This window comes from Phaenicophaeus curvirostris, chromosome Z, assembly GCF_032191515.1.
Source record: "Phaenicophaeus curvirostris isolate KB17595 chromosome Z, BPBGC_Pcur_1.0, whole genome shotgun sequence".
Classification (NCBI taxonomy): domain Eukaryota; kingdom Metazoa; phylum Chordata; class Aves; order Cuculiformes; family Cuculidae; genus Phaenicophaeus; species Phaenicophaeus curvirostris.
Window position 1 is genome coordinate 71,148,841 of NC_091431.1, and position 288,358 is coordinate 71,437,198.

General features: G+C 37.3%; 2 protein-coding genes across 4 annotated transcripts; both read right to left on the bottom strand.

Annotated features, from left to right (window-relative positions):
* Positions 1-24,035: 24,035 nt before the first annotated feature.
* On the bottom strand, positions 24,036-224,889 carry RIT2 (Ras like without CAAX 2). Of its 2 annotated transcripts, XM_069880208.1 has the most exons (5): positions 224,569-224,885; positions 163,441-163,497; positions 140,192-140,265; positions 113,706-113,897; positions 24,036-24,966 (listed from the first exon to the last, which is right to left on the bottom strand). In XM_069880208.1, the coding sequence occupies exons 1-5, from the start codon at positions 224,669-224,671 to the stop codon at positions 24,739-24,741; spliced, it is 654 nt and encodes a 217-aa protein (XP_069736309.1). In that variant the 5' UTR covers positions 224,672-224,885; the 3' UTR covers positions 24,036-24,738. The 2 variants fall into 2 exon arrangements, with proteins under 2 accessions (XP_069736309.1, XP_069736311.1); XM_069880210.1 differs by lacking the exon at positions 163,441-163,497 and having other exon boundaries at positions 224,569-224,889.
* Positions 224,890-279,375: 54,486 nt separating this feature from the next.
* Positions 279,376-288,229, bottom strand: SYT4 (synaptotagmin 4). 2 transcript variants are annotated; one of them, XM_069880021.1, is made up of 4 exons: positions 288,017-288,229; positions 284,388-285,196; positions 282,805-282,925; positions 279,376-279,795 (listed from the first exon to the last, which is right to left on the bottom strand). In XM_069880021.1, the coding sequence occupies exons 1-4, from the start codon at positions 288,048-288,050 to the stop codon at positions 279,488-279,490; spliced, it is 1,272 nt and encodes a 423-aa protein (XP_069736122.1). In that variant the 5' UTR covers positions 288,051-288,229; the 3' UTR covers positions 279,376-279,487. The 2 variants fall into 2 exon arrangements, with proteins under 2 accessions (XP_069736122.1, XP_069736121.1); XM_069880020.1 differs by having other exon boundaries at positions 284,382-285,196.
* Positions 288,230-288,358: the final 129 nt, after the last annotated feature.

Sequence of the window (288,358 nt, forward strand, 5' to 3'; positions counted from 1 at the left end):
TATGAAGGTCTGGGTACAATTTCTCTCTCTAATTAGTGTTTAACTGTACAAACTGGGAACATTTCACCTGGGAGAGTTAGAAATTCCTTTCTTCTGCAGCATATTTTTAGGAGTCGATACCACATATCAGAAGGCTCCAGGCTTTGATCTGTAAAAGGCAGAAAAGACATGTAAAGTAGCTCTTCTGATATGGCAGGTGATGGTTGGGCTATTAGCTGCTGTGGGTAGATGCAGGTCTCTCACCCTCATTTTTCATAGCAAATTTGACAGCTCTTGAAACAGTCCTGAGACAGACTGGAGGGGAAAAAATAATACCATAGGATATGATATGTGTTTCCACACAGCTCTTCCAAATGGTGTTTGGTGCTTCCTATCGCAGAACAGAATCCCCTTTATATTAATTAACACTTATTTTTTCTCCAATACATTTTTAATACTTGTTTTATTTATATCCAGCTCATTAGCTTCCACATATTGAGCACAGAACACAACATATAACTTCTTACAAGAACTGTCTCTATCTTGGTTTAAACAAGAGTGGAGAGAGAAAACAAATAATAGTGCAGTAAATGCAATAATGGCTATAATAAAGTGAAACAAAATCCCAGTTTAAGCGAGATCAAAGCTAATCAAAGGCAAGATTGTGATGTGGCTACAGAATCAGTCTTCTTGTGACCCAGCTGCTTGCTGGAAAGATTGCTTCTGTGGGTCTATTTTAATGTTTTCTAAACATAGGCTTATGTCTATACCAGCAGCAGAAGTGCAAGTGCATGTTAATAAAGAGTCCGTTTTACATAGCTGTGTTTTTAATGCAGTGTTGTTTCCTTCAGCTTTCTTTTTTATTAATATTTAAGAAGCAAGTCACTTCACTATGATATTCAGATTCCAGGGAGACCATTCCTAAAACATTTAAAGTGGATAATGCAAATTTCTAGAAAAAGTGATAAATATAACCTTAGTCTCCTGACTTCTAATACCTGCAGGTGGGAAGAAATACAGGAGGTGTTTTAAAGATCCACGTTCCAGACTGACATCATTTTTTATTTCAAGAAAGAAAGACACACAAGGACAAAGCCATCAGAAGTTTGTCTGATGTATTCTCCTGGTCACAGTGAAGGTCTTTACAATCTTCTTCTGAAAGAGCATCTGGTAAAAAAGAAATCCTGGCTGTGACATTGGACTGGAAATATAATTTCTCTGTGCTTCAGTTTTGCATCAGAACTTGGTGATAAAAACTAGATTGTGTCTGGAAATATGGGTTTATTTTTCTTAGAAAGAAAAGAGAATAATAAACATTTTTAAAATTACATGTTCTAGAATATCTTCAAAGAAATTTTGAAATACAGAGTTTCTTTGTCAGAAAACCTCCCTTCCCATCTTCTTCCCCTGAACAGAGAGAATAAAAGGCAAAGAAAGTACGTTATGTGCCAATGATGCTGTTTGGTGCTCTCTTACTTTTCTATCCCTGATGGGGGTTTTACAGTAATTCTCCCACATACCTTTTAACTGATCATAGTGAAATCCCTGGGATTTAAGAAGTAAAAGTTTCACAAATGAGTCACCAACCATCTAAGGAAGTTTAAAGTCATAGAACAGAGCTCATTCCCTCCTGGAGCGCAAAATCTCAAATGGCATCCTGAAATCTGAGCCTCACGAACCCTCCTAATAGGAAATACAGAATACTTCCTCCTGTCTGTAGAAACCATATAGCAGACTAACAAAAAACCTGCTTTAAAACTACCTTTACAAGCCCCCCCCAAAAAAAATTTGGCGTTATTTTTATTTCCCTGAGGCTAATAAAAAAAGATTGGCTTTTTTTAGTGTTAGAGTGTGTTCAGAGAATCAAGTAGTTAAATAAAATAAACTAATTTCCCCTACTCTGCTCCTTATCTATGCTATCCCCCTTTTTGATCCTCGATCTTTCTGGTCGCTGGGGTTCTAGCTCAGCATTTTCAGCTGCAGGTGTGAGACTGTATGGAAACTTTAATGTACATATTTTTGGCTTGTGACTCTGTAGAGTATTTTGCTCTCAGCAGCATGCCATTTGGCTGAATAAATAAGAATTCAAAACAAACATACTTTCCAAAGGTAAAGTGCTACTTGTGTTTTGGCCTCAGCACTTACTGCACTTCTAAATATGCATTAGAGGCTACATGGGGAGTTTTATTGTTTTATAGTTACTGTGGCAGCAGCAATGGAGCACAGAGTATGTATAATCTAGATAACTAAGGACGGGAACTAAGAAATTTTAGTTACAACTGTTCCCTTATCTATAAGTGAATCTACATTATCTTCTTATTTTTTTGCACAAGAACTTCAAGAAAAGCATAGCAGGGACTCTCACTACTTCTCCCTTCTCCTCCTTCATATATATCCCACTGATACAAAAATATAGGTCATTCCTCTCACGTAATATGAAGCAGATAAATGGACGAATACACTCATAAATCCTTTAAATGACTAAGGAAAGCTCATTCAAAACTCTCAACTGACATCCTCATTACTGCTGTTCGACAACACAAGGCTATTCATGCAATCTGGCTCACACACCATTGTTTGAAAACCATCAAAACCACAGACAGCCACATGCTGAGATACAATAAATGTCAAGTCTATAGCGCATATTTTCTAGAATTGTTTAATACTGGCACACTGTGTGTGCCAAAGAAGGCATAATCAAACAGGCAGCACTCTTCATTGTGGCCATCCCATAGGAGTTTCAAAATTGCTCAAATTCAAATGTGTAGAAGAAAATGATGGAGAGGAGACACGTTAGACTTTTGTATAGAAGCTACCTAGCAGAAAGCAAGTAAGCACACTGTTATGTCAGAAAGTTTTTAATCCAGCAGTACAAAAAAAAGTCACCACCGTATGTCAATGACATCAACTTCTAGTAAACAAGGCTGAAAGAAAGTCTTTCAGATTCGAAGTTTAAAAGAACAGATGGAGGGCAGCCAATAATATCAATTATTGTCACAGGTCTCCTGACGTGCCTTGGTCAGGATTTAGTGGACCATTTCAACAGTTATTACCCACTGGCAGCTGATATTACTGGATCTGCAGACATGCTTGGGTTTTGAGCACAGTTTGGTATCTCTTCTTTATATGTCCAGGATATATTAATGGTTAGTGTCAAAATATTTAAGCTCATCCACATCTGGAATATAAGACAGAGAGATATTCATTACACTCCTCTTTCTAAGATTATACTTTTTGTAATATAGTTAAGTAAAAATTAAAAATAAATCATTTGCTTATACAGTTTGCTTAGACAGAAGAGAAAAGAGCAAAAGAAATTACTTTCCTAAAAAGCACTGTTGAGCAATGGGATCCAAATTTATTTAGGACCCCTGGAAAAGTGAAGAACAGCTAGGGAGCAAGGGTGGGAATTTTTCAGTAGAACGACCCTGTGCCTGGGATATTGTTTTCTTTACTCAAAAATCCTGACTGGATGTGCATGTCTGCTATTTGGCTAGATTTTCCCTGGGAGAAAAGAAATTCTTTGATAAGGCTGCCTGATACACAAGAATCTGGGATATATTCATGACATGTAAGAGAAACAGCTCTCCACATTTACAGTTAGCCTGACACATCTCGGGAATGTCAGATTTGCGGAACAAATGATGTGTGCATCACAGATGTCTTGGGATGACTGAACACAAAGAGATGATGTAGGTAGTACACGTCCCACAGCTGCAAACCACTGGATTCACTGTCTTTCCCATGGATGAGCTCATGTTTCTTCTTGGGATTGACAGTGACACTTGTAAGTCAAGAGATATTTGGAAACATCATGCATGGTTCCGAATTGGGTCATAGCTGACCAAGACACAAATAAAACTTCATCCAGCCTTTCATCCCAGCTTTCCCTTTCATTCAGAATGAGCCTGATGTCAGAAACATAAACAGGAAATTTTCATTGGTGCTCTGTGTCTCTAAAAAGTTGCTGGTTTGAAGACCATTTTTCTACTACAGTAAGAATGTGACCTTGAAGGACTTGGCCCAGGCTCCCTCTGACAGACGTATTACATAGGCTTGGGAATGCAAGGGAAAAATTACTATTAGTATAAACGAAAAAAAAAATAAAGACCAAATAGTAAATTCCTTTCAGTGGATGGATTTATTTTTTTTTTTACTGAAGAAAATTATTAGCTTTCCCCTGAATAATAATAGAAAAATAGAATCAATAAGAAATGAATCTTCTTTTCTTGGGTTACTCACATAGACAGAAGTAGGTCAGAAGCTAGAATCACAGAGTCTTGAGGAATGTCTCTCAGTCTTTTAAAGCTAAAAGCTTTCTAGTTCCCCTCAAAATTAAAAGCCTAACAATCCCAGTGATATGGCAAAACTTTATTTTCCATTTGCAATTGAGTAGTGTTATCCTTTCTTTTGTAATTTTATTATTTGCTTTCATATTCCTCTCTATGTTTTACTTCCTCTCTACCTTAAAAAATGGCTATTACAATTATGCCACAAATCAATTTCTGTGTTATGCAGTCAACTTGGAGACAAAGACAGATAAACATCAGTCTAGTTAAACTCAACCAGAGATATATAACTGTGACTGAATGAAGAAATAGGATGCAAATGTGCAAAAACCAGTAAACTAATTGCTAAACTGCAGAAATTATGAAAAGGGATTTTTCTCTCTTATCTGGAGCAGCAGATCTCCAGGAAATATCAACACAGACATCTTTTTGCAAACATGGGTACTCATTCTTTGCGCAAAAACAAACTGGGATTTTCTCATTGTTAAAGAAAAAAAAAATATGTATAGAAAACACATTTGTAATATTTTGAAGCTTTTCAGATAATTCAGAATATACTGGAGGAAAAAAAAGCTCTTCTGTGGAAGAGAAAAATCAAAGTGAAGTACCTGTGTTAATAACAGTTAAGGTTAATAATTCATACTTGGTCCACACAGCTGCTGCACTGAGATGTGATTAATTAATGTTTGTAAAGCACTTTACAATCCTTAGGTTTCCAGAGCTATAATATATATAAATGCAAATGATGATGGAGATTACTCTTAATATTTTAGAATTGTTGCTTTTTATGTATGATCTCAGAAAGCTTGTGAAATCTTAATTTCAAACTGAGGTGTTGTTAGTGTGTCATCCTATTTTGACATCTATACACACGATTTCATCACTCTTCAGAGGTCCCCAGAATAACAGATGTAATTACAGAATGATGAACTGAATCACGTTCACAGTGCAGTCCAAAAGCTCTATTATGTCTCTATACAGAACTGTGATAGGAAGTTAACAGTGCGACAACATAATGAAGTTATTTGTTCACTATACTATATTCTACGTCATTAAACTTCATAACGGCTGCTATTTCTTGGATTAAAAGTCAAAGGTATTTGCGAGTTTTAGTTGTGGACCTCCAAAGGAAAATATGTGACAAGGTCATATTGAATTTTTCCTTTTTTATTTTTTTATTTTTTTTTTACTTAAGGTCCATAGGCTAAAAGAGGAGCTCATAATTTACCAGCAACACATTATTTTTTTTTAGTTAGTGAGGTTGCTAGTGATGTCATTTTGGAAGAAAAGACTCTGAAAATACAGATCATAAAAACAGTAAGAGAACTTATCATTTACTTATTTCCTAAGAAAAACAAGGCTTGTGTGGTACAATTCTGCATGAGTGCACGACCGATTATGTGTTTGTTGGTTTACTTCCTTCTCTAAGAACATATTTAACAAAAGAGTGATCATTTCTGATAGATGAACTTTTAACAGTGTTCATGGGAATATATGGGCAGGGAGAAGAGAAAAACATGCCAGTATTCTAGTTGAGCTTCAAGCTACAGTGTGTGCTTTGCTTTTTATCACTACCAGAAACTGCACATAAGGAACAATGCTAAAATATTATCTGTATGTGAAAAAAACCTTTTAACTCATGCATTCATTTATGGAACGTAAGAATTAAGAAACTAGTTGCCAACATCAAATAACATCAGAAAGTAAAACTACAAGGGAGCAATTCTCCTTTAGTTCTGATACTTCCTCTTAGGTAACTGTTTTGGTTTGCTTCATAAACGGGTATGATTTTGTTTCCACAATCAGGAATGGTCCAGAATAAAGGCATTTGAGGTAAATTATAAACTGATAAATTGAGTGCACCTGGGAGTATTCTGAGACATGGTAGTCAACAATAACTTACATCTATGCCAGGAAATGAATGATTCAAACCTCAGAAAAAGTGAGGTTGCATGTTAATCACAGGGAAATGTCCTTTAATTATTCTAATTATAAAGTGATATCCAATAATTACTTAGGGAAAGTGCTGGCTAAACAAACTTGTAAATGTTCTGTCTGATGATCAGCGTAAAAGAACGTATTCCAGTGTCTATGAATATTACCCAGTATATCTCTGTTTCTGCAATGGACAAATACATAGCATACTTTAGACTTAACCTATCATTTTTTTTTTTATGGCTGTCTGCTTTTGATTTTTTTTTAACTTTAATGAAAAAGAGCAAAATGGGAGGGTGGAAAAAAAAATACAACCCCTAGTGTTAGGATATCATGAAAGATTTTGACATTCCTGCCACCACTATGACAATTCTTCATTGGAAGTGTGATTGCATTTCCTTCTCTTCCTTTGAAGCCTGGTTTTGCTGATGAGAAAAAAATAACTATCATAGATTGTGACCAGACATACTCAGAATATAAACTTGGTGGAGAGGGAGCTGGACTGCACTCTTGAAAAATAAATGTAAATCAGAGACTTTCTGCACTTTCTCCAAAATCTAAGGAATCTAGCTTTTAAAATATGTTAGAAGAGTGGTCTTAGCAGTGTTGTTGAAATCATTGGATAGTAATACTTTAAAGCATTCCCAGTGGTGGTGTAAAATGTGCCAGGATTGTGCAGAACTAATATTTGACACAGCTTCATTATGTGATGTCTCAGACACAGATCCCTTGCTGGCATTTAATCAACGTTATTGAACATTTTTGACCCAACAAAATGAAGCTGAAATTTGGAAGTCCTAAGATATCTGACTCCATAAAATTATTTGTATCCACATTGAAGAGAATAAAATATGTATTAGGGTGTTTCTAGATTATAATATTGTAGTCTGCTTGGATAAGATGATGAGAAAGCTGAATTTTCCCTGCATTTTTCAATTTATTTTTAATTATATGATATTTTGCTCTAATAAATCACAGTCACACTCAGAATTTTCAAATGGATGCCAATTTTCTAAAATAATTTATCAGAAAATGTGCAGAACTGCCACATGGAGCAAAATGATAAAACTATTTGGAAAAGATTTATTGCATTGCTCATGGTGTTGATCTATAACTTAACATCATTAGTATTTTGCCTTCCTTCTGCCATATCTGACAACGTGAGGGCTGATTTAGCAGTGAATGTTAAACAACTAAGGATGACAAACTATATAGATAATTTATGAAAGGCTATTTTCCATGAAAAAACAGTGCTGAAACCTAGCTCTTTTCCTCTTGAGAATCTCTTGTATATTCTCACATTTAAGCCGTTACCATAACAGAGATGCACAGACAGACACCTACAGATATACAATTGAATCCCATTATGTAAAAAATTATATTGAAATAATTCTCCACCCACCTCATGGGGTTGGTGGCAGGAATTATAAATTTAATTTTGCTATCATCATCACACCTGCCTCCCCCCAAAAAAAAGATAGATAAAGAAATAATTGCAACAACATGAAGAAGTTGAGGAAACAATGACTAATAATGTCATTGATAAAAGTGAAATCCTGATGTTCTTTATCAGGATCGATTCATAGAACCATAGAATCACAGAATTGTTTGGTTGCAAAGGACCTTTGAGATCATCAAATCCAATTGTACCTGTCCACTACTAAACTACATCTCTGAGCACCTCATCTACCCACCTTTTAGACACAGCCTGAGATGGTAACTCAACCACTTTCCTGGGCAGACTGTTCCAATGCCCTTAACCCTTTCAGTGAAGAAATTTGTCCTGAAATTTAATCTCAACCTGCCCTAAGGCAGCTTGAGGCCATTTCATTTCACCCTATCACTAGTTACCTGGGAGGAAAGACCAACACCTGCTTTGTTAAAACCTCCTATCATATGGTTATAGGCAGTGATAAGCCTCCATTTCTCCAGACTAAACAACCTCAGTTCCCTCAGCTTCTTCTGCTAAAACTTGTTCTCCAGCCCCCTCATCAGCTTTGTTGCCCTTCTCTGGACTTTCTCCAGAGCCTCAACATCCTTCTTGTAGTGAGGGGCACAAAACTGGACACAGTATTCCAGGTGTGGCCTCACCAATGAGAAGTACAGGAACAGAATCATCTCCCTGCTCCAGCTGGCCACACTGTTTCTGATACAGGCCAAGATGCCATTGACCTTCTTGGCCACTTGGGCACACTGCTGGTTCATATTTAGCAGGCTGTCAAGCAACACCCGCAGGTCCTTCTCCACCAGGCAGTTTTCCAGACACTCTTCACCAAGCCTGTAGTGCCACATGGGGTTGTTGTGTCCCAGATGCAGGACAAAGCACTTCACCTTGATGAACTTCATAATGTTGGTCACAGCCTTTCAATCCAGCCTGGTCAGATCCCTCTGTAGAGTCTTCCTACCCTTAAACAGATCAACACTTCTACCCAGCTTAGTGTCATCCACAGATTTACTGAGGGTATACTCAATCCCTTCATCCAGATCATCGAATTTTCATAAAGATGTTGCACAGAACTGGACCCAACACTGAGCCCTGGAGAGCACAACTTGTGACCATCCTCCAACTGGATTTAATTGCATTTACCACCAAACTTTGGTCCCAGCCATCCACTCATTGAGTGGTGCCTCACATTGAAGCAGGATGTGAAAACATGTCAAGATCCCAGTCAATCTTCCTCTGGTTATTCTTGTGCCTAACTTCCTTAATATATTCCCCATTTTCCATGCTCCCAGAAATTAAACCAGTGATTTTTACAAGCAAACTTTTTTCTCATTTAAAACTGTGTCACCTCTGTCCAGTGTGGGCACTTCTGCCACTTGAAAGAAAGGTAATATATAGATAAAAAGCACAAAATATGTCCAGTCAAAGGTGCAGTTGAATAAAGCATTTGCTTTGATACTTTCGTACTGAGGTCAATAGCAAATCACCTATCTATTTATAACAGAGTTAGAACACTTATAAATCCTTTATTATAGTAGCACAAAATATTTACCGAACAGCATCTACTACCATGCTTTAACACATTGGGTGAGACACAGGAAGTATGTTAATGAAATTATTGTCATTTGGGAAACAGCCCACTCTCTGGAAGCTTGCCTGAATGATTTGATCTGAATCCAACATAACTTGGATTTTATATTTTTTTAAACTCAAACATAGAGTAACGTGAATATATTAACTAACACTATCTTCATAAAAACCTGCCGCTGTGCTAAGATATTCCAGGGTCTGCAAGAATTTTGATTTTAAAATCTGCAGAAAAATGTAACAATTTTTTGGCACTTTTATGTGAAATTATCATAGTAATGAAAGTCCCAGTCTCTCAGTTGAGAGTTGAAATGGAGCCTTTGTGCCCAGCAAGATTTACACCTTTGTATTATAGTGGTTTTGTCTCACCATGTGTTTAGAATATCACAAAAAACAGAATCACCTTGGCAACATTACTTCTACTGCTCCAGTGAGATAATGGTTTTATGTAACTGCTGGTACTGGTCACTCGCTTAATTGCAACAGAGACCTGAAAAAAATGAAGCATGATTTTATTGCAGGCACCATAATGCTTACAGAAACTCCTGATCTTCATCTGCAAATCTAAGAGTGTACAATGTTCTCCTTAGGAGGATGCTCATGACGATAATGGTTTTTTTTAAACTTTGACAGAAACTGTGTAGTTTAAAACTCACCAAATCAGGACATATGAAATGGAGGGCAGCAATATTTTGCTTCTAACATGAAAACTAAAAATCAAAATTTGTGCATCAAAATCCCTGCCTGACTCCTTCAATACATGTCATGTTTTAATAACTTTCATAGTTTTCTCAATGTTGTGTATGCCCAGATTTCTAAGACAATGAACATCTGGAGTGGTCTCAGATGCATAAATTTGAGTCTGTGGATTGACAAGCTCTCTGAATCACAGCCTCTGAATCCTGAATTCAGAGTGATCTTCACTAGTATCCTACTCTGCTTTTCTTAATAAATTTCAAGTTAAACCAAACATTTTTAGGTACTTAAATACAGAGGAAGATATAAGCCTAAGACATAGGTTTAACTCAGAGTATTAATTAGGCCACCAAATCACAAAATAAGCCAGTTCTCATACAGTCCCCTTAAACTCTGCTTTCTGATGAGTAGCTCAATTATTTATCAGTGTTGGCCTTTAAATCCCATGTTCATGTCCCAGCACCACTCACAGTTTGATTAAAGAATTTATAAACCCATTTTGTAAACCTGATTTAGCAGACTGGGAGTAAAATCTTCTCACATGACATTTGGTTTGTTCTTCAGCCCAAAGTTAAATGCGCTGAGGACAGACATGATGTGAGGCATTCATGGATATGTGTGTGTGCATGCGTGGCTTTTTCTAGGTTATTCACCTCCATCATCTAGGAGGACTTGTAGAAAATTTGTGCCTATACATGCATAGGTCTTCTTGGTTTGTTTTGTTTTTGCTTGTTTTTGGGTTTGTTTGTTTGTTTTTACTCTTTTTAAATAGGATATATGAGATATCGTGGAAAATAAGCAGATAAAAAAAAGGAACTGAAGCAGATTTTTCTATAAAACATTTTCTTCTTTTTTCCTCATGAGGACCCTGAGAACTACTGACCTGTCATTCTCACCTCAGTAGCTGGGAAGATCGTGGAACAGATCCTCCTAAAAGCTATGCTAAAGCACATGAAGGACAGGGAAGTGATTTGAGACAGCCAGCACAGCTTCACCAAACGCAAGTCCTGCCTCACCATCCTAGTGGCTTTCTATGAGGAAGTGACTACATCAGAGGACAGGGAAGTCCCACAGATGTCATCTATCTGGATTTTTTTCTAAGGCCTCTGACATGGTGCCCCACAATATGTTGGTCTTTTCCAACCTGATGATTCTATGATTCTATGTCCCTGCTTATTGCAGGAGGGTTGGACTAGATGACTTGTAAATGTTTCTTCCAATCTAAAAAATTCTATGACACTAAAAGGTATTCACCATTCTCTTGCAATCCAAATTGACATTTAACAGTATTTTAAACCAAATTTCTTACACACTTAATTACAAGATAATTATTTGTTAAAAAAGAACCTTTATAAAGAACCTTTGCAAAGGGATCTGAACAGGCTGGACTGCTGGGCAGAGTCCAATGGCAGGAGGTTTAACAAGGCCAAATGCCGGGTCCTGCACTTGGGGCACAACGACCCTATGCAGTGCTACAGACTGGGAGAAGTCTGTCTAGAAAGCTGCCTGGAGGAGAGGGACCTGGGGGTGTTGGTTGACAGCCGACTGAATATGAGCCAGCAGTGTGCCCAGGTGGCCAAGAAGGCCAATGGCATCTTGGCTTGGATCAGAAACGGCGTGCCCAGCAGGTCCAGGGAGGTTATTCTCCCTCTGTACTCGGCACTGGTGAGACCGCTCCTCGAATCCTGTGTTCAGTTCTGGGCCCCTCACCATAAGAAGGATGTTGAGGCTCTGGAGCGAGTCCAGAGAAGAGCAACAAAGCTGGTGAAAGGGCTGGAGAACAGGCCTTATGAGGAGCGGCTGAGAGAGCTGGGGTTGTTTAGTCTGGAGAAGAGGAGGCTGAGGGGTGACTCTACAACTACCTGAAAGGAGGTTGTAGAGAGGAGGGTGCTGGCCTCTTCTCCCAAGTGACAGGGGACAGGACAAGAGGGAATGGCCTCAAGCTCCAACAGGGGAGGTTCAGGCTAGACGTTAGGAAAAAATTCTTTACAGAAAGGGTCATTGGGCACTGGCACAGGCTGCCCAGGGAGATGGTTGAGTCACCTTCCCTGGAGGTGTTTAAGGCACGGGTGGACAAGGTGCTGAGGGATATGGTTTAGTGTTTGATAGGAATGGTTGGACTCGATGATCCGGTGGGTCAAGGCTCAAGGGCTCAAGGATATATTTTAAGTCTGCTGGAATCCATCAAGTTAAAATCCTCCTCCTTGTGATGCCAGATTTTGAGTGCCAAACCAGCAGAAAATTCATCATTTTGCTGCTCTTGTTTTCCTGAGTGACTGATGTGGACTGGTTCACAAAGAGGGTCACTGAATATTAGCTGTGGACAAAGTGAGAGACAATACCATTGCTCTAAGCTTTACCTGGTCTTGTAGGAACATGAGGAATGTCACTGCCATAAAGAAAGACTGTGCAGACAAAGCTCTTAAAAATACAAAAACAAATTTTGCTGATTCCCTAGCAACCATCATCTCTCTCATATTAAAAAAAAAACCAAAACCAAAACCAAAACCAAAACCAAAACCAAAACCAAAACCAAAACCAAAACCAAAAAAAAAGCAAAGCAGGAAAAAAAGAAAGAAGAAAGGAAAGGCGTTTCCTTCAAAACTCTTGACTTCTGATGTATTGGGAAATACCTTTGTCATCAAAAATACTTTCAAAGGAACAAGAAAACAATTCTTCAGTGTTTATTACATAGAACTTGAAATGGAAAGAACAAAAACATACAAAACATGTTCTTAATAATCAAAATTAATATTCTGTGTCAAGAAGTCACAGATGTCTAAGTACTGTATCAATTTTATATATAGATAGTCTGACATTTATGTAATTTTTATATACATATTCTGAAAAACATTTATGCTCTTAAATTCATGTACATCAGATAGTAAAAAAATAATGCATTCTAGTTTTATGTTTAAAGAAAGGAAAAACCTCACTGGACATGGTGTAGCCATGGGAAGCCTTCAAGAAACCGATTTACTCCTCTTAAAAATAATGTAAAGATCTGCTCTGTTTTCACAGTGTTTCCTAATTGAAATGGTTCCTAAGTCCTTAAGAGCTGATTGAACCTGAATGCTTCAACTTAATTCTTATTTTGTTGAAGAATATTAGGATTTAAAAAAAAAACAACAACACAACAAAAAGCAAATAACCAAAACCCATGTTCGTTGAGGCAGAAGTATATGAACCTATATACACAACATATGTATCTGACATATCTCAGAGTACTGAGGGTGTTACCTGCATCTGTATTCTCTAAGGCCAAACCCAGCTCCTCAGATGCAATGCTCTGGCACTGCTTGGACATTGGCATAGGTCAGGAATCATCTTGTGCAAGTAATCCACAATGAAACACCTTCTTACGGTGTAGTTGTGTTTCTCTTCCATATTCTCATGAATGGCTATCTGTCCAAGGAGTCCTCATGCAACTGGGGTGTCCCAGGGTGTTCTACAGGGTTTCTAGCTGCTGCTGCAGATATACTGGGTTGTCTTCCCCATGCCATGTCTGTCAGCTCTGTGTGGGTTATGCAAATTCCTCTGGGTTGTTTAAGAGGCAAGAAAAGCCCATGTTTAGCTACTGACATCAAGTCCTAGTGGTCTAAACACTGTTTTCTACAAATAAAATCCAGAGAAATCTGTGAACTTTTATGACTCCTATAAAATACCCTTTCTACCACCAGAGAAGAAAAAGAAAATCATTCATGTTTCTCCAGGTTTGTCAGAAAGGTCTCATGCAAATCAGCCTCGATGTTATAGATGCAGAAATTTACAGGCCCAAAAAAGGTTTCCAGAACAAGTTCATTAAACAGGGTTGATGGTGGATCACTGAATTCACAGAAGTGTCTTCTGACTTGGTAAGTTTCTGGTTAATGGTGTCTAAGAAAAAATACACAACGTATCTGAATATGTTTTAATTCTCTTCCCTGGCATTCTGCTTTGACCTCAGCAGGAAACAGGTATTTAGCTGGCTGTAGCATAAAACATACATTATTCTGTATTGTAAATCTTTAAATAAGATAAAGAAACAAGATGTATACCAAGACAAGATTCTACTGAGAACATTTCATCCTATAAGAAGAGGGAAACCCATGAGAGATGTTAGTCATGTTACCTAAGTCATTGCAAGTGCTCAAACTCAGAAACCTAAACAAGAAATATGCCACAAAAATACTATTAATTGATTAGGATGAAGTACATCCCTTTCCCTTTCAACTTAATACTTTCTAAAGACAAGCGCATTTTATTTCTAGGTAAATAATTCTCATATTTCTTTCAAATTCAAGCATTGTTTTATTGTTGGCAGCACTGTGCTTTCTGTAGAATTATGAAAACTTGAGAGAGAAGCAATCTATTAAGCTGGGACAGCTCTTAGTAGTACAAGGCACAGTGCTTTGTCTTGTCTAAATATAGGTGACCTAAATGTAAAGGCTTTTAACAGTTCCCTTGGAAGCCTTGCCTACCGTCAAATGTGTTTTGCCTGCTGGAGTTAGCCAAATATTGAACAACTATTTGGTTCACTCTGTTACTACTAATCTAATGTACACACCCAAAGTCATCCCAGAAGACACCTCTCTCTCTTCAGCCCAATTCCATTACATTAGAAATCTCTATGATAAGTTATAAGCAAGTAGGTCCACCAAATGCAAATAGCCAGCTCATCCTCACCTTGAATTATTACAAGCCCAGTCTGATGCACTTGCATACATTCGGTATTTCTTTTAGGTAAACATGGCCACATGCTGCTTATACGTTTAATGGAAGCTAATTTTTCTGGCTTTCTCTACAGTGAAAGTAAAAGTATTCTGGTTTGTATGTTTTGGAAAAGAGTAACTGAAGGATACAAAAAGGACCCACAGAATATGTGTGCTGTAGGTATTATCAGTAATATCTGAGCATGGTTTCTCCTATTTTATTTTGGCAGCACAAAGATGTGGAGAATAAAATACTTATCAGGTTTTCTTTTTCACCCCATCCTTGCTTCAGATACAGGCTGCAAGACAGATGGGGGCAGAAGGAATTCTATGTTTTGAACACACAGTGTGTGTGTATGATTATACATGTGTGTCTCTGAGATTTTTTAGGATGTGTGGTGCACATATTTTCCCGGGAGAAAGAAGTTAGATAGTGCCTACCCTGCTTTACAAGATGAAAAGAATACCTGCAGCTCCAAAATAACAAAAACCCATTATATTTAGCTTCATCATTTTGACATTTTTTTACAGGAAAAATGTGTCAAGAAGAACTGTCATTCTCCTGCTGTTTGATCAGCACAACTGAGGGATGGTTGAGGAAGCACATCTGCCTTCAGATGCCTTCCCAGCAGTCATGGTGCCTCTGCTGTATCTCACAGTCACCTGAGAGTAAAGGACCAGACACAAACCAAAGGGCTGCAACAAGATGAAACAAGGGGAATTCCTCCTGTAACCTCCACCTCTGCTAGCCTCTGTCCCCTAAGGGGTCTAGCAGGTGACCGTGCGCCCAACAGCAGGTTTGTAAGGCAAAGTATGAGGTTTAGCACTCAGCATCAACATGACTTGCCTAGTGATCCATAAGGCAACAACCAAATATCTGGGTCTGCAATTTCTGTATGGCACCTGGGAGATGTTGTCCAACGAGTACAGTGTGCTTAAATATCAGGCTGAAGACCATCACATGCATTTGTGTATCAGTGAAATTATTGACACTAATATACTGCCATAGTATGCTGAGAGATTTAAACAGTGCTCTTCAGACCTGTTCTTGATTTACAAAATCTAGCTCGAGGTGGGCAGTCTGCAGACCGATCAGACCTCCTTATCCATTAAAAGTTAAGGTCCTTTTGTGTCTCAGTATGTCTTCTCCTCTCCTGCCTATTTGAATCACTGAGATCCCCTGTAAGGATTTTTATCACTCAGTGGCAAGTTGTTTGAAAGGACTCTGTCAAGTGAAAGAATTGATATGGTACTAACTATTCTCAAACTTCTCAGCAGTCCCTGGAGGTCTATCTTAGCTTGGAAGTTTTATCACAGCAATATTTTACAGCTTCTGTAACTTAAGTCTTTCTGAAGTTTATTGTTGGCAGGTATAGAATATTCTCCTAGGCTTTATGGTTTCATCTATTTTTCTTCTCTTCTTTCATCCACATCCACACAGGTCAAAGAACTCTTCAAAGTACTCCTTTGAACATCTGGCTCCTCAAAGACATCCCTGCTGTATTCTCTGATAACTTGGATCTCATCCAGTTTTGCTAGATAAAGGCTTATGAGTATTTGGTGAACACCTTATTAGCTAAACAGGAGAGCAGAAACAGGTTCCTACATTTTTCACTAACATCTGGTCTGAGAACAGTGGGAGGGAAAAAGCCAGCAGCGAATGATCTGCATGCACTGGTTGCAAACTGGTAGCTGCTCTCCCAGATGAAACCACATATTTGAAGTACCATTTAAAATCTTCAGCAGGGAGCTATCATACCATCTTTTATGTTAGTTATGAGGCATATAAATGAGGGGTTTGCTACTATCCTTCCAAAATACAAAACTGAACATTCTGCCTTTCCCCTACTTTTTCAGCTGTTCAGTTGAAACTAGCTGCTTTCAGTTTCTGAAGCACCCGTGGGATGGGGAATCAATAGACACCACACAGACCTTTGTTCTCGTAAGTATCCAAGGAAGATTTAGTGAAGGGGCAATTTATTCCATAGTCACCTATAGTCAGATTCTCATGAGAAACCTGATATGTACTACAAAGAAGGAAATTAAAACATGCCATTGATTTCACTGAGTTTTGATATCATTTCTTCTTGTTCAATTTTCTATTTTGTGCTGTGATTTCCATAACTTTTTGCACTGAAATGTGTTCCCAAGCCATCCTGCATATTGTAAGAGACCAGGACAGAACAAAGACCCCAATGGCCCTATGCTTCTTTAATCCCCTGAGAGAAAGTATTTATTAAAGGGAGAGGATGTGCCTGGCACTTAGAAGTCGAAGATGAGGAAAATGAGCAGAGGCTGTCTTGGTCTTGTCTGCCTCAAACACCCTCAGGGCATTAAAGAGACACTACATTACAAATTTTTGAGACATGGCAGTCTTGCAGCTATAAAAGTGGAAGGATAGAGACCAGCAGAACATCTCTACAAACTGAACCCCCTGTCAGCATGACAGATGTTGGAATCAGAACTTCTTCATTATTTTCCTTTTTTCCTCTCTTTATTCCCTCTTCTTTTTCATTTTTTTTAATTAAGTGTAGAGCCTCCTCTTTTCCTCCTTTTGATTAATTCATGGCCTATCATAGCACTGTGTTCAGTGCTGCACATTTTACATGTATGTTGTATTGTGTTTGGTATTCTGTTTGGACCCTCACCTTTTTAGTGCAGTGTTTTTGTACAAGGCCACATATTTAGCCTGTGTAATTAAGTACTGTGGGCACATACTAACAATAAGTGGTTTTGTGTTTATGGACCTTCAGTGTTCTTTTCACTGCATTTCTAACCAGAGGGAATTAACAAACTTTAGTCCCCTCTCCCCTTACATGATGAGCCAAATGTTCACAACAGTAATAATTTCTTTGACCTCTTCCCTTCATTTTGTTGGCCAACCAAACTGCATCATCTTCAAGATGAAGAAAATAATCATTGATTTCTCTTGCTGTTTGTATCAGCCATCTCATCCTTATAACCTCCACCAAACTTCTATGGAGTGTGCACTTGAATACTTTTCTAGTGTATTTTTGTCATTATATCTGCTCTTATTCTCTTTCTAGAAGGCATTATGACACATTCAGAATGTCAAATAGTGTAAGGCATTCTAAATTCACTTGGTTTTCATACACTTACTCATACTGTATTCTCCTCTACCACCTCTGACCATCCTTCCCATTACTAACAGTCAGTTTATTCTTTCTTCTTTATATTGTCTTTTGCTTTGGGTTATGACTTTTGTAATTTTTCAGAGACAGAAACTTCATTTTCCTTTCTGTGATTGAAATAAATTCATTATCGTACTATAATGTGCAATTCTTTTCTGGAGATAGATATGAATCAGCTGTAAGATTTCCACTATCTTCAGAAGAGCTACCCACTTACACTGACTGACTATCTAAAATGTGCAAGATTATTCATTCAATGTCCTAGATAAAGAGGTATCTATGATTAGTCAGCAGTGACTAGTCAGTTTGCAGGAAGCACCAGCTTCTAATTCAAAAAGCTGAGTGACTTTGGAACTCCTTATCATTAAAAATATTACTTGTTTTCCACATCATGAATATGAAATTAATGGGAAACTTATGAAGAGGATAGAAGACGCAGTGTCTTTAGTTTCATAAAAACACCTGGACCGTTTTTCCAATTTCTGAGAGTGATGTAATAAAATAAGTGAAATAAAGTTGAAAAACAATGAGTTAATCTGAACAGAGCTCAAGATGGAAAGGTTAACCTTGATGTTTTGAGGTAGTAGTGAAACTAATGGAAGGAACTGCCTAGGAAACTTTGGAAGGGGCCTAATGAAGTCACAAGCTTAATTTATGAAACAAATCTTGAATCTATGACCTCTGTTCTGATTTATTCTTTCCAAGACCAGGAATTCCAAACTGCCTTGTTTGCAGCAAGAGTAGACAAATGTAAAACTTCTGTTCACTCTGTTTCAAAGATATGAAACAGACTGCCTTCCTCTTCTATTAATTATACTTAAACTATGCGGGCAAAATTATTTTGTCTTCTTTTATATAAAGAAGATAATGTAATATTAATGCAAAATACTTTCTTGACCCTCCTAAAACTGTCTTTTAACTGGAATTGAGTTTCGACTGCAGCCTTGACAAATAATGGCTTTGGAACTTGGTCACGTAGTTGTTGAAACAGTTGTAAGTCTAAAAGAACTGCAAAAAAAATGATGCACGACAAAGTGTAGGAATGGGAAAATATCATTGTCACATTAATTATCTATTGACAGAAGATATACGGTAGGTGATGCAACGGCTTTGGATGTTCTTGTCTTTATTACCTCTTGGGGGAAAAGTTCAGATCATGAAATTAGTTTGGTGCTCTTGAGTGGACATTTGTCCTCATCACAAAACAACCTCATAATTCAGCATCGTGTAACAAAATTGGAGAGCTCAAATTGAGGAGGCTTAGAACCAGGAGCATCAGGGAGTGATAAATCAGGCTGGAGGTGCAGGGCAATGCTGCTTGGGGTGACTTTCACAACATCTGTGAGACAATGCCATCCCCATCACAAATCATTTTTGCCAGGCAGACATCCTAAAGGAGCTCCACATATTTGAAGGGACAGATTAAGCTAGAAATAGTGCTAAAAAGAGGCTGATCAGAATGGCTCTAAAATATTATTCTGTTTAACTGCCAATCAATTTTATGATAACATAGATTTTAATACTGCATTAAGCTAACATTCTATGATTTTGCCTTTCCTCTGCTAATTTTGAGGGATTTTTTCAGAGTCATGAACAGTGAGCAGTAAGCATGATGCACGTTTCTATAAATAACCGTCCCTGATGGGGGATGTCTAACTATGGCTAACTGTTGTAATTATTAGTATTTGAAGTATTTTAGCATAACTATCTATCCCAGGCATCCATATTTCAATTGCTATTACAAGTTCAGGCAAAAACTGGTTCAATCCTATGGCTAACTCTAAACTTTTTGTGATTTACATGAAACTAATCTATGGTCTTCAGTTTAGGTTTTAACAGTTGATAGAACTATCTCAGTACCACCTTCTCAGGTGGCACATTTCTTTACTGACACTGTAAGAAAATTCACTGGCAGCTATTTCGCTTATCACAAATATTACACTCCGGCCCCCAGAGACTGTAATGTTCAACCTGGGAGAAGACATTGACATAGTTGTAGAGCATAAATCATCAATGAGACAATAAACTCTGCTGATGACAAACTTCTGCTTGTTGCATACGTTTTCTTCTGTCAGTCATGATAAAGGGAGGGCTCAAATATCTAAGAAGGGCTAGGACTGAAAGACATAAAGAAAAAAAATATATTTTTTAATATTTTTTTTATATATATTGTATGTCTATATTAAGTAACGCATATAGCGGACAAAATGAAAATTCCTTCATTTTATTCAAGCTATGAATTATTACAACTTAGTCTCAAAATATATGGGGGTTTTGTGTGTAAAGAAATTATTTTCAATCAACTGTAAATACTTAAAACCATTAACGTATTTCATTAAGAGGCAATCTGAGACAATACAGAAAGGTTCTGTTCTTAAATCCCAAGGCCTGTATGCAAAGCCCATGAAAAAGGAAAATGTAAGTACTTTGATATTCTACCTTGACTTACAGCCTTCCCAGATTACTTGTCAACCAAATACAACATGTGATCTGCCATAACTGGGAAGAAGGGTAATTAACAGTCGTATATTAAGTATTTGTGAGAGACTCCGTGGATACATTTGCAAAGTGTGATTATTTTATTTTATTTATTAGCTGGCTTTAATTATAGTCCTGAAGGAAATTGAATTATGGTCCAAATGCAACACAGTCTGAGAGGGAGTAAATTATATCTGCCACCTTCATGGAACTGTAAGCAGCACAGCAAAATAAAGTGATCCGTTCCCTCATTCAAATCTTCCAGACATGATTAGACGAGAGACTAGTCAGAGATAGAAAAGTCTTTAGACACAGACCTATTGCTTTTTAATTCTGTCAGCTGTGTCTGACAGCTAAATACTATCTTCTGTGATGAAATTGTAATGATTAATTAGGTAAAACAGCTGCACCCAGCCTTTTGTGCAGTTATGACTTATGTTATACTCACAGACTATAACCTCCTCTATCTCTGCTCAATTAACTGAGGTCAAGCATTACAGATTATTGGGGAACTGGGCAATGGTAAATCAGAATGGCCTTCCCCACATAAAGGAAGGTTTGGTCTTTCAGAGACAAGACTTAATGCCAAGCAGTTACAGCCCCATTCTCTGCCATAGACATTGAGCCAACAAATCATTAAAGATGGGGTTTAACATACCTGAATTAAAGTTAGGCTTGGAGAACAAGCTGTTCATTATGGATCTGTCATGTTAAATAGGTAAATCTTTAGTACACAGTTGAAGGTTACGTGTTAGCCACCAACAAGAGTTAGTGCTACCTGTGAAAGTCTCATCAGAGGCTGTCACTGACAAGCTTAATACTTGCTGCCAGCCAGCCGAATAGCCTGTCACCTGTAGCAGTTTAGACAGTTTTGAAATGCTTGTCAAACAGACAACTTCGCAATATTGAAACAGCAGGTAACTTATTTAAAGTGACAGATAAAAACAACTTTGGGATTGCTGTTGATAAATTCACTTGTTTTATTAAAACTGGTGAATAATAGAAGTAACAATATCCAAATATCAGAACATCAGAAGTAACAACTGAAACCCAAGTCAGCAGTTATTTTCCCAGGGGGAACACCTAGCAAAGTCAGAGGCATGTTACTCTTACCAAAAAAAGTCAACCATTCTTGGAGAGGAAGAGAGGTGTAGGTCCATCAACACACCCATCAGGTAAGGTGGTCATTGACTCCTTCCCCACAAAATTATTTCAGGTGCCAGCTTTATACTTTGTGGAAATTCTTTGGTGCTTCTTGGTAAGATGAGGCTAAGTCAATTATTACATGTTGATTGGTTCTTGATGAGGCTACTTGTGTCTCCAGAAGTGGGAGTTCAGAAGTTGGGGCAGGGAGCTCAGTCTGAAACTTCAGGGTTGTTTTTGTTCTTAAATGAAGCAACATCAGGCTGTGAGGCCTCTGCCTCACCCCAGGTGTCACTCAGATGACTTGGGAGACCACCACTCAATCTACCTGTATTGTGAGGTGAGGTTGTTTGTTATTTGAATAGAACCACTCTCTTCTGCAAACTCTTCCCTCTTCCAGACTTATAGTGAGCTTGGCATTTGCCTTCCACAAGGCATGGCAAATCTGTTATACAACAGGAGCAACATAGAGTCACTGGAAAGTACCAGCCATTTCAGGTGTCAATTCTTCCTGTACTAACCATCCAAGCCAGACAGGACAAATCACCAGCCAGAGGAACCTTTCTTTCTCCTTATTAACCAAATAGGGACTCTAAATGAATAGATACCGTGTTCAAATTTTGTATGATCACAGTGGAAAGAAATAAGTGCATATTATTCTCCCCAATACATTTTCAGATGCCTGAAATTGATGTCATGAAAGATGTCATGGAAGATCCTTGGAAGGTGTGATGCTTTAGTCTTCTTGAAAAGACTAACCAACTATCAAGTATCTTTCAAAATGTAGCATGTAGGTGCTGGTTGTGGAGACATTCAGAACTTGGAGGTTTCACGGACCTGGTGCACCGAAAAACATGACTGTGTAAGCTGTGTCTATACTAGCAATTTGAACAGACCAAGGAAGACATCTGAGCACATTAAACTGTCAAAATTATACTAGCTTGGTTTCAGAAAATGGCAGGCTACCACTGCTGTAACGAGTTGCTGATCATGGTGCAGAACCTAGCATAGCCCAGGGACCACTTTGAACAGCAGTTTGTGTGTGATAACCATGCTGTGAAGGCTAAGAGAGTTTAATAGTATGGAAAGATGTTGCTTCATGCCAGATGACCTTAGTGTCAGAGAATGTGCATGTTTAATGTATGAATCCATTTAAGGTTTAATCTTAGATTGTATCTATGCCCTCTTCTGCAACCTTTTCTGTATTGCAAATTGTCTTGAAGCAAAGTACCCCTAAAACTACAAAGACAGGCCTGTGTTGAAATAATATGACCTGCAGTAGGGTGGGTGAAATGACATAATAATCAATACTAAATGGTTTTCAATTGACTCAAAGCTTAGGCATCTGCCTGAAAAAGACCAATGAGCATCCCTCAAGGTTTCTCAGGACAGTAATTTCCATGGTCTCTTATGTATGGCAAGACTGCTTCATTCCCCTCCATGCAGTGTGCAGTATTGGAACAGTCACAGATGTTACCCTTTGTTATTTATTGTCTCATAGCTGCCATCTGTTCAGTACAGCCTCTTGTTGTCTCTCCACCGATACTTAGCTCACAAAGTCTTCGGATAAACACATCTCTTTGTCTCTAGGAAGCTTAGCCTAAAAATCTCTGTGGCCATACATGTAAAAGAATAATAATTATTACAATAGTATAAATGCAAACTTCTGCTTTTGAGATCAGAAAACAGAAAATTCATCTTAAGTGTATGTATATGTTTGTATGCTCCTGAAATAGTCTTTTCAAAATGGATATATAACTACATGTAGTCTAATAAGACACAGTAAAGTTATGTATTTTGTGGAGAAATTTTAACAAGTCAAAAAAATATTGCTGGATTTTCTTGTAAAGAAAGGAAAGTCAAGAACAAAACATCAGACTGTAATGAATTGAAATCCTTCATGAAATCATAAACCTTTCAAATTCAGTAGAGCAAAACAGCTTGCCCCCATACCATCCAAAATGCAAACCCTGCAAATTAGTCAAAGAAGAAAAGTGAAAAAAAGGAACATTTACTAACGAACATACATAGTTTTCTAATTACATCAATTTTCACTCCAGGACATACATAAATGATGCTGACCACAAGTATGGTTTCATGGAAATCACAATCTTTATTTTTTGACAAAATGCATCAATCTTTCAGTCGTAAAATTTATAAATTAATTCAATAGTCCAGGGGGCAGGGAGGAAAGGAAGGTTGATGAAACTCTACTCTACTTCATGCCAGCTTTGAAAAGGAGTATTTAAAAGACCTGTCCAACTGATCAATGAAATTATTCACTTGGATGGTCAAGTACTGTGAAAGATGGTGACTTACCTGATGCAATTCTCTAGTATGCTGGTGGATGACTGCTACATCACAGGTGTTACCACATGCTGAGACAGAGCTGCGCAGCTCTAGGGAGGGCTCTGGAAAGAATCAGAGAGACTATGCCTTTGTGTGCTCCTTAGTGGGATGAAGGAATGTGGCCAATGGTGGAACACTGGAACAGGTTGCCCAGAGAATTGGTCAGTATCCCATCCCTGAAAATATTCAAGGTCAGCTTGGACAGGGCTCTGAGCAACCTGACCTAGTTAAAGTTCTTTTGAGAGACTAGTTGACCTTTAAGGGTCTTTTCTAACCCAAATGCTAATGAGCAATGAGCAGAAGAGACAGAGCAGTGGACATGAAACCTCCAGACAACTAGTACACGACTTGTACTGTGCTTGCCAACTCTTCCTGCTATATGGAATGGAATGTAATGAGAATGGAACTCTCTAGGGTCAAAACTGGGTGTCCCCATGATTCCATTTGGGCCTGGTTCACACACACACATTTGCAAACAGACACATGCACTTGTAGGCTGAGCACCGTCAAACCCTAAACCTACATGTGAATATCAAAGCTGAAGGTGAAATTGTAGAAGTCCTTAAATGGTCAAAAGGTCCATTGAGATTAATGTTATTCTTTCCTGGGATAGTGCATGATCTATGCATGTAGAGAGGAGTCAATAAGTGCATCCCTTGTCCTAAGTCTGGTGGAAGTTGGTTCAGCTTTAGATGCTGGCTTAAATCCCAGCATTTGATGACCAGCTAGAGACCACAGGGAAAATCCCCACAGTATTATCTCCACTAAGATTTGCAGAGGAGTGATAAGAGCAGATGCTGAGTGACTTTATGTACAATATAAAAGGAGCCACGGGGCAACCATGAATTGAGCCTTCAAGGAGCTATTTCTGCATGATGGCTGAAGAGAAGGAACTCCAGGACCTGGTCTGGAGATTGCTGTATCAATGCTTCCTTTTTGAACTATTACAGGTTACTGTGGTCAGCTCCTGATGGATGGCTCATGGGGAATTGCCATCAGGTTGTACTTTCTTTTTTTTTCTTCAAGGATCCTTTCAGTTTCCGCCACAGGCTATCCTTCCTCTTCATCTTCTTCTCTGCCATGGACAGTGAGGACTCCTTCCTTCGGATTTCCCTCACTAGTCCATGAAAGACATCATCAATGTAGAAGCGGAGGGCAGCTGAAGTCTCAAAAAAAGAGCAGGAGTATTCTCTGGCTAAGCTCATTCCTTCCTCAGTTGAGACCTACAGGGATGAGAAAAGTCCATAAGTATTACTTAATGTACAGAGCATGAACAAACACAAGAAGTTTACGGTATATGTAGTCTGACATTGGATAGTGCAAATCACCAGTCTCTGCTTTTACAGGAATATATTCTAACAGTATCCAACAGAGAAGAATCAGGAGTAAAGAATCAGACTGAATCCACGAGAAGCTTGAACAGAGTATACTGGTGATATTCCTGTGCTCAAATATATTATTTCTCTGATTCTGATGCACAAATTTTGCCTGATATTTACTCTCTTTAGTGCAGTAATCCTGTAGGTTGATAGCAATGGTACCTTTACAAATGTCATTAAAGTAGAACAGAATTCTGGAAAGACTTACATAGAATAAGGTCCTAGAAAATCCCTTTTTAGCATTAACCTAACCCTGGAGGCAACTTGACTCTTTAAGCACACCACCTTTGATACCTTAACATTTTTCAGCCACATTAATTTCTGAATGCACCTTTAAATAGTCTGGTCTTGGCAGGCCTATAGTCCTATCATTTAGCTCGTGCCTGAGCTATACAGTCATCCAAAAACCTATTTGTTTTTCAGTTCATTTTCCCTAAGTGGACTTGTGTGCTTACTGTTCTCAGAGAACACAGAGGAAATGTGTGTTTGCATTTTGAAGTAACGGAAAGAGAATGAATCACCATGAACCCTATTTCTTAAACCTTACTCCAAAAATTTCTGTACTGGCTACCTTTTGGCATTTCATCTGCAAACCGGGTGAGTGAAAGGGTGCTTGGCAAACTGATTTATGTGTGGTCTAAATAGTGTTCAAATGCTTATCATTAGGAGTACTACTGCTGACCACTTAAAGTAGTTTTTTTCTCTTTGGGAGCTAATGCAGTAACAGGGAGCAAGTCTGCAGAAAAAACTAGGAGCTACTCCTATGACCTTCTAAATGTTAATGTGGCTTTACAGCCAGTAGACTCTCCTTCCTTCTCAGGTTTTGAACAAAAAACTGAATGAACTAACTACATGCATGACAGGTATGACATGTATTCAAATCCTAGTTCAGAAATTCCAGACTTTGTTTTTTATTTGGATATCATGATTTATTTATATAACTTTCCAACCATCTGGATAAAAAGGCAAAAAAGTAGTTTGAGACTATCTTGTGAAAGGCTATTTAACAGGCTATGGAAGGTCTCAATTGCTACCGTCTATCACAAGACTGATCTTGGATTAGTTTTACTTTTTCTCTTATTTCTAGCTTTATGCATAAAAAGTGCCATTTATATTTATGGGGAAAATAAAACTTGGAGACACAAACAAACTCTCCTATACTTACCACAAGGAAAATGCCCTTTATGACCAAGTTATGACAACACCTCATTGCATATTTTGCATCTGCCTGTAAAGCTGCACAGAGTGAGAAACAGGATTTGGGGTGAAACAGAAAATTAGTTCATACCAGGCTGGAGGTAAAGGTGCACCAAGCAAGCACCTACGTAACACAGACTATAGAATTCCTCCCCATCACATTTGCATTGAGTTATAAACTTTGTAAGAGTATTAGGATCATTCCTTTGTGCCACGGGTGTAATCTTAATTTAGTTAAGAATATTGTAAGGGTAAGCAGGGATGTCGTAAGCCAACCTGAATAACACTCACTGACACAATGAAAGATTGTTACCGCTTTCCAACTGCTATAATTGCCAACCTTTAGCAAAAGGAGATGGGTAGCAATATGGTCCTTGTTTTTCTCTGGGCAGCTGTGTAAGCAAAATACGTGATTCAAAATGTCTATTGGGCACCATTGAAAAATTGATTGTCTGGATAGAAGACTATTTCAGTCCATTTTGGAGTTTTTAATCATTTTTTTTCTTTGCTATGCCTTGTTTGAGCTGAAAGAGGATTTTATTTTATATTTTTAAATACACTGCAGTTCTGAGCAAATGATTGCACAGAGCTGCAATTTCAGTGAAGATTTTATACATTCATTAACTATAAGGGAAAAAAATGTACATAAATTGAAACATCCTTATGTTAAAGAATGGTTAGGTCATAAATACTATTAACGTGCAAGCACAGCAATACTCAAATAGAAAAAAATGCCCTTCCCTTTGCTATGTGATTTGTTACACATTTTTTTCTCTTTCTTTCTTTCTTTCTTTCTTTCTTTCTTTCTTTCTTTCTTTCTTTCTTTCTTTCTTTCTTTCTTTCTTTCTTTCTTTCTTTCTTTCTTTCTTTCTTTCTTTCTTTCTTTCTTTCTTTCTTTCTTTCTTTCTTTCTTTCTTTCTTTCTTTTATTTTTTTTTCTTTCTTTTATTTTTTTTTCTTTCTTAGGAGTGAAACAGTGTTTTATCCCAATTGCAAAGAAAAAACTGCAGGGAAAACATAATATGCTTTCCAATGAAACTACAATGGCTTAGAGAACTGAAGAATACTCAGGAGAAATAAGTTGTATACAAAAATTTCCTCACAGTCTCTACATCTTAAGGCTCGTAACTTGTCCAAATTTGACTGGATTTCTATAAAAGCAGTAAAAGTTTGGTTTTGCACATTAGTTTCCTGGCAAATTACAGAGACAACATTAAAGTTATTAATGGCAATAATTAATTTCAAAGCATGGTATTTTTTTTAAACCTTAGCCTCAGGAACTGATTAGCTGCTTCAGTGAAATTTTATGAACTAAATCAGCATGAGGAAGACACCTGGCATGAGAATTTTTCAGGATATTTAGCTGAATTTTTACAGCTTCAGGGCTGAAAATAAGCTTCTCTGAAATCTAATGCTGTCACAATTATCATTACTGCTTCCAGCACCAATGAAAATATAGCTATAGTAATTTAATTAATTTGTTTGCTGAAGAAACTGTAAATATAGAGAGGAGTTTAGAGGAAAAATACATATAGTTCACAGTTTGGTCAAGAGACTAGACACTGATGGAATGAGAAACAAGGGATAAAGCCCTTGATGAGGTCACTGACACTCACATAATTCCAGGGATTTACCTTGTTTCCATCTTATTGCCAGAAGAGAAACTATATAATAGAAATCCCTCCCAAATCTTCACAGCTTAGGGACTTGTTGACAAATTGCAGCTTCCATGGGTTTGTATCAGTGGAAGATATGATCTGTCAGCATGACATAGACAGACAGGTCAGGGAGAGAGGTCATTGTGTTGAATATATATCTGGGAAGCAGAGCTTTATATCTCATCTTTAGAGTAACTCTCCGTGATTGAATCTGGCATTCTTTCCCAAAGTATAATTCTGGTTGTATTGATTCCAATTTAGCTTGTTCCTTTGCTGGTAAACCTTAGGAAGAGAATGAAAGGGGAAGACTGGTGAAGTTAATGAAAAATTCTAAAGGATGGGAGATGTTTCCTGAGTTTGATCCAAACTTTAAAAACTGATTATCTAGGCAGGTTTTGGATCAGGACTTACAGAAGCAGGTCATGAAGCTTGTAGTATAACCAAAGGACAAAATGCCTTTTAAGAACAAGTCCATAAATGGGGCACTGAAGCCTCATGAACATGATGTGTGAGCCCTGGGAAAACAACCTTTTCATGTTGTCATTGCAAAGTGCATTATTATGAATTTGGGCTCATGTAAGTTGTGAGGGAAGATATACAAGTTACAACAGCACATGGACTGTGGATAGACTTGACTGAATTTAGAAGTTTTTAACCTCTGGATACTTCAAAGCAGCTGGAACTCAGCACAGCTTCACCAAAACAGGAAGTATTCACTGTCTACAAACCACATTTTTTAGCATTAAGATTCTGTTTGTGGTTTCTGCAAACCCTCCTTGGAAAATTACAAATGAGATTAAATGCAATCTTGACAGCCTGTGAAAGCTGTGATGGATGAGCTGCCATCTTTAAGACAGCCAGTTCCCACTAAGATCAGCTCCTGCACAACTAAAAAGGAGAGTACAAAGCCACCTGGGCTGGATGGTGGGTGGGGAGGCACTGGCAATCATTGTCCTCTATAGGCAGAACATAAAAATACCAGTATCTGAGAAGGAAAGTGCAAAGAAACTAAACAGATCAATAGTCTACTTTTGCCCTTGGACTGTCATTTGCTGGAAAATCTCCATCAGGAACAGACTATTTTGTGTTCAGCTTTGTCTCTCCTTTGGTCAAAGCAGAAACAGAAGCATCCCAAAGTAGATTTCAATGACAGAGATCATATTAGCAGAGTCAATACCATCACCTTGGGAGAGGTAGTGGTGGTCTTAATGCAGGAAAACAATACATTTCCACTAGTATATCTCATCCCTGCAACAGCATGGACTATTTGAGGTGGCTTTTACAGCTTTCCCCTGTGATTGGGACCTCCAGGTTGCCATGGTGGGGGTTTGGAGGATGCAAGTTGCGTGCTATGCATTGCAAGGATTTCCCTACATTTCCGTTACAGATTTCAACCATTAATCCTCATTAACTTTGCGATGGGCGATAATAATAATAATAATAATAATAATAATAATAATAATAATAATAATAATAAAAAAAAAAAACAGGAGGGCTAAAGCACAACTAGAAATCAGATTGGCAAAGTCTGTGAAAGATAATAAAAATATATCTATAAATACATTAAAAATATAAAAGAAGGACTAGGCAGACTATTCAGTCCCTATCGAATGCAGAAGGAACAACAGTGACAGGGGATGAGGAAAAGGCTGAGGTGCTTAACGCCTTCTTTGCCTCAGCCTTTAATAGTAAGGAAAATTGTTCCCTTGGTGTGCAAACCCAGGAGCTGGATGAGCAGAATGAGGCTCCCATGATCCAAGAGGAGGTGGTCAGAGACTTACATGCCTAGCCAGACCCCCACAAGTCTATGGGGCCAGATAGGATCCACCCAAGATTATTGAAGGAGCTGGCAGATGTGCTGGCCAAACCCCTTTCTATCATCTTCCAACAGTCCTGGAAGACTGGGGAAGTCCCACTGGACTGGAGGCTGGCTGATGTTGTGCCCATCTACAAGAGGGGTCGCAGGGAACTACAGGCCTGTCAGTCTGACCTCAGTGCCAGGGAAAGTCATGGAGCAGGTGATCTTGAGTGCTATCATGAAGCCCATGCAAGAGAACCAGGTGATCAGGCCCAGTCAACATGGATTCACGAAAGGCAGGTCTTGCCACACTAACCTGATCGCCTTCTATGACAAAGTGACTCAGCTGCTGGATGAGGAAAAGTCTGTGGATGGATCATCCTGGACTTCAGTAAAGCCTTTGACACAGTGTCTCACAGCATTCTGCTTCGGAAACTGTCACCTCTGGCCTGGACAGGCGCACACTCTCCTGGGTGGAAAACTGGTTGGCTGGAGGGCCCAGAGAGTGGTGGGAAATGGTGTGAAATCCAGCTGGAGGCCAGTGACAAGTGGGGTTCCCCAGGGCTCAGTGCTGGGTCCAGCCCTGTTCAATGTCTTTATCAGTGACCTGGATGAAGGCATCAGGTGCACCCTTACCAAGTTTGCGGACAACACTAAGCTGGGTAGAAGTGTGGATCTGCTGGAGGGTCGTGAGGCTCTGCAAAGGGATCTGAACAGGCTGGACCGCTGGGCAGAGTCCAATGGCAGGAGGTTTAACAAGGCCAAATGCCGGGTCCTGCACTTGGGGCACAACAACCCTGTGCAGCTACAGACTAAAAATCTGTCTAGAAAGCTGCCTGGAGGAGAGGGACCTGGGGGTGTTGTTTGACAGCCTATGAATATTAATAATAGTGATAATAATAGATCCAAAAAATTTGTTCAGTGATGTTTTTTCTGAAGACACGATCCTGATCACAGACCAGAGACAGATCAGGATGCATGTTACCTAAAAGAGTGCTTATCTAAATCCTACTGAAGCTAACAGGAATTCCAGTGGTTTTTGTTCTGTCTCTGTGTTTTTGACAGACAATAATTAACACAAACTGTAGGCAAAAGATAATTATTGAAAAACATAAGGAAGGAAGCAGCTTCTTGGGCAGCCTAGTCTAGCTCACAGAGAATAATAAAAAGAGTAAGAAAAGCCATGAGTACTCTGAATAATGCCTAGGAAAGTTCCATGTCCTTCTCCTTCAGCCTTGATGGACTTTTTCCCAAGAGGTCCCATTCCAGAAACATGAACCAGGTACCAGGTTGTGTAGTAGCACCTGGATACCAGTTTAGAGGCAGGCAGGCAATCCAGATGAATCTGTTCAAATGTTTGGGGATCTTTTCTATTACAGTCCATTTCTTCAGCATATCTGTATAAATATAATAACTTTTTCTTACAAGTGCATACCTATAATGTGCAATAGGAGAAAGCAGGAGATTTCAAAGTATTCACAATTTCATCAGGTTTTAATAAACAAATTTGCCAGGAGAAAAAGAGAAAAATAATCTCATGGATCTAGAAAGTGAATTCCATCCCAGAAAACGGAATGCAAAAATTGGGATTTGGCTATATGAAGTGAATGATAATTTTATAATTCCAGCACTTACCACTCAGTTTATGCCAAAGGCACACTTATACAGAACCTTCAAGTTTTCTCATTAATGATGAACAACAAACAAGACTGACCAATTTTCAGTAGCACTGGCAAGCATCAAAGCACTACTCAGCAGTCTGGACAGGGACTGTATTTTGATAGATGGGCTGGATACACTGAAGGCTGAGCTTGGCATTCTTACATTGCCACCTGCCTTTCCTTGCACTAAAGTCTTTCACTAGAAACATTTGATTCTTGTGTTTAGAAACATGCAACCCCATTCACTAACCCCAAAGCAGATCTATTATACCTATGTCATTTTTGACAGGTATTAATTTTTAACTTGGACAAGAGTTGTATCAACAGACGTGGTGGCAGAGACTTTCTGCAGGCTGGTATAAGGATCTTCCCAAGTGTGAAATGCTATTGTTCCAGTCAGAGCTCAAATATTTGGATATTACAGCAGTGGATGGTGTTGAAATCTTGAGCAGAACCACATAAATCAGAAAAATCAATCTTTCTGTCTTTTTAAGACAAGCAGCACTGCTGTTATTTATTCACATAATATTTGTCATGGAATTTTTTTTTTTTTAAAGAAGGAAACAAATGTTTCAAGCCTTTCTGCACTTCTTCTCTTTCTTAAAATATTTACATTTATAAACTACCTATCATATTCTGGCCACTGAGCAATGACATTCCTGAAAGTAGGGGAATGAACAAAATCAAGTGGAAATCCATTCAGGCTGAAAGAAATGTTGAAGACTAGGCTTTGTGAGTAATCATTGTTTCTTCTCTGTGGCCAGACATTCAATGTGACTATGTTGACTATGTTTCATGTCTAAACAAATGCATATTAGATGCAAAAGTAAAAAAATCCTTAGTGTTGAAATCTCCTGTTTCCATCTCCCTCTACACAAATATTTGGTTTTATTTCAGAATTTGAAATGATTTTTAAAGTGACCTTTTGTTTAAAAATATATTTCCTTCTGCACACGTAAACATTCTGAAGGAGGTAGCTAGAAAACTTCCTTCACTGGTCCACGAGACAGACTACTATCCTCTGATAGTAGTCCAAACTGGTAACGATGGTCTAGTAAACAAAAAGACCAAAACCATCAAGAATTACTTCAGGCCCATTGGGAAAATGATGGAGGGCTCTGGGGCACAAATAGTATTCTGCTCCACCCCAAGGCTAAATCGAGAGGAGCAGGAAGTCAGGAAGAAGAATTCAGTTAATGCCTGTGTGAGGAGAGGGGCTTTGGCTTCTTTGATCATGGGGTAGCTCATGCACCCCTAGGCTTTCTTGCTAAGGTTGGGACACAAGTGCCTCCTAGGGGGAATAAAGCCCTTGTTAAAAACCTAGCTAAGCTCATGAACTGAGCTTTAAACTAGATGTGAAGGGGGAGGGGGTTGAGCCCAGGTTAGACAGGAACAAGCCTGGATGTGGGGCAATGGTGATTCGGAGAGTGTGCTGGTGAGGACCACCAGAACCTCACCACACAAAAAATGGGGGAGAGCACACCTGGGGTTGCTAAGGGAGATACAGGCACTCTGGCGCTAGCTACTCCAGTTCCCAGGCAATTGGGAACAAACTCTGTTCCCTCTAAGAGGGCTGAAGGCTCAGCAGCTCAGCTGAAGTGCATTTACACCAATGCACACAGCATGGGGAATAAGAAGGAATGCTGGAAGCTGTCACAAGGCAAGGAGCCTATGATGTCGTTGCCACCACAGAAACATGGTGGGATGACTCATATAACTGGAGTGCAGCTATGGTGGGGTACAAGCTCTTCAGGCGGCATAGGAAGGGTAGGAGAGGAGGCAGGGTAGCCCTCTTTGTAAGGGAGGACTTGGACACCGTTGGGATGGATTGTGGCAATGAGGAGATTGAGTGCCTGTGGGTTAAAATCAGAGGAGCCCATCAGAAGGTAGATTTTGTGATGGGAGTCTGTTACAGACCACCCAGCCAAGGAGAAGCAGCTGATGATCTCTTCTATAAACAGCTGGGATTAATCTCTAGATCAATGCCTCTTGTCCTTGTGGGAGACTTCAATCTGCCTGATATCTGCTGGGAGTACAATAGAGCAGAAAGGAAGCAGTCTAGGGGCTCCTGGAGTGCATGGAAGACAACTTCCTTGCACAGCTGGTGAATGAACCCACAAGGGAGGGTGCCCTCCTGGACCTGCTGTTTGTGAACAGAGAAGGCCTTGTGGGGGATGTGGCAGTAGGTGGACGCCTAGGACAAAGTGATCATGAGGTGTTAGGGTTTCTGTTCTAGGTGAAGTGAAGAGGGTGGTTAGCAAGACGGTAGCATTAAATTTCCAGAGGGCAGACTTTGAACTCTTCAGAAGGCTGGTTGGCAAAGTCTCATGGGAGACAGTCCTTAAGGGCAAGGGAGCCCATGAGGGCTGAGAGCTCTTCAAAAAGGAAATCCTAGCAGCTCAGGAGAAAGCCATCCCCATGTTCCAGAAAAAAAGCCAGCAGCGGAGAAAACCAGCTTGGTTGAACAGAGAGATCTTGAGTGGTATCAAGAAGAAGAGAAATGTTTATGGGCTCTGGAAGAGGGGACAGGCCTCTTGGGTGGACTACAGAAGGGAAGTGAGATTGTGTAGAGAAAAATTCAGAAGGGCTAAGGCTCAACTAGAAATCAGATTGGCAAAGTCTGTGAAAGATAACAAAAAATCCTTCTATAAATATATAAATAATAAAAGGAAGACTAGGGAGACCATACAGTCCCTATTGGAGGCAGAAGGAACAACAGTGACAGGGGATGAGGAAAAGGCTGAGGTACTTAATGCCTTCTTTGCCTCAGTCTTTAATTGTAAAGAAAGTCATTCCATCTGTGTACAAACCCAGGAGCTAGAGGAGCAAAATGAGGCTCCCATGATCCAAGAGGAGGTGGTCAGAGCCTTGCTAGCCCAACTAGAGACCCACAAGTCTATGGGGCTGGATGGGATTCATCCAAGAGTATTGAAGGAGCTGGTGGATGTGCTGGCCAAACCCCTTTCCATCATCTTCCAACAGTCCTGGAAGACTGGGCAAGTCCCACTGGACTGGAGGCTGGCTGATGTTGTGCCCATCTACAAGAAGGATCACAGGGAGGACCCAGGGAACTACAGGCCTGTCAGTCTGACCTCAGTGCCAAGGAAAGTCATGGAACAGGTGATCTTGAGTGCTATCATGAAGCACATGCAAGAGAACTGGGTGATCAGGCCCAGTCAACACGGGCTCATGAAATACAGGTCTTGCCAGACTAACCTGATCGCCTTCTATGACAAAGTGACTCGGCTGCTGGATGAGGGAAAGGCTGTGGATGGATCTTCCTGGACTTCAGCAAAGCCTTTGACACAGTTTCTCACAGCGTTCTGCTTGAGAAACTGTCAGCCTCTGGGCTGGACAGGCTCACACTCTCCTGGGTGGAAAACTGGTTGGCTGGCCGGGCCCAGAGAGTGGTGGGAAATGGTGTGAAATCCAGCTGGAGGCCAGTGACAAGTGGGGTTCCCCAGGGCTCAGTGCTGGGTCCAGCCCTGTTCAATGTCTTTATCAATGACCTGGATGAAGGCATCAGGTGCACCCTTACCAAGTTTGTAGATGACACTAAGCTGGGGGGAAGTGTTGATCTGCTGGAGGGTCGGGAGGCTCCAAAGGGATCTGAACAGGCTGGACCGCTGGGCTGAGTCCAATGGCAGGAGGTTTAACAAGGCCAAATGCCGGGTCCTGCACTTGGGACACAGCAACCCTGAGCAGCTACAGACTGGGAGAAGTCTGTCTAGAAAGCTGCCTGGAGGAGAGGGACCTGGGGGTGTTGGTTGACAGCGACTGAACATGAGCCAGCAGTGTGCCCAGGTGGCCAAGAAGGCCAATGACATCTTGGCTTTTATCAGAAATGGTGTGACCAGCAGGTCCAGGGAGGTTATTCTCCCTCTGTACTCGGCACTGGTGAGACCACTCCTCGAATCCTGTGTTCAGTTCTGGGCCCCTCACCACAAGAAGGATGTTGAGGCTCTGGAGCGAGTCCAGAGAAGCGCAACAAAGCTGGTGAAGGGGCTGGAGAACAAGTCTTACGAGGAGCGGCTGAGAGAGCTGGGGTTGTTTAGCCTGGAGAAGAGGAGGCTGAGGGGAGACCTCATTGCTCTCTACAACTACCTGAAAGGAGGTTGTTCCGAGGTGGGTGCTGGCCTCTTCTCCCAAGTGACAGGGGACAGAACAAGAGGGAATGGCCTCAAGCTCCACCAGGGGAGGTTTAGGCTGGACATTAGGAAAGACTTTTTCACAGAAAGGGTCATTGGGCACTGGAACAGGCTGCCCAGGGAGGTGGTTGAGTCACCTTCCCTGGAGGTGTTTAAGGCACGGGTGGACGAGAAGCTGAGGGGCATGGTTTAGTGTTTGATAGGAATGGTTGGACTCGATGATCCGGTGGGTCTCTTCCAACCTGCCTATTCTATGATTCTATGATTCTATGATTTTAAAACTTGTGTATGAAACACAAATGTTTTCTCTGCAGGTACTGATTTCTATTGGCCAAGATTCCACTAGAATTCACAAGTAGTTTCTGCTGGGACAAATCAGCATTTTTCATACAAAGTGCACCTTATTTTTTAACTCAGTCCATGGGGAAATAGCTATCTCTTTTCAGCAGCCTGAACAGTAAATGAGTAGCATGCAGCAGAAATTTGAAAGGAGAATTTTGTGGTAACAGTATTACTTTTAAATCCATTTTGAAGTCTTCAGAAGTAACTAGTTGAACAAACCTCACTCTGACTTCATGGCAGGCAATTCTTAAAGTTTGGCTTTGCCATCTTTCTAGATTACAAGGGTAGATGAGATAAAAGCGGCCATAAAATTAATCATTATTGTGGGGGGACTGCAATTAGTTCTGTTCTTCTTTCTCTCTCCCTGGAGTTACCTGAAGGCTGGTGTTTTACAAGAGTCTTTCATGCTTTTCTTCCTGCATTTCCACTCTTTGATACTTTCTACTGCTTTTACACTCAAGATTTATCAGTGATTGAAATGGAGTCTAGAATGAATAGCAATGGAAGTAGACAGGATTAACAGACTGGGCCAAGAAGAAAACATGGTCTTGCTGTGTGAAGCTATGCCCTGACAGACTGGATAATATGGAAACAGTGCATGTCACAGTACTACACATCTCACAATACCACCTCTTTCAACTTCTGAAGGCACTTGCATTACAGAGGCTTAGATATTCTTTCCCTTCCCCACATAACTTAGCTTTTTCTTTTGGGCAGGAAGGAAAATACACTTTTAGCAATGCAGAACATAGTAGGACTGTCTGGGTCTTCTGTGATGAGCTTTGTATGTAATCTTCAGGGATGGAGAATGAAGAATGTGGGATTGTAAAACTAATTTGCTCCTTTTTAAAAGGAACACTATATAATGGTGTTTAGAAGGATCAAATTTATAAACAAAACCAGGGAGATCAATCTTTCCCAAATTATGCACTACTCACCTGGTTAGTCACTGAGGCAGGATCTGAAAAACAGATTAAACTCCAAGCCAGGAAGTATCATACTCTCATTCAGTGCAAGGGAACAGCAAATTATTGAGGGCTGAGAAAAGAGTCTGAAGAAGCATCACTGAATACTTGTCCCTGTGCTCTTCACTATTGACCCCGTTAAATTAGATTGACATTTTCTCTCACCTGCTATGGTCAGCGCTACAGTCAAATAAAAACTTCATGCTATTCCTACCTATTCATCAAATGCACCTGTCTCACTCTTTTTCATATAAAAATATTCTATATCCAATTTTAATTCACACTTTAATTTCTGGAGATTTTTAGAATATTTTGTAGTGTCAATTACTGCCCAGAACAGATTTCTGTCTAGTCTTTCTCTCCCCGTTGGATTGAGGGGTGTTCTACACTTTGAATCCACCATACCCTTGTAGTACAGGAGCTATGCCTCCAGGTAATTTAATTTCTGTTTTGGGCGAAGGTTTTGAATAAAGAGAAGCATTCTTCAAGCAGTTGCCTAGTTTCAAAACATGCAAAACAAATAAGGCTCTTAGGTCTATTGTTTCCAAAATATTATAATGTTATTTCATTATTTCACACTTGTAATGCTAAATAATTAAATCAATGTCTCATTCCATGTAAAAATCACTATGGAATAAGGATTATGTATGCAAGTTAGACTCTATAGTTGTTCTTCTCTACTACAGACTATACTTTTATGGCTTTATCCTGTCAAAAGCAAGACTGATGAGTGGCTTAAAGCATCTTTATACCAGAAAATGTTTCTAGAGAGATGGCCTCAGGATCTGACTGAATTGGATACTTGAAGCCACATGATCTTGCATCAGTCAGCAATAGCTCTGAGTCTAATTTGAAGACAGTGTGGAAGTGTTAAATCCTTAGCATCAGTCTCCAAGATGAACAAGTACAGGTCAATTGCTCAAAGCATTTTTCAGAGATCTGACAATTTTCTAAATTGTCCATCATCTTTAAAGGTACTCTGATTGCAACACTTAGCTGAAGGTGGCCATAAGATAGTTGCAAAGATCACACATTTCTACATCATCTTGGAACCCTTACAGAAAGAGACCAGTTTTTTACAGAAAAAAACTAGGAACTGCAATTTTTAGTTCGCAAGAAATTAATATATTTTATTTTTTTTATCAAAACCAGAAATAATAAATTATTATCTACTAACAACAGATGGTTATTAAAAAATTACATGCAAAAGAAATTGAAAATGGAAATTTTACACTTTTTAAAAGCAAATTGAATGTTAGTAATGTTGAACTCTTATTTAAACACTGTAAGTCGTTGCTATTTCTTTGTGAGTTATCTATCAGTCCATTACAGCCAGCTCTCATATCTTTTCCCTATCTATAGCCTGGTGTAGGCTATTCTCATTTATGTGTTAGACATTAAAAATCCACTATTCACTTGAACTGAGTTCTTAATTAGGACATAGACTGGATACTAAGTAAATCCACCTAATACCTGATAACCTATGCAAATCTCTTTGTCATTATATTACTTTGCAGAAGGGAGTAACACAGCCTCTAAAAGCAATATTTTGTCCTGTAAAGCACTCCACTGACATGAGAATGTAAGAAAACAGAGCAGGAGTCAGTGAAGAGGGCAGAGCAGGCTGCTGCTTTCACTGTGTTATTTTCCACAGTTGTCTGTGGAAGAGTGGAAAATATAATTCAAAAAAAAAGTGAAGGAAATTAGAAAGAAATATGGAAGCTAAATAGAAAACAGAGAAGAAGCAGCAGAAACAGCAGTATATTTATTTGTGAATATTTGTACATAAAGTCACAATGAAGAACTATAAATAAAATTTAAAAAACCATACACAATCAAGCAAAGGTATTGGTGGTTCACAGAAATGTAATAATCTTTTGAGCTAAAGCATCCAAAGCCTGTGTCATTTTTAGATATGTGAAGATGCTACTGGAATTAAGCTCTGAATGATCCTTTATGCATAAACTGAAATGAGTTTCCGATATTGGAATAAAAAGGTGACCAAAAGATGTCTGTTCCAGTGGAGTGAACAGTGCTGTGTGTCCTGACACCACATATTGCTTCACACCATGTGGAGTACAACACACATGCATTCTGGTGCACAGTTTTCACATCTAAACATACTCCCAGACAGAGCTCACAGGCAGATGGAGAACAATGTGCTAAATTGTTGAAAAGAAACTTGCACCGAATCTCTCCCTTCTCCCTTTATATCCTTACAATTGTCATCTTCTGGGATTCAAGGATTCAGTCCATGCTGCTGAAATGGGTATTCAACAGAAGGGAGGCAGAGGAAGAATTTATAATGGATTTATAGTGATTTGGACAGCAATGGAATAGTTTAATATTTTTTTTCTCAGAAGTCATTTGCAGAAGTAAGGAAGTATTGACATGTACATGGTATCGAAGTGCCTTATGTACCATCTACAGAATGATGTTTCAACTTTCCACCAGTTACTTGGGATTCTTTTTGAAGAAAAAGTTACTTAATACAATGACAGGAGATGTTACATGAGGGAAAGGAAATAGTGAGAATTTTCCTAGATTATGTAATTTATTTTGAGGGTTGAGTAATTTTGAAGTTTATTGGGAAAGTTTGTCAAACAATCTCATTATGGGAAATACTTGCAGAGTGTCTTTATTAAACTAATGACATTGACCTTTGCCGTGTCAATATTAGTACAGGGAAAATATTACACTTTTCAGAATATTAATTGATTGATTAAAAAAACAGTCATGGGGGCTTCATTGGAATCCTCCTTTTCAGCTTCTTTCCAACATGGTGAAAGGAGAGCTCATGGATGAACAAAGGGTCTTTTCTTGGCCAGAGGAACATTGAAACAGAGAGGCTCATGACATAGGATCCTTAAAAGACAGCTGCATAAGAAGCATCATGTGATGTGTTCTGCCAGCATGGACAATACATAATAAAATATCGAGTCTGAGGAACTGAATATGAAGGCGATAACAATGAGAAATTAATATGCTGAAGGAAAAAAATTAAAAATCTTAAATGGCCAGAGGATAGGAAGAGCTGTAAGAATGCATTTAGCTAATTAGACATAACAAGCTCTCTTTTTGCCTGCTAACCTCCCTCAAATTACCTCTTTTTTGCCACAGGCTAAGAACACGCAGTCAGATAATTTCCGTGGTAACTTGTTTGTGCATCTGTGGTTAGCTTTTCCTATTTACAAGCTCCTCATTTGACAGACAGCCTCTTTGGATAACTCTTCTGTATTTGTTGCCTGTGGGCTTTGTTTTTCACTCAGAAGGCTAAGCACCTTAAAGTAAGCAAAGTAACAGCTAACAGCTGGCAGAATCTTAACTTTGTTGAATACAGCCCCAAATTTTCATTCATACATCCTCAAGACAGCTTAGATACCTTGCTAACAGAAAGTTAAGTGATGATGATGTTTAAGGATTAATCAGTAGGGTTTTTGTTATAATCTTACTTTTTGACTGAAGCCAAACAGGTTGGCTGGGGTGCTGGTTCTTGTTTATTGCAACAAAAGAAAAGATATAGTGAAGAATGAAGAAAGAAGTTTGAAAGGGTATGGATAATGGAAGGGAGGAAACCAGATTATTATGCTAACTTGAGGGCAGAATGAGAAAAAAGAACTTTAAAAAACAGAAGGGCAGAAACTCCTTGCTAAAAGCATCTGTTTAACCTCCTCTATCCATGATGTATCCCTGTATAAATGATGAATAATGCAGATATTCTTTTGATGTGTAAAAGATGCTGTATTAATACACCCTGGGAGCCCAAATCATGATTACAGCTGAAAAACTCATGTTCTCATCCAGTGTAATAGACTTTTCAGTCTTCTACTGATGAAGCTATAGCTCAGTTTACTTAGCAGCACACATAGACATGCACACACAACAGACACTGCTGGGATCACATCGAGTATCTCCAATATACCTGGCCTTACAGCAAAACTTGGGTACGGATGCTAACAACACACTGCTCTAAAGTCCCTTTGATAATGAGATGCATTCAGCAACAGCTCCGCTGTAGATTGGGGCTACTTTCTGACTTTTACTTATTTCCTGTGTTTCAGCTAGCTAGTTCAAACCTGCAGTCTGGCCAGACTCCGGAAAAGGCACTGAAAATGTTAAAAGACAGTATATGTAGTGAGGATGGGACAAGCCAGGCTGTTCTCCTGCCTCTTCTGAAGAATTATTTTAGAAATTCTTACAGGAAAAATGGTGAGTCATAAGCTGGAGTACAGGAAACCAAGTGAATCACAACTTTTGCATGCTCCCAGACAGAAAAGATCAAAAATGAAGGACAGGAAAGAGATAACACATAAGTTATGATAAATACTTAAATAATACTATGTGGGAAACAAGTACCTTAAAACACAGAGAGTATTAAGGCCTAGGGGGATGAATGATATGTTTTGTCAATAGTAACCTAATATGGCTGATGAAATATTAATAGTATTTTATCACTGATAATCATGGTGGCTGGTAGGCAAATCTGGAACCAGCTCAGATCCTATGCATGCCTAGATGAACAACACCACTGTGCAGACCACAGTGTGGAAATGTAACATTTTTACCCAGCCACACAGGTATAACATTGGCAAAGACAGACAGTAACTCATTTGATTTCTCTCAGGAAGCTTGCTCTAAATTTCCTAATGGCTGGGATTTTTTTCTTAAATACATAAATAAGCCTAGATTTTGGAGAATATAATTGTTGGTACTAAAAGCAGCAGCTGGTGAAAAATAGCAAATGCTTGAAGCCTTAACAGTTACTGTCACTAGAAATTCAGGACATGTTATCACCCCATTATTTTTTTACCCTAGAAATAAAATGAGTGTTATGAGATGGTTTAGAAAACAACAACTGCCTGTGGTAACATTTTGTTGTTCTTAATGGAAGGAATATTAATTAATGGATAGGCATTGACATCTTTAAGAAAAAGATGTGGAAAAAGTAATGTAGATCCCGTTTCAGACAGAAGAGGTAGTTGCTATGCCTGAAATTTTTCAAGATGGAATTAAATATATTCTACTAAAACATGTATAGAAAACAGAGAATCATAGCATGGTTTAGGATGGAAGAGATCTCTGTACCAGTCATTTAGTCCAAACTCCTGCTCATACTGTGTCTGCACATAGCAGATCAGTTATGTCTTGTTCAGTATGGTTTTGAACACTGCCAACAAAGGAAATCTCACAGCCTCTCTGGGTGATTTTTCCACTGTTTAATATTCCTGCAACAGGAAATAATTCCTCATAATTAATTGGATTTTATTTTGCTGCAAATCTTTTTTTCATTTCTTCTCATCTTTTCACTGTGTACATCCAAGAAAAGTCTGGTTTCATCTTCACTATATCAATTATTAGATGGTTAAAAACAGCAAGATGATTCCCTTTGATTGATCTCGCTGAACAAATCTACAAGCTCACATGTCTCATCCTCTCCTCTTACTTTTTGTGCTTCATCTGTAAGACTATCTTGGCGATTTCTGCTGAACTCACTCAGGTACATTAAGTTATTTCTTGCACTGTAAAGCCCCAGAAACAATATTCCAGATAAATTCCAAGAAGTGCTGAATAAAGTCAGCACATTTCCTTTGACCTGCTAGTTAGACTTCTGCTAATAAAAACCAGGATGCACCTGTTGACCTTCAGAGTAAGAACACATTTTTGGCTCATGTCAACTCATCTACCAGGACTTCCATGTCCTCTTCTGCAGAGCTACTTTCTCTCCAGTAGTGTCCAAAATGTGTGGGTTTCAAACTTCCTTTTGCTGAACTTTATGTAGTTTGTGTCAGAACATTTCTCCAGTCTGGCAATATCCCCTCTGTAAGTGTATCTGCCATATCACTCAACTAGTGCCATTAAGGTACCTTCTGTCCTAGCATTCAGTTGTTAGTCAGGATATTCAAAATACTGCCTCATAGCTGACCTTTAAGAAATGCTACTAATAATTTACTCTTAGCTGGACTTTGTACTGAACATCGTAACTCTTTGAGCTTAGCAGTCTGGTTAATTCCCATCTACCTTGTAGTATCTATCTAAACCATATCTCACTTGTTTGGCTACAAGATCACTAAGAGTGACTGAGCTGAAAGTCTTGTTAGAGTCAAGGTAAATATAATCTGTTTCTCTCATCCACAAAGTCACTCATCTGAAGGCCATCACAGAACTTGTCAGGCATGATTAGTTCTTGGTAAATTCATGCTAGCTGTTTGTAGGCATCTCTTATCCATCACGTGCCTGGACATGGCTCTTTGGAGGATTTGCTTTGTAAACAAAATATCCATTTCTTTTAAGGCAACTGAGACTGAAAAAATTTACAAACATAATTGCTTTGACTTTAAATTACTTAGCTCAGGCATTCATATTATAAAATACAGACATCAGCACAAGCTGTACAGTCCCATCCAGGAACTTATGTGTACACTCACCAGCTGACCCCACTGTCACTTCAGCCTCACTGAAGCTTCTTCTAAGGCTTCTCATAGAATGAACATGCAAATCATAGAATCACCAGGTTGGAAAAGATCCACCGGATCATCGAGTCCAACTGCTAATGTAACTGCTGAATTAAAATAAACATAACAAGAGATAATCCTGTCTCCCATAAGTAAACAAAGGTGGAAATTTTTGATAATTATAGGTTTTGAGCCATAACTTTTGTTTTTCTGCCTGCTGGATTTTTGATTTGCCTCTTGTTGGTTTGTTTTTCTAATCAGTTTTCATAGCTTGATTAGATACTTCCAAACTTCTTTTTCTTACTAGTATTTTTTTGAAAAAAATATAAACCCAAAATAAGCCACATAGAGTCAGAGAGTAGAATACAGCCTCTCAACCTGAGACAATGAAAAAGAGAACAGCAGTACTGAACTCATGCATAGGGGCAAGAGGGTTAAGCAAATAAAACAAAGTTATTGAAGTAAATGGAAGTATTCCTAGTATACTTCAGGCCCTAAAGAAACAGTTTAGTAATAAGCAGCCAACCACTTCTGAACAGGTGGTATGCTTGAGTACACAAAAAAATTGAGGGAGGACAGGGGGCAGTGAAAGAAATAAATAGTTTAAATTTAAGCTTAAAATTATTTGAGTTAATATTTGGTTTTAACCCAGAATGTTTGCCCCTTTTCATACACAGCTCTAGATGTTGAGACCTACCCAAAATAGGTACTAAGGGGGAAGGAAGAGGGGAAGGGGAAGAGAGTGGCAGAAAGCCATTAATTCTCACTGTATGATTGTCCTGGAGCCTCTGTATTGTTTTGAGATGATTAGTAACTGTCACATAACTTCCAGATAGAATGTGTTCCTTGCCACTTAATACCCATTAGATGTTTTCACTTCATTGTTCTCATTTTAAATGGTTCTTCCTCACAATTCTTGTGTTCCTTTTCTTCTTATCAACATTTGCACGGTACTTTTATCACCTTTCTACTTTCATTTGCCTAGGCTAAAGATATTAAACTGTCTTTAGTTTCCTCTGATAGGACCAACATGATAGGCATTGCTTGCACCTGTTCCAGTTTGAATTTTCCATCATTCATAAGCAACAATGGCTAATCTTAACTGAGATTTCACCTGTATATTCTGTAATAACTTCAGTGCTTCCATGTCCCTGATAAATATATCACTCTAAATACTTCTTGAAGCGATTTCTTTTTTTTTATGCACAATTGCATGAGGTTTGTGGTACATAATCGCTCTGTAAGTGGCTGATATATCCAAGCCTTTCTCTCCTGCCTGCCAGCTAAAGTGTTATAGCAAACAGTCTTGCTATTAGTCCTTAAGGGCATGGCCTTGCACTTTTTACAATTACATTTAATTCCACTTCTATCACTCCTCTGGGTCACACAGCTTTTCCTCTACAATAATCCTGTCTCTCCTAGATAGAAAATGCTCCCACTTTGTGTTATCAGCAAATTGTGTCATACTCCTGCATTTTTATGCCTCGGTCATTAATGAAAATGTTAAAGGTCAGCAAATTGAAGGGTAATTTTTAATATTTTTAGGGTGTAGATCCAGTTCCAAATGGTGGGGTCAGCACCAAATCCTCCCTTTCTAAAATGTTACTTAAATTTAAGAGCATGTGTCATTGTTTATGTGTGCAATCCAGCTGTCATAATTTTTTTTGCCAGTAAATCACCTATCTCTGTTGGCCCATCTCGACTAACCCATCTGTTACAGTTTTACAGAACATAGTGAAGAAATGACTGATTTATGAAATGCTTGATGATAGTCTCTATTTTTGTCAATGTGTGATCTAGACTTTCCAGCTACATTGGGGGAAAACAGTATAATGCCATCACTTTCTATGCAACAATACTGAGTTGACAGAGGCTAAATGCTCCATGGCAAGGAGCCATGAAGTTGTGCTGCTTCAGACACCCCACTCTGTGAATAACCTTTCATGTGGCTCCTAGCACAATGGGAGGCTCATCCTCATGACCCACGCTGGTCGGCAGTGCAGCTTTAATTCCAATAATCCAATGCCTTGAGGCTTCTGTATGAATTAACTTTGCAGGCTTGCTTCTAAGTGCCATTTTTTGGAGATGGGGATAGAGCAGATGGGGATTTGTACAGGCCAAAGTGTGGGAAACCAGAGATAAGGAGGAGGAAAAAGAAAAGGAGGGGGCTGGGTGGGAAGATATGAAAGAGAAACCTTTCATTTGTGTGCTTTGCATTGCCACCTGCCAACCTCAGGCCTTCTGATCTCCTCTCAATGAACCGTAGAGAAGCAGTTGGAAAGATCAGATATATGCTCAGGGCAATCTGTCAGAAACTACTTTGTCACGTTCCCTTACAGTGAAAACTGTGGATATAGAATCTATGTGTTTAAAACAGTAACTGCCCCATATACGGGAGAACTACTCTTTCAACGCAGAAAAAAAGCACTCAACCATGTTCCTGCCCTGACACCTTTTTCTTTTCTAATATCACTAAAAATATAAGCATTTACTTTTTTTATCTCCCTTAAGCATCTGTACCTTGTTTGTTTGCCTCTGGCAACACAGTTGTAATGTCATTCTCGAGAGACTACACTGAATTCGTTATAGAACAGATAAAATATGATTCTATGATTCTATGAAATAAAAAGATGGCAGAACAAATCAAAGGATAAATCCAACAGTTATTATTCAGGTCATTTACAGATATTATTCATCCCTATTTTACCACAGTACCAGCCTTATTTGGGCACCTAGTTGAGTCAATTCCATTTCCTCTAAGAGATGAAACAGATAAATGATATGTGTTCAGGTTTTTTTAAGTGCTGAAGTTTTGAGATATTTTTATTAAAGGATAAGTTTAAGTAAGTACATATTTTCCTTGAAAAGACAAGAATATGTGAGTAAAATTCTATACTTTTTTATTCCATATTTCTATGTCCCACACAGAATATGTTATATATCTCCTTTCAAGTTCAAAGCACTCTGCAGTTATCTAATTAAGTTTTATATCAACATCTATATAGTATCATCTTATAATACCTTTAAAATCCCTTGATAGGTGTCAAAGCTATATTTGGATAGTGAAGAGTATATAGAATGAAATAAAATATTTATCCATCTCTATCGTCTTCCTTAAAATAATTAATAAGATGTATTAAATTGAATGTTCCATCTTCAGTTTTAAAAACTATAGAAAAACATAATAAAATGTCACACTTATTCTCTTATAGTTAAGAATAAATTCCTCATTTCTTTGCTTAGCTCCTGGGGTGGTTGTCCTATCTACCCTACCATGTACCGAAGTGGCTGTTGGAGCATTTCTTTTTTCATTCAAACCTCATTTCACATGGGTTACAAACAAGAAGAAGCTGGGCATCTCATCTGAGTCTGCACAATGAAACCACCACATACTGGAAGAATTTGGCAGATGGGCAGTTTTTGCTGGAAAGAATTTAGGCATTATAATGAGGTCAGGTTTGCATTGTACTGGCAAGGCTCTATGTTGGGATGTTTTCACAACATTTCTCCAGGCTGCTCTTAAATGCAGATAGTTTGGTGAGCTTCTGTACTTCTATGTGGCCTAAATATACCCACATCTTTTGAAAGATGAGTTTAAAAACAGTTAAGTAATTATGCAGGCAATACAGTCTCTTTGGCAGTCCTCACTGCACGATGCTTTTCCATGGTGATCAGAGATTCATAAACGCACTGACAGACCAGTCTGCCTAATGTAGTCTCAGTCATATAATATCTTTCATTTTGTGCTAGCAAGTAGCTGGTTGTTAAAATAATTATCAAGTCTAAGCATCCTTCGGAACACTATGGCCTTTGAATAATGTAGTCTCACTTAAATTAATGCAAGGAAAATTCAGCTCTGATAATATCTTGGTAATTCCCACCTTACTGAAGTAAAATTCAACATATATTTTGAGATTGTTATCCTTCTTTTTCTTTCATTTCCACAACTTGCCAATATTTTTAAAACTGACTTGCGATTTAGTTTGTCTCTATTCTTTGTCTTATGACTGGAGAAACTCTGATTGGTCCTAATTTTCAAAGGTCAGGTTCTACAGTCTTTTCTAAATAAGAAGCATATATTCGCTGAAATAAATAAATATTCCCTGAAAGAATATCCCAAAATCTACTGTACATGGATTTTTTCTTTCATTTACTCATCAGTGACTTAACTTTACTCTCACTGCAATTGTATTGCTGACCTGTAATAGTTAGAGTGAGGCAAGTAAGAAGTGCTTTTGAAAATCAAGCCACATATCACACATACATCACCATCAGAGTCACTTTAAAATCAATGACAGTCATCAGTCACCCAAAGAAAACCTAATCAACCAAACAAAGGTCAAAAAGATACTCATTTGTATCTGGCCAGATCCATGGGGTGCCATGTATATTGTTAAAAAATAAAATTAAAATGATAGAGACAATTAGGCAGCAATATTAAGTCTTTTATCAGAAAAGTTTCAATCTTTACCATGTTTTATTTTTATTTTGTGAAGTTTTTGTAATGCATTCTGCAGAAGGATATTTTTGCTTGCCTGTTCCCCATCCCTCCTCCACATCTTTTCAGATATTTAGAGGCATGGAGCATAAGAAAAGAAAGTAGAGTCTTTTAGAGGTAATGTAGATCATCTCTGGGTCTGGTGAGTTCTCTTGCTGTGGAAACACGTCACCCTCTATTTCCATTGCAAGTAATTGTAAGCAGTCATCAAAAGGTATTTTATGAACCATTGTGCTTATATAAAGGAGCTGCTGCTTTGTCTCTGAAAGAAATTCACAATCATCCATTTTGTATAACTAGTCAGAATAAGTTTCTCCACAGTCTTTAGATCTGCTTTCTAAGACTTGCAGATCTCTCCCAGAAAGCAGATACCTCTCCTCTGTCCCACAAAGGCAAATGTGGTGAATTTTGAACTCTAGGACTGTACTTGAAGCAACAATAATAATGATACCAATCACTAGCTCTTTTCCACTGCCATCTTGCACAGTTTTGGACTCACTAAGCCTCAAATAGTACCTATGCATGTGTTATGTGTGCCTTTATTCAAAGATGAAGGAATAAAGGTGGCAACAGACACATAATCTTCTTCAATATTTTTCTTACTACCACAGTCTCAAATGTGCATAATATGCATATTTCTTCTTCACTGGAAGGCTAACATTGTACTGGAAGAAGTGTAACATTGTGCCCCTTTTTAAAAAGGGTAGAAAAGATGACCTTGGGGCCTACCGATCTGTCACTCTCATCTCTGTGCCCCCACAACATCCTTCTCTCTAAACTGGAGAGATATGGATTTGGTGGGTGGACAGCACAGTGGACAAGAAACTGGATGGTCGTATTCAAAGAGTAGTGGTCAGTGGCTCAAAGTCCAGATGGAAATCCGTGACCAGTGGTGTCCTTCAGAGGTCCATACTGTGACCAGTATGTTTAATATCTTCGTTGATGTTATTGACAGCGAGATTGAGTGCACCCTCAGAAAATTTGCAGATGACACCAAGCTGAGTGGTGCAGTTGCTACAGCGGAAGGACAGGATGTCATCCAGAGGGACCTGGACAAGCTGAAGTGTGACTGTGAGAACCTCATGAGGTTCAACAGGGCCAAGTGTAAGGTCCTACACCTGTGTTGGGGCAATCCCTGTTTTCAGTACACAATGGTGGATGATGTGGTTGAGAGCTGTCCTGCAGAGAAGGACTTGGGAGTGCAGGTCAATGAGAAGCTCAACATGTGCCAGCAATGTGCACTCACAGCCCAAAAGGCCAACTGTATCCTGGGCTGAATCGAAAGAAGCATGGCCAGCAAATCCAGGGAAGTGTTTCTGCCCCTCTATTCCTCTCTTTTCAGACCTCATTTGGAGTACTGTGTCCAGTTCTGGAATCCTCAACGTAAGAAGGGTATGGAGCTGTTAGAATGGGTCCAGAGGAGGTCTATAAAGCTGATCTGAGGGCTGGAGCACCTTCTGTATGAGGACAGGCTGAGAGAGTTAGGCTTGTTCAGCCTGGAGAAGAGAAGGCTCTGAGGAGATATTATAGCAACAGCCTTCCAGTACGTGAAAAGGGCCTACAAGAAAGCTGGAGAGGGACTGTTCATAAAGGCTTGTGGTGATAGGATGAGGGGGAATGGGTATAAACTGGAGAGGAGCAGATTTAGGCTTGATGTAAGAAGGAATTTCTCCACCATGAGAGTGGCGAGACAATGGCATAAGTTGCCAAAGGAAGGTGTGGATGCCTCATCACTGGAGGTGTTCAGGGCCAGTTGAGATGGGGCCTTGGGCAGCATGATGTAGTGGGATGTGCCTGCCCAGGGCATGGGGGTTGGAACTAGATGATCTTTAAGGTCCCTTCAACTCTAAGTATTCTATGGTTCTATGTAGACACAATAACATGTAATATTTATAGATTTTAAGGTGCAATTAAGTAATCAGACCTCCTCCAGAGTAACACAGGCTGTAGAGTTTCATTTGCTTATGTATCTTGTGTTAAAAATCTGCAAAGAAAAGTATCCACCCTAGGTAGGAAGGACACAAGAGAAGAAGCTTCTATGGCAGTATGTTCTATGGCAGTGGTCAAGCACTGTCGAAAACAGGCCTGCTTTCCACTATGAATGGGTTTTAACTGTAATTGAATTTAGCTCCCAGCCATTGCTATTTGTTTCAATGCTGGCTACAGTAAACATCAGCATGGATTCTGCCCCCATTTTTATTCCCCCAAGAGTATTTAAACCCTGTAATCAAGTGACCTCTCAACCTCCTTTTTAATAAGGCAAAAAGACCTAGCTCTTTAAGTCTCCCATAGTAATTTGTGTCTTGCAGACCTCATCCCTTGGATGATATATATTTTATGAAATGAAAAAAATATTTTTTTTCTTTTTTTTGATCCATTCCAGTTTAACAGCAATGTGATGCAGAGGCTGTTCTAGCAGTCAAAAAAATGGACATACTAACATTGGACAACAGGACTGAAGATTATTCTAAAGCAAAGCATAGCATGAAAATTGGTAGAGCTTTTATTAAAGTGATATCCAGAGTCTGTAGCAAGTGTTGGGCTAGATTTCACACTCCATAATCAAACACAGCCTAGAGATCAGTGGACTTAGTCTACAGAGGCCAATGAAAAGACGTAAGCTAGGAAAAGACATGAAGGGATAAAACATCCTGCTTAATTTACAGAGAAAATCTAATAGAGGGCTGAGAATAAAAAGTAGCTTTCCTGACTCTTTGTGATTTTCCTCTGCTCTCTCCCTTTTGCTTTAAATTAGTTTATGAATGTGCTCTGCAAACACTGATGCCAGAGATCAAGATCTCTTCTGCTCAGTCACTGAGCTGATGTGTAGCCCCTTGTGTTTTTCTAGTGGATATGTTTGATTTTGCTCTGAGAGCTCCGAGAGCTGCAGCATTTGACTGGTCTTGGAGAAGCTCCCTGTAAGACTGTAATGCAGAAGTGAGGATGACACAGAAAGTGAAAAGGAGGAAGATTCTTCTTCCTCCCCAAATCCTGCATCCTTTCTGCAGTAGTAGCCAGCTGCTATAAAAGAGGACCCAGAAACCCCACATGAAACATGCTGAGTGCATTAATTCAAGTATTGTGGGATGGGGATTTTGTTCTTTTTTGTCTGTATAGTATGTAACATACAGATCACTCTTGGTGCCTATACTGGGGCTTTACTGCCTTCAGACTACTCCTCAAATTGCATCCTACTTTATGGGTACAGAAAAAAAAATGGCTAGAAGGTAGGAGTAATTAATTTTTTTCCCAGAAAACATAGTTAGGATAACACTTGTTTTGTAAACTTCCAATCAACACACTCTTTAATGTCAATTAGTGAGAGGGTATGGAGGACTTTATGAAATGGTTTGTACTGAAGAGCATCCTGATTATCAAAAACTTACAGATTATAAGAAAGGCAAACTTTTTGTTACTTGTATGTGACCACAAATGCTACATCCAGAGACTAACAATGTCAGGTAGTCCCAAGGCAGGGAACAAACTATCAATGGTTTATTGAATTATATTTACTGTCTTTAGGTAAGGCTCATTTTTTTAAAATACAAAGAAACAAACAAAAGTGTAATACTATCCCAATAGAAAAAAAAAATAATAAAATGGATGAATGGTCATTCACTAATCATAGATATAAATAGCTGAACTTCGTACCCTGAAGAAATGTCCCCTTGCCTGTATTATATAGCAAAAATAGCCTGTGGCCTTGCCTCCCTTCAAATCACCTGTGGACATTGTACTGGGAGCTGTTACTTGCCATGCATATATAATCCTGAGAGAGCATGCTAACTATTAAGCAGCACAAATAACTCTGGATCAGTGCTTAAGGCCACTCCTTGGCCCTAAACATGAATGTCATAAGAGCTCTTGGGCCAAACTTTTTGTCATTATACTGTATCTAACAAAGTGGGGTCACACAAACTTGGCTCCAGAGACACCTACTGTGTAGACCTGCTTCGTCTAGGATCTTGGTATAAACAGTAAACACAGTGTTAAACCACACTCTGGAGATGCTTTCCTCAACTGTGAAGAGGCTGAGAAATAGCCTGCCTCCTAGCCTTGATTGCCTCATTACAAACAGGATGAACTGTTGCCCAAGTGTGACATATGTCATAGCACGCCTTCAATTGTTGTGGCAGTTATTTAAGAGGATTTCTTTAGTTTGTTACTATACTTGTTGCTATGGACTTCTATCAGGCAAAATAGAACAAAAGAGAGCTGAAGACACTAGGATGCTATATGATGATGTCTGAACTCATTCATTAGTCCAGGCAGAGGTGCTTGAGAAGTTCCCAAGTATGTATTCTACTCCAAAGAACTAGTACTCGCATGATTGCTGCTATTATTATTATTATTACTATCACTGTTGTCATTATAATTACTAATTTACTCTAGTTCAAAGTAGAGAGGCATTCACTTTTGTGGGCTTAGCTGTAGACACTACTATGGACTTCTTTTCTGTCAAGGAAGATTTTCTTCCTAATATTTGCAATAATAAAATAAATCCTGGCTTTCAGTCTACAGCACTTTTCCTCACTGATCCAGTGCACTGTATCAGCAGTTTCGCCTGATTGATATAGTCTTCTTACAACGCAATTCTGTCATATCTTTACTTTCTCATATAAAAACAGGTGCTGCATGCTTAGGGATGTGTATTTTACACCATAGTGGATTTGATGACTGCTCTGAAAGATACATTTAATGTATGAGTCTGAGCAACTCCAGTAACAACCAATATCCAATAAAGCTGATAGAGTTATTATTTGTTGCACTTTTACTGTGGGAAAATGTTTCACAATGTGAGATACACCCTGATTCATATCCTGTCATTTATCTGGAGGTATCTTCCTCTTAGACCTCGTTAACCAGAGAAAGAAACCTTTATTTTTCCACTTTATGAGGAATAAAACATGATAAATAATAACGGGAGAAATAACTGTGAAGCAATTTAAAAATGATAAGTTGTGAAAACATGGTATCTTTATGGTTTCTGCTAGGAAGATATGCTGCAGCAATACTATGATTCAGAAGCTGCTTTGCTTATTACAGATAAATTGAATATGAATAGACAATTCAAGTTGAATAACTCTAGCGTCAATCAAGACATTAAGATCTTGTGCCAGGTAGCCAAGAAAATTTATGCAGAATGAGTCAGGAGATGATTGTTGACAGTGTTGGGCTGTATAAAGCAGGCACCTTTGTAGCCTGAAAGTTTTCTGAATGTTTCTATAGGCAGAAGACATCACAGACTGCTCGGTGTACTACAGAACTGCCTCAAATCTTTCTGCATTATCACTGGTTAAGTGACACTTATCCAGTCCCTCAGGGTTTGCACAATGCTTAGGAAGAAATATCAGAACTTTTCCTCAGTACCAGATTTGCTTTTCCCTGTATTACAGAGGTTTTAACATGTCCATCCCTACTTTTATCTCTAAGCGATATGTTGAGCCAGAGTGAAAATCTTATTCCAGCCACCTAATCAAATTATCCAAGATATTTTATTAACTAATAAATAAGAAATAATGAAAAAAAGAATCACTTAAAGAAAGGAAATACATGGAGAATGTCAAGAAAGACTTAAAGATAGACTCTGTTTTGAATTACCTGGGCTACTATTCAAGTATTGAAAATCTTAAACAGATCATTTGAATATTACTTGTGACATTCTCTAAGAACTGGCTGATATAATCAACAAGCCACTCTCCATGACATTTGTAAAGCCATGGCATTCAAGGGAAGTCCTCAGCCGCTGAAAGGGGGACCCTGGGAGCAGCTGACCTGTCAGCCTCACCTCAGTGCCTGGGAAGATCATAGAACAGATCCTCCTGCAAGTAAAGCACATGGAGGACAAGGAGGTGATTTGAGACAGCCAGCACGGCTTCACAAAGGGCAAATCCTGCCTCACCAACCTAGCGGCTTTCTATGTGGAAGTGACATCAGAGGACAAGGGAAGACTCACAGATGTCAGCTGTATGGACTTCTCTAAGGCCTTTGACATGGTCCCCCACAATATCCTTCTCTCTAAAGTAGATATTTCAATTTGATAGATAGACTATTTCATGGATAAGAAATTGGTTGGATGGTCACACTGAGAAGGTAGTGGTCAATGGGTCTAGCTCTATCAGTGACAAGTGATGTCCCTTGGGGGTCTGTTCTGAGACTTGTGATGTTCAACGTTTTCATCAATTACATAGAGAATGGTATCTAGTGCACCTTCAGCTAGTTTGTGGATGACACCCAAGTTGAGTGGTGAGGCTGACACCCCTGAGGGGCAGGATGCTGTCCAGAGGGACCTTGACAAGCTGGAGAAGTGGACTTGTTTAAACCTCACGAAGTTCAACAAGAAGAAATGCAAAGTCCTGCACTTGGGTTGGGGCAAACCTCAGTACTGATACAGGCTGAGGGATGGAAAGATTGAGAGCAGCCCAGTGGAAAAGGACTTAAGGGTTCTGGTGGATGAGAAGGTGTACATGAGATAATAACGTGTGCTTGCAATGCAGAAGGCCAAGCATACCCTTGGCTGCATCAAAAGAAGTGTTGCCAGCAGGTCAGGGAAGGTGATTCTGTCCCTCTACTCCACGGCTGTGAGACCACATCCGGAATACTGTGTCCAGGTCTAGAGCCCTCACACAGGAGGCCCATGGACTTGTTAGAGCAGGTCCAGAGTAGGGCCACAAAAATGGTTAAACTTCTTTCCTATGAAAAGGAACTGAAATACTTGTGATTGTTCAGCTTGGAGAAGAAAAGACTCTGAGCAGACATTATTGCATCTTTTCAATACTTTATGAGGGTTTATAAGAAAGATGAGAAAAAACTTTTTAGCAATAAAACAGAGAGTAATGGAGACTAAACAAAAAGATGTTTAGTCTAGATATTAGGAAGACATTTTTCATGCTGAGGATGGTGAAGCACTGAAACACATTGCCCAGAGAGGTGATGAGGGACTCATTCCTGGAAACATTCCAGGTAAAGTTAGATGAGGCTCTGAACAATCTGATTCAATTGAAGATGTCCCTGCTCACTGCTGGGGGATTGGACTTGTTGACTTTCATGGTCCCTTCAAATCCAAAGTATTCCATGATTCCATGAATTCTGCAAATATGTCTTCAATACAAAAATAAAATGCGCTTACATTTTTCAGACATTCAGACACACATACACACATATACTTTCATAAGAATTTCCCTTTTGTTTTGGAGAGGTGAAGATAAGGAGAGAGAAAAAAAATGGATAGCAAGGCAATAACAAGTGGATTTGGCAAAATGCAAATTTTTAAAAAAACTAACCAAAGAGAAAGCAATTTGAGACTTGTTAAAATGTTGGAGATTGTGGTTTGCAGCTATTGTTTGGTTCCATACTGTTAAAGTAGAATATAGGAAACAGCTTTTCTTCTGTCTTCTTTAGTGGTAATTTTCAAAACACACTGAATATAACTTGAGTTTCCTAAAGCAAAATATAATCTTGAAAATTTACTCTCACAAGAAAGCTTTATGACCTGAAAGTGCAACATCAAAATTAGAATCTTATTATAGACATGGGACCAGTTTGGGGTGTAATGCTATTGTACCAATCTCTTCTCAGTGGGGTAACAGTGAAGTAAGAAAATATTATAAATTTTTTCAAAAACGCAGTACAGCAAAAAGAAGAAAAAAGTAGCAAAAATGCAGCCGAAGCTTTGTAAGAAAGTGAGATTTTCTGTAGCTTTCATTACCTGTAACTAAGTGTATCAAGTAAAACATGCTTAAATGCTAAAGAAAAAAAACATCCAATTTCTGAAACCTCGATCTGACATTTAGTTATTTTTATTTTAAGTGTTGTCATTGGTTTTTTCCCCTCTGCCTTCTTCAAGATCTCATTTTTATTTTACATTTGAACTTCCATGTTTCTCTTACATATGACAGGGTTTATTGTCGACTTTATTGTTGGCCATGGATGGAATATTAGAGGCCTTTTGAGACACAGAACATTTAGATTAAATCTCATCTAGGACCTAAAAATGAGAGTACCCTTGAATCGGCATATAAACTGAACATAAAGGTCTGTTTTCAATCCATGAGCTTTAGGCACTTCACTAACTTAATGCTATACACACCTCTTGTTCCCTGTAAAGTTAACAACAGGGAACAATCAATTCGTCTAAGATCTGAGTTGCTCTTTGTAAGACCCAGGGTTCCCCTATAGTGGTGAGGAAGCCACAACGACTAAATCTGCAACCACATATGATTTTTCAGTTATCTAAAAAGTGATCTATTCTAGACTGAAGTTCATCTTTATTTGTACCTTTATGGACACTTACAATAATAGCTACTGTTTTGAGATTATATTATGAAATCTGGAACTACATAGAATAGTTTGGGTTGGAAGGACCTTAAAGATCATCTAGTTCCATCTTATCCATCCTTCAAATTGCTATCCTAAATCCCAAATATTTAGTAGTATACACTGGTGTTTTTCCATGGATGTTGGAGAATGAGAGATGGTGAATTTTAAGAAGTTTCAGTTGCATTTCTTTGCTTTTGTTTTCCTGAAAATATTACTCTCTAAAATCTGTCTCTAATTGCTTTGTACTATTCCGGGAGACTTTGTGAACAGATATTTGGGGTTTTGTTACTAGAATTGTAATGAACAGTGAGAGGTAGAAAGCGTCCATCATGGTCAAAAATCAAATGTCTTCTCCTAGATCATAAATAAGTGGCTATAATTGTCTTAGATCATTATCTGGGAAGGGAAATTCCACTCTGATTTCTGGAACATATCTAGTTAGATTTATGTGAAGGAGAACCATAGAATCATAGAATCATAGAATCATAGAACCACCAGGTTGGAAGAGACCAATCGGATCATCGAGTCCAAACATTCCTATCAAACACTAAACCATGCCCCTTAGCACCTCGTCCACCTGTGTCTTAAACACCTCCAGGGAAGGTGACTCAACCACCTCCCTGGGCAGTCTGTTCCAGTGTCCAATGACCCTTTCTGTGAAAAAGTTTTTCCTAATGTCAAGCCTAAACCTGCCCTGGTGGAGCTTGAGGCCATTCGCTCTTGTCCTGTCCCCTGACACTTGGGAGAAGAGGCCAGCTCCTTCCTCTCTACAACCTCCTTTCAGGTAGTTGTAGAGAGCATTGAGGTCTCCCCTCAGCCTCCTCTTCTCCAGGCTAAACAACCCCAGCTCTCTCAGCCGCTCCTCGTAAGACCTGCTCTCCAGCCCCCTCACCAGCTTTTTTTGCTCTTCTCTGGACTCGCTCCAGAGCCTCAACATCCTTCTTGTGGTGAGGGGCCCAGAACTGAACACAGGATTCGAGGAGCGGTCTCACCAGTGCGGAGTCCAGAGGGAGAATAACCTCCCTGGACCTGCTGGCCACGCCGTTTCTGATCCAAGCCAAGATGCCATTGGCCTTCTTGGCCACCTGGGCCACTGCTGGTTCATGTTCAGTCGCTGTCAACCAACACGTCCAGGTTCCTCTCCTCCAGGCAGCTTTTTAGACAGACTTCTCCTAGTCTGTAGCACTGCACAGGGTTGTTGTGCCCCAAGTGCAGGACCCGGCATTTGGCCTTGTTAAACCTCATCGCATTGGACTCAGCCCAGCAGTGCAGCCTGCTCAGATCCCTTTGCAGAGAAGGAACAGAAGGAAATAAGAAAGTTTCTTTAAAGTTTTATTTTGGGGATTCTGTACTCTTTAAGTATTATTTATGTCTTTACAACTCTCAGTCAAGGAATTGATACTGTAAACTAAGTAAGTATATGATTTTGCTTTTACAGTTCCAATCTTTCCTTTTCAGTTATTATTGTCACTTAGTACGCTTCATCTAAAGAAGTAGATCTTATTTTATTTTATTTTATTTTTTTTCATTAAAAAAATCTGTTACATTTCTGTGCCTATATAAATAGGAGAAGTTAAAATAATATATGCAACAATCTCAATCTAGAACAGAATATAAAACTAGAATTTTTTTTTCAAAAGTATTTCTTAGTTTTACCGGAAGCTCTTTCCAAGTGAAAAGGGATTTACAATTTATTCCAGCTTCCAGAACTGTTCTACTGATTTGTGGGATGAACTTTTATGGCAACAATGTTCTACATCCATAAAATAGGAGAAATACATCTTTCTTGCCCATTTGGAGTTAGAATCCTATTGATCTGCTCATATTTATGCTTGTACAACACACTTCCATAGTTTCCACATGTATCAAAACAGTTATTAACTCAGGCTTTTTATGACATGGGTTTTCTCACAGAAAAAACAAGTATAAAACCTAAAATTGATAGAGTTTCCACTAAGTTGTTACAATAAAAATTTGGCATGTGTTTTATATTTAAAATTATTACTTTTTTATTCCATCGCCTTTGCAATATCATTCTAAAATAGATTGGAATTGCAGCACTACTTGAGTGATAGATGAAAGTGATCAATGTTGTTCCCTCAAAAAGTGCACTGACCATTTTAAACCTTTCTCTTGCTTTTATACGCATCTGGACTTGTTATTTATTTACCTGAATTCGAATTAACTCCACTTAAAGACAGGGTGAAACCTCCTTATTGTGAGGGTGGTCAGACACTGGAAAAAATTGTCCAGAGAAATCATGGAGTGTCCATCCTTGGACACATTCAGAACTCGATACAACCCTGAAGAAATTGTTTTAGTTGACTCTGCTCTGAACATGGATTTTGGACTTGAATATCTCCAGAGGTCGCTCCAAGGCTAAAGTAGTCTGTGATTCTATGATTAAATTAACAATCTATTCAGAAAGGAGCACATTTCTTAGTAACTCATTGTATGGCGCTATTTAGAACAAGAACTTCCACATACCTAAACTAGTAAGTTGTTGCAAAGTTAATTTGTCAAAGGACAAACTTCTGCATAATATTATCTTTACTCCAGCTGAGAACAACTTGCTTCAGTTGTATTTGGACAAAGAGAAGTCAAATGTATCTTCTACAGTGGCAATAAGATTCAAACCACCTGGACTACGGTGGTTCCCATGTTTTGAGTATAATTTTTGTGGGTACTTTTTGCACCACGTAAATCTGCTCTGAATCTGTAGACAGTAACTATATGCAGAACCAGACTCAATTCAATTCTCAATGTAGACTTGAAAGCAAAATCCCAGCGGGCATCCCACTAAAGTGCTACATCATAAATTTATAGTCTCATATTGTTCATAACCTTTAAAGAATGTAAAATTAAGAATGGGCCACTTGCAAAGAGTAAAATTAATCTAGTATGAAAAAAGAGAGGGATTTTTTGGGTTCAGAAAGTAAGAAGAAATCTCCCATTAATCTTGTTAATTTACTGCTGTAGTGTCATGAATGTCACTTCGTTTCTAGAGAGATTATGGTGGTTTATGCCTTTGACATATCTAGTTTAACTTGCCTGTATAAAACAAAACATTGATATAAACAGATATAAACAGTGAGTTAAACATAGCAGTCCCACAAATACATAAATTATAAAAGGAAACAATATCTAAGGAGATATATCCTGGCTTCCAGCAAAATATGTGCAACACCTTGGAGAAAAATCCTAGTGACCTCAAATCAAATAATAATACATGAATATATCAAAAAACCATTGTCCATAAAATTGAAAGGTACCTGTTTCAAAGCTTTCACATGTCTGTGATTATTGATGACGTATAATATAACAGTTAACAGTGATGGCCAGCTACAGTCTGCTTGATGTTTCTACCTGGTGCAGGTCAGGGTGCACACAAAGTAAACAAATAGCCTTTTCTCTTAGGATTTTTCACAGAGTGAAAAGAAACAAAACAGAAAGGGAAGTGAAGATATTAAGAAAACTCTGTTCTAAGTTTACACAAGACACTAATGTTTTCAAAAGTCTGCTGCACAAGCTTTCCTGTTCTTTTCATTGTAATCACTGAGTGGGAAATTACTGAGATGAGTATAGAAATTTTATTCAATAAGAATTTCTTTTTAATGCTTTTTTGTTAGATAATCAATTTCCCTGTGTACAATGTTTGAGCAATGCCACAATTCATCGTTCTCAGGTCAATTCTGAAACCTATTTTCTCTTATGTATGACTTCAGCTCACTCACCAAGCCTCCCTTCACCCTTTCTTTTACATAAATGAGGGATTTGCATTAGCTCAGCACTCTGCAGCACTGTTCGCTAGCACTTATCTTGTCATTTGTTTTCCATGAAGCAGAGTAAAATTGTCAGGATATTACAAGGACTATTTCAAGTCTCATTTTGTAAAATTACCATTGTTTAATGTTTTTAAGTACTTATAAAGTACCTGTTACTATGCGAGCCAGATTTAGAGGAAAAAAGATAACTAAAAGACTGTCAACTATTTTTAGAAGTATCTGAAAAATATATTTATATGTCAAAGACAATAAATCAAAAGAAAACATAGTCCTCTTTCATGAAAAAAAGGTCAAAGTATATTTTGGTCAATAAAATATGCTTTCAAAGATGTAATTATTTAGCTGCTAAGACTACTTTTTTTTTTGTGATTTCCTTCCCTCTATATTTTCTGTTCACCTAAGAGCTTTAAATTGGTGGTGTCAGTGTTCAGTCTGATACTATGGTGATGTTTGAAACAGTGTGGTTATAAGTAGAGAAGTTTGATGGTGGAAGGTACTGAAATAAATGATCTGGATCCAACAGTGGATTTCAAACCCAAACATACACTTGCTCTTCATTTAGTTCCAAGATTTAATTTACTGGCACCATATCTCTGTTAATAATCTATATCCACTGAACTAAGATGCTTGGTTCTACAATATTTCAGTGACCACTGCTTTCATGCCATGAAGATTCAGACCAAGTAACTTCTCATTACCTTTACTAGTCTTATTCCATCTCCTATATTACATCTTCGTGCTGTGTTTTTTTCTTCCTGCAAACTCTTCCAACTTTACTCTCTGCATGTACATACAAAGCCTTACAGTCCTCATTTCTGTTGCACCATTCTTTTCACTCTGTGAAACCACTGCCTCCTTTTTCCAATGTTTTCTACTTACTATGGAGTACAAACGGTCACATTATTCAATATAATTTAAGCGTTTGATGCACGTAGCCCATCATCTATTCCCCTGCCTGCAAACACATCCCAAGCAGAGTCACCGTTAGTTACTGTGCACCAGCAATCTGCAGCCATCAACATGCAAGGTAAGATTTGTTCCTGCATTGTTTATCTCAGAAATTATGTACTTTGAATTCAAGGAATATAATTTCTCACTCACAGGAAAGAAACTAGTTTCTACAAGGAAAAGTTTTGGGGCTCTTGGTCTAGGAATCTACTTCCCAGGCCTCTTTCTGGGGTAAAAGGAGCTTTTGCTGTTGCTAGTAGTATTTCTTGTAAGTTAAAGTATCTTGAGTGATTTAATATTTTTTACATTAAATCTTTTTTGAGATAAGCTATAGGTGGGTTTTATTCAAGCAGTGTTAGTATAATTAACAATACCTGTTTTTGCAAAATTCTATTGACTACCTGTAAGAAAATAAAACAAAACAAAGACAAATCTGGCTTTAAAACACTTTTTTCTTTCTGGCATTAAAAACACAGAAACCGTTTAGAATAAACACCTCAAGAGCTTTTGAAGCCTAGAACTGGAGTTTAAATCCCTAAATCAGGAATGTATCTACCTGAAGTTTAGAGCATCATTTAATATGAGCAGCTCATATAACTGAAATCATATTAAATTCTGGCCAAATTATTATCATGTAATTAGCTGTAAAGAAAATGTTTTGGAAGAAATGTAGATATCATAAAGAAAACAACTATTTCAAATTCATAGTGTCAATTTTCTCTATTTTTTTTCTCCTTCTAGTTAAAGGGCATATTTTGAAAGGAAAAGATATATCAAAACAAACAAACAAATCATCAAATTCATAAACCACATGGAAAAAAAATAAAACCTTACCAAAATGATTTAAATTGCTTTTTGATGTTATTCCAGTGAAACAATTCACAGTACTATTTTGTTGCATGACTAACCTTGAGCAGCTGAAGTCATAAGTCATTGCCTTATAAAAGAAAATTTTGTCCCACAGTTTAAACTAAGACTTGTTACCATTAGAATGTTTCAAGTCATATCACTTGTGAAGTACCTTTGGTAGTGTGATTCTTCCAATCAAATGTTATTCTCCTTAGTGGCAACTTCAATGTCAGAATTAGTCTTACAAGTGATTCTTTGTGTATTAAGAGGGAGAAATAAGCCCTTCTAGGGCTTATCCACCTTAGGGTGGATTTCATCCCAGTGTAGGACAAATGTTTAAGAGAGTTGAAGAAAAAGTTGCATAGTTCTTTACCAGTAAACTACTTCAAAAATTCACCCTAGTCTTTCATCTCTCTAAGTTTTATGGTACATGATTTGCAACACTTGATTACACAGAAATTTTGATATATAGCCTGGTGAGCTAAAATTATTGTTCATACTTGTTGCAAGAAGAGGTGGTTTAACACTCTGCTTTTTCTTTCTTCATTGTACAGTGCCAGTCTTTTATGGAAGTGCACTGAATTGAAGTTCATAGCACTATTTAAGTCGTCTAGCTTTTTTGGCTTGTTTTTGATTTGTTGGTTTTTTTTCAGAAATGATAAATAAGTAAAATATCAGAAATATTAAAAAATTTTCTCCTTTATGCAAGCTAGATACATGATACTTGTGGTGGAAACAAATACATTGTTACAAGCCTGGATGAGACTCTATGCTGAAAAAATACTATTTTTGTGATGTCATATTGTAATAAAATATTGGTAAATAAGAATAGCATGTGTTTCCTGTTAACACATATACATATATATATATATATTTTTAATTGCTCAATTACTCATGTAGAAAGTACTTAGAAAACAATCAGATGTGTCTTGACAGAAAAAAATAGATTTTAATTTTACAAGGCTATTGGGTTTCTCTGATGAACTTCTAAAGTAATCTAGGAAAGACATGTTCATTAGAGTCTCATTACTTGGCTGGGTAATTGCTGTTCGTATCAGAAACACAAATCACAAGAAAGGCTTATTAAAACAACCTATTAAAAATCTCAGACAGACAGACTGCTCTGCAGTATCTTCCACTAAGTCACGTAAACTACATCAAGGAAATTACAAAATTGGAAAACGTTGTTACGGCTATTTTGTTGTCTTTCTGCTTGTAAGAACAGGAAATTTTCTTCCTAGTATTGTCTCTTTATGAATACCTCATCCATCTAGTGTGCAGTGAGTAAAATATAGAATATCTGTCATTTCTTGTAGCAGACAATTTCATCTACTAATAGATGCTAGGAACTTTGTTCTTGCTGTTGAGTCTTTTTTTTTTTTTTCGGTGTTATACCCTTATATATTAATGTTGTTAACTCTTACCTGTCTACCTGCTGTAAAATGATCATCACTGAAGCTGATCACTGCCCATCACCTGTTCTTCTGTTGACCTGATCAGTTCTTCCTTATTCTCCTAACAGGTGCATAGATAATACTATAATTCAGATGCAACAGAGCTGATAAACACTGCTTAATATGAGAGGTACTCCTGATATTCCTTAAGGAGATGGTTAATTATTGTGAAATTTCACTCAACGCTAGTGAGGCAGTTTTGTCTACCTCTCACCATTAAAGTACCAAAACAATCATCAGTAATACAATACAGCCAGCACTCCCATTCAGTATTCCCTAGCATCACTTCCATGTTTTAATGAGTGAACATGAGGCCTGGCACATGTGAAATAAAACTTTCAATTCAACAGTCCAGAATTCCTGTCCAGAAAATGCCAGAGGGACTTTCTCTTTTTTTTTTTTTTTTTCTTCCCGCATAGGAATTGTTTACTCCATGATAGCAACATTCATAGGCAACATAATGATTTTACAGTCAGACTTATAAATATACCACTGTTGACAGCTTTTTAATGTTTCATCAGTTACATACTATGATGATGTGGAAAGACACATTTAGTAAATATTTGATGAATGTCATCAAGACAAGGGCAGAGTTACATTTCTAAGAACTTTAAAATTAATAATGGAGAGCTGCAGGATTTTTTTTTTTTTTTCTGAGCAACAATGTTGATAGTCCTTAGACCTAGGGTTCTTCACTAAGCTGCAGTCCAGTCCTCAATTGTTTTTATCTTTAGTTATTACTGAATGTGATTATAATCTGTTATGTTACTTTAATGAATTTTTTCTCCAAAGCAATGACTGTATCTTATCAAGTAAAAGGAAGGTATATTATTTTTATATCTGAATCATACTTTGATTTTTTTGTTGAGAAGGAAACTAGAGGAAGAATTATTTTTTTTTCTAATATACTGTTACTGTCCTGGTGAAAAATTGTAAAAGTTAACAACTTTGAATTATTCTTGTCATTTGAAATTAACTTATTTCCTTTCACAAAAAACAAAGTATGATTCAGATATAAAAATAATATACATTTTTACTTGATAAGAACAGTCATTGTTTGGAGAAAAAAATAATTCAAAAAGTAACCATAACAGATTATAATCCCATCAGTAATAATAAAGATAAAAAAATGAGACTGGATGCAGTTAGTGAAGAATAGGTTAAGGATCTCAACATGAGATAAAAAAAAAACAAATTAAAAGGTACAAATTTTTATCCTAAAGTTATAGCTCATATTCCTGTATGCCAGCAGGTTTGTGATCCCCTTTCCCAGAGACTTTGACCATCAATCTTTTTTTTATTTTAGGTATAGAATGCAAGGAATTTTATAAAGAATATCTGTATATAAAAAAATACTACTATTAAAATGCTTATTCTCATATGTTCAATTTTATAATTATATATCATATCATATTTTCTATGCAATATTAATTCTGCCCATCTTTCTGTGCAATCTCATTATCACAATCAGTATTTCTTTCTTAGCTAGACTTTCTGAATTTTTCCTGAGCATACTTGACTTCATTTTAACAATGCCTGTGCTGGTGGACAATCAGTGTAGCAGTTTTTTATGATGGTGCAGCCACATCAGTGAGCACAGGGAAAGAAATGGTTGTAATCTATCTGGAATTCTGTAAAGCCTTTGACACAACCCCCACAACATCCTTCTCTCTAAATTGGAAAGAGGTGAGTTTGATGGGTGGACTGTTTGATGGGTAAGGAATTGGTTGCATAGTCACATTCAGAGAGTAGTGGTCAACAGCTCAATGTCCAGATGGAGATCTATGACAAGTGGTGTCACTCAGGGTCCCTACTGAGATCAGTGATATTTAACATTTTCATCAATGATATAGACAGTGAGATTGAGTGCACCCTCAGCAAGTTTACATATGACACTGAACTGAGTGGTGCCATTGTCCCACCAGAAAGATGGGATGTCATCCAGAGGGACATAGACAAGTTGGAGAAGTGAGCTTGTGTGAACCTCATGAAGTTCAACAAGGCCAAGTGCAAGGTCCTACACCTGGGTCGGGTCAGTCCACAGCTTCAATATACAATGGGGAATGATGTGATTGAAGCAGCCTTGCAGAGAAAGACTTGGCGTCTTCATTGATGAGAAGCTCAACATGAGATGGCAACGTGGGCTTGCATCCTAGAAGGCCAACTGTGTCCTGGGCTACAACAAAAGCATTGTGGGCAGCAGGGTGAGGCAGGTGATTCTCCCCCTCTACTCCATTTACGAGATCCCACCTGGTTTCCTGTGTCCTGTTCTGGAATCCTCAACATAAAAAGGATATGCAGCTGTTGGAACAGATCCAGAGGAGGGCCACGAAGATGAGCGAGTTGGGGTTGTTCAGCCTGGAGATGAGAAGGGTCTGAGGAGAACTTATAGTAACCTTCTAGTATCAGAAGGGGGCCTAGAAGAAAGCTGAGGAGGGACTTTTTATGAGAGGATGTAGTGACAGGACAAGCTAGAGCAGCTTTAAATTGCAAGGGGGAAGATTTAGATTAAATATTAGGAAGAAGACACTGGAATGGGTTGCCCAGGGAAGTTGTGGATGTCCCATCCTAGGAAGTGTTCTAGTTCAGACTGGGTGTGGCCTTGAACAGCCTACTCTACTAGGAGTTGTCTCTGCCCATGACAGGGGGAGCTGGAACTAGATGATCTTTAAGGCTCCTTCCAACCCAAGCCACTCTATGATTCTATGATTCTTGTATCATCACATTCCTACCACTTGTGGAGAGGTGCAGAATGGTACTCTCCATATAATAGTCAAGAAAGGTATTCTTCTCTCTCCAGTTATCCACAAAAAGTAGAGGGACTGGTGACAATAGTGATCCTTATTTTGTATGAAGAAAGCAACCCTGCCCAGGAAAATTTCATTCCATTCATTTTGACTTCTCTGCTTGCCCTCCTTCAACAGCAAGCAAACTAAAGAAGAATATGTGCTCTACAGGTTAACCAACACCATTGACAGAGGTATGATTTGTGCATTTAAGAAAAGGCAGATTCATCTCAAGGGCTGAGGAAAATAAGGCATAGGCTGTGATAATTTGAAGTGTTAGAAGGAGATGTATATCTCCCAAAGAATCGTCTCTATTGTTAAGGAGATACAATGCCAGCTTCAAAATTTCTTCCTCAGTCCCATGCTCACATGAAGATCTAAGGATATTTGCATTACCAGTTGGGCGCGTGACTGATATGGAAAGGCACTTGAAAAGTATCACAATAAAACAGATCCAAAATATTAGGAAAGATGAATACTCAGTGACACTGCGTGAAATCTGCCTTAGGTAGCTTATGAGGAAAGTTCATTTGAATTGTCTCTATATCTGGCTGCAGAAAACAAAAATTTTATCTGCAAATAGCTGTTCAGTAGGTAGACATTAAATTTCACCACAAAGAGTATTTTACAATAATTATTTGACTAACTTGAGTAGTTACAGTATATAGTGCCCATGGTTGAAATTAAAAAGAGACAAATTGAAATGAAAAGCTGACTCTCAGCCAAAGCTGAAGGAATGCTGCTGATACCATCTGCTAGTACAGCCCACAGGAACCAGGAAACAACAGAATTAGCTTTATGCGAGAAATTATGTTTCATCTGCTTTACAGGGAAGATTAACAAGAGACTGTTGTCCAATAGCAATATTAGTACACATATAATATTTCCTCTATTTTGCTAGAAGTGATTTTAAATCTGTATTGAGAAATATAAATGCTTTATCCAAATTAAAGGACTTTTGCTGTGCAGAAAAATCAGATGAAATCCTAGCCATGTTCTAGGATATCACAAACAATTTTTTATTATTATTATTTTCTGCTCTAAATGCTGCTCTTTCTCTAGTAATTAGCGTTCATATGTGGGGAGAAGTCTTGAGTATTTTGAAGGCTATTACATGTGAGAATGATGGTGTGAGAATTTTGAAGGTTTGTGGGGTTTTTTTGGCTTTAGTCAAAATTATTTTTAGGTATGTGACTTATTATGTTAAAACATTCAAAAGATTAATTTCATTTTTTTTTGTAAATTGTAGGAAAGCAAGCTAAATACAAGAAGACTTCCAGTATATAAAAAAATCACAGAATCACAGAATTATTTGGATTGACCTCTAAGATCAAGTCCAATCCTTAAACAAACCCTGCCAAGCTACAACTAAACCATGTTTATAAGCATCACATCTACACATCTTTTAAATACCTCCAGAGACAGTGACTCAGACACTATCCTAAGCAGCTTTTTCCAGTGTTTGACAACCTAATTTTTCCTAATATCCAATCTAAATCTGTCTCAGCTTAAGGCCATTTCCTCTCATCCTATCACTTGTTACTTGGGAGAAGAGACCCACACTTATCCCACCACAATCTCCTTTCAGGTAGTTGAGAAGAGCCATAAGAACTCCCCTGAGCCTCCCTTTTTTTCCAGGCTAAACAACCCTAGTTCCCTCAGCCACTCCTAGTAACACTTGTGTTTCTGACCCTTCACCAGCTCCATTGTCCCTCTTTGGACACGCTCCAGCATATAAATCTTGTCATAAGAGACCCAAAACTGAACACAGGATTCAAGGTGTGGCCTCACCTGTGCTGAGTACAGGGGGATGATCTCCTACCTACTCCTGCTGGCCACACTGTTGCTGATAAAAGCCAGAATGTCATTGGCCTTCTTGGCCACTGGAGCATGCTGCTGGTTCATGTTCAGCTGTCTGTCAGCCAAGACTCCTAGGTCTTTTCCTACTGGGCAGTTTTCCAGCCACTCTAGTATTTCACAGGGTTGTTGTGACCCTAGTGCAGTACCTGACACTGAGCCTTGTTGAACCCCATACAGTTGACCTTGGCTCATTGACCGAGACTGTCCAGATACCTCTGCAGAGTCTTCTTTCCCTCAAGCAGATTGACACTTTTTCCCAACTTGATTTCACGTACAAACTTACTGTGACTCCTCTCACACACTTGATCCAGATCTTTGACAAAGATATCAAACAGAACTGGACCCTAATACTGATCTCTGGGAAACACCACTTGTGTCTAGCCATCAATTGGATTCATTGCAACCTTTCAGATTGCCTGTCTAACCAGTTTTCATGACACAACTCTGAGACTTGGGTGTTCAGAGGTGTTACGTTGTCCCTTTTGCAGACAAGGTAATAATATTCTGGAAAAGAATTGAAAACTTGCTCCAGTGATGTTGGAGCCCAGTAAAACATTTATAGAAAAAGGATATGACTTAAGTAGAACAAAAATAGTCCTAGCCTATAATTGGAAGAGTTTTTCACTACAGGTATTACTGAAGATGTAAAATGAACTTTGCATGTCCAGAACATTTTCAGCAGAACACCTGACATTGAGCCTATGCCTCAAAGTAGCAAATTTTCTGTCTGATGGCTCAGTGACCTAAAACGGAGCAAAGGTAGCTATTGTACTTAGCTTTAAACAACTGCAGAAAATCTTCTGTGTACTTTGACTCTACAGATGCACAGGGACTGAGGGAAGTTTATAATATTCAGTGTTGAGATTTATGCTTTCCTAACCATGCTAATCTAATACAATACAGTTACCAAGAAAAAAATGAACTGACACAAGGTAAATTGAGAACTAGGATTTTTATATCGTTCATTGCCAGATACTGGTTTCTGAATTCCTGTGAGCTCCACAGCTGATTTTGCCTAATGCGTAAGCAGTACGCATGTGCTTTTTTTTCAGACATAGGCCCTAAGGTTCATTTTGTTATTCCTTGTGCTGTGCTTTTTATTTTTATTTTCTCAAAAATTAAAATCGTTACTTAAAGGTAACTTTATTTCTTTATGTGCATGCAGGTTGTTAAGACTTACAAAAATTACATTTTGGGGTGTTTTCCCTCAGATAATGCCCTGGCTCTGTATGAACTATGATGTAAAGAGCCCACATGCCGTCTGTGTTATTCGTCTTGAATTGAATGTAAAAACTCCACTTGTGCTGGTATGGGAGAAAATAGTTTTCAGCAAAGAACACATTCATGGCTTGTGGAATCACTTTCTGCTTACCTAATAAATTAGCTCATAGAAATTGCATCATGAATTAATGCATTTTCTACACAAGGGCTGTATTACCAGTGCACTGTATTTGAAAGCTAAGGAGACAAGGTACTGTATGAGAATATTTTCACTAAAGGAAATGAGGTCTAAAAGAAGAGTTTATATCAAGAATAGGATAGAATCAGGGCTCTAATGATGTCAGTTGTCATTTTTTCTAAATTATTAAATTACTTCTTTTTTTGTAAATTTTTGTAATTTTTTTTTTGTTTGGCTGAAAATTACTGGAAAAAATACATCTCCAGTAATTACTAACCCATGATCCATCATTATCAAATGCATTGCCAGTGACGTTTTTCTACTGCTCAGCATTAGGTCGAGACTTTCTTGTTCTATATAAAGGATTTTTATTTAATTTCCAGTCTTTAGGTTTAATATCTTTGTGTTCCTTTATGGACACTATGTTGTTTTCACTTGGTTTATTAGCAAAATTTCCAGCATAATGACTAAGACTCCTGCTGAAACAAAGTCTTCATATTGTAAATTATTTCCAAAGTATCCAGTTTCGATTACACAACAAATGGCTCTTGTAAACGAAACCATTTACCATGCCAATTACTAACACTATGATATCTTATTTCAGATTATGTTAATCAGAGGAAATGTAACCTGGAGTGTTATTCTCTTGTCTGGAAATGTAATTGAAATTGTGGCCAGAAAAATCTTGTTTCTCTTCCATTTGAACCTGTTCTAGAAGTTGCATAAAATTAGAGAACAATCTAAGCATTAAGCACAGAGATAATAACTGACATTTCAGATCCACTAACACATAGTTTCAAATCAGATAATTTTATATCTGATCAGATTTATTTATCTGAAAAAAACCCACATTTGAAGGAGTGGGATTTTAACAATGATACTCATATTAAGTTGCTTTCTGAGACTAACCCAGTGCTAATGTTACTCCAAATATTATTTTTGTTTAATGAATAAGAAAGCTACACAGGAACTTTTTTTAAGAAAAGTCCTTAAGAACATCACATAACTACAGTATTGTCATTTTTATGAATAAAGTAAATCCTTGTTTTGCTGGGTTGTTTGTGCTATTTTAAACCCATGAAATATTTGGAACAGATGCTTCCCACTGCTGTGCAAATGCCAGGTGTGAAATATAAGTTCAATTTAAGCCAGTAGTACTCTTTTCACTGACTTCAGTGGGCCTAGGATTTCTCCCATGAATTCAGCTTTCAACATCCTGGTTTTTTTTACTTAATATGCAGCCAAAAGCAAAGGTTGATGTACAAGTAGCATTTAGCCAGCAGTAGCCCTAGGTAGTAACATAGTGCATCTAAATAGGAACAACTTTCCTGTTTCTTCTTTAATTTCAGAGGCTGATATCTTCTGCTTATCTACAACAGGGTTAAATTGAATGATCCTTGTAACATATGCACTTAGCAACTCAAGTTCTCTGCATTGAATACTGGAGTCATAACCTGGTTTGAAATGTATTTCTGGCCTATTCCTCAAATGAGTCTTTTTGCTGTCCAGGAAAGCAATAAGTGAATTTTACTTGCTTTATGCTGTACAGTCATAAAATAAATTCTTACTGTTTCTTGGTTAATGTTGTGATGAGAGATACAGCCTGATCACTTTCCTTCAATAAGGCTACAAATGTGGAGTGTCTTCTACAGTTTTCCTACCAGGATGCCATTTCCTAAAAAACAACAAACAAGACTAAATTTTCATTGGATGTAGAAAAATTGACCAAGAGTGAAAGAAAAGTGCATGGAGATTTTTTAAATAGTCTTTTTTTTGTGGATGCATTAGTTACTCTTGCTTCTATGGCAAATTAATTAAAACTCTGAATATGATATGCAATATGTTTCGAAAGCAAGCCGGAATTCTTCTCCCCCAAATAATTTCTTTTTCCCTGATACACTCTTTATGATGAAAAACTACAAGTTTCACAATATTAGGTTTCTAATTTAGTGTCTGTACTAAGGTAGGTAATCAGGATCCATAACACCTATCACAGTTCACAAACATATAGAAGTGTCTGTCTTATTTTAATCCTTTTGCACTTGAAACTTTGCAGCCTCAAAGGATCATAACAATACATAATATATAATGTACATTCATGCGTTCTGCTCAATATAGTAACAGCCAGAGCTACAGTGGAGAGAAATATTTAATTTAATTTTGAAGAGGAGTAGCTTATTTTAATGTTATATTTATTAAATACACTGACCCTAAGAGGACATTAGCAAAGGCATAATTTGAAGCCAGTGTTGAATTTCCAAATTTGTGTTCAACAGAGGAATAGCTATAAAAGCAGGTTATTTTGGAGAACTATGTAGTACTTCAGACAGTAGGGAAGTCTTAGAGGCACTGGACTACAAACTGACAAGATTCCTCAGGATATTTTCAATGGCCTGATTTTTTTCGTACCTAGAATTGCACTGATGAATGTCCTCCAATGTTTTTTGAAGGTACCAGAATAGCTAGAAAGAAATAAACTTCTTCCTTCCTTGTATCTGCTCCTTGGGTGTTGTGAAAATGACCATTCCACTGTGGATGAGGGGTAGATAGGCATCCCTAAGTGAATTAAGCACTTAACATGATCAAATACTTTTAAAATATTTTTAAGCTTGCGTATGCATTTTTAGATACTTTTAAATACCTACTATCCTTCGAAAAAACTTCTCAGCTTGAAGCCTGAATCTTGCTATATGACAGTTATTTCACAAATGGGTCTTAAGCACTTAGGTCACTTCAGCACTCTTGCAAATATTAATCATGGATAAAACATCAGCCATGGTCCAAGGTAAAAAAGTCACAACTGAGACATAACACCTTATTAAGGTATCACACTGGTCTTCATGACATTGATCACGATATCATAAATGCCACATGGTAAGTACATTGTAAACTGGCACAAGTTTTTTCATGATGCATTACAAAACCTCAGCAGGTTTTGTATCCTCCCTTCCAGAACGGGAAAAAAATTATAAGTTTTATGTTATTGTATCATGCAACAAAATTACAATAATGGATGCTGAAACCCAGGAAATTACAGCAACTTCTCAGGAAAATTCACTTCATAGATTGGAGCCCTACCATTTCTTTACTTCTAGGGGATATTCTTAGTAGCAATTCCTCAGTCCTGATACATATGTTTAAAGCTTTGCTTACTTAGGTATGCAGCTGTGTATTGAACAGCAGCTAGCTGATGTCATACTGGATGCTGTAGATCTGAAAAAAACACTCTTGACATATTTGACATAAATTAGTCATATAAAAGGCATCATTGCTAAACTGTCTGAACATAAAACAAAGTTCACTTAATATTGCTGAATGAGCTTGTCAGGTAAGAGTCCTCTAGCTGTCCTTATTCCACCAGTAGCATAAATAGAAGAATTATAGGGCAAGACCAGGCAAAACATTATAAACCTTTCAGCAGAATCTAACTCGGTGGACCCAGTATAGGGTCTGATCTTTCATTTTTGAAAATGCTTGAAATCAGTGTCAGTTTTGTCTAAACAGAAGTTGTCAGATTCTTAAGCACCTAGCTGTATGAAACTCACAATTAACTCTGAATAGTTAAATTTACTGAGCTGTAATCTTGGAAGCTTAATCATTAGAGTCTGATAGAAAAACCCTAAAAGGAAGAGGGCTTCATTTCACTCTTCAATAAGAGGCAACATGAAAGGGTGGCTGGGGAAAAAAAGAGTGAAAGAAGGTAAACTTTTTTTTAAATACACCACAAATTGAATAGTGTTTTCTAAGTATAGCCACCTGGAAGTTAAGAACAAATTCTTACGTCATCTCTAGCTTCCTTTCATACTCAAAAGAAGAGGTGGATATTCTTTGGTCAGGTGCACCACCTGACTTGAATTTCTACCTTTGGAGTGATTGGATTGTTCTCTGAATATATTTATTTCTATTGGTTACAGATAGTGTCTGTGAACAACAATTTTGTTTAGAAAATTACTCGTAAATGTAGTAAGATGAATCCCACCCTGAGTGTTCTAAAATTGCTTTCTTCATATGAGAAACATGATAGATAATTAGTTAATGAAAGTTAAGGCAGTGAAACTGCATTTTGCAAGTGTCCAGAGCTGGTCACCATCATGGACTGATTTTTTTCAAAATCACTTAAACAGCTGAGACACACCCCAATTTGTAGCTCAGTCCTAATCCTAAAAGAAGTTACTAGCTGCTGAACTCAGCTGCATTGACTGATTCTCAGTTCCTTTGAAAAATTGTTTCAGCTAGGATGTCAGACTACATCATACATAAGCACGGTATGTAGAAGATATTTTCAGTGTAATAAAACCTGTTTGAAGAGTAGCTCTATTAGCATTCATTTATGCACCTATGCCCTTTCCACTTTTTTTTTAACCTCTATTTCTCATGTTTCTGCTTTTTTTTCTTTTTTTTTTTTTTTTTTTTGTGAGGACTGGTACTATTTCCATTAGAGCTTATCAAGTCCTGAAATTTAACTTGAGTAGCAGCGTCTGACTTCTGATCAAAACGGATATGTCTGGTTCAACCATGCCACAATTAACAATGTGTTACCTCTGGCCCATGTATTTAATAACAGAAAGTATTTTATTTTTTGCAAAATGTGCCATAGTCATGTTTGGGTTTTGTTCGCAGGAGACTATTATGTAACAGCAGACAAGGAACAATCAGATAGCTAAAGAAAATAATCATATAGCAATTGTGTTCTTTCATTGAAATAACAAGGCACGCATCATGTCTGGTTTGGAAGAAGCTTTGGGTAGAATTTCAAGTTAATGTGGTTTTGGGAAAGGTCTTTTTTTCTTCACTGGCTAAAATTGCCTGTCTGGGTAGCTACCCTCCCAGGAGATCAGGAAAGTGAATCCTCACGCATAGCTGTTCCATGGCAAAGCTATCTTAAGTTAAGCAAAACATACATCAAATCAAATGCCACAGTTTAATCTTAAGACTAGAATAACTAAGCTATGTGAACCTCTAATACATCAAGATTTTATTTAGTTTTGTGCGAAGTAGCAGCAGTAAATACTTGAAGTGATTTTCATAGATTTTATAAGAGAATACAACATTTTGGCTTTCCTCAAGAAACACATTCTCATATGATTTGTCATGTCCAAAACATTCACAAAAGGCATGACATGGCCTTAAAGGACAAATTAGAAAGAATTCTGTTTGACTGACAAAAGGAAAGAAGCTTTTGTCTGCCTGATCTATGTCAAGTATGGACAATGAGCCAATGTAAAGGTCAGTGTGAACAATAGCCATGGGGATTTTTGGACTTCCAAAGATGAAACTGTATGGCCAGTAGTTATGAAATCTGTAAAGTCTGAAAAGAATGAAACACTTTCTGAAACTGATTTTGCAATTAGCAAAAGCTCAATTTTTTATAAGGTTTCAACACTTTTTCCGCAAAATTTTTTGACTGTGCATCATTAATGACATTTTGGGTAAAGGATACTTACTAGCAGAATTACATGCTTCATTTTCGTCTCTGTGAAAGGCAGATATGTTTTATAATGTATAATTTCAGAAGCCTGTCTCTTAATTTACGAAGATGGATTCACTGTTCCTGCAAACATGTCCTAACTGCTTAGTCACTCATTAAACCATCGATATTATTGCAATGAACTGCCTTGAGAAGGACACAATTAGAACTCCATTTACTTCAGAAGTTATTCATAGCATAGATTTAGAATAAAGGCAAACCAGAGAAGAGAAAAACAAACGTATATTTGGTGGCACAGGGCTGGGGATGTCGGTGAGAAAGAACCAGTCTGGGGCATTCAAGTAGTTTTGGATGATGTTTTATATATGTATGTGCCATGAAATGCAAATATCCTTTGTATGTGTGGGCATGAAAATGGATTTAAACACAGAAGTCCATAAAAAAAGCAAAATACTAGCTGATTAGCTTTACTGCCTCCAAAACTGTCTGATGGAATGCCACCCATATTTGTTGCAATTTGATGGCTAAACAAATTCTATTAGTGCTTGTCATAACTTCTGTGGCTGTGTCATATCAAAAACATACTCACTGAGGATCAGAACTCTGGTGTGATAGGTTCTGTGAAAGTGAATTGGAAGGTATGACCTCTTCCTGGAACAACTCAAGATGCAATTTCAGGCATAGCAGACAAGTGTAACAAACAATGGCCCGATCTCACAGTTTCATCTCTAATTATTTGCTTGCAGAGCGCAATAATTCATCATGGACACACGCTTCAGGAGGAAACTAATATTCCCATTCCTTGTGCTGGCTCAGCTATTGTGACTATAGGACCAGAATTAAAGTTCTGACCCATGTTTTAAAACATACTTCCACCCTACTACATTTCAGTAGCTTCTCCAAGAAGGTAAATTCATCATGTGTTCCAAAGACAAGATGTAGTCTGAGTTACAGTTTACCAGTGTCCCAAAGGGAAACAAGTAAAAACAGTCTTTCTGAGTACGTTGCATTTTTCACACTAATTATTTCCACTTTGGATTTTACTCAGAAAAAATGAATATCATAGTCTTCAAGACTAGCATGTAGTAACAGCAGAAATAAATATTCCTCAGACAACTGATAAAGTTAAAGGTTCTTTGTAGCTTGTAAACAACTTGAATATTGCATGGCATGTAAAATGGCACAAAAAAAGGAAATCAATTCCAAAACTGAAAATGAGAAATCCAAAATCCCAATAAACTAAATTAACAAAAATCAAGAAGGGCAAGTTTGTACCAGTGACCTTAGCTGCCCTACATTAAAGGGTAATTACTACCCAATCAATAGTCCTTATGCATAACTATGGACACAAATGGTCAATGGAAAGTAGTAAAAGAATGGTGATCAATAATAGAGTCTGGCACGCACTTGCCCAAGAAATTGGGGAAAATATATTACCTTTTTGACTTTGGAAAACCACTATATGAACCAGGATTCATCAAAGTGTGGGATTTCAGTAGTTTCCACAATATATCATTCTTTTTAAAATCTGTCCTATACAACTGAATTAGATGAACTGATTACAATGAAGCTGCTTATGATCAGCTTCTGTACAAGGTCTTTTTTTTAGTGTATGAATAGTTAACATTCCTGAAGAACACCTATAAACATTGCATGTTGCTAGTGAAAATAAACTCTCTCCAGCTGTTTTTTTGAGATCAGAATCTAATCAAAATATTGGGTTTTTACCAGGACAGCAGAAAAGACAGAAACAAGGGCCTAAACCTGAGGGCTTTTGTTGAGATGCTGAATCTCCAGTAGATGGAGGGTATTCGTTTGCAGGGACTTAACCCAAAGTGCAATAACAGGGAAGAAACTCTGTTATTGAATCCACGCAACATTGAATCTCGGTCTTGATAAAGACTCAGCTGCAAAAAATAACTTAGCATTTTTTCCTGATCATGTCTAGAAAACCAGTCATAACCAGTCCTTCAGAGCTGTACCTTATATTCCAGAAAATGTTCCTGATTTGTAATTTTTGCAGTCTAATTTACATTCACTGAGAGACAGTAGTCAGTCAGCTATATAATATAGAACACATTTGCCATAGCTTCACACATATACAGTCCTCCTTCTGCTGTCAAAGGACGGTGCTGAAAATTATCCCCGTGACATGGTTTCTACAGATAGCGCATGAATTTTTATTCAGACAATATCTAACTATTCCTTGTGATACTGCCCACGATTCACTCCCAACTGTTGAGTAAGTCAGAACAGAACAGTAGAATCAAAAAGAATTCATGTAAAAGTACTACAATTTTGTACTTTATAATTAGAAGGCCCTTTCCCAAAAGGGAAAGACAACAGTCTTCCTAAAACCAGCTTGTGTACACTGTCTTTAATGTTGCTTAGATAATTTCAAGGTAGACATGCTGCTTTAAACTAAGAGAACATGCAACTTCTTTATTTCCTCAAAAATTTATTATTAGAAGAATTTTACGCATTCTAATACTAAACCAAAATAATAATATTAATGAAAATAGAACTCTATTGCTAATATTTGTTTTAGGTCTCATCCATCTGGATGCACAGAGCACGTTGCCCTGTTTTTTAGTGTTATCCATAACATATTCTTTGTTCAAGTTGATAAGTACTGATGCATACTGACTACTGTCATTTAAAGAACTTAATCAAGATTCGTCACTTGAATAAGTGTTATGAGATAAAATTTACAATATTATAAGATAAAACAAAGTAAAAGAAATGTACCTTATTCCATCTTTTTCTATATTTTTTCCACTAAGCAATAGGATTGATTAAGATTGTTTGTTCAGAATGAATGGATTTGAATTTCAAAATACAACACCTGTGATCACCCTCCCCCATCCTTTTGCTTTCCCATTATTAATTTGCTGTTATGAATACTCAGTTTACATCTGGACATGAAGCTCAGAGTGACACCAGTCTCTGAATCATTTTACCCTGGGGTACTGATATCGTCTGTTCTGCCATTACCCACATTATCTAAATTGCTTAAACATGTTTATGCACAGCTAATGGATTGTATTGTAAGGAATAATGTTTTGGCTAGACATAAATCTGGTTTTATACCTCATTCCATGATAAATATGCTAACAGAATTTACGCATGATTTGTTTATACTTCAACACAGTGAACAATTGGCAGGCAGTGTTGTTGGTGGCTGATAGTATCATATCTTTAAAACATCAGGTATAGGTGATTGTGGCCTTCGTTTAAAACACATTAAACTTGCTGCCTGTGATATTCCCTTGTTTGGGATTGATTAAGGAATTTAACATTTTATTTTTTTTAGGTAGGTTTGTATGAGTAATTACTCGTCGTTCTCCTAGCAACAGACATATTCATGAAACTGATTGACCACTATTTATGGATATCCATTCTGCAACTTAAACACAGTAAAACAGAATTTAGTCCTGCACAGGAGCAAAGGATCCTGCAAAGGTTCTGTAACTTTTCAGGGAAGTTCTCCTTTGTTTTCTTCTCATCCCAAAGGTAACAGTCTTTCTAGTACCTAAAAGAATTCTCCAGTACCTTAGCTCACCCTCTCCTGAAGGAGAAAACCCATGCATTCTTCAGATGAAGCCCTTCTTGATTTGAAGGAACACATTTACATAGACCATGGCAGTTGGCCTCAGAGCCAGAGAACAGACAATGGGGCCTGTTCTTTCCTGATATAATTATGTTCTTTATTTATCACTGTAGAAGTTGATACGACCAGTACTGAAGTCCCTTTTTCATTCCCTGTTATCAGATTAGAGCACTGCTTCCACAGTCTTTATTAATTACAATTATAGTATATGTGCCTACATGTATGTATGTATAAATATTCTATATATATTCTACTACATATTTACTTCAGTTTGTACTTCATATATGTGTGTTACATTTGAATAACAGTTGAGACCTTTTACAGTTCCTCAGAGAAACAAAGAGGTTATGCATGTGGTTCATGTGGACTTGTAAAGCTGGGTTAAGATGGTGTTACTTCTGATTCTTCTAATACTGGTAGATTTTACATAAATAGTAAAGTTCCACTACATTTCTGTGACTCTACAATTTCATAGTCTCTTTGTTTATATTGGGATTGCAGTTCTTCCTTCTGTCCTGTAACATGGCTATTAGCAACTTGTGGCAGATATTTATGACTTATTTATATATTAAGTCGAGACACCTAAACTAGTGACCAATATTATCATTACTAGTAGTATCACAGAGAAGGTGTTATCTGTAACATGGCAATATCTCTAATATGCAAAATAGGGAAATGTGTGCTCCTTTAACATCTGTAAAGGGAAATCAATCTTTCCTTCCATATCCCTCTCATATTAAATACAATAAGCCTAGCTGCGGAGGAATGATAGGGAAAGCTTTCTGCTTTAGTAGCTTTCTGCTGTCCCTCCTTCCCAGTTATTGTAATTGGATAATGTTCTGTAAAGCATCCTGGTAATAACAGAAAAGGAGAAGGTGATGGTGATGGTCCTCTTGACATCTGACCTTATCAAAAAATCCTCAAGTGACAATGTTTCTCCCCAGGAATAATACCCCCTGTACTTGTTAACATTTTCAACATGAAGGATCAAATGCATCACAGAGAAACGACATTTTGGAGAACTCAAGCAAGATAAAACCAATTGCTTTTACAGGCCAAACATTTTAACTACACATAGCACTTCTGCAATCCTAGCTTGAAGCATTAGTTTTACTTTTCCTTAATTTTGCAAGACTGTTGCATAGGGGTAGCATTGCCTCATTATGACATGCACTTAAATGGTATTCAGCTTTGCTCTTTGCTTTGTTGAAGAGTCATCTTTGACTTAATATACAAAGAAATAATGCACTGAATCCCCATGTACCACCTTCCATGCCCAGGCACAGTCAGTCAATCAAACCACACAACACTGAAAGAGGTTAAAAGTCCTCTGCACGCTGTCATAATTCACCAAATATATATCAGGCAATAAAATCCTGTGATAACTCACCTTTCATGACAAACCCTGTAATGAGAAGTGAAAATGGGACAAATTCATCTATTCACTTGACATAGGTTGTAACTAGAAGGAATAAAACTAGCTCAGAATTAACCCATTCTTGTAATGATCACTCAACTGAAAGCAGATATTTCTCCTTGGCTGTAGACTCGAATGGGAGTTCTTGACTTTACCTTCTTTCTTGCAAGTGCCTCTCTAGTAGCATGACTAGAGAATTATAACCACAAATGAATGAAAAGCATCATTTGAAAGTGTCTAGCTATATCATACCTATTTCTATGGAACAGAAAAACAATCCAGACTTCTATTGAATTTAGATGTATATCTGAACCATTGTCTAATAATGTGTTCACTTAACAGCTCAAGTACTGTGTTCAAATTCGGGCCCCTCAGTACAAGACACTGAGCTGCTGGAACATGTACAGAGAAATGCAATGAAGCTAGTGAAGAGTCTGGAGAAGAATTGTTATAAGGAACAGATGAAGGAATTGGGGTTATTTAGAAGTCTGAGGGGAGACCTTATTGCTCTCTACCACTGCCTGCAAACAGGCTGTGTTGACGTGAGAGTTGGTCTCTTCTCCCAAGTCGCTAGTGACAGAATGAGGAGGAATGGTATCAAGTTGTGCAAGGGAAGGTTTAGATTAAATACTACGAAAAATTACTTTAAGAATGCTCAAGCATTGAAAGGGGCTGCTCAAGGAAGAGGTGAAGTCACCATCCCTGGAAACGTTCAAAAAGCATGTAGACATGGCACTTCAGGACATGGTTTAGCAGGCTGATGGTTGTACTTGATTTTAGAGGTCTTTTCAAACCTTAATGATTCTAGGATTCCATTAATAGCTATTCCCCTTTAAAGAAACCTGACTTCTTTTAGCATCTTTAACTCACTAAATTTGTATTTGCCTGGGAAACAGATGAAGTCTTTCCATTTTATGGAGACACTGTAAGTAAAGAACACATGATATGTTTAATGATAAACTGCAAGGTAACAAAGAAATGCAGGGACTTTTTTAGTCTCATCTTCAAAAAGATGGTGCCACTATCAAAGTGTCTATAGACAGATCCTCAGTTCAATGCAGTTTTACCTCTTGTATAGGTGATGGGACTGAAAAAACTACAGATACAAGTAATGCAAATTCCCCATATGCTTGAAAGAAGCCATGCAAGAATGTGTTGAAACAAAGTTGATTCTGAAACTCCTACTGTATCCAGTATTTAAAGACAATCATGAGGGGTCTCAAATGACTAGAGGAGGGTTTGAAATTTCATCTTTATAACTGTGAGGCTGAAATGCCTTAAATATCTTAGAACTGAGTGAAGAGGTACACAGCATATCAACAAAATATGGGTAAAGAGATGGCTCAACTATGTAAAATTATATGAAAGGAGAAAGCTTAAAAACATTAAGGCAATTGTATTGCTCATACATCATGGAAAACTACATCATACAGTATAAAAGTGACCTCTGCCTGTCTTGTCACACCATAACAACTTGTCTTTTGTTACTATGTCTGTTGACAGCACATTTTGTGATGAAGCATGACATAGCATGGAGGAAAATATGAAATGAAAAGGTAACCTTCTGTGACACGTATTGTATTAAAACACCAATAATAAAAGCAACTGATAACAATTTAATCTCCTCAGAGATGAATGCCACCCATTGTTATAAGGCAACATGTGTTTACAGATTCGAGTTAAAATGAGTTCAAGTAAATGGACCAGCATCGAGTTATTGTGAATAAAGTGACATCCTGGTATATTGTGGATCATTTTCTCTCACAATATATGTCATTCTGTTCTCTTGTACGGTGTCAGTACTAAGATCTATTCCCCAGCTAGTCCTTTTTCAGTAGAGAATGGAAGTGATTGGATATCTACTGTGATACATACAAGTACCTTCTGAAGATTTCCACTCTCTGGAGAGTTAGAGTTGTCAAAGGAGAAGAGAAACTCCCTCTGCCTTTCACATCAAGTTTAACAGGAGCATCCTTAGCTGGGAAGGAGTATGGACACAGGAGAAAGAAAAAGAAAAAAAAAGCGGAAAAGAAGATGATAGAGGAAACAGTACAGAAGAAATAGCAGGAAAAGACTCATGGAAAGCATGAATAAGGAGAAGAAAACAGATTCAGGTTTACTAATAAGAATGATAAAAAATAACAAAGGTACATTTAATGGAGGTCACAAACCATGGAGTGTGCTTGGAAATAGACAGCTCAAGCAAAGGCATTAATGTGTAAAAGAAAACTGGAAAAAGAAGAGGAATTGAAAAAGTTGAATATTCAGAAGAGAAAAAGGACTCACAACCCAGAAGGAGGAACACAGCATTTCAACCTTTATTTTACTTCATCACATCTCTATAACAGCAATATATAATTTTTCATTTCTTTGTTACTTCACTATGAAACATAACATTGGGAGAGAGTATTCTGTCATGAAGTATTATATTTATGATTGGATGTTTTTCTGGTCTATCCTGACACAGTCCACCAGAAACTGCATTTCTTTTCCTTAATTTTTTCTTTATACAGCATTCCCTCCAGATATGGCAACCTACCTTTTATTTCTAGCCTTACACTTCATTTATTATTATTCAGCATGTCACCTGCATTATACTTCTTTTCATATTATTTGTTTAAGAGAAGCTTGAGGCTGACATTTTTTCATAGTTCTTAACTGGCACTACAAAGAGAGACATTTCTGAAGAGAATGATCCTCTGTTGAGGCATTGATACAGCTTCTAGAACCCAAACTGTATTTGCATTTGTTGTTTGAACAATTAAGCTTATTTAATGCCAGTGCTGTTAACACTTTGAAATTGTTAGTGACAGACATTTATAAAAATATAAGTGGTAGGAGCAAGGTGATTAGAGAATCAGTTTTCACTTTCCAAAGACAGACAGAAAACAACAAAATAAACCAATATATTTATTATGCAGCAGAACTGAACCTCAAATGTTAAAAATTCACATTACCTAAAAAAACACATGGATTAAATTCCTAGGAGAAAAATTCAACAGAGATAGAAAGCACAAAAATATCACCTCTAGCTTAGGAAGCTTTTAGGCCAGAAGGTGTTTAGGCTTAGAATGTGTGCTGAAAAGAAAAGAAAAAAAAAAAAGGGGGCTGAAAGCTGGAGGAACGCAGCCTGCTTCTTGAGGCCACATCACCAGGACTCTGTCATGAGGAGGAGTGGCTGACATTGTTTAAAATGAAAATATCTACCTTGCAATGCAGAAATACTGGAAACAATGTGGCTATAGCAACATACTTCTGAGCAGAGTCTAATTAAGCAGGACTAATTAGTGCTTTGAACAGTGTCTTCACAGAAAAGACTAAACTGTTTCTGGCTGACAAATTATCTCAATAATTCTCATCTGCACAATTTTTTAAATTTTATTTTAAGTCTGGGATCTCTATATTATGTCATGTAGAGAAACATACAATATCCTTGTTATGACATTTGTTTTTCTTATTTTTCTATCAGTCCTTAAAATAAATGAAGAAGGAATTAATTTAAAATTTCACAACTATATGTTTTACATTACATGTACATGTACACTTAAAATTTTCTCGTATTTATTCCTTTTCAGGCAACTTTCCAACCTGCATTAACTAAAACTGTCACCTTATAAATAAAACAATCCTCAGATGTTCTTTCATATTTGCAGCATCAGTCAAACTATTTATCAAACCAAGCATGGATCCCTTTCATGTCAATAAAATTGTCATGAATTTCTTGTAACAGACTGTCTCAGCAACTGAAGTAATCATTTTTAAGAAATGGATATTTTGTAAATTGTTTTCTACTAAGATTCAGTGTCAGGTGGTAGATTTACCAATGTGATATATTTTCTTTTCCATTGTTGCAAGATTTCTTTTTATTGCTTAATTAGTATTTATTTAATAATTAATATGACCTAGGCAGACATGAACTAAAAATCATCTCTTCTCCAGTTAAGGAGTTAGTTATGATTTGGAAATATTTTCATCCTTACTTTCTGAATTCTTTAGTTCTTCATACTGTTAAACAGACATACTGTTGAACTATAATAATAAAAAACTTGGCAATGTCTTTTTACGAGCTACGACTGTAATTCTACAATTATTTTTTTTTTAATTAGTCTTCTCCAGATTAACAAGAAATGAGGGTAAAAAAAGTGTAAATATCAGTCACTGAAAAAATGAACTATTGAGAAATAAAGCACACTTCTGCTGTGACTTCTCCTTAGAGCAAGGCTCCTTTATTTTGCATTTCAAAGCAAGATGATTTGGACTATTATAACTTCTCACTTTGAAGAAAAAATATACAGTTCAGAACAGAAGAAGAGGAGAAAGGAATATATCTATTCCGTGTGAACTCTCCTCATCTACCGTCACCATTATTTTAAAAGGTATCCTGAACTCTGTGGTAGATCTCTGCTCCTCCTTTCCCTTAGAAGTCAGACTTCTCTTGCAGATGTAGTCTACACGCTAAAGAATTGGTAGCTCTTTCTTAGCATGCACAAATACTCTCCAATGACTGGGAATGATGTTTCACAATATACACTGAGTTAAAGGCATCCAGAAGGAAACAAACCTATGCTCAATGAGACGGCTGGAGAACAGCCAATCCATCTAACTTTTAATAAGACAACAGTGCTCTGCTTTAGCATCCACTGGCCCCAGCCCAAGTGCAGAGTTTTTATTATGGTAGGCCATAAATCATATGCAATATGCTAAGTTGTGCATGTTATTTTAGTCTCTATTACATTATTTAACATGAAGTGAAATAAAGAATTATTATACACACTATTTGTGAGAGACGGAATAGGAAAAAATAAATTATCTATGACCATTGGTCAGATGAGGTGGTAGAAATTAGATTATAATTTCCCTAAACATTTAATCAAAATAACACAAGGTCTCTGAAGAGGTTTTTAACATTAGTATTTTTCTCTGCTGTTTTTCTTCATGAAAGTTCTTCTACAGTCTCTTCCTCTAAATACAGCAGGAGTAGTACCCTGTGTTTTTCTGCTCCTCCTTTCTTCTATGCTATAATAATAATAGAGCAACACTCTTGTTGTCCTCAAGCTGTGGAAGATAAGACTGACAGGGTAAGGATATGTACGTACTGTGAACACAATGATTTTTCAAAACCACAATTTAGTTCTGAGGCCCCAGTTTTGCATCATCAAGAACGGGTGCTTGGGTGGCATTATCTAATCAATGTCCCTCTCCAAATTGTGATTAGTGTTATAGCTGAAAGAAGCAAACTCAAATAATCATAGAAATCAATCATCTAAAATCTAATTTCTATAAAGATACAAAAAAAATTGTTATTCTTTTTCATAAGAAAATTTCATAAGAAACTTTGGTAAAAGATTTTAGGCACTTCCAGCAGATTCTTTTCAAAAGAGACAATTTTTTTTTTGTACTTTTAAAAAAATAAATGGTGATAAAAGCTGTCAGGTAAACAAGACCAGAATCTCATTTTCCTCTTTCTGTAATTGTCCTCATCAGTAATCATCCCACTGGAAGTGCTCCCAAGACTTTATAAAGGAAGATTCAAGCCCTCAATTTCTTTCGTGTCAGTACAGCACATCCAGCAAAATCGCCTCCTGCTGCTTTAGGTCACTCTGCTTTAGTGTTATAAAGTAGTAAAAGGTTGCTATAACTTTGCTGCTCACCTCTCTCTTTGTTTACAAGATTCTAGTCTTTTAGATTCTCTGAGGATAAGCTTAATAGAAAGGGTGATTTCCATGTGACAAAGGACTCTTCCTTAAAACTTTAATGATACTATCATCCTATTTCTGATAGATATGAAGCATTGTCAAATTCTTTCCCACTGAATTATAGATTTCAGTGATCTCTAATTGTCCTATTTTATTTTTTTATTATCTAGTATGCAATTTCATTTTTTAAACACACTTTTTCTCTAGCCGTAGTTCCAGACAGACATAGGTATTATACCTATTATGATATATATAGCAATCAACATTGCAAAATGTGTGAGATCTCATCTCATGCCTACTCTACACCAACAAAACCTTTCCAGTTATTGCAGCAGTTGATGAGCAAAAATGTGTTGATGAATAAAAATGACATATATTAAAGCCCTTTGAAAAGACATTATAGATTTAAGTCTAAACCTGGAGTGGTAATAAAAATTGTTAATCAAAACAGGTTTCTTAGATCAGCCAGACAGTGATACCACAAACATGAGTATAGTATAATTAACTGATTGTTGTAATATATTTGAGCTTGATTGTGAAGCTGTTTACTACCAGCCACAGAGTTTCACAAAAGTCAAAGGAATTCCTTCTATGTACTTTGATGATAGTGGGGGAACTGGGGCTGATTAGTCTCTAGAAAAGGAGGCTGAGGGGAGACCTTACTGCTCTCTAGAACTACATGAAAGGAGGCTGTAGCCAGGGGTCAGGTTCTTCTACCAAGTAACAAGTGACAGACACAGAGAGGAAACGTCTTCAGGTTATGACAGGGGACCTTTAAATTGGATATTAGTAAAATTTCTTCCCAGAAAAGAAGCACTGGAACAGGCTGCCCGGGGAAATGATTGAGTCATTATCATTGGAGGAATTTAAAAGACTTGTAGATGTGGTGCTTAAGGACATGGTCTACTGGTGAATTTTCAGTGCTAGTTTGACAGTTATATTCAATGATTTTAAAGGCCCTTTCCAGCCTAAATGTTTCTACGCTCTACAATATTCACAGTGATTGATATTACGTGATTCAATCATAACTACTCTTAGTCAGAATAGATGGATTTGTTTCTAAATAAATCTCAAAAGCAATGGTAAAAACTGTTCATGGAAAATCCAGTTTCTTAAAGTGCTGAAAATATACCTATTTTTACTTTTTGATGTACAATTTTCTAAGTATTAATATCATGAAAAGAAATTGGATGGTGAGGTTCTGGAACAAGTTGCCCAGAGAAGTCTTGGAAAGCCCATCCCTGCAGGTCTTCAAGGCCTGGTTGGATGAGGCTTTCAGTAACTTGCTCCAGTGGAAAGCGTCCCTGCCCATGGCAGAGGTGTTGAACTAGATTACCTTTAGTGTCTCTTCCAACCTGATTCATTCTATGATTCTATGATTGAAAGAATAATTTAAAAAAATGTAGTTGAAACCTCAGTTTGTGCTCAAGTAGAAATATTCCAGCCATACTTTCTCATTGTAGTAGGCAGCAAACTATCACATAAATATGTTGACAGGGCATGGTCCCAGATGGATTATTAACAGGCAAGGGAACATTAGTTATAGGGTTTGATAGCTTTTAAAATCGTCTCAGAGCTTTTCACTAATTCCCTGGCCTGTACCGCAGGAATAGGCAATGCTTCTTCCCAACCCAACTGAGTTTTTCTGGCACCCATTCTTTACAGGTGTTCTTTGTCTTAGAATATCTGCAATTGCAAAGGGATTGAGACACGTACCTGTGTAGGTGTATGGCTAGCAGGAGCAGTTAATGGGTTTTTGAATTCGCTTTTCAATTTTTGCTTTTCGTCTTAGGAATTTAAATAATTGAAAAAGTGCTGTGAATTACAAATCCCATAAAAACCCCTGTACACAATAATAATTTAATTATTCAGGCCTTTCTACTGTTATCATTGAAGCAGTAATTGGAATTTCTTTTGCTTTGTGTATGTTGATCATATTCCTAAGAGAAGGAAAATCTCTTAATTTCACATTTTTTCTGTTCTTTCCATTATTCAGTTTTCAAATGCAAGAACAGTTGGATTCTTCCTGAAGTTTTCGGAACAGCTAACCTATATTATTATCCACAAGGTTAAATCTCCAGCCAACTCATCCAAAGAACAGTTACTTAGAAATTGTGACTGTAGAATTGTAGTTACTGCCTGCTTTCTGAGGATCAGGCAATGCAGTATCACAGGGTGGGGGATTTTTTTGCACTAATATGTCTTTTTCAGTTGCGAAAGATTTTCCATATATTGTAAAGATCGGGAATGAACAAAGTGGTATTCTCTGGGTCAGAGGACAGAAGACTATTGCTAAATGTTGTTACTTCCTAGGAGAGCATGCTTTGAGATCTTCCCAAAGATCCATTTCCTCTTACTCTTGACTCTGCAGGAAATCTGGAACATGTAAACAACCCCAGACAAAAAGGTACTCAACAAAAATCATGAGCAATGTGCAGTGGGTTGTTCTGTGAAACACTGGATGCATACCACACTACTGAGCTCCCTGAACTGGCATCTTAATTTGTATTTGTATTTACACATAGTCATCTTCCATTAACGCGGGAGTTCTGGAACACAGTGATCAATGGTAAAATGAGCAAGATGTGGAAAAGGATACAGCCAGAGAGAGAAAATAATGTGCTACTTTGATTACTGTTACATGGTAGTATTAACACTGACTGTTAAGGGAATATCATGGAAACATCTTCCCCATGCAATGGACCCATAAAGTCCTTACCAGTTTTGAACAAAAACACAAAACGATGGAGTTGAATCCCCATGGTCACTGTCTGATTTGGTCATCTCAGTTACTGCTAACAGAGCAAAACACCTTGTAAAACCCAGGTGACAATCTCTGACCAATGTTGCACTGAGTCCTTTGTTGTGTCAGCTTAATTTCATGCACTCTTAGAGGGCTCTGCTCATCCTTTCAATGTACACTGCACACAGCCGGTGTCTTTAGGAAGGATCATTGTATAATTAGAACAATTTTCACGATGCCCATAAGGAGCAGACAATCTTATTAAGGTTAGCTTAACCAAACATGAGCTTTTCTAAAAAAATCAGTTACTTCTTGAGAAATGCTAACTTCACAGGGAGAAAAAGCTTTGGAGTGAAATCCTATCCATAAGTTTGATTGATAAGAAACAAAATTATACTCGATATTTTAAAACAAAAAGACTGTCTAATTGAGGGCTGAATATACTAAAAATGCTTAAACTATCACAAAATTATTTTCATTTGAGAAAATCAAAACCTTAATGAAAGTGGAAAATCACTTTGCCACAAATATGTGATGTAGTCTTGATTTTCCCATGGTCTTGGAGGAAAGCACTTCTTATGCAAATTATAAGTACAGAAAAAACCCTCCCTAGAAATTTATGACATGGAATGTGGCCTGGATACTGGCACAGATCCTTTCCCTGCAGAAGATTTAATCATGACTCTGTACAACTCTTTCTGTTATGTTGAATTAACTGGGTTTTTTTTGTAGTTTTGAGCATGGTTGATTCAGGTTTATTGGACTCTCTTGAACTCTCCTAAAAATTGGGAACTGTTGGTAAAAACTCATTAATCTAACGTGAACCTTGAATACAGATTTTCCCAGAAAAACAAGCAAACAAAAAATTATACTATAAAATAATTGTTCATTGTGGAATGAAAGCGTTTACAGAAGTCTGCAAAATTAAAATCCTGAAACAATCAGGAGGAAATAAAAAGCCTGTTTTTCATTTTTCAGGTGACTTGAGTGGAAAAGTCAGCTGTGCTTGGAGCAAGGTCAGTTTTGGAGATTATTTTGGAGATTATTTTTTCTTTCATGTTCAAGAATGACAAATGCAATATGAAAGAAAGAATATGAACGTGGATACTGTACCACAGTATTCACTGTCTGAGAAATACTGGTGGTAACTAATTACGAATCAACATAACTCACTCTCATCTCTGAATTATTGAGCACAAATCTAAAACCTTTGAGAGGCTTACACAATCCATCACTTGCTAAGCTTTAGTTAGAAAATTAGCTCATGATATGTAATGACCTTTCCTATACACTATAATTTCTTCAACCGTTTAAATAGAATTTAAGTAATAACTTCTTAATGTTCAACACAGAAGGTAACTAAATCTTGAATAGGCTCCTGTTGTAACCATTTTAGTATCATAATTTAATTGAAGTTTACGCAAAAAAATAAAAGGATAAACAGGAAAACAGATACTTTTCTTCATTAATTTGTAAAATAGCTTCAAAGTTTTGTTCATTATACTTTAGTCTTCTAGCAAACATTCATTTTAAGACATTTTCTAAACCCTCCGTTTGAACCAGACCTACAATTCCACCTCCCATTTCATTCTAAATCTAGGACATACATTGTCCAATTCTGCAGATTTAAGGATGTTTTAAGTTTTCATTTTATGTCAACCTTCCCTTCCTTCCATCACCTCCTGCAAACAGCATGCCATTGCTCTATTTCAACACATTCTGCTTTAAAACAAGATATTAGTCTAACTTTGGGTCTACAATTCAATTGTGTGAGCTACAGCCTCTCTAAATGATTGATCCTACTTCATCTTTTCACATTCTCTTGCTATTTATCTTGGATTAGTATTGTTTCTACTGTTTACTTCAATTCCTTTTTTTTCTTTTAAGATCTAACAAAATACAGATTTTAATTGTTCTTTCACTCTCTGCTTCTTGGCCTCTTCTCACTGTCTTCAGAATAGATTGTCATTTCTGAATAAGTTTTTTAACAGAAATGTCTCCTCTTCCATCCCAGACCCACACCTCTGCCGATCATGTTCTAACCTGAGGAGTCCCAAGATTCTGCATGTCTTTTAGCTGGCTACGTTTATTGTTTAGCTCTCCTTAGTATTGAGGTAGATCTGAGAAACCTGGTAAATCCCTGTGTCAGATAGCAAAGTCTTGCAGGGCAGTACAGGTGCAGAAGTATGCTTATTTATCTTCTCATTGGTAAAGAGGCGCACCTCATGACCTAACACATACTTAACAATTTCAAGAATAACTATAGCTAAATCCTAGGGGTTTTGTCTGTTCAAGACTTAAATGATGACCCACTGAGCCTGCAATTATCTATAACATCTGCCACAGAATCAAAGAATCACAGGATGGCCTGAGTTGTAAGAGACTCACAAGGAACATTGAGTCCAACTCCTATGCATGCAGAGGACAATATGCAAATTCAAATCATGCAACTGCCTTTCAAAGGCTTCATGGCCTATCTTGTAGATTTAATTTAAAAGATCAGCTTATCTTTTAAACAAACCTGTGTGATCTCTGATGGACCATGGACAGTGTTCATATGGGAAATATGGGACAGGTTTTAATAGCTGAAACTCACATGCCCCCTTCATGCTTATGATGCAGCAAACTTTGAATTGAAGTCATCAAGCATCATGCCCTGATAGATAAGTGCCTTTCTTGTACAAGGATTTTTGTACAAGGATTACATTAAACCTGGTTTCTAGCACATGGCATCACTTTGTCTGAGATATTCACAATCTCTGGCATTATACTCACAGTGCTTAATGACCCAGATCTATAACGATTGAAACATTATCTGAAGTGACTGAATAAGCACTGCGGTTGATAACTTCACTTCTCAAACGCGGTAAGGAATTTTAAACCACTGTTAAGAATCTCTTCAGCAACAACAGTCTTTATCCAAAACCTTCTTCAAACCAAATCTAGGATAAGTTTTTTTTAAGGATCTAAGACTGAAATGTTATTTTTCATTCCAAGACCATGATTGTTTTTTTTAAACTACTTATTGTAAGACAAATATACTAAAGAATGTATTTAAAAAATCAGTCTGACCTCAGTACCAGGGAAAATCATGGAGCAGGTGATCTTGAGTGCTGTCATGAAACACATGCAAGAGAACCGGGTGATCAGGCCCAGTCAACACGGGTTCACAAAAGGCAGGTCTTGCCAGACTAACCTGATCGCCTTCTATGACAAAGTGACTCGGCTGCTGGATGAGGGAAAGGCTGTGGATGTATTATTCTTGGACTTCAGTAAAGCCTTTGACACAGTGTCTCACAGCGTTCTGCTTCAGAAACTGTCAGCCTCTGGCCTGGACAGGCGCACACTCTCCTGGGTGGAAAACTGGTTGGCTGGAGGGCCCAGAGAGTGGTGGGAAATGGTGTGAAATCCAGCTGGAGGCCAGTGACAAGTGGGGTTCCCCAGGGCTGAGTGCTGGGTCCAGCCCTGTTCAATGTCTTTATCAATGACCTGGATGAAGACATCGAGTGCACCCTGAGCAAGTTTGCAGACGACACTAAGCTGGGGGGAAGTGTTGATCTGCTGGAGGGTAGGGAGGCTCTGCAAAGGGATCTGAACAGGCTGGACTGCTGGGCAGAGTCCAATGGCATGAGGTTTAACAAGGCCAAATGCCGGGTCCTGCACTTGGGGCACAACAACCCTATGCAGTGCTACAGACTAGGAGAAGTCTGTCTAGATAGCTGCCAAGAGGAGAAGGACCTGGGGGTGTTGGTTGACAACCAACTGAACATGAGCCAGCAGTGTGCCCAGGTGGCCAAGAAGGCCAATGGCATCTTGGCTTGGATCAGAAATGGTGTGACCAGCAGGTCCAGGGAGGTTATCCTCCCTCTGTACTCGGCACTGGTGAGACCGCTCCTCGAATCCTGTGTTCAGTTCTGGACCCCTCACCACAAGAAGGATGTTGAGGCTCTGAGCGAGTCCAGAGAAGTGCAACGAAGCTGGTGAAGGGGCTGGAGAACAGGCCTTAGGAGGAATGGTTGAGAGAGCTGGGGTTGTTTAGCCTGGAGAAGAGGAGGCTGAGGGGAGACCTCATTGCTCTCTATAACTACCTGAAAGGAGGTTGTAGAGAGGAGGGTGCTGGCCTCTTCTCCCAAGTGACAGGGGACAGGACAAGAGGGAATGGCCTCCAGCTCCACCAAGGGACGTTCAGGCTCAACATAAGGAAAAAATTCTTCACTGAAAGGGTCATTAGGCAATGAAATGGTCTGCCCAGGGAGGTGGCTGACTCGCCTTCCCTGGACGTGTTTAAGGTGTGGGTGGATGAGGTACTGAGGGACATGGTTTAGAGATTGGTGGGAATAGTTGGACTCGATGATCCAGTGGGTCTCTTCCAACCTGGTTATTCTATGATTCCGTGATTCTATGATTCTATGAAATATTGACAAAGCAAAACACTTCACTGGTCATGTATATTTCCTCCTATGCTAAAAGTGAGCCACATGTGACAGGTGGTGAACATTCTGCTTTTTGTACAGAAAACCACTCAGACAATGTATTTGTGAGAGTCATATATATATGTACTTGAAAAAGAGTGAAATTAAATAACTTAAGAAATTAAGTAAATATTTATAAAGTAACCCATTTTCTGTATTTATTGAAGAGTGCGTATAGCTTTATTTTCATGAAATAATTATCCTGAGATGCATGCTAAGGCTCAGATTACATCCTGAAGAAAGGTCAAAACTTATGACCATTTATTCCCTGTGAAAACTGCAAGATTTTTGAGGTCTTCTGATGAATTAAACAAAAAAGCACCTAAATACAGGTCATTCAAACTTCATATAGTGATCTTATAAGGGCCATCAGCAACAAAGGGGGTGAGCAGGATGTTGATACAACACTGACATTTCTGTAGTTAACCTTTTTTTAAGTGCTGTAAAACATAGTTTTCACTTTAGTCATAATGTCTGACTTGATACACTCTTTTGGTTGGCTATAATCTTTTAAAAATGCATTAATTTAAGATAATTCTAAATTATTTATTCACCTCCAATGTGGAAACTGTATAAAGAAGCATATCTGTTATTTACACAACCCCGTCACTAACATTTCAGAGAAAAGCATACTCCATTTCTTGGGACAGAGGTTTTCACTGGCTAAAATCTTCTAATTAGAAGTTCATGCAGACCTCAGACAGTTCAAGAGTCACTTTAAATATTAAGAGAAAATGGGTCTGCTTGACCCACGAGTCTTCTTAGTTCTATTATGAAACATAATTACTGTGGTTTTGAAAGATTTCACTTTATTTATGAAGTGCTTATGATCTCCAAATGTCAGGCTGAATGTGAGTATGCACTGCTATTATCACTATTATCCACATTTGTGGCACTTTTTGTGGACTAGCTGTGTCTTCAGATGGTGATTGACTCTGCAAAAAAGTTCTGTGGGAAACAATTAGTGGGTAGCATTTTCATCACTGTCCTCCTAAAATCATAGGTGCACCTGGTCGGAAATAAACCACAAAGGCTTTGCACTTTACAGTGTTATTATTCCTGATCCTGTTTAACAGATTGTTTCTATATACCATACAGAGTCTCCATAATTTATCTCTGTCTGTTATGGATGCTCTTGATTAAACACTTATTGTGTCATGTTCTTATAATTGCTTTGTTTAAACACAACACATACAAAATCCAAATATACAAACACAAAACCTCATGAGGAATAATAGAGACGTTTCTACCAGTAGAGTCTGACAAATGGACTGCTGTGAATTTCATTTTCACTGGGATTTTATATGGACATATCCTGTCATTTAAGAATAGCTAATATTGATGAGATATTCATCTGCTTCATTGTGCAAACACAATAATCTTACATTTGAGCTAGTAACTTGACTCCATTTTCTGTCAGTGAAAAGAAATCAACAATCTCACATATAGTTCATTAAGGGAAACTCTTCAGGATGCTGTTCATCCTGCCTTTTAGATATACACCTCTGCATTTTAGATATACAAACCTAGGAGAAATTCGTCGTAACTCTAATGATTTCAAGGGATATGAATTTAAGATTTGGGGTTATGTCCTCTTGGGCACTGCTTATCTTCTGTATAAATCCTGCCAGATGCATGTGCTCAGGAAAGAAATATTCACGTAGAATCTAAATAGAAAAGTTAACAGGACAGTGTGATAGACAGAACTATACTATCACAAGACAAATGCTTTTATCTGACTGTATTGCAACTACGTACAAGTAGTTCTGGTTTTTGAAGCTGCACAGATAGACACGTTTTGTTAATTTCCTAGCTTTCAAAAGAAAAGAGGGAAAATTCTTGCTGATAGTATTTTAGTAAATGGCAGAAACCCCATTGCTTAATACATGCACACATAAGTATATTACATGCTGATTACAGCCTCAGGGATCATCACTTCTATAGAACATATATAAAACAAAGGCTTGGGGAAGTGAAGAGAAAACTATATAGCAGACGCAGACCCATACCTCTCTTGATGAAAACGTGAAGGTCTTCTATAATAAAACCAAATAGCTCTTTGTTACCCATTTCCTGATGGAAGATCTATAACATAACTTTCATTTATGTGAACTGAATTTTATGTGGCAAAATACTAGTTTTACTCGAGTGAAAAGCTCTGTCTGCAACATATACTGCAGAATAGTCTTTATAGTCTTCTTTCTTAGTTTTCTTTCTTAAATGATTAGAAAAGTGACTCTCCTTCTGTTCTAAAGCCTATATTCCTCTGAGCCTGTGTTGAACAAGATGTACCTACAAGCTCTCTCTTCAAAGGTAATTGCTAAGTAATAGAATTGCATTGCCAGTGTTCTTAGTTATTAATCCAGATCTGTTTCTAAATTCCATTTGTTCTGTCTCATAAGAACACAGAATCCACATATTATTAAGCAGGAGAGATATACAAGATCTCAATAACTTTCTTTAAGATATAAAGATTGATGTTATCTGTATTGTGCTAAACAATGCGACAGAACTGAAGGAAACTTGGAAATAGGAAGAGGAAAAAAATCCCTTCTGAATGTTTTTTCGTAGTTATTATGAAGTTACATTATCACTCTCACAGTACATATGCTACAGAATGATAAGATCATCACTATATACAAAAAGGGTTAGACCTTCTTTGCAAAAATTTAACCCAGACAAAGGTATTAATTGGCATTGAAAATGGAAACAGTCAAAAATATTACAAATGTAAGAGGGTAACCATAAAAAAAATATTTTTTTCCATAGCCCTGTTTAGTATTCCATCTACACAATGCCTCAACACACATAATCTAGAAGACTGTTTATTGTAGATCTAATGTAACAACTTTTATCTTCCAGGTTCTGGTGTTTTATAACAAATAAGTTTGAAGACAGAAGAGAGAAAGATAGAATCATCAAATCATAGAATCATTAGGTTAGAAAAGACCTTTGAGACTATCAACTCCAACTGTACCCGACTACTACTGCATCATATCTGTAAGCACCTCACCTAGTCATCTTTAAACAGCTCTCCCTTTAGCCTCCTCTTCTCCAGGCTTAACAACACCAGTTCCCTCAGCCACTGCTTGTAAGACTTGTTCTCTGGCCCCTTCACCAGATTTGTCTTTCTTCTGTGGACACACTCCAGGACTTCAATGTCTTTCTTGTAGCGAGGGGCCCAGAACTGAACACAGCATTCGAGGTGTGGCCGACTGAATATGATTGGTTGACAGCCGACTGAATATGAGCCAGCAGTGTGCCCAGGTGGCCAAGAAGGCCAATGGCATCTTGGCTTGGATCAGAAACGGCGTGACCAGCAGGTCCAGGGAGGTTATCCTCCCTCTGGACTCCGCACTGGTGAGACCACTCCTCGAATCCTGTGTTCAGTTCTGGGCCCCTCACCACAAGAAGGATGTTGAGGCTCTGGAGCGAGTCCAGAGAAGAGCAACAAAGCTGGTGAAAGGGCTGGAGAACAGGCCTTATGAGGAGTGGCTGAGAGAGCTGGGGGTGTTTAGCCTGGAGAAGAGGAGGCTGAGGGGAGACCTCATTGCTCTCTACAACTACCTGAAAGGAGGTTGTGGAGAGGAGGGTGCTGGCCTCTTCTCCCAAGTGACAGGGGACAGGACAAGAGGGAATGGCCTCAAGCTCCACCAGGGGGGGTTTAGGCTAGATGTTAGGAAAAAAATTTTCACAGAAAGGGTCATTGGGCACTGGCAGAGGCTGCCCAGGGAGGTGGTTGAGTCACCTTCCCTGGAGGTGTTTAAGGCACGGGTGGACGAGGTGCTGAGGGATATGGTTTAGTGTTTGGTAGGAACGGTTGGACTCGGTGATCCGGTGGGTCTCTTCCAACCTGGTTATTCTGTGATTCTGTGATTCTGTGAAAGCATTAAGCTGCTCAGCCTTATGCTCACTCTTTTTCACTACTGTTACCCCTGCATCCAGTAAAGGATGGAGATTCTCCTTGGTCCTTCTTTCGTTGTTGATACAGACATCCTTTTCTCAGCTTCACTAACCTTTATGAAACTCAACTACAATCTTGCCGATTACAAAGTCCTCTGAGAATTTTCCTCATCCACACCATCTGCACATTAGAAAAATTCACAGTCTGAATGCAGATATGTTAAGATGCTGAGTTCTACTACTAAATTTAAATTCTTCAGAGAGCTGGGGGACTTAAAGAACTGATCAGAACACTGGGATTTGCATAGCCCTCTTTGGAATCTGATTTTATCTGTAACTTACCTGTCATTTGTTACAAGTTTTCCTTTTAGATAATTTCACATATGGATTAGCCCCATCTTTATGGACTTGCCTGATAGTCTGTGTATTATGACTGATGCTGGTTGCTGCCACCAGACCTGATCCTGATCTTGATTTTGTAGCTCCTGTTCCTGGCTTCTCCTCATCTGAGGATGCGGACATCCTGATCCCCATCATCTAGATATGCTCTGCTCATCTCACTCAGGAGCTGTGGTACTACTCTATGTTGGCAAAGCCACTACCTTGTTATGATGCCTGACTCCTGCCTCCTACCTACTGGCTCCCCGGCCCTTAGAAAGCTGCAAGTTCATTCTGCTCTCCAGCAGTTACAGCAGTAACTAGCTCAGTGCTGGCTTGTACGTTGAAGTCTCTGATGTATGTAATGACCTTTCGTTTACTTCAGTAACAAGAATTTGTTCGCGGGTGAATACTTTGCTTGCTTGTAGAGAACGTATTACCTGGATCCTCATCAGCCTAGAAAATGAAGGGAATTGGCTGTTAATCTCCACTGTGAGGATTCTCAAAATGAGACAGGAGCCTAGTATCTCACTAGATCACAGCAGCAAGTACATGCAAGTCTGCTTCTGCTTCAGCTTCTATCTATAAGTCTCTTAATAGGGAAATAAACAGGGAGAAACTTCTGAGAGATGTAATCCATTAAGCAACATGAATTGCAAATTATAATGAGCCAGTATTCTTTGTAGAAGTCTTGGAATAAAATTGAAGAACAATCTTCAAAATAAACTGCATTCTTATCTTTATGGAGATGTTGAATAATAAAGAGATTCATGTAAGGAAAAGCTTATTCACTGATAAATTACAATGAAAAAGAAGGATAAATTTACTGAAAAGTCCACTAATGATAAAAACTGAGAATATTATTTGTAGTGAAGGTTTTATATGAAATAAATTTTCATACTTAGTCAAAGCAATGAAACTGCAAGCATAGGCTCTGTTAGTCATTACCAGGGATGGGGCAGGGACCTCTGCAGAAGGCACTCTTTAGGAACTATTTCCTTTGGGCAGTATTTCCACCTAGTAAAACTGCTAATTTATTAAACCCATATAATTTGTAGAAAAGATAATGCTTTCAACTAACAGACACCCTCTACAGTTAGTATCCATCAGGATATACTTGTGATCTCTCTATATATTTATCTTAATTTTATTTCATTTCATCCACATAGCCTATGTTTATTTTACTCCCAAAATTATAAACCTGCAAGGGAACCACATTCCAGTATAAATTGAAGACCTGATTTTCTATATCTGGATGCCAAATGTAAGTATCCATTTACAGCTTGGTGTAATCCAGATGTTTTCATTTAAAGAGGTGCATGAAGGACACTTCCTACAAACTCCTTTGAATGTTCCAAGACATGATTTTAGCATATGCCAGTGATGAACGAAGTGGCTGACCTTTCTACCATCTCTTAAAGACACAAGAATCCTTACAGGGATTCATTCTATATAAAATGCCCAAAAGCTTCTAAGACTGAACTAGTCATAGATGAAATAGTCAGTGTCAAATAGGTATTTACCATATCCCAAGAAAATACTCTTAAATAGGACAGATAATTATCTGATTGCACAGAACATCTCCTCCCCCTCTTCAACACCAAGAGAATGAGTGCCCAAATCAGCTTTAAATAATTGGTAGCTAATTCTAGCTACCATAGGTTAGTCAGATGAGGTGAAACCTATGCATGAGGGTATACTTCTGACCATTCCCTTTATATCGGTGATGATATGCTCATGTAACTGAGTCCAACTCTCCACTCATCATTTTTCACTATGCCTGAAAATTTCCCTAAAGTTCACAGCTGAGAATAAGCTTGTATTTAAAAACATTGTGCATGAAGTAAGTTTTCACTCAAGACTGGTGTTAAATTTGTGCTCATATATAGCTATATCCATCTACTGCTTCTTTCTGGTAATTATTAGCTTCATGGGGATCATTTCTTCAGTCATGTTCTTGCATTAACAGATACATGGAATACAAATTTGCTTAACATTACTTCCACGGTAAACTGTCGAAAAAATACAGGGACTTTGTGTCACTGCTTCTCATAATCCAGCAACAGTTTTCATTTCAATTTAGAAAGAAAACCTAATTGTGTCTTTGAGGGGTGTGGGGTTTTTACTGAAAAACATATGACCGTATTGTTTCACAGAAGAACAGTGACTATGTAACAGATAATATTAATTTAAACTAAACCTACTCCAGCCTAAATAATTTTGGTTTCAGCCAATCATCTCTGTGCTACTAGCCACAGGATAATTAGAATACAACCAATCTTAGTATTATAATTACTTGCAGCTTAATTCTCACATTGACCTGCTATTGCACACCACTATGGCTCATTACACTTGTTTTATTAACGCAGTGTACCAAAAATTGTTAACATTTTTTCTAGCTACAACATAATCTTCTGGTTAAGCCACACACCAAATGGCCTCTATTAAAAGTGAAATAATAATAATAATAAAAATATCAAATTAAAACTTAAAACTTTACTAGTCTCTGCTTTCCAAGAATCACAACAATTTACATAATTGTTCAGACGTTTTTAACTGCATATTCCTATCCATTCTATTTTGTGTACTTTTGCAACATTCAAAGATACTGCATGGTATGACAGCAGGAATTGAAATAAAATGAGTTCATAAAATCAGTGATGCCAGTGTATCAGCAGTTTGCCCTCAATATTCTTCCTCAATGGTTATCAAAAGTGCATTAATCTTTCTTATTGAAAACTATTTATATAACCACAATTATCATTAAAATGCTATTTTATCTATAGCACAACAAATTAATCTTCTTTCCTATTTAAAAGAAATCATCTGATTTTTTCACAGGCTTTGTTAGTTAATGATGCTTCTGTGAAGCAAACACAAGAGAAAGCTTGAAGAAAAGGAATTAAAATAAAAACTGAAAGGATGAACTAGAAACTTGTTAAGAGAAATTACAGAGAAGGTTTACCAATTTCCACATTCATGGTCTGTTGTTGCTGAAGGCTTTTTAAAGTGTATGTTTTTCACTGAGACACAAACAGTAATTTACTGGTTCTTGATAAAATTTATTAGAATGCAGGCCACAGAAACAAAATCTGTAGATCAGTCATGGAAAAATCTACACTACCCACATGACTGGGTAAAACAGAACTCCAACACAACCAGCTTGAAAAAAAAAAACCAACAAAATACCCCATTCAGTTTGTTTATTACTGGCAACTTCTGAACAGAAATAAAGGATTTTCCTTGAAGTAAACACAAGACTAAAGACAGCTGCACTGCTAACTATCCAGCTTCAAAGACAATTTTACCCACACTATTCTTCTTGGAAGAAAAGTGGTGGTAAAACCAAGAGCACTGGAAGTATGCTTGAGTCTTTCTTTCTGGCACATCAAATAACCAGGATAATAGCCCTATCTATGCATCTGATGTTTTCCCCACATTGCTATAAACATCTCAGTTTTGTGTTACAGAAAACAAACACTTTTTAAGTTTCCCCATATTAGTCTTTAGATTCCAATTTCTCCCTCACTATCTTAGACAAATGGGGTCATGCAGATCCTTTGCTTTCTATTTGACTAGTCTTAATTATTTATTTTCTGTCATTCAGGTTTATGACTATGCATTAAAAGACAGGTTTAATGGGCCACTAGTCCAGAATGGGAAATCATCCAGTTAGTGAAGCATTGAGGACATCAAATTAGTGGCACTGATGATCAGGTTTTTTCCCCAGCTTGACATCTGTTTGCAAACACTCACAGCCAAAACTATTTCGAAAGGCAATGTCAGCCTTAGGCTTTGGAGCCTGCCTCCTTAGATGCATCAGTGAATCTCTCCACCCCTTACTACTTGTTATTTTCTGCTGTGAAAAGACACAAAGCACATAATCATGCACAAGGGAGACAACATTATCTGGTGTTTTGATCTGATGAGTAGAAGTCAGGATTCGTGGACTCTGACACCATTCCTGATGCTCTTGTGACTCCTGTCTTTTGTGCGTATTTAATATGTACATTAAATTAGAGAAAACAACCACACACATAAGAAAAGTTTCTGGAAACCTTGAGTTTGAATTAGAGTATTTGTCAAAATAGGATGATTCTTGGATTTTCCTTTTTGGAAGAATACCATCGTACTTAAAGAGAAAATAAAAGAATACAAAAGTTCCATACACTTTTGAAAAGCAAGGACTCTTAGCACCACAGTTCCATATTGCTTTATATTGAAGACTGAGTGTCTTGATTCAGTGGTTTCTGTGTGAAGCAAAGGTTTGCTTGGAAAATGAAACAAATAATCAATAACGAAAAGTCCCAGTGGAAACAATGTACCAGAAAGCATTAATTATCAGATAATATCATATAATGATCATATGACCATATAATAATTACAGTGGTTGCTTTATATTAATACTCTATTAATTTGCTGTACACATTCATATATTACATATGAGTCTATGTAAATTTGAATATTATGCAAATATATGTTTCCATGTGCTTGCTCTGTCAAAACTGGATTTTATGGTTCCTTTTTTATACACATGTTATAGAGGAAGAGCAGTTATGCTAAAGTCAACCCACAGTTCTTTCTTGTCCCCCATGCTGCCATCAACAGCAGCAACTTTCTTAGGGACAGGACATGAAAATAGACTAAGCATAGAAAATAGCAGCATAGAAACTATTCTATGATTCTATGATTCTATGAATGTCATCTCTTCATTCAGGCTTTAAATATACTAGGAATTACTCATAAACCTTATCATGCACTACTGTCATTTTCACCACCAAAGACAATTAAATATTATTGCAAATATTTCGTCTTATTTTCCATTAACTAACTGAGATATTTACAACAGGAATATCCATATCTACATGGAATTACAACAATATTTATTCATTGTTGAGAATTTGCCCCTGCCTTTTGACATTTATTAACAAGCGACATATCTTATTGTTATTCACATAAACCTCATAGGGAAATTTAAGGAAAACATAACAACTGGAACACTGTTCCCTGTAACTTTGTTGACTTAATCAAAGAACTCTAAAAGTTTTGTTAGGCACAAGTAACTTTAGTGAAAACCATGATGGCTTCTGCCTGTAAAAACGTGTTTATTCATGTACTTGTTATTTCTGTTCTTTCTTATAGTAACTATCAATTTGCCCAGCAGAACTCAGATTTACTTGTCAGTGGCTCCCTGGACTGCTCTGAACTTGCCATCTTCCATTTGCCTGGTGCTGGTTCCATTTTAAGCACAGTTAATGGTTCAGCAATTTTATGCTTGAATACTGTTAGAACTCTTGGGTGAATACCATCTGTTCCTCATAATTTTTTACCATTCGTATTGTTAGTTAGTTCTAAAACTTGTCATTTCCAGAAATTTTTAAGCTACCCAATTTCTGAGTTTACACAGTCCACTAGAGAAACCCTCAGATTTGAAGCTGTGATTCTAAGTTTTGGTAAGCTTATGTTCAGACTGCAGATCTTCTACAACCATCACACTTTTTCTGATATAAATAATGAACTAAACTTAAAGTTGCAATTCTATTTTTCAGTTTTAAGTACCTACATTTCTACTAGTCAAAGACATGTCAACATTCTCAGTCTTTTCAGTGATTGCTCATAATACAAATATCACAAAATCCTTTCATTTGGGTACATTATTCACCAAGATAAAACCATAGATGTGAAGGTAGGTAAAGAGAGAACATAACCGATTTTGTTTAGACCTTAGACAGAGAATGTTACCGACTTTGTTTAGACCTTAGACAGAGTTTCAATAAGAATCGGAAATGGGGAAAAATAGATATGATGTACTGTTGGTGTTGTCTTAAATATAGAAAAAAAAAATTGAGATAACCTATACTAAATTATCCATCTGGTTTTAATCACTGTCTTGACAAATAAAACCATACATTGAAGAAGTAGAAGACTTAATACATTATAATAGGTGATGACATTAAGAAATTTATTAGTAGTAAATTACTAACTAATTTAAAGTATCATGGGATATTTTCTTTTTTATTACTGTGTTAATTTTCTCTCTATTGGTGTTTTTCTACACAACTTCTTTCTACTGGAGGTTTCAATACTGTGAAGACTTCTGCTGTTTACTTCTGGGTTTAGTTTGAGAATTAAAGTAGCTGTTCCAGCTCTTCTTTTGCTTCAATGAAACACACTTCCAAAGATCAGCAGACTTTCTAGTCACAAAGTCACGAATTTTGCAAATTAAAATATTAAAGATTTTTATATTAGTATGTAAGTTGGGCATAATAGCATTATAACAAGCCTTTAACTCAAGTGCACAAAGGGAATGAAGGAATTCATATCAGAACTATTCTATAGGGATTTATTATTTTTTATTAATTATAGTCTCTTTCCCTTATGTCCTATTTAGCTGTGCATTATAAAAATCAATTTCTGTTTTACAGACTTTCCATGTTGAAAATATCAGACAATCAGATAAATATAAAATTAATTTTGTGTGCTTTGGTTCTAAAATTAGTAAGAACAGGGTTTGGGGTTTTTGTGTGTGTGTGTTAATTTAAATGACATAAATAGTGTCAGGCTGATAACCATAGAGAATGAGACACTCTTTCTGACTGCATTTCTACTGGCCATACCTGCCAGCCCATTGCCTTGCAGTCGGTGTATGCCTTGTGTCTAGCTTCACTGAGAAATAGACCAGGATTTTGTGGTAATTACTTGTGTGGTTTTTGAAGAAATCAGTAGGAAGTTTTGACACAGTGACAAGAGGGTGAGTAGGTTTGGTCTGTAATTTCAGAGGGCTAAGACTAAACAAATCTGGGCTAACAACACTCCAATTGCAGACATGGGAAAAAATACCCAAGAAATCATATCTGTCTAATGCATTTCTCAGGTTTGAAAGTCTAAGAAGAAATCATGAGCTGCAGAAATGAATAGTCTCAGAAAAAGAAAAAAATCACCTTTTTGATAATAATGAAAGAGGAGATTATACGGGTCGCAGCCAGGAAAAGAATGGAAGAGTTGTCCCATGGTTTTGGTAATGACTAACTTCATTAAATGCAAAGACACTGTCTTCCCCACAACCTCGGAGGATCAGTAAAGCAAATTCAAAGTTTCAATGATTAACAGTGTATGACAGGAATACCCAAAGGGTGGCCTGTGGTGCTGCTGAATATCCTACACTGAGCATTGTTGGTGTTAGATTACAATGTTAAAGCATGCAGACACACACAAGCACGCACAAAACCCCACACATTTGTGTCAGTGCTTGTAGTAGACAATTTAAAAAATCTACAAGACATATTATTTTCCTCCTTATTAACCTTTTCAGATTGTAGTATGTGGTAAAAATGACATAGATAGAAAAGAGAGAACATTCCCTGGGCAACAGAGGGAATGAATGCAACAATGACAGAAGAAATGCCCATCTTTTTGTCATTTTTGAAATAATAGCCATCAGGACAAAGTCAATGAAATATTAAACTGTATAAACACCAATACTGAGTAATTTTAAGCAAAGAATATACCCTGACTCCCACACTAGGTCTATGATTCTGGTCCGTAAAATTATATGAATAACACTTTTAAGGACTGCAACACCAAACCCTGAGTTCTGATATTTTATAGACATTTAACATCTTGGGTTTCAACTGTAACAATGTGCTTTAGTGTTATTTTATCATAGATGATTTCCTGGAGTTTCTTGATTTAGCTATGCTATATCAAACAATTTACTCGGAGATTTAGAAGCTGCCATATTTCACAGTGTATTACATTATAGTGTAAAATTCTGACACTGTAAATGAAAGATTGGAAGTTTCCAGAATGGATATAATACAGAGATATTTTCCCTTTCATTTTGTTTTTCAGATTGTTGTGGGTTTTCTTTGGCTAAGGTTTTTTTTGTCTTTTTATATATTTTTTCTTCTCGTGACTGTACCTGCTAAACAACATTGCCAGGTGTGAAGTGAACATCCTGCTATTCTTAGCCAAGTTGTTAGATCTGGATAAAAACAAATCTCTAACTTTCTAGTTCATCTGTGGTAAGGGGTGAGAAGCAAGTCATTAAGACAAGAATACAAGCAAATCTGCAAAAAGTAAATATGATTAAACTGATTAATCTTTTTTTTCTTTAAACGTTAGGTCATGCTCTTATTATTTGTGACATTATAATGAGCAGTAATTAAATTCTGACAAAAATTCTTTTTTCAAGTGATTTGAGCTACTATTGCAAAAACACTCTATCCTTTCAACCAGGAATTCACATTTTTTATATAAACAATTTATTCTGTAGATGTTGTCTCCTATATTAATCTGCTGCTTTGCCAAGGGTTTTTCATTTTTATGAAGTTGTTCATTACTGTTTCACTTTCAGGACAGCATCTTTGCTGAAGTGGAAATTAACATGAAGAACACAAATTAGTTCCACTCTAATTAAGCATATATTTAGAGAGTTTCCTGAACTGGAATAGTAGTAAATAATATATAAAAGTTAAGTTGAAATCTTGATTTTGCTGATATAAATATAGCAGCATGTATATAAAAAATTCCTTTCCATTGCATGCCATTTTCTTTCACTTATATGTCCCTCTGTGCAGAAAATGAGATGGGAGGTCATATTGCTTCAGGCATAGATGGTAGAGAGGCAAAACTGTGCCCCAATTAATACTGCCTGATGTGGTATGTTCATGCCTCTCCTCTTTCTGTGTTAAGACCAGACTGATGCCTGACTTGTGCACAGTGTGCAGGAGGAAGATTCTAAGACAGAACCATGATTATTCCACCAATTAAACTGAAATTTAATAAAATGGAATTTTTGCAGCCATACTTTTGGAGCACTGCCTCTGGAATGAGGCAGGAATTAGAGTCAGTGTCACACACAGTTCTCTCCTTATCGTTTTCCCTGTTGGCAAAAAATGAGCTATGGAAGTCATTCAGTGGTAATTAACTTCCTTGCAAATTTTCTTTCCAGCACAGGAATCTGTTCAGGCTCCTACCTAAGCCCTAGTCACTCAACGAATGATCCTACTGTGGGTTTCTTTGCAAGCTGTATGGTTTTGTGTGTTCACTGTGTAACAATTGTGTTTCCCACTGAGATGCTTTGAGGAATGCAACACCACCCGGAACTTATAAACAAGCCCTCCATGAGGCTGTTTTGCAGAATCCTTGTGTAGGTAGTTTTCCAACAGCACTTGCCTGCTTTAGTTAAGAAGAAAGAGCCTGCCGGCATGACTGCCAACCGGAAAGTGGATTAAAGTCTTCAGAAAAGCCAGTCTCCCAATTTAAAGACCAAACAGACAAATCTCATAGTCTGAAGTTCACCTCGTGGAGCAATCTAGACCATGAAGTCAAGAGGTGAGAGAATACCTCTGTAGAATAACACTTCTTCAACTGAAAGTTAAACAAGGCAACAGCAAGACAGGATTTGGTATATGGGGAGACAAAAATCTATGATTTCAAAGGGTGAAGTTTAAGCATAGGAGGTAACACATACTAGGAGCCTTTTAAAGAATTATCAAGTGTGTTGCAGATTAGAACCCCTAGCCATGATGTTACTTTGCAGCCCCATCCCTAGTGTATACGCTTTTCCATAGAATCACAGAATCACTAGTTTGGAAAAGACCCACAAGATCATCGAGTCCAACCATTTCCATCAATCACTAATTCATGCCCCTCAGAACCTCATCCACCCATCTTTTAAACACCTCCAGGGAAGGTGACTCAACCACCTCCCTGGGCAGCCTGTTCCAGTGCCCAATGACCCTTTCTGTGAAATCTTTTTTTCCTAGTGTCAAGCCTGAACCTCGCCTGGTGGAGCTTGAGGTCATTCCCTCTCGTCCTGTCCCCCGTCACTTGGAGAAGAGCCCAGCTCCCTCCTCTCCACAATCTCCTTTCAGGTAATTATAGAGAGCAATGAGGTCTCCCCTCAGCCTCCTCTTCTCCAGGCTAAACAACCCCAGCTCTCTCAGCTTCTTCTCGTAAGACCTGTTCTCCAACCCCCTCACCAGCTTCGTGTTGTCCTGCTTCGGCCGGAAGGAATTAGTTGTTCTTGTTTTTAATCTCTGAATATCCAGGTTTTCCATTATATATATAATGGAATATATATATGTGTATATATATAATGGAACACCTGGATGCAGATAACGTATATATATACGTATATATATTTTATCTACTGTTTATATATTTTTTCTCTTTTGTTTCTTGTCTGATAGAACAGCCTGTTATCTTCATCTTGGTCTCCTTCAAATGTCTTCTGCTTTGTGTTGAAGGGATTATAAGGCCTACTGGATGGTTCACCAGAGGTTAACACAATTATGAATCAAGAAATGAGCCAACAATTTCATTACAATTGTCTGTGCGTCTGATTGCGTTTACAGCAGCCTGGGTAATACGAAGCTGTGGTTTGGGATTTTTTTGTGGAAATATGAAAGCATTGAATGGCAAAAATATGAACTATGTATAAATGAATGTTTCCTAGAGATAGTTAAGTTAGTAATAGTAGAAATTAATTCCAAAAGGCTACAGCTGCCAAATTGACTTCTACAATTGCACTGATATAGAAAAGCACATACTATTTTTTGGAGGAAAAGGTGAACACTAACACATTTTATTTAAACAATATGAGGAAGGCTTCTTAAGGCAATGAACAGTACAAAAGAAACACTGAAAAATCAAAATTAACTAAAAGTAAATAGAAGGAGCATGAGTGAATCCATATATATATATGTATATATATGTACTGTAAGAAAGTGATTATCAAAGGTTTGACAGTTTTCTAAGATAATAAAATACCATCACAATTTCAGTGATATTAGTTCCAGGTATTCAGACAACTGCCACAGCTCCATCAGAACAGCACAAATGGCTTACATTATTCAGACCCTGAAGAATAAAGGAAGAATATGATAGGGTTTAACATAGGAAAAGCAATATGCATGACAGGAAATATAAGTGATGAAGATAACTAATTCCTTACAAATGTAATTCATTTTCAGCAAAAATTCATGCTAGCAAAACGGAACTGCATGGATGCCCATGTAAAATGAACATTTAAAATGACATCAAGTTTTACAATTGAATTAATCTAAAAGTTCATTAAAACTTTCCAATAAATAGTTTCTAAGACCTTGCTGTCTGTACTTTTATCTTCTCTGATTTTCTTCCTTTTAATATACCACCATGTTTTTTGTAGTTATTATTTAGTTTGAGCCTGCCTGAATACATCTGAGATATTGTAAGATCACAGATCACATTGCTCTGTACCAGGAATCACCTCTTAAGAATGATTATTTATTATATTTTATTCATTCAAAAACATAAGGAAGGCTGAGTGTGCTTCAGGAGTGTATCCTGTTATTAGCAGCAAGAACAACAACAACACAATGAATCAAAGAGCTTACATTTTTTACTAAAAGGATGTTACAAAAAAAAATTGTTACTCGTCGTCTTATCCATGTAATGCTGTATAATGGCTTGGAAATTAGTCACCCGTGTTTCCAGACAAGTGAAAGATGGACATCTTCATAGGCAGATTAATCTGATGTTACAATACACTTCTAGAATATCTGATCATTCTTGTTTGTCTGCATGGACTCAATAGAGCATCTCAACAACTCATTTAACCTAATGTTAACTCAAACATATGCTATTCTTTCTCTGTAAATAGCAGAAAATGCATTTCACATAGAAATAATGAAACCTTTCACTCTGACCAGGACACTGGTCTGATAAATGGGAAACAGGAGTCTTCATCATACAGACTCTTCCACTCAAATGCCTTTAAGACAAAATGAAACTGGTGGTGATAAAGGACATTTTAGTAATTGTGAGAAGTTTTAATCACAAAAGCAAAGGAATTCAGCCGGATGCTAGGGTAAGAAGTTCAGAATACTGTTATTTCATGACTAATATGAGTAAGAGAGCATCTAGTAAATGACGTTTCATTGTCATGCACTGGAAAATTAATAAAAAATAAAATAAAATAAAATAAAATAAAATAAAATAAAGTAAAATAAAGTAAAATAAAATAAAATAAAATAAAATAAAATAAAATAAAATAAAATAAAATAAAATAAAATAAAATAAAATAAAACATCATGTTCTTTAAGTATTTTCAGTGCCTTAACCAGGCATCAGAAGGTATAGAATGACAATATTTGAGATATATTGTACAGTTATTCATATAAAAGAAACCAAATAAAAATGTGTTAAGGCAAAAAAAAAAAAAAGTTACTATCTCAAACTCAACAGATATTTTGTGTTTTTAGAAGCCAGAAGAAAAATAGAGCAACTGTCAAAGTGAGAAGTGTAAAAGTTGATGCTCAGAGTATCTGATAGCCAGTCAGATCATCTTAAAAAATATTCCAGAGTAAAACATCATTGAAGTGAGAACGTTTTGCAGGCAGCTGGTTCAGACCATAAGAATGTACTGAGCTGCTGTAATCTTGGTTTGAAAATTATCTTTTGGTATAATAAAACCTTAGAAAGAAGATACAATAAAGCCCCAGCCCCTGTAACTAATTTACGCTCCAAATAAGACATTGTTCCATGTTAAATAAATATTTCATATTTATTTCAAATTTCCTACTGAAAGAAGGAATATGTAGGTGGAGAGAGAAGGAAGAAGATATTTTCAAAAGCACTGTTTCTGCTCATATTTATATTTGAAACCACTAAGATAACTCATGTGTGGAAGGGTAAACAACTGCATAATGCTTTTCAGGACCAAGACTGCACTGGCAAAACTAACAACTTTGATGACAGGCTTCCCAGAGCGGCCGAGAGCTGAATGAAGCGTGAGCTGCCCTTATAACCTTGGACTCAATGGACATCAACTTGTTTTCCATGGACTCAACAGAGCCCACAACTTATTCCCCTGGGGTCAAACAAAAGTGTATAGAAAAAGTGACTCCATGAAGGCGATGCAATTTCTGTATAGGTAGAATTTCCAAAGGGAAATTCTCACATCCACATTAAAAGTCTGAAAAGGCTGTTAGAAAATATCTATTATTTCCAACTCAGAGCTACAGCACATCATTCACAGGAGCTTATGTAGCTAATTTTCCTCTGACCTTGTGAATATTATGTACAGCAACGATGAGTAGACAAAGACTTATGCATACTTTTTCAGAAACTTTCTAACATGCCACATGTCTTTATTACAAAATATCTTAATTAAAGGCTGAAAATTAGCATTAGCATGGCATGAACTCAAACAGAACCAGTTGTTTATAGTATTTTTATAAAGATTAATATATTTTAATTAAGTATTTATCCATTACACGGATTTTACACTTTAGTAAGAACCAGATGTTCATCTGGGATTAAAGTGACAAAACTTACCTGAAGTAGAAGTATCTCTTGTGCTGCATATTATCTGGTTCTAAATGTTTGTGGAACTCTAATGATATTAAAAGACATATACAAACTATTTTTATTAAACTAATTACTCTAATGTTCAAAACCACTGCAATTAAAATATCAAGCACTTTGTGGTCTGTTTTGTACTTCAAATGGCTATGGGGCAAAATACATTGAATAATTAAATATTTTTTAGAGCAATGACTGAAAAATTAAGAAATGAACACAGATGAATATCTTAACCATTCAGGTCCATTCACTTGCCCAGTGAATCTCTGAACACAAAATAGAACAATATCAGAAAGGACCGAATACATCTGCAGTATGAATGAGAGGTTGGAGAGTGCCTTCCCTCCCAATTGGATATGCACATCAAGATCATAAGTTATTATATTTTCTCCCCCACAGTTGTTTAACAGTTGTTCCCCCATAATTGTTCCAGAGAAAATGGAAAGTGTTGTTCTTTAGGCTGATGGATGTAATTAAAACTTGTTTTAACAAGGAGGACAGACTAACTCATTTCTTAAGACTTTAAAAATGACACGCAGAGTTAAAGACAACAATAATTTCACTGAAGCCATCAGAAAATAAAACATTATTTTAAAATAATAAGCTTGTTGGGTTTGTTTTTCAGTAGTGTTTCTCCTAGCACAAAATTTTAATTGCAGATTAGTTTCATTCTTGTCGTCCTGTTGACAGATGTGAAGCAAGCGACATACATCATTAATTGTATTATGTAGGGGATCACATTTCAAACAAGAGCTTTGTCTGACTGATCTACTATAGCCTGTCTGATCATTGCAGAATTGTCATTAGATGAAAATGATGCCCAGGCATGTTGAACTTAATCTTATGTTTCCAAATACCATGAATAACATTACAGTAGCTTTAATGAATTTCATAGGAGAAAAATGTTGTTAAACAAAGGAACAATATTAACTTTGGTGCCCTGGACAAATTCCAATCTGGTTAATTGCATTCTAACACCTACCCTTTCTCAGTCACCCCAGAGTTAGCTGGCTACCACACTTGACCATCCAAGCACTGTTATTAATGAGGCCATAACTACAGTACAAGACCTTGAAAAGATTCCTTTCAATCTACCTTACTGCAGTTCATCATGTTACTTAAGTATTTCTTAACCTAACAGGTAAGCATAGATATAATTTATTTCTGTGTTTATTAAACACACAGCACAACATCACATCCCAGTCTTGAAATAATGAGCTGCTGAACTTCGTTAGCATGCTCTTGAAGCTGGGCACACAGGTCATCTCCCCCACAGTCATGATTTGGTTTAGGTCAGAGAGGCACTCTGTGCAGTATCTCCTAATCACCTCCACTTAATCGTGCTCTGCTTTGAATTGTGTTGTGGTCTCTCAGAACACGACCTTTGTGAAGACATGTTCCAGGAGCACAACTCATACATCTCAGCACCTGCTAATCATGAGGACAATGGACCTAGAGTAGAGGTAGTCCAAAATTAAAAATAAATTTTAAAAATGTAGACTTCAGAATAAACTGCTTTGTTCTACAGTTCTACTCCCGTTCATTCATGCAACTTGCTCATGTAGACATAATCATATTCAAGCGCTTCATTCAAAGGATCAGTTCTGCATTGCATTACCTTACTAGTCTTTGATGTAAAGGTATCCCACGGCTCAATATCTGGGTCACAGTATTTGAGAAAACCCTCCTAACACTGTTGTTCTTGTTGGTAGTTGTAAGGGGGTTATGAAGGAAATGATTCTGAAGACTTAAATCCTGTCTCTTTGGAAGATTTTAAAAAAGTAGGACCATGATTTGGAACTGCCTTTATACACATTCAGGCAAGATCTTCAGTGACAACCTTGTATAACAGTTTCTTGTGTTCCTGCCACATCTCAAAGACATAATTTCTAATATCATTCCCAAGAGCCTCTCCATGACCTTTAATCTTGAGTGTTATTTGTTATATCCAATTCAGACATTCACACACATGAATTTTCCATTCTGGGAGACTAGACAAGAATATCAAGGACCATGTAAACATTTAAATTTGGCACGTATTTTTATATGCATTGAATATCAAATACAACTCTCCTTAGTCTTAATATTACCTAGTCAATAGAGTATTCCTGAAAACCTCATCTATAGTTAATTTCAGGTAATCAATCATTTCACATTTCTGTTGGGATCAGGTGCAGTGTCCTGTTCACTCAGCAGAACAACTGAATCCACATCTCTTCCCCATCTGGTATATAAGCACCCAAGAAGCTGCTGAGATTACGCTCCACATTGCACATGGCACTGTTATTTGAAATCTCAAGCTGTGTGTTAAACTGCAACAGGATTGTCACAATTAAGGTTTTGCCACAGTCTGAGTTAGGAAGAAAGTTAATGATCTGGAAAGAGATGTGAAGTTTTAAATGTACATCATTAGATTTCAGGTCTAATTTCAGACTTTACACTGCTTTGGATTTTCTTCAGGTAGAAGGAAGAAGACAAAGAAATGGGGAGAAGAGTGACAAGATAAGTGGGAAAGAGTAGACAAGATCATGTGAGCACAGATGCTACTGAACTGAAAAACACCATTTTATTTAACTGTTACATATGTCTGCACAGAAATCAGTCATTTGAAAGCAATTGTAGGGCGTATAAAGAGCCTCTTAATATTTCCATGTAAGAAAATCTTTTTTTCCCTTTTTCAAAGTTTCTTTTTCAGCTTAAGAATATTTTCTGTTCAGTAGCAGGTCACAAACAAGCCATTAATAATATTTTCTAATACATTCCTTGCACACAGACATATAACATAAACAGCAAGGAGGAGACAGAGAAGGAGCAAAAGGAAAAAGCTGAGCAAATATTCCTAGAGACTTCGCGAGAGACACGGTCAATGACCTTATAGTCATATAAATCTACTTGTCTATGGGAAGTGGTGATTCAAATCTTAAATACACATCGAAGTGAATTCAGATCTTGCTAGTCTCTGATTTAACTGAACATCCTAGGAACACAGCCATTGGATTTTCAGGTAAAATAGTCGTATATACATTTATTTATTTTAACTGGGGTTTTTCCAGTACGAGTTTCAGAAACTTTCAATCTATTACATTTATTAAAAAAAAAAAAAATCTGTATCTCATGGTGGCTAAATTCCAAAGAAAACAGGAGTTTTGCCACAAAGATCCTGACTGGATCTATTTCCATGTTAAATGAAATAAAATAAAACTTCCAATGAAAATATTGGGATTCCTCTTCAAGTAAAAATGAAGAACAGTTGGGTGTGATTGCCTAGGACTAATTTAAGATTCATAACATATCAATGAAAAGTACTGCTAAGTCCTTAATTTACTATCATTCATAATTTGTTGTTTTTCGATTAAACCTCATCTCATGCTAAAAAAATTTCAGTAGTATTGTGCAATATGTACTACAGAAATCAGTGAGGCAGCCAAGAAAAACCAAACCAGAAACAGCAGAGAGGTTGCTCACCTGTCTGAACTCTTCAAGATCTATTTTATTTCCCACCAGCACTAAGGGGATGTCATAAGTGTGCCGGACACGATAAATGAGTTCCTTAAATTCAGCAGCTTCTTGAAAGGATTGGCGGTCTGTGATGGAATAGCAGATAATGAAGCCTTCTCCACCTCGCATATATTGGTCCCTCATGGCTGTGAATTCTGCCTGTGGAGCAAGAACATGATAAGTAATTTGGCAAACAAAGTTGCCTATCTGTAAATAATGAACTTGCTGAAAACTTTCACCATTCCCTACATAATTTTATATCACTTCTTTTACCATTTTAAATACTTCTTGCTGAAATTCTTATATCTTTTTGGCATCTTTATCCTTGGTAATATACCAGCAAGATTTCTCTTAGAACTACTTTTTTGCTTTTCCCTCAGAAAGATCTCTGTCCTCTTAAGAACATCAACTTATTATTCCAGTGCCTGCATACAGAAAGTATCGTCTTATGTATTTCAAGAATTTTTTGCTGCACTTTCAGTACACATAGATAACCTGTGCTTAAATGAACACTAACAAGTCCAAAAAAAGATTTATATCTCTATCTAGGAATGGGCAACAGGTGTAGACTCCTTGTTATGCACTCAATTCAAAGGCTCAGCAATATCAAAAAGATGCTTATTGACTCCCACCAGCTCTGGAAAAGTGCCTAGTAAAACAAGAGTATGATCTGAAAAAAAAAGTTCAAATGCTGTCAGAGAAGTTGGGGTTTCAGTTCACTGCAGGATAATAGCAAAAAATGAAAATGAACACTTTCAAATACTATGAGAATGGCCAAATTTTCTTCTTCTGCATTTTCCTCTATTTATGTATGTAATCATTGTCACAGCAACACTCCTGGTTATCAGCACGTTTTTTAAGAAGTATTTAACGAATGCCACATTGTACAAAAATCAAGACTTAATTTTCAAAAACTAGTCTCAGGCACAGTGGCATGAGATCATGGTTTAAAGGCAGTTCCTTTTTTTCAAGTTTGTTTGTTCTTCTTCATCACAGCCCAGAATAACCCAATACCATGGCAACAGTCGGTCAGGATCAGAATCCTCCTGACAGAATCAGTTCTCCAGAGATATTAAGATGCAGGAAGGTCTGATAAAGCAAGGAATACACATATCAACATTGGACTATTTCTATGAGTAGCTGGATGCAATAACATGTCTGTATTTTTCACCCAGTTGAGAATTTAGACTAAGATTTTTAAAAGAGTTTAGGTTATATATAGAGATGTATATAACCTCAATTCTTCCTGAAAATTGAAGGGAAATGGATTGCTTATGCTCTTTTAAAAGCCTCAGCTTTAAATCTCTCTCAAAAGTCACATGTGTTGATTGATAATACTCCCTGTGAATAGATTTTCATGTTGACCATTATAATTTATTCATGATGTATCTTTTACCCAAGCGCTTTCTTATATATCATTCAAAATATTTCACCTTCTACAGGAAAAAAAGTTCATAAACTAAGCTCCAAAATAGCAGACTAACAGGCAATTTAAGGATAAGATTCTCTTTTGCGACGTACTCATATTTTCAAAATGTCTAAACTATCACCACTAGCATCCCGGGAGGCTATGTTAGCTACCAAATTACAGGTTAGAGTGGTTCAGGCCATATCCTATTCATCCTCTTGAAACCTGATGTTTAAGAAGTAAGGTATTGTGGGGAGAAACACAGGTGTTAAACAGAAAGGATTCTACTTTCTGTGGGTTCAAGTGAGACAGTGAATGGAGTCTGATCTTTGTTCCCAAATCTTTGCCTACCATCCTCCTTAGATAACCACTGGATTAACAAACAACATAATACAAAACTGAAGACCATACCTAAGGTTCTAGACAATTAATACATGGCTCCATTGTGGGTTTCATCACCACAATTCTGGGTTCCCTAGGTCCCAGTCTATTAACACATGACTCCAATGCTGATGTCATCATTACAGTTCTGGGGTTTTTGATAACAAAGTGGCTTAAATGGAACCGGGCTTGCTAGTGTCTGATGGGATTCACTTTTCTCAAAGAGGGTTAGAAGTTCTTTGCTCAGGAGCTTGCAAAGCTCCCTACAAAGGGGTCTGGACAGGCTGGATCAGTGGCTAGAGACCAATTGTATGAGTTTCAACAAGGTTCAATGTCAGGTTCTGCACTTGGATCACAGGATCACAACAGCATTATGCAATGTTACAGGACTGGGGAACAGCGGCTGGAAAGCTGCCCAGTGGAAAAGCGCTTGGGATTCTTGGTTGACAGCTAGATGAATATAAGCCAGCAGTGTGCCCAGATGACAAGAAAGGCCAACAACATCCTAGTTTCTATCAGAAGTTGTGTGGCCAACAGGACCCGGAGAAGTGATTTTGCCGCTGTACTTGGCACAGCTAAGTTCATACCTCAAATTCTGTGTTCAGTTTTGGGCTCCTCACTGCAAGAAAGACAGTGAGCTGCTGAAGCATGCACAAAGAAGCTCAATGAATCAGTTGAAGGGCCTGGAGCATGTATCTTATGAGGAACAGCTAAGGGAACTGGGTCTGCCTAGTCTGGAGAAGAGGAGGTTGAGAGGAGATTTTATCATTCTACAACTACCCAAAAGAAGGCTGCAGTGAGGTGGGTGTTGGTCACCTCTCCCAAGTAAGAAGTGATAGGATGAGAGGAAATGGTGTCAAGTTCTGCCAGGGGAGATTTAAACTAAATATTAGGAAATATTACTTTAAGGAAAGGGTTGTCAAGCATTGGAACAAGTTGCCTACGGCAGTGGTTGAGTCACTATCACTTGGATGCATTTAAAAGACAGGTAGACAAGGCATTTAGGGGCATAATTTAGTGGTGGACTCAGTACCTTTACTTTTATAGTTCAGCTCAATGATCTTAAAGGTCTTTCCCGACCTAAATGGTTTTGTACTTCTTTACTTCTTTCTCCAGGTTTTGTACAGGGAGTGTTAATGACTACACACAGAGACATACTCTCTTTCCGTTACTCACATTCAGATGCCAGGCTTTCCTGACAGAAAAAGGTCTTGCTGTACTATTTAACTAGTTATCTATTTTCTGTTTATCTGTCATTGGTTTTACAGTGAGTTGAATATGTCTACAACTATGTAGAACCTCTGTCTCCGATGTAGACTCTTAGAAGTAGTTGGTTTAGAAACACAGAATCATAGAAAGTTTTTGTTTGGAAGGCACTAGAAAAACCATTTAGTTCCAACTCTACCTGTCATAGGTAGGGGCACCTTTCATTAGAATAGGCTGCTCAACATCCCATCCAGCCTGGCCTTGAACATTCCCAGGGAGGGGTAATCCATGATTCCTCTGGACAACCTCTTCCAGGACCTCAGCTCCTTCATAATGAAAAATAATTTCATTGTACCTAAGCTAAATCTTTCCTCTTTCATTTTAAATCCATTACCCCTTTTTCTATCACTATATAACCTTATGAAATATCCCCCTCCAGCTGTCTTGCAGGTTCCCCTTAAGTATTGGAAGGCTGCTATGAAGTCTGCAAGGAGACTTGTCTTCTCCAGGCTGAAAAATCCCAACACTTACAGGTTTTTTTCCATGAGAGGTGTTCTGTCCCTCTCATGATCTTTGTTGCCCTCCTCTGGACCCTTTCCAACAGCTCTGTGTCTTTCCTTTGCTTGGGGTTCTAGAACTGGAAGCAGTACTCCAGATGGGAGTCTCACCTAGGCTGAGTAGAGAGGAAGAATCTCTTCTCTCCCACTGCTGGCCCCTTTTCCTTTGATGCACCCCAGGATGCAGTTGATTTTCTGGGCTGTGAGCACACATTGCTGATGCGTGTCAAGTTTTTTATCTATCAGTATATCCAAATCCTTATCGGCGGGTCTGCTCTCAATCCCTTTATTTTACAGCCTATATAGATACTGGAAATTTCCGCTACCCCTGTGCTGAACCTTGCATTTGGCTTTGTTGAAGTTCATGAGACTTGCATGGGCCCAGCTCTCAAACATGAGCACACTTCTCAAGCCTACCAGTCTGTTTTTATATGAAACTTAAATCCCAGCCCAGATTGCTGGCCTTCCTGAGCTAGAGCTTCCATAAATCAATGACTATAACACTGTATGATTATTCTTCCAGCAGTTTAGAAAGACTGAATTCAGCTTAGTGAGACAATCCACCTTTACAAACTTTGTATACTCATTTATAGACACTTGTGGCAAACGGAGGAGTTATTAGGTCTCATATGCCTGCTTAAGTTGCTTGTAGTGACTTTCTGCAGCATGAAGACTCCCAGAATCACTTCCTATGAATGCTTAATGATTTTCTCTGCCTGTTGAAAAGCTCTGGGTTCCTAATTTTACATATTGTGAATAATTCCAAAGGGACAAAGTGCTCAGTTTTTAGGCACCCCCATTCTTGAGTTGGAGATTTCTGGGCGTAGTTATGACTTTAAATATATGAATTAATTTACATCTACAATTTTTTATTATGACATGCTATTACTGCTGATATATAAGATTAAATAGCCAAAATACTTTAGTGTCATGTTTGCAGTGATTCATTTTCAGAGTCATTAATTATTCTAAGCAAACTGGATTGGAGCCATTCACTTGGTTTTCTGTTTTTAACTCAGTAATATCCATTCTTATTTTTTGATGTTGACTTTCACCTCTCAGCTTTTCCCCCTTGGCATAGTTGCTCATTACAGAGTCAAGGACTCCAAGGTCAAACATAAATAAGCCTTTTCTTGAATTTCAGAAAAAGATTTGTTTCCTTTTTTTCACCAAGATAACTAAAATATTAAAACATGTTAAGAAGTATAATAAATGAAATTTCCAATACACATACTGTGACTCTTGCAATAATGTGCATTATATATACAAAACAAATTACTTAAGATGGAATTAAATCTCTTTGTTCATTTTTCAGTTCATGTCCTAATGCAGATTTCACAGTTTACATGTATCTCTGCTGTAAGCACATCAAAATCCAAGTCCACATGGGTTTTGTGGTTGTTGAGAGATAGATGGAGAAAGACTCAAAGATTTTGCAGATTTTTCAGTGTTTTTATTTTCATATTTTTCCTGGTTCTCTTATGGAATAAGCACCAGGGTATCTGTGCAGCTGGCAATGCATTTTGTTTCCTGCTGTAAAAGGAGCTTTTAAAAAAAAATTATTCAGGAACAGTACTAGATGCCATTTCCTGCTCAATGGAGGGACAATATGAAATATTCCCAAGTCAGTAAATGCCAAAAGGAAGAGACAGAAAGACATCACACCTCCTCAAAAAGAAATCTGTTCTGAGAATTACAGTGAAGATTTGTCATGCTTATAGCACTTTGCAGCTTGACATCAGACTCTAATACTCTCTTGTGTATTTTGACTAAGACTTAACTGAAAAATGTAATAAGAAAACTTTTGAATCTAAATCACCATTCTTCTAGGGAAAGTTGCTACACTTGAGAACAAGCATCGAGTTTGAATAGAAACAAAATAAAACTTTTCTATTAGTTGAAAGAAGGAAGCATAAATTTTCCTTTTCTATTCTAACTGTAATTGAATGCAGAAAAAGCTGATACTAATCCTTTTGGTTATATATGTTTATAGGTTGCTGAAGAAATTTAGCATAAATATGTCCCAATGATACCTTATACCTGGGAGGTATAAGGGCATATCTTGCCTGTAAAGGCTGGACCAGAGGAAGTAGCCAAGATGGTGACCAGAGGAATAAAGCCCCTTACACTGTAGAATAGGATCAGGTTCATGACCATCTGAAGAACCTGAACATTTATAAGTCTATGTGACCTGGTGAGATGCATCCCAGAGTCCTGAGGGAATTGGCAGATATTGTTGCCAAGCCACTCTCCATGATTTTTGAAAAGTCATGGCAATCAGGAAAAGTCCCTGGTTACTGGAAGAAGTATAACTATGTGCCTTTATTGAAAAAGGGCAGAAAAGATGACCCTGAGAACTACTGACTTGTCAGCCTCACCTCTGTGCCTGGGAAGATCATGGAACAGATCCTCCTAGCAGGTCTGCTAAAGCACATGGAGGACAGGGAGGGGATTAATAGCAGCCAGCATGGCTTCACCAGGGGCAAATCTTTTATGGCCAACCTAGTGGCTTTCTATGATGGGGTAACCTCAGCAGTGGACATGGGTAAACTGATGGATGTGATCTATTTATACTTCTGTGAAGCCTTTGACATGGTTCCCCACAACATCTCTCTCTCTAAATTGGAGAGATACGGATTTAATGGGTGCATGGTACGGTGAATAAGAAACTGGTTGGATGGTCGTATTCAGAGATTAGTGGTCAATTGCTCAAAGTCCAGATGGAGATCTGTGGTGTCCTTCAGGGGTCTGTACTAGGACCAGTGTTGTTTAATATCTTCATCAATGATATTGACAGCAGTATTGAGTGCACCCTCAGCAAGTTTGCAGATGACACCAAGCTGAGTGGTGCAGTTGCCACATTGGAAGGACGGGATGTCATCCAGATGGACCTGGACAAGCTGGAGAAGTGGGACTGTGAGAACCTTATTAGGTTAAGCAAGAACAAGTGTAAGGTCCTGCACCTGGATTGGGGCAATCCATGTTTTCAGTACACAATGGAGGATGATGTGTTTGAGAGCTGCCCTGCAGAGAAGGACTTGGGACACTTGTCAATGAGAAGCTCACCATGAGCAGGAAACATGCGCTTACAGCCCAAAAGTCCAACCGTGTCCTGGGCTACATCCAAAAAAACATGGCCAGAAAGTTGGGGGAAGAGATTCGCCCCTTTATTCTTCTCTTATGAGACCTCATCTGGAGTAATCTGTCAGTTCTGGAATCCTCAACATAAGAAGGATATGGAGGTGTTGGAACAGGTCCAGAGGAGGGCTACAAAGATGATCTGAGGGCTGGAATAACTTTCCTGTGAGGACAGGCTGAGAGAGTTGGGGTTGTTCCGTCTGGAGAAGAGAAGGCGCCAGGGAGATCTTATAACGACCTTCCAGTATCTTAAAGGAGCCTACAAGAAAGCTGGAGAGGGACTACGCATAAAGGCTTGTGGTGATAGGACAAAGGTAAAGGGGTATAAACTGGAGAAGGACAGATTTAGACTAGACATTAAGAAGATTTTCTTCACTGTGAGTGTACTGAGACATTGGAACAGGTTGCCCAGGGGAGCTGTGACTGCCCCATCCCATGAGGTATTTGAGGCCAGTTTGGATGGGGCCTTTGGTAACCTTATCTAGTGGGTTATTCCTGCCCATGGCAGGAGGGTTGGAACCACATGATCTTTAAGATCCCTTCCAACCCTAACTATTCTATGAGTCTATAAGTCCTAAGGATGTTAGACCTTCCCATGTTCCTAACCTTTAGGCTACTCACTTCTTTCAGCAGCAGTTTCCCATCTTTCTTTATCTTCATTTAATTTCCTCTGTACTTGTACAAACCTATCTCGAGGCCTTTTGCATCTCTCAGTTGCAAAACACTTCGGTTTCATAATCTAATAAATTCATACCCAAGAAATACTTACATACTGATCTTTGGCAGACTGTTACTATTTCCACATTTCATCCTTCTTGAAATGCTTACTTTTTGTATTAGTTTTTAGAACTTCTTAACAAAGAAGAAAAGACTCATTCTCAGTTTTCCCTCTGTCATCTCGACTTATCATTTTCTCTCACACTTTTCATAATGAGCAAAAGTAAGCTTTTCATAAAAAGAAATTTTTTAATTAGTTTTAAAATTCATATTGTCTTCAAATAAATATAAGTAGAATGTGTGTGTTTCCTTTTTTTTTTATTAGAGATTAATATCCACTCCAAGTAAGATCAGTACCTCAATATCTTAATGTCTTTAGAAGAAGAAACAGGGACACTGAACAGCAGATCAGATAGACTACATAACAGTCTAGAACTAATGTTCAGCTCAGGTCACCCTTCTTCATTGACTGAAAAAAACTAGGAAGTTGTACCATAAAGTTCACTGAAGCCAAGCCTGTTTCTTTACTGTTTCCTAATATTTCCTCCTGAAAAAAATGCTGCAGAAATTCGCTGGGTTAGAAAAGCTTTTGTCCGACTCAGAATAGAAATTGTTAAGAAGCAACCTCTTCCTTATCATCATTTTACACCAAAAGAACTAAAAACTGAAGTCAAGTCTCCTTGATCCCAGTGTTATGCATTTCTAATAGACAGCCTTGTCAGCCTCAAAAAGATGAAAGAAAGAAGTCTGGAAGAGAAGAACTAACAAAAAAAAAAAAGGATGCAGGCAGTGAGTAGGGGGTCAACACATCTATCCCTTCTTCTTCATTGTGTGGTGATGTGTTTGAGGAGTAAACATTGTGAAATGCTTAGAAGTGCAGTCCTCATTCACATTGCTCAGAAATGTAGTGCTTAGAAATTTAAAGATGCAGCACCTCAGAAACAACGGTGTCATGTTTTTCAAACTACATACACACTCCATACATTTTGATGTCTGTTCTTTTTTTTATGATATTGGCTTGTATCTCTGGAAGAGGTCAGAGTCTCCTCAGGGAGGCCAGCCTCACAGTTTGAGAAATGCCATTTTCTGTACCTTCTCATCTCATGTTCTGCTTGACTTTAGAATCAGGAATCTGCTAACAGATGTTCTTAATCAAAGCTGTCTGCCTGCATACCACAGGGGTCATTCTTATTATGAAGATTTTTTTTACATTTCTAGTGAAAGCTTGGGGGGGAGGCATATTCTTGAAAACAGGCAATATATTGTTCATCTACGACAATGAACAAAAAAGGGTAAAATGAGCTAAAAGGACGCAGAAAACTCAGTGATAAAAAGAAATAAATTCAGAAATAAAAAAGAAAAATCTTTCAAACAATGAGTGAAAGAATCAAAAATGAAGATAACATAACATAAAAAATACATGAAAACATATTATTCACTTTAAAAAAAAAGAAATATTAGTTACAAAAATGTTGAGGATTTCTTCTGTCTCAGGAAAGTTTTTGTCAATATGGTCAAAGACTATTTTTGAGCAGTAAATGTTTTTTTTTAAAGCCAAAGTTCAACCATCTATATTTCTCATTCTTTTACACGCATAAATATCACTATTAATTTGACTGGGATTTCATATCATTAACTTTACACTGCTTGTCATAAGGCGTGTTCTGCTTTTCCTTTGCCTCCTGAAGTAGTTTTGCCTAAGGAATTCACACTGATGAGAAGTGCTGTGATAATTACTTGGTTTTCCCTCATTTTTAGTTGTTTTTTTTGGTCAGGGAAAGTAAAAGCAAGTGCCTTTAAAAGCTTATTTATAAAAGCAAGCAGCAAGATACCTGTAGCAGTTACATTTCAAATGAGGAAGTATCTAGATAGGTGTTGGATGGATTTTATCTCTTGTAGGTATCATGATTCCTCTACCAAGCTAGATGCAAAGGGTGGGACTTATTTCATCCAGCTTCTGTTTCTCTAGTTCTTCATTAGTCTTCAAGTCTCTCTCTTCATCAGGAGAGAGAGATGATCAGCTCCAGAGAGTAATTCAAACCATATTCAGAGAAGCATTTAAGAAACCAGGAATGACTTTCCTTCTTACCTTTCTCTCTACCTCAACAGACACTAAACACCAATGCCAGCTTCTGAGGTCCAAAATGTCAGCCACATCCCTTGCACAGTTGTGTCCTTCATGCATTTAGATGATAAAGTTAGTTGTCCTCTTAATCTTAAATTTTTCATTTAGTTTCTACAAGACTGTTTTATTTCCAATGGAGTCTGAAAGGTCAAGAGGAAGTAACATCTAGTGCCTAAAGCGAATAAAAGAGTTTTCCCTTCACAACATTTTGCAGTGGGAAATGCTATCCCCCAGCATGGGTTAAGTTCCATTAAGAGATAACACATTTTTTATTTTTTTTTTTTTCATCACAGAAGTTAGTTTCAAACCTTCTGCCTTTGCTCCCAGGATTCTAGCATGCACCAACTATAGGTTCCCAGCAATGACAGAATAGAGAACAAGAAAGTACTGAACAATATCATCATCGCTTCACACTCTCCTTTTGCTCCTTCCTATTTCCAGTCATCCTCTGCAAACAGCAACAACAAAGGAGTTATGTAGCAAAAGATACAACAAAGTTTTCAGCAGGTGGTACTCAGCCACCTGTGCCAGCCTAAACCATCTGCCACATCACTAGGAGGAAGGAAGGGAGCTGAATAACAGCTCAGACACAGATCAAAGATAATGCAGGGGCTCTGGCTTAAATACTGAAGGACAGGGACTGATTCTTCTCTGTATCAGGTCTCTATCCTCTTCTGTTTATACATCAAAACTCTCTCTCACAACCTTTTTTGCCTACTCTATTTATGATCCAGGAGCAGTTGAAAATGGGATTGTACAACTGAGAATTAGCCCATAACCCTACAGTGGAAGTGTATTATTATTATTATAATCAGTCCCTTGATTAATGATTAGTCAGTGTCTCACCTTTTGTAATTACAGGAGGGAATCCTTACTTCTGTTGTAAGGCAGAAGTGAATTTGTACTGGGGACAAAATGTACATCACTGATGGTGGGAACTGCGTAAATACAACATAAAAGATACAGCCCATTTTCCTAGCAAACTGATGTCTTTCTGAAATTAATCTGACAGGTTTCCAAGGCAATATTATAAACTCCACACTGTACAAAATTAGTAGACTTTTCTTGACTCTGGGAATGTACAAGTAAAAATCTAAATCATACACTGAAATGAAGCCGTAATATAGAACACAACATTATCAACCCTTTTGAAATCAGTGCCTTTTTTTTTGGCTACTCTTCCCTTTAGAATTTATTTCTTTACCTGGGAAGGGAAACAGGCAAGAAGGAGGAGAATATTCATGACAGCTCATCTTTGCTGGAAGACACAGGTAAGATTTACACTTTCTTGACAATTAGCAGCATCACTTCTCAGCTGCTATGTTCCAGGGTTCTCTAAGGTCTATGCGCTCTGGAAATGGAGCAGGCAAGTTCACCTAGATATGCTGAATGACAAGGAGCACCTCAAGACCTTGCCTATGGGCAAGAAGTTAATCCAACCTAAGTAATTTGAATGGGTGGTTGTCAGTTGAAGAAACACAGTTAGACTCCCACTGAACATGAAATGTAAGGATAGTTTTACAGCCTTAATTTTCATAAAATTATATTAGAAAACTTTCTAAAGTAGTTTCCTTTTCCTACCCTTCCCCCACATTTATGTTTTTTGGGCAACAACCTGTTCTCTAGAAGTTTTTGGTCCCAGACAGTAGCTGTTATCATACTAGACATCATTTCAAGATTCTTTCTGAAGACTGATGTATTCACATTGAATAAGATGGATTCCTTCACACCAATTAATACATATGTCACATCCAATCTCTGAGAAGCAGAGAGTGACTAAGATTTCCAGACACCCTCAGTGTGGATTAACGTGAGTGAATTGGGATAATTATCCCTTGTTCTTACAGCTCAGTTATCACCAGAATGATTCCATCCCTTGCTCATTACAGTACAGACAGGGTTCTACAGTAATGATTTTGGATGGAGGAAGTGCAGGCAACAGTTGTAAAAATCTTAAAGAAATCATAAGGAGTCCAAATTCCTACTCCCTTCATTTTGAGTCTACCCATGCTCTCCTCTTCAGTAAATCAAGGCTTAAAATATTTGTAGGCAAAATACCCAATATAATTGTGACCTGAACAGAAGATGCATTTCCCAGTAATCAGTAACTGACTTGAGCTGTTGCCTGCAGCTTGGTGTTTCTGAAAACATGTATAACCCAAATTAACTTTGGTTAATGACATTCACCTAAAGTGCTGACATTTAAGCACCTGTTTCTACTGTATAACAGGAATTTTAAAGGGACCAAGGGGAAAAGTAATTAACAAATCCATGTTATTATTTCCTGTGACTCTTCATAAATGGTTCCACTGCTCTCCCCTCACCCATGGCTCACTTCCTGGGGACAATGTGCCCAGTTTCCCATCTCAAGATCACTAAAACACTTTTCAAGGATGGTAAATGTCTTGGAGGCAACTACCACAATGTCATTAGATCAGGATTCTGCATACTATCTTGAGTGGGTTGTTCAGATAAGTTGGAGGATAGCTTCCTTTAGTCTTTCCATGCTTGAATGAGCTTTTATGAGGGCATAGTAGGCATATCATTCATCACATCCTGGGTAATCCTACTTTTGATTCCCTAAGCCCACAATAAGTTTCTTTTTGCCCCTGAAGCTCACAGGGGACATTGATTTTGCCGATGTTCCAATCTTCACACAGTAGTCTTTGATTTTGTAGCTCCCTCCGTAATGCCCATTTTTCTAGCATAATTTATTAACTCTTGGGCCACCTCCCATCAAGTCATGGGACCTTGTTATTGGATCCATCTCTACCTTCATGGGCCAATGTGTCCTGTAAACAGTCTTGGAATTGTACCGCATATAGTTGCAAAGAATCAGGCAGACTCTGAATAAGGGGAGACATTCTATCAGGGTTAGCAATTAATAACATCAGGGGAGACAATTGAAGACAAGTAACCTTCTGTAAACTTTCAAAGGGTTTGTAGCTGGAGTCTCAATAGATACTAGAACTTGACTTCCCAAGGGGTCCAGACCCCTTGCCCCATCGGCAGCTTATCGATTTAATGACCACAACTCTCTTGGGTCATTAGTAGGTAGGAAGAACCCTGTTCCTCAGTACCCTAAGCCTTTCTTTTCAACAACAAAACTCAATTACAACTGGTCAATGAGACATTCCATACATACACTAGTTTGGTTGAGCTAATCTAGTATATTTTTCCTGGATCTTTGATATTCTGGCCACTGAGTATGGCACCATCCAGACAGAAACTTGCAGGGCTCCCCTACCTTGGCTGTTAATGGTAATCGGTCTTGATTAACTGTTTCGTCCCCTATTCCTTACTCCTGGGACAAAATATTTCTTTGCTAATTTCCAGTTTCCTAGTCAGTACAAGGGTTTTAGATCCTGCTTCCTGTCCAACCATGTTAAGCCAGTGAATCCCATTTTACTAACCCACCGACTCAAATTGTATCCAATCAGGATATTCTTGTCCCCCTTCCTCTAACTCAGACCATATATTTTTTCTCAGTACAGTGCATCTGATAGAGCCACATGGACTTGTTGAATGGTATAACATTCAGCAATGTCTTGGCTCGGCTCAGGGCTTATTTTTTCTTGCAAGTTTTAAATTGTTTCATCATTAGTTTGTTTAATAAGTTGTCTCTCTTTCTGAGCCATTACTAGTGCTGCTTCCAACCCAGCACACATTGCAGCTTTTCCTTCTCCTAGTCACACCTTTTTTCCTTCAGAAATGTTACAATTCTGCCTCCTATATCTTTTGGATTGTGCCAACTAACTTGGGCCTATGGGGAAGGGCAAGCCCTATATTCCTTCAACTTTTCAGGAACAGAGGAACAGTCAAGCACTGGCATTTCCTGGGTAGTCATGGCTTGCCACAGATCAAACCTCTCCTAGTTTATTGCTGAGAGGTCATTTCCTGGCTTTCCCCACCTATACCTAGTGTGTGGATCAGCTGTATCCCTTAAGATGTTCCAAAACTGAGCACATTTGTGTGTGACACCAATTAATATGTCATCTTCCACCTGTGAGGAGATGGGTGTGACTAAAGTTCACAAATCTCCTGGATCAAGCTGAGATAACATTCAAGGCTCATACATAAACATCATCTTTTCAAGGAGCTTTTTATAGGATGAATATTCTGTACATGTTGGCCCTCTCCTAATCATATCTACCTAAGCTATGTGGCTTTATGGGAAATCAAGGTAAACTCTGTATTATTTAACAACATTAAGAGGAAAAATAGGGAGAGAGATCACTAGTCATGAATCCAGCATCACACCTGCCAACAGGAGTGTTTGTAGTACGACACCAGAGCCTCATATGTACCTTTATTTATTGGCCCCAGTTCCTGGACTTCTGGAACCTTCTCTTGCCCTAATATCAGGACTGGTTGAGATGCCCATCAGATAAATAGAATTGAAAAATCAGAAGAAATTACAGTAAACCCCTCCCTGTGACTTAAACTTCTCTCAAAACATTATCTGAACTCACAGTAATAATTTCTTTAATCTCTGAAATAAAGGCCTTCATTCTTAATATAAATTACTGTATCAGATTCATTCATTAAGATGTTAGTCTCATCTTCATTCAGGTGAGTCTGAGATATTGAAGTGGTATGTCTAAATTTTCGCCCTTTCTGAAAATTACCAGCTTGTGAGGTAAGCTTGATTACTTGAATTCTTTAAGTAATTTTCAAACACAATCTGTTTTCATCACTTGTGAGTTCATGTCATTCTTCTCTTTTCATCTGTGGTACTACTTCCCATTATATCTGGCGTTGCTTACTGTCACAGACCATGCAGGATTAAGTCTAATGAAAGACCAGTGTAGATGTCCCTTCAGAACCTGGACACTGATAGATGACCTTTGCACTGCCCCATTTGTTAAGTGCAGAATATTTGGTATGCGCTTGCTATTCTATATTCATATACTGTTAAGCATCATGGCTGGTTTATAAAACAGGATTGAAACACATCAGCTTGGCATCAGAAAAAAAAAGAAAGAGAGAAGTAAAAAAATAAATAAATAAGCGAAAAAACCCAAATGAGAACGACTTCCAATAAAATAAGTCAGGACTTCAAAAAACAACATTTCACAGTGACCCTTTTGTCTCACCAAGGAACTACTAAATAATATGCACTGGCACTCAGACCGCCCCTCCAGAAATAGCTTCTCTGCACTGGTGTTCTGAATGTTCCCACTATAATTGCCCTACTGCCTTTGGGTGATAATATATTTGCCAGTTTGCTGCAACTGTGCTTTTGTTAACTTTATTAATCCTGCTTTTCCAAAGATGGTTTGTCATTTGCCATAATGAAAAAGCGCAGTCCATCACCTGGGAGATGATATCTGCTTTTCATTCATCCCAAAATATGGATGAAATCACTGAATCTGTTCTTCATAGTGCAAGTAAAATGCCTCGCTGGTACATTTCCTAACTCAGATAACTGCCTTTTTCTTTCATATTAAAGTTAATGGTTTCTCTCTTAGGGATAAACACCTTAGTAATTTTCTCCTAAATGTAGTCACTGAAGCAATCTTCATTGTTAACTACCTCTAAAACCCCCAACTGCATTTGGTTTATCATGCACTATATAATACTTTTCCTTCCTCCTCATTGGTATGCAAGAAGGAATAAAGTCAATTTTCACCTTTTATCACAAATGCATCATAAATGGTAAAGGGAAAGAATTAATAGCTCAATAATTACATTTTAGTAAACAGCAGAGGAAAAAAAAAAGACAACAACCCACTAGCGAAGAGGTAATGACTGCAGCTGCAAGCAAGGTCTCACCAGTGATTCAAATAAGCTCTTGTCAGCTTACATGGGGATTGCAGACTTGCTGACTTCCCTGGTGAGACTTATGCAGCCTTGCAGAAGTGAAATAGGAGGCTGGAATCAGACACCTTATTGCTCTGATAAATGACTACAAATTATATTCTGGCTTGCATGTATATTCTCTCATGATGACTTCCATAACAAGCATGATTACCTTAAAAGTTCCACAGCACAGGAATTTCTCTCCCTTCCCCTGTGCCCTACACATCACCAGAGATATAATTTGAACTAAGAATTTGAAAGGGAGTGGAGGAAAAGAATTAAACAACCTTCAGGGTGTTTTTTTCAGACTTTTGTAGACTTCAACCAATTGTACGCTCACTTCTGCCACTGAAATTTTGTTCAGAATGATTGAAGGATTTTGCTCTTGGACAACTACCTAAATCATCACAGATATGAATGCAAAATAACTATGTTATATCTGCACTTTATTTTTGTTGCTTACAATGTTAAAATCTGGTATGACTCAGTGACAAAAAATGATTGTCTTGTCCCTGTCACTTATGGATGTCTTCTGGTGTGAAGGATATCCAATGTTTATTTTCTGTCTTTGCATTTACATTAAGGTTTCTGCTATAGGTGAGAAGACTAGCTAGCATTACATGCACAAAGATAGTCAGTAGACTGGCATCTGTATAGTCCTGCAAAACCATTCTTAGTGATTTTCTGGGAAATTGTGGCAACACTCTTAGCGGAAAGAGCTAATATGTGTCACTTCCACTGTGCAGTTCACAAAACCTTTCTAAGGTATCTTCAGAGCTATCCCACACTAAGAGTTGTTAAGTGGGACCAAGCCTTCTCTAACAATTCAAATATATCTCCAGCTTTTCATGGAGTGGGTCATAACGTCATATATTCAACATACACTGAAGAATCATAGAATCATAGAATCAGAATAACCAGGTTGGAAGAGACCCATTGGATCATCGAGTCCAACCGTTCCTATCAAACACTAAACCATGTCCCTTAGCAACTCATCCACCCGTCCCTTAAACACCTCCAGGGAAGGTGAATCAACCACCTCCCTGGGCAGCCTGTTCCAGTGTCCAATGACCCTTTCTGTGAAAAATTTTTTCCTAACGTCTAGCTTAAGTCTCCCCTGGCGGAGCTTGAGGCCATTCCCTCTTGTCCTGTCCCCTGTCACTTGGGAGAATAGGCCTGCTCCCTCCTCTCCACAACCTCCTTTCAGGTAGTTATAGAGAGAAATGAAGTCTCCCCTCAGCCTCCTTTTCTGCAGGCTAAACAACCCCAGCTCTCTCAGCTGTCCCTCATAAGGCCTGTTCTCCAGCCCCCTCACCAGCTTTGTTGCTCTTCTCTGGACTCGCTCCAGAGCCTCAACATCCTTCTTGTGGTGAAGGGTCCAGAACTGAACACATATTCGAGGAGCGGTCTCACCAGTGCGGAGTCCAGAGGGAGAATAACCTCCCTGGACCTGCTGGTCACACAGTTTCTGATCCAAGCCAAGATGCCATTGGCCTTCTTGGCCACCTGGGCACACTGCTGGCTCGTGCTCAGTCGCTGTCAACCAACACGCCCAGGTCCCTCTCCTCCAGGCAGCTTTCTAGACAGACTTCTCCCAGTCTGTAGCAGCTCAGGGTTGTCGTGCCCCAAGTGAAGGACCCGGCATTTGGCCTTGTTAAACCTCCTGCCATTGGACTCAGCCCAGCGGTCCAGCCTGTTCAGATCCCTTTGCAGAGCCTCCCTACCCTCCAGCAGACCAACACTTCCACCCATCTTAATGCCATCCGCAAACTTGCTAAGGGTGCACTCGATGCCTTCATCCAGGTCATTGATAAAGACATTGAACAGGGCTGGACCCAGCACTGAGCCCTGGGGAACCCCACTTGTCACTGGCCTCCAGCTGGATTTCACACCATTTCCCACCACTGTCTGGGCCCGGCCAGCCAACCAGTTTTCCATCCAGGAGAGTGTGCACCTGTCCAGGCCAGAGGTGACAGTTTCCTAAGCAGAATGCTGTGAGAAACTGTGTCAAAGGTTTTACTGAAGTCCAGGAAGATACATCCACAGCCTTCCCCTCATCCAGCAGCCGAGTCACTTTGTCATAGAAGGCGATCAGGTTAGTTTAGCAAGACCTGCCTTTTGTGAACCCATGTTGACTGGGCCTGATCACCCGGTTCTCTTGCATGTGCTTCATGATAGCTCTCAAGATGACCTGCTCCATGACTTTCCCTGGCACTGAGGTCAGACTGACAGGCCTGTAGTTCCGTGGATCTTCCCTGTGATCCTTCTTGTAGATGGGCACAACATCAGCCGAAGATTTCATCCAGATCCATTACTATCATATCTAGGCTTTAAAGTATATCAGGAATATTTTAAACAAAGCTGACACCCTTCAGGTAGGTTAAATGACACCCAGTGGTTTAAGTTACAGAAAATCCCATCTGCAGATCCATAACTTCTGTATCTGCCTATAAGATGGAGATACAGGTTTCATTTCTTTAGAAGAAAGCTATGGGGACAAAAAGGGACCTCCAAAACTGTATGCATGAGGTATCTCATCAATAGTTCTTGAGGCATGCTGGCTAGCTTCTAAGGTCTGCCAAGGCACTCTAATGCAAGGGTACACTTTTTCCGCATTTCTAAAGGTTAAGGGAGTCTGACCTCTTCAGCTTGCTTTGAGATGTTAATCATGTACCCCACTTCAAGTAAGAGAAGGTCTGATTTCTTACACAGCTGCAGCCATTTCAACTACTACTACGATTTTTGATTTTGTCTTTTTTAAAAGAAAAGTTTGAGTTGGCATGATTTGTTTCATAGATCTAGTGGCAATGGTTTATTCTTCTGAACAATCCAAATTGTACACACTAAAATCTATGCAAGTTATGGAATTTGCTTCTATGGAAGGAACAAAAACACACATATGAAGTATGTACAGTTTACAAAAGAAAATAGAAAGTGTTCTATATTTTCAGTAATTATTGTGTGATCTTCACTTCTGTTAAAAGTTTGGATAGAAGCAGTAGCATTCTTAAGATTACAAAAGAGAGGTGACAAGGAATGAAATAAAGAATTTACTGAGTTTTACTTTTTCTTTTCCGTATTTTATTGGTGGGGGGCAAATGCCACTCCCAGGTTCAGGGGAAAACTATTGAAACCTCAGCTCTGAAGATGGGGGGTTTTATTAGGCTTTTCTAGCCCCCTCCTGCCAGTGTGAAGTTAAAAGAACATCTCTATAAAAACTTTTCCTGCTAGATACCCCGTATAGTTTTATGATTGAAAGGTTTGGATGATTCAGATAAGACTAACTTTTTTGCTCTCTTTTGCTTTTGTCTGGAGATGCCAGCATTCATTGTATTGGTAGAATATCCAACAGCTGCAGAATGGTAATTCTTCAGGACAATCCATTTTTTCTGAGAACCATTAAGAACCCACTCTGCAAAAGACTGTTCTCTTTGGCATTTATTACTATCAAATTGCACCAGATGATGCTACTACGCACGTTAGTTTTCTCAGGGTGCAAGTCAGATTTTGTCCTGGAAATAAGTTTTTTTGTGTTCATTTTGTGAAAATTGATACAGGTGGAAAACAGTTTCCTGTCCATTGGAGTCCCTGATCTGTATAGAGTTTCTCAGTAACATGTTGCTTTTGATAGACAAAATTATGTAAAATGAAATTCCTAGTGAGGTGATCTAGGGCAGTGACATAGATAGAGAGAAAAAAGGACACATTTAGAGTATGTTCAACATCTCCTGGAAGTAACTACAAAGGGTTTCAGTGCCATTCAACAGTGGGAAGAAAAAGTATATGACAAATTTCGTAATGCTAGAAGAAAAGACAAATTTACATAATTGCAGTCTTATGAAGGACCTAGATGAAGTTTAATCACAGGATATACTTATACAGGTGTTTTCTATACAACAGAACAGGACAACAACAAAAACAAACAGGGAATACAATAAGGAAAGATCTGGAAAGAAGAAAGAAGTATTTTACCACTTTTACCAGAATTTGTAATAATGTATTTTCTTCTTTTACATGTTATTTTATTTAAAATATTATTAATCAAATGAGCAATATCCTTGGATATTTATCTGGTTTTGGAAGTCATCAGTTGAAGAAAGACAATTACCAGTGAGAGAGAAAACACTTCAAGATTAAAAAGAAGAATTTATTGAAAACAAAAGATAACACTGGAAAACACTCTTCCACTGGCATTGACTTTACTGAAGTGGAATGGTAGCGAGGGGCAGGAAATCAGTATCACTAGACTCAATAAACCGTGATGTTCATCCTAAATTCCTGATCCTTGCAGCATGTTATTGCACCTGTCTGTCAGAAAGATAAATGCAGATCTAGAAATACAAACTGATACATCCCTTATTGCACCATGATTCATTCATTGACAGGGACGAGAAATGAAGTTGGGAATCTTAGCTGCTAGTCACCTGTGCTTATTTAGCTCTATTTTTTATTTTTTTAACAGTAGATGACTCAATCTTTTCCCAAGAAAACCCAAGAATATTTTGCCCATAATCTGAAGTAAATTGTGGTCAGGCCTGCAATTTCATCTGCGATTTACTGGAACTGTTTTTTTCACTCAATATCTGTGCCAAATCAACGTTTCTTCAAAATCTGCCTATTCCCAAATAAAATGACTTGGTCTTGGGAGAGAGTTTAGCTTTCCCTAGAAAGTTAAAAAAAGTTTGTCTTGAGAGTCCGCCAAATTTTCCATGCTATGATTTCATTTTTAAGGGTCTCACCATCAGGCTGTGAAACAAAAACATACAAAGAAAATAAAATTAATGTTCTTCACCTAATATGCTCTGTTCAGGATTGCTACTTAGTTCACTACCACCATGCCTTAGAAGTAAAATGAATTTCATTTACTCACTGCAGTACCCAGAAGAAAGTGTTCTAAAATTATTTTCTCCTTAAAAGAACATACTGTAAAGGCTCATTAAAATATAATTACTGCCAAAAAGGCATTTTACATTTCTTTGAGATAAGCTGCAGCAGTGTAGTTTCAAATTCGACTTCCATTGATTCAGGATTAGAGCAGCATGTTTAGATAATAAGCAGAAGGATCTCAGATAACAGTCTGAATGAGTCATTGGACTATAACGTTTAGTCTGAGAAAGTGTGTTTATCTGAAGGGCTCTTGGGACTAATATGGTTTCTCTTCAAAGCCTGAAGCAGGGGGCAAAAATTGTAGTCCTGGAGGCTGGCAAGATAAACATGTTTTGTGATTTGCTAGCAATTTGAGAGATGGATTTCACTACAGAGTGCACTGTTGTTGTCAGGTTGAAAAGTGTCTACCTGGAAATGAATTCATGTGCACACTGCTGCAGACAAAGGGAAATCTCTCTGAAATGGCATGCAATCACATTTTAAGGCCAGTTTTTCAAGTCAGTGATTCACACCTGGGAAATACGTTGATGCACTAGGTTTATCATAAAAAGCTAACATTTTAACCAGCAAAAATTGGTGCAATAATCTTGAAAGTCACTGTCTCATTGACAGGTACAGAAATCCATTTTCCTGCATATTTGTCTGCTTTGTCACTGAAAACAAGTTTTTCTAGCCAATGTAGGGTCATCTCAGATTGTTTTGGGATGAAGGGAGTGCTGCCTGATGGTCTTTTAACATTCAGCTTGAGATCTAAACAGGGAGGATGGGTAACGTGTCTCCCAGAGTAAAGCTGTGGCAAGAATAAAAGCTCCTGTGTCAGTCAATAGTTTATAAATACAACAGGAGAGATAACTGCTGTGTATGCTCCAAGGGGGATATTGAAACTAGGCTCCTGAAGTAAAAACATATTTTTAAGTTAGAAGAGAGAGTGAGAAAGTGTAAATGAGTGAACAGAAGGTTTCTGTAACTCCGTGTGGAGGGTTTTCATGCATGGTTAGAGAAGCTGGGGGTTGTCAGTCTCTGAGAATAATTGAGAAGGGAACCGAGCACAGAATAAAGGACTTCAGGTCTCAATATCATCTTCATTTGCGCTCACAAGTTTCATGGAAGCCGAAGACTTTACACCAGTTTAAATCAAATAATAGTAAAAGCCAATGAGGTTTGTGACACGCTGGATAATCACAGAATCACTAAATTGGAAAAGACCTCCAGGATCATTGAGTCCAACTGTCCCTATCTGCCAATAAAGCATGCCCCTGACCACCTTGTCCACTCGTCTTTTAAACACCTCCAGGCATGGTGACTCAGCCACCTCCTTGGGCAGACTCTGCCAGTTCCCTATAACCTTTTCTGTGAATTTTTTTTCTGGTGTCCAGCCTGAACCTCCTCTGGTGGAGCTTGAGGTCATTTCCTCTTGTCCTGTCCCCTGTCACTTGGGAGAAGAGGCCAGCTCCCTCCTCTCCACAACCTCCTTTCAGGTAGTTATAGAGAGCAATAAGGTCCCTCCTCAGCCTCCTCTTCTCCAGGCTAAACACCCCCAACTCTCTCAGCTGTTCCTCATAAGGCCTGTTCTCCAGCCCCTTCACCAGCTTTGTTGCTCTTCTCTGGGCTCGCTCCAGAGCCTCAACATCCTTCTTGTGGTGAGGGGCCCAGAACTGAACACAGGATTCGAGGAGCGGTCTCACCAGTGCTGAGTCCCGAGAGAGAAGAACCTCCCTGGACCTGCTGGACATACTGCTTCTGATATAAGCCAAGATGCTTTTGGTCTTCTTGGCCACCTGGGCATATGTGAGGACCAAGGCTTATGAACACAAGGCTATTCCAATCTGTCTATAGAGGGCCTCATCTGCTTGGTTTTAATGGTCAGGTGGCCTGTAGCAGACTCCCACCATGATGTCACCTTTCCTTCCCCTTCCTTTATTCCTAACCCACAAGCTCTTCATCAGCTCCTCATCTGTCCCCAGGTAGAGGTCTATGCACTCCATCTGGACACAGCGTGTTCCACATCTACCCTGCTTGCCCTTCTTAGAGAGCTTATATCCTTCAATTCTGACACTCCAGTCATAGCAACCATCTCAACATATCTCTGTGATGTCAATAAGACCATAGCCCTGCAGGAGTGTACACACCTCTAACTCTTGTTTACTCTCCATGCTACAGGCATCTGCATAGAGGCATTTAAACTGGGCCCCCAAAGAGGCTGACTTACTGGCTTGAGTGATGGAATTCCTTTGTTCTGCTCTTCAAGTGCTTTTCTGTTGACCTGTGCTCATTTTCCTGGTTCTGGGCATCTATTACCAACACTGGCACTGAACAGTTAGGAGTAGGATAGATTGAGGCTCCCATCTGATGGGAACTTAACTTCCCTGGGAAGTTCAAGCTATCTTTATGCATAATAGTTGGTATTTGCAGGTTTCCATTAAGGTGGTTGGGGTTTTTTTGTTGGTTTTTTTTTTGTTCACTCCACATGCAAAATTGCAGCTAGCCCAGAAGGTTAAAAGGTAGCTAAAAAAAAATTTCTCCTAAAGCTCAATCTCACATTTGGTCTCTGTTTTAATTTGTTTTTCAGTTTCATTTTAATTGAAATATAGATGTAAAAAACCCCAAAACTTTTAGTTTAAGAAGAGAACTTCTAATTAAAGAGCCAAAGGCATCACTGATAACTTCTAGCAGCAAATAGGCTGCTAGAATACACGTCTTCTAGATGCAGCGGTGGCATTGAAAAAGAAAACCAACGTCAATTTTTGTTCATTTCCTTCTAACTGCACCTTACTTTTTCAAGTTCTATAGCAGGAGCTGTTATGACAACGTGCAACAAGCAACAGCAGCAGAAATACATGCTATTGAAACTCTCTGAGGTAAATGTAACCTTATTGTGTCTGAATTTGATTGTGGTGAGCAAAGACAAGCTACCCTGCTGGCAGCTGCAGCAGTTGATGAAAAGCAGGGTTGGTGAGTTCAGTGAAGCATAACTACTTACACTGGCCCTACATACATTAACAATGTACTTTTTCCTGTATCTTCACTACAATAGTTATACTGGAAGAGAACAACAGGAAAACTGGCAAGATGAACAATATACATCCAGATTTCAAAGAATTCCAGTCTGCTTCCAAAGAGAAGCAATCTGTCATATTTAGAGGTGTCTATGTGTATGCACAAGATGAGGAAGACCAGTAACTAGAGGAGCAATACTAACAGGTTCCCCATGTTTCTGGTTTTCACTTTGTTTGAACGTTTCTTAACTTCAAAAAGTTAAGAACTTGAATTGTATTTCTGAAGTAATATCTTTGGTTTTGGTGCTCCAAACTGTATCTGTCAGCTATGACAGCTATGAAATCAGATATGGATTTTTAACTCTGAACTTGACATGAAAGAATATTAATTATTAATGCATCACAATAGTTGGTCAGTGTTGAAGTGTACTGCATAGGTACAGAAAAGAAAGAAGAAACATCTTTAGTGAAACATACTCTCTAGAACAAAATACGTTAATTTCAGTCATTCTTATTATTTACTTCTTGTGCTTCCCAAAGAGGGAAGAATTACAATTTTAGCTCCTTGATCTTCTGAAGTGATTAAAGTCATAATTCAAAGTTGATGGTGAAGTATTTATGACTGTGAGGACACTAAGAGGGAAATGAGATTTCCACTACATGATTTAGAAGCTGTAACACCTTCTCTGCATTAACTTGAAACACAAAGTTGTGCCATCAGAGCACATCACCACCAGCACAACAGGGTGCTTTGGATTTTTATCTTCAGCCACTAAAGCAACAGAAGAATTTCAGTCTGAACTTTGGTGAGAGTAACATTTAGCCCTCTGTGAGAAAAGAGGCATTTTCAGCCATTCAATTCAATAGGAGTTGTATTAGGTCTTGATTTATTCTGGATCTGTGTACTGCAGATGGAGAGGCAACAAATTCAAAGACATCTGCAAAACCAAGCAGCTAGATACAGGATACGTAGAGAGGACATTTTCTGAAAAGTTGGAGCCTAGAAAAGTAGGAATAGCTTCCTTGCATAGATATATTGAGACAAATTTCAGTGACAGTTTCCCCTGTAAGAACAGGGAAATTTAAAGAGGAGATTTTTCTCTACTATCATTCTCATCAGCTTTCACTGTTTGCATTATTTTGATATCTTTTCTTACTTTACAACTTTCAATTCTGCAAAAAGTCATCATATTGACAATAAATCCCTTGCCTCATTAAAACAAGATTTTGTTCTGGTTTTTAATATGATAAAAAATAAAATACTATGTAGAAATAGTACAGTTGACAGGGTATTATTCTAAAAATCAAAAGCGACTGAAAAAAATATGGATGGTTTAAGTTGGAAAATATAATGTTTACAGGTACTTCAAAGATTGTTGCACAGGGATATATTTTCCCTTTTCCCGAATCTAAAAAAAAAGAAAATATAAAGGGATTCTTTCATTTTAAAATGAGCCGACAGAAAATGAAATACCAGTGAAAGAAAAAGTAGAAGATTTGATTTTGGTGGGAGATTAGGAGGAGAAGGAAACTGTCAGTATCTGATTGTATATTTTTTTTTACCAACAACACAAAATTGTCTGTCTAAGAACAAAAACAAATGGAAAGAGAATCCAAGTAAAAGTAATTATTTCTCTTGGCTTTTACACCATATTACTCCCAGCTCAAAATAAAAGTGCATTATCCATTTTTGTGTCATTAATCATGCATTCTTTGCTTTGATTATAAGCTCCTTTATTTCCCTAGAGTAATATTTGCATTAGTGATGCAAACTTAGCATCAGGTGGCACATCTTTTCTGCACGTCTGTAAGCAGAACCATGCAAGAAGGTCTGTACATGCTGTATCCTCTTCTATAGTTTACAGAGTTTAACTCCTGCATTTTCTAAGAGTTTCCACAGGAAATTAGGAACACATCTGTGACATAAATCCTACATAGACTAAGCAAAGATGTTGCTTCCTCTCCTCCAACAGAATTAGAGATATTTCAGACATACAGAGTAGCAACTATGATACACTTTCCCCCAGCCAAATCATTGTTAAATCTATTCTAGAACTGTTATGCATAAGAAACTTCTTGGGTCTGATACAATAATAAATTCTAGGTAAATTAAATTCACAGCTTTGGAGATATCCCTTGAAATTCAGCTCAAATTTTCTGGAGAATCAAACACTCTCACAGGAGACTCAGCAGTAAATCACTGGTTAACTGCTGATTCTGCATAATTTTTGGGTTAAGGAAGAATAATTCAGGTCATATTTGATTCTTTAAACAGGGTTGAGTTCACTTTGAAATTGGCCTATATTTCATTCACATGTAAAATTCACACCACAATCCCCTGAAACAGCATCCATTTTATATAACTTGTTGTCTTTCTAATTTTCTGATTCCTGGCAGCAGACTGCATTTCCTGCCATTTGCAGTGCCCAGCTGAGGTGTATTATAAGTTTGGGAAGCTGAGATCAAGATTTCCAGGATCATACATCCTAAATAATTTTTGTTTGTTTGCTTTAAGGATCTGCTGTCCGTGTTGGCTGACTCTTTGCTATACAAGATATACATACAGCATGGAAACTCAGGAAATTATTGGAGTCTTCAAACTGAAGCTGACACATACCTCAGAAAAGATCAACCAGCCACAACATTCTTGTTAAACAGCAAAAACATTTTTGAGATGGAAAGGGGAGGAACTTCTATTTAACTCCTTTAATCTTACTGCATGTGGAATGAATTCCCTGACTAATGCCCACACCTGCAGTAAGTAACACTGTTTTAATTTTTTGGCATTAAGATCTTTTCCTTATGAATGAGCATTTGAAGTGTAAATATAACGTGAGGAGGAGTAGAATGGTAACAAAGTACTTGATCAACAAGTAGACCAGAAGTTTCCCATAATATGTACAAAAGTGAGAGAGAGAAACACTTGACAAACCAGTGACAGCATTTATTTATTCCATGATTGTAAGAGATGTTTCTGCATACAACAGAAAAGAAGTAAACAGTTTTTTGTCTTCTACTTGATGAAATTTGCCCTTCTGGTTATCTTTTGAAGTTATGCTCTCCCACTGAAGCACTCCTTTAATCTTCTCGTTTGTTAATTCCTCAATGTTATTCTGCTACTGCTCCCTATATATTTGTATAGGAATTTTGTTTCTAACTCTGTGACCCATGTATCTGAGGTTAAAAATCTTTGGGTTTATTTCTGATTGAATGGTTCACATTGGGAAATTACTCACCTGTCCAGCAGTGTCTAGAATGTCCAAATAGGCTGGTTCATCATCAATTCGGACTTGAGTTTTATAGGCATCCTCTGAAAAACACAGTGCAGTATGGCTAAGCATAGAAGTGGCTTGGAGAATGGAAAATGAAATTATTTTGCTAGCTTGAAGTAGGTTTTTCAAAAGCCCTCTGGTCTGACTTAACTTTGCTTTCTTTTGAGTCAAAAAGATGCTTTTTGAAATCCTACCATCAATGCGAAGTATTAGCAGGGAGTCATCTAGTCTTTCCTGTTACACTACTGCAAAATATCAAAGAAATAGATTTGCCTCCCTTTAAAAGGATAGCACAGACCACAGGTAGTGTTTAAGTCAGAAAGTTTCAGAAATGTTGTGTTGGTGCTGTGCGGCAGGATGTTTTTTACTTACCACAATTGTACTTCCACAGAGCTTTTCCAGCAAATACTTTAAAGATAAAAGTTTAAGTCTAAGTTACTGGGAAAGTCTTTTTGTAGCTAAAGGAGGTTTCTAGCTCTAATAGATCGGATCACTTAATTAGAGCTCTGTATATCTCTGAACAGGATGCAATTGAATTTTCAAAAATAAGTTCTGTAATCAATGTCCTCACACTTATCACAGCTGGGAGTCGAGGAGGAAAAAAGTGTGTTTGGTAGTTGATTCCCCTATTTCATGATTTTGTCAACTTAAATCCAGGAGGAGAAAAAACAAAAAATGTGAACTAATATTTGCGTATGTGGTTTTCCTCACATTTCTGCTTCATTCCTCACATTTCCACTTCATTCCTCACAACATTTGTACTTTCTTCATAAGGTTAAACAGACCTTACATACCAGACCATGTTTATACTTCAAATAGCCTTGGAAATTATCCATGTTGTTTAATTAAACAATAATGCATAGCAGTCTGAATGGCTCTTTGTGACTGGTGTTATGCTTTGGCTGTGCACTGAGGTGTGAAGACAAGACAAGTGCATTTAATGCTTCTGAGAAGCGTTGTTAATCATCATGAGCATATGGCTAGCCCCATAAAAAGACTCAGACCTGTAAGCTTTGGCTGCCAGAGACCCTCAGGACTAGGCTTTCAATATTTATTGAGTTAATATTGTGATTATAATACAGGATTGTATATGAGGTAGCTGGAATTCTCAGAACATTAGAGTTTGTGGTCTTTTATATATTTTGCATCATATGATGTGAGATAAAAGCATGCAAAATCTTCTTTCTGCATACACAAAGGAAACACTAAAACATTGCGGTATGAAGGATTCTGAATGGCCTTAACTTGTGTCACTCCTGTGCAGTCAGTAGTAAGCCACCTTTAATGACATAATTACATACAGTAATTTCCTTTATTCTCTTGCTTCTTTCAGATCTCAGTTCAGCAAATGACTTAGGCATATGCCTTGTTTTAAACAAATATCTAATCCCATTGATACCAGGATGACCCAGAGGCTTATTTAATTCTATGACGCATTGCCTTGCTGAGAAAGCCAGAGCACTCCAATCAGTATACATTTCAGTCAAAAGATCTTTTTCTAGGTATTGTTGAATAAGAGACTCTGTTGCAAAGAAGGACTATACAGAGTCACAACAATGATATGTGAGATAGAATTGTTTTATATTTATCTTTCTTTCTTAGCTAAAAATAAAACCCCAAAATATAAAAATATGTAAGATCAACTATATTATTTTGTTTATAGGAATTCTAATAATACAATCAACTACTAATTTATTTCTGTTTAGGTTGATGCCCATTTGCATAACATTAAAGTGTACATAATTAACATTTGCCTTGTAAAAATTCACCTTTCACTCTTGGCTCTGAATCTGGATGCTCTAAAGCCAATACTTCATGGTCCTATTTCTCTCTTTGCTTAGACGAATGTGAGCTTTAATGCACTAGCTTTAAAATAGTTAATGTAGAGAGACATTTGCATTCAACTTTGATAAAAATGAATTTGGAACCTAGATAAGTCCTATCTTATTTGCTAAGGAAATGAATTAGGAGCGTAGAGTCAGTTATGACTAGAAGACCTTCTGGCTTCTGAATATAAGTCATAACTTTCAGTGAGTAAATGTAAGATATCTGTGTCTAATACCCTGCTGAGATACTTCAAGTGTACCCTTATACCATGCCACTGCATTCAGTAAAGCTTCAGCTGTTAAAATCTGTAACAAGGACACATGTATCACTCTCTTCCTTTGCAAAATAACACCAGACATTTTAATCCACTGTGTTATTTTCACTTACTTTCTTTTCTCAAATGGCTGACCTTAAAATATTTCACTAAGATGTGCTAGAATCACTACCTTGTTTTCATTCTTAATATATAGTGACGTCTTCTGTTTGTAGTAGAGAAACACATTCTGTTAAGAATTGCCCAAGCACATGAATCAAAATGGTTTTCTAGGCAATTATATTTGGAAGATGTATTTTACTTGTAGGATTTGCTTTTGCCCCAAGAAATGTAGAGATGAAATAGTAATGAGTTATTATTTTCCTTCATAATATTACCTTTGCATATGTGCAAAAAGCAGGACAGTACAAACAATTTAGAAAAGTTTCAAAAAATTCTAAATTGGGATGTGACAAGAAAGGATATCCTCAACATGGTTTTGAATGGAAAATAGATTGGAGATTTAATGTCTACTTTTCTTATGGCACTTACTTAAAAGGAGTTATTCAGTCTCATATTTATCTGGGGAAATGCTATCTTGAGTAGACATCCTCATACCAGAAATCAGATTGTAGCACCCACTTATGACATATCAGCTTCTTAATGCTCGAACACACTACCCTTTTGAGGGGCCCTACCTTTACATTTACCTTATGTATTCATTGATCTCCTTCCTGGACTACTAAGACAATGAATTTTTCCAGTGCAGAAGGCAGAAATAAAATGCCTAAATTGAAAACCCTATTTCCCACCTCACGTCATATGGACCAAGAGGACAAGCTAAGTGTGGAAGGGCAGTATTATTTATTTATGGTCTACAATTAATACCTTTAAACACAGATTTCATCTCAGAAAGTAATGGAAAGGAAGTTGTATGAGACATTACATAGACAAATATCTTCGTTTTGCTCAGTAACATACTATGGGGCATAAGCCTTAAGCTGGAAAGAAACAACCTCCTAGAGATCAAGAGCTGGTTACGTATGTATGTCAGACCCACATAACATTTATTATTATTATTATTAACTATACTGTTAAACAGAAACCCTAGAGTCTTTGCCTGCTTCCCAAAGGTTTCAAAAGGGACCTCTATAAAGCTAGTAAATATAATCCATGAAACATTGTGTAAATTATTGTCATATTAATGGAACAGAAACCTGAACTGTGAGAGGAATGTTCTGTTCGTGTGTGGACAGAAAGTGAAGATGTTCCACTGAAGCAATAAGTCTAAACTCTAGCTACCATTTACGTCAAGCATTAAGATATAAGAATAGTAATCAGACATCATACAATAATTATATCTCTTACATTAAATTCACTGTTAGTCTTTTTCTGTGAAGATAATTGCAAAGTACTAGCTTTTGATTCAGGTAAAATGCAGTAGAAAAATAGATGATTTTAAGAAATTATAGTGGATGAAGTTTACTGATACTGCTGTGAGATATAAACATGATTCAAACACAGACTGTAAGAATGAGTGGGCTTTATGTATCAAAGAGAAAAAAAAAATAAATGAGAGCTCCTGTGTCCTTACAAACTGTATAGTACATGAAAGTATGAATATATGAACTGGATAGTTAAAGCATCTGGTAAAACTTAATTTATGAAGAGAACTATTTTCTTTTTTTCCGTATAGAATATGTGTTACTTTAAGAATTTATTACCTATAAACATTGAAAATAAAAATAAAGATAAATAAAAATTTCCGCTTAAAAATCATATTACTTATCTTGAATTATTGCTGGCTGTTTAATGTTTTCCAAGGTGGGAAAAACCCAAATAGAGCTCCAAATCTGTTCTGAATGGCATCTATACTTTTTATTATTAATTAATCCCTCCTTTACTGAATAGCTCATTTACATCAAGAAAAAATGGTTTCCCAAAATGGAATTTTTAACTTTTTCTTAATTATTTCATTTTCCCTTGCAGTATTATGAAAGAAAAAAATAAATTCTTCTTTAAGCCTTTTGTTATGTGGCTTTTTCTTTTTTTTCTTGTAAAATAAATACATCCTCTTTTTCATCTTTCTTTTTTAGTAAGGCATCATTCTGGAGACAGAAGTACAATAATTAATGCAAGATTGTGTTGCAATCAGTTATCACAGCACTGGAAAGGCTAGATTCATAAAAAATATATCAAAGCACTTTTTCAGCTATGAGCAGGTAACTGCTTCATGACAAATAGATTTGGATGGTGTACAATTTGAAGGAGGGTTGGAAAGGGCTTTTCATGTGCATTACTGAGATGTTCCTGTCTCTGAAATATAGGTCACCTGCTTCTTTCTTCTATTTGTTGATTCTGCTTATATTTTTACAAAATCATTATTCTGTCATCTTCTCTGTCTTATATACTATAAATTGCAGATAAAATCAATCAGATTCTCATATGCATAGCTGAGCCAAAATGTGTTTTATTTTGTTATAGAGGTGCCAAACCAGCAGAAGGTAGTCCAAACTCAGTCAGCCACATCTGGAGTTCTGTTTCTCGTTCTCCCTGTGTGCCAAAACTACAGAAGAAATCCCAGCTATTGATAGTGCCAGAGATACTCTTGAAGGTAGGGTGATCATGAGTGTTTGGCTGGATGAGTGTTTTTTCTATTTAGAACAATGACTTTTTAAATAAAAAGAAAGTGTGTGAATAGCAACTTAAACCACTGTATCAACTACTACACATAAACTCTTTTTATCTGAAATAGAAATATGCACGTCATAGGAATTGCCCACCAAAATACATTGGTCTTACAATTTCCTTTATCATACAATTATTTTCCTGAAGTATGCATGGCTTATAATTTGGGTGAGCATTCCTATCAGCATTTTGCAGACAAGAACACCAAGTCACAGAGGCTGCTTTCCTATAAGCTATATGCACACATGATAAGAAATGAATGGCTTAGAACAGCAGTACTGACAGATTTGATTGCCTTGTATTCTGTAAATACTCATGTAGATAGCAGTATTCTTTAAAATAAGGCAAGAAGAAAAATTGGTATAAGACTTGTAGCTAGGGTACTTAAATATCCCATTTACAATTCTGCCTAGTGTTACAAAATTCTATGGTACACCAGCAATTAAGAATAATTCAGATTACTCTTTTAGTGACGCCACTTTTTATTTCTCAGCATTGAACTACATTTGCCATTATGCTGTCACTTGTTTAGCTTTGTGAGGTCTTTGTCAGATCTTTCAGGTTTTTTTCAGTTTTGTGTTAACAGAAGTTGCCTGCCCCCACCTATACATATATACCTACGTGATGGTAACAGATGACATTGTGCAAGACAAAAGAATTTTGTTTAATGGTTTACCAATCAAAGAAAAACTGTCTGCTGCCTTTCCAAATACACAGGTAGAAACTCTTTCCTCAGTAGCCACACACTATGAACATATCTCCTGTTTCTAAGAAAGAGAAACAGCTGAGTAATGCAGCATTTAATGCAGATAGTACCTCTCTGCTATTCTTATTCTCACATAAGGACTATAGTGTAGGCCTCAAAAAAATTAAAATAATCTCAGAAAAAAAGCCAAAGCATTAAGCAGTTAAGTTCTTATTGTAAAAAGAATTCATACATTTATTCATTATATATTCAGTTGCATGGTGAGAAACACGGCACTTTCTATGTTTCAATTCTCATTTTAGCATTCAAATTACCATAAACAAATTTTCAGATAAGATATTAAACCAAGGTCTTGGCCACATATGTCCTCAGAAAATATTCTGTAATGTTGTTTTCAAATGGTCTTGCTAAATTCATATGCATATTACTGTTGTACCTTCCAACTTTCCTTATTAATTTCAAATGAAGATGCAATCACTCATTTCCTTTATTTATTCTTTGTTCAGCATAGTGACTTGCTTTTAACTAAAGTCTAGTTTAGAGTTCCTGTATCTTCAGGGGCACATAAAAACAAATCCTTGACTCTTCATAAAATGATTTGTGATTTCAAGTAGTAAAGATGCAAATAGAAACACAATAAGGTACTTGGGCTCTCTGAGTCTGAAAACAACAGAGCAGAACAATTCATAACTTTCAGTTAACTTTATCCTCCTGAAATAAGCAGTGTTAATATCTTCAGTGGAAAGCAGATGCATGATTAGATTATGCCTAAATCCTTAAATAAACCTTTGCACTTAATGCTGCTACCATCCATAAAAAGTGGTACCTCAATACCTGGAGGGGTACAGGGTCTAAATTATCTGTTGAGCATCCAGAATTATTGCAGTATAATAAAGATTTGAGTTTAGGTCGAGTACGTCTCATGCAGTCTGTTATTAGTGGTTTTTACCCAAGCCTTCTCCTTTGTCATACTCTCACTCCTTTAAATGAGTCTCCGGCTGCCATTGGCCGTACTCTCTCTGCATCTGGTTACAATAAAAATGTAAAAGCATCCTCAGCCAAATGGATGTTCTCTTTCATTCTCACCTCACTGCTAGTGCTCCTCTTTTAATACCATTATGTATCTGTCTTAAAACAGCTGCTTTCAAATTAAGTTTCTGTCTCTTGTTGGTCTGCCTAATGTTTTAGATCTGTGCTATGCAGGCCAAGACTGATAGCACACAGCTGCTGAAGAAGCCTGATTGATAGGGAAGTGAGATTGTGTAGGGAAAAAATCAGAAGGGCTAAGGCTCAGCTAGAAATTGGATTGGCCAAGTCAGTGAAAGATAACAAAAAATCTTTCTACAAATATATAAATAATAAAAGGCGGACTAGGGAGACCATACAGTCCCTATTGGACACAGAAGGGACAACAGTAACAGGGGATGAGGAAAAGGCTGAGGTACTTAATGCCTTCTTTGCCTCAGTCTTTAGTCGTAAGGAGGGTCGTTCCGCCTGTGTACAAACCCAGGAGCTAGAGGAGCATAATGAGGCTCCCATGATCCAAGAGGAGGTGGTCAGAGCCTTGCTAGCCCGACTGGACAGTCACAAGTCTATGGGGCCGGACGGGATTCACCCTAGGGTACTGAAGGAGCTGGCGGATGTGCTGGCCAAACCCCTTTCCATCATCTTCCAACAGTCCTGGAAGACTGGAGAAGTCCCACTGGACTGGAGGCTGGCTGATGTTGTGCCCATCTACAAAAAGGGCCGCAGGGAGGACCCAGGAAACTACAGGCCTGTCAGTCTGACCTCAGTGCCAGGGAAAGTCATGGAACAGGTGATCTTGAGTGCTATCATGAAGCACATGCAAGAGAACCGGGTGATCAGGCCCAGTCAGCATGGGTTCACAAAAGGCAGATCTTGCCAGACTAACCTGATCGCCTTCTATGACAAAGTGACCCGGCTACTGGATGAGGGAAAGGCTGTGGATGTGGTCTTCCTGGACTTCAGCAAAGCCTTTGACACAGTTTCTCACAGCGTTCTGCTTGAGAAACTGTCAGCCTCTGGGCTGGACAGGCGCACACTCTCCTGGGTGGAAAACTGGTTGGATGGCCGGGCCCAGAGAGTGGTGGGAAATGGTGTGAAATCCAGCTGGAGGCCAGTGACAAGTGGGGTTCCCCAGGGCTCAGTGCTGGGTCCAGCCCTGTTCAATGTCTTCATCAATGACCTGGATGAAGGCATCGAATGCACCCTTAGCAAGTTTGCGGACGACACTAAGCTGGGTGGAAGTGTCGATCTGCTGGAGGGTCGGGAGGCTCTGCAAAGGGATCTGAACAGGCTGGACCGCTGGGCAGAGTCCAATGGCATGAGGTTTAACAAGGCCAAATGCCGGGTCCTGCACTTGGGGCACAACAACCCTGTGCAGTGCTACAGACTAGGAGAAGTCTGTCTAGAAAGCTGCCTGGAGGAGAGGGACCTGGGGGTGTTGGTTGACAGCCGACTGAATATGAGCCAGCAGTGTGCCCAGGTGGCCAAGAAGGCCAATGGCATCTTGGCTTGGATCAGAAACGGCGTGACCAGCAGGTCCAGGGAGGTTATTCTCCCTCTGTACTCGGCACTGGTGAGACCGCTCCTCGAATCCTGTGTTCAGTTCTGGGCCCCTCACCACAAGAAGGATGTTGAGGCTCTGGAGAGAGTCCAGAGAAGAGCAACAAAGCTGGTGAAAGGGCTGGAGAACAGGCCTTATGAGGAGCGGCTGAGAGAGCTGGGGTTGTTTAGCCTGGAGAAGAGGAGGCTGAGGGGTGACCTCATTGCTCTCTACAACTACCTGAAAGGACGTTGTAGAGAGGAGGGTGCTGGCCTCTTCTCCCAAGTGACAGGGGACAGGACAAGAGGGAATGGCCTCAAGCTCCGACAGGGGAGGTTTAGGCTAGACGTTAGGAAAAAATTCTTTACAGAAAGGGTCATTGGGCACTGGAACAGGCTGCCCAGGGAGGTGGTTGAGTCACCTTCCCTGGAGGTGTTTAAGGCACGGGTGGACGAGGTGCTGAGGGATATGGTTTAGTGTTTGGTAGGAACGGTTGGACTCGGTGATCCGGTGGGTCTCTTCCAACCTGGTTATTCTGTGATTCTGTGATTCTGTGATTTTCACCTTTGGTTATTCCATGGTGACCTGAAATGCACTCAGTGCCTTCCAAATTGGGAAATGGTTTATCCATTTTATTCTGCCTTCTTTATTTTCTTTCTTCTATTTTTTTTTTTCAGTTGTACCTATAGATGTGTACAAACACTTCTTCAATGTTAGCAGTTTCATTATTGTGGTACCCTTTCTTTCATTACTGAAAATCAGAAGGGAAAGAAACTTAATCTCACTTAGCGTGTAGTAGGCATGAAAAAGCAGCATTTTCTGTGCTTTAAAAGGTTTTGTGTGAACAGAAATCTGACTGAATTGAACTTTGAGTCAATTAAATCTGGTTTGTCTTCTCCCTTTGGGTCCTCATTATCATGATGTTTACTAGCAAAACATTTGGAAAAGGAGATAATGGCCTGAGTGGATTTCAAGAAGAACCAAAATCAAGATTGATTTTGTTGCACAAAGTGTTGCACAGGAGAGATTATCATCTTCATATACTCATCAAGAAAGAGACAAAGCACAACGTACAATGAAAATTCAAAATAAGATATCTACTTTCCGACAAAGAAGGTAAAAAATGTAAGATCTCAGTGGCCAGCAAGGCAAACTTTTTGCTGCATTCACTGGTCATACAGCACCTTGCACACAGTCAGGTCTCTAAAATCAGGGCTCAAAGCTTTTATATACTGCAAATAATTAGAAGAGTATAAGTGAACATTATACCTTTAGTCTTCAGTTGTGGTAACAAATGGTCCACAAATATCAATCAAAGCTATACACTGTTTATAACAATACTGACTACAAGAAACACCTTCTCCTCTACTACTTGCCGTCTATACAGTGGATGCTTTGGGCTTAACTCTTGACTTGTGTGCATCATACTTCTTTTACATCAGTTCCAGCTCAATATTCTGATGCAGCAAGTAAACAGAATCTTCTACACCAACTACTGATATTTATTCATTCCCATGAGGTGTTTCATCATCGGGAGATTAGACATATTTCTGCAGTATCATGTGTTTGTGCATCAATAGGTATATACCAATGTATACAAACATAGACAGACATGTAAGACAGTATCTGAATGTGTAAGAAGATAGTATAAAAAATTAATCTATAGGCAGAGCACCTACAATGGGTAAAACTACTTACCTAATCCCTAAAACATTCAGGACAAGGAACTGATTGAAACTTAAACTAAAAAAGATACAATACAAATATCTTATGCTGTAGAACATAAACTATTTTTATAGTACTACTATATGTTAATATTGTGCTCTGAAAAAATTTATTTTCTAGTTGCTGATATACATTTTCCCTCCTAAAATGTAATTATTAAAAAAAGGAAAATGTTATGTTCAAAACGGACCATAAAAAACAGAACTATTGAGAATTCTGATCAAGTTCTAATTACAATATGTATAACCAAGACGAAGTCTAGAAAGCAAAGTGTTTCATTTCCTTATTTCTCGTAGACATATGGACAGAGAAGCTAATTACATTCTTATATAGTAAAATGTAGGATTCCCCTGGGTGTTGAACAGTCACCTCTCATGGGTATTGCCTTCTGTAGAGATGCCGAGATAAAACAGAGTTTTGGATAAAACACTGAAAAATCCTATCTCAAAAATTTGGCCCAGTGCAGTAACTATCATTCATGATGCAAATGTTGCTATCAGCAAAGCCACCATTTTTTTTTCATCTGCAATCATGCATCAGCATGACTAAATTTGCAGAATCAATTAGAAAGATTGTGACTTCCTGCCCAGAAAGCTCACTCTGCTTTTCCTCAGACCTTGTACTACAGTCATTCAAATAGGGTAAGTTTTACCTATAAACTGTCCCACTCATGTGAATAAGATTGTTGGAGTGAAAATATTTTTTCCCAGAAGCATCTCTTGAAAAGAAAATACTACTTCTTACACATGCTCGCATTTTTGCAAATAAGGCCTAAAGGTAACTCAGGCAAACCTTAGCTGTAGCACTTGCATTACTGGAGAACAGGCCTTATGAGGAGCGGCTGAGAGAGCTGGGAGTGTTTAGCCTGGAGAAGAGGAGGCTGAGGGTAGACCTCACTGCTCTCTACAACTACCTGAAAGGAGGTTGTGGAGAGGAGGGAGCTGGGCTCTTCTCCCAAGGGACAGGGGACAGGACAAGAGGGAATGGCCTCAAGCTCCGCCAGGTGAAATTTAGGCTGGACATTAGGAAAAAATTTTTAACAGAAAGGGTCATTGGGCACTGGAACAGGCTGCCCAGGGAGGTGGTTGAGTCACCTTCCCTGGAGGTGTTTAAAGGACGGGTGGATGAGGTTCTGAGGGGCATGGTTTAGTGTTTGATAGGAATGGTTGGACTCAGTGATCCGATGGGTCTTTTCCGACCCGGTGTTTCTATAATTCTATGATTCTGTTAGAAACCACTTACAATATAGATAATGCTACTAATATTTAATAAAGTCATATCATTGCTTCTGTTTCCAGAAAAATATCATTTACTTCAAAGTCGTACATGAACAAAGTGAATGAAGTAATTCTCCTTAATCAAAACTTGATAATTAACAGGAGTCCAGGTACCCTTTTCTTCAGGAATAAGAATAGCAGGTAGCAATTGCACTACTCTTTCAAGACCAGGATTGTGCTTTTGGGTGGGAGGATCTGATGGCCATGAATTCATTTGTTGTCATTTCAGGGGGAGTAATTAACAAGTTGACTATGTCTGTGTGGCTATTAACATGTTGCCTTAGATTTAGTGATGTGTAGATAGCTGCTGGCTTCCATGAAAGAAAGGTCAATGGAGACATTTGTCCTGTGATGAAGGCTTCTGAACTGATCATGATAAAGCATCACCTCTGGGAAACTGTATTATTAGTGTCTCTTCCACCTTCCAATAATTAAAGAAATATTTTTATAAAAAAAATTAATGAAATATTTTTACAAACCATCACATGCAGGGAATAGGCAAGCAAGTATTCCATGGGTGATCCTACTTACAGGCTGCAAGTCCCATTACAGCTCCCAGGTTCATGATTCCAATCATAGCTATCATCATTGTATGTGTGTTGTGATACCTATACGAGAACAACTGGGTTAGAACCACAAAATTATTTAAATGTTTACTCCAACTCCAGTCATCTAATTCCTGAGACCTTTGAATCTCCTCAGTTGCCACATAACATGACTTTCCATCTGGCTTTATCCCTAAAACCCTAGACTTTCTTTTTTTATTTATAGTATTTCACATTTGAGAACATTATTCACCTGACTAACTTGAGATGCAGATCTTAGGATGAGATATATCATACTCTAAAAATTCAGTACATTTATGTTATGAATTAGAAAACCCCACCCACATGTGAGTTCACTTTGTTTTGTAGTTCTGGATAAATATATAAGCTCTCCTGCCTTAACATCAGCAGCTACATGGATGTTTTGCTCAATCTTAAACCCAGTCCAGATCTATGGACTAGGAGCTAAGGAGTAATAACCATGGGTTGAATAAATGCAAGTGTGTACATGAGAAGTTACTAAAAGCCCTACAGTAGCTAAGAACATAAGAAGCAGCTGTTGTCCCAGTTTTCTGATAGGTCACTGTTTGGAGTATCACTGTAGGCTTCAAGGGAGGCCTGAATAGCTCAGCTCTGAGAAAAAGCTCTTCTGTTATAAGAAGCAGCACTCTTCAACTCCTTTTGTTATTTCAGTTTATTAGATTGATCAGTTAGGGACTTGGTGAACCAAAGAAGGAGAATTGTTAGACTGAGTCAAATAACAAACATCAGCTGCTGAGATAGAGGTCTTTGGCCTGTATGAAGCTGATATACAGAAAAATAAATAGCCTATTTTGTGTAGAATAGATGAAATAATTTTAAGCGATGATTTCTAATCTCGGATGATTTTTTGTAGATGCTGAATATGGTAGGTATCATTATAAAATAATTCTCATTGAATTGTTTTATTATTGTCGCTATTAGTTCTATTACTATTATTAAAAATATACCATAGAAATGTTTTGAATTGTCACTGTAATGAGAAAAGCCTTTCTTTCCCTTCCTAAGTTTCAATATGGTTAATAAGTGCTAAGCACAGCAGCCACAAGGCTGTACAGTTTTTGCTTATTTTCTTCCCTTTATTTTTAGCATATAAATAACTAAAATCAGAGATTTCTAGATCAGAAAAAATATGTGCTGTGGTTTGATCCTCCATTGACACTTTATTCAGTGGATCAGAGAAGATTTCCAAGGCAGGTACAGAATCACAGAATCACAGAATCACAGAATAACCAGGTTGGAAGAGACCCACCGGATCATCGAGTCCAACCGTTCCCATCAAACACCAAACCATATCCCTCAGCACCTCATCCACCCAACGTGGTGCGTCTGTTACTTGTAATGTAAAGAGAGTTAATTGAGAATAGGAAAATAATAAGTATGAACAATTTACAGATAAGAGATATTGGCGGTTTTCTGCATATGAACATATAGCGTAGGTCTTTTATTGTAACACAAAGGAGCAACAGTTTTCTCTCCTGTTGCAGCCATCATAGAGAGAGATCCATATTTTTGCACAGGTAATTATACCTACTGTCTTGCAGAACAGAGAACAGTTTAGGAAGGAATTTTGTCTCACAGGCTTGTGCCTGAGAGTAGCTCTGCATGAGCTGGTTTACTTAGTTTTTCACCTCTTGCCTGTCCCAGAAATAAAAGGATCTCTTCTTATTTTTTTGTGCCCACTTATGCTCCCATTTCCCCATAGGTAGTTTTACATCATAAATTTTGCCATATTTTCAGCATAGTGATTTGTTTTTACTAAAGCAATTGAACTCACTCATCTGGTAGAAAACTAGTCTGGTTTTGAGGGGTTTATTTTTTTCTCAGCCTGCAAAATTGTGCAATGAATGCCAGACAGCAAATAATACTGGGAGGAGGGCAGAGACAAGGGATGGGACTTCCACCTTTTCCATACAAATGGATTGTTAGATTTGACTCATCCCATATTACAAAACTACAATCTATTGTAGAGCCTCCAAAGTTTGTTTCTAGCAGGTGATAGTTCATGTATCACTCCTTGTTTGTGATTTAAGGTCCCTTCCAACCCAAACTATTCTATGATTCTATGATTTAGGGTAAAGAAATTAGATAGCTCTACATTGAGTCTTCTCTATGAGTTGTTTCCTTCCCTGATAAGTCACCATGTGCTGCAGAGACTCATAACTGTAGTTGCTGCCAGGTACCACTCTGGTAAAATTTAATCTGCGAGCATAGCTGCTGCATTACATTTTCTAGGGGCATGAGTGATGGACTCAGACAGACAGCTGCATTTCTAAGACTGAACTACAAGCCTACATGTTCGGCAAGGTGTTCTGACTAACCTTCAACCTTTGAGCAGGTGTGTAGTGGAACGATAGGGAGAAAATGACAACTGTAGGAACTATGGGCCACCTACTCCCTAGAAAGACACAGACAGCATTTGCTTGTCTGCTGTTGTTTATATCAGGGACATTAGCAAAGGAAAATTACTAGACTAAGCCCTGTTTCCTGAATGTCTGAAAATACTAAGTGACAGTAGCTGTCACCTAGTGTAAACAGCCCTCAAGTAATTACATGATGAGTTATGTTTGTAAGAAAATATGAATATGACAAAGCAGTAGCAGACATTAAATGTGCATCCAGGATTTTAGATGTGATTCATCTCGAGTATGGACAGGTTGCTCTGGTTATTTCTTACACAAAGACTGCAAATCATTTAGGACTGACTAATTGGCTTATCAAAGCAAAATCCCAAGAAAGAAAGTTTAACAGCAGAGCAATAGATCATCTATTTAGGTAACACAGCATCTTTAGAGCTGGGGCAGTTCTGTTTCACAAACAAGGAAAATACTGAAGTTTTAAATGGAGGAAGGTATAAAGAATCCAGGCTCTTCTTAGTCTGAGAATACATCCAAGATAAAGGATATAGCTCAACTGAAATGTTAAGGGATGATCCAGCTATCATTAATGTGGTCTTTAGATGGAATCTACCAATTTTACAGTAATTCTTCCAAGGAGAAATGGGACTTTTCTTTTTTTAATCATATTGGCTTTGTCATAGAGAGAAATATCTCCTATGATTTTCCAGTTTCCATCTTCCATGGTTTCGAATTATTTCTATTTCCCTTTACGGCAGGATATAACAATATTAAGCAGAAGGTATTTTGTTGCCTCATTGAAATCTAAACTAACTGAGCAGCCCAGGTATATTTTTGCATTCTTAATACTAATCCTTCCTTTTTATTCATGGATGGTTTTTAATTTTGTGGTTGGAGTACCTGTGATGACAGACATGCCAATACTCTCCTTTCTTTTGCCGCCTTAACAAAGATTCTGCATGGCAAGTCCTACTTTGCATTTTCTTCTCTTCACAGCAGGACATCTATCCAGACACCCTGAGAGATATCACCACGACCTGTGAAGACCCTTGTTTTGATAAGCTGCCAAGGAAGGCACTGTGGTTCGGGTTCAGGCTCCTACATTTAGTCAGCTATAAAATATGTGTCTACAGAGAAGGTAGGTGTCTAAAATCCCCTTATACTTAATGGAAGTGTAGGCTACGTCTAGTTGCCCACATGTGACTCTTGCTATTTCATATGCTTTCAGGAATCTTGTCTGGCTTTCCTCTATTGGGCTGGGCTGGCTCTGGTACCACCTAAGCTCTGTCTCACGCCCACAAGGGGCCAGATGATGATGACGCAAGACCTGTGGGAGATCCACAGCATTCAGGATCAGGAATACGAACCTGGCAGGATGCTGTAGGACATCACAAATGGCTTTTTAAGCCTGTGATAAAGAAATGAGCAAAGGCCAAAGTCTGCATTCTGAAATCTTTCTGAATCCCAGAGAAATGGAACTTAGATACTCAGCTCAGGTATAGGCATTTTAATTTAGTTGTCTGAAGGTGAATCTTGTTCCTAGGACAGTAAGCATAATGTCTGTTTGTTCTTTTTCATGTACATATGTCAAAATGCTTTGTACTTAGAGCATTAACCTCCAAATGCGACACACGATGCAGATGAGACCAACAAATAGAAAAATGAAAACAAATAATAAAACACAGGTTTAAGGTTATGGTTCAAACACATACACTATTACTCTTACATATTTTCCATTTCTCATTTTAAATGATGATAAATATGGAATACAAACTTAGGCAATGCAGCTATGTCTACACAATCAGTCTGAATGACTTTGGAGACAGTCTTTGGAGACAAATTGTACTGGTTCCTAATCATTTCATACAAGCTGTTTATCCAGTTTCAGATAGGGCTAATAAATGTATGAAGAATGATGAATGAAAATCTATAGTGACTATTTAGCTATCGATCATATTAAATTTTTTAAAAAACAATTTCAAATCCTGTTGTGGTTTGTTCAATCCAATCCAAATATTTTATCTTCTATGGAAAAATGAGAATTGAGAATGAAATCAGGGATTATACATATCTTAAATAATAGTTAAAAATATCTAGAAACATTTTGTGCCTGAAAAATGAATTTGAATAGTACTTTTGTGGTAAGATGCCCCTCTCCTGGTGTAGTAGATGTGCTCCATTTTATATTCTTTCATTCTGTAATTACAAATGATTCTGTATTTCTCGTGTCTTAACCTTTTAATTACTGTATCTTGAAAACAGGTATAGTACTCTTTATATAATGGACATTTTTTGGTGCACATTATAGAAGCTTAGAATTTTTTTCAGTCACATTTTTACCTTTTTTCTCAAATTCACCCACACATTTCCACCACCTTATTAAAGATGAGTTTAAATGTGTTTCATTTGAAGCATTGGGGAATACTTCTCTAGGAAACCTCATGGAAATTCATTTGCTCAATGCTAAAGTGCCTCCATCCCACACCCATTTCAATTAAAGTGTGACATTGACACAGCCTTAATGCCCTCAACTGCTCATTTGACACAGTCTCATGCAGTGATATCTCACCAAAACAGGAAGCCGCTTTCACGTTTCGTTTGCATTATGTATTCATTTAAAGATTAGTCACATGGCTAATGAGCATCTTGGAGGCTCTCCAGTTTGCTACACTGTGTCATCCTTCCTTTTCTGCCACTCTACTTGCAGTAACTCTCTGTGATATTGCCAAAGACTGTACAGAATATAAATTGCTCTTATCCAATTGTTCCAGAAAATGATCACATCCACTGCTACTTGGAAATTGTTCCTATTGTTGACTGCAATTAAAATGTGTACTGAAATAATTTCATTTTCATGAAGTGCTAGCCTCTGAAACTTTGCCCACATGCAGTCCAATACCAAAAAGAATTTTGCTCTTCCCCTCCCTATTTGCTTACAAAAATAATATATTTCTGTCTTAAAATTCTGAACAGCAAGTATATAGCAAGCCTAAAATACAATCATTAGTCCTGTTTTATCTTGAAATAATATTAAAATCTAATAGCAACATTTAAGTTACAACTTCAGGTAGCATTTAACCTTTTCATTCATGTATGTATTTTAAACATATATTGAAACATCTATTTGTGCCTTTACATTTATGCATATTTATTTTTACCTGTATGTAATGTCTGCAGTCTGAGTTTCTCAAGATCTTATCAGTTTTTCCAAACTAAGAAAGACAGCTAAAATAAAAAAGTTTCATACATCAGAAGAGACCATTTCTTGTGCTCATTTATTCTGATACTGTATGCCTGATCCACACTGTACAGAGGGCTTCTCTGGATAAATTCCTATCGGAACAAAAATTCACCACACACTTGCAAAATAAAACTTTGAAAGGAAGAAGAAAAGGGAAGAGGAAGGGTATTTGGTCATATACTAAAGCAAAAGAGCTCTGTATTCTGTTGTCAGTAAGAGTAAGAAATTTTCACCCTAGCCTCATCTTGAACTAGAAAAAGAGAAATATATTCTTGTCTTTAGACTCCATTTAAAGCTCATTTTCTTACCAGTTTTCAGATAAAGTATAAAATGAATATGAAACAAGGAGATATAGAATCTAAAAATCTTCAAATTCAGTTGCTCATGGGTAAGTTTATATGGAGTAATGAATAGGTCAGAATACGAAATATGTTCTTGGTACAAAAAGAATTAAACTTCTGAATATTTTTTGAATTGAAAATATTTGATCTTTTATGAAATAAAATATGAAAACCCATTGGCAGCAATTTATTTTTAAGTCAAAGCAAAACTATTGCAGTTCCCTTGTCTTCCTTTTTTTGTGGGCTCTTAACTGATAATACAAGATGAGATCCTTTGTACAGACTGAATGAAGTTTGCTTCTGTTCTTCAGCTAAGATATTATCCACATTATATTAGTCCTATGTTCATGTGCTTTGGGAATGATTTATTATCACCTGTCTTCTTTACCTAGATGCAAATATATTTCACAAGAATCTACAGCAATGAAAGACTGCTGCACTTATTATCCTGCTTCCATGTCAATGCTTAAGGTGGACAATGAAAAATTAAAACGGACAGCATTCTTATAAACATTTAATAGGCCTAGGAGTCATTGAAGTCTTTCCTGTAAAACTGAAAGTTATAGACTTCTGTTACTTAAAAAGATAATGATGTTACTTACAAAGGCTCCTTCATGTTATAGACACCCTCCAGTTTCTATTGGGACAGTTCTTTGAAAAAGGCCCACCAAATACAAGGAAGTACTATATTAATTTCAGCAACACTATCTATTTAAATCATGGCTAAATTTACACAGTGAAGTATCACAGTCACTACTGCCACAATTTCACACCATAGAAAGCAGAAAGAATAGACTTGTTAATACAAGAAATCTATGAAATACCTGTAACAATATATTAGATCTTCCTATCCATGTAAAACAAAAGAAACAATAGACTTTACTTTAAAGTTCAACTGAAGAATACTAGAATCAACGGGTGGGTTAACACTGTAAAACCATGGAATATAACTGGAACACATCCAGTGTAATAGAACTTTTTCTATTACATCCAGAATGTATCATCCTCTCAGTGACACTTGCGGAAACTCTTGTTCTTCTAAATGGACAAAGAAAAAAAAGATTTAAAAAGTCACATGTAGGCAGAATACGTTATTTCCAAAGAGGTACACTGAAATCTGAGGTCATCATGTCTGGGAAGTTCAAGACAGATCACCAGTTCCATAAACAGTTATCAAATTGCTGAGGTACAAAAGTAGCCAAAAACGTTTGACAAAAAGAAAGACAATTTATTGATATATAGAGAGATCAATGATCTCAGACATAGCTGAAAAGCTATGCTCAATTTTATGCTTTAGCAGTCTGATGGAGTGCAGGTACATTTGATACGTGGCCTTTTTTTTAATTTTCTCATCTTCTGCTTCTATTATGTTATTATGAGAAACAAAACCCTGACTAGGTAGATCACTGTTCTGCCCCAACACAATAACTTTCCCTTAACCTTCAAGGAATAAGCTCTCCTCTAACAACCCTTGGCATGGCATAGTCGTGGCCCTAGATATGCTCATTTTGGATCACTTAATACTTTTTAGATGAATAGAAAGTACGCCTACCAGCGAACGAACAAAAAACATGAGATAAGTTCTGTGATTTGACACCAGGTACTCAAAAGTAGAAAAATCAGTCTCAATAGTATAAACTTTTTCAGTGTACTGAGATTTTTCAATATATTTGTTATTATAGGTCACATAACAAATTATTACTTCCTTGCGGCGTTTGAGTTTATAACCATAACTCATACCACAGATTTACCAAAAAGGAAACATAACATTAGCCCAAGGTACTGTGTTGCTTAGTTCATATTTTACAGCATGAATAGAAATAAGCACTTCTTAGTGATAACACAGGGCACTGGTATGCAAAAAGGCCAATACTTATAATTAACCAAGGCCATTCTCGAGTCTGCAGAAGGGGTCACACCTGCGAGGAGGGTCAAATAGGACAGGTGACTCTAAAATGACCAACAGAGTGTTCTGTCCCATACACATCATACTAGGTATGAACTGCAGAGATCATGAGGGTATCGTTCTCCTCTGCAATGGCTGATATCCAGTGAAAACCTCATCTGTTTGGCTGTTCCAGATCTTAGATCCATGTGTTCCTGAATCCAGCTCCTGAGCTCAGCTCCTTCCTCACCATGGATCCACTTCCTTGTGTCTGCTCTGGAGAGCACTTGGGGCACAACAACCCTGTGCAGTGCTACAGACTAGGAGAAGTCTGTCTAGAAAGCTGCCTGGAGGAGAGGGACCTGGGCGTGTTGGTTGACAGGGACTGAACATGAGCCAGCAGTGGCCCAGGTGGCCAAGAAGGCCAATGGCATCTTGGCTTGTATCAGAAACGGCGTGACCAGCAGGTCCAGGGAGGTTATCCTCCCTCTGTACTCGGCACTGGTGAGACCGCTCCTCGAATCCTGTGTTCAGTTCTGGGCCCCTCACCACAAGAAGGATGTTGAGGCTCTGGAGTGAGTCCAGAGAAGGGCAACGAAGCTGGTGAAGGGACTGGAGAACAAGTCTTATGAGGAATGGCTGAGGGAGCTGGAGTTGTTTAGTCTGGCTGAGAGGAGACCTTATTTCTCTTTACAACTACCTGAAAGGAGGTTGTAGAGAGGAGGGAGCTGGCCTCTTCTCCCAAGAGACAGGACAAGAGGGAATGGCCTCAAACTCCGCCAGGGGAGGTTCAGGCTTGACATCAGGAAAAAGTTTTTCATGGAAAGGGTCATTGGGCACTGGCAGAGGCTGCCCAGGGAGGTGGTTGAGTCACCTTCCCTGGAGGTGTTTAAAAGACAGATTGATGAGGTGTTGAGGGACATGGTTTAGTGATTGATAAGAATGGTTGGAATCAATGATCCTATGGGTCTTCTCCAACCTAGTGATTCTGTGATTCTGTGATTTGTGGTGACGTATGATCATTGAGGGCTGGGAGCGTGATCTCATATATCTGTATATATTTTATTATTTTTGTATTTATTATTATTATTATTTCTTAAAACTGTAATTTTAATTTCCGACCCACAAGTCTTTTTCCTCTAATTTACCTCTTCTCTTTACCTGCAGGATCGGGGGGAAGGGATTTTGGAGGCTCAACTGCACAGTTTTAGATGCTGAGATTTAGCTGGTTGGGGCTAAACTGTGACACATCTCTGTTCTCTGTCTCACTATTTCTTGTTCTATTTAGAGTATTGGTTTTACCATGTAGAAGCTATCTGTTATACAAGGAGATCTTCACCCTGATTAGGTCCTCTAGGTATTCTTGCAGTACCTATTCACAATGCATTATAAGATTCCCTTCTCTTTATGATTATCTATTATTCATATTTTGGTAGTGTCTAGAGACCAATAAGTTTAGATTATGATGAGATACAATATATAGATTTATACAGATGGTTGATGGATACTCAATAATAATGATGGGTGTATATACATAACATAATAATTTCAGTAACTACTAATGGTTCTCTTTCCCAATTAAATCTAATGACTACTTTGTTTCCTGAGTGCAACAAATGAATTTACATCAATTCATAGAATCATAGAGTCATAAAATGGTTTGGGTTGGAAGGGATCTTAAAGATCACCTAGTTTCACACACAACCTGCCGTGGGCAGGGACACCTTCCAATGGACTAGGATGCTCAAAGCCTCATCCAACCAGGCCTTGAACACCTTCACGGATGAGGTTTACACTGTTTCTCTGAGCAACCTGTTCTAGTGCCTCACTACTCTCACAGAATAAAATTTTTTTCTAAAGCTAATGTTAATTTCCTCTCTTTCAGCTTACAACCATCACCTCTCATCCCCTGACAAAAAATTTCTTCTCCATCTTTCCTGCAGGCTCTCTTTAAGTACTGGAAGTCTTCTATAAGGTCTCCTCAGAGTCTTCTTTAGAGTTGACACATTTGATTTTGATTTTGTAATATTTTTAGTAATTATAAAATTACTACTACAATGACAAATTTATGGGGTTTTTTAATCTTTAAATACCACAGTATCTAGGAAATTAAGAATATTATAGAAATAAAAATTTAAAAGAAATACTATCATTAGCTTCTCTACTTAGCAATGCAGTAAGTTTCTAGATGTTAAACCTAAGTTGGAAATATTTAAACATTTCAAAGTTAACAAAAGATTGTTTTGACCGGCAGGGTTGAAACAAACTTTATTTTTTTCCCTACACAATTTTTGTAAATGCTGATATTTATACTGCCTCCCATTTATGAGGGCAAGATTCTGCAATCTTGTTACAACTGAATATGATGCATGGACAATCCCTACAAATGCAAGGACCTTTTAGTAAAACCGACTAATACAGTCTTTTTTAAATTAATAAATATTCAGTTCTGCTGATTTCTACCTCAATGTCACATACATTTTTTAATATAGTCATTCATATTAATACTTGTAGTAGTGCCCAGAAGATGCTTAACAGCAAGAAAATATGTCTTTTTATAACCACTCTCAACATCATAGAGCCACAGAATGGGTGAGGTTCCCAGTGACTTCTGGAGATGTACTGGTCCAAGTCCTTGCTCAAACAGGTCCACTTATAGGAGGCTTCCCAGGGCTACATCTCTGCAGTTTTGAATATTTCCAAGGATGGAGACTCCACAATCTCTCTGGGCAACTTATGCCAGTTTTCTCTTACGCTGGGAAGTCCAGAACCAGACACAGTAACCCAGATGGGGCCTCAACAGTACAGAGTAGAGAGAGGAAGGATCACCTCCCTCAGCCTTCTGCAAGACACTTAATGCAGCCTAGGATATCATGAGTCTTCTTTGCCATGTGTCCACATTGCTGGCTCATGCTCAACTCAATGTCCACCAGGTACCTGGCAGGAGGATGCACGTAGATGATAACCAATACAAAAATAAGAATCCATGGCTGGTCAAGGCATTAAATTACCTGGGTTTATGCCCTGTTAATATCTTCCAGGCCTATACACAACTTCTCAATAGTTTTAATGTGACACAACTTTTCCCACAGGCTTTCTGAATTAAGTTTTTTAGAAATAGAAATTCAGTCAATCAAAATTTATGTCAAATCTCTCTTCCAGCTCAGGCTGCTCCATGGTACTCCAGCTGTATAGGAATGCAATGGCAATCATCAAAGATGTATTTCAGTGTATTGCATATACATGTGAATATTTATTATTAACCAAATTTATAATGCAGGTAAACCAAATAGGACTAGTACAGTATTTGATGACAGAGCACAATTCTACTGTATTAAATTATCTTAATTCTTCTAGAGAATTAACTATGAGATAAATATTCAAAAATGGCACTAAAATAGAAATAATAATAATACTTCAAAAAAACACTCCAGATTGGAGTTTTCACAGTGTTTTAATATTTTGAAAAACTGCTTTCCATCTTGAAACTTTTTTTTTTTGTGATTACAATTGCACAGACATTCTAGATAATGAAGCCACAAATCTGTTGTTGAAAGAGATTTTGTAGAAACCATTTAAGGAAGAAGTAAATATGGTATTACTATGACACAATTTAATTGTCATTGCAAAATTAAAGTCAAATCTAAAGCTTACATATGATGCATCTATCTAAGTGCTATTTACTAGCATCTTTTCTCTGTGTGGAAATCTCAAATAGGAAGAGAGTTGGAAAGAAATGAAGAAGAAGATAGCCTCTACTCACCTATAGTTGGATCATGATAGTCAGGGAACCTGTGGCTTATAAACTGCATTGTCATTGCTGAAGAGAACAAAGACAGAGGGAAGAAAACAGAATGATATTACTGACTTTAAATAACAACAGGTAAAAGAATAAGTAGACAATTCACTTGTCCAAGTATCAGCTTAGAAAATGAGTTAAAAGCCTATTTTATGTCCACAGGTGAAAGAACACATTTGGATTACAGGAATAATTAAGGACAGATAATGGAAAATATGAATATAAACTTTGTTTGCTTTAATTTTATCTGGTTTAAATTGCATTTTATTAATTGCTGTATTAAAATGCTACATCTTTTTAATACTTGGTAAATATTGTTAGCCTGATATTATCTACAGATGAAAGAAATCATAAAATATAATTTACAGGGTTGATTCATAAAAGTTTTCATAATGTTACAAAGTGCTACTATATACATTATCTGATTTGATTTCCTGTGCATTTTAAGAATACCTAATTTGTTAAACTTTTTGCAGCAGACAAATGCTTCTGTTAACCACCTAGAACTTGGTTTCTGAACAGATTATTTTATGGCTGAATATTTCTTGCTTTCAGAAATTTTATGAATGTTACACAAATCTTAAGGAATAATGCTTTGCATCATTTGGAAGAGGTGGAACTTTGGAAGTGAAATTCCAGTTTATGTAGAAAGTCAGAAGCATTCATATTCTCTTCAACCGCTAGTTTTCAACATGCTTTCTAAAGTTTTTGTATTTTCAATAAACATCAAAGTAGGCTTGGATATTCAATGGTCACAATAATAATATTAGTCATCAGTGCATCATGGGAAATTATGCTATCTCTGTTGTTTTTCCACAGGAGCTTGAATCCTGGCCCATTTGAAAAATAAATTTATCTACCTTACTCCTAGAGCTGTGACAAAAAGACCTGCAAAAGTGAAATAAGTGAATTTTAACTGAAAAAAATGGGAAAAATAATATAGGACCTAACAGTTTTTTTCTTAAATAGTGCTTGATTTTTTAAGCCAATTTAATTATTTCAAATGTTCATGGCTTTTTAATGTCTCCATTAAAGTTCATCTATAGCTGTTATGTGGAGTTCTGTTGAAAAAAATAAACTCCACCTGAAAGATAATTATTAGTCACAACATGTTAAATGAAACATTAAATTCCACTTTTTGTCTTGAATACCTCAGCTACTTTAAGTAGCAGAGGTTATGAAAAAGAAATGAAACACTTGAAAAAAATCTACCTATAAACACACTTATTTTTAAAACAGCATTGTTTTATTTTCATGTTTGTCCTTCTGTTTTCAAGAATCAAGGGTTAAGGAGAGTTAAGGAGTTTCATAAATGATACAGACAAGGAGTATTAAACATTTATTACCATGTTAATAAATTATTGCATCTTTAGTGTAGACAAATATAAATGTTAAGAAGCAGCATTATAAATTCATAGTAACTCAAAGAGGGTAACTCTTTGCATTAGAAAAGCTCATGGAGTTTATACAAATTATTGGGAGAATAAATCTCTGTGCAGTGACACTTATGTCTTCTATACTGTGTGTTGCTAGATGCATTACTTTTAAGAACTGTATATATTTGGACACTCATTTCCAGGACACCTGTTTTTTTAATCACGACAGATTTTTAGGCACCTCTATCTGATAATTGTTAGTTTATGATGCCTAGTGTGAGGTGCCTAGTTTGCTCTGAGAAGCAGAGTCAGTTTAGCAGAGATGTTGATCATACGGTTTATGTCTACACATTTTGAGCTTTCTGAGGGCCTGTATCAAAAATGAATATAAATTGGTTCACTACCTGCTGTTTCTTCTTTCTAACTACTCTGTATCTGATATCATTCTCTTTCCTTTTGGAGCTGTGTAACAAAATCTGCATCACAAAATCTGTTATTACAACTGAAACAGAAGTCTTAACATGGTACGCAGGACTCATAGCAAATATTTTTTCTCTCTCCTGAGACAGTCCCCAGTCAATATATCATTTATGTCCTCATTAAATCCACAGGATCTGAGAGGACTCAAATAATTTGCAAGCATCCTACTGATTTTCTATTGTATCATGCAAAAGGTTAGCCACTAAGATGTTTAAAATTTATATCTTCCAGACCACAGTCTGTGTGTGAATATGCATCATCAAGACTTTCTCAAGAAACAAGACTGCACACCATGCTTTAGGTGCTGATCTGAGGAGGAACTCTTGTTTGATAATGTCAGTTATACTGACTTGCATATGTGAGGTCCTAATCTCTGTCTAGACCTCTGCATGAGCTGATTTGACTATAAATAAAATTACTCTGGAGAGACACAGATGTTCACAGAAAAAATCTACATACTTAAATGAAAACATCTTATAGTCAGCTAACTAGCAAAATGGGGGATAAAAACTTTGTTTTCTAAGCATTTACCCTCACAACTGCTTTCCATACAGCCCCTTGACAAGGGGTATCTCCAGTCATGAGGACAAGGAACCTCTGTAATCTCTTTATTGGTTTTCATGTCTTGCATGGGAATTAATACCCTCTCCCAGAAGCAGGTTGCATGATTTTGATTTCTCAGACAGAAGGGATTGAAGTACACTTCCTGTTCTCTGAATTACAATGGAAAATAAGGAAACAGGTCTAGAAGAGGTGGAATTACAGTCCTTGTGTTCTTTATAAGAATTAGTATTTTCTTATTAAGCCCTACTGAATATGACTACAACCAGCATTTTCAGAGCATGCGTAGAAAGCCACTTCCTTTAAGGGAAAGGAACAAGTAGCTTTTCACTTCAAACACCAAACCCATTACTGCATGAGGATGGAGAGCAAGCAATTCTCAAAACATCAGGTCTGATATACAACAATTGTGTCCAAACTCAGCAGACATACAGGAATTAGTTATGAAGGATGCTCAAAAGTTGGTGGCATGTGTCCCAGAGCAAAAGAAGGTTCATTCACCACTGGCATGAAACCACACAACTCAGTTGAAGACTCACAAATATGACCTGCTTATAACCACCTCTGTCTGGGTTGCCCAGCAGAACAGCTGCCTCATTTGGAATGCACTAGCCTCTTCACCGATATTAAAGTCAGCTCCAAAGTCATTTTCCAGAGCAAATTAATTTTGAAAACTAATACAAAAATGATATGGGTGTTCCATGCTGCTTTATGAAAATAGTCTCCTTGGTCCCTCCTACCTTCCTTATCCATTACCCTTTTTTCCATATAAATTAACACACCTAAAAAGTCCAAACCATCATCAGATATTGTAGTGATCATTTTCCTTTTGAAATCCAAATAACACTGCTACAAATTTTTACAGATCTATAAATTAGGGAACTTTAACTATAATTTATGCTATCCTACAAAACACTGTATCAAAATGTGACTCTAAAGCAGGATATTAAAACAGAATAAATGGATAAGACCAATATTTGAATAAATACATATACATGTAAAAGCAGAGTCAGTTAAAAAATGGTACCAAAAAAAAATTCACCTTTTAATCCATAGCAGATATTTGAAACATTCTGAATTGCAAGTTGCCTGAAAATTTTTAATGAATGTTTCATAACACTATGAAGATCATTCCATTTAAATGGGCCATATACGTAACATGGCAACTACCATAAGTAAAAGGAATATTGTTTCAGATTAATAGTATCTTCTTTATGTCCATCTGAGGCTTAGCAAGGGCAGATTGCTTCAGTTGAATATATTTAAGCCGGATGTGCATGAGTAACTATCTAACTTTTGAGCTCTTTAGTGTTTTTAAAATAAAGAAAACTGTGGTTCAGATCCTGAATTTCATTGTTTGTTTTTATCCAATTAGGTTTATTCAACATTCATTAACTATCTAGAATGGCACATATGGTATCTATGCAGACATTGAAATATGTGTGTTTTCTATGAATAAATAACTTAGTCCTGTCTGCTACTTTCAAAACAACTCCATTTTTTTCCTAATAACAATATATTTACCTTCCATCAGGAAGTGTCATGTTTAGAAAAAGGCTGAGGTTATATTATTTATTTTCATAGAAACATAGACCCATAGAATAATTTGGGTTGGAAGAGACCTTAAAGATCTTCTAGTTCCAAGCCCCCTGCCATGGGCAGGGACATCCCACTAGATCAGGTTACGCAAGGACTCATCCAACCTGGCCTTGAACACCTCCAGGGATGGGGCACACTTCTTTTCACGCAGCCCAGGATACAATTGGCCTTCTGGGCTGTGAGCGCACACTGCCAGCTCATATTGCGCTTCTCATTGACCAGCACCCCCAAGTCCTTCTCTGCAGGACAGCTTTCAATCATATCATCCCCCACAGTGTACAGAAAACAAGGATTACCCCAACTCATGTGCAGGACCTTGAACTTGGACTTATTGAACCTCATGATTTTCTCACAGGCCTACTTCTCCAGCCTGTCCAGGTCCCTCTGGATGACATCGCGTCCTTCCAATGTGGCAACTGCACCACTCAGCTTGCAAACTTGCTGAGGGTGCACTCAATCTCACTGTCAACATCATTGATGAAGATATTAAACAGCACTGGTCCCAGCACGGGCCCCTGAGGGATGCCACTTGTCATGGGTCTCCATCTGGACTTTGAGCAATTGATCACTATTCTTTGAATATGACCATCCAACCAGTTTCTTATTCACTGTACCATCCACCTGTCAAATCCATATCTCTCCAATTTAGAGAGAAGGATGTTGTGGGGGACCGTGTCAAAGGCTTTACAGATGTATAGATAGATCACATCTGTTGGTTTATCAGTGTCAACTGCTGTAATTACCCCATCATAGAGAGATACTAAGTTGGTCATATTGGATTGTCCCTGGTGAAGCTTTGCTGGTTGCCATTAATCACCTCTTCATCTTCCATGTGCTTTAGCATAGCTTCTAGGAGGATCTGTTCCATGATCTTCCCAGGCACAGAGGTGAGGCTGACAGGTCAGTAGTTCCCAGGGTCATCTTTTCTGCCTTTTTTAAAAATGGGCACAATGTAACCCTTCTTCCTGTCACCAGGGACTTCTCCTGACTGCCATGAATTTTCAAATATCACAGAGAGTGACTTGGCAATCACAGGAGGCAGTTCCCTCAGGACTCTGGAATGCATCTTATCAGGACCAGATTTATAAAATGTTCAGGTTCCTCATGTGATCACAAACCTGATGGTACTCTACAGTGGAAGGGGTTTTATCCTCCTGGTCATCATCTTGCTGTCCCATGACCCAGGAGGGGTGAGGCGAGCAGTTATCAGTGAAGACTGAGGAAAAATGTTGTTAAGTACCTCAGCCTTCTCCTTTTCTGTTGATACAAGGTCACCATTCCCAACCACCAGTGGGGGCATGTTCTCTTTGACTTTCTTCTTTTGATTGACGTACCCATAGAAGTCCTTCTTTTCAGTCTTTACTTCTCTTGCCAGGTTTAGCTCCATCTGCACCTTGGCCTTCCTGACTTCCCCCCTACAAAGCATTTTAAAGCATCCTATTTTAAAGCATTTTTTTGATCAATGCAGCAATATTAAATATAATGTAAAGAAGATATCTGCCTTTAAAAATGTACATGTTTGTGGGAGCCCATAGGCCAACAGAAAAAATGTTTCAACAGGCAGGGAGTTGTGAGAGCAGGTAGAATAGAATCCCACTCTCCTCCTAATTTCTTCTAAGTTTAATTTGTGTGGACAACTTTGGAAGTTTTATACTTGTTCTTCAAGGCAGGAGAGTGTGTTGTAAGCTTATACAATATTCTTTCTAGTAATAGAATACCTGATGTGAATATCTCATCCTAAGGTTCCTATTCCTCTTTTCAGCCAAAAGCTTCACATTCATACTCTTCTGGATGCTGTGCATGATCATGTATTAATCCGTTTCTAAAGCATCTTTACCTTCATCACAAAACCCTGTACTTTCAATAGTCTCACAAATGACCACAGTATTTACAATGTAGAGATATGTGACTCATGATTGATTCACTTTAGAATAATTTTTAGATCAGTATTCTATCAGCTCTTTAACTTGTGTTTTTATAGACATTGAAGTTTTGAAGATTCAAGCATCAAAAATGGGCCTTAAAATAACCTAATATTGTGACGGCAGTGGACTTACAGATTTGTTCATAAAGTTCAAGTGAATAGAAGAAAGCATAGAGGTGTTATTAGCACAGAGAAGCTAGCAAAGAAGCTACAGAGTCTAAAAACTGAGCAAAAGATCATATCAACAAAGTATCCACCACAGAAAGAGATTCTGTCACAGAAAATAAAAAGAGAGAAATAAAAGTTTGAAAAATACAGGATTGCTTATATTGATTTGAAAAATTAAATAACTGTCTAAAAACATGGCCACAACATGTTAAACATACCTGATTTTACTCTTTAAACAAGATGTTTGTACATAACAAAATATGTAGAAATATTGCAATATCAAAGTCAGACTACTTCAGAAACATATATTTTCTTACTGGGATTTTATCTCTGGAATACTGGATAGCTGGATATTTTCTGGTATTTATGATGGTTTGAAAACCACAAAAACCTACCTATCACCTTCTAAAATGTGTGAACTTTTCCAGTGTTTATGTCTGAAAGTTGGTACATTGACTTCTGTTTCATTGGCTTGGAAGAATGCCAAACATCCTTATAACTAACGATTTTGGAGATCATTTCTGAGTTTTGAGATTGACTTGTCAAGTAAAAAGTCATTTGCAATCATTCTCCTGCCCATTGTATCTCAGCGAATAGACTTTGTAATAACAATGTGCAAACATACACATGATAAACAAGAGTTGAAGACAGCAGGTTTTTTTCTGAAATCTTATCCACTCTCTGACTTGCATTAACATTTAAAAAAACACTGAATGGCTAGAGACACCAATAATACAGTCTAGGGAGTATTCCATGTGTGTTCAGTTTCTGCAACTTTAATAAATCAACGTAAAAGAAAACCAAGAAAAAGAAAAGCTTTTAAAGCTAAAGGGAAATTTTGTGTGTGAAACAAACAGGAGACACTGAACAAATTTAGGCCATGAGTTAGAAAATATTTATAGCCAACAAATGACATATATTCTGAAACAGAATACAAACGTGGATGGAAGAGCCAATAAACCTCTTCCGTTTTAAGTTGCTTCCTAAGTGAAATAAATGCCTGGAATCTATGACACAAAAGCTTCTTTTGGAGAATTTTTCCCCTGTATTCTCAATTTCAAGAGTAGAAAATAATAACTTGTCATATAATATTTTAATATAAAGAACATCTTTAATCAGGTCTTCAGCTAATACTGGTGTTGGAAATGACTGTTGGCTTTCCTAAAATATTACATGCTTCTTATCTCAAACATTTTTTAAAGAGCCTTTTACTTTCCAGTGGAAAGTTTCCATATGGAAAATATTGCTCTGTAGCAAATAGTGATAACACAAATGACTCTATGTTATTGATACACTTGTACAGATTAAAAAAAAAGAAAGAACATGAAAGCACTTCATATACAATTGATATAGTCAAAGACAGCTCATCTGCAACCTTTGACGTCTTGAACAAAATACGTTATGTTTCTGAGATACTGCACTGTTATCTTTTTTCCTACCATTAGTGTGATATCTTATGAAATAGCCAACATCTCTATCAGATGACAGCTTTCCGGGCCACAAAGGCCTGTGTGTTTTGAGTATACAGTCTATTTCCTCTGTTTTACTTGTATTTATTTGTTCTAGTCAAGATGTATTTAGACCATAGTATGTTTTGGTATAAGTAACTGGCAGAAGTTGCTTGAACCAAAACAAAAGGAATCAGAATGATGAAATAATGTTGTTACATTGAAATGCTTCACATCAGCGTGAAAGAGAATTGCTAAACAACAGCTGCTGTGTCAGAGGTGAGAGAGGCTGTTTGATGTCAGTGGAGAGAAAATCATCTAAACCAGTAGTCTTCCATGACAGCATGTAGCTAACTTGATTACATAGAGACCAAAACCTTTAAATGGAAAAGTGTGTGAATGGCCTGATTCACACTAAAATCAATGGGATTGCCCATTTTGCCATGTTGAGGTATTTATTGTATTAGATCCATAGCAGCTGTAGGTTATATCTGCCAAACAGTATATGACAGGTGTCTTGAGGAGTATTTGTTTAAGTCAAGATGATGCAGGGTACTAAGAGTTTCAATAAATTTTAAGAGTACAGGGAAGACAAATAGTGGATGATTATTTATTCCCTCACTCTATAAGGTGGTATTCTTTAACAATAAAATAATTGTGAACAATGAGTAAAGTTAGCTTTATGGTTGTCTCATAATATAGTAAATGGCAGTGTATTGCTGAATTTAAAAAATGGATTTTTTGAAACGGATTCTAATAAACTCAAGAAATCTCACCCCATTATAAGACTATTGTCATCCTGCTGGAGAACGTGAAGATTTTCAAAGATATGCTTTAACACATTTTCTCTTTTTCATATATTCTTCCAAAAGCAACCAGTATGGGCTGGATTCTCTGAAAGAATACCTGACTAAAGGCCCCTTTGTTCTGAGCCAGTACAGCCATTTTACATTGTTAGACTCTGTAAAAAATAGTATGAGTTCTACCACATCATTTCAGGAGGAAATGCTGCAAAGTCTGTGAGCTGATAGTATTAATTTTTTAGGTATTACAATGCATTATTTATTGAGTGTTGGCTGTGAAATGAAGGCAAGCTAAATTTTATTTCCCTGTGTTACATTCATTCTGGTGTGGTAGAAAAATACAGAAGCTTGCTCCACTGCAATCTACTGCATATGCTAGGCTGCTGATACAGCATTTCTTTTCATGCTATTTTTTGCTGAGTGGTAGGTGCTTTGTTCATCCACAGAAGCTAAGTCCATAGCAAAGAGTAGTAAGCGTCAGAAAGGCAGAGTCTTAAAAGTGAAATATTTTAAATTAAATGCCTTATTAAAATGAAACTCAAACAGTTACAAACCCAGAGCACATAAATGTTAAACAGAGAAAACTCAAGTTACTAGGAAAACCAGGACAGAAACAAGGAACTCCTCTCTGTCCATTAAATCATTACAGATGGATTCTTCTGTTTACTTGTGCTGGCTGGGTCTTGGTTAAAGACTGAGCAGCTGAAACCACTTCACAGGCTTTTGTCGTTCCCTGAAAAATTATTTCCATCACTTTCAACACCCATCCATGTTCTGTTTGGTCCTGTCTATTCTGACTATCACTGTCTTGCATGCTATTTCTTCTCTGTGAATCCACAATTTCCTGCCAGAAAAGTCATGATCTTTCTCTTCAGGGGTTCCCAGCAAGATCCTTCACTTCCTTGTTAAGAAAAATATAACACAAAACCACTAGGGAAAGATGTTAAAAAAAAAGTCTCGAGAAAAAAACCCCAAAATGGTTCTTTATAATTATTTAAATAGGAGAGTTAATTTTGTTATTTGGACTGCAGAACAAGAGAAATCTTTGTTCGTGTAGTTTTGTACCCTCTGCTGTAAAGTAAGAATTAATTGTATTCAAAACATGTAGAAGTTGAGTTGGTGGTGACAGAGCAAGGCAGAAAATAGCTTTGTTTGGATAATATTCAGAATTGGTTTTATTATTTTTTTTGTCAGAAGGAAAGAAGAGATTCATTTAGAAATCTACACACTGTGACAATATGTGCCCTCAGGGTAAAAACAAAGAATTGGGAAGCAGATAAGGAGAATTACTCCCTTAGAAGGAGAAGATAGAAAAACAAATTCTTTTTTTGGGTCCCATCTTGAATGAATAAATAAAAATCACTGATACCAGAGTATGTCCCAAGTTTCTCCTTCTCACAAGCACTAGATGTTAAAACATGAGTTCTATTTCTATTCAGAGTGGGATCAGTGAAACAAAGACGTGTACAAGGTTCTAGTTACAGCTTTCCAGCAGGGGCTGAACGATAAAAAGAGAAGTTGTTCAAAAATTCATCCTGGACTAGAGAAACTTTTAGAAAACTTTCAGCAAAAGTGCTCTCACTGCAATATCTTCTTCAGAAGATATTCCATATCTTCTGAACCAGCACACTGAAAAATGAAAAATGATTGTAATAAACATTTCTGACTGTCATTAACATCTATATCCAGACTAAGTTCTTGGTGCAACGTAGGAAGGCAGAATGCACTGCTTTGTAGAATTCATGTTAAAAATTCTGTTCAGTGTTTAAGGAAATGGGGAAGCAGAAGAGAGTGTATTTATTCCTCGTATAAGAGATCATCCTAATGTGGCACAAATTAACAATAATGACAAGGTAGATTGCTACCACTTATGCACCATTTCCTCCACAGTATGTCACTGACCCTTACCAGAAAGGTCACTCACAAAATACTGAACATTCTCTACCTTGCTTAGCTTATGTAACTTGACAAGGCACATTAATAAACAGATATTACTTCTGGCAAATGCTGCTATTAACACATTTTCCCACTGTGTTTCACCCATCAAGTTAAAATCAGTGAGAAAACTTAATGTGTCTTCCACTGTACTTTAGCTATGGTAACTTAAGCCGCCCGTTAGTGAGCAATCCAAAATGTAATGACATAAAAAGGTTTTAAACCAGACTCAAATATAATGTGATTTTTTAAACAGAATACAATGACTAAAGCTAAAAAAGACTCAGTTTTCACATATTGCATCAGAGAACAGTAAAGCCAATCCTGAACCACTGCAAACAGACCCATTTCAATTAAAGCCAAAGGATTAATCTCCTAATTTTAAAAAGGAAGCTTACAGCAAGGAAGAGAAAAATACAGGCCAGTGGTCTGCACATCTGGGCCCTGACTTGCAGCTACCAGTCTCAAGTACAATAAATCCACTGTGAAAGAGACTTTCAAGAAAAGATAAAGTAATTTTCTTTCATGGAAGGAAACCTCTCAGCAACCACATTTATTTTTCTCTTTTTTTTAACTGCTGACATGTTTCTATGTAATGATAACTTGAGATGCTCAGACTTGGTTTACTGCTGTTTCACATAGTGGTAGATTGACATTGTTTGTAGGTTTCCTAACATAAACTAGTAGTTAGATCCTGTGGTACCTTCCATGTGAAATTATACCCCATACATCAAGCAATGATGAATTGGCAGTGACGGCTGCTGTATTTTCTTGCGAGAGGTAGAATAGTTTCTTCTCTGTAAAGTGGTACCAGCTTTTCATAGTTCAAACGTATCATCTGGGAAACTGATGGTGTATCTAAGATGAAGATACAATTCCTCTGTTTAATCCCTCACAGAAGTCCAGAAGTCTTGTTTGGGGTTAAAATACAGCCTAGCTTTTTTTTTTTTTTTTTTGGCTAGGTTTTCTCAATGTATCAGTTAAAGTCTAGTAGTGGAAATATTCAGATTCATGGAAGTTGTTGGCACGCAGTTCCCTTTAACCTAACAGGGTTTAGGTGTTCACCTTTCATTGCTGATCTGAACAATAACCTGTATATCTAAAAAATTCAAATCTACTTTTTAAAGGTGTGATGATTAGAAAGATAAACTTGCTTCTTACTACTGAATGAATTTTCATTTAAATAAAATAACTTCATGGGCAGAAAAATTACTTGCATGAAATTCAGGAGATAAACTAAGCCAAATAATGGATCAATTTATTGCTTTGGATTTATGGTATCAAATTTTTTCAGAGTACAGAACTGATTTACTAATTTTACTGTTAAATATTCTATAACATACTACAAATAGTTATACTTCCATCATAAATTATCTGATTTACAGGTATTTTTTCATCACTTTCATGATCTTTTGTAAAATTTCTATTTACTAGGGCAGTTTAATGTGTTAGCTTTCGTTTTCAATGTAAAATGTAAGGAAAACCAAAGTTTAAAATATTGTATTTTGCACAGAAATTCTGTGATCCATTCTTTTAGTATCCAACATAATTTTTCCAATTAGAACAATGGGGTTCAAGTCATATTGAAAGGAAATGCATTAGGAAAGATGGAAGCATTTATGATGGTAGATTTGATAGATTAGAAAAATGACATCAGGACATTGCTAAATTCCCAATAAAAATTTTAATTCATCAAAGACATCTGATTGTTCCCATAATACTTACCTCCACAATTTATTTCCTACCAATATATTTAGTTTATATTTATCTTATTGGAGTTAGTTATCTCAGTGGAGCTAAATATCACGTAGTTTGCATTATGTAACTTGAAAATTGTTCTTCCCTACCAACATGATTTTGAATGGAAAATATTTTTCTTGTCAGATCTCAGAGATGTTTCTTTCTCAGCTAATTAAGCGACACTACACAATGAAGTCAAATCTGACACATTATCACTTATATACCAACATAAGTTATTAATTAGCTGGATGCCTACAGGAAAGCTGGGGAGGGACTTTTTACAAGGGCATCTAGCGATAGGACAAGGGGGGATGGTTTCACATTGGAGGGGAGAAGATTTAGATCAGATATCAGGAAGAAATTCTCCATGATCAGGGTGGTGAGACACTGGCACGGGTTGCCCAGGGGAAGTGTGGATGCCCCTCTCTGGAAGTGTTCAAGGCCAGGCTGGATGGAGCCTTTATCAGTCTGATCCAGTGGAGATGTCTCTGCCTATGGCAGGGGTTTAGAACTCAATGATCTTTAAGGCCCCTTCCAACTCAAACAATTTTATGACGTTATGATTCTGTGAATTGATGAAAATTCGTTTGTTGCACTCAAACAAAGTAGTCATTAGATTTAATTGGAAAAGAGACGCATTAGTAGTTACTGACACTATTAAGTTATGTACATACGTCCATCATTATTGAGTATCCATCTACCATCTGTATAAATTCATATATTTCATCTTGTCATAATCTAAACTTATTGGTCTCTAGACACTACCAAAATATGAATAATAGATAATCATAATAAGAAGGAAAACTTATAATGTGTTACGAATATGTACTGCAAGAATACCTAGACGACCTTATCAGGATGAAGATCTTCATGATCTATCCATAATTTTATGAATTTCTCTAAGATTAGGAAAGGCTGATGGGGCTTTTCAGGATTTTTTACTCCCCTCTGCACACACATGCACACACACAAATCAAAAAGCCTGATAATTATGAACTGTTGCATTACAAGTAAATCAGATAGTTGAGAAAGCCTGGAATTAAGGATAACAAGGACTTCTGGATAGTGAAGAAGTAGTTCTATTATTTTACAAGCACCACTTGGAAAACAGAAAGAGCCAACTCTCTGCAAGGACAACTTTATTCAGGGACAATTCTATGTGGAGAGAACTCCATGCAGAACACCTCTAAACTTAACCCTGATTCTAAATATAAAGCTTATGCTAATATCTCCCCACAGATAGTTATCCCTGCAGACACTAGTCCTCAAGGACAAATGCGGCCACAGAAAGCTGTCCCCATGGATTATTGCCTCCATAGACAATTGGCTGTGTAGACTTTTCATGCAGAGAGTTGTGCCTGCAGAGGGTTGCCTCTGCAGAGAGTTGTCCTTTTGTAGTTGTCCTACAAAGAGTTGGCTACTGGGAGTTGGCTGTGGAGAATCATACTAGAAACCTTAGAACTTGTTCATTGAGGAACAATTAAAATCACAAAGGTAACAGTATTGAAGAGAAATTTTTGAAATAGGGCTCCAGTTCTTGTGCAATTCTTCCCATTGTAAAAGAACCAGATTTATCACTGTTATTCAATACTCTTACACAGTTAAAAAAAAACGTTTCAGCTGTTGAATCATAAATGTGCACAAGAGAAAAGCTATCGGTTTGAACTGACAGACTCTAACGGGCTGTAGGCCTTTTGTGCTGACTTTAGGTGGCTCCCAGCTACAAGTACTGCCTTTCCAATTGCCCTGTGAGACACCACACTCTTCCTGGTGATAGCTCATATATGTGTTTCACAGAGGATTCTTGATATTGCTGAGAGGCAGGACACCTGAGGGGCCCCAAATATTCAGCTGTTAGGATCTGACCTCTGTAAATTTTAGACACCCTGGAATGTAAATCCTACAGTTTTAAATATGGGCTTTACCTTTTCAAGGACATGCAAAGGAATACAGTAACTAAGCACGTAGAGGCTTCAGATGTTCACGTTGATTGGGAAGAAAAGAGCTCCTGAGTCTAGAAACACAACATGAATGGGAGACTGAACAGTGGGAAATAATGAGTTATCTCAGAGGACTGTACTGGCCTCGAGCTCTCTCTTACTTTGATTTTATAATGACTTAATAATGATTATAAAATTACTGAAGAAATCCTATGCAGTCGTGTGAATCTAGGGAGACGTGTTTCTAACTTTTGTCTCTGCTGCCAACTCTTTATCCTTCGACTATCATCAACATCATTCTTTGTCTTTTAAAAGTTTCTACTACTGAAAAAATACCCGGGACAACAGCAATATGGACAGAGCACTCTGACATTTACAAGACTGCTGCATACAATCCAAATGCATATGCATTCCTTAAATATTCATCCAAAACCAAATTAGTAAAACCTTGACATTTTTAAGAACAAATGTAAGCAATCCCTTCAACATGAAGTTACCTGGATGAAAGGAGGAAGAACCCATGAATTACTAATACGGTGGAGATAAAGAGAATACAAAGTACAAGGATGATGAAGTAAAATAGCTAATATCCTCTCATCTCCTTCCCCCTCTCACTGTACAAACCTGACTGGAAGTTTACACCTACCAAAAGCGCATTCATATTTCTTGACACATGTACACACTACATTATGATGATATATTGACAGCAGGCACAATTGCCAGACATGTCTGGGGGGGAAATGTAGCACTTCAGGCACTAAAAGAGATGATTTATTATAGCATTAGCCTGACAATGAAAAGGTCAGAAAGCTACAAAACACAAAAGTTCTAGAGGGTTGATCTACGTTAGCCTGTTCAGGTTTCTACCCTCACTGTGAAGAAATGTTAAAGCCAACAATACCAGAAGCATGCCAAGTGCTTACAGTGTGTTTTTTTTCCTACAGCAAAAAGGATATGGCTCATGACCCAGGAATAAGCCTCAGAAAACTTAGAACTAGAACAGTCTGAGTCTCAGTCTCTCATCCTTCTAGGGTAAACTTACTTTTGTGTATTTCACAATGCACTTTCTGCCCTTGATGTACTTGTCATTTATTCTAGTGCGAAACTAGCCGTCTCAGGGTTTTATTGTGCCATGTATCACCTTAGTTTGATGGGTAACAGAAGCAGTATTTGGCGACCCTAGACCTTTCCATGCAAAATCAGCAGCAAGTAAAAAAAAAAAAAAAAAACCCAAAAATTCTCCCCAGCCCCACAAACAAGCACGTAAACACCAGAGTAGACTTAAAGGAGTCCCAAAAATTTTCCTCATACTCAGAGGCAAAATTCTTCTCAAGATTTCTGAAGTTTAATTGGGAACACCATACATTGGGATAACATTGATGAGTAAAAACTGTTCTTAAAACTGTGAGAAAGATCATTGGAAACAAAACAATCTTCTTATTCATAAAAGGCGATAAAAGATAAATTTAACCACTTCTGGATTCAACTAATTACTGTTGAAAGTTGTTCCATAATCAAATCTCCTTAACAGAAATAATTTTGCCCCACTGTTAGGAGCTGTATTTCACTGCACCATAGAAGGACTAGGATTTCTGTTTTCCCAAACTCTGCAGTAATTATAACACTGAAATTTTTAATTGGTGGTGCAGTGACATCATAACTCAGTTCCCTGAAGGTAAGGATTTGGAAGATGACTGGAAAACAATAGAAAAAATTTTTCAAGACCATGATAAGATTATGGCTACCTAAACCACTAAGCAACACACAGCTTTAGAGTATAATAACTCAAAATATTCCATTACATATGCTAAAAAGGAACTGGGAGAACATTCACACTCAGTTAAGAAGATAGCATTGGAGTACTCCGTATCCCCAGGAGTGTGGTGACGTTGCTATGCTGATTCAGAAATGAGTCAGCTCAATTACCAGAAAAGAGGAGAATCAGGTCTTTTTTGAAGGTACTTGCAGTAATACAGATCGGACAGAATGACTCATCTGTCATCAGAGGTTTAGTCAGCAAAGTCTTTGGCTCAATAGCAAGTATTTATAACTGGAAAATAAAAGGAAGCAATTAAATGAGGCTCCCATGATCCAAGAGGAGGTGGTCAGAGCCTTGCTAGCCCGACTAGACAGCTACAAGTCTATGGGGCCGGATGGGATTCATCCAAGGGTATTGAAGGAGCAGGCGGATGTGCTGGCCAAACCCCTTTCCGTCATCTTCCAACAGTCCTGGAAGACTGGGGAAGTCCCACTGGACTGGAGGCTGGCTGATGTTGTGCCCATCTACAAGAAGGGTCGCAGGGAGGATCCAGGGAACTACAGGCCTGTCAGTCTGATCTCAGTGCCAGGGAAAGTCATGGAGCAGGTGATCTTGAGTGCTATCATGAAGCACATGCAAGAGAACCGGGTGATCAGGCCCAGTCAACACGGGTTCACAAAAGGTAGGTCTTGCCAGACTAACCTGATCGCCTTCTATGACAAAGTGACTCGGCTGCTGGATGAGGGAAAGGCTGTGGATGGATCTTCCTGGATTTCAGTAAAGCCTTTGACACAGTTTCTCACAGCATTCTGCTTGGGAAACTGTCAGCCTCCGGCCTGGACAGGCACACACTCTCCTGGGTGGAAAACTGGTTGGCTGGCCAGGCCCAGAGAGTGGTGGGAAATGGTGTGAAATCCAGCTGGAGGCCAGTGACAAGTTGGGTTCCCCAGGGCTCAGTGCTGGGCCCAGCCCTGTTCAATGTCTTTATCAATGACCTGGATGAAGGCATTGAGTGCACCCTTAGCAAGTTTGCGGATGACACTAAGCTGGGGGGTAGTGTTGATCTGCTGGATGGTAGGGAGGCTCTGCAAAGGGATCTGAACAGGCTGGACCGCTGGGCAGAGTCCAATGGCATGAGGTTTAACAAGGCCAAGTGCTGGGTCCTGCACTTGGGGCACAGCAACCCTGTGCAGTTCTACAGACTAGGAGAAGTCTGTCTAGAAAGCTGCCTGGAGGAGAAGCACCTGGGGGTGTTGGTTGACAGCCGACTGAATATGAGCCAGCAATGTGCCCAGGTGGCCAAGAAGGCCAATGGAATCTTGGCTTGTATCAGAAACGGCATGAACAGCAGGTCCAGGGAGGTTCTTCTCCCTCTGTACCCGGCACTGGTGAGACCGTTCCTGTGTTCAGTTCTGGGCCCCTCACCACAAGAAGGATGTTGAGGCTCTGGAGTGAGTCCAGAGAAGAGCAACAAAGCTGGTGAAGGGGCTGGAGAACAGGTCTTACGAGGAGCGGCTGAGAGAGTTGGGGTTGTTTAGCCTGGAGAAGAGGAGGCTGAGGGGAGACCTCATTGCTCTCTATAACTACCTGAAAGGAGGTTGTAGAGAGGAGGGAGCTGGGCTCTTCTCCCAAGTGACAGGGGACAGGACAAGAGGGAATGGCCCCAAGCTCCGCCAGGGGAAGTTCAGACTTGATATCAGAAAGAATTTTTTCACAGAAAGGGTCATTGGGCACTGGCAGAGGCTGCCCAGGGAAGTGATTGACTCACCTTCCCTGGAGGTGTTTAAGGCATGGGTGGACGAGGTGCAAAGGGGCATGGTTTAGTGTTTGATAGGAATGGTTGGACTCGATGATCCGGTGGGTCTCTTCCAACCTGGTTATTCTATGATTCTATGAATCTATGAAATTGAAGTAAGCAAAAAAGCTCTGTGTGTTAAGCCTCTTCTATGACATCCGGCTGCAAGGTCATAACTCCTGTAACCCTAAACACTATCTATGCAAGTCCAACACTCCGTATAATGTTCTGTATGGTTTGTATCTTTCACTGATTCAGAGGATATAAGCTGTCTCCCACATTCACAATTTCTGTCCATTTTCTTGTGCCTCTAACTTTTGCATCTATATTACTTACTTCAGTTCAGGTTTTACTTCAGTTTTAAATGTCATTCATGATAGGACTTGGTATCTTTTCCTTTGAGAAATCCTTCTATAAAATTTCTGAAGGACATGAACCGAGAACTACAGATAACAGTGGATGATTGTCCATTGTTATTAGCAGGTGTTTCATTAATTTTTTAATTCCACAGTGCTTTTCCCACAATGATCTTGAGTATGAGCAATCAAATATCTTTCAAAAGATAAAGGATGGGTAAAATTGTGAATCCTTTCAAAGGATGAATCTTTCTCTGACTTTATTGTAATTGGAATTTCTCTGATATCAATATATTACTGTGGATATGTGCCTTTACATTGTATAAACTAATAATTCACTACACGTAATTTTACTTTGGTACAAATATATTTTTACATTTGAAAATTTCTTATGAATTCTGAAGTAGAAAAAGTAGAAGAAATACCTAAATAGCCTAACCTTCTCTTTTTTTCAGTTTTTAGTAATAAAATGAGTGAATCAGATAATGATTTTTAACTGAGAAATGTCTTTTTTTTGTAAAAAAAGGATATTTTATGAACACTGAGATCTAAAACACGGTTATCTCTAGGACGCTGTATTATTAGAAGGATCCAAAACTTGAATGAACTGTGGAAAACCAGACTATAGTCTAAATATAATGGCATCTTTTGTTATACGTTTCCAAACTCTATTTGTACATTTCCATCCATCTATATTTCACATCCATAAAAGCTTTGCCATGTGTTTAGTCCAAAGTTCCATCTAGTGCAGCACCGTATCTCCAACAGCAGGAAGGTAGGAGATTAGAAGGAATTCAATAGACATGTGGTGATCTTTCTTAGTACATACTTTTCTGCTTCTAGTATTCACTGTTTTAGACAGTTAACAAAATAAGTTAACAAATTCAGTTTTCTGCACTCAGTTAAACTGCACACAGTTTTCACATCTGAGCTGTAGAGTCACATTTGAAAGCATCTTTGACCTAATTTTCTGTCCTCCATAAGGACAATTCTATGTTAGTCTATGATAGATAAATTCAAGTAAGATAAAAAAGTTACAGTTATACAGGACTTTAAAATCTGTGCACAGGTGAAACACAAGCAAATATAAGGTAAATATGTGACGTTAAAATTATTAGTTGAGAACTGCAAATTGACTGATTTAATCTAATGATCATATCAAAACATGATCTGTTAACAGCATTCAAGAGGCCTTGATTCTGAGCTAGGGTTTTTTATACTCTATAGATCGCTTTTATTCTCAGAATTTTTCTAACAATAAGGGAATATTTTATTTTTTTAGAAATAAAAGCAAATACTTGCTCGGGGAAAATGAAGAAAAGTAACAAATACCCACAAAATTATTCTACCTTCCAGTTTCTCGTCAGAGTAATCAAATAGATTAGGTGTTTTATCAGGTAAAATCTGAGAAGCTGGTCTTACAAGTGACTCTAGTTTTATCGCTTTCACTCTCTAGGCTTTATTTTTCTCAGCTATAAAATGGGCACAGTGATACTGTTCTTCTTTTCAAACAGAGTTCTCTGTGGTACAGTAGAATGAGCTATATGAAAATGAAATTTGACAAACCAAAGATGTTTTGTACTTTTTATTTCATACAACTGGTCTACATTTGTTATTATGGAGATTTAGATCGGTGAAATCCTGACTACATAAAGGTCAGGGGGTATGCATGTGAACTTATTTTCTAGGTGGTAGCCTTCCATTTTCAGATGCATTTGCAACAGTTTTCTCTTTACTTTGATACAGCATCTGAACAACAGGTTCATTTAAGGTCTTCGTGCTTTTGAAGTTGACAACGTTGTCTGGAAAGCAGACAGAAATATTCAAGAAAGAAGAAATAATGCAAAAATAAGTAATAGTAAAAGTAAATTAAACAAAATTCTAGTTATCTTCTGTATATGTATCTCAAAATGTTTATATTTCACAATGAATGTTAAATTCTACTGCTAATAAAATATATTTTTGAAGCCAAAACTGGAGTACTTACTTTACTATAAAGGCAATGGCGATATTTGTGTTTCAAGATAAAATTATGCTCACATGAGTTGTCATAATTTTGTATGGTATGATAATTTGCAAAATTCAACAATCCTCAGTGGGTTCTGTTATTGTTATTTTAAATTAGGAAAAATGTACTTTGTTGAACATCAAATCAAACCAGAGAAAATTCTTGTTAGAATAAGGTATTTAGAGAAACTCTTATAAAACTCGTACACTTAGAAGCTAGAGTAAAATGTATTTAACATTTCTATGTTTTGAAATACTGATATATTTGATATATTTTTATTTAGGGAAACTAAATTTGTGAAGAAACTAAACATTGAAGTATACTACCAGCCTTATATACCATACTGATAAACGGTTTGTATTGTTGTACAACTAAAAGTCTCATGTTTTTTACTTATTTAATTGTAGGAGAAACAAACAGGATAAAATGTATCATGAAACAAAACAGAATTTTGTTAAATCAAGGCAAGAAATAACGTTTCAGGAAGACTGCTATGTGATGGTTTCTAAATTGGTGCATGAAGGCCAATGGTCCTTCAGGGAAGGAGCTGAATCCAGTATGGTGTAAAGAAAAGACAAATAGTGCTTCCCCACTTGTAGGCTTCCTTTTCATCTGTGTCAAAAAACAAGTGCTTGCACAGCTGCATGGAGGATAGCTTTGCCTTATTGGCAGTTTGAGCACTCTGGGAAAAACAACTTTTTTTTTTTGTTACCCTGGCAGAGGTCAGACAAACAGAAAGTCTAACTAACCAAAGAGAGATAAATAACCCAGAGAGTGTGATGAGGAGGAAAACTTTATTATTAGTTTAAAGACTTCTGGACCAGAGTTTATAGGAAAGCCAAGTAACAAGCAGCAAACAACATGTAATGTTTATGCACGTCTGTGGAACCCAGTTATTCTTCTCTGTCTTTCTGTCTTCCTCCAATTTACTGTTCTAATCAACAGACCTATTTTCTGCCCTCTTGGATGTTACCATCCCCCTTATGAGTTGACGTAAATAACAAACAGCTCTAGCCCTTGCCTTCACCAATTGGAAACACTACATACAAAATGAGTTACTGCAAATAAGGCGAGGGCTAGTGTCATAAAGCTGTCACCTTTACCTCCAGGATTTTCCTTCCTAATAGACCTACACGCTTTCTTGTTATCATCCACAGTAATTTTTTCTAAAATGCTGAAGCTGCTATTAGTCAGGTACAAAATCATTTAGGGACAGGAAGGAAAGACATGTTTCCTTAATAAACAGAGGGTTAGGCAATAAATGTTGGGATTTTAGGAGTTATTTCTGCCAAAAAGAATCTGATTCTGCACTTTCTGGTGTTAATGATAATGCTCCTGAATTCTGGGGGGCCTGGGAAAAGCTGACTGAACTCTACTAAATACTCTGAGGTCATTGGAATGCTGAAACAACTGTATTCCAAGTTGTAGCTGGGACTTTAACTAGATGAGTTTATCTCTGCTGCCACTCTACCTGTTTTTTAAATTACAACTTGAGTCATATATATCAGCCATAAATAACAGCAAAATTAACCAAACCATGTTTGAAGTACAGTCTAATATGTATAGCATAGCAGTTTGAAGATGACATTTGGTTTAGTAAAGGCAAAATCTGAGGTGATTTTTGAGGTCTGGTTGCATAAGACAATCAAAAGTTCAAAGACATAATGATGAAGTGCAGCAGTAAAAATCTATTACACACAAATGCAAACATTCAGGCCTTATTTCAGTGGATAGGTTGGTTCAGCTCTGTGAGGACTTTATGGTCCTTTTATCTGACTTTTCAAAATATTTATGGTCACTCTGAAATTCATGTTTATACTAGGGGTAGTCTTGGCATTTTTAGCCTTTGTCTTTATACAGGCATCTGTGTTCAGTCCTAGAGCACTCCAAATTAAAATGATCATTGGATTATATTCACAATCCTAAAGTCAACATTCATTTCAGCAGCTTGGGTAGACATGCCCAAGAAAGCACATGCTTGTTCCTCAGTTAAGCAGAATGACTTTCCTGTATGTTATAGTTACCTGCAACTGCCAGGTTTTGATTGAAGAATCTGTGACAGGTGACTTCACCTTTACAATGGATGCAGACCTTTACACCCAGTATTTAAAATTTAGTTGCGTGACCTCTCTGAGTACAACAAATACTACAGCAAGTCACTGAAGCTCAGAACACTGCCAATAACTGAGAATCACCACCTGGCTCAGTATCAATTGCTGGACCATTTCTGGGAAACTTGCAGACCAAGCTCAACTACTAAACATCATGTCTTCCGTTGCAAGATATCCATGCTGAAGGTGCACTGACTCATGGATTATATAAAAAAAATTCTGTTCAAGCTTCTTCTATGGACCAAATAAATTCAAAATTTTATAATTCATTTTATGCAACAATGTCACCACAATTTCCTTTCAGTTCAACAACTTTCCTTTATGCGATTATCACATAAGTCTTCTTTGATGCCTCAAAAAAGCTGCAAATGAACTGTGCTCTGGACATGTGCAGGGGACTGAATTTCAGCTGTTTACTTGGGAATAAAAAATACCTCACAATTCTTCAGAAGAGTTATTTTTATTTATTTTTCACCAATATAATGCTCAAGCAAAACAAAAAAAAATGCCTAGATACACAAGAAACACCATTAGCTGATATCTTACCCCTTATCACAATTTCACACTTCTTAGAAGTTGTCACAGAATTTTGTGGTGACAAGAGTCTGAGTTTCTTGTGGTATCAACAGAAGAAATGTCATTTATTTTAGCTATTGTTAAAATAACTGTGTGAATGGAATATTACATATTAGTAACACGGAGAACTACTGTTTATCTTGGATCTATCTTTTTAATATATTTGAGGAATGTATATAAAAACTAAATATTCCTTTTGTTATTATATGTTCTTCTTTAACATTAATCATATTGTTGAATTTGCACTGGATACTGCTTAAATCTAAAATGATGGATGCCAAACATGTATGTGGTGGTATCATCCAACAATAAATTATACCTCCACCTGCTGAGTTTTTCATTGTATACAGAAATGTTAATCACAGAATGAAAAAAATATTGTCATCATAAATGGCATTTAAATCTACGCTCTGGTTGCTTTGTCAAAGTTACTCTGAAAAAAATATGTGGTCCAAATGGCAATTGGACACATGTATTTGGTCCATGCGCTTTTTTCAGAGTTACTTTTGCAAAGCGACTTGAAGTGTAGGTTTATATTGTCATAATAAATATACATGTTCCTGTATCTATGCATGTAGGTATATGTTGTTCTATGTTTCTTTTTGCTCTGGAGTTGACAACACTCTATGGCATGTCAGCCTTTGTATATGAAGTACATGGTGGTGTTCATATATTTTAAATGGTCTTGTGCTAACTTCTATTCTTTAGATTTTCAGCATTTCATATGTTAGCTTTATGTACATATTTATGCACAAAGTTGTACATACAGACAAGTATGTACATACAGACACATACTCATGTATACATTTATATTCCAGAGCCACAGGCAATTTATTTCTGCACTACCCCAGCTCCATTTGAATCGCTATCTATAGAAAGCTAGTGTATCCTATGTTATTCAGGTTAGCTCAAGGGAACACAATGAGTTCATTAGTGTACAACTAAAAAAAAGGAAAACTTGTGCTTTCCCAACTCCAATACTACTACAATATTGCATATTATGTGCCTAAAGGGAGTATTAAAATATGACTCATGAGACAAAATAGGTAAACAAGCACGTCTTCCTTCAGAAAACTGTGGACCACGCATAAATTTTATGCTAAAAGCAACAACAGTAAGTCATTGTAGTTTGTGTAACAGAAAATTTTGCTCTTAAAAAAGTAGCATGCATCTTAGATATGATCAGGTTATTTTACTTATTGCATTCCTTAAAAAGACAGGCATGATTTTAATGAAAATAGAAGGAAAAATGAAAGAAGTCTGAAGTTTACTTTTATGATAAATGAACTTCAAACATGTTTCTTTAGTTGATCTCCTGTGAAAGCATAAAACTTACGGTTTCACTTCTAGCAGTATTTAGATGTGAAATATGTTGAGAACTTTAAAGGACAATACAGAACTTGCAGGATAATTAAAATTGGGAGAAGGATATCAATATCGAGGTTGTTGTACTTGGAATATTTACATAATTCCCAAAGTATGATGTAGCTTTGTGTAGAATATATAAATAGGAAAAAAAATAATTTCAAGCAATACAAAAGAAAGTAAATCAAGAATTAAAAAAAATCAAATAGGAACATGACACAACCTCTGCATAGTCCACAAGCTGTCATTTGTTTATTTAAGAGATGCTTTGTGTCATATTTCGTGAGTCATTAATGAAAAATAATTTAAAACTTCTACAATTACTACATTTTTTTATTTTAATTAGACATATTGAGGAGCTTGACACTAGTTGGCAATGTATGCTCGCAGCCCAGAGGGCCAACTGTATATTGGGCTGCTTCCAAACAAGCATGGCCAGCAGGTTGAGGGAAGTGATTCTGCCCATCTATTCCTCTCTTGTGAGAACTCAACTGGAGTACTGTGTCCAGTTCTGGAATCCTCAACATAATAAGGATATGGAGTTGTTGGAATGGGTCCAGAAGAGGGCTGCAAAGCTGATCTGAGGTCCGGAGCACCTTCTGTATGAGGACAGGCTGAGTGAGTTGGGGTTGTTCAGCCTGGAGAAGAGAAGGCTCCGAGGAGATATATTGACCTTCCAGTATCTGAAAGGACCCTACAAGAAAGCTGGAGAGGAACTATTCATAAAAGTGTGGGGTGATAGGATGAAGAGGAATGGGTATAAACTGGAGAGGGGAAGATTTACACTAGACATTAGGAAGAATTTCTTCACCATGAGAGTAGTGAGGTGCTAGAATAGGTTGTCAAAGAAAGTTGTATCTGCCCCATCCCTGGAGGTGTTTAAGGCCAGGTGGGATGGTGCCTTGGGCAGCCTGATGTAGTAGGATGTCCCTGCCCATGGCAGGAAGTTGTAACTAGATGATCTTTATGGTCCCTTCCAATCCCAGCTATTGTGTGATTTTACATTTTTAGCACTTTATTAGCCTGGAAACAGTAGTGTACCACTTATATTTTATCCCCAGCCACTGTGCAGGTACGTTTTCTCTAATTCTGTCTTATTTTAATAGTCATTATGATCATATTTACATAGATATATACCTCAGTAGCTGAAGAATAAGGTACATTTCTGTCATGTGAAATTGCAGAATGTGCCAGAGTAGTTTGTTACTAGTTAATAATACAGGCCTTTTAAGTCAACATGATTTATTTGTTTGGATTGTTGTGTCAAGGTAGTAACTGCTATGAACAATGATGGATGTGCAGTGATTTCATAGTTTGTGTACCATTAAGTTTCACAGAATCATAGCATCATAGAATGATTTGGGTGGGAACAGATATCTAGTCCAATCCTCCTGCCATGAACAGGGACATCATTTTCTAGATCCCGTTGCTAAAAGACACTTCCAGCCATAGGGCATTCATGACTTCTCCAGGCAACATGTTGCAGTTTCTCACAACACTCATAATAAAAAAAAAATAAAAAAATTCTACCTTAGATCTAATTTAAATCTACCCTTTCAGTTTGAAACTCACTCCTTGCCCTATCACTACAGACCCTGGTAAAAAATCTCTTTCTCTCTTTCATGTAAACCCCCCTGAAGTACTGAAAGTCTCCCTGGAGCTCTCTCTATCGATTCTAAAGGCTGTTAGGTAAGAATAGTTGTAAACAGCTACATTTTATGTGTTTAAAGTTCAGTAAATTTTACGTAGGTCAAATCTTGTGCGAAGAGCCACACAATTTATTCCTTTCAATTCTTAAGATTTTAAATATTCCCTTGGCATAAGTCTAAGAATCTGTCTAAAAATGGCTGCTTGAGTATCACCACTGCTTATCATGCTTAGTCTTAGATTCTCTTTGTTAATTCTTTTCTCCTTCATCTGCTTGTCATAACTTGTCTATTATTTAGGTAATATTTATTTGGATTTTTCCTTTTGCAAAGTTCCTTGCAGAACACAGCCCTAATCCATCCTAGGAATTACTCCAATGTAAACTAACCAGCAACAGCTACGATAGAACAGTGGTATTAAGTGGAGGATGGAACAGATAAAATCTCTCAGACTAAAGGTTCTGATGGACCTTCAAGAACTAGAGGCACTGATCTCCACACCGTAGGCAGATTACAGATTGGCAGTCCTGGCTATAATTTCTTCTAAATATAATGTAGATATTTAGCTTCAGAGGGGCTTCATTTTGCCAAAGGAAACTGGAAAAAGAGAAAAAAAATTTCTTTATATCCAACCACCAATATGAATTTGGAAGAATTATAGGATCCTACACTATAATGAAAGCTATATTGCTCTCAGGACTTTAATGAGGCTACAAATAATACCTTTTATTTTTACCACACTATTTCCTGAAAAGCAGTGATACAACTATTGACAGTGCTGATTGAGTTAAGATGGAAAGAATAAAAAATGTTAAAACCAAATAGGATATTAGTGGAACAAATGAGTTTAAAGCTGCCAACACAAAACAAAAACTTTAAGAAAAATTAAGCACTTCAGGTCATTATCTCCCACATTCTCATAGAAAGAAATAAATTATTTGTCCTGCAGACAAATAAATGAAAAATCGTTTGCATAAACCTGTAGTACAAATTTTAAATTGGCAAAATCATGGACCAATGCTGGATCTTTGTAAGGCCTGATCCTTCAAAGAGTCTTTCTAAAGAGACTATTCAGAAAAAAACTGCTATGAGAGTTTAATTATGCATGTATTCAAACATGTATTTAAGAAAAGATTTTCTGCAGAATTTAGTTATACATTTACAGCTGACTGTGTGTTTTAAAGGGTTGGCTTTGAAGTACTGATAAGTCATCCCATAAGGAAGTTTATGACAGTTTGAATCACTGAAAGAAGAGACCTTTCATTTTAAAATCTTTATTTTCAAGCATTAGACACTGGACTGGAAAAAAATTGAAGATGTATATCCTGAAAATTACAACCCAGCCCTTTCTGGTAGACAGTACACTCTTCTCCATTGCTGTAACTTTTCCAGGTAATGTGTACTTATTTTGTAGATAACGTATTTTCCTATCTCCTGATACTAAATGATGCCATTTTACTCAGTGTAACATACGAATTAAATAACAAGAAATAATTTCAGAAAGAATATTTGGCATCACTTGATCTGATAGCACTGTGCTTGCAGCACGGTATTATGAAACATGGTCCTAAGAATGATTGCTTTTCCTATTTGTGCTGACTTTAGTGCTGAAAGGCATTTCAAAATAAAGAACTCACTGAATTAAGAAAATTATATTTCTGTGTGGAATTTTGCTTTTATTTCTAACATAACCATATCATGGTTATTTATAAGTCCAATATTTCACATGGATATAAAAATTTTTATGCTTAAAATCTCTTCAGAAATACTGTAGACAATGATGTACAAATTCAAAGATAAAGATAAATTCAGGCATGTTTTTGGTTCGTTGACCACTTGTTAGACTTGGGGAGTTATCCTAATCTTAGTAGGAAATAATATTCCATAACTCTGCAAATCTGATGATTTAGCTATTAAATATCAACAGCATTTCAGAAGAATGGCTGGACTGCTGTTTGCTGACAGTTCAAGAAATGTATAGATGTTCTAATGATGTAAGGTAGATGAGTCTGATCATATGCAGAACAGACATACATAGAAAGATAAATAGAAAGATAGATAGATCATAGAATCCTAGAATCATAGAATAGTTAGGGTTGGAAAGGTCCATAAAGATCATCTAGTTCTGAGCCCCTTGCCATGGGCAGGGACATCCCACTAGATCAGGTTACCCAAGGCCCATCCAACCTGGCCTTGAACACCTCCAGGGAAGGGGCATACTCAACTTCCCTTGTCAAACTCTTCCAGCACCTCACTACTCTCATGGTGAATAAATTCTTCCTAATGTCTAGTGTAAAATTGCCCCTCTCCAGTTTATACCTATTCCCCCTCATCCTATCACCCCAAACCTTTATGAATAGCCCCTCTCCAGCTTTCTTGTAGCCCCTTTCAGGTACTGGAAGGTCACTATAAGATCTCCTCAGAGCCTTCTCTTCTTCAGGCTGAACAACCCCAACTCTTTCAGCCTGTCCTCATAGGAAAGGTGGTCCAGCCCTCAGATCATCCTTGTAGCCTCCTCTGGACCCATATCCTTCTTATATTGAGGATTCCAGATGGACACAGCACTCCAGATGAGGTCTCACAAGAGAGGAATAGAGCGGCAAAATCACTTCCCTCGACCTGCTTGCCATACTTCTTTTGATGCAGCCCAGGATATGGTTGGCCCCCTGGGCTGTGAGTGCACATTGTCAGCTCATATTGTGCTTCTCATTGACCAGCACTCCCAAGTCCTTCCCTGCAGGACAGCTTTCAATCACATCATCCCCCACTGTGTACTGAAAACAGGGATTACCCCAACTCATGTGCAGGACTTTGAACTTGGACTTGTTGAACCTCATGATTTTCTCACAGGCCCACTTCTCCAGCCTGTCCAGGTCCCTCTGGATGACATCCCATCCTTCCAATGTGGCAACTGCACCACTCAGCTTGGTGTCATCTGCAAACTTGCTGAGGGTGCACTCAATCTCATGTCAAAATCATTGATGAAGATACTAAATGGCTCTGGTCCCAGTACAGGCTCTTAAGGGACACCACTTGTCACAGATCTCCATCTGGACTTTGAGCGGTTGATCACTACTCTGACTATAACCGTCCAACCAGTTTCTTATCTGCCTTACCATCCACCCATCAAGTCCATATCTCTTCAATTTAGAGAGAAGGATGTTGTGGGGGACCATGTCAAAGGCTTTACAGATGTATAGATAGATCACATCTGTTGGTTTATCAGTGTCAACTGCTGTGATTATCCCATCATAGAAAGACACTAAGTTGGTCATACAGGATTTGCCCCGATGAAGCCACGCTGGCTACCATTAATCACCTCCCCATCCTACATGTGCTTTAGCATAGCTTCTAGGAGGATCTGTTCCATGATCTTCCCAGGCACAGAAGTGAGGCTGACAGGTTGGTAGTTCTCAGCATTGTCTTTTGTACCCTTTTTAAAAATGGGTACATTGTTACACTTCTTCCAGTAACCAGGGACTTTTCCTGATTGCCATGACTTTTCAAATATCATGGAGAGTGGCTTGGCAACCACATCTGCCAATTCCCTCAGGACTCTAGGATGCATCTCACCAGGTCACATAGACTTATAAATGTTCAGGTTCTTCAGGTGGTCACAAACCAGATTCTCCTCTACAGTGGGAGTGGGTTTATCCCCCTGGTCACCATCTTGCTGTCCCATGACGCAGGAGGGGTGAGGAGAGCAGTTGTCAGTGAAGACTGAGGCAAAAACATAGTTAAGTACCTCAGCCTTCTCCTCGTCCATTGATATGTGATCACCATACCCAACCATCAGTGGAAGAATTCTTTGAACTTCCTGTTTTGATTGACATGCCTGTAGAAGCTCTTCTTCAATAGGTAGGTAAGTAGGTAGGTAGATAGATAGATAGATAGATAGACAGACAGACAGATGATTGTGTTCATATAAATACCAGTGACTGCTCTCCAAGGGGCTCCCTGAACAGTATTTTACTCTGTTTATTACTTTAACAACTGTGTATTTGTGAATATGTGCATGTTCTTTGTATAATCTTCCTTTATTAATAACATTTTCTGTCCAGGAAAGAAGTAATATGATTCCTAATCTGCAAGATGGCTATGTTTACGTAGAGTTTTAAAAACAAAGAACAAAAATCCTGCTTTAGTCTTCAAGGAGACTTCTAACCAAGAACAGGGCAACATAGAATACATTCTAAGAAACAAGTCAGATTTCAAGTGGAAACAATGAGGAAAACAGAGATTTTTTAATCTGTATTTAAAGTCAACAGTATTAAACCACGTATCATGAACCAGTTCTCCATTTTATACACCAGAGTTCCTGCAATAGCTTGTGTCTATAAACCTCATTGTGAAAATTATGTTCCAATATCAGCTTTGTCTCTAAGAACATTAGCAATAAATAAATGACAAAATGTATGACAACATGGCAAGACTTTTGATGAATATGCTCAATATTTAAAATAGCGATACAAGATGACATATGTCAATGCTGATTCATTTTACCCTCCATCATTACTCTGTCATGATGTAGTACATCAGTCAATAGAAAAAAGATATATAGGACCATTTTGCAGGTGATCAGATTGATCCGATTGATTGGCATATACAGAATTGTTGACCATGTTATGTCTGATGGGTCAGCATTTGTCTGACTGTCATTTTTATTGTGCATGCTATTGATGTGATTGAACCCTGGGGCTATCTGAATTATTGTAAACAAAGTGTGCTGTAGTTTGAGGAGAAGACAAAACTGAAAAACAGAGTAATGAAAATACAAAGAAAGAGAAGACTGAAGATTTTTCCAGAGTGTTAAAGACTCAGCGTATGCAAAGAGAGACGGCACGTGTCCTGGATAAGTGCCAAGGCTGAAAGCATCCCACTCTGGAATTCTCACAGTATAAGCAGTGAAGTGCAAGGGATAAATTAAGAAATTAAGAGTTATGAAGTCCAAATGTACACCAGCATATACAATGGTTACTATTTCTAATGATCATCTTTCTGTTCAGGAAAGGTTACAAGACAGAATGTTGTTGGTTGTCAGACTGAGCAGGCAGGAATCGCACTATGCTCAGGAATAAGTGAGCTGATCTGTGTGTTGCACATAGCTGGGAGATCTTCCTTTCCTGTCTTTCATGAATGGATGAATTTCCTCTTTCTTAGTGGGCAAACCAAACACATTCCTTCTACACTCATGGAGGAACTCTATAAGCTCATCTACATTTTCTGCTCAGCTATGCCTCACTGTGTAATTATAATTTGCCTTCTCCTATCACATTATTAATCTGAGTTAGTGATGCTACTTCAGACTACCTGGGAAAGGAGAAAAAGATGTGGAAGATTCATGAGCCTGTAGAACAACAACAATTTTACAGAACTGTTCCTGTCTGATCTGTCTAGGTTTTGATCTTGTTATTAAAAACTACATGACCATTTTCATTACAAGGCAAGCTATGCAACATCAAAGACGTAAATCTTCAGGCCCACTGAGCTACACAAGCTGAGGATAATTGCAGAGTTGCAGACAGCCAAGATTTGAAAATGTGAAAGAGGTAACTCCATTTTAGAATAAATGTCAAAAGATAGCTGAAAACACCATAAGATACCTAAGAAAGGCCAGTTTCTGAAATAAAAAGAATTTGTTGATTATGAGAATGACAAGCAAAATTACTGAAAACAATGCAATTCTGACCATGTTCAATATCAGGAAATTTTAATCATGTACATATCTTCAAAAAATGAGTCCACTAAGAAAATTTATGTAGACTACATTTTATTAAAAAAAATAATCAATGTTTAGTGTGTATGCAAGTATTAACAGATTGTTTAAAGACAATTGTAAGAGATTTCCCAGCTCCTTCCTAAGTCTATTATGAAGATATGCAGCACACTTCATGTATTCATTTTACTTTCTTCCCCAAAATATAACTAAGTAGCACTTGGTTTATTTGGTTTATATCTTCACTCTAAGAGGTAAATCCAAAGAGAACACATAAATGATCATCTAGCAACAAAACATACAGAGTCTAGTTAAAAACAAAGCTAGAGGAACAATGACTCTGGAAAAGTAAAAACAATACTTAAACGTTCATTAGAGGCAGTGACTGCTATATATCTTAACCTCGCTATATAAAGTTAGGGCATTTCAAAGAAGAAGCGTAATTTAAAAGACACATGAAAAATTTAGGCACTTGAAAACAATAGGAACTGTGAAAACAATAGAAACTGTGAAACAGATCTTGTATTACAGATCTGTTTCAATAGATCTGTAATACAAGAGCACATCATTGAAGTCTTCAGCACCAAGGCACATCACCTGTAAAGCTATTTTCAAGCACCAGGATGCTACAGCTGTCCACAGTTATGCTCTGGGCCAGAAGGTCCCAGACACCAGTCATAAGGTTAATGAGCTCTGTGCTGGTTATGTGTGACAGAAGCTAATACATACCTCTCAGCAAGCTAAATTATCAGTGAGAAGATAAAATAACAAGTGGAAAGTGAAATATCACCCTCTCATCTCTTGAAAACCTAAGAAAAAAAAAGTTTTCACTTCGATAATGAAAAATCTTAGTTTTAAAGTGTGTGTAATTTAAAGATGGCCTAGAGCTTTTGTCACACTATTAAATTTTTTGTCAAAAAACCCAAATGAGTTGTGGAAAAGCAGTTAACAAATCCTCCATTTTTACAGGAGTCATTTTCATCTCTGATAATCTTAATCAAAAGAAGAGAATGTGACCATTGCATATCTGATTAGAAAGAAAAACATGAGTAAGTCATAAGAAAGTAAATTATTGTTTTCTCTTGTTTTCAAGGTTTGGTCACTGTCAATAAATGTAGTTTCAGTTTAACTGTAGATTTGCCTCTTAATTAAAGCCTTTTCTTCTGCTACCTCTCTATGGAGTGTTAAAGAGGTTTTCTCTCCAACTGAGGTTTGAAATCAACTGAAAAAAAATTTTTCTCCTGGTTCACACAGAGCAGATATATTTTTAAGAAGAATGAGCTAGTCTTGACAGCACAGAAATAGCTATCATTAACCATTTATTTATAGAAACATGATGCCATTTTTTTTAGGATTATTTATTAGGTATATCAGTGATTTGCTAGTGTGTCTCTTACTTTGCAATGTAAAGGCAAAGCATTCATGTCAAAATCACAGAATCACTAGGTTGGAAAAGATCTGCAGAATCACTAGTTTGGAAAAGACCTACAGGATCACTGAGTCCAACCATTCCTATGAACCACTAAACCATACCCCTCAGCACCTCGTCCACCCATCTTTTAAACACCTCCAGGGCAAGTGACTCAACCACCTCCCTGGGCAGCCTGTTCCAGTGCCCAATGACCCTTTCTGTGAAAAAAATCTTTCTGATGTCAGGTCTGAACTTCCCCTGGTGGAGCTTGAGGCCATTCCCTCTCATCCTGTCCCCTGTCACTTGGGAGAAGAGCCCAGCTCCCTTCTCTCTGCAACCTCCTTTAGGAGGTCTCCCCTCAGCCTCCTCTTCTCCAGGCTAAACAACTCCAGCTCTCTCAGCCGTTTCTCATAAGGCCTCTTCTCCAATCCCCTCACCAGCTTTGTTGCTCTTCTCTGGACACGTTCCAGAGCCTCAACATCCTTGTAGAGAGGGGCCTAGAACTGAATGCAGGATTCAAGGTGCAATCATCTGTCTAATATTTCTTTGCACAATACTCTGAAAAACAGAGCTAATAAAAAGAAAAATAATATTGTGTTGACTACCGTACAGTAGGTACTTTTTTGTTTTCAGTCATATATGCTTGGACAACTGTCACTGCTGTACTTAAAGGCAGAGTAGCATTTTTTCTCAGTTTAGATGCTGAGCAGAATTTAACAGAGAATTTTTCAACCATCCCACTATTTTAACTCTTGGCTTCACTCTCCGTTCCCTAATTTAGGATCTGCTCCATATCCATTAAAATCTATGGAATCAGGTCTATTAAATCCATTGAACCATGGAACAAAATAGTTATGAATAAATTATTATTTTAATTTTTGTGGGGGTTTTAGTTTTTAGTCTGATGTTCCATTCTCAGTACATGTACAAGCTGAATATAAACATGTATTCATATTCAGCATATGTTTAAAAAGAGCCTGAAGACTTATACATTTATACCCTTAAAGCATTAATTAAGTAAACTTAGATAAGAACCATCACCTTGAGTTTCTGAGAATTCAGGCCTGAATGCCTCTTGAAATACGTGTGCCCAAAATTTCAGCTTTCTGAACCTTATCTCGGCTACCTGGAGAAGCATCCATTGCTAATATCTGAAGTTTTTTTCATTCAAATTCACTTTCATCATATCTGCTCAAACACACCTGTTTCTGGACCTCCTCAGAACTAAGTGGATATGAAAATTTTTCTCATCTAAGTCCTTTGGTGATTCGTAAACTCAAGACTACCTCAGCAAAGGACATGCTCAGGAAGGATTTTAGAAGTCATATTCTACCAATTCTGAACACTCATAAGAATGCAGCGGTGCTCTTTTAACCATCTAGTTAAGAAAACCCTTGATATCAAACGAATCTTTCAACTGCCTTCAAATTACTTGAATCAGACCTCCTAAGTGGAAGAGTCAACAATAGGTACATTCATGAAATGCATGAAATCTATTTAGCTGAAATCTCTTCATCTAGGACAGTCTTGATATTCCCTGATAACTCTGGTACATCACAGAGTAAATGCTTTAAGTATTCTCATTGTAACTTCATATATTTTATATGTCAGAACCTAGTCATTTTAAACTGCCTCCTGAAGAATGGTCGCAAACAGAGAGGAGCAGGCTTGGACGCTTTTCTTTAGTGCAAGTTATTATAAAATTATGTTCATGTAAAAAAAGAACAAAGCTTTCAGGAAAATTGTCTCTTTTGTTTCTTTGAAATAGTCTGTGCTTTTTATTCAGCTTTCTATTTTCCAGTACTCATTTTTATTTAACTTTTTATTATTGTGTAATAATTAGCAGAAATCCAAAATCAGAATTAAAGTGGATGATATCATCTGTGATCTGCTATGTTTATATACTGTTAGTGTAAAATATTTTCCCAGCACTTCAGTAAATGTCTCTATTCTCCATTAAACAAATCTTCTTATAAAGTCAAAGTAGAAAAAAATACTTAATATTAATAACCTTTCTGGGCAGTGTAGTAGCTTATCAAAATATCCCATAGCTGTTTAAGTGGGGTTATGAACACATAAGGCTGTCTAGTTTTCAGAAAGATTAAAAAAAAGCAAATATTAGAATTTAATTCAATTTGTCCATTGAAATCTTCCTTAGAACCCTATTTAATTTTTACTTCTTCATGTAATTCCTGGGTTTTCATTGTTAAGTTTAGAATAAAGATGGCTCTCCAGGGCTTTATTCAGATACAAAGATAACTATTGGTTATAAGTATTGCGCACAGGTCATCTCTTCCCTGCAAGACAGTACTAGCACAGAAATCTCTTGGGTACTTAATTCAAGCAGACAGTGTATTTTTGTATCTAAAAACAAAAGCAGGCTCTTTCTAATGGACACATGGCAGGAATTGCTCCCTCCTCATTATCTCCTAGGATTACAAGCAAGAGATTCTTTGCTCTGTGAGTAGTAAGAAGTACTAGCTCTTGTATTTTTAATCTGTTATTACATCCAGCTTTTTATAGTCTCACCCTGATATCTTAATTTTCCACTCCCCTTTCTCCTGCCATTATGTACCACGGAAAAGTAAAGGAAGTGATTCAGCTTCACACGAAGTGTAAGATCACCGTTTGGTCATCTCTTCTAAACTGCAGATAACTGGCAGTGGACACTTCAGTATAGAAACAACACATTAAAATGGTTGTAGCTGATTTAAAACATTGGTATTTCATGACTGAAAGCTATTTTCATATATAATACGCATTCTAATAGAAGATACTATCTCACTGTAATGTTTTATCTAAAGCCTGTTGGAATTTTCCCATTGAATCAGTGGATTTTGAGTAAGAATGCAACTGCCCCGCTCAAGAATTACGAAAATCCCATTTCTAGCAAGTGTTAAGTGGTACCTAAACTGAGATCAGTCCTTTTCTAAATAAGGAAACACTTTTGAATCTGAACCTGAAACCTTTGAAAGTATTAAGTCAACTTCAGCACTTTACCATTCAACAGGAGTTCTGAGTGGCTGAACTGTCATCTTTCAGTGTTGTATTGTCAAACTGCACAAATTTTACTCCTTTTATTCCCAAGCACTTATACTAAGTTCAGATTCTTAAACATTTTTTAAAACACATGATGAAAGAAATGAGCAACTAGTCCTCTGAAGGTCACTGAACTTCACATAAATTTATTTCTTATCTGATGTCACTGCACAGTAGTAAAACCCTAGAATATTTCTGCTGCATAACTGCATGGGAAAAACTCTTGAGAAAGAAGGAAAGATTAAGCATAATTATATGTACAAGGAGATTAATAAAACTTGTGGTGCAGTTAAGTACAGAGATGCTGAGCTTTACATCTTTGTTTACAACCCAGGGAAATTGACATAAATCTTGTTGCTATCTTCATGTGGATTTCGAAGATCAACATATTAACCAAAAAATTATGTAACAGAAAGGAAATTCAACCCAATAGATTCTCCCACATTGCCGGGCTGATCCAACCACTCACAGACTATTCAGAAGAGTAAAGTCAGTTTTCAATATATTTTTTTTAATGTAGAATATCTTATTATTGATTCTTAGGTTATTACCTTAAAAGAATTGCTCTCAGAGTTTGGGATTTTTTTTTGGCTTTCTTTGATATTCTCAAGTGGGTAATGATAAGACAGATGCACAATGTATTTTTATGCATTTTGCAATTACAGAATTGATTTTTTGTAAAGTGCTGGTTTTGGAGCAACTGCACCTCAGTTTAGAAATGTACAGTATTTATCAAAGATTGGGCTTTACTTTATTTTTTTATATTTCAAGAGACTTGACAGTAGTAATCACTATGTCATAAAGGGACCTTCTTGTTCCTAATATTCTTCACACGTTTTGTAGCTGTATCAATGTGCCATTAAACAGGATTTGAAGTGAGCATAATCTACTTAGAGACTGGAGGCTTGCAAAGCCTGTGTGGTTTGCATTTCTCTTCTCTGGAGCCTTCTGGAAACCCATGTAGTCATTCTGTTTCTCTCTGTGTGAGAGTTGCAGTAATAGCTCTCATCTGATCTTATTCAGGCTGTCTTTTTGCTGAGTTGATTTATCTGATGACAAGGTCAAGAAGGAATGCTGATACTTTCCTCAGTTCTACTCTCATTTTACAGGGCCTCAGTTTTCTACATTTCTTACTGAGCTCTGGATATGTACTGAATGTCAGGATCTGATCTGACCTATGTAGAGATAGAAAACAAGCCAGGGAAACATGTTTGGCTCAATAGCTTGTGTAGAGGAAGAAAATCAGTAAAGAGCTACTTATATCTATTTAAATTATATTATTAATTTTTGAGATGGAGTCCAGTGGAGGAATAGAGACTGAATTCTTGACACTAAATGAAGATTCCTCTCGACTGACTCAAGGGGTTAGAGGCCTTGAAAAGGGATCTAGGTAGATTGGGGCAATAGGCAATCATTAATGGCATGAAATTAGACAAGAACGAATGTCAGATTCTGTACCTGGGGCAGACGAATGTTGGACAGAGCTGTAAAATGGGAGAGAAGTGGTTTGGAAGCATCCTTGCAGAAAGGAATCTGTGTAAGAGGGTTGACAGCAGGCTCGATATGGCTCCCTTTCTGAGGGGAGACCTCATTGCTCTCTATAATTACCTGAAAGGAGGTTTTAGAGAGGAGGGTGCTGGCCTCTTCTCCCAAGAGACAGGGGACAGGACAAGAGGGAATGGCCTCAAGCTCCGCCAGGTGAAATTTAGGCTGGACATTAGGAAAAAATTTTTAACAGAAAGGGTCATTGGGCACTGGCAGAGGCTGCCCAGGGAGGTGGTTGAGTCACCTTCCCTGGAGGTGTTTAAGGCACGGGTGGACGAGGTGCTGAGGGGCATGGTTTAGTGTTTGATAGGGATGGTTGGACTCGATGATCTGGTGGGTCTCTTCCAACCTGGTTATTCTATGATTCTGTGATTCTATATGTGTCAACAGTTTGTCCTGGTATCCAAGATGGTAAACCACATCCTGGAGGGCATGAAATATACTCAAGAAATTCATTGACAGTACTGATCTATCTTTGTGAATTCAGATACTGAAACAGTATCTTCAGATACAGGCAGACATTCAAACATAGGTCATTGTATTGGAAGCTGAGTCTGTCTTGTGTAGGACTGGCATGGCTAAAGATTTTCCTTTTTTTGGAAGCTACCACATAAACTAAAGTGACAGACATGACATCAGATCATTCTGCTTTTGAAGGTATAGTCACCTGATGAAGTATCTGTTTACATTTGACTAAAGATGGCTTTCTGCACAAGTCTGTCAAATTCTGTGAGAATTTAGCAGAATTTGCTTATTCTAACATGAACATTGATCAGGGGGAACTGTAATTGATCTGTAGTGTCACTAATGGAACTGCATAAATTCATGCCAGCTACAGAGCTGCCACATTTAGAACACTGCTTCTTCCTCCTGGAACACGTGCAATGAATATTTAAAGTTCTATTATTTTCCAGCAACTTACTCTCATAAGACTTATAGAAACATTGATATTTATGAATAAAAATTGTGAACAGTTGTGCAAACATATATGCGAAAACAAAGGAGGAGGTGATAATGTTTCTTAGAAAGCATTAGCGATGTAGTATAAACCAAGAAGTATGAGGTGAAAGAATACAAATACTGTCACATTTTAGAGTGACACAAACATTGTAATGCAACAGAGCTTTTGAAATGTAAAGAGAAAATGCTCCTTCTAAAACAATAGAAAAAATTTAACAAGACTTGTCTGTTTAACCTGAATATATTGAATCAGACAGAAGCATGGACAAAGAAGCAAAGTAATGAGAGTATAGGAAGAAGCAGATGAATGATTTGGGCTTTTTTACCTCACTTCTGCACCATGTGTTCAGTTCTGACACGTTTGAAGTAGCTGTTTACTCATATCGCACCAGATGACTCTACAACTTGTTTTCAGGAAAGTAATTTGTTCAACTCAATTACTGGAGTCAGCCACTACATAGTTTAAATTAAGCATCATCTGTCTCTTATGCAAAGTTCTAACTTCATCTGTCACTCTGATTGCTTCAGATGTCATTTTGTCTTACAGGAGATAACATACAAGGCATCAGATGACATCAAGTCTCACTGTTACTAGGTCTGATCATGGACTCCTATTCTGAGACTAAATAGTCTTTATCTTAAGGATAAGACTGTCCAGTGACTTGGGAGATCTACATTCATTTCTTGGACATAATAATGTTAATTGTAGAGTTATCATTTCATATTCTCTGAAGTATCTACAGTGATAACACTACCCTTGTTCTTGTAGTTGAAAACTGGTCAGAAAACTGAAGCTCAACAACAAGTTTTGGGAGAAATGCACATTACTAACCCACTTTTCCTGTGGAAGATCAAGCTTTAATGTAGATGACAATGACACCAAGACAGCCTGGAATTTATTTATAGAATCATAGAATTGTCAAATCACTTGAGTTGGAAGGGACACTAGCCCAAACACCCTGCAATAAGCAGGGATATCTTGGAACGGATCAGCTCACTCAGAGCCCTGTCAAGCCTGACCTTGAATGTTTCCAGGGATAGGGCATCTACTACCCCTCTGGGCAGCCTGTGATAGCATTTCACCTTAAAAAATTTCTTCCCTATAATCAATCTGAATATTCCATCTTTTAGTTTAAAACCATTACCCTTTTTCCTGTCACTACATACCCTTGCACAGAGTCCCTCTCTGGCTTTCATCTAGGTGCCCTTTAGGTACTGGAAAGATGCTATAAAGTCTCCATGGAACATTTTCTTCTCCAGGCTGAACAAACCCAACTCTCACGACATTTCTTTACAGAAATGTTCCATCCCTTTGACCATTTTCTGTGGCCATCCTCTGGGCCCTCTCTAACAGCTCCATGTCTTTCCTGTGCTTAGGGCTCCAGAGCTGAATGCAGTATTCCATATGAAGTGTCACCAGAGAGAAGCTTAATTTTAGATGCTTTTTATGAAGCCCTGTGTAAAGTTGGCCTTCTGGGCTATAATAATTGGCTCATATCCAGCTTTTCATCCTCCAGTACCACCAAATCCTTTGCAGCGGGACTATTCTCAGTCCCTCCATTCCCCAGCCTGTATTGATACTAGGGTTTATCCTGACCCAGGTGCAGGACCTTGAGCTTAACATTGCTGAACCTCATGAGGTTTCCATTGGCCTCTTCTTGGACCATTGCCCAGGTCCCTTTGAATGGCATCCCACCCCTCAGGTATTTCAACCACTCCATTCAGCTTGGTGTTGGCTTCAAATTCACTGACAGTGCATCCAATCCCACTATGTCATTTATGAAGATATTAAACACCACTTGCCTCAGTATTATAAGTATTTTAAAATGTAATTGCTTACATAGAAAATTGGTTTTGATATAAGTCTATACACCTTTCAGGAGCTTTAGCACATAACATTAAGTGGTACTTACCACTAGGGCAGAAAGAAATTTCTTTTGCAAAACCCATTTCTTTAGGGGAATTAAGTTTTTTTCATTATTTAGATAATTCAGATAATTTCTTCTAAATTATCATTTAGATAATTTATCTAAATAATTTTCTTTATTTAGATAAATTCAGATAATTTATCTTTATTCTCGTGTGAGAGAAAGGAGACACAAAATTGTACAGAGACAAAGGGCTTCAGAGCAGAGGACTGAACTGGGAGATTCTTCTCAAAGTGGCAAAACTATAGTGGTAAATACCTAGTGACAAAATCACAGTGAGATAGTGGAACCCAGCACATACACAGACACAGAGGTAAAGAGTGAGCTCCTGACAAGGGGCACCTCTGAGCAGTGACAAGCATGATGGAAGCAGTTTAAAAACCAGGCAGACTTTGGCTGGTTCAGATGCTGTTTGAGAGAGTTGCGTGGAGATGGTCCTGAAGGGCAGAGTGATCCACAAAAACTGGACTTTTTTCAAGAAGGCAGTATTAAAGGTGCAAAAGCAGGCTGTCTCCATATACCACGTGAACAATTGCCAGGGAAAACAACAAAAATAGCGCCAAAGAGAATCTCCATTTTTATTGGATGCTGAATTGAACATTGTCACAAGGATGAGGAAAAATCTGAGGTACTTCATGCCCTCTTTGCCTCAATTATCTCCAGAGTATTCAGCCCCCTGAGTAGGAAGACAGGGATGGAGAACAAGACAAACTCCCCATAGTCCATGACGAAGCAGTCAATGACTTGCTACACCACCTGGACACTCATAAGTTTATGAGTTCTAATGAGATCCACCTGACACTACAGAGGGAGCCAAAGAACTCTGAATCATTTATTAGCAGTCCTATAAACAGGGGAACTCCTGGATGACTGGAGGCTTACCAGTGTGGTGCTCATCTACGAAAAGGCCTGGAAGGAGGATGTGGGGAACTACAGACCTGTCAGCTTGACCTCAGTACCAGGGAAGATTATGGAACTATTCATGTTGAGCTAATGAGGCACATGAAAGTCAATCAGGTGAAGAGGCTTAGTCACCATGGACTGATAAAGGGCAGGTCTTGCTTGAATAACTTGATCTCTTTCTGTGACCAAGTGACCTGAGTAGTGGATGAGGGAAGGGCTGTGGATGGTGGTCTTCAGTAAAACTCCCACAGCGTTTGAGAAGGTGGCATCTCACAGCATGGCCAGGATTGTCTGGATGGCTGAGCCTAGAAACTTATGGTGAACAGAGCTAAATCCAGTTGGTGGTAGATCACAAGCACTTTTCCCCAGGGCTCACTGTTGGGGCTAGTTCTATTTAATAACTTCCTGAGTGCTTCCTCAGCAGTTTTGCAGATGATAACAAACTGGGCAGGAGTGTCAATCTGCTTCAGGGTAGGAAGGATCTATAGATGGATCTATATGATATGGTTTGACTTGATGATCCTGGAGGTCTTTTCAAACCTAATGATTCAGTGATTCTGTGATCTGGATTGATTGGCTGGATTGACAGGTTGAAGTCAGTTTTATGGGCCTCAACAAAACCAAGTGTTGGGTCCTGCATGTAAGTCACAGCAGCCCCTTGCAGCACTGCAGACTTGGGGAAGAATGGCTGAAAAACAGCTCAGTGGAGAAGGATCTGTAAGTGCTGATGGATAGCTGGCTGAACATGAGCTATCAGTGTCCTCAGGCTGCCAAGAAGACCAATAGCATCCTGGCTTGTATCAGAAACAGGATGGCCATCAGGATCATGGAAGTGATTGCTCCCCTGTACTCACTACTGGTGAGGTCTCACCTCAAATCTTCTGTTCAGTTTTGGGCCCCTCACTACAGGTAAGACATTGAGGGGACAGAGTGTCTCCACGGGAGGGCAACAAAAATAGTGAAGGGTCTGGAGCACAAGTTTTATGAAAAGCAGATAAGGGAACTGGGGTTGTTTAGCCTGGAGGAGAGGAGGGTGAGGTGAGATTTTTTTGCTCTCTACAACTACCTGAAAGGAGGTTTCAGCAAAGTGGATGTTCGCCTCTTCTTCCAAGTGACAAGTGATAGAATAAGAGCAAATAGCCTCAAGTTGCATCAAGGGACATTTAGATTGGATATTAGGAAAAAAGTTTTTGCTGAAAGAGTCATGTAGCATTGTAACGGCCTGGCCAGGGAAACAGTAGCTTCTCCATCCCTGGAGGTGTTCAAAAGACGCATACATGTAGCATTTCACATGATTTAGTAGGCAGGGTGGCGTTGGGCTGATACCTGGACTTGATGATGTTAGAGGTCTTTCCAGCCTTAATGGTTCTATGATTCTGCTCAGTCTCTCCACAGAAATGACAGAATTTCCTTACTCCATAATTTTTCTGCTGTCTGGAGGAATTAATTGGCTTGAATCCAAAGGGAAAGAAATATCATAAACTACCAAGTATTTGTTGTCTTGGAATGAATTTTTCATGCCCTTGGATCACTGACCATGATGTATCAAGTGGCACAGAACAAGAGATCAATCAAGAACAACTGCCAGCAAAAGTGAGAAGCACAGCAGACAAAATGATATCAATGTCAAAAGACATGCCTGCTCCATGTAGCACTGACTCATCTGTGAAAACTATGGATATCAAGTACCTATCTGGTAAGGATTCTCTGACTGAATGCAAACAGAGAAAAATCTTTCATCCTATCAGCTACCTTTAGTCCTGCATTTCTGGAAGCCTTAGATACATTATGACTCAAACTATTCCTTACAGAGAAGTAATCTTCCTTGTAAGAAGATGATGTTTCTCCGTTACGAGATCCTTAGAGGAGTTTTTGGTAACGTGCATTTTGTAAATAAGTCACTAAAATTCAAGGTACTTACTGCAGAAAAAATTAACAATTCCTGAGTAATAACTGATTCACTATTTTATTTCATGAGTAGAAACTAAATTGTTTCAGCTGGAAAATGGATTAAAAGAAGATTTCAGGAGCACAGTAATTGCTTACTGTTTGCCTCACTGATATTAAAAAATTCATAACTCTAACTCACTTTAATAAAAATGAAACATGATTGGAAGCTTCACTTCTTGGCATGTTGAAGATTATCATATTAGAAGAGAGAACTCCAAAGTTAAATTCATCATTCTTCAGGAGTTAAAAGAAATAAATTCTTTAGACTGGGGACTGAAAATTGTCACATATTGCTGGCTTAAGCTCTGAGGAACACATATACCATACTGACCACCAGAATCTATATTCTCAGTTTAAAGGGGAGCATTAGTATCACTGAAATTATAGATGGTTTTAATACAGGAAAAATATCGTCAAAACAAGTTTAAGTGAATCTATCATACATATCTTATAAAAAAAAGAGGAAACATTGATAAATTGTGCAATAACAGAAACTGGTACTGAATATCACAATTTATTAAGCTCTAGTACTATCCATACCTATGACAATCTCCCCTACCAACACTTGAAATCTGGCTGCTCCCACCTATTCTTTGACAACTAGTCATTGTATTTGCCTAGTCATCCAGGCTTCTCTCAAACAGTGGAAATCATTCTGTATCTAAGATAGAGCAAGTGTATAGAGAACACCTACATATTTAGACTTAGACAACATTTTCAGAAGCTGAAATTAGACAAGATGAATTTCAGCACTAGTGCCTAACTATCTCCCCACAGCGTTTTTTGGATGCTTCTTTCTGGCAAACTGCAGAGCTGCCTGAATCCTGAACACTTACTTAGGTGTTCCATATTAAGGTCTATCCAGATTTAAAATAAATTGTATTTGACTATTTGAGTTTCATTTGGCAAAGAATTCTTAGAGAAGAGGAATAATACTGAGATACTGACTCCTGCCCAAAACATGGCCAAGAAGAAACTGGTTGTGCCTCCCCACCTGCTCAAAAATTCAGTAGTTGTACCTGGTAGGCATTCACAATTTCTTTTCTGTTCTGAGAGATATACATTAATTTCACAGACTGCTTAGTTTATCAAAAGGTATTATACACTTTGTTTCCTTGAATATTTACACATAGTTGTAACATATTTACAGAATTAATCTTTGTGTTTAACACATTTATTATAATCTGCTTATTGAGATGACATAGACTCTGAAAATGTTGCTGAATAAAGTTCACATAACTTGCCACCTGGTGCAGTTCACATAACTACCCTGTACAAGATGATCCATTGTGACTTAAATGTCCACTGAAATATATCATTTGATAGATTTAAAGAAGTGTTCTGCATTTGGAGGTCAGAAAGTTTGTTACATATAGAGGCAGGCAGATATCTCTTGTCACATTTTACAAATGGGAAACAGAAGCAGAGAGATGAGATGTACACTAAACCACCAAACAATAAAAAACATAGAAAACAAATAAAAGGCTAAGAATTTGTGCTGCCACACAAATTCTTGCCATTAGATAATCAATGTCAATGTGGAGCCATGTTCCAGTGGCAGGGGATTAGGAAGCTTAGGCCAGAAAGACATTTACATTTACTCATGCATTATACTTGCAATATGTTTTTGAATTACACTGTTATATGCATGAGTTGCCACAATAACAATACCAGTGATTTGATTGCAAAACATCATGTAGCTTAAATTTCTTTCTTTTTTTTTATAAGTAAATAATGAGATCCTTAATCATACAGATACATGTATTAAAAAACAGAAAATTAAAAACTATTGGCAGATTTATGGCTGCCTAGGGACTACTAGTTCATTCAAACATTTGGTCTCTTCAATTCCCCAAAACTAATAAATAGTCATGTAAAAATATGTATAAACCAAGACAGCAACAGGAGGAAAACACAGAAATACACAACCTCAATCTGTAGTCCTAAGCACTACATTAAGTTAGAAGAAAATAATTTTAACTTTTATTTTTATATTTTAATTGCATTTATGTCTACAGAATTAACTTAATTGAAGGAGAGTGGGACAGAAGAGGGAACTGGGGTTTTTTGGCTTGGTAAAGTGGAGGCTGAGGGGAGACCTTATTGCTCTTTACAACTACATAAAACAAGGTTGTAGGGAGGTGGGTGTTGGTCTTTTCTCCCAAGTGATAGCTGGTAGGACAAGAGGGAACGGCCTTAAGCTACGTCAGGGAAAGTTTAGATTGGACATTGGGAAAAAATTTCTTCATCAAAAGGGTTCTCAAGCACTGGCAAATACTTCCCAGGGAGGTGGTTGATTCACCATCTCTGGAGGTGTTTACAAGACAGGTAGATGAGGTGTTGGAGGACATGATTTAGTAGTGGACAGGTACAGTTGGGCTGATGATGTCAAAGGTCTTTTCCAACCTAGGGATTCTATGAAAACCTCATCTTAACTTCAGTAACTGTCACTTCAGAAAGTCTAGGTGCTTCAGTTTTGTGTACTGGGATTGTGACACACTTGTCAGCAGTCTTTGGGAATCACCATTCAGAACTGGTCATTCCTTACCACAGAGGAGATCTAAAGATTTGCCAGAAGTCCTGATGAGGCCAAGAAACTGGTAGGCTTTGAAAAATACAACTTGGACATTTGAGCACCGCAAGCAGTCTCGCAGCGATGACAAGAGTTGCACTGTGAAGACAGAATAGGTGTCCTGCATTAGCATCTATGCTGCATGGCACCAAAATTGCCAGGGAGACTGATGCTGACCCATTCCACAGTCTCAGCAGCACATCACTGATTTCTGTGTGTGACTGATAGTGGTTCAGAGTTACCAAGCTTAACAAAACAGCTGAATTAAACAGTCTAAGATTTGAAAAGCAGTTTGGCTTCCCAGATTAACTTCCGAATACTGTGCTGTGCGGAGAAACCTGAGACTGAGAATCAAAGACCTGGAGTGGAGAGTAACTGTAATATTGGACAGTGCTGAACTGCAGTGGGGGCTTCAAGAGGTTCCTTCCAGAAAAGACAGTTCATAGTGATTTAATTCTCTTTAGAACTAGAGGTACTTCAGCAGTGGCATCACATGTTAAGTTTACTAACCCACCTTTTGCTAATGCTGATTTACTGACACCGTAAATTTAGCATTCCTCATTTCAATTGCAAAAAAAAGAAAGTAATTTGCTGTGTGTGAAAAAGTTTCCTGTGTGAAAAAGCTACAAGAACTCATTAAGTACTTTAGCAACTCACTGTAAGACTTGGTTGGATTCAGTGCTGGTGTTCCCCAGGAGTATGTAACACCTGGGCAACAAATATTTCTAAACCACTGTATGTGCTCTGCAGAAATGACCTGCAAATAAAGCATATGTGTGTAAGGTGTACAGCCAGTGAGATGCACATCGGCAGTTAGATACCAACCACGATGTTTCTAATAAGAGTGAAGAAACAAAGAAACAACAGATAGATTTTCATAGTCATATTACAAACAAGGAGAAAAGGTAAGGAAAATAATGATGACCGCTGTTGGCTTTGTGGCCTCCAATAGCAATTCAACAAAATGAAGGGAATGGCAGTACCAAAATGTAGTTAATATGATATAATCTTGATGCCACAGAAAAAAACTACAAAGAAAAATTAAATCTCCTTTACTTTTTTTATTTCTTCCATAATGCACCAAATTTGAAACACACTTGTGGTTCTTTGTCCTTCAAATTCTGCTATAAATTCTGTTATAATGTTTGCTGGAGTAATTCCTACATCTTCTCCTCTCATGCACTGCTTTAGACATTTTTCTACAGATATTTGAATGGGTAGGACAAAAAACAAGGGTCAAGGCATTGTGTGGTTATTTCAAAGAAAGAGTCAGGAACAAATGCAGATTTCTTTCTTCAGCTGTTTCCTTGTTTCCCTCTCCTCCCAACCTACCCTGGTATAAGTCGCTTACCCATTAATATGTATTTATTTGTATGGATCTTTCAGTATTAGAAAAAAAAAAGCTCTATTCTTTCTGCTCTGCTGTTGAGGTCAAGTAAAGAGTCTGCGTTAAGCTACCAGTTTTCTTTGTGATACGTGAGGCAATGCAGAACACAAATTGCATTTCCACTCTCTGTTCTGTTCTTTTAAATGTCACAATACTGACAGTAATCACTGAGCTGAACAGACATGACACAGAAGACACTGATGAAACAAATAAGGCCTGTATTATCTTGATTTTCTAGTGAAAAAGTAAACAAATATGTATTTGTTTATCAGTTTATAGATAGATGTTTCTGAATATAGGTGAGTTTTTAACACTGTTCCGTTGTGGGAAACTCATCATAGGTTTCACTCCTGAAATTAGTATAAATATAGAAATAAAGATATAGATACATAAAAAAATTAAAATCGGAACAGAAAAGCTATTTCACATCAGATTATCAATCTAAGCTTTTCTACACCGCCATATTCCTGGTAAAATATTTTATTAGCAGGAAGTACACTTAAAGTAAGTTTATGAGAAAGAAAAAGATAATCTTGAAAGATCTCATGGGCTTCACACACTGTACTAACATGAACAGGTGGTATTTTACATTTCCCACATCCCTCATAAATTCTACCATATGCTTGAAGAGAGAGCCTGCAAGAAAAAAGAAAGAAAAGCGGGAGGGAGGAATGAGTACTTAGAATCAAGTAATTCTGTCACCAACCTCTTAATGATTTTTTAGCAACCTGTTATAAACTAAACCTGAAAAGAATTATTCATGGAATTTGTCTGTTGCATGGAACTTGAACTGTGAGCCAGGGAAACCTTTGATTCCCTCAGGAACTTTCACCACAGTGCAAGCTCGTATCCTGTCTACCTGGGTCATTTCCTGAGCAGTCAAGTCTACTACAGCCTTTATAATCTGTTCTCAATCCACATCCTGCCATTTGTTGTGACTAAATTAACATCAGTGGTGCCAAAGATATTCCCATGTGTTAATACCCTGTAAAATATTCACTGCTTATAATTTTTAACTGCTTTATTTGAGATACTGAGTGTCAGGAAGGGAACAGTTAACTGGTTTAACTAATACTTGAACCTTAATATACTAATATTCACCCAGCATATACAATGACACTTTAGAAACATACGATGCTGTTTTACAAACTAGTTTGATCCATAGTTCTTTATATGTAAATGACATTGAGTGATAAAAGCTTTCAATCACTGTCACTGTCAATCAGTAAAAGTGGTTATCTCATTTGGGTTTTGCAGAGTTGTGTATGATTCTTTGAATAACACATTGGCACTAACAACTATTTTGCTTTAAGAGTGAAAATGTGTGTTACTTTACACTTAAATAAATCTTACATGAGTATGTGCTGATGATATGTGTATTTAACACTGTTTATAGTCATTGGCATTTTGTTTTCTGATTTTTCCTCCTACTGCCATTTGTCCATTTTTGATGACGGAGAAGTAGTTGTTTGTTTACAGGAAAGTGTGATAAGCAACAAAAGCTAAAGAATGAAAGTGGAGATAACAGCTGGGTCACAAAGAATGAAAGAAAATATTTATAAATACATATATTTTTGGTTTGCATCTTGACATTTTTCCCAGAGTGGGAAAACCAGAACTTAATTTTATTTCCTGGTGTTGAGTGAAATATGTCTCTAGTAGTACTATGATTCATTGTTTTGTTTGAGATTTTGGTGTGTGGATAGATCTAATTCTTCCAAAAACAGAGAAGAGTCTGACAAATTCTGTGTCTCCAACTGATTTCACTAGATTCTATGTGTTGCTGAAGCTGGGGTCTACAAACTCCTCCCAGTTCTGGATGATTCTAAGAACAACAAACAGGAGAAACATTGCTTTGCCTGACATCCCATAATTTTATATCAATGTTTGATTTACATATTCTTGATCACGGCTAAGGTAAGCTTCTCCAGTACCTGAAGACTTGGGAAAAAATGGACTGTGCCTAGATTCGTGGTGCTGCTTCTCCATCTTCCTCTTCTAGAAAGCCAGTGGGTGAGAAATATGGGATAAGAAGTCACAGAGGCAGGAGAAAGATGCACTGTGAACTCTGCATACTTGTTTCAGCCACCAGTACCTGGAGGAGATGTTGGGGTATAAACATGGGCCGGTAGTATCTGGTACAATAAGTACAATGAAAAGACAGCATCTGCGAGCATTGCTCTTTGATGAATGAACTACCGCCCTTTCCTTTTATTCCTTTGTTCCCTCACCATAGCATTTACTCATCATTGCCTAGTTCTCTGTTTTCTCAGTCCTTTTCCTATGTTTCTGGTTTTTTATAATTTCTTGTTCACTACTTTTAGTTAATCTGTTACATTTCCTCCTCCCAATGATTGTTTTGTTTCATTAGTATCTTCAGTTTTTCATTTTTTTCACAACCACCGCCCTCAAATATCACAGTCATTTGTCATTTCCATCATGATATCTGCATAAAAATTGGAAGTTTATGTGATTTAATACTTACTGTTATGTCAGACATTTAAAAACTTCTAAATATCTTGGATGATATTCAAGGAGAAAAAAATTTAAAAATTAATCTTTTGACTTTCAATTTCATAAAAACAGATCAGTAAACAGAGTACCCACTGAGACTATGATGAAAATTCACAGCTATTATTAACACTGGAAAATCCATTGAAACCGCTGTAAGTGAGAGAAAAGCACAGGAAACTGTTTCTGGAGCTTATGAAGGGCTACTTGATTACTGTAGTAGACTGCTCTTTCTTGCCTCTTATTCTCAGTAGGGAAATAAAGTGTCTCTAGAGCATATCTACAAACATAAGGACCCTGGGAATACATTCTTCGGCTGTGTGCAGTGGCAGATATTGCAGGAAGCAGACCTCTCATACACTGTATGTGATGACTAAACAGATGACTCTGTCAGCAGGCAACCCAAGTATGATTATTCATTGTGTACAAAATGTTTAAAGAATACTTTTCATTCAAGTTGAAGAAGGAACATCATTTCTATCTAAGGACGTTCTAGACAATATTATAGAGAAAGGAAAACTTGGCAGCCTGCTAGGCATTCTGTATGATTTAAGAAACTAGAGTTCTGCTGATTAGAAACAATAATGAATTTGACAATACTTGGTTTTGGTTTTGAGCTTTCTGAGTAAAAATTTGAAAAATAAAAACCTATATATTTTCCTAGCTACATAAGTGACATTTCTGTAGACACTGCAGATCCTGTTAGGCAGTTCAGTATAACACAACAAGCTGTCCTGCAGGTAGCACACAAGTAGGGGCACTAAAGGAATCACAGGATCTAACAGAGGATATGAATTTCAGCTAAAGTTATTTTATTTTGTGCATGTGAAAATGGACAAGAATTAGGGAATTACAAAACTGCATACCTCTTCAATGACATTGCAAAGGTGAAATTAAACAACTCTTCTCATAGCTGTAGCCTGTATAAGCTAAAGAACAACTACATACATCAGTCTCCCATCTGATTACAACTTTTTCCTTTCAAAAGTTTATGAAAGCTGTGCCTGTGCAAGAGAAGGCCATCTTTGTGTGTCCGAAAATGAGCTGGGGAAGAAGAAAACTGTCTTGGTTGAGCAGAGAGATCTGTGTGGATCTCAGAAAAAAAGGGAATAGTATATGAGCTTCCGAAGAAGGGACAGGCATCTCAGGAGTACTGTAGGGATGAAGTCAGATAATGTCGAGAGAAAATCAGAAAGTCTAAAGCCCAACTAAAATTTAGATTGGCCAATTCTGTGCAAGATTATAGAAAATCTTTTTACAAATATATTAACACCAAAAGGAAGGACAAGGAGAATCCCCATCCTTTACTGGACATAATAACAAAGGATGAGGACAAGGGTGGAGTATGTAATGCCCTCTTTGCTTCATTCTTTAATAGTAAGATAAGATGTTCCCTGGGTACTTAGCCTCATGAGACCGTAGACAGGGAGGAAGAGCAGAATAAAGGTTCCATGATCCAAGAGGAAATAGTTAGAGATCTTCTTAGCCAATTAGACATCCATAAGTCTATGGGGATGGATGTGATCCACTCGAGATTATTAAGGGAACTGGTGGAAGTGCTCAACAAAACCCTTTCCATCATCTACCAGTAGTGCTGGCTGACTGGAGAAGTTCCACCTGACTGAGGGCTAGCAGATGTTATTCTTATTTACAAGAAGGGTCAGAGAGAGGATCAAAGAAACCACAGGCCTCTCAGTCTGACCTCAGTGCTAGGGAGGGTGATGGTCATCTTGAGTGCTATCACACAGCACATGTGAGACAAAGCCCACTCTGCATGGGTTTAGAAAGGCCTATCCTGCCAACCTAACCTGATCACCTTCCATGACAAGGTGTTCTGCTTAACAGATGAGGGAAAAGCTGTGGTTAGAATGCCATAGAATCATAGAATCACAAGGTTGGAAAAGACCTCCTAGATCATCGAGTCCAACCATTCCTATCAATCACTAAACCATGCCTCTCAGCACCTCATCCACCCGTGCTTTAAACCCCTCCAGGGAGGGTGACTCAACCACCTCCCTGGGCAGTCTCTGCCAGTGCCCAATGACCCTTTCCATGAAAATTTTTTTCGTAATGTTCAGCCTGAACCTCCTCTGGCAGAGCTTGAGGCCATTCCCTCTTGTCCTGTCCCCTGTCACTTGGCAGCACCCTCCTCTCCACAACTTCCTTTTAGGTAGTTGTAGAGAGCAACGAGGTCTCCCCTCAGCTTTGCCTTCTAGTAAAGCCTTTGATGCTGTTTCTCACATTATTCTGCTTGAGAAACTGTCACTGGCCTGGACAGACACATCCTCTACTGGGTAAAATACTGGCTGGGTGGCTGGGTCCCGAGAGTGATGGTAAATGGAGTTAACTCCAGCTGGAGGCCAGTTCCAAGTGGGGTTCCCCAGGGCTCGGTGCTGGGTCCAGTTCTGTTCAATATCTTGATCAGTGACCTGGATGAGGGGATTGAATGTACACTTAGAAAATTTACGGATGACTTTAAGCTGGGAGGAAGGGTTGATCTTCTTGAGGATAAGGAGGATCTACAGAGGGATCTGAACAGGCTGGATCGGTGCACTGAGACCAATGGGATGAGGTTTAACAAGGACAAGTTCTGAGTCCTGCAGCTTTGAGTAATCAGTTCTAGTGGGAGGTGTCCCTGTCCATCGCAGGAGGTCTGGAATTAGATGATGTTTAAGGTCCCTTCCAACTCAAACCATTCTATGACTCTTTTGAATATTCTCCACATAACTTGCAACAAAGTGATTTTAGCTAGTGTCTCCACCAGGGCCATGGCTAGCTGGCAGGTAATGAATTAGCAAATCACCATCACTTGCAGAAAAGTGTCTTTCCAAGACAGCAAAACCTTTGAAACTGGGACCCTGTTTGGTACCTGTTGATTGAGATGTATGGGCATGATGAGTCTTCTAGGTTCTAGAAAATTAAAAAAATTATGAAGTCTTGCAAACATAAAGTGAGACTAAATAAAGTAAATGAAAAAATGAAAAGTGGAAAAGGATTACTAGAGGAATGGAAGGAAATAAAATGGAAAGTATGGAAGGAAGAGCTATGAAAGCAGCAACAGAAGGGGAAAAAAAAAAGTTCTTTCCTAATTGTGCTTTCAAGAGTGTCCCTAATGGATTTAATCTAATCCAAATTCTAGCAGATAACACGTGCCAAAAATGCTGCAGATGGCTTAGCTCAGCAGCAGGGATAGCTTGGAAGGGAAACAGTTCCTGTGGCTGCCTCAACAGATTGTTTACAGCAAAGATACTGACAGTGCCCAGTCATTGTCATGAAACAGTGCTTGTTCCCTTATTTGAGACTTCAGTCTGGGCATTTCAAATGGCAGATTTGTGTGTGGTTGAAACCAGGAGAGTCACTGATAGTTCAATTACTGTTGTTGAGGAGCAGCCCAGAAGGTTTCCTACCTGTTGATAGCAAGCAGTACAAACGGATAAAGCTAAGCAGTATATATCTCACTGAAATCTTCACTGTGTAAGTGAAGACTTCTTTCATTAAATCTCACTATGAAAAGCAGATTCATTTATACAACCTTAATGTATCCTAATTACTTCAAATCATCATTCACATAGGAGAAGTTCAAATGAAGGTCCTGGATCAGTAAATCCCATTTCAGTCAATAAACCAGAATAGGGTATTTTTGCAAGTATTGAGCTTACAGATCTACTTACTTTCCAGTGGCACCACTATCCAACATATGCATTAGGTGGCCATTACTGTCAGGGTGCAACCCCAATGAGTTTCCAGTTATACAAGACCCTAATACTCCAAAGGATGCGTTTTAGCTCTGTGTGAAGAAACATCAATAACTTTTTTTGTACAAAACATCAAGTTCAGCCTTAGATCTCTCTGAAGCAGTCTGAACATCAGGAAAGATTCTGTTTATACAAGTTGATAATGCTGTATCAGGCACAAGTCCTCATTATTTTTAGAGCATTTTATAATTTTGAGGATGGCAGTATTTCTTCTTCTCTGCAAGAGAACCTGTAAGTGAAGAATCTAAGTGCTTTTTCAGTTTAGGTGTATTTGATCATTAGTGCTCAGTCTTTATAATGTGTTATTCTATCTTAAACTGGTGTAAACCAACTAGACTAATACAACATTCACAAGCCTGTTCCATTCAAAGAGTATTCCACCATGTATCCATCTTGATTTTTAGCAAATAGTTATGGGTATATACTGCTCTTATTGACCAAAGGAAGTCAAGGCCTGAAGATCTCACACATCTCTAATTATGCACATTTTAATTCTTATTTTATCATTTAACTGGTTAGTCTCCATTAAAATGTCTAGTCCCCTTTTTTTCCTTAAATTTTGGAAAACATGTCTTCTTTTCTTTATATTTATTACCTTTGGATATCCTGAATTCCCTATTTCTGTGCCAAAGTGGCACAGACGGTGACCAGCCCACTGGCTAAACTTATCCAAGTGGGTATTCATCATCTCGATATTATGATGGGAGAAGCTGAACAGATCAACCCATTCACATTATAGCCGTATCCAGTCCAATTTATACTAAAGCACTGTACACGTATGCAAGTTGCATAATAAAGAATCATTGAATACTGGTTGACAGAGCTATTTGAACATAGTCATAGTCATTTGTCATCATAAATCACATAGTATCAGCCTTTTTATCACCTCTGTTTATCTTCTCTAAACTCTCTCCAATTCATCAGATGTCTTCTGGTACTGAAGAAACCAGAACTGCAGACAGCTTTCCCTGTAGCCTGTTTGTATCTCATATGCAGAAATCATCCTATTAAATGCAGGAGCAATAATTGAATCCTCCACCCCTCAAGCCATTGAATTATGTGAACTGGCAAAATAATGAAAACCTCTTTAACTCATTTTCCCAAGACAAATAATTCTGTCCATAAGGTCTGCCCATAGTCAAGAAAATTAATGAATAAGCAGTGTGTTCAATCATTTCAAGTAGATAACAAACACACTAAAGATCAATGTAGAGTAAGGGTCCAGAATTATTGAATCCAGAGTTTCAATGGAAAAAAACCGGTACAAAATACTTCCAAAATAGGATGACTCATAAAGTAATGCAGAATTCAGCTCATCACTAGAGATGTGATGTCACAGGTGACTGTGCTGGGGGAAAGAGCAAGTAACTAAAGGGCTACTGCAAATGTTTCTCTATATGTGATTTGTGTGAATTACTCCTGAACAAAATAATCCATTCTCGGAAGAACAAAAAAAAAAAAACTGTTGAGAGAAAATCAGTTAGCAATCTTGTTTCTAGTAAGACCACTAATACTATGGCAAGTGAACTTATTCGGATTCTTATAAAGAAAATGATGTGGAAATACTAGGGCATTCAAATTAAGGTTACAAAATACTCTGAGCAGGAAAATAAGTTTCTACAAGTGAAGTTTAGATTCTCAATGAAGAGAAAGAATATCAAAGTGTAAAGTGATCATTGTCTATACATATTAACTGACTGGAAAATAAGAGAGTAGCAAGTTTTTCAGAATTGTTAACAGGAAGTAATAAGAAAATGGTTAAAAGTTAACATTACACAAAATCAAGCTGGAAAAAAAATCACTAACCTATCTAAGAAGGGAATTGAAACATAAAATCAGTTTTGCTATCAGAGAACACAAATATATCAGAACTCTGCATTTATAAAGTCTCCAGTGAATAATTCAGTTTACTGGGAGAAATGGAAGTTTCCCATACTTAGGAATATGTTTGGCTCGATTTGATAGGCCTTATCTACAAAGTTTTTTCATCATGGATCAAATACAACTTACGTAAACACCAAACTCCACGTAGCATTTGTACTTCTTCATTAGAAGTATGACTGTAATCATCTTAGAGCATCTCAGACATGACAAACTTAGCTGGTAGATTACAGTGTCCATTTACATCTTTTTCTCCATGTATACGTCATTGCCAAGAAGTATTACTATATCTTTTTGGCTGTAACACTACTGGTATTCTGCTGTCTCCTCTATTCTTTTCCCAGCCTTGTACTGACATTTACACAGCAGGTCACAGCTGATCACAGGTTACAGCCAATGCTATGAAGCGACCAATGGAATTAATATGTTATTTTGACTAACTGATATCCTTGTATTTTCGGAACTACTACCAAGCAAGGAAGTTTTCCTCTGGTCAGCAAATACATAACCTTTATTCTTTCCCATTTTATAAATTCTTTTCCTTCGTCTGAATGTGTATGAGATTAGTTATTCCCCTGAAATTCTCAGGTCTTATATTTAGCCTTAAAAATCCAAACAACTTTTTTTTTCAAGCAGATGATAATAAAGGAACAAACATTTCTTTTCAGAGAGAGGCAGATGTGCCTCTTTTATCAGTTGAGTATCTCAATTTCTACTCCAGTCAAAAAAAAAAAAAAAATTAGTGTTTGTGCAGTCACGGGGGAAACAGACTATACTTATATTGACTTTGCCAGGAAAAAAGTGATTTGGTTTGCTTAACTGTAATCCACACCACACACAAGCACTTGAAAGGCTACTTTTTTCACCTTGACTCATACTGAACAGTAACTTAATCCACCACCTTAGTTCTAGCTATTGGTTAATCCCAGAAGGCAGTAGGAGGCCAGACTCTTTCCCTTGCTCCATTTACCAGGAACTTCAAGAATCATAATTGTAACTTAGCACACATTCAGGAGGGAAAAAACACTAAAACCAAAGCCAATAACCAACACTCTTCCCTCGAAAAAACTCTACTAAGAAGTTATTTGATTAAGGTATGAAGTGCGTTCTACAATATTGAGAGCATTGTGATGATGTAGGAACAGCATCAGGATGCCCATATGGAACTTTTCAACCTCAGCTCTTTTGATGCCCATGGAAACTACTTTCGCTCTTCATGCTTTTCCAATGTAGCCTGGATCATATGCTAACTTATCTCCAATGGACTAATAAACAGCTGGAGCGGGTCAGTTCCTGAGCACTCTATTTTCTGAGGATTGTTGTTACAAAGGCTTGAAATGAATAGGCATAGAATTTGCTTTATCTAAACAGAACAAGGCATAAAACTAATCAAACAAAAAAGTCAGTTGATTACATAAATAAAAGAAAATTGAGGATTTAATTGAATTCCTATTACAGAAGTCACCACATCACAAAAAAACTTGCCGCTTTCACATGTTTTGATATTTATTTTGTAATTAGGATTTTGGAATTAACTGAATAAGTCACCTGTATCTGTAGAAATATGGCACTTGTGCAACACTGACAAAAAAAAATATTAATTGAATCACTGGGGTAGGCATTTTTCCCTTAAACATATAAGCCTGAGAAATACATTTCTTCATATTCTTTCTCTAACACACCTAAGATAACCTTTTCAAAACCCCTTGTCTTCTAATCTTTTTAAAGACTGAAGCCTGGAAATATACCTAAGTGTTCTCCCAACCTCTATATTAAAACAAAAATTATATTAGTTTTACAAAAATCTTGGGTTAATTAATTGAAAATACCTTCATTATCTTTTTTTAAGATGGCAACAAATAAAGTGGCAATTAGTCTGAGAAATGAATCTTGAAAATGTACATTTTCTCTAAGATAAAACGACCCAAATTTACTAGTGATAAATATTTATTAGTTTATGAATTTTTAAAAAAAAATCCTCTTCTCATCTGAAATGTGACTTTCACAAGATAACTAGCATGAAATTCACTTTGCATCTATGATACACTTTTTCTGTGGATAAACAAGGCATTCCCTTTAACAGAAATAACAGTAGAATATCTTCACCCAGAAATAAATCAACTTTAACTAGTATTAGGGGAAAAAAATCACAAAAGCTGGAAGGAAGTTGCACATAAAGTTAGATTATGATGCAATCTGATTAACATTTGAAGGATGCCTACATAAAAATAATTTGTCATTAAACAGAGGTTTTCTTTTTTATCCAGTTGCACAGGTACATCAATTTGTTCTTTCTGGTTATCAAGGTGCAGCTACTCAGTTACTTATTGCTAATGATTTGCAGAATGTGCTGCAGTCAATTTTTGTTATTAGTGCAATTAGTTGACTAAATATAAGCCAGCAATGCATTATCTCAGGATTCAGAAGTTGTTTTGTGTGTACTTTTTGTAATACAGAAAAACAGAGCTAAACAGTTTCAAACCTATTGAGATTCTTAGGGTTTAATCCATATACCAGGCAACTTGAGGTAGGTTACAAGGTTTTAGAGCTGACCTGAGACTTGTCTTAGTACTAGAGGAGGCGAGTGTCAAAATCTTTTTTCAATTGAAATTCAATCACTTCAGAAATGTTTAATTTTGTTGTAAATCATAATCAAACGAGAGTTGGGAGAAAATCTACTTTTATTTTATTGTATACCATTTCATTTTATATTCCTTGACTAATTTAGGTTTAAACTTATAGCAGAATATATTGTTGTTCTGGATATCAGACAACCTACACATAGTAACAAATTAGTACATTGCTCCGGAAACAAGAGTAGTTCTGTTTTCAGAAGTCTTAGAAGGGATGAATCTTTCTAGGGAATCTATAATCTGTAATTGTTATACAAAAATCACTTCCCAGGAAAATTTACATATAGAATCATAGATTCATTTAGGTTGTAAAACACACTAAAGATCACTGAGTCCAATCATATACTTAAAACTTCCAATTGATAGCTATTTACATTTTAATTAAATGACATTGTTACCTGTTTGTTAGGAACTCTGAGGGTTAATGGGGTGTGTTTGTTCTCCCTTAAAATATGGACATGAATTATTTTCTTTCCTGGCGCAGATTTTGAAGTGTGGAGTCACTTAAGTAATGAACTTTATTATATTTTGTTTCCACATTGTTTCTCTGAATGTGGTAGATATCAGATCTAGCTGTGCTGAGTTTATCTTACTTTATCAATTCTTGTAAAATGTCTACTATGCTGAACACTGAATAGCCCAAATAACAGCAAGTTGCATGTCGTCCTCTATTGTCTGCCATCTCGGAAGAGAGAATTGAAGAGAGAAGCCTTACAATCCAAAGTAAATATTCTATAAACACCAAAACTGAAAGAACATCCATTCTTGCTGTCCTTGTACTCATTCATTCCTGTCCACACATACAATCACCACCTTCAGCCTCTTGTAATGAGCTTGAAATTTTCAGTGCAAAGACCTCCATACATACAGTATGAAACAACAATAACAGTGTAGAAGAGGATGGGAAAGAGAAGATGAAAATGCAAAGGAGATACTCAGAAATTATCTGTGTCCAGGGCAAAAAGAAACCTAACAACATTTTTTTGGCTTGGTTTTCCTGGAAAATTCTTTTCCAACGTGAATTGTTTAATAGTTAAGAAAATGAGAGATGGAAAGACTTTTATCCAAAAGAGTTTTCCCACTCAGCAAATTAACTTTGGCTGTTACTGTTCTTACTATGACTTAAAAAATAAAGGATGGAGGAGAAGGGGGAAAGAAACCAGGGTATTATTCAATACATCATGCTACATATCACTATCTGTATAACTCTGAATTGGAAATTGAACTTTTTTTCAATCTCCCACCCTTATTTTACCCTGACCCTTTGTTATGGTTAAATAAATTATTTCCTTGAAAGAGTGAATCCAGGTCATTAAGGGAGAGCAGAGCTCATCTTGGGCAACGAAAGTAGTCATTCAAGACTTTTTCTTCTTTTAATCCAGTGTAAATTGTTCCTACCTATACAACAGTCAGAATGAATTCATGATTTAAGAAATTACATCAATGCTTCCTTATCTCTATCAGAATTCTATCAGCTGAATTATATCAGGGTTCTACTAAAATATTGAATGCCCATACCACCTTGGAAGTTCATAGCTCAGATGCAATGAAATGCCTACTTCCTTTTTTCTGTACTCTCATTTCTCAGTTGTTGGAGTATTTTCCCCAAGAGGTTTCACTTTTGTGAAAACAAAGTACAGAAGGTTTTCATTAAGCTTATTGAACCTCATAACTATCTACTTCATCTTATTTTTATTTCTCTAGACTACACAGATGCTCAAATCTTCTTGAAGAATTATGGGGTACTCAGCTTTGGAGATGTATCATTACCTTTTGTAATTCACATATCTCATGAGATCAACAGCTAATTTTTTTCTTAATTTGTATTTTAAAATTCTTATCTAATGGTTAATGGAAACTCTAAAATTTCCTCATTATTTAAGTATATTTTGGCTGTTATGTCTTGGTTAAACTCTGAATATAGTATAGTTTGTAACACCTTTTATTTTGATGAATGAGTCTTTGAAATGACATTGTTCTTACAAAAATATGTTTGGGAAAAATTGCTGCCATCTTTTGGATGCACTCTGGAAAAAAAAAAAAAAAAGCAGTGACTTTTTTCCTGGATACCTGTTTTACTATTGAAAAGATAATCTTAAATGTAAAAAGTTACTCTGAGGTAACAAATATTTTCTTCTTTCTCATTTTATATAGTGATCGCAGTGTAATACCTGTGAAAATTGTTTGCTTGGTTAAGCAATACTGATGGGAAATAGCTTTCACTGAAAGATATACCACTGAAGTTGAAGCCAAACATAACAAGAAAACATGTATATGTATATGGATACAGAGAGGAAGTTATATCCACTCACAAAATTTAAATTTTTGCCTCTATACCTGGTTTTGTTATTTGAATAAGAAATAAAAATTATTGATCTATAAAATTATTATAGTTTAATGTCACAGCTTATTTATTCTGAGATTTCTTTGGAGTTTACACTGGGTGTTCTTTTTTTTCTTTGTTGTTTTCTTCTCTTTTTCTTTAGAATTTCCAGAAGATGTAATCAGATGCTTGCTGTGTGGCCAGCTCAATACACTGGCTGCTAAGACAAACACTGCAAATTCAACAAAGTCTTCTTAAGAACAGAGAATGTTAATGTCAGTGAGAATAAATCACAGGTGATATTATCTGGGAAAAAGAAAACATTGTCCAGAGAAAATAATGACTCCTCTGAAGAGATACCATTGTCAGACACTAGCATATCTGGCCAGCACTGGACAGTTATATTAAAATATACTGCAAATCTACCTTATCGCCTGAAGTGAGTCTCAGACATGCATTTTGTAACTGTCCGGATAGGAAAGGAGGCTGACACCATCTGAGCCATAGCAACTCTCAGCAAAAATGTCAAAATAAGATGAGGGGAAGAAAAGAGAAATACTGTAGGCATCCTCCACATTTTGCACTGTATAACTGACCTTGCAGTTAGTCTAATTTCTGCCTGGACACAAGGGCTGTCAGGCCAGCAAGTTACATTCACACTATCCAGGAAACCATCACCCGTCACCAAGTGTTAGAGTGACAGGACCATTTGCTGTTCCACTAATAGCAGCAAACTGATCACTTTCTCATTATATACAATGGAACCAAGGTGAGTTTTACAAAAATAGCCAATTAAAAAGGCTTATAACATTTCAGTCTGTAACAAATTAAGCTGACTCACTGCCCTAGTCATGAATTATAATCTTTTATCCAGCCTATATACAAGAGAAAAAGGTATGGCATCTCTCACTGAAAAGCATTCTTGTTCTGTAAACTTTACTCTCCCATTTCACCCCTTTTCCCCAAAAATGTTATTGCTCAAACTTACCGCTTTTGCCAACTCCCCCTGCTCCTAGCATCACCACCTTGTACTCTCTGGAGCCTGCTGAAGAATTGCTGGAAGAGCTGATCATTTCATTTTCTAGCTCCATCTTGCACAAGGCAGAAGGGAGCAAAACGGAAGAAAAAGAAACTGGCAGGAGCTTTCCCTAATCTTAAACAACTATAAAAGCTGTATTAGGGGGATGAAAAAAAAAAAGCAGAAAGGAAAGGTATAATACAAGAGGTACGATTTATCAGCCTCACACTCGCTGCTGTGCCTGTGTTAGCTAGAGAAGGTCTCATAGCAACCACTTTAACAGCTTCCAATAAAAATCTCTCTCTGCCCCCTCCCAGCTCTGTATCGTTCTCTGTGTTTCTCTTCCTGGACAGAAGCAGTTTTGTGAGCACTCAAGAGCACTGGTACTCCTGGGTGTTGCTGTATCATTAGAGTCATATTAAGCAGAGCTCCCAGAAAAACAAAATGGATCACATTTCCTAATTATGCTTGTTATTCCATGTAGCACTTGCTTAAATCATGGACAATAATAAACCAGACCAAACAACCTTTGTCACCTTGGAGTTAAATATTCATCCCATTTTCATCAACTTTGCTAGATTTACATTTAATACTACTAGAAGTGAAATAAGCAACAACTTTTTAGAGTCTTTCTTCTTCATGAAGCTTACCGTAATGCAGAGAAGTTTTCTAACATCAGCTTTGCTCCTAGATCAGGTCCCTGTTAATTCAATTTCCACAGATTATTTGCATAACTAACCTAGGCATTTTGAAAAGTGGTCTGTTTGTTGTTGTCTTTTTTTCCCCTAGAACAAATTTCTGAAGGATATTTGAACTAAAAAGAGGGGTTGAGATCTATTAACAGAGAAAATACACATAAGTAAAGAAGAAAAACAAAGTGTTTAAATATTTCATACTAATATCAAGTGGTTTCTCTAACCAGCCTGATCAGTCCAGATAATAAAGAAAAGTATAAAGCAAAATGTTTGTGAATGACATCCTGTGTGAAAATCTGACCATTAGAATTATTCAGTGAAAACTTACAGACTACAGCAATTCACTGATTTTTGATGGTTTCTTAACAGATCTAGTATATTTAAAGAATGTGCTGAGTTATAAGATACTTGCCCAGCTTTAAAAGTATGCAGTATTTTTGAAGACCAAAAAACATGCACTACAAAAGTAATGGGAAGCAAAAACTTGGTCTTCTTGAAAAAGTGCTGGGGTATGACGTGGGCAGCTATTAAGGAGACAGGGAAATGGAAGCAGGAGAGGCAGTGAGTGAAGTAATCAGTCTAGGAAGTCAGATACCTTCACCTGTGCAGTCCTCCAATTATCTCATACAGATTAAACATACAGCATCACGTAGGAATAGAGAATTAAAAGCTGAAAAGGAAAGAAAAAATCATAGACTGATTAAGGACATAATTTAAAGAAAATTAGGAAGGAGAGTAAAAGTTATAGAAGAGAGCATGAACGAAATATGGTTTAAGGGACTGAGGAAATAGATGATTAAAAGGAAGAAATACATAGGTATAATATCATAATTATTGAGTGGAGAAGGAGAACAGAACATGAATATTCATTTTCCTTCCTAATAAAAAAAAATTAGGAAGCATTAGATGAAACAGACAGCAGCAAGGTTCAAAAACAAAGTACTTGTAAGTGTTATCACTGACTTAAGGAACTTGGCATTTTGAGCAGTGGAAATGAAATTATGGTGAAAAAAATTTGGATACAGGGTAATAAAAAAAATACACTGTGGACTATTAAAGTCACCTCATCTTGCTTGAGTAATACTGAAGACTCACACCAACGGATCCTGTGAAAATACTGAAGAATGAAAGTATGATTATCTGTTTACAGCTATATGACAAAAGATAACAGGAGAGCCAGTGTTCCAAGAACTCCTCCAGAATCAGGATCTGCTACTCAGAAATTCTATATTAACCATGCTGTGAGCAACATTGTTGGCTGTATTGATGCCTGGATACCAACCTCAGAATTATGAAGGATTTGATCTTCAGATTATAAACTTCACCAGGAAATTCTGAATATAATAATATGACTGTTAAAACTTGAACTTCAGCAAAAAAAAAGAGACAAGTAGGTGAGTAAATCTGTGCTGTGATTAGAATTCCATTTTCTCTAAAATCTTCCTCAAGTGTTCAGCATTGACATATTAGATAAAACTCATAATGATATTCAAATCATTGCTTAAAATAGATGAATTTTCCTAGTAATCTCCATCAACACAGCAACCTCTACCTCAGAGTATAGATGGCAGACATATAGATGGCAGACACATTTGGCTGACATTAAAACGTCAAGAAAGTAAGTGATAGTTGGTGTGAGTCAAAAGACAAGCTAAGCAAAATATTAAAAAATAAGTTAGTGAAAATTATGTGTATGTAATGAATAAGTCAGATTTCTTTTCCTGATACTTCTGTTCATCAAAGAGAAGTAGCAAGTAACTTTTTTGTTTTATTTAGAGCTGGAAAGAGAGGAAGAATATAACAAATGGAAGTGGCTATAAAATAAAATTATGATAAAGCAGGGAACAGAGTGAGACAGAATTGCATGGAAAGCCACTTCCTGATCTTTTAAGGAAATCCAGAAATAGGAATATGGCATTTTTATGACTGAAGGAATGGAATTAAATGTATTTTATGTCTTTATTGGGAACTGTCCATTTAAAATACTTCCTTTAATGACAAATAAAAAGGTTTTTTATACTTCAACAATTTAATCATTATTATTGCATCATATAAACATTTGGTCAAGCATACACTGCTAACTTCCACTGAGCTTTAAAAGGTGATACTGAATTCCCATTAATAATGCAGGACTTATTCTACTTGATTTCTTCATAGTTTCTTATTAGCAAACATCCTACACCACTATATTTTCATTCAATTCAGTAGTGGAGGACAAGTATTTTGCTTCATTCTCATTTCCTATAACGTGAATTAGTCTTCCTTCTCCTACCTGAGCAGGGAAGTACAAGGTTTTACTTTCAGTCTCCTAAAACCAAAATTAATTCTGAGGTTATTTGAAATAACTCTGCTTGAAAATCTTAATAATGCAGTAAAAAATCGCCAGCGTAAATGTTTTACAGAGAATAGGAAGATACAGTACAAAATGGAACAATCAAACCTGAGACACTAGAGTTTTTACAACAACTGACACATTCCACAAAAAATTCCTACTGCTTATTTTATCTCTTTGTTTCCCTGCTTTAAGGACATATTTATCATGAAGTACGTTCAAAGATAACTACCCTCAGGCAAACAAGAGTAACTGCAAAGGTGTGAAAAAAGCTTAGGTTACTAGCCTATAATGAGTCATTTATTTATCAAATTTGGATTGTAATACTATTTATATATTGGTCATGACCGTACAGCATACATTTTTTTGTTTTTAATTTGCTATTCAAACTCACTTTAAAATACATAAATCAATTGAAAACATTCAGTATTCAAAATTGAGCAACTGCTTTGTTTGAATCCATATTCTGACATTTAATATTGAAATAGTTGTACACATAGATCTTTAAGGATGCTTAGGTCTGAAGCAAAAGGCAACCTACAGATAGGTATGTTGAAGAGAAATAAATGAGCTTTTTCAAGAGAAAATGCCATTAGAAACCATATTCCATTAATCCTACATCTCTGTAGGGGGTGTGCTCTGGGGGTGTTGAATAAAATAATGAGATGTTAATACAACATGTAAATGTTCCAAAATTGTTTCCTAGAGCACTTTGTGTTGAGGAGATTTTATCAATTAACCTGGATAAATATTCTTGTCATTAGGCAGGGAGTTCATGAGTTTAAAAACTTGAATAGTAAGCAAAATGCAAATCCTGGCTGATTTCTGCTCCAGTAAGTGATGGGTGTAAAGCCATGTGAACATCTAACAATACGCGAATATGCATGAGCCCACTGGGGTCCATGCCATTATGGAAAGACTGACCAGACTTTGTCCCTCATGTTTACATATTAGGCGCAGCAAAGAAAAGAAATGCAAAAAGCACCCTTCATAAAAGGGCATATAAGCCCACCTTGCTGAACTGCTGAAGTGCTGCTATGACAAGAAAGAGTGCTAATGCAGAAATCACTGTACAGCACTGGAAAGCTAATTCAATCTCCTCCTGAGAAAAAAAACATTTAGCACACTAGCTTAACTTGATCAATTCTGAATAAAACTAGCATAATACAGTAATTTCTACGGAATTTTTTAAAAATTTAAACTTAAATTTTACATTAACAGATTTCACATATTCATTCTTAAATATGCTGAGCAGCTCTAACGTTATTGCTTAGGGACCTCCAACACACTGTAGAAACACCTCTGCAATTTTGGAATTCATATTCCTAGTACAAAAATCCAGAGGTTCAATCACTCATCTGCCACTGGCACTCTGTTTTCCTTAGGTAAACCTCATCCTTTTTCTGTTCTCCATGTTACTTTTTTGTAGAATGACTTAATGTGTCACACATAGTATACCTAATAGAAGACTTGACAACCTCCCACCTTGAAGCTGGCTCTTTAGCTCAAGCTGTTAAGACATAAGCCTTTTGTTCTGAAGTATTTATTTCTGTCCCGAGTGTCAGACAACATACCATCCACCGCCTATGCTGCAATTTATTTTAATCTAAGCCTTATTAGTACATCTAGTGGCAAAAGGAAATGAAAGAAGAAAAGATGTGAGACTGATTGTTAACAGAAATTGTGAAACTACTTCAAAGTTCATAGGGCAAAGAAGCACTGTGGTTTTAGTCTTGTGAAAGAAAGGATGTTTACTGGGAACAACATAGAAAAACCAATGTAACTAATAAACTACCTGCTGTACAAAGATTTGAGAAATAGGGGCAGTTTGTCACATTCTTGAGAACACTCAAATAGAATTAACTTTAAAATTCTTACAAGTGACTATCTTCTTATAGAACAAAAACATTGAAGGTCATGTTCTAAAGTACGTCAAAGGGAAAAAGCTATTTCCTCTGGGATTCCAATAACGTTTCACAAATGATTTATGATCTTACTGTCAAGAAATACTAATGATTGTGGGTCATTTATGGATTTCTGTTGAATTTTAATTACATTTATAGATAAGGCTTTTGTACTTTCAAATGCAACACGGTATTCAGAATGTGCAAATCTATAAGATCTCAAAGCCTTGACTACATATAAACATGTTCTTTGTGAGTGTGAGTATATGTTTATTCTAAATTCATTTACCTTCCGGTGCTTTTACTAGGAAGGAAAATGATAAGTATGGATATAATACAAAATACTATAAAAAAGGTTTTAGAAGAGCTCTAAAGAGGCCATATTTTTCATCCCTGCCCCACTTCAGAAATCCAGTTAAGTAATTTGAACAATATTTGCTTAACCTTATTTTAAGGTCTCCGAGAAAGAGAAACTACCAGATTTCTCAAACATTGAAATAAATTGCCTCACTACCTTACTAGAACTATCTCTAAAACCTGACTATACAATATGACTATTGCTTCTCATCCCACCTGCTACAAATATTATGAGAATTCATAGGGAACATACTGAATGCATTTAAAGAGTGAGCTAGTGAATCAAAAGAACATTTTAAGTATAGAAAATGTTGTTCTTTTTAGCATTCTTGTCTCCTCTTTTTCTTTCATGCCTCTTCGTTTTCACCAGAAGGCTCACCCTATCATCCTCCTTCACAGATCATTCATTAACCTTTTATGCTTCTTTTGTTCCCAAAGGTTTTCCACTCTCTTTTGAACTGTGCTTCCCAAATCTGATCATAGTATTGTTTCAAGACGCCATACAATATGGATCTACACCTACTACCAGTACATTTCAAGCTTAGAATAGCTATAAAAAATCACAGACAATTGACACTAACAGATGGAATATCTTTGGTATCTTTATTCTGTATTTACATGTTTTCGTGCAAAATAATAATTTTCTTGGATTGAACTAGTTTCTAACATTTAACTTTTCTTTTAGAAGGTTCTTCTTCTTTTAAGAAGGTTCTCTCATGTTGACTGCTTCCTTGATGGTGGTATTAGATGACAATAATACCTGCATCCTGGAAGTCCTTACACATGAAAATAGTTTCCCTAACTCTACTTCAGACATGTGAATTTTAACACAGAAAAATTACAAATGGTAGTAGACACACTCTTGAATTTGATCTGTAATCAGTCATTTACATGTCTTCTGCTTTGCTGCCCACAGATTCGCTAAGACTAACTTCAGGTTCTTTGGGGAAACACCAAAACGGATAAATCTGAATTTTTCTAATCTTGATTTATCCTCATATCATAGATTATTTTCCATGTTGAGAATGGTTTATTCTAGAAATCAAATTGTATATTGGTATTCTATCAGTTGAATTTCAGTGAGTATTTTGCAGTTCTTAAATCTGTTGCAAATAGCAAGTCTTCTAAGTGCATAATTAAGCTGAACAACTGTACCAATAGTAAAAAAAAAAATCAAAACCAATCTTTTCATTTAAAATCATCAGTGAAAGGTTTTTGAAAGAATATTCAGACATTTGACTAGCTAAGTCTCCCAGTAGACATATTGTTCCCTGTGTTGAACAGTGGAATATTTGGTAAGTTTAAAGTAATGGAGGCTTGGACTCAGCAACCTACTAGGCTGAATAAATGATTACAAGAAACAATACAAATATTGATATATATACTGGGTTTGTTTTCAGAAGTAGCAATGCAGTTTTTTCTTGGCTGAAAGTTTCTGTTGTCATTCTGTTCACATTAATGCTTGAATTCTGATGAACTTACCTCTTTTGAAAGCTTTCAATCTGTTTAAAGGGACCAGTTTCACGTATAAAAATAACACTTAAAACACGAGGAATCCTGCATGCAAGCTATTACTATGTTTTAAAAATGTGAGATAGACTCTTGCATTTAAGCTCTAATACATGGATTATGTTCTGGAGAAGTATGTGAAGTCATTTATTTGTAAAGGTCTTAAAGAGTTGTGTTGTAACAAATATTCCACTTGTGGATTCTACTGTGCTTCAAAACCTGCTTATGCCAAAAACACTGGACACTTCAGTCTGTCCCTAGTCTGTTAATCAGTTTAAAGATGCTATTCCTACAAAATACTGTAAGATCAATAGGCTTATGTGTTAGGAAAAGAGCTAATCCAACCTCTGTATGTCATAAAAAGCAAAACAGTGCAGTAATTTTATAATGTTAATTAAGCATGAGTGGAAAAACCCATCACTGTAGGCTTTATTGTATCACTGACTCTTTAACTTTACAAGCTCAGTTTTACCAAAATAAAATTAATTCAGAAAAGTAGTGCAAAATCAGAATCCCAGTTCTTTGCATTCAAAATGCTTAGTATCTCTTACTGGGATCATTCAAGACAATACTTCGTATTGGGTGAACCATGAATCTATTTCCAAGCTCTGACGTCACATCAGGTGTGGTTTTCATTGCTCTATTAAAAAAAAAAAAAAGAAAGAAAAAGAAAACTCTCTGCAATCTGGAAGAAGAAGGATAAAGACAGCTCTGAAAATTAAAATACTGAAATTGTCAAGGGGTTAAATTCACCAAGTGATGCTTTTCTTACTTCTATCAGCATACTGATGTCACTAAAAGTAGACTGTAGATACCCATAGGCAGAGATCCTTCTGTCTGCTCAGCAAAACCAATATTTCAGTTATTTATTCCCTGGTACTCTTATAAAAATAATAAAAATATATCCTGAAGGGAAGCCAAAAAAGGTCAAATTAACCTTGCTTTGGTGCCATATTGTCATTAGCAAAGCTCTAGGAAATGATATACAACAGAGAAAACCCTAAATATATTATTTGAGTCTACATGGAACAATAAAGAGTGATTAGCTTGATAAACTCTCTCTTATTTCTGTGAAGTGTTTTTAATGAACACTGCAAAATCAGATATTTTCTTTTCTTAGGAGGACGGATGTCTTTTGATAAGAAAAACATAAATTTTTCAAATTCTATGTTGAGGATCATCTCAAAAGGCCGCAGTTAATAAAGCATGATGAAGGGTCTTAGAGGGGTTAATGAACGCTAAATCCCTTTATATCTGCCTTACTTCAACTTAGAAAACTCATAAAGGGGTAAAATCCTGTGAAATTTAAGTTAGGTAAACTGGTTACTGAATCCATATATTCAACAAGTCTTGAATCACAGATTCATTGAATGGTTTGAATTTGAATGGACCTTAAAGATCATCTAACTCTATCTCCCTTCGATGGGCAGAAACACATCCCTCTGGACCAGGCTGCTCGAGGCCTCATCCAGCCTGGCCTTTAACACCTCCAGGGAACTGGGCATCCACATCCTCCCTAGGCAACCTGTGCCAGTGCCTCACCACCATCATAGTGAAGAATTTCTTCTTTATGTCTAGTCTAAATCTTCTCCTCTTCAATTTATAGTCATTCCCCTTCATCCTGTCACCACAAGCCTTTGCAAACAGTCCCTCCCCAGCTTTCTTGTAGCCCCCTTCAGGTACTGGAAGGTTGCTAAAAGGTGCCTTCTCTTCTCAAGGCTGAACAAGCCCAACTCTCTCAGCTTGTCTTCATACGGGAGGTGCTCCAGCCCTCTTATCATCTTTGTCCCCTTCTCTGGACCTCTTCCAGCAGTTCCATATCCTTGTTGTTGAGGATTCCAGAACTGGGTGCCATACTCCAGATGGGGTCTCACAAGACAGGAATAGAGGGGCAGAATATCTTCCCTTGACCTGCTGGCTAAAATTCTTTGATGCAGCCCAGGATACAGTTGGCTTTCTGAGTTGTGAGTCTGCATTGTTAGTTCATGTCAAGTTTTTCATTAACAGCCCCCTCAAGTCCTTCTCAATAGTGCTGCTCTCAATCACATCATCTCCCATCCTGTATTGAAACTGCAGATTGCCCCAACCCAGGTGTAGGACTTTACACTTGACCATGTTGAACCTCACGAGATTCACACAGTACCATTTCTCCAGCTTGTCCAGGTCCCTCTGGATGACACCCCATCCTTCCAGTGTGGCAACTACACCACTCAGCTTGGTGTCATCTGCAAACTTGCTGAGGCTGCACTCGATCTCGTTGTCTGTATTATCATTGAAAATATTAAATAACAAATGTCCCTGTACAGACCCCTGAGAGACATCAGTTGTCATGGATCTCCATCTGGACATGAAGATGATGACCATTACTCTCCGAATGTGACCATCCAACAGACTCCTTACCCACCAAACAGTCCACCCATTAAATCCATATTTCTCCAATTTAGACAGAAAGATGTTGTGAGGGACCTTGTAATATCCTTATTTTACAAATGTTGAATATGTTACTCTCTGTTGCATTTCTAATTTGCATGCATACTTTTCAGTCTTTTGGACAAGAATCTTAAATAATTTAATTTTCAAATTAAACGCTAATTCTTACCTAGGCTATTTTTCAAGGCACCTTTTATTTCCATGTGACTTTAATTGGAATATAAGGTCTATTTCAAATCAACCCAAACATACTTTTCCCTATGGAAAGATCTATCAACATGTCAGTTTTGTATTTTCATTCATACTTAAGTGCCTTTAAACACTTACACATTCTAATAATACTAGAATGAACTGCCTTGTCTTTCCTATTATATCCGGAAAAGTTTTCTGTGTTGTAACATGCTTTCCATTTTCCTGCAAATTCCTCAAAACTGTACTGATACTTAATTTTTCCTTGAGAAACAACTGCTTAAGTTTTTAGTAAATCAAATACATCCCAATAACAGCACAGTAACTTGTGCTGTCATCTGAAGGCCCACTCTTGGATTAGTATTGCCAATAAAATCTTTCCCAGTGTCTTAATCACAAGATGAGAAGCAGTTTATGGCTTTGGTATAATTGTTGCCTGTCCTGTGTCAAAATTCTTTACAGCATTTAATCCCCTCATTCCCTAGAAAGTTTATGGGATACAATGGATTTCATAGGACAATAGGGAAAACTGTGTAAATTTAAAATGGAATGCTTCCCTTTGTTATTCTTTGCTCTGTTCTTTTAGAAGGCTGTCTAGTTCCTAGTTCGCCTGAAATAAATGTTGTCTACATTTATCAAGCATCTCATTAAACACAGTGAAATTATTACATGAATTAAGTGATATTTCTTTGTGAAATCTAAGTCAAAAAATGTAATGGTTTAGCAAAAAAGAAACAGAAAGGTAAAGAAAAATGCCAGGAAAATGATCCATTGTGAAGCTAGATTTGAGATACTGTAAATACATTTACGGGTAAATAAGAAATTCCTTTGCAGCTATGGTAATTGCTACATGACTAGTGACATAACTTAGTGACTCTTCAATTACCTTTTACGCCTTTTTTGTTTCGCTTTCAGTAACTTAAATTTATCTGATTTTGTAGGAAGCATCACTGACAGTATATATTACATTAATAAAGAGTCAAAATACGTTGATTATTTTCTTTTATTTTGTAATAATTTACACTCACAGTAAAGCAGAAGCATTTTCCCAACACAAACTTTGTCTTTTTATTTGCAAAACCAGAATTTTCACCATTTTCGTCTTATTTTTAGCAATCTTCCTTTCTCCTAGATTTTTCATGAAGAATTCTCTGACCTCTTACTCTACAAACCGTAGCTACCTCCAGTGGACCTCTGTCTAACACCACTATTTCAGCGTGTCACTTAAACTTGCTGAATGCTTAATGTTCACATTTCTAGATTTTTTTTTTCAATGTCAGCTCTCATTTCTATGAAAAAAATGACAGGATTGCCTTGTTTAAATCTTCCTATAAATCCTACTCATACAATGATGTGCTACACAATTTTATTCTAAATAAAGCAAGTTTTAATGGCCAAGCTTACATACAGAGAGAGTCAAGAAAGCCCTCTGGAGAAAGTTCCTTCCCTGAGCCCACAGAATTCAGAATAAAACATTCCTAATGCAAACCTGGAATACTGAATTTGCCAGGCCATGTTTCTTTTTCTTCTCATGTATATGCAATAGTGATTCATCTGGCAGGTATGGGCCATGAACCATGCTAAAGAATCTTCCAATTGCAGCAGAAATGCACTGTAATGAGTCTCATAAAAATCACTAAGTTTGACATTGGAAGGACATTGGGAATATTAAAATTGAGATTCACGTGTCTGGAGAGCTTGGGTGCACATTACCATATATTTCCCTAAGCCTGTAAACTGTTCTTGTCCTGCTGCAATTTGCACAGTATAGCAATTAATTGTGGATTATCTATATAAGATAACGGTGAGTGTAATCAGTCAAATTTAATTGACAGCCCACTGGAATTTAAGGAGATTTGATTTTCTACAGTTCTGAATCTTTGGAAACCTTAAATTAAAGGCAGGCAATTAAGACTGATACTGTCAAAGACTGTCCAATTAATCACTATTTGTTTACCGATGCACTTTACAAGACAGTGATTGCCTCACATCCTGTTGTATCTAAGACAGTAATGTCAAAGAGATGTTTTCTTACTGCATTTTATTTTTTTGATGGGCTTTCATTTTCTTTTATAAGCCACTAGCAATATGGATAATTCTTTATGATTGTCTCTTCTTTCTCATTCATGGGCAAAGCTTCAGCTATTAATATTTTCTTTTTTTTAATATTCTTTTCTTTTCTGTGGATACTGTATATAATCATTACAAAATTTCTTTCACAAATATTTGATATTCTATCCACAGAATCATGTCCAGTTCATGACTGAAATTACATCATTAGTTCATCTAGAACCCTTTTATTTGTTTGCACAGAATTCACTGAACCATGTAGTAGAAGGATAACAAATTTGCCTGCTACTTGTTGTTTCCTCTAAGCTTTGGGCAGGGTTATTCAATCACCTACATTTCAGTAATAAAAATCGAGGTTTTATTTCTTTTTCCAAAACTTTGGATTTGGTTTGTGTGAAGTAACAGTGATCATAAACCAGGAAAACCAGGAGTGGAGTCTGAGTCAAGCAGTTCTTCAGATAACCTGACATTCTCCCATCTACCTACTTTTCTTCAACATGATGTCTAGTAATGGAGATCTGTCTGACGAATTAATATCCTCCAGAACAAAAACTGGTGTTACATTGCTCAAAATCATTCACAATCACAGGAGACTTTTGCACTGATATTGTCTCACTGTACTCTTCTACAGAACTATTATGCGAGATGTGTGTATGTACTGGTGCATTTGTGCATGTGTACATATCCTTAGTGTGGGTAAATATGATTGTGGTCTCTCAAGGTACTTACTGAATCTAGATAGTGGTTTTCAGAGGAGGAATCTAACAATGGTAAATTCTCAGAATGTTGATTTTTATTCAAATTAAAGTAAGTCTATACCTGCAATGGTCAGGTTTGAAGAAGACCTCGATATAAGAATCACATTCCTTTGGATTTATGTTTTTTTTCCCTTTAGTAGCTTTGGTAGGGGCATTGGAATAAAAAGAAGAGTGAAGGGGCTCAAGGGCTTAACTCAAAATACTTCTTTCAAACTATGAATGCGATGCGTAATTCCAGGAATCCTTCTGCTCGATTCCTCTACTTTCCCATTTTGTTGTTAAATGGAGCTTACATTTTGTTCACTTTGAAGTTTCACAACATCGTGACGCCTTGCACTTGTAGTGTATTACTACACCCCTAGACTTTCAGAATACCAGAATGCTTTAGATCAGTATTCAGGTCTTCATTAACCCTAGTTAAATGCATTTTCTTGTCTACTATTCCAAGAAAATGTTTAGAGAGACTTTGTAGGAGAAAAAAGAAGAACTATTTTACTTGCTAAGTTGAAATGTTTACAGAAATGAAGTGCCAAGCCTCCGGGTGATATGATTCTACATTCCTTCATCAGCATGATTCATTTATTAACACTGAGATATAATGCTAATTTTTGGTGTAGGTTTTTCTAAGACAAGGACCTTAAAAAATGTCTTTTTAAGAAAGTATTCATTTCATAAGTCATCCTAAGTGATAGATGACTGAAGACATAGAAGCAAGCTGATCCTCTGTAGGCTAGTAAGGTCACAAATCTGTGCAATTTATTGCACAGAACAAACAACAGCTGAGACCTGCATCAAAGACAGACTTTGATGAGAGCCAACCCCTAACCCAGATACAGATATTATGCTTCCATAAAGAATACACCACCCGGTTTTGACAGCAAACATACTCTAACATGTCATGAAGTTGACAGTTTTTACATTGGCAAATGGTCAAAAAATTAATATGATATCCATCTGAATTTACCACAGATCACTTGCATGATATTTCTACTTTGACTTACTTTAGCACTGTGAAGGGTTCATCGTGTGCTTTTATATTTGCCATAAAAGTAGTTCCTCTGTATTTTATAATAACTTTGTATTCTGCTTTTGTCCTATTCAACCAACTTACTTGTTTCCACATTAGCACATGGCAGAAAGACCAGGAAATAATAATACTTAGAATTTTTAGAGTCCAGTCTAACCTTGCTCACCATGATGTTAATGATGAAAATGGTACTGTACCGGTTTTAGCCTGAACTGAACTGGATTAGTTTTGTTTTGGTTTTAATTATAGGCTTTTTGGGGTACAACAATGAATGTCCTTGAAAGTGAGTCCAGACTTAGATATTAGTTAGGAGTGGTTTTTTGAAGAAAATTAACTGGCTGCCCTCGCTAATGTATTTAGTGATTTTTTTTCCATCTTGCTGTTAGTTTTGAAGAACTAGCACGTGCAAATATTCGGCAGAGCTGGAAAACACGATAAGATAAATCTGGATCTATGTGTAGACATGGCATTTTTGGGTACAAATTTCACCAGTGCTTCATGAAGTTTTGGCAAGAGAATAATTCTGTCTCCATAAAAATAATTTTTCAATATTCTTCATAAAAAGGAAGTAATTACAATATTTTTTAATGTAATATTGGCTTAAACTACAGTTTTAAGAATAATCTCTTCCTTAAAAAAAAAAGAAGTGTAAAGAGTTGCAAAGTGTCTGGCACTACACACATTTTTCATCCATTTAAAGCTTTAATATCTTGTTTACCATGCTCCTTTTTGAGTACAAAGAGAGAAACATTTTCCACTTCACAAAAATATTGCATGTTCTATTTCAACAACAGCACTTGTGCTTTAAGACTAAACTTGTTACACAGCTTTTAGATCAGGATAGCTCATCCAAAGGTATCCATAGCTGAGTAAATCAACCCGGGATAAAATCTTTTCCCAATAGGCAGGAATCACTAGTGAGTCCTGAAGCCAAACCTACAATATTTATGTCTCTAGAAGAGGGAAGATCACATTTTTTGTCTCTCTCCTTGACTCATAGTTGTCTGACATTGTGTCAGGAGTCTTTGAGGAATATTGTACTTTAATAAAACTCTTGGACTGGAGAAACTTACTTCAGAAAGCCAGTCAGAAAAGCTCTGAGAAATCTAGGTAGCTTTCAAGTTAGTGTGAAATGACTTTTAAGGTATTTTACTTTAATCTTGTTCTGGCATAAGACCAACCAAACCAATACAAGCCACTTATTGTTACAAGAGAAAAGTATTAAAATTTCAGAATTGTTTCCTTCGTAATAAAATACATCTCAGTGCCCACAGTTAGTTGCAAATTTACAGCATGCTTACTTCAAGTACTTAAAAACACCTAATAAAGACAAGAGTCAGACACGTCCATAAATCATAAGCCCGTGTAGTACTTTCAAAATCTGAAACTGTTTCTAAGGATTTCTAGCAAACAGGTGTCTCTGGAATTACCTGAAGCGCTCAGGGACCCAAAAACATGAGAACATGACAGCTATAGATTTCAAACTAGAGCTTCATTTCACATCTAACACTGGAGGCTACTCACCAGTGCTGAACAGTATCCACAGAACAGTCAGAGCATATGGCCTAACATAATGTATGACAAGCCCTGATTTTAGATAACATCCCTTGAGGGTTGAAAAAGTGCCTATAGCAACACTTCTATAATGTTCCACAGCCTCTCTGGTTGGACAAACAAGTTCTACTTTTATGTCTATTAATCAACACAACACTAGCAGCAATAATAACTACAATTTGCAAAGGAATTTAGCAGCTACCTGCAGAAGAAGCACAGTGATAAAGTGACCTTTGAGTTGGCACCGTGTTTGTTAGCTTGCTGTAGTGTGAAAGGCAGCAATCCCTCCAAAAAGATTTTCAGAAATAGCACAGTTCCTACTTTAGCTGAAAGAATATAAGTTTGGCTTCTAAAGGAAAAAACATGGGTAGAGGCAGAAGAAAGTAAGAGAGAGAAAAGGAATAAAGGTCAAAGGATGCAAAGGAGAAAGGAAGGCAAGGACAAAGAGGGACATGAAGACATAAAAACCTCAGAGAAATTCAGAGAAAAGGGGGAAAGAATCATTGATTTATATCCTTCATAGGTAAAAAAAAAACAAAACAAAACAGATTGCCTAAATGCCATAATTGCATATATTCCAGATATTCCAGAAAATCAGTAGCCAACACCAGCAACTACTAAGTCATCTAAAAAAGAATTGCTCCACTAGCCTATTCAGAAGTTTCCCATGATGCTCATCAAGCTCAAAAGTATTGTGGTCTGGCAATGAGGTAATGTGAAAACTCCACATTTCTGCTTCACTCTAGGTATTTCTGTTCAGTTTCTCTATCCAATCAACATGCTTATATTGTGTCTAGGACACATCAGAAAATGACATTTCTTTTAAAAATGCCATTATAACTACAACTCATTTTGTTCAAACAACCTTTTTCCCATTAAAGTTTGGAAGCTCTTTGAAATCATATTTCCTATACCACAGAAGAAACCCTTTGGTTTCAGTACAAGAGCAATTCAGGGAAAAAAGAGATACGATGCACTACCATTTATTGTGCCAGCACACTGCACTATCAGAAATGCAAGAAAAAAGAACCAGAAGTACTATTCCAGCTTCATCACTCTCTTTAAAGAATTTAAGAACTTAATCACATAACTCACATCTTGCAGCAGAACATATTAAACCACTGGATATTGGTTGCTAGGACAGATTCCATTTGTCCTACTGCAACTTTGCCACTGGGGAGACAAACAGGATTGATAGGACAGTATTGTAAGAAGATAGCTCCAATGTACTTGTTGGATTGGTCAGCTAAGAATGAGCTGATGGTTTTTCAAAAATTCATATGTTGCTAGTAGTATCAGAAGTAGTAGTACCTTACTGTGAACTAGCAGAGCCAGAATGTTTCTGCTTTCAGAATAGGATAATACATCAGCAGATATGACATAAACTTGGCAGCATGTAAATTCATGATCATTTTAGCAAACCTCCAAACTTGACCTAGCAATTATACTCCATTTACACAGGGTATTTCCTTAACTTCTGTAGAAATAATCACCACTTCTGACACAATATTTTACTGCATTTACATAGCTCTAGCTCTAGGCTCATGCTTTTCTACCTTCATTGCATCAAAAATCACATTTAGGCTTGCTATAATAATTTCAGATGATCATAGTGATAGTGCACTTCTTAAATGCTCCGTGCACCAGGCTCCTGTTCCTCATTCCCTATTTCTCTGAAATGGCATTGAGTTGTCAGTAGGCTGAGATTTGTATTATCATTGGTAACACGGATATGAATGATACTGATATGATAAGCTGGACATCATGTTCAGCATCATTTCCTTGTGTAGAGAATGTGCATTAAATAGCATGATGATAGAAGGTATAAAATGCGATGTACCTTGTAGCAAAAATCCTTTGGTGATTGGCATTCAAGCAGAATAAATGGATTGCACTTAACCTGCTGCAAGCAAGCATTCCCTCCCATCAAGAAGGAAACAGGTATCAAATGACTCTTGAGTCTCTGTAGTCATACAAGAAAATGAGTTCCCAGAAAGCTGCATTTTTTCCTTTATTCCATTAAGCATAATAACAAATATAATATTAATATTCAGTGACTATTCCTCATTTAACAATTTGTAATTTTCATGCAGAAATTTAAGCTTTTCAGAAACTTTGGTGTCAGCTGTAACTTAAAACACCAAAACCCATGATTTCCCATGCTTTCCCATGATTTCACTAAAGTCTGAGTCAATGTTCACCCTTGTCCCAGTTCTCCCTACCTGTCATTTTTACTAGAGCAAAGCAAGAACAAGAAAATAGAACATAGCATGCAGTTCAGTAGAGACTTAGGCAGTAAATTCTGACCATAATTCTGAGCAAAAATCAGAATCAGTAATAAGATGTGCTGTTCTCCCATCTCCTACTGAGCTCGAAACTCACTCTGAATTAACATTTCAGTATATCACATTCTTGTCTGAGTGTCCATGCAACACAGCCATCAATATCTGAGCTAGAACCTGCAGAAAGGTTTACTGGAGGGGTAACTTCCATCTTCCCAGTTCTTCTTGCATGCTCTTACCATGCCTTCTTACCCTTATTTCATGCATATTCATTTCATCGTATCTTAAACTAAGATGCAAATAGCCTATGAAACTCTATTATGGTTGCAGATGTGTATATGATTCCCCATCCTTCAAAGTCCAAATCTCAATGTAGCTTTATAATTATGTTTAAAGAATTGAAAATATGAAAGAACATAGGGAAACGTTCACTACAAAATGCTCAGTCCAGTGCCACACAAGGTACCCTACAATCTTCAGATTATCCACTCAAAAATATAAATAACAGAATTGGAAGACAAAACACTTTGCAAAGTCTATAAGAGGGTATTCACTATTTTTGTTATCTGTAATACACCATTTGAATAACCTCGTTGGAGAAGTACATCTATAGGAAATGTGGAATGTATGAAGAGTAAAACTGTTTAAAAGATAAGAATAAAATACTGCTCTTTGTATAGGTGGAAGGCTGAATTTATTATGGGAATTGTAAAGAGAATTGGATTCAAAATGTACAAATGAAGAAAAATGTGCCATAATAAAGTAGAACAATATGTACATAAAGAAAATAATGTCTGCTGTTGCCCAAGAGAGGTGGCTGGTGCTAACTGTTATTGGGAATGGATATTTACTTTCTCCTGTAAATCTATATCCCTAATTAATACAAACTAAAAGCCTAGTGGAATCTTGATTCTGCACTTGTAAACAATCGTGGCACTGCCTTTCAGTCCCCAACATGCAGGCTTGTTTTCTTTATGGCAGCTTCTAATGCAAACAATAACTGCACAGACTTAGAGCCCTAATTCCGTTTGGAGGTGAGACAGTTTCATGTCCTTTCCTTCCAGAAGAGATGAAGCAAATGAAGCAAAAGTGAGAAGTAACAGAGAATAGTGCAGCTACTTACATTTTTGTACTAATCTCTTCAATCAAATCTAGAATTCCTGCAGGAACTGGGAAGCTACAGTTTGATTTTGATCCCCGAATCTATAGACTAAAACAGATCTAGAAAGAAGTAGCCCTCTCTCCCATATACATTTGCAGTTATGCAATACACATCATGGGCAGACAGAGAAACCAGTTTGTTAACACATATCAAGAGAAAAAAGGCTGTGCTCTCTCCCAGTCCCAAAGATTGTTTTAAGGTGATGTCTAGTGTTTTCATTTGTTGTATTGTTGTTTACCACATGGGTGGGAGTGTTCTGAAACACAGTTTTGGAAACAAGAATGTGAGGCAGTATTCCTCTTACCTAATTTCAGATTATAAAGGCAGCTCAGGAGATGAACTTATGTGTGAATCTTTACAGTTAATAAAACATGTCCTCATGCCTTACTTTAAGATTCTCAGTAATTTTTCTTTTCCCAGTGACTTCGAATACAATTTTTCTCAGTCCATATGTAGTGGTTAAGTCTTAATCTTATCTGAGAATTCATTCATTGTGAACTGCAGGCAGTTACTAGGAACATCCCTAACTCTCAAATTGTTTTTTGCTACTTTAGTTGAACCTGTATCTGCTTTATTCAGAAGGAATAAATCTGCAAGGTTTACAAATGCTGAGGGAGAAAACTATATATAATGATGACATTACATTCAATTTGTCAAAGAAACCTTGTGTAATTTAGCAGAGCAAAATTGATCAATGAAAAATATATCACCCAAATGTGCTAAATTATATGTTCAGATGTTTAGTGATGAGGTGGATGATTTTTTATTTTTTTTTTAACACTGAAAGACATACTATGAACGTACAGAATTGGGGTTGAATATAGATACGCACAGAAGCATGGCAAGTCTTTTGCCATGTGAGCTTCTCTGAACAATGCTTACAGAGATATACTTCCAACTACTTTCCTATTAACTCTTCCAAGAATTGTGAATGAACTGGCATATTGTAAGAAGAATCAAAACCCATTAAACATCTGCAAGAATGGAGTATTTCTATTTAAGAGTTTTTATTATTTTTAACAAAAAACTCAAGATAAAAAGAAAGAAAAAAAATTGTGTTGATTTTCTTAAGTATTTCTTAAACTTAATAATTTTTATGATTTACTGTACTTGTTGGTCTTAACTATTCATACAACTTTTGTATTTGTCTAGGAAACACCTGTTCAGCAATAAACCCCTTCTTTCTATATCAAAAAAAAAAAAAAATCATCTATAACTTTTGTTGTCAAACTATGTAATATTTTCCCCTACAAATCTATGTGGCAGTCCTATAATGGATTTCTTAGGGATGCTGCCTGGAAAAAATATGCTTTTCATAAGTGGCCTGTTCAGTGCACAGTGATATCAAAAGGAATTTTTTTTTCCTCATCAGCTTCAGGCAGCTCTGGATAAGAAGTACATTTTCAAAGCATGGTTTGGGGATATATGGAAATCCTATTGACTGTTAGGATTCAAATGACTAAGACCCATATACACTGATTTGAACACTTAGAGCTAAGTCATTGATTTTTTTTGCAGGCTTGCCTTATAAACTGCTGTAGGGTTTCAGCACCCCATGTCAAGACTTATGCCTCAGTATTAGCATATTTTTCTGTCCTTTGTTAAATGGAATAGATTTTTCAGGCAACCCAGCTGCTTCAAATTAAGGCTATGATTCCCTCATGGATTTTAGCTTGCTATAGATTTTCTTAAAAATGTTGACAACCTACTTTGCTCTGAAGAGATGAGCTTAGGCAAGATAACCTTTGCACAGAGAGAACACCTGTATTTGCTGAACCTCAATCCAGAATCCTATAAACTCCACTTAGGAAACCCCAAGTTTTTTTAGTCTATTCTGGACAAGAGACAAAGGAATTCTATTTCTTTTAGACTGAGTAAACATTTTTATATAAATGCAAAATATTTTTTTTATCACTTTGTCTAGATAAACTGTGGTATGATCAAAAGAAAAGCCCAAATTTTATCTCTGCCCAGTTCATTAAAAACTCTCAAATGTGGGAGATTTTGAGTTAAGAATGATTGCCATGTTTGAGTCTGATACTCTGGGGCAGGATTCTTACTGCACAGGTGTCTCTTCACAGAGATGCTGATAATGATATAAACTGGCAGGAGAGCAATCCTCTACATGAATAACAAAGAAATAACTTAATCTAGCGGCAGTGAATGCTGAAAGGAAAAACATATCCATACAAACATTACAATACAAAATTTTGACACCAATGTAAGTTGTGTTTAATCACAGGCAAATTTGTATTGAATATAAAGCTACAAGTAACTGAAAAACAAACTTGGAAAAGACTATACAGGGTACTAGTGCTTCCTTAGGTTAATATATCTACCTCTCAGCAATGCCATAAAACTGGTCTCCATGAATAATTGATTTTTCAGTTTGATGGCCAAATCTACAAATAGTGTGAAAAGCTCTACTTGAAAAATACAAGGATAGATGTAAAAATAGTTATATATTGTTTAAAACTGTAAATATCTTCAGACTTGCTAAAAATACTTTTTTTTTTTTGTAGGATATAATGACATAACCATCAACATTACTGGTCAACCAAAACAACACTATTTCCTAAAGCCATGCCTTTAGCCATAGTTAACACATTTCCTTTATAATAACATTATACCCACTTTGTGCCATAATTAGCACATCTGGTATCATGGATGTGATTTTTTTTCAGCTTTTTGTTGTGGAAACTTTCATTTAGTTTTGCTCTAAAATACGTATTTCACCTTGCAGAATTTGGATTAATTTTATATCTTTTGGACAGAGAAACAAAATCCTTGCAAAATGTTGAAATGTATCACTGATAACACATAAAGACTTATATAGAAAGATATTGTTTTGGCAAGTGTAATATTTACAGAAAATAATTTCTTAATATCTTATATGAAATCAGTAGTTTTATCAATGAAACTATTTAAAATTGCAGATAGCAAACAATCTCAGGGTCTCAGTCTTGTAAATAAAATCATTAGCCATAAAATAATTTTGTCCTGGACTCAAGATCCACTCATACTGACATACAAAAAGGTCGCTGACACTACTTGAGCCCAAAATAATATTATCATTATTTGGCTAAAAATAAAAATAATCATAGAATCACCAGGTTGGAAAAGACCCATCAGATCACTGAGTCCAACCATTCCTATCAAATCCTGAGCCATGCCCCTCAGCAACTTGTTCACCTGTCTCTTAAACACCTCCAGGGAAGGTGACTCAACCACCTCCCTGGGTAGCCTGTTCCAGTGCCCAATGAACCTTTCCATGGATTTTTTTTCCTAATGTTCATCCTAAACCTCCCCTGGTGGAGTTTGAGGCCATTCCCTCTTGTCCTGGCCCCTGACACTTGGGAGAAGAGCCCAGCTCCTCCCCTCCACAACCTCCTTTCAGGTAGTTATAGAGAGAAATGAGGTCTCCCCTCAGCCTCTTCTTCTCCAAGCTAAACAACCCCAGCTCACTCAGGTGTTCCTCATAAGGCCTGAAATACCTTTGATGCTACATTACAGTACTTCACACTACAGTCGGAAAACTATGATGGATTCATACAAGACATCTCTGGAAATAAAACAAACGATGAAAGAATTCTAGGGAATACAAATCTAACTGGGCACAGTAGAACAGAAAGCAGTAATTCTACGGCTCATGAAAACAGCTGCATTAGAGTCTTCAAAGCCCTTGATCTTCTGTGGATAATGTAAATTTGACCACCAGAAATAGAGAAGAACAATCATAAACTATGACCAGCTTTCCTATCAAGACATTTCTTTCAGATGATCTTACAATCTTTTTAACTGGGAAAACAGAAGAGATTAATGAATATTTTTTTCCCTGATTCATGATCATGCAACTGCCAAAACCAGATTCACCTACAACATATAATGTAGCTGGCCAGTGACAAAAATAGAGACCACATTGTTACAACAGGTTTAATATGATAACAAGACAAACCAAGGCTTAATTTTTCTTGAGTGTGTTTTGGTTTTGTTTCTCCATTTAACTTTTGCAACCATTTAGAAGTTGTTTTTCTTATAAGCCTTTTTTTTTTTTTACATGTGTGTTTGCTAGCTGAATGCATTGAATGCTACCAAATCAGCAAATTAAGATCCTCTTGCTCCCAGACTATTTCTATGAGTTAGAACTATTCCCAGTAGATACTGATAGCTAGTAAATTGTAATTTTAGGGTAGAATGACCATTAGTTCTAGTAACAGGAGCAGAATTGGCAAGTTATTAGCTATCATAAATACAGTAACCTTGGGAAGTTGTACAGCCATAAAATGCACATCACAAAGACAACTGTGTGGATGAAAAAGGACCTGGTATTAATGAGCAGCAGAGCAACATCACTCTTCCTGATAGACAGACATAGATTAATCTGCTGCTCAGTGGTTCATAGCAAACCATGGAATGTCTGCCTTTTTTTACTTGGAAAATCCTACTCCCTTTTCTTTTCAGGTTTGTCTCTTAAGCACAGATAAATCTCTTCCTTTCTGTGGTGGTAAACTCAGCCTATATTTGCTGATCTGTAATGACTACCTCCTAATTTTACTCTACTTTATTTTGTGCTAGAATTGTCACCCAATAGGATATTGGTGCATTGTTGTCATTTATTTTAAATAAATCAATTATTTTAGGGAGTAGGGGTCTCACTGTATTCTGATAAGAGGTCATGACGATCCCATTTTTTAAATAATTCTTATATAGTTCTTCTTTAAAAAAATATTTTCTGTTTATTTAACTGCTCAATTTATATCTTTGTAGCATGCCAATCTGTTCCTGAACACAAGTTTTAAAAATAACCTCAAAAGACATTATACCTAACTTATAAGTACTGGAATACATGTGAAGCTTTCAAATTGCACTTTATCACTTTTATCTTGAGTCCTGTGCTATAATTTCAATGTGGATCTGAATTTGAATTTGAATCTCTCTAGAGGATTCATTGATTTTCCACCATCAAATAAGCCTGGAGCCCTGAGATGCTTCCACATTATTTCATTGTCGTCTAATTTTTCTATAAAATAAAATTGCAGTTGGTCAAATTTGATTTGGCCTATTTTATTCTTATGCTTATTTCTATCTACTCAGCCCTCCACTTTTACTGGACAATCCAAATGACATGCATGGACACAAATATTTTGAGTTTTTTTTCATAAAACTCTATAAACACTAGTGAACTACCTTTGCCAAACTGTAAAACAGGATTAAACTCATGATTTATTGCAGCAGTTGCTCATGATAATAGACACTCAGCTTTTCTGAGTTTTTGTGCATGATTCCTTTCCTACTGCAAACTTAATTCTGAGAATGTTCCCTATATATCAAGCAAATTCCATGTATCTAGTTAAAGCAACACTGAACTGTGTTCATCTTAAAATCTATTTGTGCCTAAGACCATATGGGAATACGTATATTTTCACCTAAAAAAGGAGTAAGAGTTTAGCAAAGAATGATATTAATTACTACTTACCCTCTGGGTAAAAAAAACCTCACATGATCCAAATCAAGGATTAACATTTCTTCAAAATCCATAGAGCTTTTGCTTTGTTGGTTTGGGGTTTTTTTGTTTTTTTTCTTTTTCTTCTTTCTTCGGATAAAATTTGATTTTAAACAAGTGCCTTTTTTACATTAACATTACCTCTCAGTATTTAAAAGCAGAATTGTTCAACATAAGTTGAGACCTGTGTACCTCCAGTACCAGCACAACTGAACAGTATTATTGGTACTTGTTTAAAGAACTGATATGACACAGAATCTGTTGTTCTGCCACAGACCTTAAACATCTTAATATCACTGCTTCTTCTTTTCAGCAGTAAATGTAGTACTATTAGATGCCACATTCAAAGAATTCCAAATATTATGTCCTTTTCCAAATGTTCATTTGAATTTAATCAACCTCAAAATAATTTGTTTTTATATGACTATCTGAGGGATTAAGTCTCAGCATTGTGCTTTTATATGGTTGCAATATTGTATCTATGCTTACTAAAGTAATTTAAGGCTCTTGAATTGTCAAAAGGAAGACGTTAAAGGCATTTATACAGGAATTTGTTCCTACAGTAGAGTTAATTTGGACAAAAGATCCAGAAGTGCACAAGGGGTTTTTGAAGAGTAAGGGAAAAGGTGGCGTAATAGAAACCAAGTGATAATGATTACCTGTTCTACGGATTGTGCAATGACAAATATGTATGATTTGAAAGCATGTGGTAGAAAAGTACAGAGCTTTAAGAGTTATGAGCATCAATGTTTTCTGCTTTGCTTTACACATACCAAACCAGAAGAGTTAAGTTAGATTGCTGTTGGTATGGGGTTTTTTTCCTGTCTGGCAAATACTAAAACATAAGAAAATGTCACAAGAAGGGGAGGAATTTGTTAACTATTTAATTAAAAAGGAATATTTGTCAAAAACATTCTCCATGAACATAACCTCTCATGTCCAATTGCAATGTAACGGTGCATTTAGTTATGCGACACTGTGAGTTTCAATACAATTCCTATAAGACCCTTAGAGACTTATAATGACTTTCAGATTATAGCCCTATACATAAAATTCTGATAATTTTTTCTTTGCTGAGCAGCTCTACAGGAACCTGGAGTGAAAAACTATTTAAATCCGTATTGCCACCTCTCAGAAAAGCGCTGCCAAACTTTTCTTGTTTCCTATTTTTGTGATTCAAACTACTGTGTATTCAGTTTGATGGACTCCCCATATGCTCATTTTAAGCATTTCAATGAATAATTTTTCCAGGCGCCACAACAGAAATACCTGTTAAAATATTTATATAACTTTACTGCCTTAGTGATAGAAGCAAGATTCTTGCTGTAACTGTTTGTATAGCAGCAGATTTAATAGACCAGGGTTTCACTTTCATAGAGCCTTGTAATGATTCTTACAATGGGTGAGAACGACTTTCTGTTTTATATATAATCTGAAGTAAGATATGCTTCACACTGATAGCACAATTAGAGTTCTAACAGCCAAAGGTTCTCGCCAGTAATTTAAGCCCTAGAAACAATCCTTTTTTTCAGGCAAGCTCAATAATGGACTATTCCTTGCTCGCATGGCTAACAATCCTGCAAAGGATCACAAAATTCTGACTGTAGTACTAAAGCACTACTGACATCAACCACAGCAAATAACCTCAAATATGTCAAACTCTCTAGACCTGAAAACGTTTTCAGGAATCACTTTGCACTTACATGTTTACGGGTGACAAATAATAATTTGGAAATGCATTGTATTTTTGCTTAGAATAGCAGTAGCTGAGAAGCAAGGATGACCGAAATCTCTGTCATACATGCAGTATCAGTGAATGTAAGAGAAATCAGCCTGCCTTTTCCTCCAAAAAAAACAAAAATAGTCTTAAATATTGATGCTCTGGTTTTCCTTTATATATATATATATATATATATAACAGAGAGATTAGCTGTCTCTTCTTCCCTCCTCCTCACCTGTCTTAAAAAGATCTTCTTGTCAAAACCATTATCAAGATATAAGGACATATGAGCCTACTGTCCAACCAGACAGTTCTTAGCATATTTTAAGGCATAGGGTTATTTCTGTTCCCATCACAGGATTTCACATTTGACTGTTGAAATCTCTAAGTTTGCTATCATCACCCTTTTCAATGTGTTTAACTCCCTGTAACCAGCAGCCGTGAGGAGTGTTACTCACGACTGGCAACCTGTTAGACTTTCAGTCAGTGACACTTGCCCTTTAAACCTTACAGTCCAGACAATTTTTAATCCATCTCCTAAGGCATCAGCGCAGTCTGTATCTACTCACTCCACCTGGAAAGATACTGTGTCAGACTAACAGATGTCTTGCTGTTATCAAGGTAAGCCACTTTCTCTGCCTTCCTCTTGCCCATAGAGCTAGTCTCTTCAAAATAAAAAAGGTGATCAGGTTGATCCAGCATAATTTAAACTTCTAAATCCATGCTGGCTCTTCTTAGGCACTTTCATGTCCTTCATGTACCTGAAAATTTATTCCCAGAGGTGAGACTGACCAATCTTTAGCTCATTTTTCACCTTTCTGAGATACTGCTGAAACAATTGCATTTTTGTATTGCCAGGGTTACCTTGACTCTTCAAATGAGACAGAACAGTCTCACAATGCAGATCCTTCAGTCTATTCTGTCTGTTTGAAGGCACGTGCTTATACCAATTCTATATGGTCTCAAAGACCATAACGAGGTTAACCAAGTCATCCCTTAATTTATTCTTCTCTACTGAGGGCATTGTGTTTTTCTTCAAATATTTGCAAGTATACAGAGAGACCAGGGAGGCCCAGAAGCAGACTTGGTCTAACAGACTAAAGCAAAGAAGCCAACTGATCACCTCAACCATGTAATTTTCATGTAGAAGTCCTTTTACTTTTGTCCTCCAAGCCCTTCTGCCACATCATCTCCTATGCAGTTTTGCTCTTCCTTAATTCTGTCCCAACAAGTCTATGTGATATTTCTGCATACCCCTTTTGTTGTTTTTCCCTGTTTCTTCCTATACATTTCCTTTTTTGTGCTTGATAACAGTTTGGAATTCCCCATTCAAAGGAGCTTTCTTCAAGGCATACCTGTTTTACTGCAAATCGTGACAAGTAGTTCTTGGGCTTTGAAGTAATTGCCTCTGACATTCAAGACTCTTCTGGGTCCTTCTATCCTTCACAAGAACTTCCCAAAGGAAACTGTGTACCCATTCACTTAGCAAGCTGAAGTTTTCTTCCCTCAGTTCCTGGATCTTTAGTCAAAAACTTGCCTTACTCACTCCCCTCAGTCTCTCCCTTAGTCAGTTGGTCCTTATTTATGATTGTCACATCCCACAGAGCATCTCCTCTTACCAGCCCTTCCAGCTCCTGCATTACTGGCAATGCCCCTGACAATTCAGAAGTCTCCAGGTAATTCAGTCTTCCTACCATATGACCGTTTCAGCAGAGGCTGAGGTATTTGAAGTTACCCGTGTGAACCAGGGACTGCAACCAGAAGACTTCTGCCAACTGTAGGAAGAAGCCTTCACCCAATGTCTTGACCAGAGAATCTTTTACCCTCTCTAACATGCCTGTCACCCGTTCAACAATAAAGCCTAATTGTGTCCTATTTATTTCTTGGAAGATAAAGTCCATCCCTCTCAGCTCATGTTCCCTGCCGCTCTTTCCTAACATAACCTATGTCCACCACTTCAGCAGAATTTCCATAAGGTAAGCTATACCACAACATCATGGTATTCTCACAACTCAGTTATTACACAAAAGCTTTCACGTTCATACGTTTTCATTAATTTGGGGGTTTTTTTATGCTTTGCTAGCTGTATTTATTTGTCACAGCTACATGATAGTCCTGTGTCACATTTCTTCCCAAGGGAAATGTGGAGGTCTCCCATTGCTTCACCAGTAAATATTTCTGCCTTATTCTTCAGTGTCCAACTTTTCTGCCGACATTGGTTTCCGTCCTTCAATAAACCTGCTTTAAAACCTTCCTAGGTTAATAAGCCTAATAGTATAGATGGTCTTAGAATCACGGTATCATAGAATAGTTTGGGATGGGAAACATCCTTCAAATATCATCTAGTTCAATCTGCCTGCAATGAACAGGGACACCAACGGGATCAGATTGTTCAGATCCCACTAACCTTGAATATTCCCAGTGATGGGGCCTCTATCACCTCTCCAGGCAATGAACTCCTGTTCCACCATCCTCACTGTAAAATTTTTCTTCCTAATATCTACTGTAAATCTACATTTTTTGGGGGGGGATGTTAAAACTCTTATCCCTTGTCCTATCACAACAGGCCCTACTAAAAAGTCTCCTTATTTTTCTTTTAAGTTCCTCTTAAGTACTGAAAGACTGCAATAAGTTTTTCCCAGAGCCTTTTCTTCTCCGGGCTAAACAAACCCAACTCCCACAGCCTTTCTTCACATCCCTCTGATCATTTTTCTGGCCATCCTTTGGACCTGCTTCAACAAGTCCATGTCTTGCCTGTGCTAAGAGCTCCAGAACCAGATGCAGTTTTCCAGATGGCATCTCACCAGAGTCAGGTAGAGGGACAGAATCACCTTCCTCAACTTGCTGGCCACACTTCTTTTGATGCAGCACAGTATACACTTGGCTTTCTGGGATGCCAGGGCACACTGCCGGTTCATGTCTATATTTTCTTCCACTGGTGTCCCTATGTCCTTCTTCTCAGGGCTGCTTTTACTGCCTTCCTCCCCTAGACCGCATTGATACTGGAGTTTGCCCTGACTCAGGTGCAGGGCCCTGCAGTTGGAGTTGTTTAACCTTACGAGGTTCACACGAGCCAGCTTCTTAAGCTTTTCCGGGTCCCACTGGTCTGGTACATCAACCTCTCCACTCATCTTGGGGTCACCTGAAAACTTGTATAAGGTGCACTTGATCACACTGTCTATGTCGTTGATGAAGACACTCAACAGTTCTTGTCCTAGTATGGACCTTTGAGGGATATCACTCATCACTAACCTCCATCTGGACATCGAGCCATTAACCACTACCCTCTGGATGTGACCATTCAACTAATTCCCTATCCACCAAACAGTTCACCCATCAAAACTACATCTCTCCAATTTAAAAAGAAGAATTTTGTGGGGGACTGTTTCAGTGGCCTTGTAGAAATCCTTCCCTTGTACACTGATGTAGTCACTCCGTTGTAGAAGGACATTAGGTTGGTGAGACAAGGGTTGCCCTTGGTGAAGTCATACTTTCTTGAATCACCTCCTTTGTCCTGCATTGTCAGGTCAATGCAAAAGTCTGACAGTCCTTCTACCTCAAGACTGAATGAATCAGATGCATGAGATATCCGCCTGTCCTCCCTGATCATAGGGAGAGCAACTCACTGATCATAGGGAGAGCAAGATGATCACTGTTTAGACAGCTAAATTTGGGAAAGCAGAATTTCAGCTGTGACACTGGAACCTCAGCCTCTGAGGCAGACTTGCTTTTAGTCATCTTAAAGCTTTTTCTAATACTTGACATATATCTTAGAAACAGGCTAGAGCTTGACTTAAAGTGACTTAAAGTGTAGTTATGGAAATAGATGAGAATTTGGGCAAATAAGATTGTACTCAGATTAAATTTCCTTTCTTCATGTATCCAGTATCCTCATCAGCCCTCAGCCTGTTCTCTAACTGTAGATTGATACTATCACCGTCATGACACAATTCCTATACTTCTTTTCCCCAAAGTCTAATAAAGTTTCTTCTCCGTCTTACACAAATTCATCCAAGATGTAATCCTGATGCTTTCAGCCTGCAGTTTAAAATGTCTGCAAATCCTCTTTTGCATACTCAGTAATTCATAAAAGTAGTCCCTTACAAGGTGACAGTTCCCACTCATATGCTGCCACAATTAACATCCTGGGTAACGTTACTCTGGCTCTTTTCTGCCGGCAATCTCAAAAAATGGCTTAAAAATTCATAGACTACTTCAAGATTTTTTTCTTCGGTTGTCATTTTTGTTCTCTACTGTGTTTCTTTTCTGATACAGCAGTCTCCATAATGTTTATTTTTTACCTGTTTCATTATCATGCCCTTTGCTATCATTTAAACTTCACCAATGAATTATCAGCACAGAAATTCAATGAATTTAAATCTTTTTGTATTGGTCTGTTCTTTGCAATGTTTAAATTCTGTGTTCACAAAAGCATTTTTTTAATTCTAACCTTACTAGTAACATAAATGAAAGTTCAATTTTTTGTCTCTTGACACTCTGCTTGCTTTACTTTATACAGCTAACTTTAGTCTTTCCCACCCTGAAGCTGTTACTTATTGGTAGAAGATATAGATATGAATCCTTTCGGTGGTATTGCTGCACTAGAAGCTACATGTCAAAACAGAAAAATGTATTACATATTCTTGACAGGAGGAGCTTATAAGCCTATAATAATATATAAATAGGCTTTTGGAATTTACCCATAATAATGTAAAAAAAACCAAAACCTGAATATACATTCTAAATTGTTCCAAGGCAAGGACAGGGTTAAAGATTTGGGGGCATATTCTTTGGAAATGTTTTTTTCTGACACATCATGTTATGATACTATGCATCTTTTGGCATTAGTCACATCATCACTTCTCAAATGGAGAAGCATGTTTGACACAACACAATGTGACATGTCCAAAGTAATATCTGTAAAACAAGACTTGTAATTTCTTTCTGATCTCAGAAGCACAGCTTCTTCCTTTTGATTTAACAAATATCTGGTTTTCCTGATGTCTTCTTCTCTGACGCTCCCTTCTTAAGTGATATACAGTTCTGCATATGTCTCTCAGATTACTCATAATTAAGCAAGGTAGGATGAAAATATTTACATCAACAATATGGAAGACAGGTTGGTGAGAAGCAGAGAAAAAATATTTCTCTTGTTTGTTTTGTATAGCAGCAGCACTTTTTAGTTTTTGAGTCATCTCAGTATGAACTGTTCTTCCATCTTCTGACTTTTAAGGAACTTCAGATACAGCTGAAGTGTGGGAACTTTAGATCACTTTATTTTTTTTCTTCTCTGAATAAGTACCTAAAAATAGTATTTTCAGTCCTCTGACCTTGCATGGCTAAAGTTAGGACTTATGCTGATGATTAAAACACAGTATTTCTTGAAGTGACAGAGGCAGTAAGAAAACAATATTTAGCATATATGCTGAATAATTGCTTATTCTCTACTGAAAGTCTTTTCTAAAAAAAAAGAAGAAGAAGCAAGACTGAATGTGCCCTTTGATATTAATGCAGAGTGGAGACAATTTTCATCAGTATGTTCATGTCTTCATTACAATAAGTTAAATTCAATTTGTATGGGAAAGATAAATGTTTAGTTTCAGAACACAACTAAGAAAACTCCTAGAGTGGTATCTGAGAACATGACTGTTCTCATTATTTTCAGAGGTATTTTAAATGGGTATTATGAAAGAAAAATCTGAAACAACATTTGCTGTCACAGCCTCCTGGAGTATAATGCAGCAAGGCAGTATTTCCTTAAGTGTCTAAACATCAAGAGAAAACCATGCTGAATTCAAGAAGGCCAAAAAGAGAGAAAAATAACAGGGAGAAAGAAAGGACTAAAGCTCAGGGGAAAAAAAACACAGAATTCTAAAAAGGGATGAGAATGTACTCTCATTTTCCTTTAGCTTTATTCTGGATTTGCTCCAGTTTTACTGTAAAATGCATGAGAATAATAACCAAGAGCTTAATTTTAAAGTGGAATACTTAAAACAGCCTCATCCTTGTCTCTTTGAGCCTTGAGGTTTGTACATGTGTGTAAATTGACCTAAGAGGTACAGAGATTTCAGAAAACATGTTTCTGCATTGCAAAGGGTGATTAATCCTTATTGAGCAGTGAATACTTTACTTGGGTTGATAATATTGTGTTTCTTGGTTCTAGGAGGAGGGAGGGAAAAATGATCATAAACAAGCAAACCAGCATCCAGCTCAGTAACTCATGATATTACCTCGCTTTATGAAATTACTCTAACATCCTCTTCTACAATAAGGAAAAAAAAGTCTTTTCCAGTCGATGCAATAATAGTGACTTTTCCATTTTTACGGGAGATAGCTCTTCAAAAATGTAGCAACATAGAATATCACTCATCATAAACATCTACAGAGCTTAATCATTTGGAATAGACCTAAACTATATGAAAAACATCCAGTTTATTTGTATAAACCAACTAGTAGTTCTGGACCATCTCGAGGAAAAATTGTTACAAAATCACACAATCCTCGAATCCTTAAATCCATGTTATTCACTCTGTATGGTTTCTAGCCTATCTTTTAAACTTTATCACTGGGAGTGCCATATTTTTCTTCCTCTTTACTGCTGTCTTTAGGAGAGCTACTGAAAACCTTCATGCTCTAGCTGATACACAGGCACTTCTAACTGCCCTGGTACTTACAGTCACCTTTTGTTCCCTGTGAAAAAAGTTTCCTGTACACAGAGATGTGACTTCATAAAGCTCCATGGGATGTGTAGGGGTGGTTTTTTTGCCCTAGAAGCACTCATGTAGTCTTTCTTCATAGACATAAAAACAAGATCAATTTCTGAAAGTGTTTGCAAAACCAAGAGTGTCCCTGCAAGGCTTTGCCTCAGGCACATTGATTGCTTCATATTTACAGCACTCTCAGTTGCAAAACAATCTTTCAATTGCAAGATTATCAAAAGTCACTCTTGATGAGCAATGCAGGTTCACCATTTTCTTTTCTAAGGTCATCATATTCTCCTGGTCCCTTAAAAGACAGGTAGACAAGGTGCTCAAGGAATGGTTTAGTGGTGGATAGGAATGGTTGGACTCAATGATCCAAGAGGTCTTTTCCAACCTGGTGATTCTATGATTCTATGATCCTATGAAATGTTTGCCAGCTTTTTAGGCAACCCACTGAGATGACTTTAATGATTTAATGCTCTCTGCATGGAGAATGATTTTAACAGGCCAGTTCAACGATGCAGTTTGACTTCCACCAAGTTACATGTGTTCCCAGCCAGACTGGGCAGCTCACAAGTGTACCCCTGCTCCTCCATTTCAGTCAAACATTTAGTGGCCAAGAGTCACAGCTGTCAGGGCTAGTGGTTGCAATCATTCAGCAGGGAATAGAACCACAGAACACTAACACGAGAGCCTGACTTTTTGAGTCTCCACTTGACTGGCAAACTACAGATAGCAATTCCTGGGATTTATTTCAGGGTTGAAAGTGTGAAGGAAAAATCTTGGATACTGCAGCCAGGAGAAGAGATATGTCTTGGGGAGGAAGGAATATCGTATAATGAAAGAAAAGGCAATTTGGAGGTCTGCCAGATGGTGTGGGGAGTACTAAACAGGAAGAAGGAAGAGGAATATTAATGTCAGGAAACCTGTAAGAGAAGCAAGGTTATTAAACAGGATTCTTTTGACTAATTCTCACTATTCTTGCACCAAATTTATAATACAAGAGCCCTGCGTTAATGGGTGGGTGATGTATTGATGCACATCAGACAAGTAATTTCTGATCAGCTGCTTTGCTATTGCTTATTGGTTACAGTAGGTTGACTTATCTTTCAGGGGTATCTCTGCCTTATGCAACCACATAGGCATCTCAAAACTCAGTGACAGGTGGGAAACGGTATGATGCAAATGTGCAGTGATCTGTGTTTTTTATATAAGGGAGCAGTCTCTTCAACAGTACACTGTAGAGTATTTTCTTTTTCCAATGACTGGATGTGTAATTCTGTGCCCTTTTGAATTGTGACTATCCCAATCATTTTTACCCTGTGTCCATTATTACTCTTGCTCACAACCCACAGTGTAGCATGTCCTTAAGAGGAGATTGCTTGGACAATCAGGAAACCAGAATCTTCCCTCAAGGTGCCCTGCATTTTCCACCAAAAGTCTAAAAGAAATGCTGACCGAGTCCTTAGTAGAAGCCACTCCAAACACAAGGAAAATACTTACACATAGAAGAAAAGACACAGAGCAATGTTTTAAATTAGTGCTTCAGTATTTCTGGCTCTTGCTGAGTGAGAAGAGAAGGAAAGCTGAAATGATCAGTGACTCACCCCTTTATGTGATACACTTATCCCTGACACATAGAGCGTACAGCAGCCAGTTTACCCTCCCTATAAGGTTTATGTGTGATGATGGCTGCATGCAAGGGAATAGGCTTCCAATTCTGCAAAGGTTTTCGCCTCCAGCCTTGCTCCCACCATGCAATCACAAGACCAGCAATCAACAAGAAACTTGTTGATTGACAAAACCGATCTTTTAGGTTCTCTATAACTCCTTTTATTTCCCAGGATATGCCTTCCAGTTAGGTGGTGAGATCTGTTAACCATCTGTAAGTTGCCTTGTATCTTTCTGGTCTCTCTCTGTGAGGGGTTGCTTTTTAAAAGCAAGAACTATCACAAGATGGGTTTGCTGCATGCAGCAGTTTCTAACATGCTTGCTGCTGCTGAACAGATCTCATAATTTTTGCCCAGCAAAAGAAGTTAGCTATTTATTCAGTTTCATAGAGAAGCTAGATGTTACCTGAGCTTCTTGAAAGAAAATTACACAAATGTTATCACTGTGATAACAAAATCTAATACACAAAGCACAACTGGACACTCAAAAGTAAAATCTTCCTCAGAAGAAACCAACCAATTTGTTTTGGTTTAAAATATTTATCCCATATTAACAAATGAAGGATGTAGAAGTAGTAAGGAGAACCTACTTAAAATCTTGAGGTAGTTTTAAATTGTGTTTAATTTTTTTTCTTCATTGGGTGTTAGTCAGGAGACAGTATGTTCACAACGTCTTTCAAGTTCTTCTCTGCAAGCTGAAAGTCTACAGATTTTCCTTAGAATAGTAACATGAAAAAGAATTCTTGTGTGATCCACAAGAAAACCTTTATCCTCAAGTTATGAAACTTTGGGAAAAGAATACCATCTAGAACAAGACTTACTTTTTCTTTAATTCTCACTATTTATGCAATGATGAACATGTTAACACAGAAGACAGATATTCTTATTTCTCACAAACATTTACTCTTTCTGGGCTTAATTCATGCACCATTAGTAAAGAAATGAAAAAAAAATGACCACACTTCAACTGAAATACTTTACAGTTAATGGATTTGTCCCCCCGCCCCTAATTTTACTAGGCTTTGAGTTGGGCCTCGTAAAACAACTGTAATCTAAAAAAATGCCACAAAGAAGATGTACTGAAATAATATTGGCTTTTATTCTGGATGTACAAGGAAATTCGCGATGTAGTGGGTTTTTTCCTCTTTCTGTTTCTGCAAAAGAGTGAAGAACTTGCAGAATTTTGTCTTCTTCAGCATATCAGATTTTACATTTTCCATTAGTACGTTTTGAATTTGTATGCTATGAAAATCAAACCAATTTTAAGAAGTCCTTTTTTTGCCAACATTAATATAACAGCATTTCACTTAGGTGAGCAGAATTATTGGTGCAGAAGGGTTTTATAATTTTGCATCTTAAGTGCTCCTTTGAAATTTCAGTGCTAGTACTTTGGTGGAGATTTGTGTAGAATAGTTACCAGGCAAAGAAGATGCAAGTAATAAAGAGCTGGGGTACATTCTCTAACTGATTTGCCATTTTGGAAATCATAAAAGATTATGATAAATGTATAAAGAGACAAAATATATTATCCAGCAATTGTTGTCATTTACACTTTTATCCTGAGTGAAGCAGTATTTTCTAAACCCTGAGGTTTAGAAAACAAGAGCTCCACACTTAAATCCTGTCAAGGGAAGGTGAGTATTTTGTAATTTTTTATTACTTTAAAAATAAATATTTTACCAACTTAAGTTAGTCAAAAGAGTAGGTGAGGTCTTCTGCAAGGATTATCACCTTCCCTTTCTTTCTCCAGTTTCCTGAAATAAGTTTCAAAGGTAACGATCCATTCCCTACAGTTGGGGAGAGTCTCATTGAGCATATACAATGTTACAGCGTGAAGCAATCCACCTCTCAGAGAAGGTACATAGAAGACCCACTCCTATCTCTACTAGTTCCTTAGTAAACAGCTGATGCAATCTATGCTCAGAATCCAGTATTGTGTATTGCACTCTGATTCATAGTTTAAATATAATTTCAGGTCTGTGATTCAACTTAAGTATATTAATCTAAATGTACATTCCATCATTTCTACAGCTCACGTGGAAATGAAAACCACAACTTTCTGATCTTTCTGTGGACACAAAACCAACATTCTTCTTTTCTTCCAGCAAGAACTTATCCCCTTCCTTTGCCACGGCATTTCATACTTTCTCTTAGTAAGGGTGACAATATCTAAAAGGAATAATTAATTAGAAACACATATGTAAATCTAAGTATTCAAATTTACCAGCAGCATCAAAAGTCAAGGTCCAATGGATCTTCATCAATTTCTAGTATTTTGATAAATCTCTCTGAGCAATATGAACAGATGTGGAGCAGTTTTGCCATGAGAGTGCCAGGTACCTGAACACCTGAAAATCTGTGTGTGGAAATAAGTTGAAATATGGATATAATCTCAGAACAGGCAAAGATCTTATCATTGTCTCAGCGCTTTGAGAATCTATTACAATAATTCCCAGTGGCTTCAGAGATGCCTACCTGATTAAAGAAGAGCTGATGAGTTAAAGGCTTCCCAGCTGCTAAGCTCAGCCACAAAGTCATTGATGACTTCAACAGATGGTCCTGCTTTTTGGCCATTGAGAACTTTACGAGCCATTTATCTTCAGGCAACTCATCATCTGGAATAAGGAATGGAATGATGTACTAATGTGCTTTGTAATCAAATGCTCTGGGACATGTCTTTCCTGAGTGGTATCCAGCTACTTTCAACTTGAACACCATTGCTATAGACAAAAAAATAGCAGTTAAATTAAATAATAATAAAAAATCTGATGAAATGTTTCAAACAGTATTGCAAATACAGTGAGACTAACTGTGTTCTCATGTGAAATAAAGCTAGGTTTGGATAGGCACTTTATAGAGGTTGTGAGCCAATTCCCTTTTTCTGCTCTCTGTCTGTTTAACAAATTCCACAGTCACAGCAGACATATTCGTTAAAAAACATCTTCCTTCAAAAACAGTCCCTGCGTTTTAGCATAAATACAGTTGTTCTTGTCTCAAGTCCAGTGATTAGATAGCATTGTGACAAAATTTTCACATGTAGTTTTTCATAGCATGGAATTTTTGCTGACATGAGATGCACAAGAAAGTTACTGAGACTAAGAACAAAGCCTTAAGTAGTGAATAGTGTAATAAATGTTCCTTTGTGAAGGATTTGCTTTCTTCCCGATAAAGTCAATTAAAGCCACTACATATTTAGTGCAAAAGTATTTTAATATGTATTAATAGATGTGTCAAATTAATTTAGTGTACGTACTAGAAAAATCTGTTGGTTCACATCCAGTCTCAGTTCTACCAAGGAGTTCAGTAGGGTTCCCCAGACAGGATGTTTCAACCATTTTTTTTTTTTTCCAAAATATATCTTAGATTTTATAAGTGGTGAGTATCTGTGCACAAAAATGTGGCCTCCCTGTGTTCTGGCATCACAATAATCATGGACCTGTGTCTAAATTAACTATCCTACAGGGTTCCTAAAAGAGAACTGAGATAAGGTGGGGAAAAAAAATTATTTTTAATTAATTGATTCACTATTTACCACTGCTGTCAAACCAATCACAGTATGAAATAGTAGTAAAGAATGCAATCAGTTGGCTGAAAGGACAATCAAAGGTACTCTACATCCCACACAAAATACTAATTTCATTGTGTCTTTTAACTCAGGTCTTAATTTATCCACTATAATTGTAAAATGGTTGTTCACCTGAGAAGACTTTTCAAGCTCAGAAAGCAGTACCATAGAACCTAACCATTTTTGTGGTTTATTTAGGCACTTAAAATGCAATACAATTATGATATTAGTTTAGGATGACTAACCTGTAATCCTGTTGCAAAAATATGTGTTGAAAATGTCTTATTCTGTATCATTGTTGTTTTGTTGTGCTTTTTATTATGGCCTCTGCTGAACTCATTGGAGTAGCTCGGGGTTAGAATAGAAGCATCAGCAGCTCTCAGTAGCAAAACTCCGCGACTTTCAGCAAAACAACAAGAGCTTGTTAGTTGTGGGTGCTAAAATTGCTGATTTTTACTGTTATATGAAGTTGCAGGTCAACATTTCAAATCTGTATTTTCATAAATAATTCATTTCTTACTATTGAGCTTTTATGAAAAAAAAAAGAAAGAAAAATGAAATCAGCAAGCATGGCAACATGCTCCAGTCTTGGATGAAAAAATCCCAGATATTATTCTCTGTCTCTAGAGTATGTCTGTAATAGTGTAACCCTAATCAAACTTGCTATGTGGTTTCTGACAAGCTATTTATTGCTTAATTCTTTTTCCTTTCTGCACCAATAAATTTTTTATTCTAAACATTTGCTGTTGAATTATAGAAACCTACTGTGAGATCATTCCCACTGATTGAGGACTGATTATTTTCACATAGCAGCCGTCACTAGGTATTCCACATTCTTAAGCTATATCATTAGAGAGGCATCACAGATCCGTTTCTGACTGTAGATCATGAGATTCTGGTGACTGTGAGCCTGCTGAGCTAATTTTCTACATAAAGGAAAAGGGAGCTCAGTTTAACAAGTGAAATTTTGATCCAGTCTAAGTATATTTAAGTGAATAGATAAAGGTTATACTTCGTGTCATTATGGGAATGTTGCAATCCAGGCTTTCTTGTGGAATCAGGCTGTTGGAAAGAGAAGGATAAAGCCATCAAATCATTATTTCAATGAAAGCTCCATTTCATTCTATTTAGCTCATTTCATTGGACAATATTTAGTAGGTCTTTCATTCTGCATTCACACTTTCTTGTCTGGACTGTCTGTCCTATACTTGATTAGCTTTGTATAAATTCTTGTATTAAAATAATGACTAATAATGACTAACAACTAATAATTAAATATACAAGTTAATTTACTGTGCATAAATACACTAATGTACATCTTAATAGGCTACAAGGTGTGTCAACAAATTACTGGTTGTTTTAGCTCCTACGGTAAAGAATTTCTAGTTCAGTATAAGTATGCATCTTATGAATTTCCCACCTCATTTAAGTGGAAAAAAAAATGTTTCTGTAAAATGATTCTATTTCAGTTCTCTAAGAAAGTGTCCATATACCTTGTTGAAGAAGTAATGACCTCGCATACCCCATTTTAACAATGATAAACAGATGTATAAACACCATGGGAAAAAATGAGAAATGACAAAGTTACTAAGTAGTTTACGAGCCAAAAGATTGGTAGGTCATAGTTTTATATTAATTAAATATTTTCAGTTGAAGTTCAGGTTGAACACTAATGAGATTAAAACCCTTCCAGAGGAAAAAAAAATCTCAAAGCCTCAAAGGAGGAAGTAAAGAAATATATATTTTTGTAAAAGGAAGTTACTGAAACATACAGGAGCACTAAGTTCTCCAAGAAAGACACGAGGTAGAAGAAAGTATTAAGTTCTGTTGACAAAATCCACTCTTCGTAGAACAAAAGAATCCAGTCACTTTGCATACAGCTACCGTCTGTAGCTATGTGACTATATCTGATACGTGATATGTATGTACAGGTGCAACAATGGATACCTCTTACCAGAGAAATATGTGTGATGTAGATCACTTATGTGACCCATTAACATAGTGATGAATACGTTCATAAGGTGCTGGGGCTCTGCTTAATGTCAAAGAATTGCAAGTGAGAAAGGTCTTTGCTATGCTTACTCTTTGAAAAAGAGCATAAGCATCATGTCAAGATTGTAAAATTGTAGCCTGAAGCTTCAGAAAGTTATGAACAACTGAGTAGACAGAGGTGTAATAGAAATGTCTGCAGACTGTAAGTGTCACTCTCTCCAGCTGCAATGCTTATGTGGAACAGTTTGATTTGCATTCCTTATTTTTAAAAATATATCACAGATATTAAGAAGATTAAGAAAAGTAACAGAATCAAAAATACAGAGAGAAAACCAAAATAAATTCAGAGTCACTACTTAAAAATAAGAGTAGATTTGAATTATAACATAAGCTATGTCATTATCAATAGTATACTTGCAATTTATACTCGTGTCAGGATATTATTGAATAACTGTTTACTCAGAAAAAAAACAAACAAACCAAAAAAAAAAAAAACCTGGAAGGTTAGGCATGGAATTTCCGTCCCTCAAACAAAATAAATTCTGAAAATTTCTCCGGGAAACCCAGAGCAAATGAACACAGTTCAGTGAGATTCTTTTCCCTCGTATCAACCTATCTTTATCTTTTTTCTTTGACAAGAAATGTATAATGTTATTGTTGGGATTTATCTTACTTGAATCTCACTGCACAGTGTATGATAGTGGCTTTTACATAAAAGCAAAAATAGACCTCAAAGGAGATTTATGCTACAATAAAGTACATTTCCAAGATAAACTTCATATACTTCTCTGCTGCTTAAGAAGGAAGACTGGCTGATTAATTTCAACTGGACAGATGAGTCAGATCTTTCCAAGTGCTAGTTATGCTGCCAGATTAAATCACAGTAAGTGTTAAGATCAATACAATACATCAAGCTAATCCCAGGTAAATGAACTCGAATTTTTTTATCACTTAGAACTAATAATGTAACTTAGCCTGAGGCCAAACAATCCAGTATCACCATCTCCAGAGTTCTCTGGAGCTACTTCAGCTCTTTCTGAAGCAACTGTTCTGTCCAGGAAGCCCTCTAGCTTTACAGACTCAATCAACAACCCCAAGTACATTTCATGAGATATTAGTCCTTTAGAGTACATGAAGACTAAATGGACTCTGAAAAGCATCCCATACTCTGCTTTGACAATCAGCAATTGAATAATCTATCACATTAAGTCTAAACAGCCTAAGATTCTATTGAAAGATTTTAAAATGAAAATATTTGCACTTTTTTTGATTGTACAGTTTGGAAACTTTTCAGGAAAGGTTCAAATACTGTATAGAATATCTGAGATTCTAGAAACAGACTTCCCACTTTCATATTTAATGATGTCCACTTCTTCCAAATGCAGTTTGGAAGATGTTGAAAACCATTGAACTGGTAAATATGTCACTTTTTTCCCTCTTAAAGCCTATAGTCTGTTAGCAGTGGCTTTCAGTCATTTCTTTGCATATTTCTTTCCTTTGAGTTCTAATCAAGAAGCCTGCCAAGACAGTCTTTGCTCCTCCTGCTTTTTGTAGTCTAAACAATGGAATAATTTGAGGATACGCAATGCTTCAATGTTATTTCACCACCCCTGTCTATTTATTGGAATCAAAACTAAAAAAAAGATGGAAGTAAAGATCTGGATTTGATATATTGAAAAGCTTTTTCAACACAGTGTATTTCAGAATGCACTGAAAAACTGCATCAATGAAACAATTAGGTTTGTACCACAGTAACTGTTCCTTAGAGAATTTCATAGATCAATCAGATGATTTCCAAACTACTGAAGACTTAATAATTTATGGCATATATAGCATTGGTTTTTCTCTGTCTACAATTTTCTTCTTGAGCACTAAAAAAAAGACAAACACAAAAACCAAACTAACAAACAAACTCACACACACACAATCCAGACACAAAAAACCAGAAAGCATAAGAAACTTTCATTGAGAAAAAATAAGATTCAGAATAAATTCCTGTCCACTAGGAGGAGACTTGAACTTGTTGAACTGGATATTTAGCAAGATGGGGAATAACACAGAAGGCATGAGAGTTATGAGAAGTGAGTGATTATTCCTGAGCATGAGGGAAATGGAGATGTTTTCTCTGCATGAGTACTTCTGCTAGAGCTGATGTGACACAAAGAGGAAAATGGAATATTATTACCTACTTCCTTGTACAGAAGATAGAAGAATTCCATAGTCTCTTTGTAAACACCAATTATTTTTGTGGTAAATACAAACTATCATTGCATTGAGTCAGGCACAGTTGCAGTGGGTTTCCACTTAAAAGAGTGTTATAGTGAATACCCAACATTTTTTTACTGTCTCAAAACAAAAACAGGAGAAAAGCAAAAATCAGACTACACTTGGAGGAGTGATGAATTATAGGGAATAAAAGGCCACTAAGAAGTACTCAGATGTACTTTCTTTCCAGTGAAATATTATTGGTCTATGGCTAAACTGAATGAAACCTGACTACCAATCAATTCTATAGAACAGACAAGGATTTGACTAGGAAACTACTGGAAGCTCTTATTCAGTGTTTCCTCTGAAGATGTATTTGTACTGCTCATTTCAACCCAGAACCAGACACATCAAACACTTTAATGAAGCTGCAATAAAGAAATAAAATACTACCTTGCTTAGTCAATATCTGAGCCTGTGCATGACTTCTATATGCCTTAGCTGAGGTCCTTGTTTATTAAGCAAGCAGCCTAGTTGAGGAGAATGACAACAACAGAATGTCTTGGAATTGTGCCTGTTTACTTATTCTGAATGTTACAGTGGAATTGTTGAGAAATCATATGGCAACAACACAGTTCCAGCCTAGCTACAGGAGACACATTTGTGTACCTTTTTTCCCAGTCAGTTAAGTCTGACTGAGCTTTCAGAGTTCTTTATTTACAAATATTTAAACCATTCAAAAACATTCTCTATTGAAACTCTTTTTATGTTTGTTCACCTATCCAAGTAGAGACAATGGCATTTGGCCAAACAAATTATCACTAATTTTATTTAGTGCTAGTTTAATGCCAGGCACAATTTAAGCTATTTCCCTGTTTGGTTCCATTTGAATTTAACACAAATGTAGGTGCTTTTTACCATTCCAATGATTTGCTTGGCTTTTATGAAGAGAAACATAATAACTCCATGTGCATTAAAACCGAAAATGTTAATTTTAATGTAGTTAATTAAGAGAGAAATTATTTCTTTTTACAAATTCAGCATTCGCCTCAGCCTTTTAAAAGATGTAAAATTATATTCATTTCAGGTAGCCAGCCAAAACAGGCAAACACAATTTCTTGTTATTGATGGAGTTTTTTAACCTCGGAATATAAAATATGAGACACTATTAAAATATTAAGACCAATGCACAGAGTTAATTAAATGTTTTCTTTCCGCACGTTACAATATGTTTTGAACAATGCAGTTTTCCAGTACCATATTTTCCTTTTGCACATTGCTAGTTTTTATTTTTATGAATAATGCTTAGTATTGGCCTGGATTAATAAATCAGATCATTGTATGAACACCTGCCTGAGCATATAAATATGAGTCTCTATTGTTGCAGTAAAGTCTGATAATCAGATTATATGGCCTTCTAGATTTCCCTCTAAAGGTCATCATAGTACTAATTTTGTTTCTCTCTAGAGACCACTGGCCACTTTTTCAGATTACTATCATGTCTTTTGTTGCAGTCTGATGGTTACAAGAAAAGGGATGATATTTTAGGGACAAAGTTGTGGGAAATCAGGTCTGTAAATAAAGTTAAGACTTAGAATCCTGAAATCCATCTTGACTGTCATGTTCTGTAGTAAGTTTCTTGCATAGCAGATTGTTGCTAAAACAAAGTCTCTATAAACCTATTGTTTTTAATGAATTTGTATAAGCTCAGTAAGCACAAATTTCATTATTTTATAGCTGATGTCTTTTTAGTGCCAATATGTTGGTAAAATTAGCAGAAATTTCAAAGAGTAATAACTTTTCTGTGTACTATTTGAGAACAATTTCTCCAGTCAAATTAGATTTTAATTATACCTCCTTTATGTTCTCTGGAACTAAAGATCTTCTTGGGTCATTCAATGTTACTTCCCATCAAAGGCATCCCAAGCTGGCTACAGCTTTTCCTGCTTTTTTAAACTGTGATCTTTTGTTTTGTTTATGACAACTAAATACGTTGTCACATAGTTTCTAAATACCTTTCCTTATAAGCCTGATAACCTTCAATTTCTGCAGAATTCTTCACTGTTATTTCATCTAGTTTGTGCAATATGAGAGGGAAGCAGTGTAAGGCTACAGGTAGAGACCTAGCCTGTGCATAGAAAAAGTGATACATTAGAGGAAGGTTTGAACTACATCTTGTTCTTTGTGATCCCAATTATATTCATAGCAAAAAATATCTACTCATCCTTAGCATGGTGTGGACAGTTCTACTCCAACATACTTTTTAATTCATAAAAGGCAGACACCTTCATACCTCTCAACTGTCCTTGCTGCAGTATCTTGGCTTTTTGTAGGTACAACTAGAATGCAAAATGGGCCACTTTTTAATGCTACTTCTCCCAGTTCATCCAGGCAATGGCATGAATGTTGTTCACACCTGACCTTAAACAGCTGCATCTTGACCACTCCACAGGAAGCCAGAAAATCAGTAAGATACATACCTCTCTCATTGCAAGATTAGTATCATTCCAATAAAAGCATTCTTTATTAGATTATATTCAGTATTTTTGTCTTTGAGTGTTAGATATTCATTTGTTCCATAATCCCACTGAAAGAAAAAGCCCAAGGAAATCAAAGTCTCCTTTTCAGCTATAACTGTAGTGTCACATGCCCCCTCTGAGGAAACTGATAAAGCATGACCTTGTAAATCTACATGACTCTTCTACAGAGAGGGAATTTAGATAAAACAGAACCCTAAAAGGGATCCAGACCACACAGTCATTAAAGGGAGCAGAAAAACTTCTAAAGAAAGTCCTTAACATCACTCTGCAACAGCTTTGTTCAAAATATATTTATATCTGGTTATAGCTGTTGTAATTAAATATTTAACACATTTAATATAATTAATTCAATATATTCTTTTTAAAATGCAAATTCTCACTCTATATTATTCTATAGTCATTCTGTAATATTCCTATATTATTATATTTATAGCTTTGGCAAAAACAACTGCTAATGTTCCTATTTTTCAACTGAATTAGTGATTATGCAGTTTGGTTGTCTCTATGAAGAATTCATGTAGTCTTGATGACAATAATTTCAAATACGGTTTTTATCTTTTCAGTCATAATATCACTCTAAATTGAGCTACTTCTCTAGATTATTATTTATGAAGTGGAAAAATAGAACTGTTCTCAAAAACAATGAAAACATGCAGTATCATATTTTCATTGTTTTTCCAAGTGTCTTTTTTAAATGCTGTCCCTAATTCACTTTCAAATACATGATTCTGGAAAATAAATGCAATATTTTGGTTGAATGTTGTCAATAAGGTTTTTTGTAAAACCAGAAAAATACAGTTTTCAATTTAATTACATTATTAAATGTTATTTCTCAAACTGAAAGGTGCCCAGTGTATCTGTTTTCTGTCTAGCAAATTAGAAAGAAGATTCATTCAAGATGCAAAAGGAAAAAGATTTTGTCTTACTTTTCTGATGTATTATGTAGGCAAATACTCTAACTATTCTGCCTGATGCTGGTGACTGGGTTTTAGCCAATTTCCTTCTCTAAGCAGGGGGTAAAGAACGAAGGAGCTTGTGAAAAGAACTTTATTACCAAACTGGCTTTGGCTTAGTTCTCTGTGATTACTGGGAACACTTCAAATGTAGAGAGACTCCTATAAACTTGGGCAGAAAGCCAGCAGAGGAAGTTAAGAATTTTGTAAGTTCATTTTAATACTGTACTTGTGTTTAAGTGATAATAAGCTACAGAGAGTGAGAAAGTATATTAGGATCATTAATACGTTCCCTTTTAAAGTTCATAAAAATAAGCAGTTCCCTTCACTCCTTGTCTCTAATATACAGCAACTTCCAGGCTCAGAATTGCCTAATTTGTTCTAAGGATCTGTTCTAATGATATTAAGGGAGAGAAGTGTCCATATATTTGTGGTAAACTTTTGTCATGCTGCCTTTTAATAGATGAAGACTAATAATGTCTTATATTGTTAGAGAGAAAGACCAACAGAAGCCATTGTTTATCATAGAAACCCTAAGGTTGGGAAGGACCTTTAAGTTCATCATGTCCAACACTTGACTTAACATTGTCAAATTCATTACTAAACCATAACCCTAAGCACCATACCAACATGTTTTTTAAATACTTCCAGTAATGGTGACTCAACAGCTTCCTAGGGCAGCTTGTTCAAATTCCTGACTGCCCTTTCAGTGAAGAATTTTTTTCCTAATATCTAGTTTAAACCTTCCCTGGCACAACTTGAGGCCATTTCCCCTTGTTTCTTGGGAGAAGAGACCAACACCCACTTCACCCCAACTTCCTTTCAGGTAGTTGTAGAGAGCAATAATGTCTCCCCTCATCCTCATTTTCTCCATCCTAAACAACCCCAGTTCCCTCAGCTGTGCCTCATAACACTTGTGATTGAGATTCTTCACCAGCTTGTTGCCTTTCTTACATGTGTTTCAGCACCTGTGTGTCTTTCTTGTAGTGAGGGGACCAAAACTGAATACAATAGTCAAGGTGTGGCCTCATAAGTGCTAGGTACAGGGGAACAACTACTTCTCTATTCCTGCTGGCCACAACATCGCTGATGCAAGCCGGGACGCTCCTGGCCTTCTTGGCTACCTGGACATGCTTCTGGATAATATTCATCCAGCTATTGATCAACACACCCAAGCTCTCTTCTGCTGGGCAGCTGTCCAGTCACTATTCCCCAAGCCATGGGGTCTGTTGTGATCATACAACAGGACCTGACATTGAGCCTTGTTGTACCTCAGCCTATCCATCCACCTGCACAGGTCCCTCTGCAGAGCTTTTCTTCCCTCAGCGTATCAACACTCCCACCCAACTTGATGTTACTTGCAAACTTGAGGGTTCACTCAATCCCCTTATCCAAACCATTTATCAGGGTGTTAAACAAAATCTGCCCCAGTGCTGAGGGCTGGGGAATACCATTTGTGACCTGCTGTCAACAGGCTTTAACTCCATTCACCACAACTCTCTGGGACAGACCATCCAGCTAGGTTTTTACACAGCAAAGAGTGCACACATCCAAGTCATAAGCCACCAGTTTCTCGAGGAGAGTGCTGTGGGAAATAGTGTCAATGGCTTTACTAAAACCTAGGAAAATGACATCCATAGACTCCCCCTCATCCATTAAGTGGGTTACCTTGTCACAGAAGGAGATCAGGTTAGTCACACAGGTCCTAAATCAATGGTGACTGGGCCTGATCATATAACTGTCTCGTAAGTGCCATGTGATGACGCTCAAGATGATCTGCTCCATAACATTCCCCAGCATCAAGATCAGGCTGACAGCCCTGTGATTCCCCGGATCCTTCTTCTGGCCCTTGTTCTATATGAGCTACACATTCATTAACCTTCAGTCAAGTGGGACCTTCCTAGTTAGTTGGGACTGCTGATAAATGATGTAAAGTGGCACAGTAAGAACTTCCTCCAGTTCCTTCAGTACCCTTGCGTGACTCTTATTCAGTCCTAGAGACTTGTGCATGTCTAGGTGCAGGAGCAGGATGCTAACCATTTCTTCTTGGAATACAGGGGATACATTCTGCTCCTCATCCCTGTCTACCAGCAATGGAGTCCGAGTACTCAGAGAACAACTGTTCTTACTAGTAAAGACTGGGATAAAGAAGCCATTACATTTTTGTAACAACCTCTGCAGGAGTCAACTTGTACACTGCCAGACATGTCCCAGAAAAGGAATCAGTAAAGACATGTGAGGATGAGGTTACTTTGGTAACTGTATCAGACATTCCAAATTTGGCAAAATTGGGACTATTGGAAATGATGACAGAAGGAGTAACAAAGGCAAGTTATCTGTTTAGGTGAAGACTTAGTCAAAGAGAAGGACATATAAGGGTGACAAAAATGAGGGTTGACAAACAGGAAAAGTATGTAATGCAGGTGCTTATTCACAGATCCTGGAGCACAGCAATAAACAAGACTTCGTGTTCTGATCATAGTCCAGGTCAAAACTCCCCTCTTTGGTCCTCCTGATGAAATACTTTCCATGAATAGCAGAGGAACACCTGAGACAAACTGAGATTCTACTGTCACTTTTCCAGTCCAGACCTGACATCAGCCTTGTCTCAAGCACTTTGTAACAGCAATATCTTGGCACTTACTCAGGCATTTTTCATAAAGACAGAGAAATGCAATACTCAACTCTTGTAAACCTTGTTCAGAGCAAATTCAAGACAAATCACACACAGAGGACTTCAAATTAGACAAATAACCATTAACTCGTGTGACCGAAAACAGGCTAAAATAAGAGTATGTTGTTTTCATTGAGGGAATAAGGAGGAAAACAGTGAACAGAAATATGTATCAGAGATCAGCTTACACCTGTTTTCTCTTGCTGTGAAGAACTAACAAACTTCTACTTCCTTTCCTCTGTTGACAACACTTTATTCATGTGCACATTCTTCACATCCATTTACTTATCTAAAACATTTACTGCTTTTTAATGTCACTTCTGATTTTAGTCTGGGATAATTCCCTATTTTTATATTTGTATTTGTAGTTCACAGCTATTTTTTTCTCCATACATACCCATTATAACACACAGGTCTGAGGAATTTGTCTCAGGAAAATGCAGTCCCTGGAGCAGCATTACAGCCCTGGAGAACAGCGTGAATAGTAATTCATAACAAAAGTTAGTAGCTACTATTGATACTGTTAAGCTTCATCCCATGCTACTAAAAGGAAAACTGAGGCTTGAATACTGTTTTTTTGCCTATAAATCAAGGTTCATAGGCATTACAGTTGTAGACATACAGAGGTTTCCCTGTCCATCTGTTAATGTCCCACTAGAAACTTTTGTTCACACAATCCTAAATGTAATCTCATTTGGAGGGTAATACTGAAATTTAATCAATATTGCTAGTGGTACTGTGAAATGCCTCTTGTTTCTATTAAACTAGTTGTGTTTTCAGAGCCATGTAAAATATTTACAGCATCTGTCAGGGAAAATTCATGATTACCCCTATGATTATCTTGAAGAGTAAATTAAATCTTGCAGTCACCGTCACCACCCTTGCCTGGTTAGAAAAAAAAAAAAAAAAAGAGGTGTAACAGCAATGATATTATATTAAAATGATGCTTCTCTGTTGATTTCAAAAGAAAATAGTCCTGGCATGCTTCTTTGTGCATTTTGAGCTTCTAGATCTTGGATTCTGTGTTTTCTTCTGCACTCCTTTTTTTTTTTTAACTAGAGCCTTTAATAATGCAATATTTTTTACATAGAAGAAAGACAGGGATCTTTTTACAACATTAACTTATATTACTAACACTCTAGTCTAATTTGTACTTGCTGATTAACTTATAATACAAAACACTATGACTCAGAACTGTTGCACACAATTACTACCTCAGCCCAATGTGCAAGCACAGCTCTAGTGAAGCTGCTTGCAATAACACAGCACTTACCTGTCACCCAGTGGGACCTTAAATTCCAGCATATTTCACTTAAATCTAAACTCCCTGCTACATCGTCCACTTACAAAAATGCAAACCTGCATGTCTTCTTACAGCCCAGTCACCCAAAAAAAACCCTTGAGAGACTGCCAAAAGAGGGAGAAAAAGATTCAATAATGAATGAAGTCTCCTTTGTCAGGACAAGAGGAAGCTGAGCATTTTCCAGTCATGCTCAGCTGGTTCTTTAACAGCTTAAGAGCATCTTACTGCCAGAGAGATTCATAATGAGACATCCCGCTCGATCTTCAGTGTGAGTGACATCCTGCTCTTTAAAGAGAAGCAGGTTAATAGTTCCAGGAATTTTATAGTATCTGGGAAGCTACATGGCTGGGGCTATTGCAGCTTCAGGTGCAGTAAGGGTGAGTGGTGGCACACAGCTCCACCAGGAGAAGTTTACATGCTCCTGAGACAGGATGTGGCTAATCTAGGTGGACAGGAAGCCTCACCTCTGAGCAATGCCACTTGGAGCAGCTGTGGAGTGTTTCCTCAGGGAGCCTTGTAGTCCAGAGATTTTGAAAAGTGGCACGATCCAGACAAGCAGGTGACTGCCAGCAGCCAGTGATCTCTGAGCATGCAGTAGTACCTCTGGGCTCTGCTGCCAGTGCTGGAAGTCACCTGTTGGTTTGGGCTGCTGCTGGGGAAGTTAGTACCTTTTAGGGGAAGGTGAAGCACTGAGCAGCGAAGAAGGGGACTCAGGAGTCATCGCAGTAGTTATTATATCATGGTGTGCTGAGGCCCTGCCCCACAGGACTGGCTATGGCTACTGAAAAGTTGTGCAGCAACAGTTTCAGCATACTAAGGAGCGTGCTTTGCAATACCAAATGGTGCCTGGTTTCAGACAGAGCTAGGGAAGAGGGTGGCATTTGTAGGCAGGTGGCTTTCAGAGTGGCGAAAGCTGAATGCTTGTGACACAGTTTGGGAGTGAACTTGGCAGTGTTAGTTTTACAGTTGGACTTGATGATTTTAAAGTTCTTTTCCAAGCTAAAGAACTCTATGATGTCATGGTTCTATTACTTATTGCAACAGCTACAAGGGCATGTGATCCCATTTCCAACTTCAGAACAAGTGCCTTGCACTGGTCACCGAGAAGAACAAACAAGGATTTGTGAGAGACGACTGAGCTCAAATTTTGTGTCCTCACAGAGGAGAAAGGGAGTGTGATAGTTACAAGAGAAACCCTGCACCTGGAGACAGAGACCAAATCTTCTGACTTGTCCAGATGACATCATGGTGCTTGCTATGAGGTCAGGATCCAGGATGTTGCCAAGGCTTGTCCACCTCTTGGATTGTTACATCTTATACACGTGTGCACCAACAGTACAGTTAGGCAACGCAGAGCATGTCAAGAGTGACTGTGGAGCTCTAGGGGCAGGAGTACAGCATAGGGACCTTGGTGGTGTCTTCTCAGTCCTGTTACTGAGGCTGAAAAGCTGGAGTAGAAGTCTACTCATCTGACTGGACAACACATGATTGCGTTGCTGGTAGTGAAATCACAGCATTCACTTCTGTGATCACAGAACATCACATTACAGAAGCTTACATGGATACCTGAATTCTGTTTGAGGAAAAGAAACATGATCATCTGTGGTTAGACATTACTACTGTGTGAGCAGCATATTGATATCTGTTATGTTGTATATATATATACAAGGGGATTATGAAATAGTGTTACACCTCAGGCATCACATCTCCTAGAAACAGGAGGACATCTGTAAGGGCTTACTTTAGGCCTCAGAGCAATTGCAGTAATTTAAGACATAAATAGCAATCAGGACAGTAGACTTGAGACTTCCCTTGAAACCTAGCTGCATTATAATTGCTAAACCTACAGACATTCTTGATGTCTGTCCTGAAAACAAAGCCCTAAAATATAACCAATGGGGTTATCATTGTTTGAGGAGAACCCTACAGTGCAGGGAAGAAAAAAAGGATTTATGGAATGGAGTAAAAAATTCCTTCACACGTGATAGCTGTTTCTCGGGGAGAGAAATTGCTTTTCAGGTAATTAGTTTTAGGCTCACAATGCAAGACATTAAGTGTCAATGTGTATCACAGCTGCAATTGCATTCTTCCTTGCCTAGCTTTAGATTCTGTAGTAGTATAATACTCTAATAACCTCAGAGACTTCAGCAGCAAAGTTTTTATGTATGTATTGTAGCTCAAGAAATGCTTTTTCAACTGCAACTTCCATATTCACCTGACAAGCTGGTGTCTGACATGACTTCCTTACATCTAAGGAAATAAGAGTGGGACAGTTAGATTCCCCAAAGGATAATTTTTGCTTCAGGAAAACAAATGGAATATCGCCAGGATTCTAATAGTAAGTGATCCTTCCACCCAATATGCTAGAATTCATTATTGATTAAATATATATATTAGTCCCTGTAGGGCCTGTGTGGGACTTGGATTTTCTGTCATAGGCCATGTCTCAGGTTTTATCCCAAGTATGCAGTGCAATTCAAGACAAATGTAAGTACGCAGCAAAAAGCTACAAATAAAGAATATATGATATGCCTAGGTAGTATTTGACAGAACAAGTCTTATCCACTTTTGTGAGAAAAGGAAGACTTTGCAAGGAAAATTTTGATAGAATCATCAGAGAGTAGACTATGAACACAAACAACAGGAAAAATCTTTGGGAAAGATACATTGGTGGGATAATTATTTTTGGATGGAATGAACAGAAGCAGCAGTTTATTCTTGTCTTACACACATGGCACAACATACAGAACCAGCACAAATAACTTACAAAATCTCATACACCATGCTTCCTCTCTAATAGTTTCTATTAAATTACAACACCATAACAAATCAAGAATTTAGTTACAACATCTCCAGACATGGATAGCCTCCCATTCAAGGAGTTGCTATTTTTGTAAGCTACTTAGACAAACATCTTTTTTACATGTTTAGTACAGTACAGTATCCTTAACAGAGTTCAAGATATTCACAATGATAATCGAATACTTTATAAAACAGCAGAATTTCTCATATCAGTACACGTCTACATTCGTCCCAGAATTTTCTGGTTTACAAATGTGTTACAAGTTTTCTTTACTCAATTTTCCAAGCTAAACATTCCTTTAAATGAGAAACAAAAAACTATTTACAGGTTTTTTTTAGATTTAATAAAAATGCCTTTGCTTCCCTTTCCTATTTCTACCCTTTATCCCCAACAACAGCTGTCATTTAGCAGGTAGAAATATTAACCCTCAAACCGTTATAGAAACTTGTCAAAAAAAACATGGTGACAAATTGTTAAATGCAAAATGAAGGATGGCCACAGCTCATGATTAATTCAAAAAAGTGGATTTTTTTTCTCCTAATGTCAGAATTTTTGTCCATTAGAGACAGGTGACTCCTGTCATCTCAGTTGTAGAGCTAATATGGGCCAATATACAAAACCTTGACTTTTTTTGTCAGTTATAAGCTGTCTGACTTTCTTCCACACAACCACTATAAGTGTAAAGATTCCTTACTAGAAACTGTAGGAACTCTGGTAGTGTGTTCCTGACTTAAAGTCTCCCAGCCTTTGTTAGATTAAACCATGTTTCTCTTATCCATAGGCCCATTGGTATCACTGGGTGATCTCACAGGAAGAGTTTTACTCCATGATTGCACTTCAAACCCCATTGAAACTTGAGGGCATATTTTCTTTGTCTTGGTGGCTCTGGATTAGCTCTGCTTGAATGCGGCTGGCAGATTCTAGCCCTTAAGCAGTTAATCAGCTTTCTAAAGATACAAGCAAAAAAAATTCCTTTCCTTTATACACACAATACGCAGGTTTTTGACATTGAGCAGTGTCATAAAAAGCATGTTCATGTTATTTTGAAAATGTATTTTTACAGAACTTTATAAATACTGTTATATCAAACACATTCTCAAAAACTGGAGAAAATACTGACACAAAACCTGGAAGAGCCTCACTAGAATTCTTCCAGTACTATTTGTCTACTTGCATATTTCATATTTCAGTGTCCTTTACTGCAAACATAATTTGGCTGCATGAGAACAAGTAAAGTCAACAACAAATCTCTAATAGTTTTGATTAAGACATGGATCTGTTGTTTAATGAAAGAAATTTGACAGCCAATGTATAATTTTTTTACTTGGCATGCCCATTTTGTTACCTTTACTTGCACTGAGTAACGTTTTAATCCCCAAAGAGTATAATTCACTACAATGGCACTACATGTGACAAAATAATGTATGCAAAAATATTGAAAAAATGTTCCTCTTTTTAAATCCTTCTTATGCCAACAACTAACATAGTTATATACTTCTTCATGTATAGTAATTGAAAATTATGGAAGAATAATATTTGCAATTAATTCTGTATCAGAAATCATTGTACAAACTTCATGAATTATCTGCCTACCTTTGTGCTGTATTTCTGACAGTCTAAAAGTCTATTTGGTGTGACCAGGGGTAAATGTCACAGATCTAAATGCTTTATTTATATATTTGTTTATGTTACACTTGATACTGACCCAGTCCGGTGCAGTTCAAGTTTAAACATACATAAGTCACACTAACACGAAATCAGATTTTTATTTCCTCTAATCACCACCAATTTTCAGTACAACCAGTAATGAGCATTAATGCATATAATCTAAGTGGAATGCACTTTTAAAGTGCATAATATTGGATGAATTATAATGTAATATTGATTTCCCATCCTGCAAAAGTTTAAAAATGCAGTAAACTTTGTGTGTTTGAAGTAGTCTTGCTGACTGTAATGATATTACTCACAGTTCAGGAAGCTGAACAGCAGAATAAAGTTTTGTTCACTTTCTCACTATTTTGGCTGTTCTCTAATGAAACAAAAAATAAATAAACAATGTTTTTATGTATTCCTGAATGGCTTAAAACATAATTCCTGAAAGGTCATTGACTGTGATGTCCAGTATGTTACCTCATGTCAATAAAAATATTTTCTGATGTCTTGAAATGCTCAAAGTATAATCTTTGCTAGAGGAAAGAAGCATAAACTGTATTTAATCCCAAATTCTATCTATACTGAAACATGTGAAGTCATTGATAAAGGAGCCCTTTTAACAAAAAATATGTCTGCTAATTTACTCAACAATTTGTAGAATGTATCTGTTACAGTCACTGTAGCAAAACAAGTTATATATAAACATATTAAAAATCCAGGTGTATTTCCACACATAAAACAACTAGTTACACATGATGTGATGTGTAAAGCAAATTGTTGAAAATCTCTTCAGTCTCTGGGATGATCAAAGTATAAGTAACCAAAACTTAAAATAATGATTGAATTTTCATAAAAGAAGGTTTTTGATGGAGGGACAGAAGAAATTCCCCTCTTAGCCACCTTCACTCCCCATGGCTTTTATAGACTCAGCCCCTCCCCCAGTAAGCCACAGGTGGGTTTTTAGGTCTAGCAATATATTTTAATGAGGTTATCTTCTTCTGTGTAACAGTACTAATAAGATTTCTAGTGACTTTATCATAAAACTTTTTCTGTTACTGTAGTTTATACTGCTCAGAAGTTTCAGATTTCTTAAAATCCAGAAGAATAGGAATCTAATCCAATTATGTTAATCAAACAGAAAGTCCTTTATTTACTGTGAAAATTTAGTTACCTTCTGTTTTGATAACTCAATTCAGTTTTTCTTCCCCTCCCCCTCAGCCCCCCCAAATAAAAGTCTTGTAGTAACAAGCCTGTAAGTATATATAGCAAAGAAAGAAAATTGCTCCTTGCCTATGGAAATATATATAGTTTTTTAAGTTCCATCCCCCCTCTAAACTGCTAACCATCACACAACATATGCCATTTGGCAATTTGTCTCCTAGGATATTCACAGATTTCTTTCCAGTGCTCTCCAGCTGTTCCTTCTGCTGAAGATCCCAGTGTTAACCGGCCAATAACCTCATTCCGTGATCCCCTGTCTGAATCTAAAACCAAAAATTCAATGCTGACATCATCAAGGCCCTCACAAGGAATGTCAAAAACAAACAATTCATTGAACACTGCATTGGGGGTGCATTTCTTCACATGAGTTTTCTTTTTAGAAATTCTCTTCTTAGCATGGTACAAGTTCACTTTCACATAAGGATCTGCAATGAAAAGAGGAAACACAAATTAGTTATTAATTACATCACAACCAGGACAGGTTTCGAGCTATTAAAGATGATTGATCTCCTACAATTTTTGTGTTCACAACATAATTAGTCTCTTTAAGTTCCCAGTGGCCACCAGTGATGTAACCAGGACCGTCAGTGAAGTCAAGAGTGCAATTCATCTGACCAAATACAGATGTCTCCTTCATAAGACAAAATCTGCCCTATGTTTTATTAACTCTACAAACATGTTTACTACATGCAAACGTGGTTTGAAAGTACACAAAACTCTAATGGACAAATGTGTATGATTACATATTTACATGTAACAGAAATCTGCTTTTCACACATTCTACCAGTAGAGGATAATTATTAGTTAATTAAGACTCATAGAAAGAAAAGGCTCAAAAAGGAAAATTAAATCATTCTGAGAGGATGAATGAACAGATATGCTTAATTTCTGTTGTGGTCCTACAGAAGTCAATTAACTTGACTAAATTACTCCTACCAATTTTTATTGAACAAATTTAAGACTAAATTTTAAATGTAAGGGTATGTTTGTTGTTAGGATATGTACTTGACTTTACATCTGTACTGTACTAACACTGACAAAGAGAAAGGAAAATGTCCATAATTTTAGCCATCAACCAGCTTTGCATGTTCGCATTCCTCATAATTATTAACTGTTGCAAGATTCCTTTCCTGTTGTCTTCAACAATGGCTCTATTTCTTCCTTAAGAGAAATTCTAGAGAACGCACTAAAAATCATGCCTTTCAAGTACTTTGGCATTTATTTCAGTGCAACTGTGGGCTTGTTTCCAAATTCTCATAGTGCAAAGATGCAATATAAAATTATTTCTAATGAAACAAGACAGTCAATGGAAACAATCAGCTAATAATCATAAAAAATAATTGAATATTTTTTTAAAAAAGTAATTTAAAACTGAACTGTATTTAAAAATGCTATGCCAGGGCTATCAGATCAAAAATGTTGGGTGAATGTTGGGTTTTGCTTCCTTGAATTAGCAATAGATTAATAGGAGTAAAGTTTTATAGAATACATCCTCATTTTCATGCTCTATCACCATAATAAATGTTTCAAAAACAGAGTTTAGTGTTATTACAATGTTCATTGGTTTTGAATTGAATTTATGTGCACATGCATGAATATCCATCAGTGGATTCACGCTGTTGCTCATTTTTGTTTAAAGGACATTTTCTGACTGTTACTTCTAGCCATCTACTAGAAAAGGCTAGAATGTTCTTCTTGGCTTTACTAAGTCTATTAGGAGACCATAACACTAGTGATCAAGGAAATCAAAGAAGTTGTGGGAATGTAACAGATTTTGAGTAAATGTTCCCACCTTTCTAATTAGATTGAGTTATGCAATTGTTTAGCTTACCCCATAGAAACACCATTTCACCCTTCCTCTTTACCAGGATTTGTCTTTGGCTGAAGGGAAATTCACAGAGGGAATTACTATTGTGAGTAAAGTATGTTACTGACACCCAAATATCTATTGAATTTGGCCTTGCTGATGAAGAGCAAGTAACAAAGAACTGTCTAAATGAACTGGGTATCCAAGCGTACCATATCTGCCTGTATGTCTTACAAATATAATGTTCCTATTATAATTACCAAAGTTGTAGTGAGAGAAGCAGAAAGAGCAAACTAAATTTATAGCTTTCTTCACGAGGTACTGTAAACAAATGTGTTATTATTTGCACACAATATGTAGTCCAAGTGGCTGCTGACACTAGGGAGGGGTTTTGTTTTCAAGTTGTGTCCGCATCAAGATGAAACTCAGTCAGACTTAGTCTGTTGAGATCATCTTGCTGTCATGCTGTCTTCATGAAACCTCCACTATCTGCTGTGACTTTGGAGTTGATCATTAATTGTGCATATGCTCATGTGTAGTGAAATAAACTGCTGGGCTTCGTTGATGTTTTCTCCTTACGATATGTGAATAAAATTAAAGCCAGAGTGAATATTTTATTGAAGCTTCACCTTTTAAATGGGAAATATCTGTAGCTTTGCTGTATTGGATCCAGGATGGGCTAACTTTCTAAGTAAACTGCAGTATTTCTTGGTATGAGAAACAGAAGGACTATTATTAGCTGCAGTAATTATGATTCAGTGGTTCACAAAACTGCTTCCGTTTCTGCTTCTTTCAAAAAGTCCTGTGAAATGAATGAATATTGGTCCTATACACAATCAACAGCAGATGTGCTACTGTTTGTTTAGTATTTTGTTACATACTCTTTTTTGGGTGCTGTTGTCTTATTCTTAATATACAGTACATTAAACGTTATTCTGTTGTTATGTTATCTAGAATTAATGTGCATCTAAGTGTAATTACAGTATTGGCTTCAAAGGACATTCCATTGAATGCAAAATAGAACAACAAGACCAGGAGAAAGGAGTGAAAAACTGATCTACTGCTCTTTCTTTATACACCCCAAGCTCAGCGTAGGGTAAAGCACAGGAGTTACGTTACAGCCTAATTCTAGCACTGGCACAGTTCACCTCATCACTTCAATAAATGAATGTTAGTACTCAGTGGGCCAAATTCAGCACAGAGGTAACGGTCTGCTTTTCTTAGTGCTAAATTGAAATAAACCATATGATGATGATCTCACTCAACACCGGTAATCTAAAAATAAGCTGATTATCTTGTCATAAATAAAAGCTTTTCATATCTGCAAAAAACATCCCACACTTAGGGCAGGTAGGTTCTAGTCAAGACAATAGCAAAACTCACTGGTTTTTGCTCTTAGCAGATGTCTTGGTTTTTTTAACATGTGATTGAAAAACAAATTTGTAAAATCCATACTCTGGAAAATAAAGACTTGACCAAGAAATTAATAAAATGGATTAGCTGCAAATAGTAGAGACACCATTTCTGTGTTTATAAGCTATTTTAAGACTTTGAAATGCTGCATTTCAGCTGTCTTCTGTCTGTTTGTTTTATATTCTTAATGCATATCCATCAATAACATTATTACCTGATAATCCTGACACATCAGATTTAGGTAGATGCCTGGCTTTTAAAACAACCACAGTGAGCGTGTTTGTTGTAGACTGATAACAGAGAGAGATCAGTAATTCTCCACGCCCAGATGACTTCTGAGGAAATAAAAGAAAAAAGAAATAAGACTATTTGTAAGTAATTATAATGACAAAACTTTAAACCAGAATTAAGATTTATGAGAGATCACATAAATATATGTTCTGAAATGATCTAAAATGATGTAATTTATGGAGTTATACTGATTGGCACAGGAAATATCATTTTCCTCTGCTGTGGTTATGTAACTCTTCTTATGACTGGATATTAGACTGAAAAAAAAAGAACCTGAGAAATAAATCTCAGTGAAAGAAAAAGATCTTAAGGAAAAGAAGGTTTTGTAAATATGCACGGAAGAAAAAAATAATAAAGGTCAATTAAAAAAATCTTCAGTAAAATGTTTTTAAACAAGTAAGATTGAAACAGTTACTGAAATCCCATCCTTGATACTTTCTAATGAAGCTTAATACACATGAAATAAAGATTTGATCAAAGATTTTGTGATTATTAAATTTGAATTTGGGGGAGTGGTTTATTTCACAGAAAGGAAGAAGGCAAGAGAAACAAGCAAAAATAATACCTTATACACCAGAAAACCAAATAAGTTATCAACAAAAATATTGATGACACAGTTATAGTTGTTGTAATACAGTGATGGAATTGCAAAATAACAGTATTAGCTATAGGTATCTGGTAGACATTTATTTGATTTGGCTCCTTGCTTGCTCTTTGAAAACAATGAAATTGAAAGTCAATACACATTCCACTTCCATAGTAGAGATTGAGAGACACATGTAATGCATGCACTTTTCTGTACTTCTGTGATGGTTGTAAATGATCTTTACATTCTGAAATGGATAAAAAGGTATGACATATTTTTAGCCCAGTGAAGGCAGTATATTTTGATATTGATTTCACTAAGGCTTTGGCTTCTCCCTCTTGTCTTACTATCCTTAGCAGAGCTGAAGCCTGTTGTAGTAACAGCACTGAAATGCAAGAAGAGCATATTACTGCAAGACCAATATGGTTTCCAACAGGTTCCAATTCCTTAACTAAAGACTACTAGCATTCTTTAAGAATCTATTGTAAAATCCATGTAGTTGAAGTAAAGATTTACCTTGACTTCAACAAGATTTAAGAAAGAATGATTTCAAACAGAAAAGAGGAGGGAGGATAAGGGGAATAATTCATAAATCTTTGTATTCTTTCCTTTCAAAGAAAATTAATGTGTACTGAGGCCTTTTGAACTAATGCAAATGCATCTGCTTTAACCTGCTGGACCGGCTGAATAAGCAAGTAGCATTTAGAACATTAGCAACTTCTTGCAATATGGTCATTGTAATGACTTTTATTACATTTGTGTAACTGCTTCCTCATACTGCCATTATGAAAGCATATCAATAACTTGCATGATGAACTTGTTCCCTTTTCTTTCCAAGATGTTAGCAGAACTACACAGGAATTGTAGCTAAAACTAGAACAATGCCTTCATAGATTAAATAAAAAATATGTTACCCTAACATTTCTTTTGATGATCTCTCTGTCCATTAGCAGCCTTCCTTCTGACAATTCAATTCCTGCGAGGGGAATGAGAACTTCTCCAATGACATCATCTCTGGAAAACCTGTCAAAGCTCAGGATGATAAAGTGAAGTGTTAGATCTTGAATTTGGGTATAGGGGATTCCATAAAATGTGAAGGTCTCATCGAAAGCTGGATCTAAGGTTTTTCTCAGCACTCTGGTTTTCACTTTGTGCTTTTTTTCAGGCAGGATTGTCATTTTGATGTAGGGATCAGAAGTCATTGACTGTTCATCCATTGCTGGCAGCCCACGTGCTTCTTTGATGTTCACTACAAATGCCTTTTTCTCAAAGTTGTACTCTAAGGAGAAGAAGAGAGTTCCTAGCTTGTCTTGTTTATCTTCAGATGACAAGGAAGTAATGGATTTTAAACTGTCAGGGGATACTGAATCTTTCTTCCTCTCTGCAAAGTGCTTAGGAGACGAATTTTCAAGATCTGGAGAGCTCTGGTTTTTGGAGGTTGTTTTGGGGAAATTGCCATTTAGATCTCTCTTCTCCAGGTCAAGATGGAGAGAATTCTTTGGCATTGCTGATTTGTTCTTTGTTTCACTTTTATCATCTGCTCCAAACTTCTTCTTACTGTTGAGGTTCTCAGGGTAAATATCAACCCCCTTCAGAACATGGACAAACTTATATGGAGGGGTCTTATTGGATTTGGAAGATTTACGTTGACAGCAGATCCAAGCAAAAAGGGAGACAGAGAAGACAAGGCCAAATGCACTAAAGATCCCAACAACTGTAGGAATTTCATCTGCAAATCAAATAAATAGCAACAAGCACGTAAGGAGTAATGCCTTTGACTCTGTGTGATATTTAATAAAGTAATAATTCAGTAAAACAAACAGATATGAGATGGTAATAACAGCAAGGTCGACAGACTTAAAGTGCTTTGCATTGTACATATTGCTCGCCACCTGCAGGCATGAATGTGTAGTCCCATAGTAAGTCATACTTGCTGTGTTAGTATTTTTCCATGCACAGAGACTTTGGGGGAAAAATACTACACCCATCTTAACAGTAATAACCATTATTGATTGCTCAGCTATCTCTTTCCTGTGTGTGTAGTTTCTGAGTTTGTATGTCTGTGAGCAAGACCAGCTTCCAGAAGATTTTAGCTTTGAGTTTATGGAGCTTTGTTGGTCAGGTAATACATATTCTGAAATATGTATTACTTACAGATGCATGCTCTGCTTTTCACACTGCTTCTCAGAATATTTTGTGTACTCAATTAACTCATTTTTTATGGCTTAATCCCGTAATTGGCTGGAGGCATCTCTTGAAAGAACTGAGTTTAATTAGAGGTTATAACACTTAACAATATCAACAGGATTTTCAATACTTTGCAGGAGGAAGTCTATAAAAAAATTTAGCATGATAATATATCAAATGTCTTTTCCAGATGGATGTGAGGATGGGTAGTCACATGTGAGTCCAAAGCTGAAAATACTATAAAGCAAATAATTGATAACTACTAAGCTTTGTATTTAAGAGCCAATGAATCATGCTATGAAGAGTTTATGGGAAGGTTTGCTACTTTTTAGAAGTATATAAGAAAAATATAAAACACTTCACTTCTACCTTAATATGAAATGTATACTTAAAACTGAATGATGAGAAAATTAAGCAAGTCTTACAAACTGAATTGTCATGTAGATACATTAGTAACATATAGAGTATTGTTAGCCCTTCAAAGCATGCATCGAAAGGGCAAATGAGCACAACTAATTGGAAATCCAATTTTGCCCATAAGTAACATTACTAAGTGAGTTTAAACCTCCCACAGTGTAACAATCAGAGCTTAATCTTTATTCGCTGCAACAGTGGAAGACTAGTAGAATATTAATGGAATGACGTTATTTACACATAAAGGCAATTGTGTAACAGTTCTGATTCTCTCACAAATGACAAACAGATCATTTTGGACGAGAATAGAAGAGCTGTCTCCCTCTGTATATTACTAAACCAGCTTCATCCAGGTAAAAGCTGAACAGATAATTATCTTGCTGCTATACTTTTGCCTTTTTCATGAAATGATTCAAAAAAAACCCCACAATAATACTATTAGAGCAAAGTAGGACACAATGTTCCAGCACAGACAGGTTCAGACCTGGCTATTAATTTCTTCTAACAATATATATGTCACTTCCCTTCTGCCTACAAGCTGTATCAGTCTACATAGTTAATTGCAAGAACTTCATTTAAAGACTGAAAAATATATACGTAAAGTATTTTTCCTAACAAAAAGTATTTTTTCTAAGTTAAACACTTGTCTCTGAGTTTCAAGAGTTCTCTGGGCTTCAGAAATTTAAATATACATGGTATAAAGGTAGAAGCAAAGTAATCAGAATACTTTAATAGTTTTTAAGAGTGATTTGCACATTTGCAATACTTTGTAATGAGTTGACAGTCTTTCTATAGTAATGGAAATTTTGCTGTATTTTAGTTTTACAGCTGCTGAAAGCAGTAGTAGAATCAATTTGTGTGTTTAAAATGTTAATTAACTTCCTGAAATACATAATTAGATAGGCATGATGGCACAAGTGTGGTTAAAAACATCAAGTGGGTGGGAAGATGAAAGGGTAAATAAAATTGTTTTATGTTTGTAATTAATTATGTTGCAATTTGAATTTCTTGCTGTTATCATAGTATTTAAGATTGCTGCTATCATCAAGGTTAACATGCAAGGCAATGTATTAATAAGAAACCTCATCTATTGATTCTGGTAGAAGTTATTATTTCAGTTATGATATAAACCTGGAGTTACTTCACCTACGTCAATGGCACAACCCTTGAATTAAACCACTGCTAAGGCAAATATAATCTAGGCTGAAGTCAGTATTTGTAAAATGGAGTTTGGAAATATTTTTACTCACTCCATTTCTGGGTAAAGATATTTATGTATCTATTTTATAAGTGGACATATGACTGTTTCTGAAAGTTCTGGTATCCTAGTTAATAACCCTACATCCAGTGCACAGACATAATACAGCTGAAAAGTTCATTGTTATCATTGCTGTTCTCAATGAACTCAGATTGATCAAGACGCAGCTGTTTAGCTAAAAACTCTGGGACATTGTATTTTCATCTTCCTGGCAATGTCCTTTGCCAGAATACTTTTCACTTTAACTAAGGGTTGACAAGTCTTTATCTAGAACAATAAACAAAATTACAACACTTATTCCAAGAAGAGCTTGAACAAAGATTTTGTCTGTAGCACAGGATGCATTTACATCATTAGCTCTGAAGCCCTGATACTTTAACCAAGACAGAGGAAAGAACCCCAGACCTCTCTCATCAGAACATACACCTACACAAACCTCTTAATCTCTCCCAGGGATTTCCCTCGGCAGATGAGTTAGGGAAGATGGGAAAGAGAGAGAGAAAAGGAAAAGAAACCAAATTCACATAACTTCTGAAAAGAAGAGAACTGGAGGAAATCAGATTCCTCCCAACAATCTGCATGCTGGGAGGCTCAGGGTGGCTGAGCAGTGGTTGTCTGTGTGCACTTTGCCTGGGGAGGAGAGCATCCCCCAGCCCTGGGGGCTGGGAGTTGGAGCCGGGACATGCTTACCGAACTGCTGCCGGCTGGCCGCGATCGGAGCCATGTTGGCGGCGTGCGCTGTCCGCGGTGCTGAAGCCGCTGTCCGCGGTGCTGAAGCCGCTGTCCGCGGGACTGGAGCCGCTGCCCGCGGGGCTGGAGCCGCTGTCCGGAACTCGGGAGCTTCGTCCCCGGGTGCCGAGCGACCCGCTCGGGGAGCAGAGAGACCTGCCCTGCTGCCCCGCGGCTCTCACAGCTCCCGGGCAATCGCCTTTTACAGTGTGGGCTTATTTTTTTTCTCAAGAAACACGGAAAAAAGAAAACAATAACCAAAAAAACCAAAACGCAGAGACACGAGCAGTAGGGAAGGTGGAG

What these genes read in the sequence shown, in the direction of transcription:
- RIT2 (XM_069880208.1), bottom strand. Translation starts at nt 224,671, where the DNA reads ATGGAGCTAGAAAATGAAATGATCAGCTCTTCCAGCAATTCTTCAGCA. An exon ending in CTATCATGATCCAACTATAG is followed by an intron (nt 140,266 to 163,440) that starts GTGAGTAGAGGC and finishes TGTGTTTTTCAG; the next exon opens with AGGATGCCTATAAAACTCAA. An exon ending in TTCTAGACACTGCTGGACAG is followed by an intron (nt 113,898 to 140,191) that starts GTGAGTAATTTC and finishes CTTGCTCCACAG; the next exon opens with GCAGAATTCACAGCCATGAG.
- SYT4 (XM_069880020.1), bottom strand. Translation starts at nt 288,050, where the DNA reads ATGGCTCCGATCGCGGCCAGCCGGCAGCAGTTCG. An exon ending in TCATCAAAAGAAATGTTAGG is followed by an intron (nt 282,926 to 284,381) that starts GTAACATATTTT and finishes TTATTTCCTCAG; the next exon opens with AAGTCATCTGGGCGTGGAGA. An exon ending in TGATGTGTCAGGATTATCAG is followed by an intron (nt 279,796 to 282,804) that starts GTAATAATGTTA and finishes TTTTCATTGCAG; the next exon opens with ATCCTTATGTGAAAGTGAAC.